Genomic DNA, 288,358 nt, shown 5'->3' on the forward strand with positions numbered 1-288,358 from the left:
GTGTGTAGTATGTCTCCTGTGTGTGTAGTGTGTCTCCAGTGTGTGTAGTGTGTCTCCTGTGTGTAGTGTGTCTCCTGTGTGTGTAGTGTGTCTCCAGTGTGTGTAGTGTATCTCCTGTGTGTAGTATGCCTCCAGTGTGTGTAGTGTGCCTCCAGTGTGTAGTATGCCTCCAGTGTGTGTAGTGTGCCTCCAGTGTGTAGTATGTCTCCAGTGTGTGTAGTGTGTCTCCAGTGTGTAGTATGTATCCTGTCACATGATCGGTCCGGTAATAGGATCCGTACAATGAGTTGGTGTGAGTGTAGTTGCTGGGAAGCGTCTGTAGGGTTCCCCTTTGCCTTCTCCTGTGTACAATCCATAGGAAGGAGCAGAAATAAAAGGCATCCCCCGGAGCTGAGCCAGTCCCTCTCAGGATCGGAGGAAATTAACAACCTGCTCCATCTAGGGGAATCCTGCCACTCTCTGACTCCTATCTCCAGCTGCAGAGCTCCAGGGGAATGGATCTGTGGACACTTTCATTCAGGATCCTGCTCTTGCCTTCCTCCACCTTGGTCTTGTGCTCTGATCTCTATCACTCTGGTGAGTACAGGAGGGGGACATGCTGACCACACTCCTGTCATTGGTGCAGGAGTTTTTTGGGGGGGAGAAGGGAGGGAGGCAGGCAGCAGCACTGTTGGGATTGGGGGATATGGGGGGATTATCATACATATAATCTGATGATCATGGCAGTGCTGGCTGCTCTACAGGTAATCCCAGACAAGGTGCTGAACTTGGATCTTGTCAGCTAGGACAGGGATTGGACAATGGCATGATGTGCCATGATGTGTGCCCTGCTTTGCTGCCACTGACATGGATGTTATATAAGGTTTAGTGCTGAAATCCGCTCAGGTAAACACATGTACTTGTTGACAGCTTGCATTTGCCCGCTTGTGATTCTGGCTCTGGATTTGTGGGACTACAAGTCATGGCATGACCACCCAGCCAGATACTTGGCGTGCTGGGATTTGTAGTTCTACAGCAGCTAATGGTGACCATACACACTTTGATAAATGATCGGTTTCTTTTGCGATCGATGAATAATTGATCTTATTGGACACTAGGAAATTGATTTTCGATAGCTGAGATACGATCGTCACTTGCGATCATCAATTATCGATCGCCTGTTTTCACTGTCATTTCATAATCCGATTGAGCAAAAATACAGTTATATTCAGGAACAGAGTATCTCAGTGCTGCCCCGATCGATGCAAAACGATTGATCGTTTTCTGCCCTGACCGATCGCCTCGACCTGATCTAAATCGATCGGTTGCGGCTTTTTGATTGTTTGCGGATTCATTGATTTTGATGGATTGATTCCCCCTGTATCGTAACTGTGCTGTCCGCCTTACGTTGTAAAGCGCTGCGCATATTGTTGGCGCTGTATGAATCCTGTATAGTAATAAGAATAATAATTGAGCAGATACAAAAATTGACGAGTGTATGGTCACCTTTAGGTTGCTGGTATGGTGGGTTCTAATGACGGCAGGCATTTAAAAGGGCGTGAAATCCAATTAATGTCGTGAAATAATTCTGCGATAAACCCAAAGTCTGTAGTTGTTATAAATGTGACGTTTGTCACGGGGTCACCCGAGGAGTGAAGTTCAAGGAGATATCTTGTCGTTTTTTTTTTTTTTTAATGAACCTTCACATGATCTATAGATGCAATCAGACATGTCTCCTGTTTTGTTAGCATGTGTAGATGATTGGTAAGTAGGAATAATGACCCACATTACAGAATGACAGGGGGATCACGCCACGAGCGTGGAGCAGATGAAAGCTGCACACAAGCAGCAGGCTTATATATTTAATGTCCATGCTATTGCTCGGTAATAGTAATGATGGTTTACCTGCTGCCACAGCGCTCATTTAATGCGTAATTCCCTGCGCAATGTATTCTCACGTCCCTAAGCGGGCTGGTGGTAGTATGGTGATGTATTCTGTCTCTGTACTTGAGATAAGTGATCCATTGTTTGTGTCAGATTGTTGGCACATTGTTTAGTCTTGGCATAATGTGAATTGGGGTCGTGATCACGTCAGATTTCCTCTACACGTGTGGACGAGATCCCCCTGCTGCTTACGTTTTACAGAGGGGAACTTATGTCAGAAAAAAAAAAAAAGAAAAATCAATGAAGCATTGGAACATCCTCATCAGACAGTTTCATTTTCAACAGGAAATTCTTTATAATATTAACTCCAGCATCAGACGTTTAATTTTGGGCTATCAGAATCAAGTATGTGTTGTCGTCCTTTGGTTACACCTTCTGATACCGTCCTTCTAAGTCTCAAGGGGATCTAGAGCTGAGAGTTGTCCTAATTACATGTTTGTCTGAGATGGAGTTTTTTGGTATTCGCTAGCTTCATTCATTCTGTGTCAGCTTGTGACGTATGACAGCTCTATAGTGGACAGTAGGGTGATGTATGACAGCTCTATAGTGGACAGTAGGGTGATGTATGACAGTTCTATAGTGGACAGTAGGGTGACGTATGACACCTCTATAGTGGACAGTAGGGTGACGTATGATACCTCTATAGTGGACAGTAGGGTGACATATGACAGCTCTATAGTGGACAGTAGGGTGAGGTATGACAGCTCTATAGTTGACAGTAGAGTGACGTATGACAGCTCTATAGTGCACAGTAGAGTGACGTATGACAGCTCTATAGTGCACAGTAGAGTGACGTATGACAGCTCTATAGTGCACAGTAGAGTGACGTATGACAGCTCTATAGTGGACAGTAGGGTGAGGTATGAGAGCTCTATAGTGGACAGTAGTGTGACGTATGCCAGCTCTATAATGGACAGTAGGGTGACGTATGACAACTCTAAAGTGGACAGTAGGCTGACATATGACAGCTCTATAGTGGACAGTAGGGGGACGTATGACATGTCTATAGTGGACAGTAGGGTTATGTATGACATGTCTATAGTAGACATTAGGGTGAGGTATAACAGCTCTATAGTGGACAGTAGGGTGACTTATGACAGCTCTATAGTGGACAGTAGGGTGAGGTATAACAGCTCTATAGTGGACAGTAGGGTGTTTTATGACAGCTCCATAGTGGACAGTAGGGTGACGTATGACAGTTCTATAGTGGACAGCAGGGTGATGTATGACAGCTTTATAGTGGACAGTAGGGTGACATATGACAGCTCTATAGTGAACAGTAGGGTGAGGTTTGGCAGCTCTATAGTGAACAGTAGGGTGAGGTATGACAGCTCTATACTGGACAGTAGGGTGATGTATGACAGCTCTATAGTGGACAATAGGATGATGTATGACAGCTCTATAGTGAACAGTAGGGTGAGGTATGACAGCTCTATAGTGAACAGTAGGGTGATGTATGACAGCTCTGTACTGGACAGTAGGGTGATGTATGACAGCTCTATAGTGGACAATAGGATGATGTATGACAGCTCTATAGTGGACAGTAGGATGATGTATGACAGATCTATAGTGGACAATAGGGTGATAGATGACAGCTCTATAGTGAACAGTAGGGTGAGGTATGACAGCTCTATAGTGGACAGTAGGGTGATGTATGACAGCTCTGTACTGGACAGTAGGGTGACGTATGACAGCTCTATAGTGGACAATAGGGTGATGTATGACAGCTCTATAGAGGACAGTAGGGTGAGGTAAGATAGCTCAGGTTTTTTGTCAAAGCTTGATTGAACAAGCTGAAATTAGAAGCCGGTTGGCTCCGATTTGACATGTCACATGCAATGGCACTGTCCGAATCGATGAGACGCTGACTTTGCGGCAGCGCACCAATTCCCAAAAGTAGTCTCTACACTAGTTTTGGCAACTTCGGGGGCAATTTTTAATAGACATCTGTGCCACAGATGTCTGTCAAATAGTCACCGAAGTTGGATTGAAATGCCGATTTCAAATCCGCCCTCGTGTGAACATGGGTTTAAGAACACTTTGAGGTTGATTTACTAAAACAGGAGTGTACAAAATGTGGTGCAGCTCTGCATGGTAGCCAATCAGCTTCTAATTTCAGCTTGTTCAATCAAGCTTTGACAAAAAACCTGGAAGCTGATTGGTTTCTATGCAGAGCTGCACCACATTTTGTACACTCCTGTTTTAGTAAATCAACCCCAAAGTGTTCTTAAACCCATGCTCACACTGAGGGCGGGTTTGAAATCGGCATTTCAGTCCAGCTTCGGTGACTATTAGAAATCGCCCCCTAAGTCGCCAAAACGAGTGCATAGACTATTTTTGGGAATTGGTGCGCTGTCGCAAAGTCGGCATCTCTCCGATTCGGACGGTGCCATTGTATGTCGCATGTCAAATCGGTCCAATGTGAACGTGGCTTCAAAGCGGAAGTAAACCCATCCATAAAACAGTTTCACTTCCGGCAACGTGCCGGAAATGTAACACTCCAATTGGTTGTGCTCTCAACCAAACTGTCAAACCATCCAATGGCTGATGTCATAACTGATCACATGTGCAGCATCATAACAGTTGTAGATTAAATAGAAGTAAAGATCGCAGCTTCCTTGGCTAAAAACGATAGGGTGGTTTACTTACACTTTAAGGATATGTTCACCTTCACCTTTTTAGGGTGGAACATGTAACATGTTCCCAATGATGCAGTCCTTGCCCGCTGCCCCCTCCCTGTGGCAACAGTATGGGGGGAAGTTCCTTGTACTAGCTGCCAGTTCCACACAGCGCTCTGTGTATGAATGAACTACAAGTCCCGACATCCTTAGCGGCTGTCAGTTTGTAGTTCTGAATGGACTACCAGAGCGCTATGGAGAGCTGTGGTATTTCATTGCGTCTTGCTGCCAGCGAGTATCAGCTTACCCATAGGGGATGTACAGGTAAGCAGATACACTGATAGCGTGCAGGAGACCTGCATGGCATCAGCGATCTCCTGGTCGCTGGTACAATGCTTTACAGGCTCCTACTACAAAAAATTATAAATGCACATTTTTATACCTGCAAAAAAATTTGCATTTAGTATTTGTACAAAGGTGAGCTTATCCTTTAACTCAAAAAAGTACCCATTAATCTTTTGTATTCTATTCTATTCTATTCTATTGTTCTCAGCTTCCTCTATTTTTTGGCTTCTGTGATCTGACTTCCCGTTAGAAGGTGGCTACGCTCATTCTCCATTGTCTCATTGTATGTAGGAATGTAGCCACCCTCTCTTGCTCACTCCTGAAATGGACTAGGCCTAGGGACTATGTGCAAGGACTATCGGATGTGTAGTATGCATAGAGCAGAGCACAATACCACGCAACTAACATGCACTGCCCGCTCCAAACAAATAGGTTTGTGAAGGGAGAATATGAAGGAGAGGTTCAGGAAAGGCATTACAAAGAGGAATAAAAACTCAGTGAGAAATAAGTTTATAAAAAATAGATTAGAGGGCCATTAAGCAGTGGATGTGTGTGGATTATTTTTGGAGAATAAGTGTCACTCTAAATGGAACCCATACTCATCAAAAGAGCCCTTTGACATGAAACACATCACTAATTAGATAAAATGATATGTTCCCATGTGTAATTTTACAAAGTAATTGTATATTTGATAGGAATGTCATGAATGTGAATAATTATCTTGCCTATCTAAGATAATTGACTGTCAAGAGCACCAGCCTCTATGTGGCCTTCTGCTACGGGAGCCGAAATTTAAACTGAAAGTATTAAAATAGTTCATTTCCATATTTTGTGTACTCAGCAGAAGTGTCACATATTAGAACCTTAGAAATTGTTTCTTTACTCAGTGTGGATATGTCTTTGGCCATGATCTTGGCCTTACGTGTCAGTTTAGTACAGGGGTCTCCAAACTACAGCCCTCCAGCTGTTGCGGAACTACACATCCCATGAGGCATTGCAAAACTCTGACATTCACAGACATGACTAGGCATGATGGGAATTGTAGTTCCTGAACAACCGGAGGGCCATAGTTTGGAGACCCCTGGTCTAGTACAATTACATTCTAGTGCAATCTGTTGTCTTTTTGTGGATTAGGTAGAAATAGGCACAATATATGCGTTGATGAACCCAGGGCAAATTTTTTTTTATTTGTTCTTTCATTCTATAACTTTGGTCAACTGTGTGAATGGATCTCTGCGTCAACCAAAACGACACACATTGAGAAGTTCAGTAATATCATATTACTATGCCAGGAGTTACGCTCAGCAGCTCAGCCACTTTGACTGCCATGTAAATGGCAGAAAGAAATATTGCTTTGTTTACATGTACACACATACATTGTTTATTTCAGATCACAAGATTCACATTCATACTGTTATGCCCTGTACACACGGTCAGACTTTCTGTCGAAAAATGTGCAAACGGATCGCGTTGCCGGAAAATCCGATCATGCGTGGACTCCATCTGACTTTTTCCGTCGGAATTTCCAACACATAACGTTTCAGAGCAGGATCTAAAATTTTCCGACAACAAAATCCGATCGTTTAAATTCTGATCGTGTATAGACAATTCAGACAGACAAAGTGCCACACATGCTCGGAATAAATTACGAGACGCAAGCTATTGGCTACTGGCCCGTTTATAGTCCTGTCATATGTGTTGGACGTCACCGCGTTCAGAATGATTGGATTTTCCGACAACTTTGTGCGTGTATGCAGGACAAGTTTGGGCCAAAATCCGTCGGAAAAAATCCAACGGATTTTGTCGCCGGAAAGTCCGACCGTGTGTACAGGGCATTAAGTATCTTTAGTTGCAGTATTAAAATTAATTAAATTAAATTAAAATTACTGTATTGAATATATATATATGATTTCATCAATACTAGTTTCATAGGCGTTTAGCAAACTGAAGCTATTGCTAAGGGAAAGGCGGCTCACACCTTAGAATAAAGTGAGAGCACCACGTTGTTTCCTTTTATAAAGTATAAAACCTAAATGTGTAAAATTGTTATTAGACATAAATGTTACAAATGATGCATACAAAGTATCATGGAGTCAGCAGCCAGCTTTCATTTTTCAGATGCTCCATTTTCAGATAGTTAAAGATTAGAGAAAGACCCTTTTGTAAAGTGTTGATAAAGGAAAACCACCAGTGTAATTACCATGTAACCTTATTGGTCTGCGATGACAGCGCCATAAACCACCACTGATCTCTATGATGACCTTATATCGCAGAGAACATTAATTTGGGAACAGAAAGCGCACAAATATAGGTCAATATCCATTTATATGATTTGTGTGTTTCCAGGCACATTAATGCATAGTAGATTTGCAATTGCTGCAGACAGCGATTGATTGCGGCTCCCAGGTTGGTTGCTGTTTGTGAAGAGAGCTGTGTGATAACCAGACCTGTATTAGCCTGTACCAGTAAAGAGGTCCTCGTCTTCAGGCCTCTCTGGGGTGTACATAATAATTGTCAAGAATAGTCTCTAGATATAAAACTGTTGAATTGATTTTTATTTGGTTTATTTTCGCACATGATTTGCATTCGTTTGTCCCAGCCTTACTTGTTATAACATGACGGGAGGAATGGATAGTGTTGTATATAACGCATGGATCCAAACATATACTTCTATTAACCACTTGCTTACTGGGCACTTAAACCCCCCTCCTGCCCAGACCAATTTTCAGCTTTCAGCGCTGATGCACTTTGAATGACAATTGCGCGGTCATACAACACTGTACCCAAATGAAATTTTTATCATTTTTTTCCCACAAATAGAGCTTTCTTTTGGTGGTATTTAATTACAGTTGGGAGTTTTATTTTTTGCTAAACAAACAAAAAATGCAAAAAAAAAAAAAAAAAAAAATCATGTTTAATAGTTTGTTATAAAATTTTGCAAAAAGGTCATTTTTCTCCTTCATTGAAATGCGCTGATGAGGCGGCACTGGTGGGCACTGATGGGCGGCACTGGTGGGCACTGATAGGCACAGTTAAGGCAACACTAATAGGCACAGATAAGGTGGCATCGATAGGCACAGATAAGGCAGTACTGATGGGCACAGATAAGGTGGCACTGATGGGCACTGATAGGTGGCACGGATGGGTGGCACTAAGGGGCACTGATAGGTACCACTGATAGATGGGACTGATGGGCACTGATAGGTGGCTCTGATAGGTGGCACTGCTGGGCACCGATTGGCGGCACTGATGAGCACTGATGGGCACTGGTAGATGACACTGATGGGCACGGATATGTGGCACTGAGGTGCAGTAATGTTGTTGAGGCAGATTGTGGGCACTGATAGGTGGCACTGTGGGCACTGATTATGGCACTGTGGGCACTGATGTATGGCACTGCTGGGTGGCATTATGGGCACTGATGGGTGGCACTGCTGGGTGGCACTTTTCTTAATTCTCTGGGGGTTACTGGCAGGGGGCAGGTGGGCACTGATACACTGGCCGTGATTGGGACTGATGTCCCGATCACGGCCGCCGGTGATAGGCTTTTTTTTTCTCTCCTCGCGCTGTCAGCGCAAGGAGGAAAAATAGCCGATTACCGGCTCTGTTTTGTCACATGATCAGCTGTCATTGGCTGATCACGTGGTAAGGGGTCGGAATCAACCCCTTGCTCAGATCGGTGATCAGGCGAGTCTCATTGACTCGCCGATCACAGGGCGCGCAGGCCGCTCGGTGTACGGGACGACGTCAATAGATGTAGTCCCGGCAAAGGAGGTCCACGCTGTAGCCGTCATTCGGCTATAGCGCGGATCTCAAGAGGTTAATAAAAGGACATTTTGGGTGAGGCCCATTGACAGGCCTTTGTTCACTTCTTTCAAGTCTATAGGATTGCAAAATCTGCTTAAAGCAGTAATAAACTCTACCAATTAGTTTTTTTTAATTGTCCCCCTGAAGGTTTATGTCCTAAAGTGGGGTATGCTTTGAAAAACCAGCACACAACAACAGACTTTTTAAATGGAGCCTTCCACTCCCTGGCACTTCCGTCCTCACCTGGATTTACCACCTTAATGACCAGGCCATTTTTTGTGATATGGCACTGCGTCGCTTTAACTGACAATTGCACCGTCGTGCGATGCTGTACCCAAACAAAATTGATGTCTCCCCCCCCCCCCCCCACAAATAGAGCTTTCTTTTGGTGGTATTTGATCACCTCTGTGGTTTTTATTTTTTGAGCTGTAAACAAACAGAGACAAATGTGAAACTTTTTGCTATAATTCATATCCAAAAAAATATATAAGAAAACTAATTTCTTCATCAGTTTAGGCCGATATATATTCTTCTACATATTTTTGGTAAAAAAAAGAATTGCAATAGGCGTATATTGATTGATTTACACAAAACGTATCACTTCTACAAACTATGGGATAGATTTAGGGTCTTTTATTTATTTTTTTATTGTTTTTACTAGCAATGGCTACAATCTGCGATTTTTAGTGGGACTGCGACATTGCGACGGACAAATCCCACCCCAAATTACACTTTTTTGGGACCAGTGACATTATTACATTGATCAGTGCTATAAAAATGCAGTGATCTATGTAAAAATTACACTGGTAGGGAACGGGTTAACAGTAGGGAGCAATCAAGCGGTTAACTGTGCTCCCTGGGTGTATTCTAACTGTTGGGGGGATGGGCTGCCAGGGACATGACAGAGATCACTGTTCCTCATCTCTGGGAACAGTAGATCTCTGTCATGTCATCTGACAGCATGGGGATCCACCTTGTTTACAAAGGCAGATCCCCACTCTGCTTCTGTAGTAGGCGATCGCGGGTCACTGGTGGACATCGAGTCCGCCCCACCTGTGGGCACACTCCCTCCTGCGCGAGCCGCCATCCAGCTATGCCAATTTGCGCAAGAGAGCCGACCTGCCATAATATAACGAAAGAGGCTGGCATGAGATTAAAGCATATCAAATGCAGGTAAGTAGGCGGTCAACTGCAGATCAAAGGCACCTGTCAATTAATCCTAAATGATCTCAGAATCATTTTTAATTCCATAGACACAAGCTCAAAACTTGTCGAAAAGTTCTAACTGTAACTTGTAGGCCTCATGCACACAGGACGTTTTTTTTTAACTCTCCTAGAAGCCAGCCGTGTTTTTGCAGAAAAAATGCCTGACGCTTGTAAGGCTTCATGTACCCGGGACATTGTTTAACCTCTCCTAAACTATTTAACTTGACAGCTAGAATCCGATGTTTAAAAATGTCCATTTAGCTTCATTTACATGACTCGTTTAGCAGCGTTTTGCCACATTTGCGTTTAGGAGCATTTAAAAAAAAAAATGAAATACTGCCATACATGAGTTATTGCGTTTAGCAGCGTTTACAAGCTGCATTTGCCGTTTCAAATGCCTCTGAACATCCATCCTGAATGCATTTTTTTGCTTTCCAAAAAATGCTTCTTAACTCAACTGTCTAGAAACAACTATAAACTACCCTGTATACATGTATTGATAAGATAACATTGAGGAGAGTTCAGGGGCAGCTGAAAAAAATGCCCAACTGCTCCTAAACCTCTGTTTACCAGCAGCAGTGTACTGTATTGTACTGTAATGAGGCCTAAGGCCTCATGCACACGAGACGCAGTTAAACGCGTGTTCAGATGCAGTTGGACACTTTTTTCAACTGCCCCTGAACTCATTCAATGTTATCCTATGTGTCCATGCACACAGTCTAGTTTTTTGCCGTTTTTATGCAGTTGCGTTTAACCTCGTTTTTCCAGAAGCAAAAAAATGGGTTCAGACGCAAAAATTTCCACGTTTCAGATGCAAAACGCGGCCAAACGCGGCTAAACGCGGCACCCGCGTTTAGCCGCGTTCGCGTTTATATGCGTTTTTAAAGGAACCCAATTTTTTGGACCTGAAAACTCAGAAATATGATCGGAGAATGACATTTTATGACCCGACTTTGGGGGCCCATATCTTGGGGTCACTTACCTATCACCAAGTCACCCCAAGATAGGGGGCCCCAAAGTCGGGTCACAAAATGTCATGCACTTTTCTGTATCAGAGAATGACATTTTGCGACCCGAGTTTGGGGGCCCATATCTTGGGGCCAATTATTGCCAGGAACACCAAATTTGGTATGCAGACATTGTGGATCTAGCACTACAACATATCCAAATTTGAGGATCCTATCACTAAGTAACCCCCGAGATAGGGGGCCCCAAATTCGGGTCGCAAAATGTCATGCACTTTTCTGCATCAGAGATACATGGCCTCAAAGTCAACTGTGACCATCTGCGGCAATGTAATTTGGTCATAAGGGTTGGATGTTATGGTAAGTGGTTATCCGTTAGGGTTATTGTTTAGGATTAAGGGTTGGATTAGGGTTAGGGTTGTTTAGGGTTAGGGTTAGTGTAAGGGATAGTGTTAGCTGTTAGTGTTAGGGGTTAGGATTAGTGGTTAGTGTTAGGGTTAGGATGAATGGTTAGGGTTAGGATTCTGGATATTTTAATAAGGCATTAAAAAATATTATACTACCATATACAGAAGCAAAGAATTAAAATATATTAATCAGTACATATTTCACGATAAAAATATATTAAAAAATTGGTCAAGTAAATTTAAAACAATTATAAAAAATCTAATTAACATAGATTTGCTTTTAAATAAAACAATTTGAAACTGGAAAAAATGAATAAAAGCATATATTAAGATTAAAAAATAAATAATTAACTATTTTAATATTGTTTTATATTAGAAATAATGAAAACATGTTAAAAATTGCCACAAGAAAAATTTAGATATTTAAAAAAATTGGATAATTTGCTATAAATAGACATTATTTAAAAAAAAATAAAGGACAGATATGGGATGGGATCCATTTCAAAATATATACCACAGAAAGAGAGGCAAATGCAAGTGTACAACTGCTCTCTATGCTGCTGCTGCTCACTCTGAGCAAAATAGCAGAAATAGTTAAAAAAACATGCTTGGGGAGGGTCTACATGATGTTATCTTTATAAACGCTTATAAACGCAAACGCAGCTGAACGTGCCTAAACGCGTCTAAACGCAGCATGCAAACGCAGCAAAATGCGTGTTTAGAAACGTGCGTTTTGCCGCGTTTCAGCTTTTTTTGAGCAGAGTTTTCACCTGCGTCTCGTGTGCATGAGGCCTAAATGTCCAAAGCTTTTACAAGCTTTTAGGAGCTTTTACAGAAGTCAAGCTCTTGGGTGTTAATTCATTTCTGGTAATAATAATAATTTATTCTGGTCATGAAAATGAATTAATGCTCAAGCACTAGCTTGTAGGTGCGTTTAGCAGCTTTTAGCAGCTTCTAGGAGCTTTTAGTAGCATCAAGGATTTTTTTCTGCCCAAACTCTGCTGCTCCTTGAAGCACTGACAGAGGGGTTTTTCTACCTATAAAAGCTCCTGCCACTAAATTCTGCTAAAAGCCTATTTGTACATGGACACATAGGCTAACATGGAGGGGCATTTAGAGGCAGGAAAACAAACAAACACCAGATGCCCCTAGAAGCAGCTGTAAAAAAACGTCCAGTGTGCATTAGGCCATAGCATTTTTATTTCAAATAATCAAATCACAGTGTCACGTGAATACTGGAAAAGTTATCTTACTAAATACATAATAAATGTAGCTTATTTTGTAACTGAGCTCATCCCTCTAGGTTGTTGTAAATATAAACTTTAACCACTTTCAGACTGGACCATTTTGCTGGCTTAAGACCAGACCACTTTTTGCGATTCGGCACTGCGCCGTTTTAACTGACAATTGCGCGGCCGTGCGATGTGGCTCCCAAATAAAATCGACGTCCTTTTTTCCCTACAAATAGAGCTTTCTTTTGGTGGTATTTGATCACCCCTGCGTTTTTTATTTTTTGCGCTATAAACAAAAAAAGAGCGCAAATTTTGAAAAAAACGCATTATTTTTTACTTTTTTGCTATAATAAATATCCCCCAAAAATATATAAAAAAACATTTTTTTCCTCAGTTTAGGCCGATACGTATTCTTCTACATATGTTTGGTAAAAAAAAAAGCAATAAGCGATTATTGATTGGTTTGTGCAAAAATGTATAGCGTTTACAAAATAGGGGATAGTTTTATGGCATTTTTATTAATCATTTTTTTTTACTAGTAATGGCGGCAATCAGCGATTTTTATTGTGACTGCGACATTATGGTGGACACATCGGAAATTTTTGACACATTTTTGGGACCATTGTCATTTATACAACAATCAGTGCTATACAAATGCACTGATTCCTGTGTAAATGACACTGGCAGTGAAGGGGTTAACCAGGGGGGTGGCAGTGTAGGGGTTAAGTGTGTCCTAGGAGCGTGTTACTAACTGTGGGGGGCATGGCTGTGTGTTAGTGAACACTGATCTCTGCTCCAATCACAGGGAACAGAGATTAGTGTCACTTGTTGCTAGGCAGAACGGGGAGATGCTGTTTACTTCCGCATCTCCCCATTCAGCCTCCCCGTGAGACGATCACGACCGGACTCATGGGGGTCCTGATCGGCATGTGCACGCCCCGCCGGCGGGGCGCACACGATGGCATGGCGGCAATTTCAAATGGACGTACCTGTACACCAGTTTGCCTGCCTGTGCCATTCTGCTGACGCCCATCGTCAGGAACGGGTTAATTAGGGTCAAATGCTGTATGTAATTTGTTTATTATATTGAACTGTTCCACATTTCAGTAGCACTAAAGATAGCCTTCAAAAATAAATTCAGTGTTAAGCTGACATGGCTCTTTGTAGATATCACCATGCAATGAGGTTTCTTCTTGCAAACCAATAGCTTTTTTCTGGGTTCCCAGGTTATCGGTACTGAGATTATTAGCCTTTTAGAGTCCCAAATATACGGAATGCCTTTAACCCAAGATAATAAATGATTTGCCATGTTGAACTTCCAGTGACTAGTATGAGAGAGTGAGAGCAATAACACCAAATTTAACACACCTGCTCCCCATTCACACCTGAGACCTTGTAACACTAACGAGTCACATGATATCGGGGAGGGAAATGGCTAATTGGACCCCATTTAGACGATTTTCACTTACGGGTGTACTCATTTTTGTTGCCAGCGGTTTAGACAATAATGGCTGTGTGTTGAGTTATTTTGAGGGGACAGCAAATTTACACTTATGCCCTTTCTTTACACACGGTCAGAAATTCAGATGGAAAAGGTTCGATCAGAATATGTTGTCAGAAAATCCGAATGTGTGTGGGCTCTATCAGACCTTTTCCGCCAGAAATTCCGATGGAAAAAATTTGAGAGCTGGATCTTTTGAAATTCAAAAAAATCAGATCGGACTTTTTCTGATCGTTTGTAAAGAATTCCGACGGACAAAGTGCCACGCATGCTCAGATTAAATTACGAGACCAGAGCTATTGGCTACTAGCCTCTACGTAATCCCGGCGTATGCAATGAATATCACCTCGTTCCGAACGATTGGATTTTCCGACAACTTTGTCCAACCGTGTGTATGCAACACACGTTTCGTCCAAAATCCGTCCGAAAAAATCAGACGGATTTTGTGGTCGGAATGTCCGACCGCGTGTACAGGACATTATACAAGCTTTACACTCAGTACTTTACATTGTAGCAAAGTGTAATTTCTTCAGTGTGAAAAGATATAATAAATAATGAAAAGATATAATAAAATATTTACAAAAATGTGAGGGGTGTACTCACTTTTGTGAGCTACTGTATATACAAATGTTTTTCCTTGCATTTCTATTGTAAACTGAATGGGTTGTTTTACCAGGTAAGGGTTCACATATACTATAATGAACCTGAAGTATGTGATCAACACTAATGTAACGACAGTTCTCCATGCAAATATGTCAAAATGTTAATGTAAAATGCCAATGGAAGAGCATGTACAAAATGACAACAGTTGTTGCATATGCAGTAAATATACACAAAGTTAATTAATCGTAGGTGATAGATACCTGTAGATTATTTTATAAGTCGGTATACAGTCAACACAATCTATTTTTTAGCAAGCAAATTTCAAGCAACGAAGGCAGGCAAAACGTGATTTTTTTTTTTCCTTCAACCAGCAGGTTGAAAAAAAAGAAATGAGCAGATTTCCCCATCCACACATTCAATATGGATGGGGGATTCACTTCCGCTAAGCTCTTGTATTCTGCTAACGGGGAGCTTTCCCCACCAGCAGAATACAATAATCAGTTTTGCCTGCTATAGCCGGTGGCACTGATCATTCCGGGAAAAACCCAACAGACTGATTGTACACAAGTCAATTAATAGATCAACGTGTGTGCAACCAGCTAGCGCATACTGTACATGCATTAATGTTATGTTAGGTCCTGCTGAACCAGCCAAATTTCGATCCATGCTTTAGTTAGTTTTACTCCCTTTGACAACAAGAGAAAAGGTTCCATATATCTGCCCATGACAGACTCTACTTCAAAACAGCAATACTTATTGAAGGCAAAATATGGACCCCGCTAACTAATGTTGGCAATAGGTACACAGATGTGTCATCAATTTGAATGAGAATTGGAAGACGTGTCTGTGCTTGTTGCAGACATTGCACATCTATTGAACAGCAAAATAGAATTATATTGTTTATAACCCGTATGCCCTGTACACACGGTCGGACATTCCGACCACAAAATCCGTCAGATTTTTTCCGACGGATTTTGGCCGAAACTTGTGTTGCATACACACGGTTGCACAAAGTTGTCGGAAAATCCGATCGTTCTTAACGAGGTGAAGTCAAACACGTACGTCGGGACTCTCTTCGTTTATTCTGAGCATGCGTGGCATTTTGTCTGTTGGAATTGTCTACACACGATCGGAATTTATGCGATCGGATTTTGTTGTCGGAAAATTTTAGATCCTGCCCTCAAACTCGGAAAATCCGACGGAAAAAGTCAGATGGAGCCCACACATGGTCGGATTTTCCGACAACATGATCCGATCGCACATTTTCCATCGGAAAATCTGACAGTGTGTACAGGGCATTAGACTACCCAACTATATCTAGGGATACATTCCATCTGATATCACTTGCAGGAACCCATGGCATACTGTCAGTACATCTGAATGCTCGCCATACAATTAAATTTCATTGCCAAGCTAAACGTGGTCATTTATGGGTCAGTTTAACATTATGTGTGATGATGCAGATACCTACCGAACAACAACTGTGCATGACTATTATTAAAAAGTAGGGAAGACCCTCACCATGCCAACATCCATATATATTCAAGGATTGGCCAAGTCAAAAAATTAACGTACTTTGTGGGCACATAATGAGTGAGAGAATCAGTAAAAAAGTATACATTTTATTACGACTTAGTTAAAAAACATATAAACAACATACAAACAACACCCTATATGGACACAGTTACCCAATAATACAATTATAGAGGACTGGACATATGGTACAAAGATTAATTTAATACTGTATCAAGGTAAAAGAAAAATTTCTGATCCAGTAATGCCTCCAAAAACTTGCTCACCAACACGTTTCACTAAAATATTAGCTTCTTCAGGGTAGATACTGGGTAGGTGTTGGTAAGCTTGTGGCTCAAGGTGTGGGAGAACTTGACCAAACTGACAAAGAGCCGAAAAAATGAGATTGCATATGTGTGTCTAAAGTAGTGGGATCCACATATATCATGTGGTCTATAGTAAATACCACTGGTATATAGTAGTCATGTATAGGTATTTGAGTATAAATCACACACAGCGGTAAGTGGCCACAAATTCCCAGTATAAACGTGTTCAATACAATATCAATAGTACCAAGAGATAGCCCATGGATAGCTCATGGATAAATGGGTAAGAATACAGTCCCCTTAAGTGTAGAGGTGAATGGAATATTTAAATGTAAAAGCTGCACTTATCACATAGGGGGAGACCTTTTGTTGGGACTCAAGTTGGTATTGCCGCATACATAGGGGATAAGTGTGCCCCTTTTGGTGCTGCACCCCTGTGGACAGCTTTTCTTGCTGTGTGACTACTATTAAAAGTTTGTTTTTGTTGCACTCACTTTACTGAGACATTTAGGGGTGTATATATACACAAATTGCATAGTAATTTACCCAGTGAAAGTCCATGCATATTCGTTATGTTTGAATGGGGCAAAAAAAATGATGCAATGTCTCCTAAGTCACTTACATATTATTCTGGTAGTATGGCAGTCCTGATGATAAAAAAATCTCCTTTCTGCTCTCCAGTGCCCACCCAGAAATTAACCCAATCTTTCAGGTAGTAATGGTTTAAACAGACTTTATGCTAAGGAAGGAATATTTTTAAACGCTAAAATTAAGAATATTGACAGTTTTTTGGGGGTAAAATGAATTCATTTTAAGGAGCTCTCTAGCCACCCAACCCCATGATCAAGCTTTAGACCCCTTTCACAGTGGGGCGTTTTTCAGACATTTTTCAGGCGCTTTAGTGTTAAAAAAAAGTGTTTCTAAAGTGCTTGAAAGAAGCCTCATCTTCAATCCCAATGTGAAAGCCCAAGTGCATTAACCTTCCCGACGGTACGATTATTTCGGATTTTAGGTGCTAAAAGCGGTGCAATTATTTTGCATGAAAATTTGGTGTTTTATATTGTAGTCCTGTAATTCTTAGCAATAACTCACTGAAATCTTTCCAAACCAGAGTCTAGCAGACATCCCGGGTATGATAAAGTTTGAAAAATGAAATCATAAATTATAATATAATAAATAATTATAAGTAATTGTACCAAATAATAATATAACAATAATAAACATTATTCAATAATGTAATCACATCAAAAACACTGAAATTTGCTCAGTTGCAGAATTGTCACTGTCATTACTCTTCAATATTTGATGACGGATCTCCCTACAAATCGCTATCGCTCAATTCTGCGAGTGATTCCAATTTATTATCGCTGTTTTCTAGCTGGTCTAAAATCATTTTTGATGTAAAGGGACAGTTTTGGTTGCTATGGACAATCTCCAGTTTCCAGGCATAAAGAACAGTTTTTATAATATAAAACTGCATGCAGGACACTGGGCAGACCACTAGGGACAAAGGGGATGTGAAATTATTACCTACAGCAATGTAATCTGTAAGATTACATTATACGGTATGTATACTGTGTGTTTCACTTTTTGAATTTGGCGCCGATCTCCGTCCCCGTGCGTCGCAACGCTTGCAGGGAACGGAGATCGGCTCCGTTATGAATCGAGCGGAGGACGAGCGGGGACATCGCTGGATCCAGGGGACAAGGTAAGTAAGTGTCCTCCTGCATTCAGCGATGCGGTCCCGAGTCTGGCTCGGGGTTACCGCTTTTGGTATAAAAATTCCACACCGAGCCAGACTCGGGAACACCGCTAGGGGGGTTAAGAGCCCTTTCACACTGCCAGCGCCCGAAAAATTTGCGGCGCTTTACCAGCGTTTTTCGAGCGCTAGTGGGGCGCTTTTAACCCCTACTAGTGGCCAAATAAAGGGTTCAAAGCGCCGCTGCCAAAAGCGCTTTGCAGGTGCTTTTTAGGCGCTTTTCAGGCGTTTTGCAGGCACTTCCCATTGATTTCATTGGGAAGGGGCACTTTAGGAGCTGTGTATTCACCGCTCCAAAAGCGCTGCAAAGAAGCTGCTTGCAGGACTTTTTTTTACGCCCTGCCAGTGCAGCGCCTCAGTGTGAAAGCACTCTGGCTTTCACATTGGGATTGCAGTTGCGGCTTCTTTCAGGCGCTTTACAGGTGCTTTTTTTAAAGCTAAAGCCACTGAAAAACGCCCCAGTGTGAAAGGGATCTCTGTTTGAAAGCACTCAGGCTTTCACATTGGGATTGCAGATGAGGCTTCTTTCAAGCACTTTACAGGCGCTTTTTTTAACGGTAAAGCAGTACGCCCCAGTGTGAAAGGGGTCTTAACTGTACCAGCCACATTTTATTTCTTCTCTCTATCACTAAGTTAGGCCAGATTCAGGGATGATCTTCTCCTATCCCTTGACTTTCTCAAAACATGTACATTCAGGTCGTCTAAATGTGCATATATAAATAAATAACTTTCCAAAAATGTGCTTGCAGTGGTCTGAACATTCAGGAATGTTATAATGTTTTTTTTTATTTCCTTACATTTCTTCTATTTAGAGTAGAGTTGTATACATAATATACACATTTATGTGCTTTTAAGTTGTAAAAAATAATGATATATTTGGGTTATATGCTTTCATTTCATTGGCTTAGCTGAGATGCTGAAGTACAAAGTACTTCACCTAATTAAGTTTCAGCTTTAAGTGCATTGTACAAAGAAAAAAGAAAAACGCAAACCTGTTTGACTAGTTAGTTGGGGCATGGATGAATCGAAGGGACAAGTCTGGAGCCAGCACAGTACAGGGAAGTATTGTTAATTTTCTTTCCTCCTGGGCACAGGAGAAGATGTATATGACTTGTCATGTCTGTGACTATCTGACCGTAATGACTGATCCTGTTATAGACATCCTTCAGGCTATAGGTCAAAGGGGCATGAAAAATGAGCATCATATATGAGATCAAAAGGCAGTCAAGCATATAACACCTTGTCTGTCATTTATATAAGATTGCATGCTGCTTTTTCAGGTGTAACAACTATGCCTTGAGAAGGGTGTAATTTACTAGGTGAGTAAAGCCTGCTAGAGAGCAGCGAGGGTCAAAGACCTTTGGTGACCCAATCTATCAGTACACTTCCTTATGGAATAGTATGCTGAGAATAAACCTACTACTTTGTATAGTAAGGCATAGAACAAAGTGTCCTATACACCTTGTATAGTCTAAAAGAGCATTGTATATACTGTATAGAGCAAAATGTATTTTGGTAACTATATGTGGTTAATACTTGTAACGATAGTATTCAGTATATGAATGTCTTATTTTATTTTGCACTTCTTTATTTAGTATTCTCTTTTACTATTTACTATTCTCTCCATGTTCACAAGAACGACAAGATTTCCAACAAAAGCGACAGCTAGTGGTTGAGATAAACCATATAGACTGGCATGGGTCCTTAAAATGATCATCTATCATTTCCAAAGATTTTAAAATGGTTGTTGCAACTTTTAAACAGTGTTAGCTGGTGTTGGGTTTGTGTTTCTCCTTTACTTGGAGTCCATTTAAAATACATGTCCCTAAGCCCTTGTAAACATGGTCCGAAAATCCGACGGAAAATGTCTGATTGGACTGCGTTGTCGGATAATCTGACCGTGTGTGGGCTCCATCTGACTTTTTCCGTCGGAATGTCCGACCAACAAAGTTTGAGAGCTGGATATAAAATTTTCCAACAACATGATCCGATCAGACTTTGTCCGATCATTTGTAGAGAATTCCGATCGGACAAAGTGCCACGCATGCTCAGATCAAAGTACGAGAGCAAAGCTATTGGCTACTAGGCTGAACGTAATCCCGTCGGAACGAACAAACGCCATCATGTTCCGAACGATCTGATTTTCTGACAACTTTGTCTGACTGTGTGTATGCAACACCAGTTTCAGACAAAATCCGTCTGAAAAAATCTGATGGATTTTTTGGTCGGAATTTCCAACGTGTGTGACCGTGTGGGCTAAGACTACCCTGCCCAAAGACTAACAACGTTACAATGATTTAACTGCAAATTGAACAGCATTGTCACCCCGGTAAAGGAAATTAATTAACAGTAATTTGGGCAGGATCAACAGGTAAACAAAATGTTAAAGGAGGAACTTTGAAAAACAAAAACGTTAATGCAAGTGAAATAGTGCACATGCAGTATATCCCTTTTATTATTTTATCCTTAGTTACATTTTAATTAATTGTTTGGTCCTCTTTTTATTTTTATTTTCAACCACATTAAGTGGAGAAAGGATTACACTTGATTGCAATACTAATGAAAATACTTTTGCAGGACCATCATATTTTACAGTGCATAATACGTATTGCAATAAAAGTAATCAAAAGCCCTTAGTTTATCCAAAAAGATTTGTACATGCATAACAAGCTTGTTTTGTTTCACAGTTAGCTCCAATGACCTGATCTATATACTTTTAGTGGGATTTTAAAGTCAATTTAAACCCTCTTAAAGTGTTATTAGACACACAGTAAAATCGGTCTGTATATGCAGTAAAGCATGCTTGTTATACTCACTATGGAACCTAATCATCACTGTCCAGACAAATTCAGGGGTCATGCAGCATAGAACAGTCAGAGCAGAATGAAAACTCCCCCAAGCTTTAACCAATGGCTGGCCCTACACTGATAGAAGTCACACGACTGTTATATTACTGCTAATGAGAAAAGTATTTAGCAGTTTATATTTACTAAAATAATTGCATTTCCATGTTCTGTGTACTGTGGGAGACCTGATATAGTAAATGGAGGCTTCTGGGTTTAGTACCACTACAGGCATACCCCCCAAGTACACAATGGGGTTTATTTACTAAAGCTGGAATGTGCAGAATCAGTCTCACTTCTGCATGGAAACCAATGAGCTTCCAGGTTTTATTACCAAAGCTTAGTTGAACAAGCTGGGGTTAGAAGCTCATTGGTTTCAATGCAGAAGTGAGCCTCATTTTGCACTTTCCAGCTTTAGTAAATAAACCCCATTGTGTACTTAACCACTTGCCGCCCGCCCTATAGGGAATTGACGGTGGCAAAGTGGTTGCATAATCCTGATCGGACGTCATATGACGTGATCAGGATTATGAGTTCCTGCGCGCCCTCGGGGGCGCGCATCGCGGCGATCGCTGTTGCGGGGTGTCAGTCTGACACCCGGCAACTACGATCTCGGTAAAGAGTCTCCGACGGAGACTCTTTACCACATGATCAGCCGTGTCCAATCACGGCTGATCACAGTGTAAATAGGAAGAGCCGGTGATCGGCTTTTCCTCACTCGCGTCTGTCACTTGCGAGTAGAGGAGAGCCGATCGGCTGCTCCTCTGACGGGGGGGTCTGTGCTGATCGATTATCAGCACAGCCCCCCCCCCCCCCCGAGGATGCCCACACTGGACCACCAGGGACGCAACCAGACCACCAGGGATGCCCAGAAAAAGGTAATCCTCCCTAGACCACCAGGGATGCCAGTCAGTGCCACAATGGATGCCAATCAGTGCCCATAAGGGATGCCAATCAGTGCCCACAATGGGCATCACTGATTGGCATGCATTATTGTTTGGCACTGATTGGCATCCATTAGTACAGTATAACAATACAATGCCGCCTATGAGTGCCCACCTGTGCCGCCTATCAGTGCCCACCTGTGCCGCCTATCAGTGCCCATCCGTGCCACCTATCAGTGCCCACCCATGCCCATCTGTGCCGCCTATCCATGCCCATCTGTGCCGCCTATCCATGCCCATCTGTGCCACCCATCCATGCCAATCTGTGCGAGCTATCAGTGCCAATTTGTGGCACCTATCAGTGCCCATCCGTGTCGCCCATCAGTGCTACCCATCAGTGCCACCTATCAGTGCCCATCAGTGCCACCTATCAGTGCCACATATCTGTGTCCATCAATGCCACCTCATCAGTGCCACTTCATTGGTGCCACATCATTGGTGCCCATCAGTGCCGCCTTATCAGTGCCCATCAGTGTAGCCCCATCAGTGAAGGAGAAAATGTACTTATTTACAAAGTTTTGAAACTGATACAAAAAAAACATTTTTTTTTTCAAAATTTTCGGTATTTTTTTGTTTGTAGCGCAAAAAATAAAAACCGTAGAGGTCATCAAATACCCCCAAAAGAAAGCTCTATTTGTGGGAAAAGAATGATAAAAATTTCATTTGGGTACAGTGTAGCATGACCGCGCAATTGTCACTCAAAATGCGACAGAGCTGAAAGCTCAAAATTGGTCTGGGCAGGAAGGTGTTTAAGTGCCTGTATTTAAAAAAGCCAGGCTGCATATATAATAATAAATATGGCTTTAATTTATCAACTAAGCCCTTCTCTCCCTCTTTTTTTTTTCCTCCATTCACTGCGCCATAACCCCATATACCCTGACACCTCCCTTTTCCTATCCCTCTATTTAGGATGAAAAGTTTACCCTGTTGTGCAGAGATAATTCTAGTATGTGACTTTGAACATCAGTTATTCTTATATTTACACTCAGTTTTTTTTCATGCATCTTATATCAGCATAATATACGATATTTTTGAATGCAAGTTTACTCTGCGCACAATCTTTGTTTTACAACATTTTATAAATCAATATAAAAATTATTGAAACATAATAACAACCCTGTGCTGTTTTAATTAGTAGTAATGCCAAAACTGGGCTCCCACACACCCGGCTCTCCTGCAGTCTGACTCCCTCCACCGAGCACTGTTCTAATCAACATTGCTCTTACCCCCTGAACAGTGCTGTGTATTAGGCAGTGTTCAGGGGACGTGTCAGATACCTTGTTGCACGTCCAACATTTAAAGAATCCTAACATTCTACGAGGAAGTGAACTGCCATCTAGATAGGGGGAGGCCTGTGGATGTGGATGTGGTATATCTGGACTTTGCCAAAGCATTTGATACAGTCCCTCATAAACGCTTAATGTACAAGCTGAGGTCTGCTGGCTTGGACCATAGGGTTTGTGCTTGGGTAAGGAACTGGTTACAGGGACAGGTTCAAAGGGTAGGGGGTAAGATAAAAGTCATACAGAAACCATTTTAGCTGATTCATTGCTGGTGTTTGATAGGGAACATCATGGCCAATGAGGTTTTTCTGCTGCTTCCAGATTCTCAGCAAAGATGCCAGAGTCCATAGTGCTCAAATTGAGCTGCCTGCCCACCAAAAAAATATAAACAGATCTGGGGTCTAAGTCACAATTAAAACTGATCTCTAGCCTAAACTCAGTATTCATTAAAAAATATTCCTTTGATTGATAAAACATGTAATACCGAGCTTTGAAATACTTTCTTTCTCCTGGAATAATCTATTTTTTTTTTTTTTTTACCTTTCCATTGTCTGGGATGTAAGCAATGAAATGCATTGGTCATGTGGACCAAAGATAGCATGCAGGCAAAGCCAGCCAATCATCCGCTCTGCCTGAACTGGGATCCTCTCCTTTTGAAGAAGTCACGTCACTTTGTTGACTCAAGTTATAAAGATTTGGTTTTCGAGAAGGTCATTTTTCGAGAGTTCAGAAAACCATATTTTATTGTCACTCAAGGAATTTTACAGTAATCCCACAATGGGGCTGTAAATGTAAAATCACTTTAATATATAGCATTAAATGCTGTAAAGAACAAAATGAGCATAGACAGATTAGAATGAGTGTTAATTTAAGTAGTATTCTTTGCACATTGCTTTGATGTAGCAATATTCATCTTATGACCCTTCCCTTTCTTAGACTTCCGATATTTATTCACATATAAGACATCAGTAAGCATTCCAAACTCACAAAGACTTTCTGACATTAACATTCTCAATGGCAAAACTTCGTACATTCAAACATACACAACTTTATTAAGACGGTGATGGGAATTCTTTTATACTATTTTCTCTTGTGTTAGAATCTAATTTCAGTGATTGTTCTTGGTTTAATGATCAATTAGTAAAATTGATTTGACTTTTTTTGTCACGATTCCATAAAAAATGTGCCGTTCCTAAGACATCTAATATAAAATGTAATTAGAAGATTTCGAAGAAAAAATGATTTCCCCTGAGGATAGACTTGGAAGAGAAGAAATACATTAGCATTAAAGGCTAGGTGTAGAGATCAACTGAAGAGGCTTTAAACCAGGAAGACAGTATTTCACTATTTAGATGCAAATTGTCTGCTTATGTTTGCTTATTCTTTCCTTGCTAATGTCCCAGAAGTCGATTAGCTGTAAATTTAAAACTGCACAACTTTACCTGTACTTCTTAAAGCGGAGGTCCACCCTAAAATGGACCTCCGCTCATCGGAATCCCCCCCCCCTCCGGCGCCACAATCGGCACCTTTCAGGGGGGAGGGGGGTGCAGTTACCTGGATAATCCAGGTAACTGCACCCACTTCCGGGCTAGCTCTCTGCGGAACGAGCGTAGGTTACGCCCCCGTTCCGCAAGCGCCCGCCCCCTTCAGCAAGTGCCCCGCTGCCTGCTGGGAAACACACAGCTCCCAGAGTCCGGATTGCGCCGCGCGGCTCGCGCATGCGCAGTAGGGAACCGGGAAATGAAGCCGAAAGGCTCCATTTCCTGATTCCCATACCCAAGATGGCGGCGGGACCCGGCAGCCGAGCGAGCGATCGGCTTCGGGTGCCTACATCGCGGGCGCGCTGGACAGGTAAGTGTCACTATTTAAAAGTCAGCAGCTGCAGTATTTGTAGCTGCTGGCTTTTAAAAAAAAAAAAAAAAAAACGCGGAGTCCCGGTGGACTCCCGCTTTAACCTGGATAGATGGATCGAACTTGCGTTCAGCAGGGATTGGACAAATTTTGACCCATCTATGGTCTTTCTAGTTTGACAGAAGTTGACCTAATGATCAACTTCTGTTGAATGTTGGAAAATTTTCATTCGATCAGCGTCGGCATCCAATAGGCTGCAATTTTGATATGTGTAGTCTGACAGCAGAGAACTCATCCATCCACCTTGTTTGTGTGGATGGGGGAATCCATAATTTCCATCTATGGTCATCTATAAACGCAACTCTAACCCACTGCACACTAACGGCACGATGATCACAGAAATATCCCCAAATAATTGTATGCAGTTTGAAATAAATGGTTTAATATTGGCTATGTGTGTACATCTGGCCAGTTAGGTGTAAAGCAATGATATGCATGGCTCCATCCACTATTCTGAAATAGTGAATAAAACTCTTATTTTTTAAATATGTGATGAATTGAGAGATGGCAATACCTTCTGTTTTAAGAAGGATTTTTTATGCTACCCACTGATTGGTTCTGAGCGTTTTGAGTGCTTTATTCCCTTCTCACCATAAACTGTATGGTTATTTTTTCCCAGTAAATGTGTTTGAATAGAGTACAGATTTTTTTGACAAATAATTTCTGATTTTGTAGATACATGTAAACCCATTTGGAGAATTCCCCTTCTTCTTATACTGGCAACACCAGGACAAGATACAGACAGCAATAAAAATATGAGCGCGTATAACCCCTTCCTGCATCGCCTCTTGGCCCTTTAAGAGGTTCTAAATGCTGGAAGGCGGGCATTCCTATGACGTGACTGCTTTTATTGGAAGTCAAAGCAGTCACATGATTGAAAAGCTAGTATCCATCAGGAGTTTTCTGATACCTACTGATAACTATGGCGGGAGCGTGCAGGGTGCGCACTCTCAGCACAGAAATATGTTTCTATATTCTGGCTCCATGTGCGTCTATGGAGGCACACCGCCCAGGTTGGGAGGGGCATGCATGGGTGCCTCCTTTGCGTCCAGGGGAGAGAGAAGCTGACTGCCAGAAAAGGAGGAAAGTGAGCTTTCCCTTCAATATAGCTGCACAGAGGTAGTAAATAATACTACCCACTATATATCTTTAAAAAAATTCTTTAGAGTCACTTTAAAGTGTGGAAAGAATTGATACTAATATATACTTAAGCCTCATACACACGATTGGATTTTCCGCCAGGAAATGTTGGCTGTCAGGCTGTTGGCGGAAAATCCGACCATGTGTACGCGCCATCGGACAATTGTTGACGGACTTTCCGCCAACAAATGTTGGCTAGTTTTCCGCCAAAAAATGGGTGTTGTCGGATTTTTCGATCAGGTGTACACAAGTCAGTCGGACAAAAGTCCAAAGTACAAACACCCATGCTCAGAAGCAGAATCGGTTGGTCTTGTAAACTAGCGTTCATAATGGAGAATTAACATTTGTGACGTGGCAAATGATGGAATCTCCAAATGTAGCCCACAATTCTCTTCTTTAACCCCCCCTGACGGTATTCCCGAGTCTGACTCGGGGTGGATTTTTCATACCAAAAGCGGTATCCCCGAGTCAGACTCGGGACTGCATCACTGGATCCAGGAGGAGGTTTACTTACCTTCTCCCTCGGATCCAGCGTTGTCTCCCCGCTGTACGAGCGAGCCGTGTCTCGCTCGATGCATTACATCGCCGATCTCCGTGCCCTGCGAGCGTTGCGACGCACGGGGACGGAGATCGGCGCCAAATTCAAAAAGTGAAACAAACAGTAAACATACAGTATAATGTAATCTTACAGATTACATTGCTGTATGTAAATATTTCACATCCCCGTTGTCCCTAGTGGTCTGCCCAGTGTCCTGCATGCAGTTTTATATAATAAAAACTGTTCTTTATGCCTGGAAACTGGAGATTGCCCATAGCAACCAAAACTGTCACTGTACATCAAAAATGATTTTAGACCAGCTAGAAAACAGCGATAATAAATTGGAATCACTCGCAGAATTGAGCGATAGCGATTTGTGGGGAGATCCGTCATCAAATACTGAAAAGTAATGACAGTGACAATTCTGCAACTGAGCAAATTTCAGTGTTTTTGATTTGATTACATTATTGAATAATTTTTATTATTGTTATATTATTATTTGGTACAATTATTTATAATTATTTATTATATTATAATTTATGATTTAATTTTTCAAACTTTATCATACCCGGGATGTCTGCTAGACTCTGGTTTGGACAGATTTAAGAGAGTTATTCCTAAGAATTGCAGGACTACAATATAAAACGCCAAATTTTCATGCAAAATAATGGTACCGCTTTTAGCACCTAAAATCCGAAATAATCGTACCGCCAGGGAGGTTAATGGGATAATAATGAAGCTGCTTTGCTGGTGATACTGATGGAGTTATTACAAACACATTTTTCAAAGGATTTTTTTTTTCTAGTGATATCAAGGATAATATTATTATGTGTTTTTTGTTTTTTTTTATTTGTGTAAGTTACCACAACACAATTTGGTGTCTCTTGTCAATTTTACATTGTATTTTTTAAAATTTAACTGCCTACTCCCAAACTGTTATTTGAAGTAAAACACATAGCCAAGTATGTGCTACACAATTTTTTTATTGTACATAAAAAAAAAAAATAATAGACAATGCTATCTGCCAATAGAACCTAAGCAAAAGTGCATTTTATGCATCCAAAAATATAGAAAATATACCAAATCAAATCATTATTCAACCAAAAAAATAATGTCAAAGCAATAACTCCAAGGTCAATAATAAATATGTCCTCCGATTCCGCAACATGTCTGGTTGACGAATGGCTGTTCAAAAACAAATTGAAAAGCACGAAATGAAAAGCGAAACTGAAAAGCAGGAACTCAAAAGTGGTAAATGAAAAATGTGAAAAGCGCGAACCAACACTGACCAAACTTATACTAACCCGAAATTAGCAGAAGGAGCCCAAAAGGTGCCACTAAACAGCTGAAAAACCATGTAGTATGTCTAGTACGTCACTACGTTTGTAATTGTTGGCCAACATTTGGGTGACCGTGTGTATGCAAGACAAGTTTGAGCCAACGCCCTTCGGACAAAATTCCAAAGTTTGTTGTCAGAAAGTCCAATCGTGTGTACGAGGCATAACACTAGTGCTTAGTGCCCTTCAAAAAAACAAAAAACTTCCCTTACTTGTAAAAATTGATGTGAGCTGATAACCTCCTGCAACAAAGGAGAAATAAAAAAATTATAGAAATAACGCATGTGTGTGTGTGTGTGGGGGGGGGGGAGGGGGGTGAAGAAAAGGCCATGACCCTTGTCATCCATCAGAGATGGGGTTGGCAGGGCTGACACAATGGGATTGATTTACAAAAGGCAAATAGACTGTACGCTCTGCAAGTGCAGTTGCTCCGGAACCTAGTAAATGAGGTAAAGCTTCACTTTGCAGGGAATACCCAATCACATTACATGGGAAAATTTTAAAAAATTCATTTTTGCTAGCACACGAGTGGATGGTGGAAATCAGCATTTACTAAGCCGGCTTAGAACAACTTCCCTTGGAGAGTGCAACTGCACTTTGCTAAGTGCCCAGTCTATTTGCCGTTAGTAAATCAACCCACATGTGCTTGGGATTTCAGAGCTGATTTACTAAAGACAAATAGACAGAGCAGTTGCTGCAGAGCTTAGTAAATGAGGGGAAACTGTGCTGAATTCCATCATCCAATTATGTGCTAGCAAAAATGCTGTTTTTTTAATTTTTCTTGCATGTATTGGGTATTCTTTGCAAAGTGCAGCGTTACCTCATTTACTAAGCTCTGGAACACTTGCACTTGCAAAGTGCAGTCTATTTGTCTTTAGTCAATCAACCCCATTATGTTGTCAGCTTAAACAGGGAGAATACCTCCCAATGTCTGATATGGGGAAAGGAGGACACCTTTTATTATGAAGTATTTCGACAACAGAAACACCAGTTAAGTAGTCCATGAAGTATTAATACACGGAAAAATGATTGCGGTAAAGTGCTTTTCTTCACCACATCTTTTCCCTTTCAAAAAGCTAAAAATGCATTAATTTGGGACTGGTTAAAAGGTTTAGTGTAGTATACTTTTGCAAGTTAAATAGTACATTTCATTTTAGAGGTCTGTATATCATACCAAAAAATAGGGACAACTGAGGAGTTATAAAGGCCCGAGGAATTTGATTCCAAAAGAGGGACAGGCGCTCCCAATCAAGAACAGCTGGGAGCTATGAGGAAGGTAGGTGTTCGCTAGATTTCTGGCACATCAACAGTTATTTTTCTGTAATTGCAGTACTTTAACTGCTTTGCAAACACTTGCAGAATGTGATGTTCTTTAGACTGGCATTTATTAGCAGGGATTAGAAAATGCTGGCATGTACTTGGCCCTGAAGTGCAGAATTGTATTACATTTCTAAGGATATGTTTAGTTTAGTTATACTTATTTATATACCTGAGACGATAATGTACTCTTAGGACATTGATTCCAACGTCTACCGCATCTTGTACTTACATCGTATTAATGGTGTTTTTCATTTGTCTTTGTTGTAATTTTATTGTAACATGAATACTCATAAAATTTTACAGGAAGCAGAGGTTAGGCTAAGATCTCATATCACCTCCTCATGCCATGACTGGCAGGAACATCTGCTCCACGCCATGTACATGTGCCAAGTGAATTATGTAAGATTTATTTCTGTATCCGCCATACATCTTTTCTTATGGTATCAGTAGTAGGATATGGAATGCATGCATGACTATAAATTATGCCTCAGCACTATAGACACACCCACACAAAAGACAATGGATGTCTTTGTTTTTAGCACTGGAACCCAGGAAAAGGCAGGCATTCCTTTGTTCCGTGCCCAAATCTATGATTAATTTGAACCACTCTCTGTGTATTTGATTCCAGATAAATAAAATAGATGGAAATTGAGATCATTCATTCTTTTGTGTTCATGAAAAGTTGACACAAGTCATAATATATATGAGCACCAAAGCATTTAGCTTGGTAAATTATGCTTTGTGACATGTTGATACTGAATGAATTGATTGTAAGATCTATAGTATAAGATACTCTTTCAAAGATACCTGTTTATTGAACAGATGATAGATAGTATAATATTTGCATTCCATCCATAACCAAAGATGAATGTCCGGTACACGCGATCCGATTATCGGACGAATGATCATCTGTTTTTTTTTTTGCATGCTAATCTCACATCGAATCTGATGAGTTTACTAAAGTCACGAAAATTCTTGTACGACAGAATAAAAAATCGGAAGTGGTGTGATGTGTTGTAATGCATTTGTATTGCATTTTCGAACGACAGCTGTACTGGTTAAATGAAAATCATACGATCTGGCATCCTACAAAAAAAAATTCTGTGCATGTTCGATAGAATAATATTGGATGAACTGTCCTGATCAGCTCTCGAAAGCTCTGTACTAACGATCCGATTATCGTACGATTCATTCGAAATCTGCATTTTTCGTATGATTTTTGGATCGTGTGTACGGGGCTTAAGAGCTGAGATTTTTTATTTGATTTATTTTACTGGACTTTGAACTGGTTTAAAGTACAGATAAACCAAAACTATAAGGTTTATTTATTATTATTATTATTATTATTATTATACAGGATTTATATAGCGCCAACAGTTTTAGCAGCACTTTACAACATCGGGGAAGATGGTACAATTACAATACAATACAGGCGGAATCAGAGGGCCCTGCTCGTTAGAGCTTACAATCTAGAATTTACTAAAGGCAAATCCACGTTGCACTTCAAGTGCACTTGGAAGTGCAGTCACTGTAGATCTGAGGGTGGCATGCCTTTAGAAAATAAAAAAACAGCATTTTAGCTTGCACATGATTGGATGATAAAATCAGCAGAGCTTCCCCTCATTTCAGATCTTCCCTTTAGATCTACAGCGACTGCACTACCAAGTGCACTTCCAGTGAAAAGTGGATTTGCCTTTAGTAAATCAACCCCTATGTTTAGGTTTTGTACTGAAGGAGTAAGGTTAGAACTCCCATTGAGGTTTTATTCCTGTTTGTGTTCTGATTGGGAAGATTTACTCTTATTTCCTGTACAGGGGACACATGTCAGACAGAGCAGGAAAAAAAACAGATTTCTGATGGGCACAGAGACAGCACACATTCATTTGATAGACTGTTGTCTTCTTACTGCCTACATATGGCTTCACATAAAGTGAAATCAGATACCTTCCTGAAAACCTTTAGGTCAAGCGTGTCAAACTCAAGTTCAAGGTAGTAAGCAAAGGCATTTGCACTTTCATTAGCCAGCCAAACTTTTTTTTTTTGAATCAGATAGATTTTTATTCAATTTTATATTCAAACAAAAAACACAACATACATACATCCCAAGTACAGATTAAAGCTACATACATAATACATGACAGTCTAGCTATCATTTAAAAAAGTAAATTAAACAAAATAGGGAAAAACCTTTAATATACTTCGGTATAAATGGAAAAACTTTAATATGCTTTGGTATAAATGGTAATATGAAGTGCTTTATGACTAGAATATCTTAGCGTATTTCACGTTGTCTATTTTTTTTTTCTTTACGTACAGCTAGGCAGTTATTGTATATTCTAAAGCGGATACATGGGACTAAAAATGTAGCAGCTCCCATTTATCCTAGAACACTAACCTTTAATCATATTTTTCAGTTTGACTGAATCCATGTTGGGATAAAAAGCAGATAATGATAGCCCAAAGCATTGTAATCTGTTGAGGCTGCCCATCGCCTTCTTGTGTACCAGCTTTAGTGCTGTTTGTGGACCCGCGTGCCCAACACCTTTAGACAAACTTGGAGCCACCTTACCATCTCCTTGCCCAGCAACCAGCTGTAGCTACATGTGCTGTTCTGGTCCCTTCTTGCCCTCAGAGGAAATTTATAAATTTTGTTGCACAGCAAGGCATTGCTCAATAGTTGCTCTAACTTAGCACTGCAAAAGAATAGACTGACCACTTCTTAATTTCACACTGTTCATAGTGAAAATGTCTCATATTCAATTATAACTTTTAAAATCTGTTGCAGTTGGTTGCCCAAGATTAAAAATGTTTTACAATAGCCCATTCTAGCATCAATCTAGAGCAGTGGTCTCCAAACTGTGGCCCTTTGCTTGCCCTTATCCGGCCCCCAGGGGCACTTTTCCTCCCACTGATGCAAGACACTATTTCTCCCACTAACATGAACAATGGGGCATACTTTCTGTTACTGACATCAACAATGGTGCACTATTTGTCCCACTGGCACCAGCAATGGTGCACTATTTTCCCCACTGATGCCAATAACAGGGCATTTTTCCTCCCACTGATACCAACGATGGGGCACAATTTCTCTCACTGAGACCAATGATGGGGCAACTATTCCTCCCACTGACAACAACAATGGGGCACTATTCATCCCACTGACACCAACGATTGGCACACTATTCCTCCCCCAATGCCAAAGATGCATTGCTTACTCCCACTGAGGCCAGGACATTTTCTACTCCCAGTGACCACAGTCTGGCCCCCCTAAAGTCTGTAAACTAGTCCTTTGTTTAGAAAGTTTGAAGACCCCTGATCTAGAGCAGTGGACACTCTGTGTATTCCTTCCTCCCACCTACTGGGGGACACTTCTTTGCCTTTCATTCTTCTGGACCTACTCTACTTCTCCTGCCTGTCCACCAGCTTCAATTGAAATGCACCTTGAAGGCCTACTAGGAGGTTTGGTTGAAATATAAAGGTTGTCAACTCTGGGTTGTAAATTTAGTAGCAAATTAAGTAACTGGATTTTTTGAGGGTTTTACAAAATGTGACGTTTCTACATAAAGGCATGTTAGAAATTACCTAATCAGTATTCATGCAGCCAGACAGACAGGTCCAAAAATTGACTAGTTCTTCTTTTTCTGTTGAGGCAGGACAAGGTTTAGTCTCCAGATGAGCCCTCAACAAGTGTGTGATAGCCCAAGCTTGCCATTTCAGCTGTTTTTCTGATGTCACACAATGAAGTGAATTCTTCACATACTGTATTCTCCAAATATCTGTCTATATATTGCAAAATGAAAGCCCTGATTCAGTGTTTCCATGAAATGTACCCTTTAGTGGGTTCCTTGTAGGAAAATGTGTTAGAATTCCCTTTAGTAGGTGACATCAAGATAATTGCCTATTATAGCCATTACAGAGGACAAAAAATGTGTCCGATTTAGGGACCCAGAGAGATGTAAAAAGACACCTCACCAATACAAAAATATACAACATTGCACATTTTGGGAGAAGTTCCACTTCAACAGACTGAACACATATCTCGTAAAAATGATTTTATTGCCGAGTGGACCACTGTCAATGCTTAATTGTACTTTAGTATCCCATATGATTTTCAGTAATAACTTATTGTAATAGAACAAAGCATGGCCAGGAAAATTACTGCACCACAATTCACAGAGCAGTGCCAGATAAATACACATTCCAATAGCTGAATTTATATAGGAAATGACACTTGTGTAGGAACAAATGAAGGTGGGGTCTGCTGTGGTAGGTGGTAATTACAGTGCTTATTGGCTTAACATTTGATACATCTCAATGTACATTAATGCCTTTAGAGTAACCACTCTACGTTGGCAGTCTTAGCAAAGACTATAGGCTCCTTCCGCATGAAGGACTGGCACGCATTGTAATTGCTGTGAGGTTTCAGTTACCGTATAGTAGGAAGAAACCGTATATCTGTCAACCAGCTGATTCTAATGGCACAGATTGCATGCTGAATTTTCTACAAAGCTGTGGTGCCAGTTGAAATGCAGCCACAAGTTATATCACTACTCAGACCAGTAATGATTCATGAAGAATGGTTGAGGAATGGCAAGATCCCCAAATCACTGCACCATACATAGAAAACAAAACGATTGTGGAGTTTAAAAATATTCTATTCTTAATAACTAAGACATAAGATACAGTAGGAATCAGAAGAGAAATTAAAGCCCAATACCCATAAAGCCTGGCACCCATACAAGAATTGGGGGGTATAAGTTTACAATATTTGGGAAGGAGAACTTGCTTCACTTTGCCTGCTTAGTTTCAGTGACTTCCAAAGTATTGATGCTAGAGGATCAGAATATATGCCAGGCAACTAGTATTTTCATAAAGGAAGTCAGCAATTGTAGCCCATATTTTCCTTTCAGCAAGATCTGCTGTAATTACAAATATTGCTAGAATATCTGTGTAGGTATTACTTATCAATATAGTAACAATATCCTTGTGAATTACTTTTTCATAAATCAGATATTAGCAGCAATATAGTTTGCATTTTAAACAAAAAAGTTTAATTTCTTCTCTCAAACGATCTCTTCTATATAATTAAAATGAGCAGGCTATGAAAGGGTTATGTACTAAGAACGCTGACACGGTAGCATTTCTTGAACTTGGATCTCCTGTACATATTGGCATCTGATTTGCATATGGCAACATTTTGATAAATGTGTTGTGCTTATCTGCCGAAGCACTGTAATTATGAATCATATCGGAGCAGTTATTTAATTGGTGGGTTATTAAAATCTGCCAACAGTGAATGAAAGAATAATAAAATACTTGCTGTCTGCTACTTCCAGCAATCATCCAATTTCACTTTTTGCACAAATCACTTATTAGCTCTTTCCTTGGAGTGCCCTTCTCACCAAGGTAGTAGGACCAGAAGGGCAGCTGGGGGCACAAGACAGACTGTCCACATGCCGCCCTCTTGACTTTTAGGACAGGGTGAGCGCCTGGTTTTGTTGACATTGATGGGACGTGGTTGTTCTTTTCCCTTTGCAGTTCTTCTTTCATTACAGACTTTCTGCTTGATAATTATATGCTTTGGACTAAATTAGAGACTGTGCATCTGGCTACAGTGTCTGCATAACCATTCCCATCTGCAGTGGTTTGGAAAAAAGTCCTCTTCACTTAAACAGGATTCCTCACACGCTGCCTCCCCCTTTTATGATAGGTGGGGGAATGGAGTGCATAATTAAGGTGGTTTTTGCTCACTCTTTTATCTTTGTTAACCCATACATTGCTCAGTTGTTAAATGCTTTTGCTTTGATTTACAGTAACCCTTAAAGAACCCCAAAAAATGACCTTTATACTGCAGAATATTAAACGTTTGTGCAGACACGAGGTCATATAGAGGTTGTGATAACCTTATACTTCCCAACTGTCACTTATTAGGAGAGACTGTTGCTCATTTGAAACAACATCCTTCTGTCCCTACATTACTTCCCTATACTACACAAAACCTTTCATCCATCCTCTGACTTACGGAATTTGTTATTTTTGAAAACACCGGTATGAAGAAAAAAATAGTGGTGAACGTATATATTTTGTGTTAGTGGCATTAATTATTTGTTGTCCACGTAATGGAAGCATGACAGTGAGCGCCCTTTGCTACGTGGGGGGGGGAGCGTTTTTCATATCTCAAAAACATTGAAGGTACATGCCCTACACTCACATTATTATCATTGTTATTATTATACAGGATTTATATAGCACCAACAGTTTACACAGTGCTTTACAATATAGAAGGGAGCCAATACAGTTATAATACAATAAAAGACAAGAGGATTAAGAGGGCCCTGCTCAGAAGAGCTTACAATCTAATAGGGTGGGGCAGGTTGTACAAAAGGTTGTAACTGTGGGGAATGAGCTGATGGAAGTGGTAGAAGATTAGTTGGAGATGTGATAGGCTTTCCTGAAGAGATGAGTTTTCAGGGATCGCCTGAAGGTAGCAAGAGTAGGGGACAGTCGGACAGGTGAAGGTAGCAAGAGTAAGGGATAGTCAGACAGGTGAAGGTAGCAAGAGTAGGGGATAGTCGGACAGGTGAAGGTAGCAAGAGTAGGGGACAGTCGGACAGGTGAAGGTAGCAAGAGTAAGGGATAGTCAGACAGGTGAAGGTAGCAAGAGTAGGGGATAGTCGGACAGGTGAAGGTAGCAAGAGTAGGGGATAGTCGGACAGGTGAAGGTAGCAAGAGTAAGGGATAGTCAGACAGGTGAAGGTAGCAAGAGTAGGGGATAGTCGGACAGGTGAAGGTAGCAAGAGTAGGGGATAGTCGGACAGGTGAAGGTAGCGAGTTCTAGAGCATGGGAGAGTCTGTGGAGAAATCCTGGAGACGAGCATGGGAGGAGGAGATGAGAGAGCTTGAGAGTAGGAGGTCTTGAGAAGAGCGGAGAGGACGATTTGGGTGATATTTGGAGACAAGATTGGTGATGTAGCTTGTGAATGGCTTTGTATGATGATTTATGATGATATGCTTTGTAAAAGCAATGCCCTTTCCTTTGTATTAGTGCCTGTTCATTAGAGCTGCACGATTAACCACTTAAGCCCCGGACCATTTTGCTGGCTTAAGACCGGACCACTTTTTGCCATTCGGCACTGCGTCTCTTTAACTGACAATTGCGCGATCGTGCGGCGGGGCTCCCAAACAAAATTGATGTCCTTTTTTTCCCCACAAATAGAGCTTTCTTTTGGTGGTATTTGATCACCCCTGCGATTTTTATTTTTTGCGCTATAAACAAAAATAGAGCGACAATTTTGAAAGAAACGCATTATTTTTTACTTTTTGTTATAATAAATATCCCCCAAAAATATATAAAAAAACATTTTTTTCCCTCAGTTTAGGCCAATTTTTTTACCAGTAATGACGGCGGACATCGATTTTTTTTGTGACTGCGACATTATGGCGGACATTTTTGACACATTTTTGGGACCATTGTCATTTATACAGCAATCACTGCTACACAAATGCAGTGATTCCTGTGTAAATGACACTGGCAGTGAAGGGGTTAACCAGTGGGTGGCAGTGTAGGGGTTAAGTGTTTCTTGGGGCCTGTTACTAACTGTTGGGGGCTGGGCTTTCTTTTAGTGAACACTGATCTCTGCTCCAATCACATGGAGCAGAGATCAGCGTGACTTGTTGCTAAGCAGAACGGGGAGATGCTGTTTACAACGGCATCTCCTAGTTCAGCCGCCCCGTGAGACGATTGCGGGTATGCCCGCGGTGATCGAGTCCGCAGGACCCCCCGACCGGACTCACGGGGGTCCTGACCGCCATGCGAGCGTGCCGCCGGTGGCGTGCTCGCGATGGCAGGGTGGCAAATTTAAAGGGATGTACAAGTATGCCCATTTGCCTGCTCGTGCCATTCTGCCAACGAACATCGGCGTGCGCCAATTGGGAAGTGGTTAATCGTTAAAAAAACGCAATCTCGATTCACCCCCCCCCCCTTACAATCTCTTCCGATGAGAGTAGGTGATTCTTTCTTATAAACAAGTGGAGAGATTATTTGCTCACTCAGCTGTCAAAAGAAAGCATCCCCGGCAATCTGCCAAGTGTAGAACTTGAAACATTGTAACTAACTTACTTCTTAGATCAAAGGGATAGAACTTCTTGTGTAAACAAATAATCTGGGCAGTCTGCCAAGCTTTCAACCAGTGTAAATGCAGGACGTTTAACCACTTAAAGTATAAATCTTTTTCTGACAATTCTTTCTTAAGTTAAAATCAATATTTTTTGCTAGAAAATTACTTGGAACCCCCAAACATTTTATATATATATATATATATATATATATATATATATATATATATATATATATTATATATAATCAGAGACCCTAGGGAATAAAATGGCAATTGCTGCAATATTTTATGTCACACTGTATTTTCCCAGCAGTCTTTCAAATGCAATTTTTGGGAAAAAATACACTTCAATAAATAAAAAAATAAAAAAACAGTAAAGTTAGCACAATTTTTTTTTGTTTTAATGTGAAAGATGATACGCCATGAGAATTGTGAGAGAATCGTGATCTATCTTCTAAGCAAAAAAATTGTGATTCTCAATTTAACCAGAATCGTGCAGCTCTACTGTTCATACAGTGTAGTGACTGCCACTTTTCCACACTGGAAGAATGCCAGTCACTGCTAGGGCACACGGAAAACAACTGTTTTCTATGTGCCTTGTTCACACTGCAACACAGCCTGGAGCTGCAGTGGAGTCAACTGCAATAAAATGCAGACATGCTGCATTCTTGCAGTGCCCCGGTAGGCAAATAAATGGTACAGTGACATGAATGAAGTGTCAGTTTGTGCACTTCACATAAAGTTCACAGAAAAAAATTTTTGCGTGATGTGGTAAAACGGCACTCACACCGCCCCCCTACTGGCGGCTTAGTGCAGCTGTAACAGACAGGTGCCTGCACATTAAACCTCTCAAGTTCAGTGTACAGGCAGTGTGAATGGTCCCTTTATGTAAAAGGTTGATATAAAGGTGATGTAAAAAAAGTATTAATGTGTAATACATGTGCAGTGTAATGTATTATTGTGTAATATGGTTTTTCCAGAAAGGTCCGATGCCACATCTGTCCCCTGCCGGCTCTAACACTGAGAACCCAGCGATCTAACACCGCCAATCACTCGCTTCTTAGGGCTTCCTCAGCAGTGCTTTGCTCAGCCCCCCCTGGACAGGCTCCGTGATCTCAGCCGACAGCGGGCTACAGTCTGCTGTCTGCTTAAAACAGGTCACCGAACTGTAGAACAATCTGCACTCGTGATCCAAAGAAGAAGTACAGCCAAAATGAGCTTTGACTGTACTTCTCGCTAAAGTGTTTTGGATTTTATTGCTGTCTGTGTCCCTGCTAGGGTGATTCTCCCCCTCTAATTGTTCTGGTGACATTGGTGATGGGAAATCCCAAACATTAAAGTTGTTACCAAAACATAAATAAATAGAAATAAGGAATAATCTGCAGATGAAGACATATTTTCTAGTGAGAACTGTCAAAAATAGTATTTTTCTTTTTAATTCCTATCAAAAAGCTCCCCTATGTACTTCCTATGTGGACGATATTTAACAGTTGCTCAAAATGAAGGCTACACATCTAGTAGTAGCAGTAGTAGTAGTAGTAAAAAAAACACATCAGCAAGTCACATCAAAAACCACTTCAAGGCAATGAAGGGCCCCCCCTTCCCCAAAGCACCCCCCCATGTTGAGGGCACGCGGTCTGGTACGGCTCAGGAGGGGGGCGCTCACTCATCCCCACCCCCTTTCCTGACCGGCCGGGCTGCGTGCTCTGATAAGGGTCTTTTATGGACCTTGGGGGGGACCCCCACGCCGTTTTTTGGCGTAGGGCTTCCCCTTTAAGTCCATACCAGGTGACGGGGCCAGTGACGTGTCAATCACACCGCCGAAGGCAGCATCATTGACTTCCTTTGCTAGTCCCATCTACCTGGAGCCACGGTCAAAATGAACAGACTTTTCTCCGTGTGCGGGAATGTCCGTTCATTTCAAGTCCGGCAGACTAGCGCACAGACGGCCGGATTGTCGAGTCTGGCAGACAATTTTTGAGTCAAAACTTCTTTCTAAGTCCGCTGGACTTTTGGGGAAAAAAGCCTGCTGGAGCCCACACACAGGCGGATTGTCTGGCGGACTTGTCTGATCGCACGTACGTGGCATTAGAGGTACTTAGGGAGAGTGTTTAAACGGTTAGTGTACATTTTAATAAAAAACGAAAAGGTGAACACCCCACAAACTACCCACCACCCCAGTCCACATTGCACTTACCTTTGTGGGTAATTAGCTGTCAGTGCCAATGTGGCAGGAATTTTTTATTTCCCAGACCGCTACATTGGCTGCTTGGGCACTGACAGTTGATAACCCACAGAGCAAAGTGCAACAGGGAACAGGGGGTGGGGAAGATGTAGGGTGATAATTCACCTGTTCATATTTTGTGAAACGTGAATAAGAATATTGTAGTTTGAAATTGGAATAATTTCTCTAACAAATCAGATCCTTTACCATTACATCACATGACGCATTGCAGCTCTTCATTTGGGGTACTGATGTCAGCATGGTGGACACCAAAAGTGCTAAAAATCCACTATCTTTCAATGCCGGATTGATGTTTTAGAGAGGTGACACCTCATTTTAGGGAAAGGCGGCATTCCTATTCTAACGAGTGTTGGCTGGTGTGGGTATGGTATGGCGTTAAAGGGATAACAGGCCATAGGTTGGTATCTTCTGGAAAGAGGTCTTACATATTTGTACTGAAAACCTAAAATCTTCTCGGATCAACCCAGTCCTGAAAAACTGGTTTGCTCATCTCTGATTATCAATATTTATGGAATACATCATAGTGTAATTAGGAGAACCATTTACAGCGTATCGTTAACAGCGTATTGTGTGATCAGATGGCATTGTGCATGGAACTATTTCCCAGCTTTCAGCACTGGTGTCAACTTAACTTGAATGGTTATGTAATGTTCTGCATTGTAGCTTCCACCATTGCCTGTATGCTGCAGAAGGAGGAGAAGTCTATACACAACAACACTCATATGGGATTATATGATAGTAGATGTATACAGGATTCAGATTTCATATGAGGAAGATAGAATCTTCAATGTTCTATGATAGATCTGCTTAAAGCCCACATAGAGCTTCCAAATGTATTACTTTAAAGCACTCAGGCTGCATTTACAGTAATAAATATGCTTTTTTTTTTTTACTTTTTTATCAGCTAAGTGCTGCAGCAGGATTGTGCTGCCAGCAGGTAGGAGAATTGGGCACCTACTCTGAAACACAAGTTTTCCTGAGGTCCAACATGCCCCACCAAGCTCTGGTCTAATCAACATTACTCTTGCACCCTAAGCCCTTGTACACACGGTTGGACATTCCGACGGAAAATGTCCGATTGGACTGTGTTGTCGGATAATCCGACTGTGTGTGGGCTTCATCTGACTTTTTTTTTTTTTTTCAAATATAAATTTTTATTAATTTCAAACAATGCCCAACATGGGCATGGACATAACACATAACATAGAAATGGGATACACAAAGGGGAAGGGAGGGAAAGGGAAATACATATTAAATATATTACCGAAAGCAAGAGGAAGGTAGGTATACAGTACACACTTACATGGCATACTAATCATAGCTCTATGGAAGACCGAATTCAATCTGCCATCTGGTGATTACCGCTTATCCAAGCATAAAATCTCCATTAAGAAGCCAGAAGTGTATCCAAGAGCCTAAGTCCGTTCAGTTCCCTCATCTCTTGCCCTCGTCAGAATCTCAGTACCCCGGCAAAAACCCAGTGCCAGAGGGGAGAGGCCATCGGGAATGGGGGAAAGGGACATTGAAGGGGAGATGATGAGGGAAAGGGAGGGAGGGGGGGAAGAAAAAAAAAAAAAAAAGGGGGAGAGAGGGGGGGGGGAATTCTGGTTGAATCAGGACCGCCCCAACCCATACGTAGTCTATAACGCTGACCATATTACACGGTCCTTAAGGATACTCCTTCGGATGAGAATATGAACTGGTGCCAGAGTGCCCATGTTTTCCTAAATTTTTCCTGCTGTTGCCTCCCCGTAAGCACCAGGTCTTCCAATTTACTAACGTCCTCCACCCTACGAATCCAGGACGCCACCGATGGAGGGGTCTGGCTTTTCCATTGGAGTGGTATACATGCTCTAGCAGCATTTACTAGGTGACATAGGATGGATTTTTTGTATCTTTTAGCGGACATGGTATTTACGTGCAGTAGGAAGAAAGCCGGGTCATTGGGGACATTGTATTCCGTAAACTTTTGAATAACGGTCCTGACCGTGGACCAAAAATGAGACAACTTCGAACATGACCAAAATATATGTAACAACGTGCCCTGCTCTTGTCCACATCTCCAACAAAGCGCAGAGACGCTCGGATAGAAGGAGTGTAGAGCCTGAGGGGTCAAGTACCATCTCGTTAGGAGTTTATAGTTAGTTTCCTGTATGTTCGTGCAGATGGTAGACTTTAGGGCCAATGTTAGAATACTTTGAGTCTGGCTCGGAGTAAATTTACAGTTCAGTTCCCCCTCCCATTTTGTCAGGAAGGTCAAATGGGCGTCGTCCACGGGTGTGATAAGAAGGTTGTACATTGTGGACAGTGTTCGCGGAAGCACCCTGGTACCAGAGCAGTATTCCTCAAAGTCGGTCAACGATTCGTCAAATCGCAGGGGGTTCTGGAGAGCCCTAAGGAAGTGTCTAAGTTGGACCGCGGTCCAAAAGGCTAGTTTATAGGGCCCCGATGTGTTACAGAGCGTCTCTATGGACGGCCAGTCCCCATGCGCCCGGAAGTGTCGTGCTTGTGTGCACTGTCTACTGGACATGGCCTGCAAAAGTTGGGTGTCTAGCCCTGGAGAGAATTGCGGGTTCCCTATAATAGGATATAGCGGAGAAGTAGGTGCGGACAGTGACTCTTTTGTCATCTGACTTTTTCCGTTGGAATGTCCGACCAACAAAGTTTGAGAGCTGGATATAAAAATTTTCCGACAACATGATCCGATCGGACTTTGTCCGATCGTTTGTAGGGAATTCCGATCGGACAAAGTGCCACGCATGCTCAAATCAAATTCCTAGACCAAAGCTATTGGCTACTAGCCTGAACGTAGTCCCGTCGTAATTAAATAATGTCATCATGTTATGAACGATCAGATTTTCCGACAACTTTGTCCGACCATGTGTATGCAACACCAGTTTCGGACAAAATCCGTCTGACAAAATCCGACGGATTTTGTTGTCAGAATGTCCGACCGTGTGTACAAGTTCTAACACATCTATTGATTAGAGCAGTGTTCTGGGGGGAGTGTGATGGAGAACCAGACTGCTACTTTTTGTGAGAGAGAGGCAGCCTGACTCTATTAGTGCTGTCAGCAGACGATTTTTAACCCTTGTTGCAGCACTTGGATAACAAATAATAAAAAAAGTGGTATATTCATTACTGTGTTTTGCAACCAGACTGTATTACAGTAATAAATTAAAAGGGTTTAATTGGGCTTTAAAGAAATATCCCTGTATTATAAATCAAATGCCCTTGGTCCATTCTGCGAAATGCTGTGCACATGGTAAAATAAGGTCACAGATACTATATATATATATATATATATATATATATATATATATATATATATATATATATATATATATATATATATATATATATATATATATATATATATATATATATATATATATATATATATTGTAGTAAACCCCCTTAATTGGAAACAAAAAAAGCAAATATATCCAGGGAGAAAAATCAGTCATCAGCTGTAATATTTAGATATTGAAACAATTAATCAGATATATGCTTGTAAAATGATCTGTTATTAAACACTGTTCCACACATTTGAATACTAGTTGAAGTCAGTACAAAGAGAATACAGGCCTGGAGCTTTATGCTGGTAGCATATCACGATTTACGGGAAGAAGGTCAGCTTTTTTGTGCTCATCATTTGCAATTTATAAAGGAGATTACAAACCCCAATGGTGACAAGTCTCTTTTTCAGAGTTCCCATTGGTTGGGTGTTTTTGGTGATACTATCCTTCCTCCTTTATACTTTTGTAACTAACCAGAATTAGATTGCAGTTTTAAATTGTGATTCTGCTCACCGGGATAAAGATATTTAGGTGGAATATAAGCAAAAAGTGTCTTGCTTTATACCAGTCTTTGCATGCCAGCAGAGGATAATGTGACATGTTTAAACCTGTAGCTACCCAGCAACTCGTAAATCAGGTGTGTCTCTTAATCCTAGGATCACCTCTTTGAATTCTTGAAATGTTGGAAGACAGTTGACATTAATTTAAAATGCAAAGGCCTCTTAGTGAAGTAAATCTATCTTTAGTTACTGTAAAAGGTTTGAACATTTAAAGTTAATAATGGTGCCTTGGATACCTATACCCGTGGAACAAACGGCGGTAAAGGAATAAGTACTTAAGTACTTTGAAATATGAAGGATTCTTTAGTAATCCAAGTTTTATAGATTTTTGCCCTTAAGGACTCCTTGTAATTGAGATATATTACTTAACCTTAACAATTATTATCAAGATCACTGCCAAGTATTTGTTCAAAATAAAATTGTTGTGGCAAAAACATAGACAGTGTTTCTTTCATATTATCGGATTCTAGTTTATGTTAGTGGGTTCCTTTGTGTAGTGCTTTGGGCGTTATGGTCCAATCTCAGTAAATTACTTTTTTTCAACAAACTCCATTCTTAGAAGACACTAGGGTGCCTTCCAGAGCCCGGAGATATATTCCAGTAGAATTTTAGTTGGTAATCTTTGCCATATATGGATAGGAAATGAAATTTGAAGGCTTACAAACAGGAAAAGATTACAGATATGTTAAAAGAGTATTTGTGGTCACAGGTATGGATATATCGGAATTACACTAATATATAGGGGTGGCCCTGATGTTCAAATTGAACGTAAGTTCAACTAGAACATCAGGTGTTTGTTTGTCCTCAAACGAAGCAAACATATGGGGCATTCTCTGCAAATTTGAACACTGAGGAGCACTCCATAATGCGCTGCGATATCACAGTGCATTGACAGCTGCTGATTGGCCAAAGCATGCACTCGACCTGCATGCTTTGGCCAAGCACGATCTGCTGGGAGAGCCATGATTGGCCGAAGGTCTTTGGCCAATCGTGGCTCAGGAGGCTAAGTCCACACACCACACTATATAAGGCTGCTTACACGGTGGCCATATGTAGTGTGATGACGTGGAGAGATTGAGAGAACGTGAGCTAGATTTAGGCAGGTTAATTAGTGGCGTGCAGGCAGTTTAATGAATATATATATTATTATTATTCATGATTTATATAGCGCTAACAGTTTACGCAGCGCTTTACAATGTATAGGGGGGACAACACAATTACAGTACAATACAAAAGGTAGAGGAGGGCCCTGTATATATATATATATATATATATATATATATATATATATATACACACAGTGCATTCAGTTTACGAGCCTCTCCGTGGCTTTCCGAGTGCATCCGAGGTTTGCGAGTATTTCCGAGTCTCTCCGGCGCCCCCCCCCCCCCCCCACACACACACACATCTGGCCACATGTGGTACTGCATACAATAGAAGTCAATGTGGAACAAATTATTTTCCTTTCCATTGACTTCTATGAGGAAACTTGCTTTGATATGTGAGTGCTTTGGTTTACAAGCGTTCTCCTGAACGGATTATGCTCTTAATCCAAGGTTCCACTGTATATACATATATATATGTAGCACTGACCCCCGAAGGAGCAGCTTGATTTGCTGGGCTTACCGTTACCTTCTTGACATCGTGTACATCTAGGGGTTTCCCGAGGTAGATGGCCCAAAGAATTGTAGATACTGACACTGGATCCGCTTTTGGGATTTTTATTTGAAAAAAGGGTAGACAAAACACAGTCTCTCAATGAGGGTTAGAGAATTTAGGTAGAAAGTCCAGGTACTCTTGGAACTACTAAAAATAGGAAGTCTCTCACCATAGAATCCAGAGAATAGCCACTCACAACTGGATTCTCACAGCTACTGGATAGACCTTCTCTCAGCAGCCGATAGAGTGTTCAGATAAAGCGAAGCCTCTGCCATAGACTTGCATATGGAATGGTTGAATAAAGTCTTTGCCACAGACTTGTTGTAGAACACTTGTATTAAAGTCTCTGCCACAGACTTGTTGTAGAACACTTGTAGTAATGTCTCTGCCACAGACTTGTTGTAGAACACTTGTAGTAACTGAAGGATGTAGACCAATTTAGAGAGCCCTCATACGGTACCAGTATCTCACAGCCGGTCCGGTGATACCGTACGAGTGTAGATTCACTTGGGGTGTTTCAACTAAGCCTCCAGGCTCTTTCTGAGAAGCCAGCCTTCAGAATGGCCTTCTCCCGAAGAGTCCTCCCCTGGTTGTTTCTTCAGTTGCTGGGCCTCTCCACAGATGAGACGGCATCGGACCACCTCCGAATCCTCCCTCCAGTTACTTTGCCTCGGGCTAGCCAGCCCCGAGACTCGGAATTTGATGGATCCTCACCCCAGGCTATGAGGGCCCTGGGGGCTGGTCAGGAGGACCAAACAGATAGAAAGATCTTCTGGACTGGAACCCAGGAGCACGTGATGTCTGTACCTTAAGTACCCTCTCCCAGAATGCACAGCAGGATGACACTCCCACTGGGCTGGTTTCGAGAAAGAATGGCACTGAATGTGCCTAACTAAACTGTATTCGCACACTTGCCAGCGATGACAGCGCCACCTGTGGCCAAGCAGAACACAGTGCAATCCATCTAGACTGGTACTGAAACCATAATTTGGTATAATTAAACCCAAAACCAAACTGCGGTTCCAGAAACTTTAAATAGAGAAAAAAACACATAGTGCGTGCTCTTCAGGAGCTGGCGCTACATATGTATATATATATATATATATATATATATATATATATATATATATATATATATATATATTTATACAGTGCAGTCAGTGCAGTGTACATAGTACAGTGCATTGAAGTGGTTAAGATGAACACCATGACGGAATTAAGAAAAAAAACGGCATGGGGTCACCCCCAAAATACATACCAGGCTCTTTGGGTCTGGCATAGATTTTAAGGGGAACTCCATGCCAAAATTAAAACCAGACGGACCCGAAAAATAGAAGAAAAAAAAGCTCTGCCTCCATGGGAGGCCCCCCCGGTGACTGCTGTCTCTTGGCTGTGATAGCTGTTATATAGGCAAGGGCAGGGTCACCCCATGATGCAACCGAGTGACCTCACCCCCTTATGACGTCGTGTGACATCATTGAGTTGCAAGAAACCCAAGATATTGACATTCCCAGAAGTATTGGTTTCAGTAAGGACTTTAGAATATTTTCTCAACATTGGAGTTTTTTTTATGCAGGTAGTAAGTTGGGAAAGTGAGTATGCACTGTCCTCGTCTACACTACTAATTTAAAGAGACTTTAGCAATAAGTAATAAGCGCAGGTATATATAGGTCTTTAGCAATAAGTAATAAGTGCGGGTATATATAGGTCTTTAGCAATAAGTAATAAGTGCGGGTATATATAGGTCTTTAGGTTCAACGCTTTATACCTGCTATTAGTTATCATTTCTCTTTTCATGTCTTGTAAAGTGACAAAGTCAATGTAACAAGGCAACATATATCAACACCCTTTTACTAAAAGTCAGCTGTTTGTAGCTGTTGACTTTAATTTTTTTTTTTAAAAAGGTGACTGCCTTGAAGGGGATTGTTTTTGCAGAAAGTTTAAAAAGTGAAAGGGGGTTTCAGGAAGTACATCCCTACTGCCCTTATACTGAATCTGCTATATCAGGGGTCTTTCAGTATGGGGGCTGCAAATATTACAAATATTCACAGAATATTCGCTGAAAAGAAAAATTGGTTTTATAAGTGAATAAATACAATTTAAAATGAATACGTTTTACTTGGAGCTTTTCTGTAATCATCATGATGTGGATTACAATTGAGAAATGTAAAGCAAAGCAAATTCCCAATGCACTTGAGCAATTAAAGTGGTTGTATACTCTTTTTTTTTTTACTTTTACCTACAGGAAAGCCTATAATAAGGCTTAGCTGTAGGTAAAAAAAATATCTCTTAAACCTGTATGGTTTAGGAGATATTCCCCTCGGTATGCGCCACTGACTGCAGTTGCGCATGCGCACAAGTGGATTCTCAGCTGAAAGTCCGACAGTGGCCGGCCGGCCGGGATGAAATCTCCCGCGCGCATGCGCGGGAGTGACGATATCGCGGCTCCGGCCACTCACAGCGCCGGAGCCGCGATACCCGGAAGAAACGCAGAGGGAGCATGTCAGCTCCCTCGGCATGGATCGGGCCAGATGTCGGGGCCTCGTTCTAAGGTAAGTATTTCATAATGAGCTAGTATGCGGTGCATACTAGCTCATTATGCCTTTTGCTTTGCAGGTGGTAAAAAAAAAAACATTAGCGGGTTTACTACGGCTTTAATAAAGGTCAAACAAAATACATTCAGTCTGCACCTTACTAATCAGACTCCCCTTTAAATTAGGGTCCCCATCACATCCCTCTTTAGATCAGGGTCCCCATCAGAATCTCCCTTACTTCAGAGTACCACTGAGTCTCCATCATGTCCCTTTAGATGAGAATCCTAGTTGTGTCAGGCTCCATATCAGAGTTCACCCTTACATCAGGGTCTCCATCCTAGGCGTGCTCAGGGGGTGTCCAGGGTGTGCATATGCACACCCTAATAACTATGTGCCATGCCAATTCCCATCACTGCCCAGGCTTCCCCTGTGTTGCCCCCCCCCCCCCCAACCCTGTAGTGCTGCTGCCTTCCCTCGTCTCCTCCCCCCTCCGGCTGCAGCGGAGGATGCTTCAGGGTGGAGAGCAGGGGAAGGGGCTAGTAAATATGTCAATTACTAGCACCATATTTTTCTAAATGAATACAGTAAACACACTCACTAACTGTGTTCATTCACAACTGAAGCATAGTAAACTGTTGTGAATGAAAAGGAAGCCGATCAGCACAGAGCACTTCCCATTCATTCACTGCCCTGTGCGGCTAAAGTTGCAGAGAAAGTCATGTGTGTTTGAGCTTTGGGGTGCCCACCCTAATGCAATAGGTTGCACAAACTTATGGTCCCCATCAAACCTTACATCAGGCTCCCCATCAGAGTGAAGACTGTACACATCAGCTGCGGGCCCCATAAAAACTTATTGTGGGATGCTTGTAGCCCTACTTGAGACCCTTGTGCAAGATGGTCTGAAAAACTGGTAGAAGTAAAGCACTCAGATAAAGGCACACATTGTTAAAGTGAACTATATGATTTTACAGTTACAGTGTTTGTTTACTTTCACCTGCTGCTTGGAATTGTTCTTTAGGTCTTTCCTTTTGGCGTATAGCTGACACAAGAATTTGTTGTTTGAGATGTATTATGTGAAGTGGGGATAGTTTGAATACTTGCCACTAGCACACTAGCACACCTCACCCAGGTATGGAATGAATTCTCAGGCAAAGTGAAAATATGTATATATATATATATATATATATATATATATATATATATATATATTCTTGAATTTATTTTACCGAGCTGAGCTTAAAGCGGAGTTCTGCTGAAAAAATAAAAACAATTAAAAGTCAGCAGCTACACCGAAAAAAATTAAAAGTCAGCAGCTACACTTTTTGTTAATAATCAGACACTCACCTGTCCCATGGTCCAGCGATGTGGGCGTACGAAGCCTCGCTCCTCTCCCCTTCCTCTCCATGGTGCCGGCATTCTAACTGTGGGTGCTCAGCCGTGGCTTCACAGCCGGGCATGCACTGCGCATGCACAAACTGCTCTGTGCGCTGTGAATGACCGGGTGATCTTCTGGGACCTGTGACGTGTCTCAGAAGATTGCAGGGAGGGAAGGTGGAAAGGTGATCTTCCTTCCAGTGCCACAGAGCCCCGGGGGGGAGTGGGAGCTGGATGCGTCTAAAAAGAGGGTATCCACCCCCCTAAAAAAATGACATGCCAAATGTGGCATTTCAGGAGGTCACCATCACTAAAAGCGGAAGTTCCATTTTTGGGTGGCAGCTTTAACAATATTAATATTAAGCATACAGGGTAGTATGTGCCTCCCGGACTATACACTGTCTGCATTTGTAGAGGAGCATATGGTCCTGTAAGTACGTAGCCACTTGGATTTGCATAGTAGCCACTGCTGGCCATTGCTTTGTACAGGCTGACTAGTTTTGGCTCTAGACTGCACTTGCAGAATATTAAATGCTATGTGGTCATTTGCTGGCTTGTGCATGATGTCTTAAAAAAAAATATTAAAAGATGTTCACACCTTTCTTGCGATTATTTATGGCTGAAATGCATGGGCTTCCCAAACGTGCCTTAACAATCACAAATCACATACACACGCACGCTGTCACACACACACACACACACACACACACACACACATACACACACACACGTGTGACCCAAGGGTTTGTTTTCCTTCATGTAATCCTAACACCTTTGATAAGATAGTAAGAACATGCAGGCAAACGATTGAAAATTCAGATCATTACAGAGGCCCGTTAGTGACTGGTTCTCTTTTAGGCAATACTTAAGCCCCATACACACTATCAAATCTTCTGCTGTTTTTTGTCTTCAGATTTACCAAAATCATGTTGTGCAAGGGCCTGTCTGATTGCATACAAATTGAAACTCCTAAGGTTTGACCTCATATTATATGATTTTGGTAAATCTGAAGGAAAAAATCATCAGAAAATCTGATAGTGTGTATGGGGCTTAAGAGGGACTGTAACACACGTGAGTCCCAATATACCAGATGCCACTGCTGCAGATGCTGAGATGGCTGAATTAAAGGACTGAGGCAGAAAATGTTATTAATGCCGTTCTTATGATAATAAGGTCATATCAGCTAATCAAGAGCTGCTACGACTCCCAGGGGTGCCTCGCATGAGGTGAACAACCATCACAGCTCCCGCAGTTTCTGGGAAATAGACTAGGAAGACAACTGACTACATTTAGGTGCTATTTTGGGTTCCAAAATTATTCACAGATGGGGCAGTATTTTTTTTTAATAAGATATTATGAAGCGGTGTAGTAAACTACACTGAGCAAAATGTTCCCCAGATGATATCCAAAAAGCGCCGGGCCTCCAGTCTTAACCAAATTGTGTCAAAGAGCTTTGAGGTAAAGCCACACACTCGGGGTCTTTGATGGATTTTATGAAGCAGTATTATGTCAGCCCTCCTTACTCACAAAAACACTTCACAGCAGATGACATGCTCCATAATAACGGACCTGAACAAATCAGGAAACAGGCCTTTTTTTGTGAAACGGCATATGAAACAACATACCACAGAAATAAATATAGTATATGTGTCTAAACAAGTTAAAAATAGCTCTGCCTTTGTTCGTTGTGATGGCAGAACCAAGTTACTTAAATGCGGGGTGTTAAAATAGTGCAAGAGAGAGCAGATACTCCAAACAGCTACATACACAGATGAATTACATTTAAGGAGGCTGTTCTACCTTCCAAAATAATGGTATTCCTAAAATGTACACAAAGCACAGCCCAGTCTAAGCCCATGTTCACATTGGCCCGCATGCCAAATGTCAACACATGTCGAATCGCTGACTATTGCCGGAAATAGCACCATCCGAATCAGTTTGGCTCCGACTTTGCGGAAGGATTTGCCCCCTTAATGACCAAGCCATTTTTTTTTTTTTTACTTTCTGCTATAATACATATCCCAAGAAAAATATAAAAAAATGAATTTATTCATCAGTTTAGGCCGATATATATTCTTCTACATATCTATGGTAAAAGGCATATATTGATCAGTTTGCGCAAAGGTTATCGCGTCTACAAACTACGGGATAAATTTAGGGACTTTTATTTTTTTTTTATCGGTTTTACTGGTAATGGCAGTGATCTGTGACCTGTGATCTGTGGCATAGACTTGCAAAAAGGCAGAAGACTGCGGACAGAGGGAGAAGAACTGGAGAGGGTAGGAAGACATCAGCAGAGAGCGGAGAAGAGCTGAAGAGGGGAGAAGAACCAGCAGAGGCAGAAGACGTCAGCGGAGGAGGCAGAAGAGCTGGATAGGGGAGGAGAGATCGGAAGCAACGCCAGAGCTGCCATAATAAATTACTTAAAAACATGTGTAATGTGTTTTATTTTTGACATTTTTTTTTAGGTGAATGGGTAGGGGTACAATGTACCCCATACTCATTCACCTAGGGTGGGGGCCGGGATCTGGGGGCCCCCTTGTTAAAGGGGGCTTCTAGATTCCAATAAGCCCCTGTCCGCAGCTCCCAACAACCAATGGCCCCATCGTCCCCATCCCCTTAGCTGACCTGCATGTTCGGATAAGGATCTGGTATAGATTTTGGGGGAACCCCTACGCCATTTTTGCGGCGTGGGAGTTCCCCTGAAAATCCATACCAGATAGAAGGGCCTGGTATGCTCTTGGAGGGGGAACCCATGCCATTTATTTTTTTATTTGAGGTGGAGTTCCCCTTCAATATCCTCAGAGCACAAGTTGCATGCCAAAGTCGGGTCAGTTAAGACGGTGATCTGACTTTGATCTGACTTCAGTGATAATCATTGGGCTGAAGTAGGATCAAACTCGGACCAAAGTAGTGCAGGGAGCATTTTCAAAGTCGGACTGACTTGTGTCGGACTAGTTAAGAAGGCTCTCATAGGGAAATATTGATTTGCACACGTCATGCGACATGAGCTCCCAATGTCGGAGCGTTTGTTGTACCAGTGTGAACCCAGTCTGAAAGGGGTTTAATACATAATTAAATGTATTTTTGTTTACATGCCTGGGGGAAGGGGGGGATGAAGAAGCAGATGGGGCCAATCAGATGTGCTTAGCATGCTGATGGGAGAAGATGGCAAGGTGACAGAGTGAGTTCTTTTGTGTTCTGTTTTTCCTCTCAGGCTGGGTTCACGCTTGTGCGTTTACTGACATTGCATGTGCAGATCACATGTGATGTCTGTGTGATGCAAATTCAGCCATACAAAATGGTGCAGCACCCTTTTTTGGTCCGCACTGGAATCAAATCGAATGGGTCCTCACACCTATGCGATACTATTCCTGCACGACTTGACAGTTTGCACTGTCCAGTCACAGGGTGGGGTTGAGATCTGTAAGTGAAAGAGAAACTGCAGCAGAGAAAAATAAAGTCCCCTCCCCTGCCAGGCAGGACTATGCTGTGTGGCAGAGTGTGTACATGTTGTACATTTGTAAGAAATGTTCTGGGAACAGAAAATGTGGGGTCTACAAGCTGCTACAATACAGTTTTTGGAAATGCTACTTGTTGCATTTAAGGTAAAGGGAAAGGTGTCCTTTGTCACCCCCAAACCAAACTCATTTGTAGCAATATTTCCATCAAGCTGGCCTGAAAATATCTCAACGGTTTATTTCCCAAGGTCCTCTCAAGGGTGAAGGGAAATACAAACATACAATCTATGTTTTAGTTTAGGAGACTGGTGTAAATTAGGGAGGAATGTCAGCCCTTTTATTTCTTTGACTAGGCTCAGGCCTTTTAGCGTAAACACATCTGGCTATTTTATCAAATCCAATAAAGGCATGCACTCCAAAGCAAGACAACAAGAGCATATAAAATGTACACCATCTGCTAATGTAACAGAAAGCTGCTCTTCTCTAGGCTGGAATTATGATGGAAAGAGCAGTATCAAGGGCGGAAAGACACAAAGCATGGAGCTCTTCACTTTTAGTCGAAAAGTGCATTAGCTAAATTCACTAGTCACGAGGATTAAATAAAAACTCCACCCCAAATATTTTGTTTGGTCCCTCAAAGTTCCCGTTAGCATTTTACTATTAGTGCACCTGCTGCTGCCTGCCTGTGTGGCAGAAAATCATCAGGCTTTTTTGAACATTTGCACGGGCATCTTTGTGGGCATCTGAGCATCTTAACATTTTTTTAAATATTTTTTGCAAATGGAAACTTAGTTACTTGGGGAAAAATGCACAATATGTGTGCTCTCACAAATGTTTCCGCCTTGTGTAAGGGCTGAAAACATGTGAAGCTTGAAGTTGAAAAGAAGTTCATGTACTTTTTCGAGCTACAAGCTTCAACAGACACTATGTTCAATTGTGAACAGGCCCAACTGAAAACCATGGGATTTTGGAGCTTCGAGATACAAAACGCTCAGTTGTGAACGGGGCTTTATGGTCCCTGAATCCAAATCTCCATAGTAGGCCCTGAAGATGCTTATACCACAACTAGACACATTCTCCTGATACTTAGGCAATGGTAGCAGTGTTGATGGACACCTTCAGAGCTAAACAAAAACTATAATTTCATAGATCTTTTGTGCAAAAAGAAATGTGAAAAATGATAGCTTGAGGCTGCGTACACACGGGCGGACTGTTCGCCCAACTTTGTCCGCTGAACAGTGTTTGGGCGGACAGTCCGCTCGTGTGTGGGCTTTCAGCGGACAGTTTCAGCGGACAGTTTGACGAACAAGGTTTTTCGGAATTTCCGAAAAACTGTCCGCTGAAACCTTGTTTCAGCGAACAGTCCGCTCGTGTGTAGGCTTATTCGTCAAACTAAGTTCCGCGCATGCTCAGAAAGGATTTACACGCCGAAAGTTATAATGCAGTGTATAGGACGTCGTATTTTTCGTCCCGTCGTACGTGCCGTTCACGTCATCGCGCACGGTTTCAGCAAACTGTTCGTTCGTCGTGTGTGGCCATGTCCGTCCATGCTAATTTTGAGCGGACTGTTTGCCGAAACTGTTTGACGGACAAAGTTGGGCGAACAGTCCCCGCGTGTGTACGCGGCCTAAGATTCCTCAAGAGACGTATTTGGGATGCTGGTTGTCCCCATATACATTTATATTTGTTGGATACAGGCACACGCTACTGGGTTCTGGTATAAGTGTTGGAAATAGTTTTCATAGTCATAAAAACTCTATACAAAGTAGAAAAATCTAAAATGATAATTTTGAGTAGCATTTGTAGCCAACCTCATAAGAGCAGCTGGATTTGATTTTAGGATGTCTCTACCTTCTGCCAGTAGTAATTACCTTAAATGGTACCCCCCCAGAACACACTGACTTACTAGCTTAAAGTTACATTCTGGGATCAACTTGTGCCCCCTCTCACCCCCTATAACCCATTTGCTGTGCTTTTTTTGTTTTCTTACCTTGTAAAGCCAGCTATACTCCCCTAAGTCCATTTCCCTCACTGCCACTGTTTCCGAGTGTAGGGGACCACTAATCCAGTGCCTGAGACCTCTGGGCTCCTTAACTCCCCTTAGCTGGAGTTAGTCCTCTTCTGAATCCTATGATGTCTCCAACACTGGACATCCAATTAAATTAGTCAAGGTAATGTAGACAGTAATGAAGACACCCTATGAAGGACCCATGCAGAAGTAAACGGTAGAGAAGATTTAGGGCTGGAGCATCATGTGACCAAGGGTTTGAGTAAGTTCAAGGGCTTTTAGATACTGATTTTGTTCCACATCCAGTGATCAGTTAGAAGGGGATGAGAGCAGTTGCCAACTTTCCTAGAGATGGGCTTTAAAGCAGTACTAAAGGGTTAATAGTTACCTTTCCAGCAGTCCCTCACCGGCGCCAGCATATTTTTTGTGCACTGGTTTTTGGCCACCTTCATTGGCTGGCATGGGATGATGTCACTCCTGCATGTTCACAGGATCTAGTTATTCTGTTACACAGGGGTCAGTCTGCCTTTGTATGCTGAACTGGGCATTCACAGCTCAGTTTACATTGCAAGGATTGCTGTGAGCAGGCAGGTGCAGTAATGCTGGACATACACGCACAGAATTTCAGCCGTTTGCCGACTAAATGATTATTCGCTGGTCGAAAGTGAATTGGCCACCAACTGGCAGAACATGTTTTCATGATTGCTTCCATGATCGTAGTGACCAATGGATAACAATAAAAACATATATAAATTATATAGACTATTCCTATTGCTTTGATTACAACATACATATACACTGTAGGTGAAATGGTAATAGTTTTCACTTCGTATCCATTGACATTAGCCAGACCCACGGTCAAAATAGTTGGTGAAGTTGGGTCCACTAACGGCACGATTATCAAACGATCGTTCAGAAAAATGGCCAGTTTCGGGCGAAATTCTGTGGATGTATAGCTAGCATAAGTGTATTTTATTACAGATAAAAAGATTGCCTGGTTGTAGTATGCAACAGCAGAACTTTAGTCCTGCTTTAAGTAAAATATATTATTTTTTTAATGGGCTGTAACTCTAGGAGAAAACCAGTTACTGAGGAGATAACCCAGTTTAGACCCACCTGTACAGTAACAGTGGTAAATACATACATCAATAACAGACAATGTAAATTATAAATGGAGACAGCAATGTGAATGGCAAATGAGATGAAAACCTACCTACAGCAAACTAATATTGTAAAAACAGTCTCTCCTTTTGTCACACTAGCCAGTGAAGAATAGATACACAAAACATATGGAAATGTCACAGCCGGAAAAGCTGGATCTTTGTCGTAAACAAATAACTTACTTTCTAATACACAGATGCAATGTTTGTGCCTACTAGTACAGAGGCTTGGTGGATTTTAGGCCCCAAACCATGTTATGATTTTCTCTAATTGTCTCTGTCCTTAAAAATTGGTGGGAAGAGCCTTGGCCGGGGGTCAGGGGAGCCCTTCATGGTTTCTTGCAGAGGGCCCTGAAGGTTCTAGTTATGCCTCTGGGATGCATCATAATTGCAAAAGAATATTTTGTGTGGAAAAATAACATTTGAAAGTGCTCTACTAGGTAGAGGAAAAATCACATGACCAGTGAATACCCACTAAGACATCAGATCTGCCCAGAGCAAATAGTCATGGTGGTAAACACTGTGCTTAACATTCCTAAATAAAGAGATTTCTTTAGAAACTGATCTATGTACCCTGTTAACAAGCTTTGATTTGCCTCTCATGGAGACCAAAAGCTATAAAAAAGACTTCCATCTTCACCCGGTCTTCCTTCTGGGTTTGAGTGCTCTGGCCTTCTGTTCAGCTGAGCCGCAATGACGTCAGTCACGTGGCATAGAGCTCTGAAGGGACGGCATTTGTATGCTGTCTCTTCAGAGCACATGCACCGGTGACATCACTGGCTGCATGCAATGAAAATATCTTCTAAGCCATGCAGGTATAGGAGATATTTATTGCACCTACAGGTAAGCCTTATTATAGGCTTACCTGTAGGTACAAATTAAAACTTTACTACCACTTTTAAGAGTTTGATGACACGCTAAGCTTTATGAATTTGACTATCTAGCCATGCACTCATGATACATGTTGGGTACCAGGTCCAAGTACTGTTATTAGGGTGAGAAGTAGAGAGTCGTTATGTATTTTTCAGTCAGTCCTTGTAGATATCAGTTTCCTACTTGGTTTATCACTTTAGAGCAGCCTTTCTCAACATTTTAGCCTAGGTTCACACATATGCGGTGCAGGAAATGCAGCTGTCCCTGCGCATTTCCCGCACTGCATTGCAATCACACTATGTTTGTGTTTTGATGCGGGTTACAATACAAAATTATCGACACCCCAAACGCAAATTGCAAATGCAGTGCAGTTTGTCTGCACTGGATCACATGGTACAAAATGACCATGTGCCAAAAAAGGTGCCTGCACGTCTCTAGTGTTATATATATGGCCTCAGGTGACGCAGTCTTCTCTTCTCTACATCCATTCAAAGTCCAGACATTATAAATCTTTTCTGAGCTGTCAGAAAACAGGTGGCAGAAAGCCGAAGTTACACTCTGCAGAGCTCTGTGAGGAGAGCTCGGAGAGCTGATTGGAGGGAAGGCACACACCTCCTCCACACAGTACACAAGAACAGAGCTGAGGCTGTCAATCAGCTGGAGATCCCTCCCCTGTCACCATTTCTCTCTTGGTATTAGAAAAACTTGTCATAAAGGACTCATGTTGATAGTAGAGGAACGAAGCAGCAGAAAGAAATTAAACGTAGTGCTCTTAATTGAGACAAGTACACACTATAGACGGATATTGTTTGTTCATTTCATGTCTGAAATTTACAGCTACTTAATGCCCATCTCTACCCAAAGCTTTTTGAACAGAGGATGTGTGATGTGTGTTATAGACTCTTTCAGGTTTTTGTTACTGGTTGGAAGATGTTCCTCCTTTTGTCAGAACAGAAAGCAATGTAACCATTCTCCAATGGGAACACAAAACAGTTTTTTTTAATAGTGGTTAAAATGGTTGAAAATTTGTATTTATTTTATTTCTGTCATTTGTATTTTTTACATTTTATTTCTATATGCACCCTTTTCTTCTAGTAATAACTTAGATCCCAATTTATATCCTGATATCACAGAAAAATGTATATATTTATTATTGTTATTTATATAGCGCCGACAATTTACGCATCACTTTACATATGATGAGGAAAAATCTCTGCAATGGGATTAGGGAAAGAAATTAAAACTTGACATACATTTTAACTCTTCCCCACTTTCTTCAAAAAAATAAATAATGTATGGAGCTCAGATTTAAGATGAGAAACATGTGGATGTTCATGATGGGTACAGACTGAATAGTAATTCCTTGATCAGGTTTTCCCCTTCGCAAGCTCATTGATAGCAGGGGAGCCTTGCAGGGAAAGCAAGTTTAGCCCTTGGAATTTTTTTATGTTAATAATTAATGTGCAAGTTATTAGACGTGCTGTTCATGTTAATACCCAAGTGAAGGGCTTGGGTGGGATAATGAAAATTCAAAGGGAAACAATCTAAAGCTGATATTAGATAATTAGCAGTTCAGGGAATGATCAAGTATATAAGTAAATGGCACATTGACTTGGCAGATGGTACTTTTAATCCTTGTTAAGTACAGTACACATTTGTTTCTTATTAAATAATCCCATAATTTTTTAATGTAAACGAATGCATCATCATCTAATACAAGATTGTATGCAATGTTTACAGTAATGTAGGCCTGAAAATTGCAAGACAGTGGTCCCTGGTGTTATCAAGGAATTCATATTTTAAGTTAGCAACATGGTCATATAAAACATTTCCATTATATACAGTATCTCACAAAAGTTAGTACACCCCTCACATTTTTGTAAATATTTTATTATATTTTTTCAACACTGAAGATACATTCCCACTGACACCATTGATCTTTTTAACTATCTGTAAGGGGGTAATTCTTCCCAATGACCACAAATGTAAGAAGTATTCTCCCCGCTGACCATCACACTAATGGATCATGAGTTGTAGATATACAGTATCTCACAAAAGTGAGCACACCCCTCACATTTTTGTAAATATTTTATTATATTTTTTCAACACTGAAGATACATTCCCACTGACACCATTGATCTTTTTAACTATCTGTAAGGGGGTAATTCTTCCCAATGACCACAAATGTAAGAAGTATTCTCCCCGCTGACCATCACACTAATGGATCATGAGTTGTAGATATACAGTATCTCACAAAAGTGAGCACACCCCTCACATTTTTGAAAATATTTTTATTACATCTTTTCATGTGACAACACTTCTACAATGTAAAGTAGTGAGTGTACAGCTTGTATACAATGTAAATTTGCAGTCCCCTCAAAATAACTCACACAGCCATTAATGTCTAAACCGCTGGAAACAAAAATGAGTACACCCCTAAGTCAAAATGTCCAAATTGGGCCCAATTAGCAATTTTCCCTCCCCAGTGTCATGTGGTTTGTTAGTTTTACAATGCCTCAGGTGTGAAAGGGGAGCAGGTGTGTTAAATTTGGTGTTATCACTCTTAATCTCTCATACTGGTCATTGGAAATTCAACATGGCACTTCATGGCCAAGAACTCTGAGGATATGAAAAAATACTTTTTGCTCTACATAAAGATGGCCTAGGCCAGTGATGGCAAACCTTGGCACCCCAGATGTTTTGGAACTACATTTCCCATGATTCTCAAATACACTGCAGAGTGCATAAGCATCATGGGAAATGTAGTTCCAAAACATCTGGGGTGCCAAGGTTTGCCATCACTGGTCTAGGCTATAAGAAGATTTCCAGGACCCTGATACTGAGCTGCAGCATGGTGGCCAAGACCATACAGCGGTTTAACAGGACAGGTTCCACTCAGAACAGGCCTCGCCATGTTCGACCAAAGAAGTTGAGTTCGAAGTTCGAAGCCGATCTCTAGATCGACACTCGAGTGCTGCCGCCGCCATCTTGGGTATGGGAATCAGGAAATGGAGCCTTTTTCGGCTTCATTTCCCGGTTCCCTACTGCGCATGCGCGAGCCGCGCTGCGCAATGAGGACGGTCCCCGCTGCCTCTGGGATCTGTGTGTTTCCCAGCAGGCAGCGGGGCACTTGCGGAAGGGGGCGGGCACTTGCGGAGAGGGGCGTAATGTACGCCCCTTTCCGCAGAGAGCTAGCCCGGAAGTGGGTGCAGTTACCTGGATTATCCAGGTAACTGCACCCCCCTCCCCCCTTAAAGGTGCCAATTGTGGCACCGGAGGGGGGGAGGAATCCGATGAGCGGAAGGTCCATTTTAGGGTGGACCTCCGCTTTAAGGCAGTGCTGGAGAATAATGGTGGCCACACAAAATATTGACACTTTGGACCCAATTTGGACATTTTCACTTAGGGGTGTACTCACTTTTGTTGCTAGTGGTTTAAACATTAATGGCTATGTGTTCAGTTATTTTAAGGGGACAGAAAATTTACACTGTTATACAAGCTTTTACACTCACTACTTTACATTGTACAAAGTGTAATTTCTTCAGTTTTGTCACATAAAAAGATATAATAAAATATTTACAAAGATGTGAGGGGTGTACTCACTTTTGTGAGATACTGTACATAGTGGTGGTGATCTATAAAGCATGCTCCAACAAAACAGGAAGTGTTGCATTTAACTTTGGTATTCTTATAGTTTGCCTAATTGCCCAACTGTGCACCAGCGGCTTTCCTGCAGGTTACCTGCGCTTTGCCATAGACTTCTATTACATCTTGCAGGCGTGGTGTACTTTCTAAAACCACACCAAAACTCCAGCATTCAGAAGTTTTGGTGCACTTTGAGAAAATGCACCAAATCCACACAATATAATAGAAGTCTATGGCTCAGCGCAGCTAGTCCACAGGAAAGCTGGAGGTGCACTGTGCTGCACCTGAGGATCAGTATGAAGGCAGCCTAATCATTTTCATAAGTTCTAATATGCCCATTGCAAAAGTGCAGCGTATGTGTTGTTAAATACACTGACTTTTTCATATTCCAGCTTTTGCTGGCATCGCTCTCTAGGCTGCTAGAAAAGTGGCATTATCGCGTTCGTTGTATCAGTGACCTGAAGATAAAGTCAGCAGTAATAGGAGATTCTCCAACTATTGTCCAACCAGCCTGGAACGCAGATTCCCACCAGAAGTAATTGTCATGTGGCACTGGAACTCAACATCAGCCTATCTACACTGCATCATATTCCCTAGTAATTTCTAATCTGTTATGCAGCTGAATCTCTAACTACCAGAACCAGAAGTGGCCATTGGATAGCTAACCTGGCTCTAGCCTATGCTGATTATTGAGGCTGAGCTACAATTAGCTATAGAATCCCAGACCTATTGCAATAAACAGATTCACCTACTAATATACTGGAAGGTGACTACTACACACATACAGTAGCACAGACCTATCTTTTTTTTTTCCAGCACCCAATCATAACTACAGACCAAGAGCTGTCTATGACAGCTCGGTCGCTGTGATGGTAATCCTAACTGAGGGCGCTCTCAGCACGGAAACCTTGGCCATTAACAAATGCCTATGTGCATTAAAGCCCACCCTTTTTGCCGCCACACACATGCATTTTTTTGAGGCGGAAAAGGGTTAACTTAAATTGCAACCAGCAGCATGAAGGTTTTAATTACAGAAGAGACTGTCAGGGGAATTTAGAAAGAACGTAACAGTCTTTAGAACTCCATAGTTCCCTTGCAGGACAAATATCCATACAAATTAAACCAGCCATATGAGTCATGAGTCATATACCTGATGCAAGCATCTTGATGATGTAATAAAGAAGAGAACTAAACAATTTGGGACTTTAAATGAGGTGGTGACCTGCTAAGCTCCATTTAGATCCCTATCTAAATAAGAATGGGGGAAGGGGCAGTGGGACTTTAACCACTTGGGTACCGCGCTATTGCCGAATGACGGCATTAGCGCGGACCTAGATTTCCGGGACTATGTCTATTGACGTCGTCCCGGTTACGAGCGGCCTGCGCGCCCCCTGAGGGGCGCGCGCGGCGCGCTCTGTGATCGGCGAGTCCGTGAGACTCGCCTGATCACCGATCCGTGTAAGGGGTCGATCCCGACCCCTTATCACGTGATCAGCTGTCAGCCAATGACAGCTGATCATGTGATAGAACGGAGCCGGTAATCGGCTATTATTCCTCCTCGCGCTGACAGCGCGAGGAGAAAAAAAAAAAGCCGATCACCGGCGGCCGTGATCGGGACATCAGTCCCGATCACGGCCAGCAATGAAAGTCACCACATGCCACCTGCCAGTGCCCACCTGCCTCCCGCAGTGCCATCCTGAAGTTTAACAAAGTAAAAGTAAGTGCCCCCCGTCTGTGCCCATAATGCCCACAGTGCCACCCACAGTGCCACCCACAGTGCCACCCCACAGTGCCACCCCACAGTGCCACCCACAGTGCCACCCACAGTGCCACCCAATCTGCCTCAAAGGTGCTGCACCCCAGTGCCGCCCATCAGTGCCCAGCAGTGCCGCCCATCAGTGCCCAGCAGTGCCGCCCATCAGTGCCCAGCAGTGCCACCTATCAGAGCCACCTATCAGTGCCACCTATCAGTGCCCATCAGTCCCATCTATCTGTGGTACCTATCAGTGCCCATCCGTGCCACCCATCCGTGCCACTTATCCGTGCCACCCATCCGTGCCATCTTATCTGTGCCCATCTTTGCCCATCAGTGCCGCCTTATCTGTGCCCATCGGTGCCGCCTTATCTGTGCCTATTAGTGCCGCCTTAACTATGCCTATCAGTGCCCACCAGTGCAGCCTATCAGTGCCCACCAATGCAGCCTATCAGTGCCCACCAATGCAGCCTATCAGTGCCCACCATTGCAGCCTATCAGTGCCGCCTTATCAGCGCACTTCAATGAAGGAGAAAAATGACCCGTTTGCAAAATTTTATAACAAACTATTAAAACATGATTTTTTTTTTTTTTTTTTTTGCATCTTTTTTTGTTTGTTTAGCAAAAAATAAAACTCCGAGCTGTAACTAAATACCACCAAAAGAAAGCTCTATTTGTAGGAAAAAAATGATAAAAATTTCATTTGGGTACAGTGTTGTATGCCCGCGCAATTGTCATTCAAAGTGCATCAGCGCTGAAAGCTTAAAATTGGTCTGGGACTGAGGGGGGTTTAAGTGCCCAGTAAGCAAGTGGTTAAATTAAGCACATAGGTATACAAAAATAATTTAATAATGATAATAGTATCAGTATTCTGGTACATAATAGTAATCATGATTCATAATGGAATCAATGCAGTTAACCCCCCTGACGGTATTCCCGAGTCTGGCTCGGGGTGGAATTTTCATACCAAAAGCGGTATCCCCGAGCCAGACTCGGGACTGCATCGCTGGATCCAGGAGGACGTTTACTCACCTTCTGCCTCGGATCCAGCGTTGTCTCCCCGCTGTACGAGCGAGCCGTGTCTCGCTCGATGCATCACATCGCCGATCTCCGTGCCCTGCGAGCGTTGCGACGCACGGGGACGGAGATCGGCGCCAAATTCAAAAAGTGAAACAAACAGTAAACATACAGTATAATGTAATCTTACAGATTACATTGCTGTATGTAAATATTTCACATCCCCGTTGTCCCTAGTGGTCTGTCCAGTGTCCTGCATGCAGTTTTATGTAATAAAAACTGTTCTTTATGCCTGGAAACTGGAGATTGTCCATAGCAACCAAAACTGTCCTTTTACATCAAAAATGGTTTTAGACCAGCTAGAAAACAGCGATAATAAATTAGAATCACTCGCAGAATTGAGCGATAGCGATTTGTGGGGAGATCCGTCATCAAATACTGAAAAGTAATGACAGTGATAATTCTGCAACTGAGCAAATTTCAGTGTTTTTGATTTGATTACATTATTGAATAATTTTTATTATTGTTATATTATTATTTGGTACAATTATTTATAATTATTTATTATATTATAATTTATGATTTCATTTTTCAAACTTTATCATACCCGGGATGTCTGCTAGACTCTGGTTTGGACAGATTTAAGTGAGTTATTCCTAAGAATTGCAGGACTACAATATAAAACGCCAAATTTTCATGCAAAATAATGGTACCGCTTTTAGCACCTAAAATCCGAAATAATCGTACCGCCAGGGAGGTTAATACATATTACACACAAGTAAACATGTAATAAAAACAGATCATCACATAAGGCAAACGGTTGATATAATGTAATTCGCTTATAATACATAGAGAGGGGTAGAGACACAGCATTATACAGCTCTACGCGTTTCATGGTTTGATCCAATCTTCAGGAGAAAACACGTGACTTGAATTATGTAATATATGATAGTAGAGATATTTATATGGTCTGACCCTGCCAAGAAAAGGGGTTGATAATAAGAAGTATGAATGAAGATTAAACCCCCCTAATCTAAAGTACGTGCAAACATAAATATATTGTAGGAGTGTGGCACTACAGACTGGAGACCCCCTAAGGGCAACTCCACCAGGAGCTGATTGATTCCATTATGTATCATGATTACTGTTATGTACCAGAATACTGATACTATTATCATTATTAAGTTATTTTTGTATCCCTATGTGCTTCATTTAAAGTCCCACTGCCCCTTTCCTCATTCTTAACTTGATGATATAGTCTGTAAAATGCAAAATACATTGATGCTGAATGCCAGTCAGCCATAAAAACTCATCGCAAGATGCTTCTCTTTGTCAGTTTTCAGTGCAGCCCAACAGACATGGTGTTATTGAGCCCCTAAGGATGAGAGCAGAAACCCCTTTGTAATGGCAGCACTGTTTATATTGATCTGAGAACTCTAATACAAACATATTGCTATTTAGGGTTCATTCAGACGGGCGATCAGACCCATCCTCTGATCTGAGCCACTGTCTGCTGTGTATGAATCCACCTTGGAGCTGCATGCAGGCCACCCATAAAAGCGGATGCAGATGCAGCGGCTGCATAGACACAGTTGCATGTCAAAATCTGAAACGTGGGTAAGAGCAGGTGCACTGATCTAAATCCAAATTTTGACATGCGACTGTGTTTGTGCAGGTTGGAGAACCCGTCTGAATGAGCCCTATAAGACTAATGTCACGTACACACGATCGGAAATTCGGCCAGCAAAAGACCGACAAGAGCTTTTGGTCGGAAAATGCGACCGCTTGTATGCTCCATCTGACTTTTTCTGACTGAATTCAGCCAGCAAAAGATTGAGAGCAGGCTCTCAATTTTTTCAGTCGAAAAAAGTTCCAATCGGAAATTCTGATCTAGCAATTTCGACGCGCAAAATTCCTACGCATGCTCAGAAACAGTTTGACGCATGCTCGGAAGCATTGAACTTCCTTTTCTCGGCACTTCGTAGTGTTGTACGTCACCGCGCTCTTGGCGGTCGAAAGTTCAGCAAACTTCTGTGTGATCGTGTGTATGCAAGCCAAGCTTGAGCAGAATTCCATCGGAAAAACCATCCGCTTGTGTATACGCAATATAAGAGAAAGTGTGGTTCAATTCACCAGCATCTAGAAAGGAATCAAATATTCGTTTTGGATGGACAGCCCTTTAAGAAAGCATTTATGTAAACCTCATGATAAACGTCGTTTTCGTTCCCTTCGATAATAGGCAGGAATTCACACAGGAAAAACAAGTGACACTGTGATCCCTCCTCACGCTTTTCTTGTCTTCCTGTAACTGTCACACTGCCCCACTTGACACAAAGGCCTGACTCCATTGTGAGAGAAGTCCATTTCATGCCTTTATCTAACCGCTGTGTATAAAACGAGATATGGCCCAATAAAACTCATTCTATAGTCCAGTCTTGACACGCAGAGATCATCCCATGAAAAAGGCTCTCCCTTTCAATGCACTTTCTCACATCGACAACAAAGAGCGAAAAGACGTGCATGAGAGTGGATGGGAGCGTACACAGAGCCATATGGTGGTTATAAAAATAACAGTGGAAATGACTCAGAAATATTTTTACCTCTCAGGCTGGGTGTCCCAGGGACAGCAGTGACGCAGTTATCGAGGTGGAAAATTGTCTTTTTTTCACTTGGTAATCACAGATTATGTATGGTGCCGTATGGAGACTGCCCCACAGAGGAAACATTTGCAGATGAGAAAGTGCCGGAAGCACTCTCTCCGCTGTTTGTGGGATTCAGGCAGCTGACCCCTGTCATTAAATGTTTTACCTCATCCTGTGGCTGAGTGTAGGGAACCATTCTAAAAATGGGGTGTTTGGCTTTCGACGTAGTTGGCCTCATCTCAAAACCACCCTTGATTTCTACTGTTTTATTGGGTATGACGCATTTTTTCCAGTGGCTCGCTATCTGGGCAGCCTGACAACGTCACTTTATTAACCCCTTGGCTGAGCCTTGTGGGTTAACAGTTCGTTTTCAGTGTTCAGGAAACATGTACAGCATATTGCAACTGACAGCAATTGAGCATCGTGCTTACTGTGACTAGACATACAGGCATACCCCACTTTTAAGTACACAATGGGGTTTATTTACTAAAGCTGGAAAGTGCAAAATCAGGCTCACTTCTGCATATAAACCAATCAGCATCTAACCCCAGCTTATTCAATTAAGCTTTGGTAATAAAACCTGGAAGCTCATTGGTTTCTATGCAGAAGTGAGCCTGATTTTGCACTTTTCAGCTTTAGTGAATAAACACCATTGTGTACTTAAAGTGGTTGTAAACCCTTACCAACCACTTTGACCAAAGAAATATCTCCTAAAGAGGAGATATTTACTAAAAGACAGCGACAGCTGTCTACAGCGCATGCGGGCGCACTATCGCCTTTAGCAGCATGCCACTGCTAACGGCGATGTGCCGTTAGTGGCGGCTCCCATGCGCATGCGCGGGAGTGACGTCATCGCTGCTCCGGCGCTGTGAGTGGCCGGAGCAGCGATACTCTGAAAGAAGATGGATGCTACGGACTACAGGGGACAGCGGAGAATTCGCTGGCTCCTGTGTCAGGTAAGTGACACATAATGGGCTACTATGCAATGCATAGTAGCCCATTATGCTTTACCTTTGCAGGGAGATAAAGAGGAAGTAAACCCATCAGGGTTTACTTCCTCTTTAAAAGTGAGGTATGCCTTTATACAACTTACTTGACCTGGAACTGTCCTAAATTATGATCCTTTTGGTCTAAAATAACTAAGTTCATTGCTAAATTTCTAGCTCTATATAGTATCTGCAAACCTATTTGGTGCTTATAAGGGTGTATTGAGAATTCTGATCTTCTTAATTGTACCAATCTTTTTCATTCCTCTTTCTACACAAACAGCTATTACGTGGCAATCCTCTGAACTCCCCCACACTTAATGACTGGAAACAATTTAACAATCTATCTTATGCCTTTTTCTATTGTAGCACCGCCCCCGAAGGAGCCGCTTGGTAATTTTGGATTCATTGTTCCAAGCCTTGACTCCAAGAACAATCTCAGCCCCTTTGGCACACCTGGTACTAATGTTATTGCAAGCACACCAGAAAAACAGACATAAGTTATAGTGAGAGCAGTTAAAGCCCCATACACACTATCAGATTGTCTGCTGATTTTTTCCATCAGATTTACCAAAACCATATAATATGAGGTCAAACCTTAGGGGTTTTAATGTGTATGCAATCAGGCAGTCCCTTGTACTACATGGTTTTGGTAAACCTGAAGGAAAAAATCAGCAGACAATCTGATAGTGTGTATGAGGCTTAAGTCTGTTTTTAACCGAAATATAAAAGCAATCAAGTGCAATAACATAGACACAAAACATGTAAAGGTTTTACCTTTGATGAATAGCCTCTGGCAATAAGAACAGCAAAGAACACAGCAATAGGATGCAACATGTGTAGATATATGTGTATATATATATATATATATATATATATATATATATATATATATATATATATATATATATATATATGTATATGTATATACACATGTATATATCTCACAAACGTGAGTACACCCCTCACATTTTTGTAAATATTTTATTCTATCTTTTCATGTGGCAACACTGAAGAAATTACACTTTGCTACAATGTAAAGTAGTGATTGTACAGCTTGTATAACAGTGTAAATTTGCTGTCCCCTCAAAATAACTCAACACACAGCCATTAACTGCTTCAGCCCCAGAAGATTTTACCCCCTTCCTGACCAGAGCACTTTTTGCGATTCGCCACTGCGTTAATTTAACTGACAATTGCGCGGTCGTGCGACGTTGCACCCAAACAAAATCGACATCCTTTTTTTCCCCATAAATTGAGCTTTGTTTTGGTGGTATTTGATCACCTCTGCCGTTTTTATTTTTTGCGCTATAAACAAAAAAAGACCGACAGTTTTGAAAAAAAAAAACAATATTTTTTAACTTTTTGCTATAATAAATATCCCCCAAAAATATATAAAAAAATATTTTTTTCCTCAGTTTAGGTCGATATGTACTCTTCTACATATATTTGGTAAAAAAAAAAATTTCAATAAGAATATATTGATTGGATTGCGCAAAAGTTATAGCGTCTACAAAATAGGAGAGAGAGCTTTATGGCATTTTTATTATAAATTTTCTTTTTACTAGTAATGGCGGCGATCTGTGATTTTTATCGTGACTGCGACATTATGGCGGACACTTTTGACACTATTTTGGGACCATTGTCATTTATACAGAGAACAGTGCTATAAAAATGCACTGATTACTGTGTAAATTACACTGGCAGGGAAGAGGTTAAACACTAGGGGGCGATCAAGAGGTTACGTGTGTCCTGGGGAGTGATTCTAACTGTGGGGGGGATGGGCTTCAACTCACATGACAGCAATCATTGCTCCCGATGACAGGGAGCAGTGATTTCTCTCATGTCACAAGGAAAAACGGGGAAATGCCTTTTGTACATAGGCACTTCCCGTTCTGCAGCTCCGTGTCCCTCAATTCCCCTGCATTGAAATTTTGCAGCTTATTGATTTGAATGGGCTACAAATCACACTGGAGCACACAAAAAGCAGTACACGCAATGTAAATGTGCTGCACCAAATTGCATTGTGCGTTTGCAATCTGTGTTTGGGGTGCCATTATTAATGTATTGGCACTAGACGTGCAATTAATTTTCAATTTTCATTGAAATTCGTTTAGTTTTGTTTCGTATATTTGTTTTCTAACAAATTCCAGAATTTCGGTTCAAATTTGCAACGGTCAAAAAATGATCAACCAATTTGAATTATGTGTGAAGAATAGCTGGTTGTTAAGAAATGGGTCGGGCAACTGGCCGCTGCATCCTTAACACTCAATGACTCATCAGCTGTCAGCAGGCTTGCCCACTGACAGCTGAGTGGGGTCCCCCTTAGGGTCTGATATGGATTTATGGATTTTATGGGGAACCCCACTCCAAAATCCAAATGGTCCCCCCAAAAGCTACACCAGACCCTTATCTGAGCATGCAGCCTGGCAGGCCAGGAAAGGGGGGGGGGGGGGACGAGGTTGGCTGTCAGCGTTTATCGTGATTGAAGTTGGCTCTACTTCAGGGGACTTTTTTATAAAGGACATGTCAAAAACTGTTGTGTTTTTCCTCACTTTTTTGGTGAATGAGTAGGGGTACTATGTACCCCATACATATTCACATGGGGGAGCTGGGATCTGGGGGCCCCCTTGTTAAAGGGGGCTTTCAGATTCCAATAAGACTCCCCCTGCACCTCCACAAACACCGAGGCCCTTCATAGTTTCATAGTTTCATAGTTAGTAAGGTTGAATAAAGACACCAGTCCATCCAGTTCAACCTGAGTGAGGTATCTACAATTGTCCCTATCCCTGTACATTGGACACTCACATCAGTCCCTACTAGTGATGGACGAACTTCCGACGGGACGTTTCGCGAACGCGAAATGCGAACGGACCCAAACGTTCGCGAAACAGAACGTTCGCCGCGGGCCCCATTGACTTCAATGGGAGGCGAACTTTGCAAACCTTCATGTCGAATTTGCGGCCACGTGGTAATTATTAGGGGGTAAAACGTAGTCCCACCATCTGGACAATGACATAATACATGTATGAGGTGAATTTGGGATCGATAACTACAAGCATTTTTATTTTATTTGGGAAATTGTTCTAACAATTCAGGACTATGGAGCTAATGAAGGCAATGGAGGAGAGGGAAGGTCAGGGACCAGGGTAGGCAAAGAAGAGGGTGCAGGAGATGATCACCAGCAGCGTGACATACCGGAATGACACATGCACCGTGATAGAGGCATCTGACAGCAGCACCGTAATACAGAGCACTGACAGCAGCACCGTGACATACAGCGCTGACAGCAGCACCGTGACATACAGCGCTGACAGCAGCACCGTGACATACAGCGCTGACAGCAGCACCGTGACATACAGCGCTGACAGCAGCACCGTGACATACAGCGCTGACAGCAGCACCGTGACATACAGCGCTGACAGCAGCACCGTGACATACAGCGCTGACAGCAGCACCGTAAGCAGCCCCAGGAGGAAGTCAGCACAGCACAGGGATGGTGTGATCCCCTCATAATAAGAACCCCCAGGAGGAAGTCAGCACAGCACAGGGATAGTGTGATCCCTTCATAATAAGAACCCCCAGGAGGAAGTCAGCACAGCACAGGGATATCATAAGCAGCCCCAGTAGAAATATGACACCGCTCAACCTCTTCAAAGAGGAGGGTAGGGGCATATAGTACGGTGTGCTTTTTTGGGTCAAGGAAGTGAGCCAAATGAATTAAGAAGGTCTGTGTGCTTGATTAAAAAAATAGTTTATAGACATATACATGGTCTACTGGTCACATGTGTTGAATTCCTCCGAGATCCATGCCTCATTCATTTTTAGAAATGTGAGGTAGTTAACACTGTGGTGAGCTAGGCGAGTACGCTTATCGGTCACAATCCCCCCTGCTGCGCTGAACGTCCTTTCGGACAGGACACTGGATGAGGGGCAAGCCAACAGTTCGATTGCAAATTGGGCAAGCTCTGGCCAGAGGTCAAGCCTGCCCACCCAGTAGTCTAGGGGTTCATCACTCCTCAGAGCGTCCACATCGGCCGTTAACCCAATGTAGTCGGACACCTGACGGTCTAGGCGTTCCCTGATGCTGGATCCGGATGACACCTGTCGATGGGTCGGCTGAAAGAATGACCTCATATCCGAAGTCACCAACACATCTTCAAACCGGCCTCTTCTTGCAGGCGCTGTTGGATTGGTACCCGCAAATCCTTCTCTGGGAGTGGGAATTGCTCCTCTGCCAGCGCACGCAAAAGCAGAATGCAGCATTTCTCGAAGCAAGGCCTGGAAGTGCTGCATTCTGACAGCCCTCTGCGACGGCGGTAACATTTCCGCCATTTTGTGTTTGTACCGGGGGTCTAAGTACGTTGCCACCCAGTACTGGTCCTTGACCCTCATGCTTTTTATACGGGGGTCCCTATTAAAACACTGGAGCATGAAGGCCCCCATTTGCACTAAAGTGGAAGCGGTGTGGTGGCCTGGCTCCTGCTCATCATCCAGGATAATGTCGTCCTCTTCATTCTCCTCTCCCCATCCACGCACAACAGGGATCCCAGAAAGGTTTAAAGCATGCTCTTCTTGCTCCTGCTCATCCGCCCCGGCACCATCCTCCTCTGACTCCTCATCAGACTCCTGTTGTTGACTTGTCTCAGATAGAGTAGCCCCCCCTGGGAATTCATCCAGCATTGCGACTTCCTCATCTTCCCGCTCCTGCTCCTCCACAGCCTGATCAATGACACGACGCAATGCACGCTCCAGAAAGAAGGCATAAGGTACCATGTCACTGATGGCGCCATGGCTGCGACTGACCAGTTTGGTGATCTCCTCAAATGGCCGCAGAAGTCTGCATGTGTCGCGCATGAGCAGCCACTGGCGCGGTGAAAAAAAACCCAGCTCCCCAGAACCGTTTCTTTCGCAGAGTTCATACAGGTAGACGTTAACTGCACGTTTCTGCTGGAGCAGCCTATCAAGCATATAGAAGGTTGAGTTCCATCGCGTCGGGCAATCGCAAATAAGACGTCTGACCGGCAGATGGTGTCGCCGCTGAATGTCAGCAAGGCGAGCCATGGCCGTGTAAGATCTTCTGAAATGGGCCGAGATTTTCCTTGCCTGCCGCAAGATGTCCTGGACCCCAGGGTATTTGACAAGGAATCGCTGCACGACCAAGTTTAAGACGTGTGCCATGCACGGCACGTGCGTGATTTTGCCCTGTTTCAATGCGCTAAGCAGATTGGCACCGTTGTCACACACCACTTTACCAACTGTCAAATTGAGCGGTGTTAGCCACTCATCTGCCTGTGAACGCAAAGCTGAAAGGAGTGCCGGGCCAGTGTGGCTCTTTGCTTCCAGGCACAACAGACGCAGCACGGCATGGCAACGTCTCACCTGGCATGTGGAATAGGTTCTGGGGAGCTTGGGCGGTGCAGTGGAAGAGACGCTAGCAGCGGAAAAGGAGGAGGCAGCTGAGGAGGAGAGGGAGGAGGATGGAGTAGGAGGAGGAGAAGAAGAGTCAGGCCTGCATGCAATCCGTGGCGGTAAAACCAAATCTACACGGGTGCCACGGGTTACATGCTTGACGGCCGTCAGAAGGTTCACCCAGTGGGCAGTAAAACTGATATACCTTCCCTGCCCGTGTTTGCTAGACCACGTGTCTGTGGTCAGATGTATCTTGGCACCGACACTGTGTGCCAGAGATACATTCACTTGCCGCTGAACATGGCCATATAGCTCTGGGATGCCCTTCTCTGAGAAATACTTCCTTCCTGGGACCTTCCATTGTGGTGTTCCAATGGCCACAAATTTGCGAAAGGCCTCCGAGTCCACCAGTTTATATGGCAGTAGTTGGCGGGCTATGAGTTCTGACAAGCCAGCCGCCAACCGTTGGGCAAGAGGGTTATCCGGCATCATCATTTTTTTACGCTCAAACATTAGGCCCACGGAAGCCTGCCTTTTTGCAGAAAAATGTGAGCTTGGCGTGATGGAAGGTGGAGTGGAGGACAATTGTGAGGAGAGAGGAGAAGGAGAAGTAGAAGACGAGGCTGGACGGTGAGAGCCTGCAGTGTGGCTTTGTGTGTTCCGTTGCTCCCACTGGGCTCGGTGATGGCTGCTCATGTGCCTTCTTAAGGCGGTCGTCCCTAGGTGAGTATTGGGCTTACCGCGACTAACGCGTTGACTGCAAAGATTGCAGATGGCAACGCTATTGTCAGCAGCGGACACGTTAAAAAAAGCCCACACTGCGGAGCCATGTGCCGGTGTCCTGGGAGCGCCAGATGTGACCGTACATGGTCGATGACTCGCTCCTGATACATTTGCAGTCTGCTTTGTCCCTGCTGTGCAATGTAAGTCATTGCTGCTTCTCCTCCCTATCTGCTGGTCCATATCTCCCTCTGAACTCCCCTCCTCTTCCTCTCTTGTGGGCACCCACGTGACATCACTAGACACGTCATCATCAACGTCACCTTCCCCACCGCTATAAGTAGAGATCTCGGAGTAGGCAGCAACACCGGGGACCAACCTCCTCCTTGGGCTGATCTGGGTACTGGCGTCAGACTGCTGAGTAGCGCTTGTTGCTACCTCCTCTTCCTGATCCAATACCAAGAGTGGCTGCGCATCAGAAATGTCCTCTTGATATGGATCGGAAAATAATTCCAGTGACTCAAGCGGAAGGTATGTGGTGGTGGTGGTGGTGGTCGTGTTGTTGGTGGTAGTGTCTTTGGGGGTGCACATAGCAGAGAGTGAAGAAGAGGGTGCAGATCGAGAGGATGAGGAGGGTGCAGAAGAGTAAGGCTGAGCGAGCCACTCAACCAAGTCTGGTGCATCCTTTAAAGTAATTGAACGCACCTTCTGCAACTTCCCACTTTGGCTCAAGCCTGTTGCTCCTGCCCTACCCCTACCACCCCTGCGGAAGGGCCTGCCTCTTCCTCTGCATGTCATTTTTTAAATGACCCTGTGACAAAACTCTTAGTCCCTATACCGCTGAAGGACTGCTGCAGTATAGGTGAGCGGTCAGCAGTGGTGCACGTCAACCCTATCTATTGTGGACCTATAGCGGTCCTTACAGAACAGCAGACTGTACCGCACTCAAGCCTATGTACCGTAGCACCCTATACCAAGTTACCAGTCCTTATAAGAACTTTTGTGGACCAAGCAGGTTGTGTATTAGTGTTTAGCAGACTGTACGTCAGTCCCTATACCGCTGAAGGACTGCTGCAGTATAGGGCAGCGGTCAGCAGTGGTGCACGTCAACCCTATCTATTGTGGACCGATAGCGGTCCTTACAGAACAGCAGACTGTACCGCACTCAAGCCTATGTACCGTAGCACCCTATACCAAGTTACCAGTCCTTATAAGAACTTTTGTGGAACAAGCAGGTTGTGTGTTAGTGATTAGCAGACTGTACGTCAGTCCCTATACCGCTGAAGGACTGCTGCAGTATAGGGCAGCGGTCAGCAGTGGTGCACGTCAACCCTATCTATTGTGGACCGATAGCGGTCCTTACAGAACAGCAGACTGTACCGCACTCAAGCCTATGTACCGTAGCACCCTATACCAAGTTACCAGTCCTTATAAGAACTTTTGTGGAACAAGCAGGTTGTGTGTTAGTGATTAGCAGACTGTACGTCAGTCCCTATACCGCTGAAGGACTGCTGCAGTATAGGGCAGCGGTCAGCAGTGGTGCACGTCAACCCTATCTATTGTGGACCGATAGCGGTCCTTACAGAACAGCAGACTGTACCGCACTCAAGCCTATGTACCGTAGCACCCTATACCAAGTTACCAGTCCTTATAAGAACTTTTGTGGAACAAGCAGGTTGTGTGTTAGTGATTAGCAGACTGTACGTCAGTCCCTATACCGCTGAAGGACTGCTGCAGTATAGGTGAGCGGTCAGCAGTGGTGCACGTCAACCCTATCTATTGTGGACCTATAGCGGTCCTTACAGAACAGCAGACTGTACCGCACTCAAGCCTATGTACCGTAGCACCCTATACCAAGTTACCAGTCCTTATAAGAACTTTTGTGGAACAAGCAGGTTGTGTGTTAGTGATTAGCAGACTGTACGTCAGTCCCTATACCGCTGAAGGACTGCTGCAGTATAGGGCAGCGGTCAGCAGTGGTGCACGTCAACCCTATCTATTGTGGACCGATAGCGGTCCTTACAGAACAGCAGACTGTACCGCACTCAAGCCTATGTACCGTAGCACCCTATACCAAGTTACCAGTCCTTATAAGAACTTTTGTGGACCAAGCAGGTTGTGTATTAGTGTTTAGCAGACTGTACGTCAGTCCCTATACCGCTGAAGGACTGCTGCAGTATAGGGCAGCGGTCAGCAGTGGTGCACGTCAACCCTATCTATTGTGGACCGATAGCGGTCCTTACAGAACAGCAGACTGTACCGCACTCAAGCCTATGTACCGTAGCACCCTATACCAAGTTACCAGTCCTTATAAGAACTTTTGTGGAACAAGCAGGTTGTGTGTTAGTGATTAGCAGACTGTACGTCAGTCCCTATACCGCTGAAGGACTGCTGCAGTATAGGTGAGCGGTCAGCAGTGGTGCACGTCAACCCTATCTATTGTGGACCTATAGCGGTCCTTACAGAACAGCAGACTGTACCGCACTCAAGCCTATGTACCGTAGCACCCTATACCAAGTTACCAGTCCTTATAAGAACTTTTGTGGACCAAGCAGGTTGTGTATTAGTGTTTAGCAGACTGTACGTCAGTCCCTATACCGCTGAAGGACTGCTGCAGTATAGGGCAGCGGTCAGCAGTGGTGCACGTCAACCCTATCTATTGTGGACCGATAGCGGTCCTTACAGAACAGCAGACTGTACCGCACTCAAGCCTATGTACCGTAGCACCCTATACCAAGTTACCAGTCCTTATAAGAACTTTTGTGGAACAAGTGAGTTGTGAATGTTTAGCAGACTGCAGCAGAAGGGCAGCAGTCAAGTATAATATCCTTTCTATATTTGGAAGAAAGAATATTATACATGTACAAGCCTATTACTGTACCACTGATACCAGTCCTGAAAAGAACCTTTGTGGAACTAATAATAACAGCAAGTCTTTAAAATTACCCTCACTGCCTGACAACACTGCTTCCTTCCTGTCCCTATACAAATTGGCAAAAAAAGAGAACGATTAGTGGTTACTGGAACAGCTCTTTTGTGGACCTTGATAGTAACAGCTAATGATGATGATGATGATGATGATGATGAAAGACTAATCTGGCTGTCCCTGTAGCATACACCGTCCTTTCCCTTTCTCTAAACTAACAAAAGACACTCAGGCTGCTGCAAGAATCAGCAGCACAGCAAACCTATCAACACCTAACACCTATACCAGTCCTGAAAAGAACTTTTGTGTACCAAATAGCTAGTGGTTTATCTCTCCCTACTCCACACAGGAACCTGTCCCTATCGTAACAGAAGAAAGAATGTAAAATGGCCACCGGATCGGGTGTATTTATAGGTTAGGGGGAATGTACAAGTGTCCATGTGCTGTCATGTCTCAATTGGCTGTCCTGTATCACATGATAAACGTGTCACCAAAGGTTAAAGTTCTTGTATACATTAAACACGTAAGTCCGCCGCGGCGAACGACGGAAAAAGGCGTTCGAACGTGCGGACCGCGAATGTCGGAAATTCGCCGCGAAACGACCGCCGGGCGAACCGTTCGGCCATCACTAGTCCCTACCCTCAAACAGCCCACAATCCAAGGTCCCCATTCATATACTAGTGCCAATTTTGGACAGAAGCCAATTAACCTACCTGCATGTCTTTGTCCTTGTCTTTATCAACATGGGAACAAGGTGATTTGGGGGGATCCCCCTATCCCGAAGCACCCCCCTATGTTGCACATGGCCTGGTATAGTTTAGGAGGTGGAAAGGCTTGCTTACTCCCCCCCCCTTTCCTGCCCTGCTGGGCTGCATGCTCGGATAAGGGTCTGGTGTGGATTTTTTAGTACCCCTACTCATTCACCAAAAAGTGCTCAAAGAATTAATAAAAACACAACACCGGGTTATCCCGCTCCATAATGACACTAGCCCAATGAGAGGTAGACATGGGGGTGAGGTTATCTGGTTACGTCACCGCGTAATCCTATGTCATTCATTTTTTTTTTGGGTCGCCATTTTGATGTTTTTCTTTTAAATAAAGGACTTATCAAAAACTAGTGTTGTGTTTTAATTAACTTTGACTTTTTTGGGGGTAATGAGTAGGGGTTCTATGTATTCAACACTCATTCACCTAGGGGGGCTGGGGCCCACTTGTTAAAGTGGGCTTCCAAATTCTGATAAGTCACCCTCCACACCCCCACAACCACCGTGCCAGAGTTGTGGGAAAGAGAACCTTGTGTTGTATGAATTTTGGGGGGACCCCAATTTGGTTAAGGCTCCTCTTAAAATGAGCAGACCCAAAGGGATGGAATTGGGGGGGCACGCTGTTTTTTTCAGATTTTTAATTTGCCTACAGTTCTTTTTACATTCAGCTGTCAGCAGGGAAGCCCGCTGACAGCTGATGAGTTACGGACATGGTAGCTGGCTTCCTGGCCCACTGCTTAACGACCAGCTATTCTTCACACAGAATTCGAATCAGTTGATCGTTTTTCAACCGATCCAAATTCAAATCATTCTGAAAATTTGTAATTCGTTCGAAAATTAATAAACGAAACAAAACTAAACAAATTCCAAAACAAATCAACAAAAATTGGTAACATAACAAATCTATCTGAAACTGAACAACTTTTTCTGTTCTGAACATGTCTAATTGGCACCTGCAGCAGATCGCAAATGCAAAAATGTATGAAACTCTTATAATGAGCTTCTGTTTATTTGCTCCCTTTTGGGCTGCAAAATTTACCATTGAAAATATTTTGTTATATCTGTTCAATATTTGCAAAAAATACCCGCTGATCATGCCAGAAATTTTGGCAGCTAATAATTTGCTCTCTGGCTGTGCTGTAGTCTTATCAGTTACATAGTTGTACAGAACTCCTCCCCATGTCACTTTATATCTCTCCATTCAGTTTTGCTTTAAGGCACAGAACGTACCGTATGTTTTTAGTTTTCGGATGCCCCTTTGGATGAAAATGTTCTTATTTGACAGGACACAAAGTCTGTTTCGGACAACATCCCTCTTCTTTATTGCCAACTAACCATTAAATGCAATACAATAGTGAACCATTCCCTATTGGAAACTATTGGGGTTAGAGACTTAACCTCATTGAACAGATTTAAAATTTCAGCCTTTTTTTTGTTTGTTTTTTATAAATAAGCAGAAGAAGAAATATCAAGTGCATTTAACACCTTTTTACCTTACTGCAAAGGATAGTTATAAATTGGGGGGGTTGCCATCTTTTTGCATAGCTTGTTCATTGGATTTGGTGTGGGGACACATTGGATATCTTCAGCTGCCAGTGTGCTCTTTTTTGTTATCTAATGTGTCCCTTTGCCTTTAAAGGGTAAGTTCACCTATACATAAAATCTATAAGGTGAACTTACACTGGACCACCCTCCCCATCCCCCACCCAGTCCCACTGTCCCGCAATCCCCCGCTGTCAAGCACTGGGAAACTTCTGGATTTGAAATCCTCCTGGCTTTCTCTCCTCTTCTCCAGTGCTCACAGGTCAGGCTAGACAGATTCTGATTGGTCAGCGCCATCCATGTGATGGTGCTGGTCAATAAGAATGCCTCCTATCCATACACGATGAGAGTTATGGATAGAAGATTAACCACTTCAATACCGCCTATTCTGGCACTCCTCTCCTACATGTAAAAATCATAATTTGTTTGCTAGAAAATTACTTAGAACCCCCAAACATTATATAGTTTTTTTAGCAGACACCTTAGGGAATAAAATGGCAGTCATTGCAAATTTTTATCTTGCACAGTATTTACGCAACAATTTTTCAAACGCATTTTTTTGGGAAAAAAAAGTTTCATGATTTAAAAAATAACAAAACAATAAAGTTAGCCCAATTTTTTTATATAACATGAAAGATGATGTTACACCAAGTAAATAGATACCTAACATGTCACGCTTTAAAATTGCGCACACTCATGGAATGACGCCGAACTTTAGTACTTAAAAATCTCCATAGGCGACCCTTTAAATTTTTTTACATGTTACATATTGAGAGTTACAGAGGAGGTCTAGAGCTAGGATTGTTGCTTGTGCTCTAATGCACATGGCGATACCTCATATGTGTAGTTTGAATGGTGTTTACATATGTGGGCGGGACTAACATGTGCGAGCTACCGGGGACAGGGGAGTTTTAAAAAACACATTTTTTAAATTTATTTTTTATTTTACTTTATTTTTTTTTATTTTTACAACTTTTTTTTTTTTTTGATCACTTTTATTCCTATTACAAGAAATGTAAACATCCCTTGTAATAGGAATCATTCATGACAGGTCCTCTTTATGGAGAGATCTGGGGTCAATAAGACCCCACATCTCTCCTCCAGGCTGGAAAGCATGAGATTGTGAAAAAAATTTCACCGATCCCATGCTGACAGCCACGATCGCGGGTTTGCTTACTTCCGGGAACCCGGGCGTGACATCATAACATCGTGCCCGGGCCTTCAATGGTCATAGAGATGACTGGTGACCATCTGGTCACCGGAAATCTCTATCATCATCATCCGGCGCCGGACGATTTTTCTCTGGATCCCCGATGGCACGGTAGAGGCCGGAGAAGCACCGGATGGCGGCAGGAGGGGGGGATGTCCCCACCCGTTGCCTGTAAGAATGATCTAGTGGTGAAACTGCCGCTATGATCGTTCTTATGGTGCACAGAATTGCCGGCTGAAAATAAGGATATCTGAATGATGCCTTCAGATATTCCCACTGAAAGTCCAGGACGTCATATGACGGCCTTGGGCGGAAAGTGGTTAAGACCCCTTTCACACTGAGGCATTTTTCAGGCACTTTTGGGCTAAAATTAGCTCCTGAAAAAGGACTCTCCTGCAGCCCCCATGTGAGAGCCGGAGTGCTAGCAAAATGGGGTGGTGCACTTGCAGGACGTTAGAAAAAGTCCTGCAATCAGCATCTTTGGGGCGGTGGAGGAGCGGTGTATACACTGCTCCTCCACCGTCCCTGCCCATTGAAATGAATGGGCACTGCTGCCGAAGCTAGTAGTGTGAAAGTGGTCTAAGCTGCAGGGATTTCAAATCCCCAGACCAGTGAAGCGTTTCCCTGTGTCTGACTGTGGGGGATCGCAGGACACTCATACAGTGGAACCGGGAGGGAGATGGGAAGGGGGTCCAGTGTAAGTTCACCTTACAGATTTTCTGTAACGGTGAATTTACAATTTAAAGAGAAGTGGGTTCCCTGCAGGCAAACCTGCCCCTGATTTTTCCACTGCTATATATGCTCCAACTTGGAAACTCCCAAAAATATAGAGTTAGGACCACTGTATAGAGAGGAGCCTTGGCATAGGCACTCCAGCGTCCACGTATATTTGCAAATATGTGCAACAAAACCCTTTGTTTTTAATGTGAATTGTTAGACAGGGTCAATTTGCTTTTTTTTTTGCAAGCTAGCTGGAAAGTGTGCTGGGAAATTTTTGTCTCTTTGTGAGGTGCATTGGCCTTCCGTATGCACGTTACTGCAAAGGCTAATTATGAGTTGGGGTGGTTTCCATCTTTTTGTAATGCACCTGAGTTTGTATCTATCTATAATTACTTGTGAAATTATAGCTATCACCAAGGAACAACAACTCACAGCTAGCAGAGAAGTCCCTGTATATCAATTTTACAAAATGTATGCAATAAATTTGTGCATCATAATGCATTAAGCTTCTAGACTTGCATGTTAATGTTCACAGAGGAAAAAGGACGTTTAAAGCTATATCATGTGTTTATGTACTCTGAACATAATAGAGGCACACAGAATGTAAAAAAAAACATTTTCGAGGCATCACTTTCTAACCTTGGGGGTCTGATCTTAGTGTGTTAGTCTTTGTGAAAAAGAGATAACACTGATGTACCTAAGCTTCGTCCTTCTCCCAGCCACCAGGCCACTGTTTCTCCACCTCTGTCTGACAACTCCTGTGGGCATTATTAGATCAATTCTCCTCCCCTCACTACTCTTGGTGGTGGCGCCAGACGGGCAGTGCTGTATATGTGACTCAGGAGGCTGAGACAATCTTTCCCAGAGAGGCCAGCCCAGAGATTTTGCCAGGTCCGACAATGACCCGTCAATGTTAATAGAAATCACTGCTGGTCATTTCATGACAAGTTCCTTTAAAAGGTATTATGTTAGGACAGCTTAGAAGAAGTGCCCAGTATAAAATAAATTCAGATTTTTTTTTAACATAGACATTAGAGGATTCATTGAATTAAAACTTGTATGTGTTTTCTATTTAAAGACATGGAAACAACCATTTTTTTTCTATAAAAAAAGGATTTATTTATCTATATAATCTTGTAGTATGGTCAATAAAGCAAAAACATTGAAACAGAGAAAGTTGCGCTATAAATTCTAAAATGACAAAAAAAAGTCCAAACTGTACTGAAAACAGTCCAAGTGACAAAAAATAAAATTACAAAGGGCAAAACAGTGTGAAGTAGTGAATCAAGTGCTTGTATATAAACAATCCAAATGAATCCTCCACCACGTGACATCACCAACACTGAAGTTAGGATGTGCCCGTACCACAACAGGTGGACCCTCTATTATGGAAGGTCAAAACTGCAATAAGGTGTATCAGCTGTAGTGTGTCCCAGAAGCCTGTAATGGAGATGATGTCTGTCTCTCCAGCCGTCCATCCCACACTTAGTACGAATGATGCGGGCACCTTGTCTCTTGATCATCTAAAACCACAACCCTGGAACCACAGCGGGAGACAAGGAGCCCGGACGATGGAGTGCAGGACGGATGGCTGGAGAGACAGACATCATCTGCATTTCTGGGACACACTACAGCTGATACACCTTATCCTGATTTTAACCTTCCTAAATAGAGGGTCCACCTGTTGTGGTAAGGGCATATCCTAACTAAGAAAGGTAAGGAATTTAGTCATTTAAATATTTAGGGCCCATTTACATGTTGGCAATTTGTTTATTGCACATGCGGTGATGCCGTTATGTCGTGTCAACATGCTACTCATTTGATTGGGCTTCTTAATGCACCAGCAAGGGTGTATGCACTATTTTTAACACAGTGCCTTATTGGCATGTTACTGTTGTGGTACACTGCAACACAGCTGTGTTGGGGTGCCATTCAAAATGAATGACAATGCAGCGCACCAAAGAGCATAATGCATTATAGCAACATAAAGATGTTAATCTGGCATAAATTGATCAAACTAAAACGCATGATGAAAAAACTCCATTGAATGTTGCGACCTGTTATTTGGTGCCTCCCAAAGTAGAGGTGAAAGCATATTCCTGTGCCCCAGAGCATGGGGTGTAGGCTTGACCTGATTCCAATCCACAGGGCTAGTAAATGTTAACATGGTAGTAAAGTCTTCATTTTGACTTGTACCTACAGGTAAGCCTATAATAAGGCTTACTTGTAGGTACAGTGAATATCTCCTAAACTTGCACCATTTAAGATATATTTGCACTGCGCCTGCGGCCAGTGACATCACGGGTGCATGCGCTCTGAAGAGACGGCATACCCATGCTGTCCCTTCAGAGCTCCGTGCTGCGGCTGTTACTCCCATGTGAGTGACGTCATTACTACCGCTTTAAGAGGAAATCATTTTGACCAACCCACCGGAACTTAGTCACATGACTAAGCCCCAGTGGGTGGGGCAAAATGCATCAGGGTGTGCGATTTCATAGAGACATGTAGGCTGAGAACGCTCCTTATCGTATATTCACCTGGGCTGGTTGGGAGTAGCGGCCATCCTTTTCTCTTTGCACTGAGTGTTGTTTCATGATGGAGACAGATCTTTTCCCATGACTATAGTATCTCAACCAACTTCTTCCATATAAAGGCTATAAAATACTATTGCAATTTATATAAACTATTATAAGGGAAAACCATGCTAAAAGAAGTCTAAAGAGGGAATCATACAAACAAAAGTTGTCTTGTGGAAAAAACACATGGGGTCCATTTTTATTGGCACTAAAGAGCATATAGCCTGGTACCAGAATTACAGGTGGCCTCCAGCCACAGGGATACCAATCCCTATGCTGTTCTCTGACTCTGGGTGCTTGCAAAAATTTTGTGTGCCCTGCTGTGCAGGAGTGGGGGATCCAAGTTCATCTGCAGTTCCTACAGGGGTATGTTACAATCTCATAGCTGGAAATCAGTATATGCATAAATGTTGAACCCAGCTGTTGGGTTGCTCATCTTTACCAGGCAAGTACAGAGAATGCACATTGATGTTATTGCATAAGCAGCTTTGAAAGTAGCCCTATAACATTTTCAGTACAGGTTCAAGGGGCAATCTTCCTTGCATGCTGACTTAATTCATTAAAATAACAAAATAGTATACAAAGCGGACATAATGGTTGCATGTATTAGATGTATTTCACCTGCTTCTATTATTTTACTCATGGACAGATGCGATGCGTTGATTTGTAATCCTTGTTTATTCCAGTGGTTTGTGAGCTGTTCATGGCGCAGATGCTAGCGGTGGTGTTGAAGGCACGCACAATGTTCTTCCCATTCTTCTGTAACAGCAACACTTGTTCCATTTAATGACTTGCCCAGTGGCAGCGGTATTCCGAGCAGCGCTGTTCAGTTCCCAAAAATGAGCTGTTAATGACTTCCGGAGTGAATCTCTCCTGGGACTGCATTTAATATGCTGCTCATCCATTGCAGGAACAAAGGGCCTTGAACCTTCCCTGAGTAATGTCTACACATGCTAGAAATGGCTATAAAAGTCACAAGTGTAGACCCCACAGGTAAAACTCCCACAACCTGCTGGATAGATGGAGTACAGATGTATGCGGAGTGGATATGGAATCCATTATTCTAAGACTCGCTGGGCGGGAGTGGAGGAGATCAGAAGGAAAACATTAAAAAGAAATTTAATTACAGGCTCAGGATTGACTTGGGCAGATTCATTTACTTGTACATACTGGATGCTTTTTTACAAGCCTGTCTTTTATTTTCCTCTCTCTCTTTACTTTTAAAAGGGCACATTTTGTTCTGATTTGTGTCTGTTTAGTGCGACAGACAACAGTGGCAACATGGAACTAAAGCAGATCCTGAAAATAAAATCTTTTTGACCTGGGCTGTCCTAATAGTTTGCCCTTAGAGGTCACTGTTTTTTTTACTGTCATGGTACTGCCATTTAACCAGAAAAGGCTTATGCTCAGTCTAGCGATGGGGAAAACAGATGGGGGTCAATATATCCTTTATACGTGTCTTGTTCTATCATGTACAAGCACCATACGGAGACTTACATTTAAAGTATATGTGAACCCTTTCCTTGTAAAACAACCCATTACCACTTGAAGACCATTTTTTTTCTTTGGCACTTTTTGTTTACAAGTTTAAATCAGTATTTTTTTGCTCGGAAATTACTTATATCCTCCAAACATACATATATATATATATATATATATATATATATATATATATATATATATATATATTTATATTTATAGTAAATGTACTCCTGTGGCCCTAAAGATAAGTACAGCCAAAAAAGGTTTGGCCATAATTCTCTTTTAAATACTTCAGGTTACTGACCAGTGTACAGATAAGGATTTCTCCTAGCACATTGACTTACCTGATCTGCATACTTATTCAAAGTCAGAGGTTAAGACAGAATCAAAGCCGGTGGTTAGCATAATGGCCAGGCTACAAGCTGCTACTTATTTTCAAAAGGAAACCTAATCTTGGTGGTGTTTTTTTTTCTACTTATACTTCACAGTAGCTTTTCTTCTGTACTGTAAGCAATGCAGCCACAAACTGTCCAGAGCAATCCTGGCTGTCAGTTAAATGATCAAGAACGTATTATTTCTGGCTGCCCAGAAGCCGCACGCACAGGTCAATCTAATATACAGCTCTAGAGAAGTCTGCCTAATTAGGTTTTCCCTGTGTGAGAAAGCTCGCAGGGCACGTTTGTCCTGGATCTCCCTGCATGTCACACAGGAGAAGTAAAGACGGAAAAAAAATCATCAGCAAAGTAAGGCAAGACCAAGGTTTGTGTATTTGCAGTTTATTCTCTGAATATAACAGTAGCTGCACAATGAGGGTTCAAATTGGGAAGTCATCTCAATGCATCTGAAGTTAAGTCTGAAATTATTGATGGGGATGGTCTCCCTGCCAAGCGTGGGCATCCGCAGAACTTTTTCCGGGGGGGGGCATCATTTTAATGCCACCCATGCACTGCCACTTTTCGACAATCTCATGAAAATCTTTCCACTGAAAAGATATATGTGTGTTATATAAGAGATAATTCATCTTCACTTAGTATTGGAAGTTACTACCATGCCCATATAGCCTAGAGAATGTACATCCTTTTACATTGCAATACATCTGTTGTGGCCATATTTTGATCTTCATACTGTCACTGTGTATAGGCTTTTTTCATCAAGATCAAAATATGGCCACAACAGATGTATTGCGATGTAAAAAGATGTACATTCTCTAGGCTATATGGGCATGGTACGCAGCCACCTGAGTAACCTTGCAGACGCCCATGCTTTCAATCCAATACAAAGTGATAAGTGAAGCTGAATTATCTCTTAAACTGTACACATGCATATCTTTCCAGCAAATTGCAATTATAACTCAGCTCAGCTGTCCCACTTTCCAAGCAAAGCAATATATTATTATATATAAAAATGCTCCTCCTGAGTCTTGCTGTTACCTGTGGTTCTTCACTGTGTATTCCTCACTTTTCTGTCTGTGATGATGATCCCCTAGAACTGGCAGGCGGCAGCGTATAACTGACTCTGACTCGGCCATTTGAGTGGGCGCGCCAGCTGGATATACACAACACAAGCAGGCTGGCAGCCAATGACTGGAGCAGAGCGGCTGAGGCGAGCATCGCATTGGATGATAGGGCTGGGGTGAAGGGGGCACATCCGATGATAGGTGCTAGAGTCTCTGAGACACAGAGAGCAGCCAGCGGACTCGGAAAAAAGTCTGCAGCATGGCGGCGATCGCGGCGGACCCTGCTGGCTGCTGCAAGACCTTAACGATTCCAGGGGGGGCACTTGACCCCCCCCTTGCCCCCTCCTGCAGACACCCATGTTGCCAGGTGCTACTACATTCTGTGCAATGGTGTGTTTTATGTACACAGAGGTTTTAGCAAGGCTTAACTTTGAAACAGGTTGTAACTAGGGCTGCACCAATCTAGTTTTTTTTGGGGAGGGACAAGTACAAATACTTTTGGTCAAGTACTCGCCGAGACCGAATACTGATACTTTGCCGTGAGATTTGCATCCATACAAAATGTCTGAATCAAATGCAGTTTCCCCGCCGCTCCTGTGTGCTCCCAGGCTTGTCAAAGTGATTTCAGCACATGAGTGGTGCAGGAAACCGCATGCAAATTGCATGCGATTCTTTGCACTACTTTGCACAAATGTTTTCTATGTGCCCTGTTCACAATGCATAGAAGCCCGGAGGTGTGGTGCAGGGAGCTGCGATAAAATATAGACATGCTGCATTTTATCACACAGCTCACAGGTAGGCACTACGTCAGCACATTGCATCATGCTGCTATGCGGTAACATGAATAAACTGTCACTTTGTGCACTTCACATAAAGTTGATAAAAAAAGGGGGATGCACCGATCCCCCTACCAGCCAAAATTGACAGCTGCCCATACACTTATCCACTCAGGTTGACTCAAATCTGGGGAAAAAAATCTATTCAAGTATGTATTGTTAAAGAGGAAGTAAACCCTGATGGGTGTTACTTCCTCTTTCATTCCCTGCAAAGGCAAAGCATAATGGACAACTATGCATCGCATAGTAGCCCATTATGTGTCACTTACCTGACACAGGAGCCAGCGATGTCACTGCTGTCCCCTGTAGTCCGGCGCATCCATCTTTTCGGTGGGGTCTCGCAGCTCCGCCGCTGTCATTCGGCGGAGCCGGGATGGCGTCACTCCCGCGCATGCGCACGGGAGCCGACACGCGCGTTGGAAATGCCGCGCTCAGTGCGCCTGCGCCGTAGACAGCGGTGCCTGTCTTCGGGCAAATATCTCCTAAACCGTGTAGGTTTAGGAGATATTTCTTGGACCTACAGGTAAGCCTTAATCTAGGCTTACCTGTAGGTCAAAGTGGTTCGTAAGGGTTTACAACCACTTTAACTCAAAAAAGTACCTTCTACTGTATTGCTGTCCTTCAAATCTCTAAATTCTATTTTTTTATTTTTTTTGCTGCTGTGATTTGATGTCCTGTTAGAGGGTGGCTACGATCATTCTTTATGGTTCTGCTGTATGTAGAAACGTAGCCAAGCTATTGGCTAAGTAAGACAGTAGCATGGCCAAATTAGACAGAATATAGGCCGCATGAGTGAGATCATTCCTAGCACCCAATTTTGACCGATGACTCCTCTATCTGTAACATGCCCGATGGCTGTAGGTGGGATATTATCACCGGACCATGATACCCACCTTCCATCCTTCCTCCCACATCCTTTACCTCCCTAGGTCTTATTCTTTTCACTGTTACTTTCCTTTCCCTAGAAATATGTGACACCACTTTGTAATACAATCACAACACAGTCCATTCCATGTGCACTATATTGCCAAAAGTATTGGGACGCCTGCCTTTACACACACACATGAACTTTATAAGCATCCCAGTCTTAGTTCGTATGGTTCAATATTGAGTTGGCCCACCGTTTTCAGCTATAACAGCTTCAACTCTTCTGTGAAGGCTGTCCTCAAGGTTTAGGAGTGTGTCTATGGGAATGTTTGGCCATTCTTCTAGAAGCTCTTTTTTGAGGTCAGGCACTGATGTGGATGAGATGGCCTGGCTCACAGTCTCTGCTCTAGTTCATCCCAAAGGTGTTCTATCAGGTTGAGATGCAGGCCAGTCAAGTTCCTTGACCCCAAAACTCGCTCATCCATGTCTTTCTGGACCTTGCTTTGTGCACTGGTCCAAATCGTTTGGTGGAGGGGGGGGGATTATGGTGTGGGGTTGTTTTTCAGGGGTTTGGCTTGGCCTCTTAATTCCAGTGAAGGGAACTATTAAGGCATCAGCATGCCAAGACATTTTGGACAATTTCATGCTCAACTTTGTGGGAACAATTTGGGGATGGCCCTTCCTGTTTCAACATGACTGCACACCAGTGCACAAACAAGGTCCATAGAAACATAGATGAGCGAGTTTGAGGTGGAGGAACTTGACTGGCCTGCACACAGTCCTGGCCTCAACCCGATAGAACACCTTTAGGATGAATTAAGACTGCAAGCCAGGTCTTCTCGTCGACATCAGTGCCTGACCTCACATATGCACTTCTAGAAGAATGATCAAACATTCTCATATAGACACACCCTTAAACCACGTGGACAGCCTTCCCAGAAGAGTTGAAGCTATTAAAGCTGCAAAGAATGGGCCAACCCAATATTGGACCCTACAGACTAAGACTGAGATGCCATTAAAGTTCATGCGCTGCCCCGCTGCTGTTATTACTATTAATCCTACTTGGCACTGTAATTTGAATGTAATGGTTCTGCTTGATGCTTGTAAATGTTATATAATATTCAATTAATCGTGGCATTTACTTTTGTTTTGTGGAAATTCAAAGAAAACTTTTAGAAAAAAAAGTACCAAACATACTCTAAACATTTCAAATACATTCCAAAATTCATAAAAAAAATTTGGTGTCTTGGTAAGAGTTTAGAAATTATTCATGTAATTTCTTTCATTGTCAAATTACATTAGATATAATTCATTCATTCAATTATTTTAAATCATCATTCAATTGTGGAGTTGGACATACAATGAGACTAATTGGGCCCAAATGTCTGTAGTGATATTACCCTTCCTAATATTTTATTATTTCTGCTCTCACATTGGGTGCAACGTCTCTTTTCTCGAAACAGAAGGATATATTTCTATTATGTCTTTCAAGTATTTGTGTCGCTTGTTCTGAAATAACCTCTTGGCTTTGCTCTTCCGCAGAACAATAGATTATGCACTGTGGTTGCTGGAACAATTATCAGAAACAGTTCTTATCTAGATTGCACTGTGGGCTTCAGATCCAATGGAAAGCGATGCTTTTCAAAACAACTAAAAAGCTGCATAGCCCTTGATTGGAAATAATAGTAACCTAGGGGAAATGTGTAGATTGCAGTACCTTTGTTGGTTTCATTCTTATCCACAGTGTACATGAATGTTATAAAAAAAATTTATAAGAAAAAAGTTATAAAAAATATGTAAGAGCTTTCCGGAGTTTTTAACGTTTTTTTTTTTTTTTTACAAACCTTTTTAAATGTCTGTACATTTTGTCTTGTCTGCTTTCTACTTGTACATCACTACTTCTGTTACTCAGCCTATTGTTTTCTGTTCTTTCCTGGTTTTAACACTTATAAGAGTTTACTTACAAAGTTATTCAACGGGGTTCCTAAATAGAAAGTTAAAGTCCATCTAAACCCAAAAACAAACATTTTAAATATTGTTAATTACCAATTCTTTGGCGGCATTCATATTCATTTTTTCTGAGGTTTTTCCTTTATTTTCACCTGGTGATCCTGACAGTAAGACAATGGGGAAGATTTACTAAAACTGGACCACTCAAAATCTGGTGCAGCTGTGTATGGTAGCCAATCAGCATGTAATTGAATGTTTTTCAATAAGGCTTTGACAATAAAACCTAGAAGCTGATTGGTTTCTATGCAGAGCGGCACCAGATTTTTCATGCTCCAGATTTAGTAAATCTCCACCATGTGTCCTAGTGCTCACACAATTTTTGCAATGGTATATTTAACAGACCAAAAAAGAGCAAATAATGGAAGTTCATTATTTGAGTATATATGCACTTTAATTGCACACGTTCATGCTTGTTATCACAACAAAATCTAAAGGTATGACTAAAGTTATTCTGTTTAGTAAGATGGAGGGGGTTTGTTTGGTTAGAGACTTTAAGGGAGCTATGGCATGGTAAGGTCACATATTTCCATCCCTAGGGACTTTAAATGAAATCATGGCTTGGTAAAGTTAGTCTATAATGTATATCTATACATTCAGACCTTTTGGCATCCGACAAAGCACAACTGATCTTCAAAGGATATGTATTAGGTTCCCCCTCTCGCCAGCACCTCCCCAAATGCTTATACTCACCTGGCCACTTTCCTGCTAGATCCATGCTGTGCAGCCTAAGGGGAGCCACACAGTGGCCACTACAAACTCTTGTAGCCCTTTGCTTCTTCTGAATATCCACAGGAAGGTTATATTCACACCTATGGAGAGGCCATCTATCATTGGGATGCAATATGAACAACCTCATAACTCCCAACTGTCCCTGATTTCGAAGAACTGTCCCTGATTTGGAATAAAGTCCCTCTGTTTCTAATTCCTCCTGATTTGTCCCTCATTTTGGTCTGGTTTATATAGTTGTATATAAAATGCACTTTTTATCTATCAAAAAGATATTTCATCTTATTTCTAAATTGCTACATTTGTAAATTCCAAAAGCCAATATAAAGGAATAGTAGTGGTAAAAAAAAGCACTTGTGGGTTTCACCAATCTTGTTTTTCGGTACAATTCTCCTTTAAGGGGGTGTAGCAATGGGGTGTGTCCTATGTCTGCATACTTTTGCTGATAGGTGTCCCTCATTCCCATCTCAAAAAGTTTGGGGGTATGAAACCTTTCTATAGGAATGAATGAGAATTTTTTTCCACACATGCATAGAAGTAAGAATAGAAAAATGGAGTAACCCCCAACGGTACTGATGGGACTTTAAAGGCAATTGAATTGAAAGAAGATATCTTTCTTTCACTTCAGTTGCCTTTAAAGTCCCATCAGTACCTTTGTGAACCCAAAAAATGCAGTAGGTGGGTCCCATTTTAGTACTCGTAAGCAAAACTTTTTAGAGTATCAATTCTGGGACAGCTTTAAAATGTAAAACCTTGCCTACTTTTTTAAAATCACTAAATGTCCCTTTTTTTTAAGTTAAAACAAGTTACTATTTAAGAAATATTTGTGACCTATTTAAGAACTATTTTTTAGGTGAGAAACTGCTATAGTTTACTGTTTGGATAAATGTATATTTAATATACTTTATGTATTAATCATTTAAAGATACATTTTAAGTTGTACATTTCAAATTTCAACTACTTGTGGACCATGCTAAGGGCTCTAAGGGTTCATGTTGATGGATGCAGGTCAGAAAAATTCTATTGGCTTTACCGAACAGTACACATGGCAGTTCAGAAGCTGCGTTTGCCATACTTTGCGTTGCACTGGATTTCTTTGGACACATCGGGGTTGATTTACTAAAAGCAAATAGACTGTACACTTTTACAAGTGCAGTTGCTCTAGAGTTTAATAAGTCAAGTAAAGCTTCACTTTTCAAAGAACACCCAATCACATGCAAGGAAAAACAGCATTTTTGCTTGCACATGATTGGATGATGGAAGTCAGCAGAGCTCCCCCTCATTTACTAAGCTCTGGAGCAACTGCACTTACTGAGTAGTAGTGCCCCCATCATGTCCCACTGAGGTGCATTTAAAGTGCAGGCGAAGCCATTAAAACACTTGGATCTGCGTTTGAATAGTAAACACACCATTTGAAAAGAATGTTTGTCATGCTTATGTATGAAAAATGTAATAAAGTCAAAATTTCCTATTTCTGATAACAACCCAAAAGCTTTCAACTGTCATTTCACATTGAGCAAAATTGTTTCAAATTTGTGCAAAATTTAAGTTGAAATTGTTATTCTTATTGGTTTCTGTGGACAGCAAGAATTTTCCTGTTAGCACGCTTTCATGCATAGACCCAGTAGTTGTGATCGACATGCAGAAAGCTCATAGATGACCACTGTGCCTTTTTGACCAGAACAGTCCCAGGTCCTAAAGATGTGTATTTAGAAATTACTTTATTATTCACTGACAAGCACAGCACAATATACACACATTATATCTCTAACATTATGCTATATTTATTTATTAGAATGCTACACTGTGAATGGGGCTGATTACCGAGGGACACAGAGTGAGACATCCTTGGACTGTGGGAAGCCTTGCCTCTACTGGAACGAGACCTTTCAGCATCCATACAACACTTTGAAATACCCCAATGGAGATGGAGGTTTGGGAGATCACAATTACTGCAGGTATGAATGCAGCTTATTCTATGTCATATTTATAAAGTAGGTGTTTTCCTGCTCTGTATTATTGAAGTAGCATACATAAAAAGTGCTGAGAACCAATGTAACCCACATTACAGCTGAGCACTTACCTAAGCTAAAGGTATAGTTAGCGGTGGTCTGCTAAAACACTGCAGGCTAAATTCTTCAATTTCGTTTCATAAAATGGTATCTTTGAAATTACATTTTCCCCACTAGTGGAAAGCTGTGGATCAAAGGGAGACTCTCTGTCTTGGAACCTGTAGTACTGCAAAGGAGCCCATCTGGGAAACTCAGTAGGGCTACCTTTTCTGGTCTCCTCTTTGGCTCCAGATACCATGTAGCTGATGGTGGCGATGAGAAGATGGGCTGGCACACGTGGGTCAATGAGTGATGGGCAGTGCCAGATTTAGACCTTGAGGGGCCTGGGGCACTTCAAGTTGGAGGGTCCCTCTACATAGAAATAATTTATATGACAATAAAAAAGTGAATTGAAAAGAATGATAAACTCCACACCTGTCCTGAATTTTACCAATCTTGTAATTTTGGGTAAAATTTGCTAATAACCTTTTACCCTATTCAAGATCTGGGAGTGTCGGATTCACCAATCAGGGTCAAGTGAGGGGAGTGAGCTTCCCTCATGTTTTTCACTGTGATAAATCAATGCTGGTTATTAACTTCACTCCCACATGATGGGGTTGGGACTGTTGCCTGGCACTTTCCAACATTTTTTCAAACTTTTCCCTTGTCCCACCCACTTGTCTCTTGTAAACTAGGCAATAAATTCCGTAACACAGTCATGTTAAAACAAACATCTTGAAAGTCAAATAATATAAGAAGTTGAAATGTAAAACATCTGCCAAAAGCCCTTATCTCTTTCTTTGCCTCTGAAGTCAAGCTTAACTGCGCCGTATCCTAACACCCACACACACTTTATACATTTTTTTAATACTAAAACTAATCTTATAATTATTTTTTTTTTTAATAAGGGCTCTTTCACACATGTCCGTGTATGGAGCCCGCTCTGCTCAGTGGGGCATCGCTCTGTCGTTCCCCGCTGAGCAGGAAGATGACAGGTCTGTCTCTAGCAGGGGGGCCCCTCTGGTAGGGGGGCCCGAGGCAATTGCCTCTTTAAATATGACACTGATCATGGGTACAGAAATTACTAGGAAGAAAGATGGGCTTGGAATTTGTCAAAAGATTTCAAGCACAAGGCTAAGGGGTTATTACATAAACAGTGTTCATTATTAAAGTGATTGTAAATGCTGAAGGTTTTTTACCTTCATGCAATCTATGCATGAAAGTAACAAATCGTTTGTATGCTGCTCCCTCCACAGCCCTCCCAATACTCACCTGAGTTCCCTCTCTATCCAGCAATGTGCAAGGGAGTGTCCCTGATCTCTCTCATTTCCTGAGCCATTGGCTCCCACTGCTGTAAACCACAGGCAGTGAGCTAATGAGGAGAGAGTGGGGGCAGGGCCAAGCCACGGCTCTATGTACTTATAGACTCATAGGGCTCAGGAGTGAGCACGCACCAGTGCCCCCATAGCAAGTGGCTTGCTATTGGGGGCACTAGTCAAGGGAGAGGAGTGCCGGCGGGGGACCTGAGAAGAGGACAGGTGCTGCTCTGTGCAAAACCATTGCAAAGAGCAAGTACGTATGACATGTTTGTTATTAAAATAAAAAACAAAGCTATAATATCACTTTAAGCACAACACCAGTGCCCTCTTTAATAGGTATCTGCACCTGAATTGGTTCCTTATAACCCTTCATTTTTACCACATTGGTGTGACCACAGTCCAAAGAGGGTATGCAAGTATTGTACAGGCTTAGGACAACGAAAGTGGGAGCAGTCAGGTCCCAACTGTCAGGCCGCGTACACACGCGCGGACTGTTGGCCCAACTTTGTCCGTCCAACAGTTTGAGCGAACAGTCCGCTCAAACTTAGCATGGACGGACATGGCCACACACGACGGACGAACAGTTTGCTGAAACCGTGCGCGATGACGTGAACGGCACGTACGACGGGACGAAAAATACGACGTCCTATACACTGCAATGCAACCTTCCGACGTGGAAATCCTTTCTGAGCATGCGCGAGACTTAGTTGGCCGAACAAGCCTACACACGAGCGAACAGTCCGCTGAAACCTTGTTTCAGCGGACAGTTTTTCGGAATTTCCGTAAGACCTTGTTCGGCCAACTGTCCGCTGAAACTGTCCGCTGAAGCCCCACACACGAGCGGACTGTCCGCCCAAACACTGTTCAGCGGACAAGGTTGGGCGAACAGTCCGCGCGTGTGTACGCGGCCTTAGTCTATGAAATTGAGAATGGGAGTAAGAATCTGAACTTATCTGGTCAGATGACAGGGTATCGTTAACTAGACTTTTTAACTTATGCCCCATGTAACAGTCTGTAACCCAGTGTTCTAATATTACCAAAGCTGGTATATGCAATATGAGAAGCTGCCATTAGTCCTTCACTTGCAAGATCACCCTTGTTCCATGAACAGTGTACCAGTCCATTCCTTCTGGTGCCAGGCAATGCTGATTGATTTCCAAATACCAAATGAAAGCTGCTTGCATCACTAATCAGGACTGGAGTCCGCCGAGACATATTGCTGTATGGCAGAGGCAAACCATTGCGCACAGTGTTACTGCCAATAAAATGAATAATAAAAAAGAATAATGTTGCTGCTGTTTTATCACAGGACCTAGTTTCTTCCTAGACATCGCCTGGATTATTTGCTGTAATGGCTGTGTGGCTGTGTATGTGCCTGCAGAGCTGGCAACTGCAATTGGCAAACACAAAGCTGCCAACTGAGCAGCAGGAAAAAAGTTATATTTTTAGATTACATCTTGGCATCTAACACTGACTACAACATTATATGACAGTGTGAACTTGTACAGACAGAGAAACAGAGTTATTCTACTTGTATGTTTTTGGCCTAAGCTCTGGTGCCCAGTATGTGGTCCAGATTACCTGAATAATACAGCCTGCAGCTTTCCAGTGGTATAGATATCAGTCATTAACATAGCCTATGTGCTCAAGATTAAAAAATGCTTTTTGTTTTTAAAACCTGTGAAGTTTATATCCTTATCTATGACATATTATTGAGCCATCATACAAGTGTAGTATATGGTACTTGGGTAATTTCAATGATATGTGTGTATGTGTGTGTGTAATTGGCTATCATAGTGGAGTACATTGGAGAGGGATGTTCTATACTCTACCAAGAGAGCTAGGAACTATGTAACTCACTACAGTTAGCACAGGCAGGGAGCACGTAAAAGTATCATTTCAAAAGCTTTCTGTCTAGATCAACAGGAATTTTTGCTTTGAATTGAACAGGTAAACCAAAACCCTTTCAATTATATATTTATGTAGCACCCTCTAGCTAGGTGCTAGTGTACATAGTTGTTAGTGTATGTAAATTGGCCTGGCTAACAGCCAGGCCTGGGTTGAATCAGGGTCAGGGATGAGGGACTCAGCAAGGTTAGATGACTCATCATGCAGCACCTCCTGCTCTCTGGAACCTTGGAGAAGCTTCCAGAAGTAGAGGGTGGAGTCTAGGGGGAGCTTCTTGGAGTATTGATGAGGGTCCCAGCCAATCCCCAGCAAAGTGGGCTGACAGAGGGCAAGCACCTCTTAAATACTCTTGGGTCATCCCAGCAGGGGCAGTCAGGTAGAAGATGGAGAAGGTGTGCAGAGGAGGCAGAGGAGGCTGTGGGTGGCCTTTGAGGGTGCCCCCTTGGGGGGTGACCTCGGGCCTGGCGCTGTATGGACCCTCTACAATACACAAAGGATATCTTTCCTGGAGCAAGTGTGAGGACAGCAGAAACAGGTCAGCAAATCCAGGAGTACTCCAGGAGAAGTCAGCCGGGTGGGCTGGTTGGTGTGCAGTCTGGGGGGACTGTAGGAAGAGTGTCAGTCAGTCTGGGAGGACTAAGGAGAAGTACCCAGGAGGACTAGTGAAAAGGGCAGCTGCAGCCAGTTGCTAAAAGGTGGTGTTGGGATCAGTAGCCACAGAGATGTAAGCTGGACACTGGACTTTGCTACACAACCAAAGGGCCTGGGATCCCTGCCTGTAAAGGGTTCTTGCTTTAATCTGGCTGAGTGCTTTGCCAGATTTAATAAAAGTGTTCCAGCTGAGTCTGTTTTTGCAAACAAGTGAAGTGCTGAAGGAAGAGAATGAATGTATATAGCTGTATATAGGAAGAGTTGTCCCTGAAGAGTTTAATGAAGTCAAGGTGGCATCCCATAATACCCCTACCCCCCATCCAAGTTTTATACCCTCAATAATATACAAAAATAAACCAAAGTGCTGGACTGTTTCCTGACTTAAAGCGGGAGTTCCGCCGTTATTTTTTTTTTTTTTAAGTCAGCAGCTACAAATACTGCAGCTGCTGACTTTTAAAATAAGGACCCTTACCCGCCCAGCGCGCCCGCGATGTCGGCACCCGAAGCAGATCTCTCTCGATCGGCTCTCGGGTGCTGCCGCCGCCATCTTGGGTTTAGGAATCAGGAAGTGGAGCCTTGCGGCTTCACTTCCCGGTTCCCTACTGCGCATGTGCGAATCGCGCTGCGCAATAAGGATGGTCCCCGCTGTCTCTGGGATCCGTGTGTTTCCCAGCAGACAGCGGAGAGAGGAGAATGGAAGGTCCGAACGTACAGGCAGAGGTGATCTGACCTCTCGTGTGAAAGGGGCCTATCTCTTAGGCCCCATTCACTCCTGAGCGTAGCAGTTTTGCACATTTTTCTGGCATCTATCCATGCAGCGTTTCCCAGCGTTTTTGAGCTTTGGTGTTTTTTTTATTAGCCAATAAGAAAAATTATCATCTTTTTCTTTTGTTGCTGTGTTATTCGTTTTTTTCATCTGCTTCCTGGGTGAATATTCTTCTTCCGGTTCATCATTGTTCAGTTTTGGGTTATGTACAGTCACCTATGTGATCATGGGGACAATTTTTGGAATACACCAGAATGTCCATAAAAAGGTTAGTCAAACTTCTTTGGATTCATGATGTTTGACATTATTCCTTTCATATCATGTCCACTAAAACAACACATTTGGTATTTTTACTCACAGCTTTGATGAGTTACTGGGTTTACACAGTAGTAGGTTGCAATGACTGGACACACATTTCTGTAACAGTATACCCCCTCTGGAATGACTAATCATCACTCTGAGGCAATTTTTTCTTTTTTTGTAATTTTTTAAAGACTAAGGCCGCGTACACACGCGGGGACTGTTCGCCCAACTTTGTCCGTCAAACAGTTTCGGCAAACAGTCCGCTCAAAATTAGCATGGACGGACATGGCCACACACGACGGACGAACAGTTTGCTGAAACCGTGCGCGATGACGTGAACGGCACGTACGACGGGACGAAAAATACGACGTCCTATACACTGCATTATAACTTTCGGCGTGTAAATCCTTTCTGAGCATGCGCGGAACTTAGTTTGACGAACAAGCCTACACACGAGGGGACTGTTCGCTGAAACAAGGTTTCAGCGGACAGTTTTTCGGAATTTCCGAAAAACCTTGTTCAGCGGACTGTTCGCTGAAACTGTCCGCTGAAAGCCCACACACGAGCGGACTGTTTGCCGAAACACTGTTCAGCGGACAAAGTTGGGCGAACAGTCCCCGCGTGTGTACGCGGCCTTATACATGACGAACCCAATATTCTAATATTTTTATATGCATAAAATAAACATCATTGCAGCGTGACCTGTGCCCACCATTTCAGCGTGACCTGTGCCCACCATTTCAGCGTGACCTGTGCCTCCCATTGCAGCCTCACCTGTGCCCACCATTGCAGCCTCTCCTGTGCCCACCATTGCAGCCTCACATATTTCCATAACAGTATACCCACTGTGCAACGACTAATCATCACACTGAGGTCATTTTTTATTTTTTGTACATTTTTGAAGACTGATACATGAAGAACCCAATATTCAATTTTTTTTATATGCATAAAATAAACACCAAACACACGTTTTTAAAGTAATACACAACTTTACTTTTTTTCAAATATTGAATATATTTGAAATCAACATTTTTTTTTCTTCACATATACATCTAGCTAAGATAACATATAGATAACAAATAAGACAAAACAACAAGCTCCAACAAGCTCCAACAAGCTCAACAATAAAAAAATAAAGAAATAGAGCTCCTAAAAAACAAAAAAACTTTAGAGGTGATGTTAGGTTTGGGAGGAGTTGACTGCCTCATTAGGTGACATCACCACATTCATGTCATGGCCATAATGTGACCAGGTGGGGATAAAGAGATTCTGATGAACATTCTGCCAATTAGAAGGTGGTGGTGTTGGCAGAGGAAGTTGAGTGGCAGAATGTGGTGATGGCAACAGAGGAAAGGGTAAAGAATGTGGTGTTGGCAGAGGGGGCGGGGGGAGACTTGCATAGGGACCATAAGGTGGTGGAAGTTTTAAGAACCTATATGTGGTGGTTTGCGGAGTAAATGTGGCTATGTATCGGATGGTACCTGCCAACATGTCTGCTTGGAGTTCTGATGGTACCTTCTCCATCAGACCTTCCAGACACCTTGCAGAAACCAGCACATGAGACCTGTTGGTGTTCATCCTTTCTGACATACTGGCCATAATGTCCAATATGTGGTTAAAATCCAGTTCAAGAGCCCTCCTTCTTGTTGCATGTATGTTAGCTCTTGCAGGTACACGAGGACAAATGGGTGGTGTGGACGCCTCGTCTCCCACAGGTGTTGTAGAGGTAGAACGTGCTGGAGTCGACATTTGGCTCTCCATAAGCTCTTGGCCTGCTTGCTGACTGATTGATGCTTGGCCTGCTTGCTGACTGCTTGCATCTTTGTCCAAAACGTTATTTTGAGTATTATTCTCCCAGCAGCTTTCCGTACTGAAAATAGAAATTTATTATTATAACTTTCTCTTTTCATTTTGTTTAACAACATACATACAGATGATAGCTTATTGCCCCAAAGCCAGAAATGTCCGAAGGAACTCCAATTCTTTGGCATGCACATAATCTCCAGCAGCACACGCCGCAGCTCCACTCCTAAAATCTCTAAGTAGTAGTAGATTGTGAGTGTAGGCGTCCCGTATACTCTTTCACTTGCCTATCAGAAGTTTAACTTTTAAAAAACAAATTTATATATATATATATATATATATATATATATATATATATATATATATATATATATATATATATATATCACCAAAAAAAAAGCTAAAGGTATATTTTAATGCCGGCCTATCGTATACCTCTCAGCGCCAAACTGGGACCTTCACACACCTCCAAAATTGTGTATATATATATGCACACACCTATATGGTACAAGTACACCCGTACATACAAAAGGTTCTTCTATATGAAGATCACTGCATGTATAATAATAATAAAAATAAAACCAATCACAAATACAAATAAAATGATAACTGCTGAGTGTATTAACAGTCAGCAATGTGGACAGAAATAGCAGCCGTTAAGAACAATAAAATTATATAAAAAAAGGTAATACTAGCAATTCATCGATATATATCTGAGAATAATCGTATTACAACAGCGCTTTATGAAGAGTCCTTAACAGAAGCAACAATGTACGAGAGATCACTAGAAAGTTCTTATTGTGCAGATAGGGTGTTTACAGTGATCTACTCAGCGTTACAAGGTGATCAAAGTGCTGTCAACCTTCCTTCCACCACAAACCGGGAGTGCTTCACCACATGCGATGCGTACCCCCTAAGGGGTTAAACTCACCAGAAACTGCTGGTATAATAGGCCTTTAAGGAGTAATCCCTTCTTTTGGTATAGAAAACTTCCTATATGTCACCTCAGCGTTGCAGTCCCAAGCAGTCCTCCCAGTTTATCATAAAAGTAAAACAAAGTGTGCACATAGCATAATACTGTTTTATTTTTGAAAGGTTCACAAACAAACACTAAAATCCCATTTAAATAACTGCGTACATTGTATAGAAATTCGTCAGCATTTTTAAAGTATGTACTTCACCGAATTTTCAGATCTCCCAGTCATCCACCAGTGTTCCGCTGTATACACTGGGCATAACTTCCTGGTCTGTGGTCAGCGGTGGAGCGCACACCTCACTTCCGGTAGCGTCGTGTAGGCCACGCCCTGACGCGTTTCGTCACTTCCGACTTCAACCGAAGTGACGAAACGTGTCAGGGCGTGGCCTACACGACGCTACCGGAAGTGAGGTGTGCGCTCCACCGCTGACCACAGACCAGGAAGTTATGCCCAGTGTATACAGCGGAACACTGGTGGATGACTGGGAGATCTGAAAATTCGGTGAAGTACATACTTTAAAAATGCTGACGAATTTCTATACAATGTACGCAGTTATTTAAATGGGATTTTAGTGTTTGTTTGTGAACCTTTCAAAAATAAAACAGTATTAGGCTATGTGCACACTTTGTTTTACTTTTATGATAAACTGGGAGGACTGCTTGGGACTGCAACGCTGAGGTGACATATAGGAAGTTTTCTATACCAAAAGAAGGGATTACTCCTTAAAGGCCTATTATACCAGCAGTTTCTGGTGAGTTTAACCCCTTAGGGGGTACGCATCGCATGTGGTGAAGCACTCCCGGTTTGTGGTGGAAGGAAGGTTGACAGCACTTTGATCACCTTGTAACGCTGAGTAGATCACTGTAAACACCCTATCTGCACAATAAGAACTTTCTAGTGATCTCTCGTACATTGTTGCTTCTGTTAAGGACTCTTCATAAAGCTTCTGTTGTAATACGATTATTCTCAGATATATATCGATGAATTGCTAGTATTACCTTTTTATATATATATATATATATATATATTTCTTTGTAGGTACCTACCCTGTTTCCCTGAAAATAAGACCTAGCGTGATTGTCGGTGATGGCTGCAATATAAGCCCTACCCCCCAAATAAGCCCTAGTTAAAGTCATTGTAGGTCTTATTTTCAGGGTAGGGCTTATTTGGGGGGTAGGGCTTATATTGCAACCATCGCCGACAATCATACTAGGTCTTATTTTCGGGGAAACAGGGTAGCAACCAGACAATCATTAGCGAGTCTACACTATGCCTTTCGGGTTGTAAAAATCTACAGCCAGTTACATAGTCTGTGACACCTGCTATTTGGGATGTTTTGAAGGAAATTGTGTTTCAAAAACCTACAACAGAAGAATGGTCACAGATCTCTGAAGTTTTCTGGTAATGCTGCAACTTCCCCAATTGCATTGGAGCGATTAATGGAAAACATATTAGGATCATAAAGCCCATGGGCAGCGCAAGCCAGTATTTTAACTACAATAAATATTTTTTGTTTGTTTTAATGGCAGTGGCTGATGCTAATTATAGCTTCCTTTATATAGATATTGGGTCGTATGGTAGCAGCCCTGACTATAGTATTTTTGGCCATTCTTCTTTTGGACACGTTACGTACCAATAGTCTGGACCTTCCGTAAAACAGTCCACTCCTGAGCACAAATGCCCCCCCCCATGCAGTGTTTTTGGGGGGGATGAGGCCTTTGCTCTGGGTAAAAATCTTCTACGGCCTTATTCAGGGCACAATCTAACTGTACAGAAGAGTGTGTTCATTTATCGGCTAACAAGAGCACGAGTTGTCGAAAGTGTATTTGACATTTTAGCAAACAAATGGCAGGTCCTGCACACTCCCATTGTCTTGAACATGCAAAATGCGGTCTGTGCTGTTAAAGCTGCATGTGCCTTGCATAACTTTGAAGGAAGCGGGATGGTTTTGAGTTTGAGGACTGATTATTTCAGGATATGAAAAGAGCTCATTGAACTGGTGTTCATGGAAGCAGACAAGGTACACATGTCAGGGATCAATTTGTGTCCTTCTTTATGTCACCAGCAGGAAAGGTCACATGGCAGGTTGAGGCAATTGAATAATTTGAAATCTTTATTATAGAGTAAAATTTACCCTTTATCTGTTTGTTACTATAACTATATATTAAGCTGTTCTGAATAATAAAAAAAAGGCTTTACTGATAAGAAGTTTTTTTTTTTTTTTTTTATATATGTTTATCTTTGTGTACAGCATCCATACAATATCCACTAGGGGTCAGAATGTGCCCTCATGTATTTATGACACATATCTACTTGTTTGTCCCCATGTAGCCTTGTTATCCCTTCTTCTGGAAGCTGCAGCGGTATCAAGTACCTGCTGAAGACTGGAAAGTTGTGGAGGCCTCTCTTGCACCTTCTGCTCAACACTCGGTGAAGACAGAGAGTGTGAGGGCAGGAAGTGGCACATGTGCCGGAGTAGCTGGCAACTTTAATAAAGTGATTGTAAGGTATTTTTTTTAAATAACAAACATTTTATACTTACCTTATCTGTGCAGTTGGTTTTGCACAGAACAGCCAATATCCTCCTCTTCTCTGGTCCCTCTTCTGTGCTTATAGCCCCTCCCTCATATGGAGTGCCCCCACAGCCAGCAGCTTGCTATAGGGGCACCATAATGAGCACATGAGCAATGCCTTGGAATATGAGCATAAATTCACCTGTTTTTCTGAGCAAATTACTGTGTTCAAAAATAACAGATTTCTAGCACCGGTAAACAATACAAGTTTATACTCATACTCCTATGCATTGCTTAGGTGCTTATACTTATATACTTATGAAAAAGGAGGCAATAGATGTTCCATTCCAGTTCATCATGGACACCTTCCTACACACATGCAAGTTGTGTGTACACATATGTGGCCATAGTGAACTGCAATTGTATATATATTGTCTGTTTTCTCATATGTATGATCATGTAAGCAATGCATAGGAACATGAGCATAAGCTTGTACTGTTTTTCTGGTGCTAAGAATCTGTTATTTATATTTAGATAATGTACTAAATAACAAACATCCTATTATCTCCTTATGGTCGGTTTGGTGGTTAATTCAATTTGCAGGGGTTTATCTTACCCTTATCATCCTTCACATGGGCATTTGTTATGTCTACCCAGTTTGTGAACACTTGGCTGGCAATCTGGCTCCATGCCCTCTTCTTGCTCACTCAACGTTTGTAGCATGGATCTCTGGAATCGTAGAGGCAGGTGTGCTGCTTTGCCATTCAGATAAAACTCTCCAGATCTAAAATAGATACTACCTCATCCATCACTTCCTCATCCATGTTGCTTATCTCCATGTCTGCTAACCAAAAATGGAGATCTGTGCATTACCTGTAACTTTTTATGTCATTTCCTTAATGTAAATAGATTTCACTTGAGCAAATAAAAGCGGCAAAATGTGCGTAGGAAGAAGCGCTAAGACGCTCAAATGGAGCGATTTCATTCATTTCTATGGGGATAAAAACGCTCCAAAAACACCCAAATTTTCCCAATTCGAGTGACAAAAAAAGATCCAGAACTTGTTTGAGCTTCGGGCGTTGGGCTTCAGGTGACTTGGAGTGGAGATGTGAACCATCTCCATAGAGAATAATCGATTTTTTCCCCTCAAGCGTTTTGTAGTTTTAGGCTTCAAGCTACAAAACGCTCAGGTGTGAATGGGGACTTAAAGCTAACTAGATGTACTATTCTGTGACTGTAACACTCACATAACCCCTAGTCTAATTTGTTCTGTGCCTCTATGCCAAAATCCAACTGTGCTGGGGCCAAAATCTACCACTATGATTTTACTCCATTGGAAAATCCATGTCTGCTGTAGATGAGCCCTGAAAATCATGCATTGATTTTGAGACTTTTTTCTTTTTGCACGATTAGTAAAGAAAGTACCACAATCCAATATTTTATTAAAGACAGCTGCACATATCCAAATGTTGCCTACTCCTATGCTCTTGTGTATATTACAGCGCTTCTGCAATCCTGAGTAATCCCATGTAACATACCGACAAAACACTATCAAAGCATTTTACTATTATAGTTCCCTTGATTCCTTATAAGCTCCATCTCATCACTTGTCCTCTCCTCCTAAATCTTTGCATTGGCTTCTCTGAACTTAAAAGGTTTTTAATACCTCCTGATTTACTCTGTTATGAATATTACATCACAATCCCGTAAGTTTCCATAGCAGTGTGCTGATCATGTACACCAATGAGCTGGGATCTTACACATCATAGAAATCTTATGTTATCATTCATCAGCATAACATTAAGTAGGCTATAATACATATTTAGGAAGTATAATTGCAATCATAAAACCAAACACATATGAGCAATGTGCTTTACTCTTCTATACTCTTAATATTTATATAATTCTTCATATTGATACAATATATATATATAAGTATATACTATCTAAAGCATCACAATTACAGAAACATTGCAGAATATATATTGTAGATATGAGTGATATGAGACCACCAATAATTCAGTTTAGTTGGGCTGGCTGTGTTTTACAAGTACTGTGTTGATTGGCATATTATACCTTTTAATTACTATGTAAGTGAAGTTGCCCTCTCCCCCTGCTATTTGTGCTGACGTTAGTACCTTTCCTGAACAGACTCCATTGGAACCCTGACATTAAAAGGCATTGAAGTCCACACATATAAATTATTGGCGTTTGCCGATGACACCTTGCTCTAGCTGACTGAACCCCACATCTCCTTGCCTAACTTACTCCGGGATCTATAACACTTTCACCACATCTCCAATTTAAGAATAAATGACGCTAAATCATCTGCGCTCAACATTTTGCTACCTGCTAATGTGGTCTCTCTCTGCAAATCGTTTTTCCCTTCACATGGGCTCCAGAAATGATCACCTACTTAGGTATTCAAATCCCTATGTTCCTGTCAGAATTATACACACAAAATTTCCTGATTCCTCTAGATCACATGCGTAGAGACCTGCAGAGTTGGGCGTATCCTGATTTGGTAGAGCCGCCATAGTTAAAATTATCAATTTTCCCTGTCTCCTTTACATTATGCAAGTAATCCCGATACACTTCCATCCTTCCTTTTTTTTGAGGCCTTTGGGTGTATAAGCTTCATATTCATCTGGTAAGGTAAATCTCAGAGAATAAAATGTGCCCGTCTTACTCTTCCCAAACACAGGGATGGTTTCAGTCTTCCAGATATCCAGCACTACCACCGGGCATGCCAACCTACTCACGTTGTAAGATAAGATGAAAGGCTGGGTTTCTCTTGAACAAGCCCAGTTCTAGCAACCACTTAAAAACCTTCCCTGACTTCTGCAACTCCACCTCGCCATGGAGAGTAAAATACCACTCTTTTATAGGACCTACACTGGACACCTATCATAAATCCCACCCTGTTTTCCCTACCGCCCCTTAGCCCCCCCTCAACCCTTCGCCTCAACCCAGGCTTTCTACTGGGCATATCCTCTGCTTTCCTATCTTCTATCTGGCTATATGAACACATTAGAGTGTCCCAGTATTTCCAACAGGGAAAGCTTATCTCCCTCAAAGCTCTGAAAGCCTCCTTTGCCCTGGGCACCCTACCATCCTGGACGTATACTCAAATAAAACATTTCCTGTGTTCCCAAGGCATGCCTGAGACCTGGATTAGACTCTTAACTCCACTTGAGACCCTCTGTAGCAGGAAACAACCACAGAGCCATATTATTTAGACCCTGTACGCCTCATCATTCGGTGACCTCTCAGCTCACCAGTGTAGCTCCAGCATAGCGTGGGAACGGGATCTGGGTTTCCCCCTCTCCGGTGTGCACCCTCATTCACAAAGGTTCTCTGAATGTTGCTTGGCAAGAATGTGGCTACAAGCTCTATACACGATGGTACAGGACTCCATCTCTCCTTCACAAGTGTTACATCCCCCCCTTTCCATCCCCTCCCACCTTGCCTTAGCCCCCTTTTCCTCTTTTTCCTTTTTTTCTCTCTTCTTTTTCTCTCTTTTTGGTATTCATTTCTGTATGGGACACTTCCTCACAGTGGCGGCTGGTGGTAATCTTTTATGGGGGGGGGGGGGACAAACAGTACAACCTCCTCAACCCCCCCCCCCCCGGGTCGGTCAGTCAATCGGATGCACTTACCTCAACCACAGGCAGCTTCCTCTGCTCTCCTCTGCGGGCATCACGAGCGGGCATCACCTTCCCCTGCGTGACGGCTTCCGTATCCTCCCTCCTCGTCGCCCAATCATAAAGATTCTCCTTTCGGCCAGTCGGGAAACGTGTCTCATACTCGTGCTTTCTGATTGGCGGAGAGGCGATTCAGTGTTAGAAAAGCAAATATTAATTCGCTATTCTAACACACCTGGGTGGGCTCCAAGTGCAATACTCTGCGTCCGGAGCCCACCCTATTTTGAAGCCTATTAAAGCCTCTGCCCCCATCGCTGCTCTAATTCATGCACCCGGAATCCTGAAAGGGGCTGGATGCATGAATAGGGGGTTGCAGTGGCGAAGGAAATGGGAAGTGGCGCCCGTGCGCCCTTAATGGGCCCCTGCATCTTTATCTCAAAATCCTGTGCTCTGCCTCCAAGTGGCCCTGACAGGATATTTCTATTCTTTTAGACTCCTTTTACACTGGAGGCGTTTTAGCACTAAAAATAGCACATGTAAAGCACCTGAAAAAATTCTCATCTGCAATTACTGGCAGGACTTCAAAAAAAGTCCTGCAAGCAGCTTCTTTGAGGCGCTTTAGGAGCAGTGTATACATATATGTGAAATCAATGGGCAGCGCCACCAAAGCTCCTGCAAAGCGCCTTGGCATCGGTGCTTTGCGGGCACTTTTAACCCTTTATTTGACCCCTAGCAGGGGTTAAAAGCGCCACAAAACGACGGTAAAGCGCCGATAGAACTAGCAGCACTTTACCGCCAACACCCAGTCGCTGGCAGTGTGAAAGGGCTCTTAGTATGTTTGTGTTGAGTTAACTTACACTCTTCAATGTTGCCTTGCAAGCCATCTCCTCATAGCTCTTGTAGACCTTGTTGCCTCTTCCTTTTCTTTAAAAGAAGGCATATACATCTTTACTGTATCATGTTAATTTTGACTACATACAGTACATCAACTGTTTTGTACTGTACTTACTTTTTTCTTCAAAAAAACTCTTATGGGGAAAAAATAATAATAATAATAATTAAGATACATAAAGGTTTACAATATTCTGGTTAAGACATTTAAAAAAAAAACAACTTAAATTTACACTTTAGTCAAATGTGAACATTTTAATTTAAATTTGTTCATGCTTAGCTATTGGTTCTATCCTACCGTCCAATTTATGCAGTTGGCTTCCCTGATAGCTAAATTCCTTGTACTGCCAACATATTTTTCAAGCCCAAGCCATTAAAAACTACAGGACAAATTTCCCTAGGTTCCAAACAACCTATTCTTTAGTTCTCACAGAAAGATTGCACAGAGTAGTAGACATGTCAAGAGGCTGCAGTCCTGCTCAGCCTCACTCAGAAACACTGTGAAAAGCCTTCTCAATCTGGCTGGATTATATAAAATGTATATGAAAGGCAAACTGTGTGAGATATTGGCCTTCAACACAGCTGTATTAATTCCTAAACAGCATCAGTGATGTACTAATGAAACCTTGTGTTGCTCTGAGATGTTCTAACATCAAGAGAAAACATTCAGCTCTAAGTAAGCTATACAAATTTCAAGAGCTTTAGAAATTTCATAGCAAATTCTTATTCTTCTCTGTCCGGAAGATGTTAACCACTTTCAGACCGGACCATTTTGCTGGTAAATGACCAGAGGTCTTTTTACACTTTGGCACTGCGCTGCTTTAACTGGTAATTGCGCGGTCATGCAATGTTGTACCCAAACAAAATTTGCGTCCTTTTCTTCCCACAAATAGAGCTTTCTTTTGATGGTATTTGATTGCCTCTGCGATTTTTATTTTTTGCGATATAAACGTAAAAAGACCGCAAATTTTGAAAAAAAATGATATTTTCTACTTTTTGTTATTAGAAAAATCCAATAAACTCAATTTTAGTCATACATTTAGGACAAAATGTATTCAGCCACATGTCTTTGGTAAAAAAAAAGTCAATAATTGTATATTTATTGGTTTGCGCAAAAGTTGTCACATCTACAAACTAAGGTACGTTTTCTGGAATTTACGCAGCTTTTAGTTTACGACTGCCTATCTCATTTCTTGAGGTGCTAAAATGACAGGGCAGTACAAAACCCCCCCAAATGACCCCATTTTGGAAAGTAGACCCCCTAAGGAAATTGATAAGAGGCATGTTGAGCCCATTGAATATTTTATTTTTTTGCCTCAAGCGATTGAATAATGACAAAAAAAAAATTTTTTTTTTTTTTTACACAAAGTTGTCACTAAATGATATATTGCTCACACATGCTATGGGCGTATGTGAAATGACACCCCAAAATAAATTCTGCTGCTTCTCCTGAGTACGGGGATACCACATATGTGGGACTTTTTGGGAGCCTAGCCGCGTACAGGGCCCCGAAAACCAAGCACCGCCTTCAGGCTTTCTAAGGGCGTCAATTTTTGATTTCACGCCTCACTACCTATTACAGTTTTGAAGGCCATAAAATGCCAAGATGGCACAAAACCCCCACAAATGACCCCATTTTAGAAAGTAGACACCCCAAGCTATTTGCTGAGAGGCATGTTGAGTCCATGGAATATTTTATATTTTGCCACAAGTTGCGGGAAAATTACAAACTTTTTTTTTTTTTTTTTTTTTTTCACAAAGTTGTCACTAAATGATATATTGCTCATGCATGCCATGGGCATATGTGAAATGACACCCCAAAATAAATTCTGCTGCTTCTCCTGAGTACGGGGATACCACATATGTGGGACTTTTTGGGAGCCTAGCCGCGTACGGGGCCCCGAAAACCAAGCACCGCCTTCAGGCTTTCTAAGGGCGTAATTTTTTGAGTTCACTTCTCACTACCTATTACAGTTTTGAAGGCCATAAAATGCCAAGATGGCACAAAACCCCCACAAATGACCCCATTTTAGAAAGTAGACACCCCAAGCTATTTGCTGAGAGGCATGTTGAGTCCATGGAATATTTTATATTTTGCCACAAGTTGCGGGAAAATTACAAACTTTTTTTTTTTTTCACAAAGTTGTCACTAAATGATATATTGCTCACGCATGCCATGGGCATATGTGAAATGACACCCCAAAATAAATTCTGCTGCTTCTCCTGAGTACGGGGATACCACATATGTGGGACTTTTTGGGAGCCTAGCCGCGTACGGGGCCCCAAAAACCAAGCACCGCCTTCAGGCTTTCTAAGGGCGTTACAGTTTTGAAGGCCATAAAATGCCAAGATGGCACAAACCCCCCCCCCCAAATGACCCCATTTTAGAAAGTAGACACCCCTAAATTTAGGGGTACACTAGTGAGACTAGGTAATAAATGGCGGGTGCCCTGAAACTATAAAAAAATAACTAACCAACCAGCGTCACCTGTAACAGTTATATGGTGATCACTGGTGAAAGGGTTAACTAGGGGGCAATCAGGGGGCTTTATGCGGTAGTATATGGGGGTCCCTGGCGCTATAAAAAGCTGCGGCGAACCTAAATACCTACCTGCCTAACTAGCGTCACCTGTGACACTAATACAGCGATCAGAAAAACGATCGCTTATTAGGCTGGGTTCACACTGGAGCGATGCGGGAACGCCACGAATGCGCGGCGGGTTCCCGCATCGCATGCCTCCCGGCGGCAGTTCACACTGCCCTATGCGAACTGCTGGGAGTGTCAGTGAAATGTTAATGACACCCCCAGATCAGTTCGCATATCGCAGTGCGATCTGCAAACTTGGATCGCATGGTGTGAACACCCATGCGATCCGATTCTGCTGCGGACCAAAAAAAGGGTCCCGTGCGAGTTTGCGGCGGGTGCGGCGGGTGCGACACGAATTCAGCCATACTATCTGTATAGCTGAACTCGAATCGCACAGAGATCGGATGTGATTTGCACTGCAGTGCGGTGCGAATCACATCCGTTCTCATAAACCGCTGCAATGTGAACCCAGCCTTAGTGACACTGGCGACGGGGGGTGATCACGGGGTTAAACCTTTATTGGGGGGGTTAGGGGGGTACCTTAGAACTAAAGGGGGCTAACCCTAACTGCCCTAACAGTTATTAGTCACAAATGACACCTGCCGGGTGATCAGGGGGTTAAACCTTTATTAGGTAATAAATGGCGGGTGCCCTGAAACTATAAAAAAATAACTAACCAACCAGCGTCACCTGTAACAGTTATATGGTGATCACTGGTGAAAGGGTTAACTAGGGGGCAATCAGGGGGCTTTATGCGGTAGTATATGGGGGTCCCTAGCGCTATAAAAAGCTGCGGCGAACCTAAATACCTACCTGCCTAACTAGCGTCACCTGTGACACTAATACGGCGATCAGAAAAATGATCGCTTATTAGGCTGGGTTCACACTGGAGCGATGCGGAAACGCCGCGAATCCGCGGCGGGTTCCCGCATCGCATGCCTCCCGGCGGCAGTTCACACTGCCCTATGCGAACTGCTGGGAGTGTCAGTGAAATGTTACTGACACCCCCAGATCAGTTCGCATATCGCAGTGCGATCTGCAAACTCGGATCGCATGGTGTGAACACCCATGCGATCCGATTCTGCTGCGGGCCAAAAAAAGGGTCCCGTGCGAATTTGCGGCGGGTGCGGCGGGTGTGGCGGGTGCGGCGGGTGCGGCGAATGGCTGAACTCGAATCGCACAGAGATCGGATGTGATTTGCACTGCAGTGCGGTGCGAATCACATTCGTTCTCATAAACCGCTGCAATGTGAACCCAGCCTTAGTGACACTGGCGACGGGGGGTGATCACGGGGTTAAACCTTTATTGGGGGGGTTAGGGGGGTACATTAGAACTAAAGGGGGCTAACCCTAACTGCCCTAACAGTTATTACAGTCACAAATGACACCAATGCAAAAAAAAAAAAAAAAAAAAAAAATGACATTGGTGTCACTGTGACTGGGGGGCAGGGGTAATTGGGGGGGTGATCGGGGGGTAAAGGGGGGGTGTGAGTGTGCCTGGCATGTTCTACTGTGTGTGGGATGTGTTGGTGCAACTCACTGATCCGCTCTCCTCCGTGTCGGAACGAAAAATACCGACACGGAGGAGAGAATACATCACTTCCTCTCCTGTGTTTACATTACAGGAGAGGAAGTGATGTCACCGGGGATTTCCATTCGTCGGGAGCGATCGCGAGGGGGTGGCCATGAATGAATGGCCGTCCCCTCGTCCGGGATCGCTCCCGAACGAAAACCGACCGCCGCAGGCACCGGGCGGGGGCCCGATCGGGCCCCCGACCCGCGGGAGGCAAAGGACGTACATATATGTGCTTATGCCTGCCCGTGCCATTCTGATGACGTACATCGGCGTGAGGCGGTCGGCAAGTGGTTAATGTAAACTCCATCATGCCTTTACTGAAAATAACTGACAAGTTGTAGATTCTGCCTTCAATCACTGTCACCACCTGAGCAGTCTTAGCCCTTGTACACGGTTGGACATTCTGACAACCAAATCCGTTGGATTTTGTCCGACGGATTTTGTCCGAAACTGTTACATACACACGGTCAGACAAAGTTGTCGGAAAATCCGATTGTACATAACGTGATGACGTTATTTCGTTACGACGGGACTACGTTCAGGCTAGTAGCCAATAGCTTTGGTCTAGGAATTTGATCTGAGAATGCGTGGCACTTTGTCCATCGGTGTAGGCTACACATGATCGGAGTATGTCCGATCGGAGCATGTTGTTGGAAAATTTTACGGACAAGTTGGAAAACTTGGTCCGTCGGATACTCCGACGGAAACAGTCCGATGGAGACCACAAACAGTCGGATTATCCTACAAAACGGTCCGATAGGACACATTCCGTCGGAATCTCTGACCGTGTGTACAAGGGCTAAGAGGCAGAAATAGCCCAACCCCCCATACCTTACAACGTACCTTTGCCACATCACAAATGTTAATTCTCCATTACGAACACTAGTTTAGAACAGTGTTTCTCAGCTCCAGTCCTCAAGGCGCACCAACAGGTCATGTTTTCAGGATTTCCACTATTTTGCACAGGTGATTTGATCAGTTTTCACTGCCTTAGTAATTACCACAGCCGTTTCATCTAAAGGGAAATCCTGAAAACATGACCTGTTGGTGCGCCTTGAGGACTGGAGTTGAGACACACTGGTTTAGAAGACCGACCGCTTCTGGCTCGTCCTTGCTTCCAAGCATGCGTGTTTGTACTTTGGACTTTTGTCCAACGGACTTATGTACAGACGCTCGGAAAATCTGACAACAGATATTTTTTCGTGGAAAATTTTAAAACATGCTAGCCAACATTTGTCCACTGAAAATCCGCTAACAATTGTCCGATGGAGCATACACACGGTCGGATTTTCCACCAACAGCCTGTCATCACACATTTCCCATTGGAAAGTGTGATTGTGTGTACGCGGCTTAAAACAAAAAGTCCACAAAGCTTTGAAGATTTTCAGTTTTAGTGGACAGTGTAAACTAAGGCAGCAGAATTGTACTTGGAGTGAACTTTTCCTAGAGAGGAACACAGCTGCCATTTCTGTCCATCTTTTAGGCTGAGTTCACATATGAGCACGCAGCGGCTCACAGCAGGAGTCGGGTGCATCCTCGTTCAGCATATCAGGTCCAATTTCTGCCCGAATTTTGGGCTGAATTCGGACCTGAAACACCCAACAGATGCATAGGGCTCCTGTGCAAATCGCACTGGAGTCACTGCGAAGATATGTGAACTAGCTCCATAAAGAGCCGGTCACAATCTCCTGCTGCATCCAATTCGCACTAGTGTGAACCCAACCTTTTTCTGGCTAATATGCTGATCCATTATTGTGACACTCTGGCATCCATGCTTTCTAAGTCATTGATCCAGAATAAGTACAGGCATACCCCACTTTTAAGTACACAATGGGATTTATTTACTAAAGCTGGAACGTGCAAAATCAGGCTCACTTCTACATAAAAACCAATGAGTTTCTCACCCAAGCTTGTTCAATTAAGCTTTGGTAATAAAACCTGGAAGCTCATTGGTTTCTATGCAGAAGTGAGCCTGATTTTTTTAACTTTCCAGTTTTAGTAAATACACCCCATTGCGGGGTGAGGTATGGGGTATGCCTGAATGCATATCAGAGAATGTCTTCTCTGCGTACTTTTTCCAAGTCTGTAACTGAGTGAACTTTGGTAGTGGACTCATAGCCAGCAATTATTGTATTCTTAACTCAGTAAAGTATCTTCTATTGCTCTCAGTCTCCTGCAAGTCTCCAAATTCTGCTACTGTGATTGGACTTCCTTTTAGGTGGTGGCTACGTTCGGTCTCCTTGGTCCCACTGTATGTAGGAGAGTAATTTTATAAATGAATGAATACAATTTGATTGAATACGTTTTGCTTAGTTTCTGTTTTCATCAGCATAATAGTCTCTATTCACATTAATTCCCCACTATAGACATTTTCTGCTGATCTGAACTCTCAGTCTGTGCACATTGAGGATTCACACTAACCCTGACTGTGGAGTGAATAAAAACTTGTATTGGGCAGGATGTGGCCCACAGGCCGTAGTTTGGAAACCTCTGCTCTATATTATGTAGAAGACGAGAGGGGTAGGTTATTGTAGTCCTGTCCTAGGATGAGAATGCTGCTTCACCATAGAAACAGTACATTGATGAGAGTTGTCATCCTAGAACAGGACATGTGTTACTGGCAAAATCACCAGGTAAGCATAATGGGAAAAAAATACTGAAAAAAAATGCATATAGCCACCACATCTAAGGACTAGGCTGCAATATATGAAATTTTAGTTTTTGGGTGTGCTTTAAGCTTGAGCTGTACAATATCACATATTTAAATCAGCATGCCACATGGTAAATATATTAATTGCACAGATTGTTACTAAATAAAGATAGATAGTCCCTCTGTCTCAAAAGTGAGACATCAGGGGTCTGTTTAGACTCCTGATATTTCACCAAATTCCCCCAGATGGGACTCCTGAAAAAAATTTAAAAAACAATAATAAGTATTGTAAAAAAAATTACAACTGTGAAAAAGTAATAATAAAATAAAAATAAAAATATTGAGCTTTAGGGTGCACAACCTAATACAACAGGCTGTGCACACCTATGAGACACATATTATAGTCCTCTCTGCAATCGCTACCCCCCCCCCCCACACACACACACACACACTACGTACCACAGTACGCTGGACAATTCGATCGTGTGTGGGCTCCAGCAGACTTTTTCATCGTAAAGTCCGGCGGACTTAAAAAGTAGTTTTGACTCAAAATTTGTCCGCAGGACTTGGCTTTCAGCAGAAAATCCATTTGCCAGGGTGCTAGTCCGACGGACTAAGAATGATGCATGCTCTGAAGCAAGTACGAGAAGGAAGCTATTGGCTACTGGCTATTGAACTTTCTTTTTCTAGTCCCATTGTACGTGCTGTACGTCATCGCGTTAGAAATTGCCGGACTTTCGGAGTGTCCGTGTGTGGTCAAGTCCGTTCGTTATTGTTTGCCGGACCAATTCCGCCAGACAATTTGATCGTGTGTACGCGGCATTAGAGTTAAAAGCCATTCACATAGAGAATATTTGTATTGTTAAATTCTGCCTAAAATTTTACATTAACCTCCCTTGCCCCCCATGTAACACATAAATGCAGTGCCAAAGAGGGTGGACGTTAATGCCCACACACTTCTTATATGCATCCTCAGTGCTGAGAACATGCTCATTGTGTGCTCCCAGAACAATTATCGAGCTGTCACAGATAGCTCCCAGTCCCAAGTTATGATCAGGAGGTGGCAGGATGGACTCCCAAGTATTGTTGACTTCTAAAAAAATGCTATTTGCCTAGCTGTCTGGACCAATGAGTCACTCTTACTTTGCTGTTCTGGTGCATCACATTTATGCATGTTTAGTCCCATATAAATGTGTGTTGCTACAGCCCATTCAAATTAATGGATTGCCAAAGCAGCAGAATGCACAAAAAAGGGCATGCAGTGTTTTTTTTTCAGTGTAGCACACAGTAATTTGCAGCCTGCCCCAATGCATGCACATTAGTGGTGCTAGTGATACACCCAAATTTGGTCGCCGAAAATTAGAGACGAAAAAAAGGGTTTTCAGTGTTGTGCCAAAAGAAAAAAAGTGCTGCCGTGATTTTTGCCATGATTTTACAGTGATTTTGCTGCAATTTTACCTTGTTTATGGTGTGGTTTTTCTTAGCTCATGTGACTTAAAAAATGCATCAATAACAAAACATGGGCGCATTGCTGACGCGTTCTTGCTGCATTTTCTGGTGCTTTTTTTTTAACTGACCAAATATGCACCAAAAATGCAGCAAGCAGGATTTTTAACACCGCTTCAAAAGGTGCCAATAATTGAAAACAATACATTCATATTCATTTAAATTCATGATAATAGTTAAAAAGTCAAATATAATACAGATATTTATAAATGAAAATCTTTATTTTTTTTAAACTGACAGTTTTTCGGTTTCGGTGCATTCTGAAATTTTGGTTTTGCCATTTCCTTATTGCATTGGGGTGGCATTGAGAATGAATGACCACATGCTTACACATCCGATGTGCATTGCATTAATGCTTTTTACTGCAGTGCACACTGGAATGGATCCTTATAAAAGGGCTCTTAAAGCCAGACACAGTCAAGAAACTAGTATTCTTATAAGGTCAGTAGTGCTAGGCCCTATATTTGTCTCAATACAGACTTTCTTTATGCTTTAGTTAGCTTCTAATGGTGTCATATGAAAGTCTTTTTATTTTGGTTCGCAAAGTACTAGACATTTTCATGCATTAATAATAACTGTACCTGATTGCTTTCGGTCTGCATTCTACAACCATGTACTGAACTTGGGCATGGAGGGCTGAATCAAATTAGTCCACTTGAATCGTAAAAATATATTCTTAAATTTAGCATAGCTGGCAGAACAATAGCTATGTCTGCTTTTTATATACCGATACATCAAAAGCTGCATATTCCTCATGCCAATCATACGTTTATCGTTATACATCTCTTTTATCTGTTGCTCATTGTTTTGTGAGTTTGTTGGCCCACACCACACCCAGGGAATTCTGTACATACGAGGGCGCAGGGACAGATTCTGCAGGCCTTCTAGGAGAAGAAAAGTGAGCTCTGCTATTGCGTCACTAAGATATGCAAAGCATGAAAGGTAGTTAGTTAATACTTCACACCTTTTGTTAGCAGAGAATCTTCAGTACATTTGATAATCACACATATGGTGCACACCCAAACTTCACAGGCATTCTGTAGCTCGGAACTCCGCACACTGGAAACATTCCCACATACAGCACACGTTCGTGCATCACCCACTGGACAGATTGCTACCATTATCCAAGATGGTTAGAAAAGAGATCATAGAAATGGGAAACTAATGATGTATTTCTGTGTAAATAAAGTATAAAAATATTCAGAACAGCATAAAAAGTGCTAGGAATAATAGGTAACATTACACTGACGGTAATGAATGATGGGCACCGGTCACTTTATTGGAGATTTTTTGTAGATTTTATGGCACTAGTGTGTAACAGGAGTTAAAGTGATACTGTACACGCTGTCTAATTTACATTGTACCTTCTCTTTCTGTATGTGGATGATGGCACTGTAATTATTTTAATAAAAAAATTAAATAAAAGTACCTTTTTCCTAATTGATATTCTGCTGTCACATGACCCAGATCTTCCCCAGCCTGTCTGCAGGGAAACATAAGCAGGAGGGGCTTCTAATCCTCTGCTGCTGGTCACATGTTCAGAATATAAATGAAAAAAAAAACAGCCCTTGGAATACAGAGTAAAAATAAATAATATCAGTAAACTGTTTTAAATTGTCAGAAAATATATATTAGAAATCAAATTGTTATTATTTTGTGGAAATAACATGGTATGGGTGGATTTCTGCCAGTCAAAGGCTGGGTCGCCCCACCAGCCTGTGTCTTAGAATAAGAAGGAGGTGAAGCCACCATTAATCTACATGTAATATCATGCCCCTATTGATTTGGGCATGGAGGAAGAGGGAGGAAGTGGGCTGTCATTTCAAAGGTACTGAAGCCAATACACAAATCTATTTTTAGGTAATGGGGGAAGCCCACTACTAATTTACACTGCCACAAAAGAATAGTTATCTTTAAAGTGTTAATAAACCCATAACAGTAAAATCAGTCTGTATATGCAGTAAAACATGCTCAGTATACTTACTGTGGAACCTAAGGGGTTAATCCTCCACATTGTGTAAAAAGGCTGTTTGACCCGGTCCTCTCTGATGCTCCCCTTCTTTTACTGTCCCCAATCCATCTGCTGATAGAACAGAGCCCTAGGAGGCACTCTGCACATGCTCAGTTTGGCGTGTATTGCAAGAGAGTTTTTTTTTTTTTGGGAGGATGCATGTGATCAGCACAGGGCAAATTAGCACTGTCCAGACAGAGGGTCAGGGGTCATGCAGCTTCATAGGACAGTCAGAGAAGAATGGAAACTCCACCTACAAGCTTTAACCAATGCTCAGGCGGACATGGATAGAAGTTACAAAACTGCTATATACTGCTGATGATAAAAGGTATTTAGCAGTTTATATTTACTCAAATAATTGTTATGTGTACTGTGGGACACAGATACAGTGAATACAGGCTCCTGGGTTTAGTAACACTTTAAATATCTTTGTTAAGGATAATAATTCTTAAAACAATAGTTTACTTATTCATTATCAGCCAAACCAGGTGGTTTTGCACTACCTATGCTGATATCATCGCATATATGAGCTTCCCAATACTTTGAAGGTCAGTGGACATCTTTGTGGATATAGAGCCTGGAATGCAGTTGTGCAAAGTTAAAGTCTTTCATACAGTCCCTTCTGCTGTCCTATATATCTGTTTGGCAACCAAATTAATATTATATGTACCCACTTAATCTATCTCAAACTGGGCTACCAACAACCAAGAAAGAAAATGCTTATCTACCCATGCATAGGCTTGTTAGTAAGGGTGAGTGTGTGGAATGCATTTCTAATGTGACCTTGTTTGAGGAGGCCACATTGCACCTATGTTCCAAGGGGGCTTAAGAGCCTGGTCATTTAGATGCCAATATTACAAAAGTGGTCATGAAAGTTCTTGATAAAGAATGTTTTTGACAGCTTTTAAAATGTTTGGCATTTACTTTTAAGGCATGGCAACACATTATGTGGAGTTATAGATAATAGAGCAATGAGACTTAGTTAGGTACTCCTTGCTGTATTGTGAGTCCCAACATCCATTTTTAAAGCAAACCCTTATTTGATCGAAATGCGATATTGCCACCTGCATACTTCATGCATTTATCTTTAACTTTTCCCTAACTATTCCTGTTTAAGTCTGGTCTCTAAAACAATTGATTGGGTCTCAGGTCAGAAGTTCACCACTTGTGTTCTCCCTTTTATGTCAGTGTAGATTTTAAATTGTCTGAGCCTATCTTGCATCATTCTTAGTAAATGAATCTGTAAGTAACAGAGATTTCAGTTTTGAAATCATAATGCGTGAACAATGTGAAATTTAAAACACAACGGAAAATGGAGGCCCATTTGTTTAGCCTTTTGTACTCTCCCACGACTTACTGGATTATATAACTGGTGCCTCTGCTTTTATAAAGTGAATATTAGGTTAAATAGCTATTTAAAGCTAGTTAAGAGGATTAATAAGAAAATTAAATATTTGTTGGACTTGACAAAAGGCTGAAAAACGCAATCACTCTATTGTAGAATCACATATGGGTTACAGCCTGCTGTTTCCATTGCTCAATGTAGTATTAGATAAACATAAGTGTCAGGTTCGCTCTGCTGTTTATTAAATGTTAAGCATTAATAATTACAGAACATATGTACGTAACTTTAATGCAATCAAGCACTTCAAAATACTCCCCCATGCCATGTCTCCATGTGCCATAACATAGTCATATACTGTTTCCATTGATGCATTTATTTTCTTTCTTTTTGATGGACATTTATGGATTCACCTGCTGAAAGTTTCAATTGCTCCATTTTCTCTAAACCTTGTACACACAGTCGGACATTCCGACAACAAAATCCATCGGATTTTGTCCGAAACTGGTGTTGCAGACACACGGTTGGACAAAGTTGTCGGAAAATCTGATCGTTCGGAATGTGATGACGTTATTTAGTTATGACGGGACTAGTTCAGGCTAGTAGCCAATAGCTTTGGTCTAGGAATTTGATCTGAGCATGCGTGGCACTTTGTCTGATCGGAATTCTCTATAAGTGATAGGGCAAAGTCCGATCGGATCATGTTGTCGGAAAATTTTTATATCCAGATCTCAAACTTTGTTGATCGGACATTCCGATGGAAAAAGTCAGATGAAACCCACACACGGTCGGATTATCCGACAACACTGTCCAATCGGACATTTTCCGTCTAAATGTCCGACCGTGTGTACAAGGGCTAAGAGTCAATGGTTTAATATTGCTTTGTTCATTATTTACTTACATTTGGTGCAGAGCTGTGAGATGTGTTTTATATAAAATACTGGAAAATTATCTGTTACGTGTACCTTTTTTACTCCTCTTCAATACATGTATGTTGGGAAAAAAATGTACTTTCCTCCACGCCACTCTAAAATATACAGCAACTAAAAAAGTTGCCTTGTGTTGCCATTGTTGTCATTCATATTAGATAATCCAAGATAGGACTTGCCCATCTGCAAGAGCATTTAGCATGTTCTTGAGGTGTGCCACTGTTTCTGCTGTGTTTAGATGAAATAGGGGCTGGAGGTCACTGAAGAAATTGTAGGAGTTGAATAAGCTCCATTGGGACCAGCAACAGTTGCCCTCAGTATTAGTATCAGTGACAGCAATAATAACCCTCAGCATTTGTGTCAGTGATTACAATGACAACCCCCAACATTGCTGCCAGTGGCTGTAATAATAACCCTCAGCATTGGTGTCAGTGACTGCAATAATAACCCCTAGCATGTTTCAGTGGGTGCAATATTAACCCCAAGCACTGATGTTAGTGGGCGCAATATTAGCCTCCAGCATTCATTTCTGTAACTGCAATAATAACCCTATCATCGGTGTCAGTGTCTGTAATAATAACTCTCCACATTGGAGTCAGTGACACAAACATAACCTTCAGCATTGGTGTCAGTGGCCACAATAATAACCCCTAGCTTTGATGTTGTGGCCACATTGGTGTTATGGCTGATCTGTGTATTCTGGCAGCAGGGGAGTCTTTTCTCTAGCAGAATACAGCGACACAGAGGAAAAGATTCCTACATTCACATGTGTGGATGGGGGAATCGGTTATTTATTTTTTCAACAAAAAATACTGACCCATGTATGGCCAGCTTTAGTGGTAGTACTATCAATTCCGCCCCTTCTCCAATCTAATTGTCGGGCACTACTGGGAGCTGCCACAGTATTACACAACAGACCCACCAGACTGATGATAATAAATTATGTCCCATCTTTGCATTTGCATTGAAAAAAGAGTTTGCTTGAATTATGTGAATGACCTGACACAGGGGTGCTGTGTAGTTGCTAGTACAATTTCCGAGAGGTAGCACACTCATGTACCCACTGGCACCATCAATGGTTACAGGTAGAGCCTGGTGAGTCAGTCCCTGGCTTCTTGTTTGTCAGACCGTGTTGTCGGATAATCCGACCGTGTGTGCGCTCCATCAGACTTTTTCCGTCGGAATGTCTGACCAACAAAGTTTGAGAGCTGGATATAAAATTTTCCAACAACATGATCCGATCGGACTTTGTCCTATCGTTTTTGGTGAAATCCAATTGGACAAAGTGCCACGCATGCTCAGATCAAATTACAGGACCAAAGCTATTGGCTAATAGCCTGAATGTAGTCCCACCGTAACGAACGCACGTCATCACATTCTGAACAGTCGGATTTTCCGCCAACTTTGTCCGACCGTGTGTATGCAACACCAGTTTTGGACAAAATCCGTCAGAAAAAATCCAATGGATTTTGTTGTCGGAATGTCTATCCACCTTATATGTTCCAGCAACTTCTTTTGCATTCTCCCAAATATAAAACAATATATCCAACAGGATAAATTGAACCCCTTATAATGGATACATTATGAATATAGAACTGAAGTGTAGAGATATCATAAAATGCACTACAGTCCATTTACATGGTTTTGTATGGTACATGTTCACATCTATGCATTTTTCAGCTGGTGCCTTTTTGAAAAGGGTCAGGGACTTGTTTTTCCGCAGCAGATTGTGTTTTGCATGTGATGGTCCTGCACCAAAAATGCATTTTTTATGCGTTTATACATGTGTTTCAAGTTTTTTTTTTCCTCCATAAAAAAACGGTGTATAGCTGGTTGTTAAGAAGCAGGCCAGGAAGCCAGCCGCCGTGTACTTACAACCGATGAATCAACAGCTGAATGTAAGAACAACAATTACCGGCAATAAAAGAATCAACAAAAAAACTACGTGGTTAGGGAGGGAGGGGATGAGCGAGTGCCCCCCGCGAATGATACCAGGACACATCTCCTCAATGTGGGGGGTGCTTTGGGGCAGGGGGGTCTCTGCCCCCCCAAAGCACCTTGGGACATAAACTTCTTCCTCCACAACCCTGGCTGGCAGTTGTGGGGGTCTGCGGGCAGGGGGGGCTTATTTGGAATCTTGAAGCCCCGGATCCCCCCATGTGAATGAGTAGGGGGTACCCCTACCCATTCACCCATAAATGAGTAGACACAACACAAGTTTTTTAAAAGTCCTTCATTAAAAAATAAAAATCCAATGCCAATCACGATGCCTGTCCACCATGCCAACCCAACAAAAGAAAAAAAAAAAAAGCTCCCACCATCTGGGTTAAAGTACATTTGTTTAAGTTGACAATTACCACCAGTGAATGTTTGGTGAAAGTCGCTTTCACAGTTTTTTTTAAATATGTTTGCAATATACAGTATGTGTCATTCATTTTCAGGATCCACAAAATCTTTTATATGACTATTGTTCCATTACACTTTATTGCGGAGCACACTGTTTGAGGTTCAAGAGCAATGGCAAACTTATGGCTTGGGACCAGCGTACAAATATTTGAACATTTCAAACTTAAAAATGATGTTCATCAGCTTGTAGCAACCTGTAACCTAAACGCTTTTCTTAGGTTACCCTTTGGCACATTGCTAAAATCCAATTTCACACTGGTTTCAGCAGGAAAAAGCACTATATTGCTCTTTATACAGTGTTACATCACAGAGCTTATGCCATGATGGCATGTTTCACAAGTCCATCATTTTTAGTGTTTACTGTTAGGAACAATGTATACTCCATTCTCTTTACTCCCCTAATTCTATGATCTTCCTTCTTGTTTTGCCAGGAACCCAGATGGTGATATCAGTCCCTGGTGTTACATAGCCGAGCATGAGGATGGAGTGTACTGGAAATACTGTGACATTCCAACCTGCAGAAGTAAGATCGGAGAGAACTCCTTCTTAATCCTAATTTTCTTGTTGGAGATGTGGGAATTGTTCTAGGTCTTTTCTTTTATGTGTAGTACAAGCTCTGAGCTCAATAACTATTAGACACAAAATATTTGAAATGCTTTCAGAATGGTGACATCACCGTGACTTTGCATGGTTTTGTTTGGAAAGCCAGCTTCACGGTAGGAATATATATTCATATACATCTGTAGGAAATCTTTAAACTATCTGTAGGAACTTTGGTACATTTATTATATTGCATATATATATATATATATATATATATATATATATATAATTTTTATTTATTTTTTTGCTTTCCTTTTTTTAGATGTGGTGGCTACATTGGTTTAGACTTTTTGGCATTTTCACCTGTTCATCTGGCAAGGAAGTCTGTTATGTTTCAACTTTCTTTAACAGACCAAGCTGTCCAGAAAGGGTATAAGTTAGAGGGTTGAGGCAAGCCATTTAACATTGACAGGCAGTGGCAGCCCATGCATTAAGGGCACACGGGCAACACCCTCTCTCTCCAGCCCCCCCCCTTAAGTATAATGGATAGATTCGTGCACAGTATGAATCTATCCATGGCCGCCGCTGCCAACCACTATTCAAGCATCTGGCCCCTTTTCGTACGTCAGCGCCTGAATTACAGCAGCGGAGGTGTTTTTTTTAAGCACCTGATTAGATAGCCTCTAATAGGCTTAAAAAAAGATGGACTTGGAGCGCAAAGCATTGCACTCGCAGTCCACCTAGATGTGTTAGAAAAGCAAATGAAAATTGCCTCTCCGCCATACAGAAAGCGCGGGTATGTTAGGCGGTTCCCAATTGGCTGAAAACATAGGCGATCCTATTGGATGCCTAGGAGAAGGGGGAGAAGGGGAGAAGCACGACGGAAGCCATCATTATCTCAGAGGAAGACGCCATCCTGTTGCAGCCTGTCTCCCCTGCCCGATGATCCCTGCTGATCGGGTAAGTGCCGGTGGACCGGCAAACAGTGAGGGGTGAGGTGCAGGGGGGGTTGTGAGGTGCCAAGGGGGGGTTGTTTGCTGCCCCCCCAAACAAAAAAAACTAGCTGCCACTGTTGACAGGGTTGCTTACAATGGTCAGCTTTTCTACATTTATGTAAAACCTTTATCTTATCGATGTAAGGCTATGTTTCAACTAGTGACAGCCTTTGCCTCTCTGAAATTTATTTGTGGTGGTGTCCTCTATACAGAGTGGAGACACTGAAAGAGAACGTAGATGCAGCACTCACTACGGGAAGCCTCTGAGTCCAAGCAAGGAATCTGCCCACAGGTGCTCAGGTTCAAAGTGTCCTCTCACACTCCAGATAACTTCAAACGAGGCAAAAGAACTGGCAACTCTGTTATCCGTGTTGCGATTTTCTTTGGCTACATAGCAGTAACATTAAAAGAGCTAATGTGTTTTGGCAAGAGCAATAATCATAGCATATAAAATGACAGGACTTTTTCACATATAAAAAAAAAACCACTTAATTAGTCAATTAGGTACCAGTTCTTAAAAACAGAGTAACAGGAAATAAGGAAAGCGGTTCTGGATGTCAAAGACTATTCCAATATACAGAAATAAATGCATTAGCTTCCCTTTAATGTCAATGCTATGTAGCCAATAAAAATCGCAACACAGATGAGTTGCCGGTTCATTTGCACCATTTACAGAGTGGAGACACCCTAAGATGGGATTTGTAAAATGATATAAAATACATTGTTGTTTTGGGCTTCATTCATAGTTTCAGTGCACAGCTAGCAAGACAGAAATGTGTTTTGGTCAAATAGATATTAGAGAGATTTTTGAGGGGTGTTAAATTGTTTAAGATTACCTACAGTATATATGAAATGTTCCTACATTTAAATCTGGTACCAAGCGTTTAGAAGTACGTTACAAGTCAGAAGAACAAATTTCACCACTATCTAGGCCATGCCTGGATTTACTAAGGGATGACAGATTTGGCCCCTACTTATAGTCAATAGCAGATATTCAGATATTATAGATAAATAGCTCTCCACTGGAAATCACAAAGTTTACTCCATACTTTACCTGCATTTTATGACTAATTTACAAACTGTAGACCACAGTGTGGAGCCTTCTTGGTGCTAGCTGATTTGCTGTTTGCCACATGAGTGAAGGAGAAGCTGGTCACATGACTTTAAAAGGTCACGTGACTTTGTCGGAAAAGAACAAGAGCATGTAATGTAAAGTTGTTAATAAACTGACAAAACTGTATGCATTATACCTATCTATGCAGCAGGTGGCGATGTGGTATTATAGTGTATAGTTGATATAATGATGTAACAGGATGTATTGTCTATCTATGTTCAATGCACTTGTTTGTGTTCTCTTCCTGTTTTCTGTCTACATGATGTAAAGCAATGATAAAGCTTTCCTCCATGAAACTAAAGGTGTTCTGCTGTACACAAGTAGCTTCCAGCCCATGATTTCAATACTCTGCACAATAGACTAGGCATCCCTTGGCAGTTTTTTTCTTATTACTGTTCATTCTTATATTTCAGTGTGGCTTTGCATGTATCTGGGTCCTAGAACAAAAGAAGCTCTGAGGACATTTCTAAAGCACAAGGTTGTTTTTTTTCTCGTTTTTTTTAAGCCTTGGTAAGGCCATACCGCTGCTTTAGAAATGGGCTCATTTGTCTTTATTTTCTAAAGCGATGGTGCAGCTTTGTACAACAGCCACAACATTGCATTGGAAAGGAAAGGGGTTTTACCAGTAAGGGTCAGGGCTTCGAAGGAATGTTTATGGTATGTCTGGTGACATTTTTATTAGTGCTATGGAGTCTAGCTTCACTATGGTCGTCAGGGAAAAGTGCATAACTATTGACCCTTGCCTGCAGCAGCCACTCATTTTAAAAGGATCAGGCACTTTTAAAGGAGTATTTATGGTAGCATTTTTCAATGAGGCTGCATATACAGAGGATTGATATGGCTAGAGGATCTAAAGCATTAAAGTGGAGGGCCACCCGAAAAAAAAATTGCATTAATAAAATAAAATAATAAAATAAAATAAATAAATAAAAATTTCACTTACCTGAAACGCTGTTGCTAGGCAGTCTTCCTAATATGCCTCTTCCTATTCCGCGGAGCTTCCTCCTCTTCGGTGAGCTGCCCTGTTGCCTTCTGGGACATGTGTGGGGCCATTCACAAAGCACCGCACGACTCGCGCATGAGCAGTAGGAAACGCCAGTGAAGCCGCAAGGCTCCACTGCCTGTTTCCCTTTGTTAAGATGGAGGCGCCGGCAGCCGATCCGATGGACAGATCGGCTTCTGGGCGTCTAACATCGCGGGATTGTTGGACAGGTAAGTGTCCTTATTAAAAGTCACCAGCTACAGTATTTGTAGCTGCTCACTTAAAAAAAAAGGATTGACCGGAACGCCCCTTTAAATATTGCCAAGTTGAAGACCTTGGCAGCCATATTGGAGAAATTGGTGAATGCAGCAGCTGGCACATGCACTGGCAGTGATAAGTGGGTTACACTGAAGTGATAGTGAATGAGCATAGTAATTAGTAAAAAGACAAGTGGTTGTGGTTTGTGTTATCGTGGTCAGGGTAACAAATTCAACTGGAGTGAGGGGGGTGTTTTCTGTGAGTAGGAGAGTAGAAATTAGAATGGATTACTGCAGTTCTAAGGGGCTTCTCACATGGAGTTGAAGCATAGGAATAGTCAACGAAAAGAAATTCTGGAATCTGTTCTGTTGTGTACAATATTACATTTTCGTGGGCTACTGCTGTTTAAAGTTACGGTCTGTAAATCTTTGACTATTGGAATCATTTTTGGGATTGTGTTCTCCCAGTGTATTGGATATTATATAAAGCATGAGTTATGTCTTTGTTTTCTAAATAAGTCAATAATCTCAAATGTATGATGTGAATCAGTATGGTAAGAGAAGACTGTAGTCTCTGCCCCTTGGTTGTTTATCGTTTTTAGCACTCGTTCCTTGCACCCTGCCATATGTTTTACTATTTCAAATAGTTAAAGAAATGTTGGGTTCCTAATTCATAAGCACAATGTAACTATTATCTAGAACAGCCGTTCTCAACTAGGGTACAGTGAGTTGTAGATACAATTGCTATTAGGGGTTTCATGAGAACTAAACTTATTTCAAGGGTTCCTCCATGTTAAAAAGGTTGAGAAAGGCTGGTCCAGAACATATTTTTTAGCAGCTGAAAATGCTACGCCTTTAAGCATTTGTAATGAACAATATACTGGGTAATAGTGTTTTTATAATAATTATATGCTCTACCAGTATCTTTACCAAACATAAAAACAAATAAAAAATATAATGACTCATTAATAAGAATGCATTCCCGCTTATTGCCCAAATATGACTTTTTATTATGTTCTCTCACCACACCTAGGGCAGATTCAAATAAATAAAAGTTCTATTTCTGCCTACGCTCGGCTGTTATAACTAATACATGTAAACTCCAAGATTAGTAGATTAGTCTTGATCCATAAGCCCTCACTGCCATTTTCATCACTTTTACTACTATGTGAAGCTATTAGCTTTCAGTTGAATGTGGTAACCAGTACCAACTCTTTTAATTGAACACAGCTCAGACATTGGAGACTGAATACCTTGTGTGCACTCATTCTGTATTGTGTTTCCTGATAGTGTGAAGGGTAATACAAAGTGGTTGATTTACTAATGGCAAAAACACTGTGCACTTTGCAAATTGCAGTTGCACTCTGCAAGAGAAGTTGTGTCAGAGCTTAGTAAATGAGCAGAAGCTCTGCTGACTTCCATCATCCAATCATGTGCAAGCAAAAACTCATTTTTTTATTTTCCTTGCATGTGATTGGGTATTCTTTTCAAAGTGAAGCTTTATCTCATTTACTAAGCTCTGGAGTGACTACATTTGTGGAGTGCAACTACACTTTGCAAAGTGCACAGTCTTTTTGCCTTTAGTAAATCACCCCCAAATTATGAAGCACCCTTGCTGCGGTCATAGAGATTTTTTTTGTCTTTAAGCATAGGATTAGGCTGCATTTTAGCTCTGAAGTAGATTTTAGGTAATTTGACTTTTTTTTTTTACATTGTAGTTGTCTTCAGGCATAGCAGTCATTGGCTAAATAAAGCCTGCCATTGTTGATTTGTCAGAAATTGTAGCGTAATTCTGCAGTTTAATTAGTGAATAGGTATTGATGTGTGCAAAGTAAGCCAAGCATATTTATTTTAACACAGAAATAGCTGTGTCCAGTTTTACTGGCTAAAACCATTACTGCTGTTTGTGCAATAAAGAAGTTCGGGTTTCATTGGAAAATCACATTCTTTTCTATATGATATCCCTGTGTGTTCATTGACTTTTAGTAGGTTTGATTGAGTGCTGTAAGACAAAATGATTGGGCAGGAATGACAGATGAAATACAGCCACAGATCTATATATGTTAATTAAGCTTTCTATACAGACATTAGTAGGGGGAAAGAGCGGATGTGTAAACCACATGTCATACATTGATCTATTAAAGTAGAGTCGTCAAATTTAGTTTGTTTATTTTCCTGCATGTAGAGCGTTTGAGGCAGGATGGACATTCATGATTGGAAACCAGTACCAACTGTGAGTGGCCGGAGCCGCGATATCGTCACTCCAGGGCATGCGCGCGGAAGATTTCATTCCGGCCGGTCGGCCACTGCCGGGTTTTCAGGCCGAGAATCCCCTTGTGCGCATGCGCCGCTGCAGTCAGCGGCGCATACCGAGGGGAATATCTGCTAAACCGTACAGGTTTAGGAGATATTTTTTTTACCCACAGGTAAGCCTTATTATAGGCTTTCCTGTAGGTAAAAGTTAAAAAATTGAGTATACAACCACTTTAAGTATGATATGACCCTTGCTGAATCAGAGCTAGAGTTTTCGAATTACCAAGGTGTGTGAGCTTTTAGGTGTGACTCAACAGGGAGTGTGCCAGGCCTTTGCAGAAAGACCACTATTTCCAGGTCAAGAGCAAAAGTCCTTCTATAGAAAGCTGGCAGAGGACAGGATTTTCAGCTCTCTGAGCTATGACTGATTCCTAAAGAAAATAAACTGTCAGTCCTAAGACTTCTCTTGAGACATCTTTTGGTTTGATGCACCCGGAATATATAATGACAATTTAACCTGGAAGTTCCATTAGCCTTTAAGATGTGTCTTATTAACAGCTGGAATAATTAACCTTCTATAATGATAGTTACAACGATGCATGTGTTTAGGAGTGGGCAGGGTGGGTCACAACCTTCTGAGTACACCTTTACAGAAAATCTGTAAGGTGAAATTACACTGGACCCCCTCCCGATCCCCCCCCCCAGTCCTGTTATACAGAAGTCCCGTGATCACCTGCTGTGACACATTTGGTTTGCGCTTTACTGGTCCGGGGATTTGAAATCCTCAAGGCTCAATCTCCTAAACGTGCCTCATAAAGGTCTATATAGGAGGCATTCTAATTGGTCGGCACCGTCACATGGACCAATCAGAACCCGTATTGCCCATCCTGGTAGCACTGGAGAAGAGGAGAGAAAGCTGTGGGGATTTCAAATTCCTGGACGGTAAAGCGACGAGCCGATGTCTCACAGCAGGTGATGCAGGACTCAGGTACAGCGGGACCCGGGGGCATGGGGAAGGGTCCAGTGTAAGTTCACTTTACAGATTTTCTGTTCACTTTAAAGTGATTGAAACCCCTCACCCATGAAGTGACTAGTATGAAGGAATACACTGAGATGAAAGAAACCCTCCTACACAATTTGTATTTGTTTATCTGCTGCCATTTCTTCTGAAGAGTGTTCTAAAAACACATAGATCAAAGGATTTTTTTCTCAGCTCCAGGGGGCAGAGATCTGAAGTCTTATCAGTGAGGGGAGGTCTGAACCCTGTTTGGAGGGAAGGGACACAACTCCTACAAACAGTATACAGAAACAATGCAGAGTTGTGGCTGTCAGTCACAGACTGTGTGCTGGAGCTCAACTTCCCCGTCGCCTTTTTATTCTTGGTATTGGGAATACTTGCCAGAAGTGACTCATGCAGATAACAGAAGACTGAGGCAGCAGAGAGAAATCACACGTAGTGCTTTGGATAGGTATACGTAGACAGTATAGAAGAATGTGCGTTGTTCATATTTCATGTCTGAGATCACTTTAAGCCCTTGTACACACGGTCGGAGAATCCGTCGGAATGTGTCCTATCGGACCGTGTTGTCGGATAATCCGACTGTGTGTGGTATGCATCGGACTGATTCCGTCGGAATATCTGTCGGACCAAGTTTTCCAACTTGCTGGAAATATTTTCCGACAAACTGGTCCGATCGGACATACTCCGATCATGTGTAGAGAATTTTGATCGGACAAAGTGCCACGCATGCTCAGATCAAATTCTTACATCAAAGCTATTGGCTACTAGCCTGAACGTAGTCCCATCGTAACGAAATTACGTCATCACGTTCTGAAAGATCGGATTTTCCAACAACTTGGTCCGACCGTGTGTATGCAACAGTTTCGAACACAATCCGTCTGACAAAATCCATCGGACAAAATCCGACGGATTTGGTTGGCAGAATGTCCGACCGTGTGTACAAGGGCTTAGGCTGTGCATAGACAGGCCAACCTTGCATGTTTAACAAACATGAGAGATAAGCCTTTTGACACTTTAGCATAGATCAGCAATGTTAAAGTAAGGGTATGATCATTCTCTTTTCCAAGGGGAAGAAGGAAACATCCAAAAATGAGAGAGGTTTTTAAAAACTTTGTATTTGCCAATGATAACAAGCTCTTTTGTTGCTCATATGTGCTGACTGTGACCAGTAAGAGCAACGCAAAACTGCCCATTTATCTAACCATGTACAGTATGTTATACATAAATTATACATAAATTACCATCAATGGGGATGGCCAATAGAGGACATAAGCCCATCCACATAAAGCTTAATAGATGCTGGTGACACATAGTATGGCCAAACAGCATATAAAGACTAAAGGTAAAAGTATTTTTATGGAGACAATGAAGGCACACCCCTGGGAGACAGCCCAATGCTGTGCACCACTTTACGGCGAAACGCGTAGACGTGACGCACAAGGGCTCAATGTACAAATTATATCATTTCATATGATTTTTATATTGTTTTGAACACTGCTATGATATTGCATTTTTCAATAAAATCTTTTTTTCTACTTTCCTATTTGCTGCCATGCCTTAAAAGTCCAACCTGTTGATATCTATTTGGTATCTTCTTTGTTTTCCCTTGATACATTACGGATGTGGCATTGTGGGTGCTCCCTCCTTCCTATTCCTGTGCTTCCCAATCTCTAAAGATGGCCCTACAAGGATTGAAATTCAGATGGTCCAGCAGGAACCAGCCGAATTTTGATCCATGTATGGGTAGGCTGGTTGTACACAAGTTGATATATCGATCAAATTGTGTACAACCAGCTTGTTGTTTTTTTTTCCTGAACGATCAGTGCCACCAGCCATAGTCGGTAACACTTGTCATTGTATTCTGACGGCAGTAAAGTCTCTCCACTGTCAAAATACAATAGCTCAGTGGGAAGGATTCCCCCATCCACATCGAATGTGTGGATGGGGGAATCCGTTCTTTTTTTTTTTCATTTAACCTGCTGGTTGAACAAAATAAAAATGAATCGTCTACGCCAGGATTAGAGAGTATGTAAACCCAACATTTCATATTCCTGATATGTGCCTTGTGCCTTGTACATTGTACTTTCAATTCTATGTTAAACTGAATGGGTTGTTTTACAAGGTGATCGTTTACAATCACTTTAAGTGACTCTCCCAGTTAATGAGATATCCTCCTCTGCAAGGAGGAGGATAGTGTTGCATCATTTTTACCCTGAAAAGATAGTGATTTAAAGTTTTCTTTTACGTTAGGTGTATTAAAATCCCATCTTCTCCCCAGTTTGTCATTGCAGATTCAGCAAGTGTGTTCTGAGCCAAATCTGTGACCTCTCTCAACCTTATTTGTTGTGCGATGGCGATAGGGTGGGATGAGGGATAATGAAACACTCCCTCACTTGGAGATGAACATGATATGTCATTTAGGAATGTATTTCCACACAAAGTGAAGAGTTTACGCTCATGGTTTTACAATGGTTACTGCTCATTTTCTACAGAAGGTTGTTATATTTATGGCTGGCTAGGTATTATACCCCCTTCATCGAAAACTGCATACATCTGCCAAATTGTAGCCTGCAGCAGTTTTGAACAACTCTCCCTGCTTTGTATTCATTATGAGACTACAGTGCAGGTTTTATATTCCAGGCGAGACTTATCAATTACCAAACATTCAGCAGTTTCAACTCTTTAACAAATCATTCCCTGCAAGTGCGTACTGATCTGTAATTCAAGGGGTTAAATTGTTCAGGGATTTATGCTATTAGTGTAAACCTATTAATATTCTGTTCTTCTTTCGATTACATTATTAAAAGCTCTGGACCCTGTTAGAGGGAAAAAAAAATCCTTTCACCTATTATTATGATCCACTTCTAACGGATAACTTTTTTCAACTTAAGGTGTGACTCTAGCACAAACCTATTTTGGCTTTGGTTAGAAGGGGGAATGCTTAGAGAAAATGTCAGGTTTTATTGCTACCTGTGTCCTCATTGGGAACATTTCTACTCCATTAAACTCATCATACTCAGTACAATCTTTGTACAATATCTTTTTGATTTGCCACCAGCGATGTAGTGCAAGGTACTAACTGATTGGATACAAATTAATTGGATATTAAATAGGGATAGAGGATAAACGGATTTTAACGGTGCACACAACTAAATTTTAACTAGAGATGACAAATAAGTCGTTTTATAATTTTTAATAAATTTTGAGGTTAAAAAACATAACATAAACAGTAAAAATGTGTTACAGTGGTTCACAAATATGGTGGTCTGAGCTAACTGGTAAACTTGAAGACATATTGTTGCACATTAAGCCGACCTTGGGTTAATGTGCAACAATATGTCTTCAAGTTTACCAGTTTGCTCAGACCACCGTAGTTTACCAGTTTGCTCAGACCACCGTAGTTTACCAGTTTGCTCAGACCACCGTAGTTTACCAGTTTGCTCAGACCGCCATAGTTTACCAGTTTGCTCAGACCACCGTAGTTTACCAGTTTGCTCAGACCACCATATTTGTGAACCACTGTAACAAATTTTTACTGTGTAAATGTTTTTTAACCTTGAAATTTATTAAAAACTATAAAACGACTTATTTGTCATCTCTAGTTAAAATTTATTTGTATGCACCGTTAAAATCCCTTTATCGTCTATCCCTATTTAATATCCAATTAATTTGTATCCAATCAGTTAGTACCTTGCACTACATCGCTGGTGGCAAATCAAAAAGATATTGTACAAAGATTGTACTGAGTATGATGAGTTGTTCACAAATATGGTGGTCTGAGCAAACTGGTAAACTACGGCGGTCTGAGCAAACTGGTAAACTTGAAGACATATTGTTGCACATTAACCCGACCTCGGGTTAATGTGCAACAATATGTCTTCAAGTTTACCAGTTTGCTCCGACCACCATATTTGTGAACCACTGTAACAAATTTTTACTGTGTAAATGTTTTTTAACCTCAAAATTTATTAAAAATTATAAAACTACTTATTTGTTATCTCTAATTAAAATTTATTTGCATGCACCGTTATAATCCATTTTTCGTCTATCCCTATTTACTATTTATCTCTGGGATGTGGTGCCAATTTCTAAGGGTGGTCTACCTCTAAACCGGACCAAATTCATGTTGTTTACATAAATTAATTGGATAGTTTATTAACGTCCTAATATTACATCATTTTGATGAATATAAAAGAGACTATTATCCCACGTACACGCGGTCGGATTTTCCAACGGGAAATGTTAGATGTGAGCTTGTTGTCGGAAAGTCCGACCGTGTGTATGCTCCATCGAACATTTGCTGTTGGAATTTCTGCCCACAAATGTTTGATAGCAGGTTCCCAAATTTTCTGCCAACAAAACTAGTTGTCGGAAAGTCCAATCGTGTGTACACAAGTCTGTCGCACAAAAGTTCACACATGCTCTGAATCAAGCAGAAGGACCTGCGCTGGCTATTGAACTTCCTTTTTCTCGGCTTGCCATACGTGTTGTATGTCACTGCGTTCTCATGTTCGGAATTTTTGCCCAACATTTGTGTGACCGTGTATATGCAAGACAAGTTTGAGCCAACAACCTTCAAACAAAAACCCAAGGTTTTGTTGTCGGAAAATGCGATCGTGTGTACGCAGCATTAGATTGATTCTCTTCTGAGCAGGGCCCTCTTAAGCCTCTTCTTTTTGATTGTATTATAACTGTGTTTTCTCCCTTTTATATTGTAAAGCGTTGCGTAAACTGTTGGCGCTATATAAATCCTGTATAATAATAATAATAATTGTACGAATATTCTACAATTACAATATAATGTGTAATGTGATCAAGAAGAAACCACAGGAAGTTACAGGATATCTCCCCTAAGTATAGGGAAATCCTACCTGTTACGGTTGCCACTGGAAAAAGTGTCCCTAATTGAAGGTTTTGCCTCTGTTCCTCTGTTTGGGGGTCTATGAGAAATGGCCCTATCCAAACAGGATGTTGCACTAAACCTGTAGTTAAATAAAAGAACCAGAACCAACACTAAGTGTAAGAGTGGGATTGATAATCGAGTTGGGAGTGCCTCCTCCCAGGACAAGGCTTCTGTGAACAGAGGGCATTCTCTTCCTGAGAAATTAACCAGTAATATAATCAAAGTAATTGGACGAAGAAGAACTGATGCAAGCAGCATATAACTTTAACCATAAGTATATAGGTGCACACCAGTATAGAAATAAACAAAAGCTTTATATAGGATGATATTAATAACAATACATACATTCACTGTACAAGCAGATATTATCAGCAAAAAAACGGATAGGAGTCCTGGTGGAATTGTGCACATATACCCGGGTATATATATATATATATATATATATATATATATATATATATATATATATATATATTGTTATTAATAGAGATACCTCCACATGAATGCTGTAGCAAAGTTCCGCTGCAGGGACCTCAAAGAATGATGTGGTGTCTGTCTTTGTGTCAGAGACCTGAAAAGAAGGTCTGCAGGGATGAGGAGACCCTCCAGCCATTACCCAACCAACTTGGAATGCAGTTCTAGTTATCTGGCTATAAGTGTCTCATCTGATTAATAGCATGGAAAGGACATGTGGCTGAGCCATTCTCTTTCTCTCCACTTCCCCCTCCCAGGATATTTTCCTCACAACCCCCTAAGTCAGAAAGCAATATACATAATTATACATTACAATTTGATACTAGCAGCTGAGAGTAGAGGAAAGCAGATCCATACACCTGTTTTTCTGGCAATTGTATATTTTTTGATTGCCCTTCACTTTGACACTTATACAAAAAGTGAGAGTCTTCCAAAAGTGATATGGACAAAGGTTCTAAAACCATTCCCTACCCTACTCTGTGATAGTTCAATTCAGACATTCAGGTATAGAGGGAGTAATAAAAGCACCTCTACTCTTTGAGTAACAGAGTCACTTTGAAGCCCAACTCCAAGTACAACTTTTCCTGTGTTGCTTTTTGTTGCTGCTGTGTCCTGGCTGGGGTCTTAATTTTGGCTTGAGCTATACTTTAAATGCTTTCACTTTTCAAGAAAAGAATAAGATACAATTGTTAAATGATTATATGAATTGCTATTAGTTAATTAAGCATCAGATTATTTTAAAATAGTATCTATCTTGCTTTTCATTTAAACTGGTCTTCTTTAAGTGACGGTGTTTCGTCAGATAAGGCAATTTTGTAACGGAAGTGACGTTCCGCCGTTGCCATCTTGCTACACCCCGCACTCCTCCACAGTAAGGATACAGTGAGAAAGCGGCAAGTGGACATCTTGTTACACCCACCAGTCTGCATTTCAGATGTATTTTGTAACAGCAAACTCGGCTTATATAGTAAAATTCATTATTTTTGAATCCATAATACTGTTTTGATGTTGATTTTTCAAAGCACCGGTGTTCTGTCAGATTAGCAACCCTGTGAGATCAGCAGGCTTGCCGCTGCTTTTAACATCTAAGCAGTCAGACGGATTTTTAAATAGTGTATTTCACTATATAAGCTCAATTTACTCTTAAGAAAACCTGTGAAATGCAAGACTCCAGTGGGTGTAACAAGATGTCTGCTTCCTGCCTTCTCACTGTATCATTACTGTGGACGAGTGTGGGGTGTAGCAAGATGGTGGCATCGGAACATCGATTCCATTACAAAATCTGACAGGTCGCCAAATCTGACGAAACACCAGCAACACAGCTCTGACAGAACAGTTATCTAAAGCCAAAATATGTTTGTTTTGTTTCTTGGATAGGGGCCAATAAAACCTCTGTCTGTGTTTCTTGTGTGTGTCCTGATAGGATGTATTCCTTTTATTTCCTTTACTGAAACCACAATGGAAAGCCAGAGGAAAACTCAACAAAGTGAGGGGAAATCCCCATTTAGAGTCATTGTTATTGTCACTGAAACAAGTGTTCCCTTTGGAAGGTTTCCCTTGACCTTCCCTTCTGGATTATTGGGTTTCTCTTCCTATCTTGGTGACAATGATAATTAGAATAAATAGAGAGTATCAGTCTCCTCAGTGGGAACACAGCCATTAATAAAAACCTGACAGATGTTCTAACCCTTCCACAAAACTAAAAGCAAACCTTTGGCTTTGGATATACCTTAAAGTTGATGTAAACGGATTCATGAAATTTGACCTGGGTACATATATCTGTAGTGTTTACTTATCTCTCTCCAAAGCCCTAAGTCCTGTGTCTTTATGTTGCTCCATTCTTCTGTTATCAGCATGGTAACTTCTGACAAGTTCTCAGAGACGGGAGATAAAAGTAGCTGGAGATTTGTGTCGGGTGGGTGCTATAAATAGATTTGCAGAGAGCTTGTCTATTCATAGCACAGCTCTGCACATTCCTTCCTTCCTCTGCCTATGTGGAGGGGGTGTGTCCCTTTCCTTCAATCAGCTGCCACACAGTGCATGCCCAGACTCCACACCCACAGCTGAAAGAGGAAGAAAAAAATCTAGCACGGTGTGCACTTTCTAAACAGTAGAAAAGTAAAAAAAAAAATTTAAACTGATGACAGCAGATATACAAATAAAATGTATATAGGGAAATTAGTTTTATCTCTGTATATCATCTGAGGCTGCTCATTTCACTGGGTATAGGGGAGGGTTTATATCCACTTTAAATTAAAAATAAAGTACAAACAAAAAAATGCGAATGGCAGGCTCTTTTTTGCCATGTCTCTTCTGCAATAAAAAAAAATTGCCTTGCACGGTTGCAGCCTTCCTTAGACTACACTGATTTGCGTACGCACAGTTCAGTGTCTGTTCTCGGCACACCTCGGTAATTGAATGAACAGCCATGCACATGCATGGAAGTTACATCATGCCCCAGTTGGTCAATCAAGGCAAGCCAAGATCTACCACCCAGGAGAAGCTGAGGAGAAGATAACAGTGCTGGTGAAGGCTCTTGCTGATGTTGCATCATTGGAGCGGAGGTGGAATTTAGTTCCACTTTAGTAAGTAAACCTGTAATGAACCTGAGCAATGGAAGCAGAGGTTACCTTCAGTAAAAAAAAAAATCGATATCAAAACAATCAGCAGGTTCTGTAAGCTGCTGAAGTTATATGCAAATGTGTACTTTTCCTTGAGCTTGGCCTCGGCCCTTCCTGCCTTGTAAGCCTCTCTGATGGTCATTGAGACCACCTATCATGATAAAGAACTAAAATCATATAATAATAATTTCTGAATTAATGTGGTTTTCTAAAATGTGCAATCTTATTTCTATGTTGTTTTCTGACAAAAAAATAAAAACACATTTTAACCGCTTAAGGACTGCCTTCTGCACAATCACGTACCTGTACGTGGCTCTTTAAGTGCCCAGCCGTGGGTCGCGCGCACGCCGCCGCTGGCCGCATGCTCGCGACCCGGTCCTGAGCTCCGTGGCCGCGGGAACCGCGGACCCGATCGCAGCTGGTGTCCCGTGATCGGGTCACCGAGCTGAAGAACGTGGAGAGGTATGTGCAAACAAACCTCTCCTTGTGCTTCCTAGTGTGGCTGTCACCGATCGTCTGTTCCCTGTTATAGGGAAAGACGATCAGTGATGTCACAAGCCAAGCCACGTCCCCAACAGTAAAAAAACACACACACATCATACTTAACCCCTCCCCGCCCTTTAGTGGTTAACGCCTTCACTGCCAGTGTCATTTACACAGGAATCATTGTATTTAAATAGCACTGATTGCTGTATAAATGACAGTGGTCCCAAAAATTTGTCAAAAATGTCTGATGTGTCCGCCATAATGTAGCAGTCTCAATAAAAATCGCTGATCGCTGACATTACTAGTAAAAAAAAAAAAAATATTAATAAAAATGCTATAAAACTATCCCCTATTTTGTAAATGCTATAACTTTTGCGCAAACTAATTAATAAATGCTAATTGTGATTTTCTTTACCAAAAATATGTAGAAGAATACGTATCGGCCTAAAATGAGGAAAAAATATGTTTTTTTTTATATATTTTTGGGGGATATTTATTATAGCAAAAAGTAAAAAATATTGCATTTTTTTCAAAATTGTCGCTCTATTTCTGTTTATAGCGCAAAAAATAAAAACCGCAGAGGTGATCAAATACCACCAAAAGAAAGCACTATTTGTTGGAAAAAAAGGACACCAATTTTGTTTGGGAGCCACGTCAGTTAGAGCGACGCAGTACCGAATCGCAAAAAGGGGCCTGGTCCTTTGGCTGCAAATTGGTCCAGGGCTTAAGTAGTTAAAAAGTTACCGATATCTTATCAAACTTGTTTTTTGTACTTGAGCAGTAAGACACTAAGCTTCTGAGATGGGAGGCATTGAAGAGCTCTCTGGCAGATCCATACAGTGATCTAAAGTTAGTCGTCATAGGTAATAGACATAAATAGTGTCAATGGAGACAAAGCATTCTCTTCATGTCTCTACTTCAGAATAGAATAACCCTCATTAGTGGAGAACGGAAGTGAGAAATGAAAAGGGAAGAGGTAATAACTGCAGAATTATAATGTGCAACCAGACAGCTTGGCTCTCCCTAATTACAAACTGTGAACACTACATAGGGGCATCGGGTCATGTTACAGACATGTTAAAAGCAGGTAGGAGGGAATGACAACCCCTCTGTTGCTCATTCAATGACGCAAGGCTTGACCGTGTACCTGTGTGTAAAGGCTGCTGAATTCATGCTTACTTTTAGCTTATAAAGAACAAACTTATTTTCCTGTTACAACATAACATAAATACCACTTACTAGAAATACATAAGGTTCCCATCCAAAGAAAGCTAAAAGACCTTTTCTTAGTCTTTGAAGGCTGAAACCTGTCCAAATCTCTATGTAGCACAGTAGCTAAATCGTTAGAGATGTTGCCTTGTGGTGCTGGTATCCTTTTTTTTTTTAACATAGATTTTATTTATTTTTGACAGTCAAAAAGACAATAGATCAAGGTACAAGAACATGCAGAGATATACATTTGACAGTCGTATCTGTTTTGTAGCCAATTGAGTACAATATTTATAACAATCATATAGGTCGCAGTTAACATCTTACAGTGTCCCAGAGGTGGGGGGGGGGCAAGGACAAGGGTAGAGGGGGGGGGCCAGGATGAGCGGGACTTGCAGGATCAACCAGGTCTTTTAGTGCCTATTTGCCAGAGAGGTCAACGGTAGTCAATGCAGTCTTTGGTGTCAAGTGGACATGGTGGGACAAGGGGTCGCCTGATCCTACTCCAGGGTCAGCTGTCGTGCCTCCACCCAGGGCGCCCAGATTTTATTGAATTTTTTCAGGCAGTTTCTTCCCAAATAAGTTAATTTATAGAGAGGTAGAGCATTATTGATTAGGGACATCCAAAGTTGCCTATCTGGGGGTTGAGTTTGGTTCCATCTTGGTGCTGGTATCCTTGATACAGTTCCCAACAGGAAAACTGTTAGCATTGGATTTGTGTGTTCTTGTGTTTGCATGGCATTCCAACTGGTCCCATCTCTCTCATGTCATAACATACAGGTCAGACCAGCCATTCGTAAAGACACCAAGGACTAACCCCCATCTTGAGAACACCAGAGACAGAAGAGCATCGGCAGCCCAGAGTTCAGCTTTATGAGATTTTAGATAAATGAGGCCCTATGGGTATTTTCACTTTAGGAATTTCCTTTAGAAACTGGTATATTTTGTTCATGCCAGCAAATGTTCCTTCTGATATGGGTTTTTAAACATCCTCATGCTATATTGATATTCCGTCAAAAATCTCAATAGATGAGCTCTGAAAAAATGTCAGACATGAGGATGAAATGTCAAACATCTAAGTATGAAATATCTAGCTGTTTTTACCACATTTAAAGTAGTAAACTCCAAATTGATGACATTTAGTTTACTAAGCCACTATGTATTATCATTTTTAATAAAATGTTCTCTTTGCCTTGTTTTACCCAATTGGTTGCAGTCCAGCAATGGCAGCATGGCATTTCGGAAGGTGGATTTCCTAACAGTGACAATAAGTTAGCACGCCTGCATAATTTGTGTTGAAACTGCCACTTATAGTTTCCATTCGAGGCATATGTGACAGGGTGACAACACCATAGCATATTTTGCAAATAGGGAAAGAGCAATGTTACCCTATAACAGGAAGTGACTGAACAAACACCTTCATGGCAGGATCACCAGGTATTATTTCAATGAAACAGCATAATTTAAGACTGTAAGCTACTTTTTATGACATATTAAAGCTTATAGGAAATTTTAGCTTCTGGTTTTACATAAACTTGAAGTCCTACTTGCACAATGATGCAAAATGTGTACTAGACAAACCGCAGCATGTGCTAATATGTGCGAATTAGGCTGTTTGCAAGGTAGTCAAAATCATTAACTATTATCTAGGGCTAAGCAAGGAAGAGCTCTGTACAATAAGAGCTCTTATTGTATATTGAAAAAAGATAATTGTCACACTTCAAGTCATTAGAAGCTGAAAAGTTTCTGTCTCATGCTGTGGACCCTGAAGGTCTGGTGTCGGTTCTCAGACCGTATTTTCATTTTATTGAACATTTGGATAAAGAGACAGGGGTTGATTTACTAAAACTAAAGAGTGCAAAATCTGGTACAGTTGTGCATGGTAGCCAATCAATTTGTAACTTCAGCTTGTTCAATTAAGCTTTGACAATAAAACCTGGAAGCTGATTGGTTTCTAGGTAGAGCTGCACCAGATTTGCACTCTCCAGTTTTAGTAAATCAAACCCTAAAGTTTTGTTCCTGCTCCTCTATAAAAGGGGCCTAGCCAAGGATGCCTATATGCTTTGCTAAATAGTTTTTTGATAATGTTTTGTTATATCTGTCTGATCAAAAAAAAAAATACCTGTTAATCCTGCCAGAAATTGTGTGAGCTAATAACTTTCTCTGCTCTCTACCTTGGCTGCAATGTGATCAGTTACGTCGTTTCTAGGTGCAGTTGAATTGATTTAAAAAAGGCAGTTAGATTGTTCACTTGAAGAAAGTTAGTTTGGAAGATAATTTTCCCCGGAGCTTAGCAAATTAGCTGACGCTCGACTGACTTTCATTATCCAATCATGTACAGTTTTTTTTCTTTTCCTTGCACACAATTGGGTATTTTTTGCGAAGTGAAATTTCACCGCATTCACTAAGCAAGCTCTGGGGAAGATTCCCTTGCAAAGTGTGACTTCCCTTGCAAAGCCTACTTACCTTTAGTAAATCAACCCCAGTGTCACTTTGAACTACAAAACAGCTCTCCCCTATAAAAACAGTGTGGTCCAATCTACCCGATGACACCATATAGATATAGGCAGAAAGAAGGAAGGAGTTCAATAGTCCTATTATAGAGTGACAACACTGCTCTTCCATAGATACAGTGTGGGCATTGTAAACCAAGGACAGGAAGTCTATTACTTTTTGGATCACTAGGTGACAATAAAAAAAGCCTGATAATCTAATGCAACCACTACATTCATAGCCCGCGTACATACGGTCGGAGATTTTGGCAACCAAATCCATCGGATATTCTCCGTCGGATTTAGTCCGATGGATTGTGTCCGAAACTGTTGCATACACACGGTCGGGCCAAGTTGTCTGATTTAGCGGTTGTCAAGAACGCGGTGACGTAATTTCGTTACGATGGGACTACATTCAGGCTAGTAGCCAATAGCTTTGATGTAGGAATTTGATCTGAGCATGCATGGCACTTGGTCCGATGAAAATGCTCTACACATGATCAGATTAGGTCCGTCCGGCCCAGTTGGTCGGGAAATCTTTCCAACATGTTCGAAAATTGGGTCGGACGGAGATTCGGATGGAATCAGTCTGATGCATACCACACACAGTCGGATTATCTGACGACACGGTTCGATAAGACTCATTCCGACAGATTCTCCGACCATGTGTACACGGGCAAAGAGTGGTCAACTGCTATATATTAAATTTTTGTTCTTGGGTTTACATACATTTTGAGGCTCCATTCACAATAGCTTAACCACTAGCCGACCAGCGCACGGCGATGTACATCGGCACAATGGCACGGCTGGGCAAATGGGCGTACAGGTACTTCCCCTAAAAATCGCTGCATTGTTGGCCAGGTCGGGCAGACTCGATGTCCGCTGGGGGCCCACGGAGCGGAAGAACAGGGAGATGCCTTTGTAAACAAGACATTTCCCCATTCTGCCTAGTGACATGACAGAGATCTACTGCTGCCTGTCATCAGGAGAATTGATTGTTGTCATGTCAGTGGAAGCCCATCCCCCCAGAGTTAGAACACCTCCCTAGGACACACTTAACCCCTTGATCGCCCCTGGTGTTTAACCCCTTCCCTGCCAGTGTCATTTACACAGTAATCAGTGCATTTTTATAGCACTAATTGCTGTATAAAATGACAGTGGTCCAAAAATGTCCGATGTGTCCGCCATAATGTTGCATGTGCCATAAAAATTGCAGATCGCCGCCATTACTAATAAAAAAATAATAATAAAAATGCTATAAATCTATCCCCTAGTTTGTAGACGCTATAACTTTTGTGCAAACCAATCAATAAATGCTTATTGCGATTTTTTTTTACCAAAAATATGTAGAAGAATACATATCGACCTAAACTGAGAAAAAAATATTTTTTTCATATATTTTTGGGGATATTTATTAAAAAAAAAAGTAAAAAGTAAAAAATATTGCTTTTTTTTTCAAAATTGTCGCTCTTTATTTGTTTATAGCGCAAAAAATAAAAACCGAAGAGGTGATCAAATACCAGCAAAAGAAAGCTCTATTTGTGGGAAAAAAAGGACAAAAATTTTGTTTGGGGGCAACATCGCATAACCGTGCAATTGTCAGCTAAATTGACGCAGTGCCGCATCGCAAAAAGTGCTTGGGTCAGGAAGGGGGTAAATCCTTCCGGGGTCGAAGTGGTTAAAAAAACATTGCTCCTAGAGGAGTGTAGCATTTTGTCTGTAGAAGCAACTAACGTTAGTCTAATTGTTCATGTACATTAGGTAGTCTAGAGCTGTTTTTAAGCTCAGTATTTAGAGGCAGGGAAAAAAACCTTACTGGTTTGTGTTTTTGAGAGCGTTTTTCAGAAAAAAACACTAAACACTAGTACAAAAAACACTCAAAATTTGCAATTTATTCTGCCAAGAGCACTTGTGTTTCTTTTTAAGCTAGTGTGCAGGGAGCCTAAAGCCCCATATACACTATCAGATTTTCTGCTGATTTTTGTCTTCAGATTTACCAAAACCATGTAGTGCGAGGGCCTGCCTGATTGCATACAAATTGAAACTCCTAAGATTGGACCTCATATTATATGGTTTTGGTAAATCTGAAGGAAAAAATCAACAGAAAATCTGATAGTGTGTATGGGGCTTAAGAGAGCAGACCTCTATAGACAAGTCTGTTTGGCAGATACTGCTTGGCGGTTATTAACAGATAATTCTATAAAACAGCTTTGCCCAAATTTACAGATGTCCAGTGTCCGGTGTGAATTTGCATCGTGTAACTTCACAGTACGTTGGATCAGCAAAAAGATAACATCCAGCAGTGCAATCTTGTACAACGGTGATGATAAAATCATGAAAGGTTAGGCATACACAGAAAACTTTGATAAAGGTAAACTGAGCAGAGTTTCTGAGTTATTATATTATTATTATTATACAGGATTTATATGGCGCCAACAGTTTGTGCAGCACTTTACAACATGAGGGCAGACAGTACACTTACAATACAAATCAATACAGGAGTAATCAGAGGACCCTTGCTTACAATCTAGAGAGTCTGTATAGTTACAGTTTTTGCTACATTGTTCTATCGATTCATTTTGAGTTTTTTCAGCAATGTTGCATTAGAAATGTGGAAAATATAAAGTTCCCTGCCTGAGCGTTTAACCTGTATAGCGTGTGATTGTACAGGCAACTTTTTTAGAAACCATTAGTCGTCACTTTGAAAGTTTTGTGCTGTGGAATGCAGTCAACAAAATACACCTAGCTGTAAGGGTCATGTCACATCCCACTAAATGTGATGTTTTAGATTATTAGCTAAAATGCCGATGGCTGTGTTAGGCTCCCAGAACGAATTAGCTGTGCACTCAGTAACCTAAACAGTTTAAAAACTCATTCCACATTTCAAATATGCAAAAAGAATTTAAGCTAACTAATATATATATATATATATATATGTGAAAGCCCTGGCTTGAGAATGTTGAAAGTCAAAAGTTTAGAACATTCAGCCCTTTCTGATGAACTGCATTCTAATCCCATGAAAACCTTAGGGGTGTAATGGCAAGGGTACCGTAGAGTCCTCCATGGCCCAACAGGTCAGGAGACACATGTGCAGGTGTTACTTTGTATATGTAGTATAATATTTTATTTGTATTCAATACAATATGGTAGCTTTCATCATTCCTTCTGTTTCCCTTCTGTCATCGGCAGTGTAGACGTTATTAGGCTCAGGGCTCATATATTTTGGCTTTTATTTGTGTTTGAGCTGTTTATTCCCCATGCAAATAAAAAAAACTTGAAGCAACTCAGAAATGAAGGCATCTCAGTATCAAGATAAAACACCTCCAAAGTACTTGATTAAATACTGCATTTGCTTAGCCTAGCGCCCCCGTATAAGTTGCTCTAAGCCCTTGTACACACGGTCGGACATTGTCCGAAACTTGTGTTGCATACACACGGTCGGACAAAGGTGTCGGAAAATCCGATCATACGTAACGTGATGACGTTATTTCGTTAGGACGGGACTACGTTCAGGCTAGTAGCCAATAGCTTTGGTCTAGGAATTTGATCTGAGCATGCGTGGCACTTTGTCCGATCGGAATTCTCTACACACAATCGGACAAAGTCCGATCGGATCATGTTGTCGGAAAGTTTTATAGCCCAGCTCTAAAACTTTGTCCGTCGGATATTCTGACGGAAACAGTCTGATGGAGCCCACACACAGTCGGATTATCCGACAACACGGTCCGATCGGACATTTTCCGGCAGAATGTCCTACCATGTGTACAAGGACTAAGAGGGATCCCACCAGGTTGGAGCTTAAAGTGTTACTAAACCCACAACAGTAAAATCAGTCTGCATATGCAGCATAGCATGCTTGTTATACTCACTGTTGAACTTAAGGGGTTAATCCTCTGCATTGTGTAAAAAGGCTGTTTTATCCTTTATGCACAGATCCTTCCCTCCTGCACTGTCTACCTGGGGAAGGCCAGCTAACACAGGCAGGGTAGCCGACCTGCATATGATCAGTTGTGTCTTTTATGCTGAAGAGAACATTTACTTGTTGATCAGAGATAGCCAAGTCACGTGATATTGGCATCACACATGTGGGCGTGTATACAGGCTGCAGTGGAAGTCTCCTCCTACCTGAACTCTCAGCACTGGAGAAACTGTGCATTTTATCACTGACCGTGGTATACAGATCAGACAAAAGGGTATATATTAGCTATATTTTAATGTAAAAAGTAGATTTAGATTTATCCTTATTAAAGGGGGCTCCCGGATTCCAATAAGCCCCCCACCCGCAAACCCCGACAACGAACGGCCAGGGTTGTCGGGAAGAGGCCCTTGTCCTCATCAACATGGGAACAAGGTGCTTTGGGGTGGGGGGGCTGCAACGCCCCCCTTGCCCAAAGCACCCCCCCATGTTGAGGGCACGCAGCCTGGTACGGCTCAGGAGGGGGGCTGCTTGCGCCGCCCTTGCCCAAAGCACCCCCCCATGTTGAGGGCATGCAGCCTGGTACGGCTCAGGAGGGGGGCTGCTCGCTCGTCCCCACCTCCTTTCCTGACCAGCCGGGCTGCGTGCTCGGATAAGGGTCTGATATGGACTTTGGGGGGACCCCCACACCGTTTTTGGTGTAGGGCTTCCCCTTTAAGTCCATACCAGGTGACGGGGCTAGCAACGTGTCAATCTCGCCGATGGAGGCGGCGACATTGACTTCCTTCGCTAGTCCCGGCTACCTGAAGTCACGTTCAAAATGAACAGACTTTTCTCCATGTGTGGGCAAGTCCGTTCATTTCAAAAGTCTTGAGTCAAAACTTCTTTCTAAGTCCGCCGGACTTTTGGAAAGAAAAAGTCTGCCGGAGCCCACACACGGACGGATTGTCCAGCGGACTCTCGTCTGCCGGACTAAGTCCGTTGGATAGTCTGATCGTGTGTACGCGGCATTAGTGAACTAATCTTACTCAGTTCGTGATTGCTAGAACTGAAGAGGCTCTTGCTGTATTTACCGTTTTTTCCAGTTGTCGTTGTGCCCTCACTTAATGCATAGAGTGCTAGCTAATTAACTAAGGTAACTTAGAGGTTATATGGGGATATTTTTTACATTCTCTTGGATAATGCAGACCTCTTAATTCACAGAACAATCCTTTGACAAGTAGCAGCTGCTCTAATTATTTCCCTGAAACTAGATCTCTGGGGACAAAGCGGGTATGAAAGTCACTGAAGGCTTCTAATGTAAAACTGTTGTTGCTGTCTGTGTAATAGTTGCTGGCCTGGAAGAGAAAAGCTGAAAGTTAGTCCTTTCTCTGACCCCCAAAAAATATGTCAGCCCAACAAGACATCCACCCTTGACAAAGAAAGACAGCGTACACCATGCCTTGAATATTCACAGGATGTCACACTTTGCTTCAATAACCTTGTAACTGAGAACCTTTTATTGCATAACTTCTAACAGAAAGGCATCAATATTTCATTGCATATGTATTTACTTTGATTCTGCTCTTTCACGCTTCAGGTTGTCCTTTACAAAAATGTACCTGTGAGACTTTGGCAAGAATACAACAGTTTTTTGAAGACAATGTTGAAAGGATTGTATAACACTAAAAAAAACCTCCACTCAAGTGAAGTGACCCTGTTTACTTTAACCCAGTTGTGCAGAAGATGTTTCCATTTTTTTTAAATTCCCAGGACATGACTGGATGTTTGATTTCAAAAGTTGGTTCATTTCACTTATTTCTGCTTCAGTTTAACAGATCACCTCCTATGGGACACATTTCTTAAAAAGTTTTTCCAACCGGCTACATACAGTATCTCTAGATTTTTTCAGTTAAGATCGTAAAGTGGTTGTAAATGTAGAAAGTTTTTTATCTTAATACATTCTCTGCATTAGTGTACAAAACCTTCTGTGCACAGCATCCCCCCAGTCCTCCAAATACTTATCTGAGCTCGAGCCAGGGTTGTGTCCAAGCACATCGTCTATCTCCGTTCTTTCTCTTCTCACTGTCACTGGACATGGAGCCAGTAGCGAGAGTCGTTGGCTCCTGCTGCTGTTGATCACAGCCCGGGAGGAGAGACCAAGGGGCGGGGATGAACCACAATCAATGGACACACACAGTGCGGCACAGAATCAAGCCTGTATAAGTGTCCCTATAGCAAGTGGCTTGCTGTGGGGGCACTCGGCAGGGGGGATGAGCCAGGATGGTAGGCAGGGGAACCACGATGAGAAGGATCGGGGCTGCTCTGCGAGAAACCATTGCACAGAGCAGGTAAGTACATAGTTACATAGTTGGTAAGGCTGAAAAAAGACAAAGTCCATTCAGTTCAACCTGTGTGTGAATGTGTTTATTTCAATAGTAAAACATATATCCATGTATGTTGTGATCATTAGGATGCTCATCTAATAGTTTCTTTGAAACTATCGATGCTCCCTGCTGATACCACGGCTTGTGGAAGAGAATTCCACAAGCAGTGGAAGAACCCTCTATGGTGATTATGGTTAAACCACTTTTCTTCCAATTTCAGCGAATGGCCACGTGTCTTTTTAAACTCCATTGCACTTAAACGTTTTTTACCTATGCTAGGGTCACCAGTAAGATATTTGTGGATAGCTATCATATTCTTTATCAAGCATCTCCTCTCCAGAGAGAATCATTTCAATGCTTGTAGTCTTTCCCAATAACCCTCCAGGCCCTTTATTAATTTTGTTACCCTTCTCTGAACTCTCTCCAGTTCTGGCTGGACTAAGAGAATTATCATTTTATTCCTTGAGTCCTCTTGGAGCAGTTTGGCATTGCATGCCATTGCTGAGCCTTTCATCTAACAGTACCCAGTTCTTTCTCCATCCTAGATTCCCACAGAGGTTCTCACCCTAGCGAGTAACTTACGTTTTTATTTTTGGCGCCCAAATGCATCACCTTACATTTTTCAACATTAAACCTCATTTGCCATGTAGCTGCCCTCCCCATTATGTTATTTAGGTCCCCCTGTAAGGTTTCCACATCCGGGGTAGAAGTTATTGCCCTTCTTAACTTAGCATGGTCCGCAAATACAGAGATTGAGCTGTTTATCCCATCCTCCAGAACCCTGGGGGACACCCACTTTCCATCCCTGCCCATTTCGAGTACTCCCCATTTATCACTACATTTATTACTACTAAACTCGCCCCTGTAGCCAGCTTTCAATCCATGTACTCACCCTATGGTCCATGCCAACAGACCTTACTTTGTACATTAAATGTTTATGGGGAACTTTGTCAAATGCCTTTGCAAAATCCAGATACACCACGTCTATGGGCCTCACTTCCTCATAGAATGATAATAGATTGGTCTGGCATGAACGAGCCTTCAGGAATCCATGGCGATTACTGCTAATGATACTGTTTTCATCGGCAAAGTATGACATGTTTATTTTACTTTCTTAAATAAGTTTACAATACATTTCCGACAGTTATTTCAAATAAGCCCTCTGCTTTGTGATTAGAGATGAATGGAGTGTTTTTTGGCAAAAAAATTGCAATTTTGCCAAACAACAAACAGCCCATTTCACTTGTTGAGCTGCTGCAATTTGAGTGAAAGTTCTACTTTATTCTTTTTTTTTAGGGATTTATTTTGGGTTAGTTTATTGCATTTTGTCTCTGCATATGTATTTTATGTATTTTATTTTTATTTATTTTATTTTTGTTAATTTGATTACAGTTTTTTTGTCAAAAGGGAAAAAACAAGGGGAATCACAACCCTAGGCCAGATTAACCTTTAATTAAACACACTCACAAAAGATAAAATATATATACAGTATATGCCATATAATTTATCTTTTCTGAATGTGTTTAATAAAAGGTTAATCTGCGCTAGGGTTGCATTTCCCCTTGTTTTTCTACCACCAGTGGATGGTGGGGAGCAGCAGGACCCTCGAGCCACGAAGTGACCGCAGCTATTAACTGTTAGGGTCCTTTCACACGGGGCGGATCAGTGCTGATCCGCCCTGTGGATATCCGCTTGCTCAGCGGGGATCGCCGGAGCGATCTCCGCTGAGCAGGAAGATGACAGGTCCGTCTCTGCACACTGTGCAGGGACGGATCTGTCACAGCGCCGCTCTCCCCTATGGGAGATCGGGTGACCGCAATGTCCGTCGTCACCCAATCCGATCACGGATGGAAAAATAGCTTTTTCCTCCGTCACACTTTTTCGGATCGAAGCGGGTCGGATGTCAGTGGACTTGTCACCGCTGACATCCGACGCTCCATAGAGCTCTATGGAGCATCCGTTCAGGTCCGCCTGTTTCAGGCGGACCTGAACGGATCATCAGTGTGAAAGGGGCCTAATATTAATTGGAGAGGGATCTGATTGTTGTTGGTCTTCCTATGCAATACCACAATATTTTGTTTTCCTTTTAAATGTTTTTGTGTTATTGATTATGATTTAAGTATTTGTATATATAACGTGAAATCCTTTTTTTGCTGTCCAATTTTTTTAGTGTAAAAAAACATAAAATAGTCAGGTTAATGAGAGGCTCTTTTGACACAAAACAAGCCCAGGATAGTTGAAAGGAGCTTCTCTAATTCTCAGGAGAAATTTAAATTCCCTTGTACCTTCAAAAACTATTAATACATTTCAGATATGAAGTAAGTACTTAGGAGTTCACATGAACAATCTACTCTACAGGGCTGAACCATTATTTGAATAATGAGTAAACATTAGTGTCAAACTCTCACTTCATAAACTAAAGACTTTATTTGGTAGGTGACATCATATATTACCTTTTTCCTGAAGCAGTGAACCTTTAGAGCCGGTTTACACCGGGAATCCCACTGGAACATGCTGTTATTCCTTTGTGATTTACAGTGCGTTCATTTTGAATGAGCTGGAATTGCACAGCACTGCACCGAACCAAAAGCAGTGCATGCATTACATTTGGAAACTCACTGCAACCGCATTGCAGGCTACCCGTGGTTGCAGGAAAGAAAATTGCATCATGTATGAACTTCTTTACAGCACACCAGATCACCCTCAGGCTTCTCCAGTTCATAGTAAATTAGTTTATGCACACCCTATCTTAACCGTGCAAAACTCAAGGCTTATACTACTAGACATCTGGGCCAAACATTGGCATCTGAGAGGTGACGTCTATGAATATGCACAAAGAAACTTTGTAAAGTTGACTATTTGCATATAGTCAAGGCTTTGGGTGGTATTGGAGGGGACCTCACTGCAGAAAAGGTACAAGCTTATTCTGTCATCTATTAGATGTAGTGGGTACTTAAAGTGACACTAAATTATATTCTTATTCTTCAAAAATAATTCCTACATATCTGCTACTTAATGGTCCTCTAATCTATTTTTCATTAAATTGCTTTTTATTGCATTTTTTTTGCCTCCTTGAAACATACTCAATGTGCTCCTGAATCTTTCTTATTCCCCAAAGCTTCTGTTTTTTGTTTTTTTGGAACAACCAGTGAATGTTGCTTGCAGTCATGTACTACAAATCCCATAGTCCCTAGTTAATTTTGGAAGTGAGCAAAAAGTGGTGGCTACTTTCTTACATACAGGCATACCCCACTTTTAAGTACACAATGGGGTTTATTTAATAAAGCTGGAAAGTACAAAATCAGGCTCACTTCTGCGAAGAAACCAATCAGCTTCCAGGTTTTGCTACCAAAGTTTAATTGAATAAGCTGGGGTTAGAAGCTCATTGGTTTCTATGCAGAAGTGAGCCTGATTTTGCACTTTCCAGCTTTAGTAAAACCCCATTGTGTACTTAAAAGTGGGGTATGCCTGTACAGCATGACCATAAGGAAAGAACATAGCCACCCTCTAACAGGGAGTTGAATCACAGCAACAACAAAAAAGGAATTTGGGAATTTGAGGGAGGCCGGGAGCAATAGGAAGTACTTTTTTGAGTTAAAGAGGAGCTGCAGCCCTCCCACCAAAAAATCAGAGAACAATAAAAATTGAAAACATTCTAACCCCCCTCCCCTCTATCCAAAATTAAAAAACATGTTTTGCCTTTAGTTATACTTTAAGAATACATACACAAATAGAAATGTTTTAAACCAGTGCTTAGTGTCACTTTAATGCAGTGGGAGTTTGCCACTAGATTATTTTAAAGGCATTTTACCTGATTGGTTTCCATTAAATAAGGCTGACTGATTGTTCATATAATAATTGTGCATCGTTTGGGGTTAAGCAAAATGTTACTTCTAAGAACTCCTTCATCTGTTACATGATAGTATTACAAAACTGTCCCCCAAGCATCAGAGCCAAATCAAACATCAGATTCAAAATGTAACTTTATTTAAACAAAACTGAACGTTATTTTTAGAATATCATAATACACTTTAAACCCATAAATGAGATTTTAATGATATGTCTGACAAACCACCTGTGGAGACATTTTTATAGTTGTGGCTGAGAATATTACAGGGTATTAATAGCTATGTTTAATTGTACAATCTTCCTAAATTACTTTACTCCTTTCAAAATAGCCCCATAAAACATCTAAAAGTACAATCTTAATGGATATGTGTACATTCTGCAGGCTGCCCATTATTCACTATGAGCTAGCATGACAAAACCCATGTCCTTTATTTCAGGATACACTACCCGCTGCCACTAATAACATATGGAAAACCAGAGGATGTATACTGCACTACATTAATGTAGGCATGGAAGCTTTTTTCTGAGATGATAAACCTTTACATTTAGCCCTTGTACACACGGTCGGAGATTCCGACAACCAAATCCGTTGGAGTAATTCCGACGGATTAATTCCAGAAGAGGTCCGGAAGTGATGTTGCATACACACGGTCGGACTAAGTTGTCGGAAAATCCAATTGTACATAATGTGATGACCTTATTTCATTATGACGGGACTACATTCAGGCTAGTAGCCAATAGCTTTGGTCTAGGAATTTGATCTGAGCATGCGTGGCACTTTGTCCGTCGGAGTAGGCTACACATGATCGGAGTATGTCCGATAGGAGCATTTTGTCGGAAAATTTTACCGGCAAGTTGGAAAACTTGGTCCGTCGGATATTCCGACGGAAACAGTCCGATGCAGACCACACACAGTCGGAATATCCGACAAAACGGTCCGATAGGAAACATTCCGTCAGAATCTCCGACCGTGTGTGCAAGGGCTTAGAGTAAACTAATGGTAACCCTACCTGATGGGTCAATTCCAGTTTTGGCAACATCAGAATTGAATGTTATATGCAATGGAAAAAGACTACTTTGAATTTGACCTATAGCTCTGTACAATCTTCTAGGAGAAGCAGTGAGCAATTACAAAAGTAGTTAAAAGCATGATGTGTGTGTGTGATAGTGCTAGAACAATAGAAATTAAAATAGATTTCCAATGGATCTACCATGAATGTATCTACCAAATGTTTTTCCTTCAAAGAAGCAGATCCATGATTGGCATATAGTATGGGTGGACCATGTTCTTCTCCTGTAGAATTTAATGTTTCACTGGCAGTTTACTATGATGTTGAGCCCACAAGTATATCAATCCATGTGCCTCTTGCCTTTCAACACGCATGAACACTTTTTTAGGCAATGATCCTTTTTTTTCCAATTTCCACTAAAAACCTGTAAAAACCTGTACGGTTTAGGTGATATTCACTTTGCAAGAAGCCACTGACATCAGCGGCGCATGCACTGTGAATGCCTGGCTTAAGGTCCGGCAGACGCTGCCAGAAGACTCTTTTACGCATGTGCAGGAGAGACGTCACCGCGGCTCTGGCCACTCACAGCACCGGAGCTACGAACATGGTCCACGCTGAGGGAGCATTTTGCCCTTGGTATGGACCGGCCTGCGATATGGGGACGTTGTTCTAAGGTAAGTATTTTAAATGAGCTAGTATGTGCTGCATACTAGCTCATTATGCCTTTTGCCTAACAGGGTTTTTTTTTTTCTTAACATTTTTTTTTCTGAGGGTATACAGCCGCTTTCATTTCAGATAGAAGTTGCTCCAAAACTGAAGTGTCATTCACAATACATTTAATGCAGAAAAATTGGCTGCATGCTGCTGAATTACATACACCCTGGGATAGAAGCCATTGTAGGACAATATTATTGTTGGATTTTTTTTAAACAAATCTGAATACATCCTTGAAAATGACCTCTGTATCCAGGAAAGAAATTAGCTCAATGCAATAGGTGATGTTGAATGGGATAAAGGGATCATTAAGATGATTGTGGAAAGATATTACCCAGATTAACTGCACCATACCACAAGAGTGCTGCATAAACCTGGGTAAGCATAGAAATGAAGTCTGTATGCATCTACAGGAGCTTAATTCCAGCAGTACCAGTCTGCCAGCCAGACTTGTACTAAAAGGTTCCTCTGCCTTGCCAGCATAATGAGTTCAGCTTGGCATTCATAAATTGGATATACAGGATATAGGCATCCATAGGGAATAATTCAAGGACATTGCTTTCTGTTGAAGCTATTCTGGCCTATCTGGAAGGATGTTGAGTAGACATATTGTACAGCACTGAATATCACCATGTCCTTATTTGTTTGAGACAATATGAGGTCAATACTGTCTCAAGCCAATATCTTTAAATGTGTCAGAAAAAAATTCCCACTAGGTTTGTAATTTCCTTTTCTGTCTATTATATTCCTTTTAAATCCTAATATGCATGTTAATGCAAACAGAAGTTCCCAAAAATGAATTGAACAATATGTTAGGAATTGCTAACATTGCCAGACAAGCGGCATAGCTGATATGGCTGATTATTGCTGCAGTTTTCCTAAAAGTCTGATGTTTTGTAAAGCAAATATACCATATAAGAAAATGTATATGAATGTGTTAGATATGCATTCCATTGATACAATTAATATGGTTGTTGTTGCCACAGTAAGTGTTTATCAGTTCTACAATGACTGGGCCTATGGCAGTGACCGTGAATACATTTGTCAGTGCTACAGTGACTATGACCATGTCAATTCCACAGTAAACTTGAATAGACTGTAACCTACTGTGATACGTGCATGGTAACATTCAGCAGTTCCCGGGCTATACTTCCATTTGCAAGGAAAGGCAGATCAGTGTAGTCTGCCCTTCTTTACAAGTACTGTCTGAAACCTCTTAAGATCTTGTTCCAGTGTATGATTCCTATAAATAGTCTTGCATTTACACATACACAGACAATCCATTACAGAACAGTTAGAGGGTAAGTGCACCTTTTAAGCGATTCTATCACTAGAACGATCTTTAAATAAATGCCTCCTGCAAAGAACACAGTTAAAGGAAGAGTATAGCCAAAGCTATTTTGGCTCTACTTCTCCTGTAGGTCACAGGAGATCACTTACTTCTCCACTCCTGTGACCCATTTTCAGCTGACAGCAGGCTAAAGCCCACTTTTGGCTGATGTCACTCAGTCGGTCCAGGCTCTGCAAAGATCCCAACATTAATGTTAGCATCCACGCAGAAGCCTGGACCGGCACCTAGCTCCATCTCTCCACAATCCTCTGAGAGCCTAAGCTCTGTGTTGTCAGAAACTGATTCAAGAAATTGCATAACTAATACTTTCCTACTGGACTTTCCTCCAGTAGGATCCTCCTGGGTCTCCAACCTGTTCCTAATCTTCTGTAGAAAGGTCAACCAACCTCCATGGGCCTTCACTCTGCATCCAGTGAAGATCAGCAGCACCAAGCCTCAGCTCCAGTTATAATCACATCCCAGGCCCCTTCAGACAGGCCTAAAGAAGCAGCTCCATCACATACACTCTCCCTAGGCCAGAGTTGGGGAGGAAAAGAGCTTGCATCAGCCATCACTGAATATTTATACCATTTTCCATAATACACTACTGGCACAAGAAACTCCTAGTGATGGGCTGAAAAAGGATAGATTTTGACAGGCTGCTTACAGTATAGTATGCACTCAATACTTGGTCGGGGCTCCTTTTGCATGTATTTTGCATGGACTTGATAAAACACAATGGACCAACATCAGCAGATGATATGGCTCCCCAAATCATAATCGACTGTGGAAGATGTTGCATTTAATTTGGAAATCAAGGTCCCAAAGTATGGAGGAAGAATGGTGAGGCACAAAATCATAGTTGCATGAGATCCAGTGTGAAGTTTCCACAGTCAGTGATGATTTGGGGGGCCATGTCATCTGCTGGTGCTGGTCCACTGTGTTTTACCAAGTCCAAAGTCAGCACAGCCCTCTACCAGGAAATTCTAGAGCACATCATGCTTCCCTCTGCTGACCAGCTTTATGGAGATGCTGATTTTCCAGAAGGACTTGGCACCTGCCTACACTGCCAAAAGTACCAATACCTGGTTTAATGATCATGGTATCACTGTGCTTGATTAGCCAGCAAACTCACCTGACCTAAACCCCATAGAAAATCTGTGGGCTATTGTCAAGATGAAGATGAGAGACACCAGACCCAACAATGCAGACGAGCTGAAAGCTGCTATCAAAGAAACGTGGGCTTTCCTAACACAGCAGCAGTGCCAAAGACAGTATTTCATGCAAAAGGAGCCCCAACCTTGAGTGCAGACTATACTGTACATGGACATACTTTTCAGTAAACCAACATTTCTGTATTAAAATTTTTTTTTTTTTATTGGTCTTATGTAACATGCAGATTTTCTGAGATACTGAATTTTGGGTTTTCACTAGCTGTAAGCCATAATCATGAAATTACTTTTTGAATTACTGAAATAAATGATCTTTTTGATGATATTCTAATTTTATGAGATGCACCTGTATATATATGGAGACTCTCAAAGATTAACATTAGAATCTCTTAACACAGAGGGGCATTGATGAGGCAGAGTGGCTTCCACAGTTTGTGCAGTAAATTAAAACAGACAGTACAGTCAAAAGACAATTCAATACAAGAGGAATTAGCGTACTCTGCTTATTAGAGCTTACAATTTAGGAGGGAGGGTCAAGTGACAAAAAGGTAATAACTGTGGGGGGATGAGCTGATGGAGAAAATAAAAGTTTAGTTGTTAGGTGGAGGCAGGATAGGCTTCTCAAAAAAGAGGGGTTTTCAGTGATCACCTAAAGGTGGATAGAGTAAGTAGATAGTCGAACAGATTGGGGTAAGGCATTCCAGAGGATGGCAGTATCTCTGGAGAGTCCTGGAGGCAAGCATGGGAAGAGTTGACAAGAGCTCTAGAGAGCAGGAGACCTAAGGAGGTGCAAAGAGAACGGTTTGTTTGGTATTTTGAGACAAGGTTAATGATGTATCTCGGGGTAAGAGTTGTGGATGTCTTTGTAAGTTTTTGTTAGTATTTTAAATTGTATCTGTTGGATGAGGGGAAGCCAATGGGGGCATTGGCAGAGAGGGGTAGCAGACACTAAACGGTAAGGTGGATGAGTCTGGCAGAAACATTCATGATGGACTGAGGGGGGGATAGCCTGTGTACAAGTAAGCCAGTGAGGATGGAGTTGCAATGGTAGGCATCCCAACCTGCAAAAACAAATTTCAGGGAGGTGGTAAACTCATTTCAGGGATATATATATATATTTTTTTCTTTTGTCCTATGCTGTAAGGAGGTGTTTTTCTTAAGAAAATGGTGGCGCTCGGCCGGTGACCCAACACAAGAAGAACATGAGAATTCTCCCAATAAAATCTATGCAGTTTGGTCCAACACAAAATGGCTGCCAGCCGGAGCCCTAATTACAAGGACAGATTGTTTAATGTTGATGGGGATGCTAGGAGCAGAAGCTGTTTGCAGAGACATCTGCGGGTACAGAGTTGGTCTTCACAGCTGTTTCCCGCTGCACCGATCATTCCCGGGAGACAAGGAGGCGCTTGCGGGTGTGCGGGAACCGCCGCAGAAATGCGGGAGTCTCCCGCATCTCATGGGAGACTTGAGATGTCTGCAATGGTTGAGGTGAGAGATAACCAGGGAGGTAAATTAGGAGCTTTATGGTGTCATTGATTAGGACGGGGCATGTTTTGGAGATGTTCTGGAGGATGAGACAGCACGATATGGACAGTGGCTGGATGCGGGGCCGAATGGAGAATTCGGAGTCCAGGGTTACACATAGCAGGTGATTAAAGCTTTCATTATCTACCCAAAGGGAACTAATCATTTTGAATAGTCTGAGTCGTAAAGTTTCTTCATTAGACATAATACCGTTTAAACAAAACAAAATCTTTTTTTATACAAATTTTTTTTCCCAAATAGCCATATCAAAGTCTGGAGAAGATCAAATAATATCTGCTGTTTTGTTTTGTGTCAGTGGTCATACTGACAAATATCTAAGACACAGAGCAATATTCTTAAAGGCTTGCAGAGATCAAAGCTTGGTGGACAGAGCTCTCAAAGCATACACTGGAGGGTTTCACTCCAGTGACTGTGAGTGCAGACAGACATGCTTTAGTACATCATGTTTCTGTAGTGTGATAATCCATTTGGACCTTCAGTGCGCCTGGCATTATGTATCTGTTAAAATATTCAGCCCAAGTGTTCGCCTAGAGCCAATAAATGCTGTTCTTCACTGTGTTTATTTTACTGACATACGTCCAATTGATGTGTGTCAAAATCTGTTAATAAACTACGAACAGTAAAATGATCCATGAACACGCTGTGAATGGAGCTGCGTCATTCACATTGACTTGTTTATAGTATATACGAATCTCTGGTATGTAGCAGAATTATCTAATAGCCTCAGGCAGTAGAGGTGGGGAACAGAACTGTGGCTTAATGAACTAGATATCTAACAGGGCTGTGGAATGATTAAAAAAGTCAGGGCCCCTGGTAAATTGCAATGCCAAAAACAGATGACGATGGAACTTATTCCTTACTTTTCATATGACCCCCAACTCTTAACTCTGCACTAGTACTGTACAGTATATTTATCAAAACATTTTTGCATATAGTAGAGGTTAGAAGCCTAGTTTTTTTATTGCTATTGGTAGCTTTGCTGTGGGGAAATTGTGACTATTTTCACTGATACAGGAAGCTATGGTGAATGTAAGCCGATCTGACCGTTTTGTCGGATATTCCGACTGTGTGTGGTCTACATCGGACTGTTTCCATCGGAGTATCCGACGGACCAAGTTTTCCAACTTGTTGGTAAAATTTTCCGACAAAATGCTCCGATCGGACAAAGTGCCACGCATGCTCAGATCAATTTCCTACACCAAAGCCATTGGCTACTAGCGTGAACGTAGTCCCGTCGTAACGAAATAACGTAATCACGTCGGATTTTCTGACAACTTTGTCCGACCGTGTGTATGCAACAGTTTCGGACAAAACCCGTCGGACAAAATCCGACAGATTTGGTTGTCGGAATCTCCGACCGTGAGTACAAGGGCTAATATTTTACAGTTGTCACTAGAATAGTAGGTGAGGGAAGATGTTCCAATGGGGCAACTGTTCTGATGACAACTTTCTATTGGGATCTCTAATCATTTTGCAGAGTTTTCTTCTCACCTCCTGCTGTGCCTCCAGGACAATAGAGCATAATTGGCTAAAAAACCCTCAAAGGGTTTTAACCATTCCATATGCTATTCAAATAAATAATATATAATGTATGTACCATAAATACTCTGTAACCTTATAGTTAATGTTTAAAGCGAGCCTCTTCTGTACTCAGGACAAGCGGACGTGTTGCTCATTTGACAGCTAAGGCCTGGTTAATGGCCACCAGGCACTACACTGTGGGGCTATGAAGGGAACAAATTACGTTCTTCCCCACACCTGGAAGTACTGGGATATTTTTGGGGGATCCAGAGGACAATGGGAGTGGTGTTGAGTCAAATGCCAACAGCCCTTCAAAATACTACAATACTACAACTCTGATATCCTGAAACAAAATGATTTGAAGGCTTAGTTTGAGTGGCATTCGATAAAGTATACAACACTAGGTTTTATTGATAAAACCTACATACAAGCAAATGAAATTTCCATACCAAACAATCAGATTCTGGATATCATTTTTTTAGTGCAGGATGGGAAATGAAGTATAATGTCTAGTTATTGCCATGGATAACAGTACTTTTTTGTTGTTTCATTTGTATTAAAGGAAGCTAACCATTTATTTTTGGCCAGCAATTTACCTATAATATACCGTATTTGCCGGTGTATAAGGCGACCCGGCATATAAGACGACCCCCTAATCTTACAGGACAAAAATGCTTTTAAATCTGTACTTACCGTATAAGACGACCCGGCTTTCGAGGCTTCCGAGGCTTCATATTTCTTCCTTCTTCCTGCATTTGCTGGAGCCAATCACGGCGAGCGATGTATTCTATTAATGAATACAAAGCCTGCTTGGATTGGCAGAGGCTGTAACATCATCAGCCCGCGCCGCTCTGACTCTCCAAGCCAATCAGAGCAGGCTACAGAGTAGCCTGCTCGGATTGGCAGAGGTCGTTACTCCAATCCGAGCAGGCTTTGTATTCATTTGAATACATCGCTCACCAGGATTGGCTCAGCGGTATATACTGTATGTAGCCGAAGCTACATAGAGTATTACCGAACACCCAGCCGGCATCCCAGGAGCTGACCCGGCGTATAAGACGACCCCTGCTTTTTGGCCAATTTTTTTACATGTAAAAGGTTGTCTTATACGCCGGAAAATACGGTATTTCCTCAAAACAGGATATATACTGTAGTTAAGACAGTTGTGTCACATTCCAAAAAAAAATCTAAATAAATATCTTTAATGATACAAATGATGATCTTTGTGTCTCTGATGATCTTTGATGATACAATGACAATGAAAAGTGAGCAAAACCTGCAAATGGCTTTTCCTGACCATGAGATTAGTCTAAAAATCAAGAAAGGTCCCATCGGTGTGACAATGTTTATATTGGAAATCCCAGCAGAGATGGGTGGAGGAAAGGATCATGTGGCATGTGTCAAGTAACTTGCGATACAGAGCAGTGAAAGCAGCAAGCTGGGATTGGTAAAGCAGCTCTGTCCAGCTGGAGAGTGGCTTCGAGATCCAACTAGAGTAAAATGTGTTCAGAATACTGCAATGCAGAACATGCACTTTCAATTAGATAGTCATGTCACAGTCGCTGACAATTACAGTGTCTACCTAAAGACACAACTCATTTGTTTTTCATATCTGCTTGGATGCAACATGATGAAAAGCTAGTGCAAATATCAATGGAACTTACCAAACATCATCAGTCTGAAAAAAAATCCTAGTTATTAATAACTTAACCATTCAGGGATTACTAAATTGCATTTAGGATTATTAAATATTTTGCAGACCATAAAACATAATGGTCTTCCCGTGTAGATATACCAGCTGCTTTTGCATTTGTTTTTCAGTTATTACGGTATATATGCACCAGATGATTAAAATCTATTTTCTTCATTAGTTATGACATTAGCAGAAAACAAATGCAGTTCAAGGTTACTTTTCTTTCTCTTATACTCAGAAGTAGATATAGAGACTTCAAGTTAGGTTATCCTGTTAAGTAGGTGTATATAATCTGCTCCTGTTATAAACATTGGGGGATACTTATCAATGTTTTTATTTAAGAGTCACGCAACTTTCACACTTAATTTTTTTAACTGTGTAAATATTAGGTGAAAGGCATTGCTCTTAAGTGTCCCTCATTTGGATGGACCAGGCCACTTTTGAGACCAAATCCCTCTGTCCCTTGTGCAACCTCAGTTGTCATTCTTTTTGGTCTACATTTGGTTATTTTGAAAAGGCATTATAAAAGAAAACTAGGGGGTCAAAAAAGCACTTATGTGGTTTAGCAAATCATTTTCTGCATATTAGGCCTTTAGGGTCCATGCAACCCGGGACCGTGGGAGGGACATGCCCTTTGCCTACATACTTTGTGCCTAAAAGATATCCCTCTGTATCATTTTAGAACGTTAGGCAGTATATGGAAGGTATTAGAATCTTGGTGAAAATATTGATAAATAGACCCCATTGCTGGTTGCTCGTCATTGTTTTCCTTTTCAGACGTATGCCTTTGCAGAAATTTGCATATATGGTAGCAGAGGAACCCTTGAAATAACTTTCCAGTATCAGGGAATCCCTATTAAAAAGTACTACAGTATCTCACAAAAGTTAGTACACCCCTCACATTTTTGTAAATATTTATTATATATATATAACACTTTGATACAATGTAAAGTAGTGAGTGCACAGCTTGTACAACAGTGCAAATTTGCTGTCCCCTCAAAATAACTCAACACCATTACATTACCATTCAACAGCCATTAATGTTGAAACCGCTGGCAACAAAAGTGAGTACCCCCCCAACTGAAAATGTCCAAATTAGGCCCAAAGTGTCAATGTTTTGTGTGGCCACCATTATTTTCCAGCACTGCCTCAACACTGTTGGGCATGGCGTTCACCAGAGCTTCACAGGTTGCCATTGGAGTCCTCTTCCACTCCTCCATGACAACATCGCAGAGCTGGTAGAATTTAGTGACCTTGCACTCATCCACCTCCTGTTTGAGGATTCCCTACAGATGCTAAATAGGGTTTAGGTCTGGAGACTTGGCCAGTCCATCACCTTTACCTTCAGCTTTTTTAGCAAGACAGTGGTCATCTTGGAGGTGTATTTGGGGTTGTTATCATGTTGGAATACTGCCCTGCAGCCCAGTCTCCGAAGGGAGGGGATCATGCTCTGCTTCAGTATGTCACAGTACAGGTTGGCATTCATGGTTCCCTCAGTGAACTGTAGCTCCCCAGTGCCGGCAGCACTTATTTAGCCCCAGACCATGACACAACCCACCACCATGCTTGACTGTAGGCAAGACACACTTGTCTTTGTACTCCTCACCTGGTTGCCACCACACACGCTTGACACCATCTGAACCAAATAAGTTTATCTTGGTCTCATCGGACCACAAGACATGTTTCCAGTAATCCATGCCCTTAGTCTGTTTGTCTTCAGCAAACTGTTTGAGGGCTTTCTTGTGCATCATCTTTAGAAGAGGCTTCCTACTGGGAAGACAGCCATGCAGACCAATATGATGCAGTGTGCGGCGTATTGTCTGAGCACTGACAGGCTGAACCCCCACCCCTTCAACCTCTGCAGCAATGCTGGCAGCACTCATATGTCTATTTCCCCGAAGACAACCTTTGGATATGATGCTGAGCACATGCACTCAACTTCTTTGGTCGACCATGGCAAGGTCTGTTCTGAGTTCAACCTGTCCTGTTAAACCGCTGTATGGTCTTGGACACCATGCTGCAGCTCAGTTTCAGGGTCTTGGAAATCTTCTCATAGCCTACGCCATATTTATGTAGAGCAACAATTCTTTTTTTAGACCCTCAGAACATTCTTTGCCATGAGGTGCCATGTTCAATTTCCAGTGACCAGTATGAGAGAGTGAGAGTGATAACACCGAATTTAACACAGCTCCTCTCCATTCACATCTGAGACCTTGTGACACTAACGAGTTACATGACAGCGGGGAGGGAAAATGGCTAATTGGGCCCAATTTGGACATTTTCACTTAGGGGTGTACTCACTTTTGTTGCCAGCGGTTTAGACATTAATGGCTGTGTGTTGAGTTATTTTGAGGGGGCAGCAAATTTACAATGTTATAAAAGCTGTACACTCACTGCTTTACATTGTAGCAAAGTGTAATTTCTTCAGTGTTGTCACATGAAAAGATATAATAAAATATTTACATAAATGTGAGGGGTGTACTCACTTTTGTGAGATACTGTATATCTACAACTCATGATACATTAGTGTGAGGTCAATGGGAAGAATACTACTTACATAAGGTGGAAGTTCAACATGGCACCTCATGGCAAAGAATGCTTTGAGACTCTAAAAAAGAATTGTTGCTCTACATAAAGAAGAAGTACCCCTTTCAGATAGCTAAAAAGATCAATGGTGTCAGTGGGAATGTATCTGAGAGGCAGAAATTGCTCATTGCCCAAGAAACCCCCTTGCAAACTCTGGAGAAACCCTAAGGTTCCATTGAACCCTGGTTGAAAAACCCAGATATACGGTATGCTGTGCTCCATGTGTAAAACTGTATTTTAACATGCATTTACACATGCATGTTTTTTTCCTAATACTAATAACAATAATAATGTGTCCTTTTCAGAAGTTTTACCTCAAAAAGACAGAAAAAGAAATGAGAGGAAATCCTTTGTTGGGGGCGCAAGCCAGAATTGGAACACCGTTTATAGTACATTGTTTCATGCCTTTGCTTTTACAGGGCAGATGCCCTTCTGAAGGCTGCTTACTTATTACATTATAAGGGATTTCCAGGCTTTCCAGGAACACTGATATGTTCATGGTTGTGACGTGATGTTTTTCTGTTCCCATAGTGTGGCGTGTTACATGATACACAAAGTACCACTGCAGTGTTTTCAAAGCAAATATCATATACACATGCATGTCTTCAGTAGGTTTACATGTAACATGACCACTGTGTTGACTAAGACTGAAATACCAGCTTCAAAATGAGATGCTACCTATTAATAGATAACCTGCATTCAATAACAAGACATTATTGCTTCTGGAGTGTCCATTTACTTCAATATGGTTGGTAAACATGGCATTCCTCTATGCGATTACCTTTAAATGTGAAACTGTTACCTGACTGATCTGTGTTGGTCCACAGCTACCAATAAGTTCAGTAGACCAACATATTAGTGGCATGCTATCAGTAGTCCTTGGAACATTAAATTCATTTTAAATGTAGTTGTAGAAAGTCTTTAGAAATCCAGAGCAGAATGTAACCAACCTCAAAGAGCACAGGGCAATGCATGTAAATTGAAAGGCAAAAAATGAGAAAGAAGCGCCAATCTTCTGGAGAAGCAAAAAACATTATTACAATAAAAGCAAAGCAGATTGCATTGCCTGTATGGGACAGAAGTTCTGAGTGATAAGTGAGTTGGGAGGGAATAGAGAGGAGCTACAAGGAGCTGATAGAGGAGGATTAATCTGCTATCTTCGCTGGCTCCAGTGTCAGTGCTCCCTATCACTATGGTGGCTGTGTATATTCCTCACGGAAAATGTGAGCACATTATAGTTGGCTTTACTTTTATTGTACCAGCATACCCCACTTTTAAGTACACAATGGGGTTTATTTACTAAAGCTGAAAAGTGCAAAATCAGGCTCACTTCTGCATAGAAACCAATGAGCTTCCAGGTTTTATTACCAAAGCTTAAATGAACAAGCTGGGGTTAGAAACTCATTGCTTTCTATGCAGAAGTGAGCCTGATTTTGCACTTTCCAGCTTTAGTAAATAAACCCCAATGTGTACTTAAAAGTGGTGTATGCCTATAATAAATTTTTTTGTACAATGCCAGATTGTTGTGTTCCTTTTTGTCTACCAATCTGATTCAAACTTTCATTCTTCGGCTCTATTTTTCCCATGCAGGTCTGAGCCTGGTTGTGTTCTTAGCTTTTCAGTGGATGTTACGAATTTGACTGAATGATCTATTCAATACAATGTTTTTATCTCTTCAGAAGTCACCATACATTGAGGCCTTTTTTAGGCCAAAGTTTATTGTATATGTTCTGTGTCTCTTCCCCGAGCAGTTGTGTTGACTCGTAGCATATAATTTAGTTCCATCAACTACAGTTATTCTAGGTGTAAAGTTATGCAACCACTATGGAATCTGTCTGCTCTGTAGGGTGAGGCTGTGGACTAACTGTGCTATAATTGTCCTGTGTTGATGTGTTCTTCTCTCTGAAAATCCCACAAGGGCTATATATACAATGTTCCAAGTTGTGCTTTGTAAAAACTAAAGCTTTGTAATTCTTTTTCAGTGCCTGGGAATCTGGGATGCTTCAAAGACCATGGAAATCCACCTCCTTTGACTGGCATGAGTGAGACGTCCAATAAACAGACAATACAATCTTGTATTACCATGTGCCGGAGACAGAAATACAAGGTACAGCTTCCACCCTCATTAGAATTTATTTGCAATGTTTATAACATCTCCTTCCCTAAATGTTCTGGTATTTTAAATTTGTTTAACATACGGCTAATGTCAGATTATGTTAATATGATCTTGTGCAAACAAATTTGCGACAGGTGACTGACAATATAATATTTCAAGGGACCTCACTAAACATACTCTTGGCTTACAAACAACAATATATGTGAAAATATATTGTTGAATGCTCTTGGAGTTTCACAAAATTAAAGAAATCTAATAAAAAATTTAATTGTGGGGGGTAAAAACTGGACACTAGAGCTAATTAATGGGATTTCTTCTTTGCGGGAGAGTGTAGACATTTGGCTAAGTCCCCACCTTCCACACTTCTTCTAATAAGTAGCGGAAGCAGTCGACTTGGTGAAGAGGGAAAAAATATATCAAATTAAAAAAATAATATAGCAATTGAATGTTATTTAAAATGACCTTTCCATTTCAGTCTGCGGTGCTGTCATTTTCAGTAAAACTCAATGCAAAATGGCAACTTGGACGTCTTCATTACACAGCAGGTGTATGGATACGGAACACCCACAGAAATTCTATTTCCTGCTTGTTTGATTGGCTGATTTTCCCAGAAGTCTGTACTAAGATACAAGTCAGATTTTAGGAATCCTCTGCAAGAAAAAAATTATTTTTGGTGAGATGCTCCTAAAGGGTTAATCACTTCTAAATAGATGCAGAACATGCAACTTTATCCATTAGAGCACTGCAGGTGCATCAGCTGTTCAATACTGAAAAATTCACTCCCATTCAGAATCAGTATCCGAAAGACATAGAAGAGAAAACAGCTTTTTCTTTAGAGCAGAAACAGGTAGAAATCATTAACAATGTTTTTTTTGTACAAAAGAGGTGAAGTTACTTAACCACTTCGCATCCAGGCCAATTCTGACATTTCTCTCCTACATGTAAAATTCATCATTTTTTTGCTAGAAAATTACATAGAACCCCCAAACATTATATATTTTTTTTAGCAAAGACCCTAGAGAATACAATTGCGGTTGTTGCAACTTTTTATCTCGCACGGTATTTGCGCAGCAATTTTTCGAACGCGTTTTTTTTCAGAAAAAAAACAGTTTCATGCTTAAAAAAACAAAAAACAGTAAAGTTAGCCCAATTTTTTTGAATAATGTGATAGATGAAGATATGCTGAGTAAATAGATACCCAACATGTCACGCTTCAAAATTGCACGCGCTCGTGGAGTGGCGCCAAACTTTGGTATTTAAAAATCCCCATAGGCGACGCTTTAAATTTTTTTACTGGTTACATGTTTTGCGTTACAGAGGAGGTCTAGTGCTAGAATTATTGCTCTCGCTCTAACGTTTGCGGCGATACCTCACATGTGTGGTTTGCACACCGTTTTCATATGTGGGCGGGACTTACGTATGTGTTCGCTTCTGCGTACGAGCTCACGGGGACAGGGACGCTTTAATTTTTTTTTTTATTGTTAATTTTACTTTTATTTTTTTAGTTTGACACTGAAAAAAAAAAGAATTGATTACTTTTATTCCTATTACAAGGAATGTAAACATCCCTCTTAATAGAAATATGGCACGATCATTTCTTAACCACTTCAGCCCTGGAAGGATTTACCCCCTTAATGTCCAGGCCATTTTTTGCGGCACTGCATCGCTTTAACCGACAATTGTGCGGTCGTACGACGTTATACACAAACAAATTGATGTCCTTTTTTTCCCCACAAATAGAGCTTTCTTTTGGTGATATTTGATCACCTCTGCGGTTTTTATTTTTTGCGCTATAAACAAAAAAAAGAATGACAATTTTGAAAAAAACACAATATTTTTTACTTTTTTTTTAATAAATATCCCCCCCACCCCAAAAAAATAAATAAAAAATTCTTCATCAGTTTAGGCCAATATATATTATTCTACATAGTTTTGGTAAAACAAATCACAATAAGCATATATTGATTGGTTTGCGCAAAAGTTATAGCATCTACAAAATAGGGAATATATTTATGGCATTTTATTATTTATTTATTTTTTTACTAGTAATGACAGTGATGAGCAATTTTTAGCAGGACTGCGACATTGCAGCAGACAAATCGGACACTTTTGACACTTTTTTTGGGACCAGTGACACTTATATAGCAATCAGTGCTACAAATAGCCACTGATTACTGTATAAATGACACTGGCAAGGAAGGAGTTAACACTAGGGGCAATCAAGGGGTTAAGTGTTCCCTAGGGAGGTGTTTCCAACTGTGGGGGAATGTACTGTGTAGAGGAGGAGAGAGATCGGTGTTCCTGATCACTAGGAACAGCAGATCTTTCTCTACTTCCCTGACAGAACAGGGATCTGTTTGTTTACATTGACAGATCCCTATTATGGCTCTCTGTGGATCATTCGCGGGTGGTCTGCGGACATCGCAGCCTCCAGCCACGCGCATTGGCTCTGGCCTCACGTGCCTGCTATTGCTCTTAAAGGAGGCGATGTACACCTACGGTGATTCGCGCAGCCATGCCAACCTGCTGCAGTAAAATGACGGCAGCTGGTTGGAAAGCGGTTAAGTGATTATATTCTGTACAGGCATTAAAATACATTAAAAAACAAGCCCTCATTCACATCTGTATGAATAGGCATTGTATGGAAATGATTTTTCAAATTTTACAATTTAAAGTCTGAAATCTTTTTTTCTTTTGATTCTTTTGAAATCTTTTTTCTTATGATTTTAGTAGTCTGCCAACCCACTTATGTAAACAAACAACAGTCATTTCTATGTTGTTGGAACCAAACTCTAGAGCCTTTGTTGTGATCTTTGAGGATGTTTGATAATAAATAACCTTACAATAAAATCAGCTAGAGAAGTGAGTGGGCGCTTGTTTTAATGCTCTTTTACTGCATGTTAACAATACTTTGAGGCTCGGTTCACATATATGTGAATTTGATGCGTTTTGAACTGCTTCCAATTTGCATAACGTGAATCGGACCGGCTTTCAATTATGCCAGTTCACACATGTGTGGTGCGGCCACAGTGCGTTTTTTAAAATGGTCCTGCGAGATTTTTGGTCTTGTTTAGGTGTACATTCAAGTAAAAATTTGCACCTGAACTGGTGAGCAAAACCGCACCGGACTCTAGATTTCAAACCACAGCGGGACATGTGTGAACTCAGCCAAATAGTTTAATGTCTTATTATTTATTACTGGGGATATAAGATCCTTCAAAGACTATGAAAACCCACCACTTTTGAATGGCATGGGCAGGACTTCTTAACAATGCAATCAGACATTGTGATGTTCCCCAAGCATCTCTCTGGAAATCCTATGTTTCCCACTATTCCGAGGTGTTTTAAAGGCCTTTCATTTAAAGGGTTTCCACAAATGTTGTGTAGTGATACCCCGAAGGAGATGCTTTTGTTTGTTCAGTCTGTTACTCTGCCTCTCAACCCTAACAACAGCCTCAGCCCCCTCTGGCACACCTGCAATAGTGTAAGTGCAATGACCAATAAGAAACACACAGGTTATGATAAAAAACAGAAATTGTCTTTACTGCAATATGTCTATGTAAGAATAACAGACAATAACAGTATATATATTCAAGTAATCAACTAGAGAGCAATAACTGAGATTTAAGAGCAATATAGTTCTCAATCCTATATTTAAGCTGCTTTCAGGGGATTCCAAACCTTAGAATGTCCCCAAGAGCAGAGGCACACTTAAATGGTAAATAAAGCACAATATAATACTTTAAATCGGATTGGTTACCTTTACTCAGGTTGGCTCTATGTGTCCAGGCAGGAGAAGAGCAGAGGAATGGCCCTCTTTCTATCAGGCCTTTATCCTCTGTCCCCTGACACCACAGGCCCAACTTTAAACCCTTTATTCAAATCAACATGCAATGGCTTAACCTCCTAGATATACGCATCCATATGGCACTAGTAGCTTCAGTTCTTTTGAAGAAAAGATAAAACTTAGTGTCTTCAGCTAGCCACTTTTGTTAGTGCACTTAAACTCCTGTATAGCAGGGCCAAGCAACACAACTGGCCCAGATTATCAAGTGAAGCAGGCAGGATCTTTCTCAGCAGGGTAAAAGGACAATGATGTCTGTATACAGTGTCCCTAGAAATGGATGGCCTTATCCTTTATCCCTGTGACACTACAAATGTCAGCAATATGACTACCAGCAATGATGTCTGTATACAGTGTTCAATTAACTCCTCCTGTGCTGCAGTGTCCCTGTTTCCTACAAATGGGCAAAAGCCCTCTCACCAAATCCTGCAGTCAAGGCCCAAACGAAACATCCTGAAACAACATGCTCTTCTGATGACCCGACTGGTCACCTCAAACTGGAAAGCTTCACCGTCGGTGCAGATACGCCTGAATGTGCACCTGGGATCCCACTCTCTCAGGCTGGATGTCCCAACTAGCGGCGGAGGCCTGAATTCCACGGTGAAATCTCTTCAGAGACAGCATCTCTCCCTCAGGTAGGATCTCGTCCTCCGCCTCGTGCTGACTGAATTATCAGAGAACCAAAATGGAGTCTCTCCTTTCCTGCCAGCAGAGCTCAGAGTCAGTGAGGCCACTCTGTGCTGAGACTTCATAATCCGGAGTCCTTTGCAGCTGATTCCTGCAGCTTAGCACAGCCCCTCTGATTGGCTGCTGTAACTGTGCCTTTAATTGGCTCCTCTTCTGCCAATAGGAGTACATGGGAGGAAGACAGAGAGTGAGCAGATGCCTGTGTTAACATGCAGTAAGTAAAGAGAAAAGGGAGGGGGAAATAAACCTCTCTCAGAAACTGGCAGGTAGCTCTCCCTCTGTAAAAATCTTATGGCCAGCTTTGCGGGTCACGGGAGAAATGAGACACCCGCTACAGTTGGTACATTGCCTGCAGTACTGGAGGCATAAGCACCTAGATCATGGTCTAAAAAGGCAGAGCTGTCAGGACTGGAACCCACCTGCCTGCCTATTGTGCTTCCCACATTGAGAGTAAACCTGTGTAAAGTAAAAAGGTCCAGATTGCCACCAATTAAGGTGCTTGTTTTTCCACCACTTACTTGCTTTTTTTTTCTGGAATAGTACGCAACGTACAATTTACCTGTTTTGGGTCTATGCAGCTAAAAATGAACTACTATCATAAAAGGATGACAGTTTTTCTTACACTTACCACACATGTAAAGAGAAATTATGTAACTGTTTCAAACAATGTTTCTCTCGAAACAGTTATAATCAATTGGATTTTTTGCCAGGACTAATTATTAACCTTGAATAAAAAATATTGTTTATTTGATTAACTTTTGGATAATTTGTAAGATACATTTGTTTAATTGAAACAATCATTTTATTGAATGATCATATTGTTGCATAAACATATATAGAATTCTTTAAGGAGAGGTCCATATTGCATAGGGGCCACTAAGACCACTTTCACACTGAAGGTGTTTTAGTGCTTAAAATAGCACCTGTAAAGAGCCTGTAAACTGCCTCCCATGCTTCCCCAGTGTGACAGAAAAAAAAGTCCTGCAAGCAGCGTCTTTGGTACAGTGCGGGAGCAGTGTATACAATGCTCCTAAACCGCCCCTGCCATTGAAATCAATGGGCAGCGCTGCCGAAGCACCTGTAAAGGCCTTTTTCTGGGTGCTTTTAACCCCTTATTAACCCCATATTTGGGGTTAAAAGTACCCTGCTCCCGCCTGCACAGCGCCGGTAAAGTACCGCTGAAACAAACGGTGCTTTACCGATAGCACGGGGCGGTCTACACTGTTAAAGGGGTCTAAAAGAGCCGACTGGGAGTGCAGCAGTTGCCTAGAAAGTGTTAGGTAGCCCGACTTTTCCTTGTGGCCTAGGCTCTTGGAGATGGCTTAATGGAGGACCTCGCCGGCGGGTAACTCATAACTCATACAGACACGATTGGTATGCTGAAATGGTTACAATCTTTTAATTCTGGTTTTGCCGTTTTTATATTATTTTTACAAGACTCTGCCCCAATTTTTGGGGACCAATCAAAATTATACACATTAGCTCACATTATTCATTTAGCTCATTATTCTGTAATGTCTTGTGACCTTAACCTCTGTATTTCAAAGCTTAAGTTCAATAGTTTCTTACTTTCTGTTATCGTCTGCTGACCATGACGTGCCAGCCACAACTTCCTAAAAACCAAGTCTAGCCTCAGTAACAGTGTACAGAGAGGAAAACCACAAACAGATGCGTCCTGAAACAAAGACATTTTTACAGAAATAGATAGACATGATCATGAGATAATTCAGTATTAAGCAATCTATCATGAGATAGATTTTCAAGTTAAAATTGTATCAAGTTAAAGTTTCTCTAAATTACTTAAACAGATTAGCAATCCTGTATTGGTATAAGCAATATATTTCCAGGGTAAAAGCAATAATCAGAATCAACAATCAATAACGCAATGTATTATGGAATCTCCTTACAATCCTCCCTTTGACCATTCGATATTATCGAAATGGTCATTCTCTACCCATTTCGTTAGGCCTCATGGATTCATATCCTCCGGCCTCATGTTCCTGACTCTCGTACCATACAGTGGGATCTCTGGAAATGGAAGTCAGCTTCATGGTTTCAGAACGTGCTTCGCTACCCTTCCTGCAGAGGCATTTGAGTAACATGAAGCATGCATACAAGAACAATAGGGGGTGTTCCATTCAGGAAAGGAGTGATGTTTAAGGGAATGGCCATTAATGGGATTCTGGCTGTACTAGGGTGGAGTTTGCTGCATATCCAACATTTCTTAAAACCAGACTTTTGTGCATAACTGTACTTAAACTTTAACAACAACATTCTGTCGGTGAAACCTGAAGGGGGTTCAGTGGGGTGTATACTTCTTTTATATTTTAAACTAGGTGGTGCATTGGCTGTCTGTGCTTTCCCACATATGCCTTCTAATAGCCCTGAATCTTCTGGATGGTACACACAATTTGCTATTAACCAAACAGGTATGAATACTATCAGAATCAGACATGTCCAGAGGCATAATGTTTTTCCTGACACAAAAGTGGAAATCATTTTTGTCAGGTACTGTGTACAAAGTTCTGTTACTCGTTTCTTCCTGTAGGTGTGGGATTTGTCTCGTTCAGAGAGATTTGCTTTATGCCTTCTTGAACGTCCTTCAAGTCTGGTTGCTGTTCCTGGTCAGAGGAGTCCTGGGGTGCTGGAGGCGGGTCTGGGGTCTGGGGTTGCTGTGGACACTTCTTTAGCCGGCTGGCGTGGATCCAGGTGTTTCCTAGATCGGTCAGTACAGCAGTTCTGGAAACCTTCTCTATCTTCCAAGGTCCAGAGTAGATTGGTCCGATCCTCTTTTTGTGGGCCAGTTGCTTGACTAGCACTTGATCTCCTGGGATGAAGGGGTGTGTCGGCTCTGTGGAAAGAGGAGAAAAGGTGACAGAGACATGTTCGTTCATTTCCTGTAGCATACTTACCAGATTTTTCACGTACATTTCCTGTTGGGAATAGATGTTAATGTCAGTGTTTTGATCTAAGTTGTTTGTACAGAAAGACTTTGTGTATATGTTCGTTAGGGCGGTGGTACCTATATGTCCTGGACCATGGAGATAGGAAAGTATGAGAACACTGCTTGCTTCTGGTATGCCCAATATCTTCTGTTTAAGTAATTTAGAGAAACTTTAACTTGATACAATTTTAACTTGAAAATCTATCTCATGATAGATTGCTTAATACTGAATTATCTCATGATCATGTCTATCTATTTCTGTAAAAATGTCTTTGTTTCAGGACGCATCTGTTTGTGGTTTTCCTCTCTGTACACTGTTACTGAGGCTAGACTTGGTTTTTAGGAAGTTGTGGCTGGCACGTCATGGTCAGCAGACGATAACAGAAAGTAAGAAACTATTGAACTTAAGCTTTGAAATACAGAGGTTAAGGTCACAAGACATTACAGAATAATGAGCTAAATGAATAATGTGAGCTAATGTGTATAATTTTGATTGGTCCCCAAAAATTGGGGCAGAGTCTTGTAAAAATAATATAAAAACGGCAAAACCAGAATTAAAAGATTGTAACCATTTCAGCATACCAATCGTGTCTGTATGAGTTATGAGTTACCCGCCGGCGAGGTCCTCCATTAAGCCATCTCCAAGAGCCTAGGCCACAAGGAAAAGTCGGGCTACCTAACAGAAAGTATATATGACTGCATTAAAATGCTATGGCTTTATGAAACAACTTCTAGGTCCAATCTCTCCTGGGACAGGGGCATCTCTCAGCCTGTTATTGCTTTGTATGGGTGTCTTGGCCGTGGTTGATCACAAGCACCTGTGATTCCTGCGCAACTGTATGCTGATTTTTGTTGGTGTCTGACCTTGATCGACCATGTGAATGAGACCTAAGTTTTGATTCGCACTTATGCAGTTTGCTTTTGATCCATTTAAGCAGTGCTTTTTGTTTTGCATTTTTGTACACACGTTTATGAAGCATTTTTTGTGCATATTTTGAGGCGTTTTAAATTTTTATGCTTTTTTTTTTACCCAATTTGTTGTTGGGTAGATGAAAAAACTCAAAATGCAAGTCTATTGAACCAAAAATGCACCGTTTTGCTTTTAGAAAAGGCCCTGACACTTTCCAAAAAGACAGCTGCTAAAAAAAGTAAAGATGTGAACGTGTCCCGTAGGAAACCGTGTTAAATGTACTGTAGTGCGTTTCTGCAAAAAGTATAAAAAAATGCATAGATGTGAACCAAGCCTTAATGGTGAGCAACCTTAAAAAAAATGCAGCGTAAGGCAGATGCTATGATTCTACCTGAAGCTAGTATAGGGGCAGGTGTAAAGATGACTGACAGGGTTTTATTGTACCTGTGTAAATCAGCTCCACATAGGGAGTGGCTTCCTTACCATGACATTTCAATTCACACTACTCAGACCGGTCATATTTCATACCCATGTGCTTCGGTGGATGTTTGAAGTGAGTTTTACATAAACTGTCACAAGAAATGATAGATGATATTCTGATTTCCAAGGTAGTTCTATTTTAGTTAAAGGTGAGGATTGCCATCATATTTGCAGAAATATTTGTAATAAATTGTTATGATCTTTCAAAAAGCATCTTTAAAACCTGTTATGTATTCATTCAGAACCATTATAGGACTAGCGTACGGTATGCACCAGAATCTGATTTAATCCCAGTTTTCTATTCTCCTCCATGTAGTTGGATCAGATCAGGTGGATCGCAGAAATGGACGGGCTCTGTCTGTGACCGTTATGCTCAGATCATCAGGGGATCAGCAGACAGATCCCCTGCTGACCAAAACGGAAGACATATGTGTGAAACGGGCTTTAACCAGCATGAAGACTTGGCTGGTTCCCCTTTACACTGAAGATTTTTTAGTTTTAGAGTAGAGAGGGATTAGAACTCCTGTTATGCCACGTACACACAATCAGAATTTCGGCCTGCAAAAGATCGATGAGAGTTTTTCGTCGGAAAATGCGACCGTGTGTATGCTCCATCAGCCTTTTGCTGGCTGGAATTCGAGCCATCAAAATATTGAGAGTATGCTCTCAATTTTTCGGTCAGGAAAAGTTCCTATCCAAAAAAGTGATCGTCTGTGGCAATTCCGACGTGCAAAATTCCTATGAATGCTTGGAAACAATTTGACGCATGCTCGGAAGCATTGAACTTCATTTTCTCGGCTCGTCGTAGTGTTGTACGTCATTGCGTTCTTGACAGTCGTAATTTCAACTAACTTTTGCGTGACTGTGTGTATGCAAGGCAAACTTGAGTGGAATCCCGTCGGAAAAGCCGCCATATCTTTTTCCAATGAGAAATCCGATTGTGTGTACGTGGCATTGGTCTTTATTGCTGTCTCTACCCCCCATTAAGGAGATTCAACCCTCTCCATTTGTCCTGTTTACCATTATCATTGAAAGTAAAATAAAATCCCAAATTTTAGGTTGTCCCCAGAAAAGTAATAGTAGGGAAATCTTTTAATGGGGACACTAGTTCTGATGGCCTGGGTTCCCGAAAGGAATTCCCTTAATTTGCAGTTATTTCTTCTCACTTCCTGGTTGGCTATGAGACAGGAAATAAAGGGAAATCTCTGCAATGGGACATAGATGTCGAAAACACATTTGACAGGGGTAATAACCCTCCCTTACTCTGTCCAAAAAGAAAAAAAAGCTTTGCATATAGTTCTACTTTAAGTTCAGAAATTCTGGAGGAAACCAGGCATGGCTCATCACCTGGCCAATACCATCCCTACAGGGAAGCATAGTGGTGGCAGCATCATGCTGTGGGGATGTTTTTCAGCAGCAGGAACTGGGAGACTAGTCAGGATCGAGGGAAAGATGAATGCAGGAGTGGACAGAGACCTCCTTGATGAAAACTTGCTCCAGAGCACTCTGGACCTCAGACTAGGGGGAAGGTTCATCTTCCAACAGGAAAACAACCATACGCACACAGCCAAGATAACAAAGGAGAGGCTACAGGAAAACTCTGTGAATGTCCTTCAGTGACCCAGCCAGAGCCAAGACTTGAACCCGATTGAACATCTCTGGAGAGGTCTGGAAATGGCAGTGCACCGCATCCAACCCGATGGAGCTTGAAATCTATTTTGGAATAAGGCTGTAATATAACAAGATGTGAGAAAAGTGAAGCGCTGTGAATACTTTCCAAATGCACTGTAGTCACAATGCCCTGCTGCATGGCCCACTTCTGGCCTATGGATTGGAATTCTCCTGACACCCAGATAGGAGCAACCCTTACTCCTGCAACAAGACCTCCCATCTCCTGTTTGCTATCTGGGGTACCTCTGACCCCTTGGTGAGACCCTCTGTCTCTTGGCTTCTGGCTAGGCCTATCTGACCCCTGGGTGTGATCCTCTGTCTCTTGGCTTCTGGCTGGGCTCCTCTGACCCCTGGGTGAGACCCTCTGTCTATTGGCTTCTAGCTAGGGCCCTCTGACCCCTGGGTGAGAAATCCTCTGTCTCTTGGCTTTTGGCTTGGGGCCCTCTGTCCCCTGGGTGAGACTCTCTGTCGCCTGGCTCCTAACTGTAGCTCCTCTGACCCCTAGGTGAGATCTTCAGTCTCTCACACTGGTAGTGGTCTCCAACTGGGAGCTCTGAGCTATCTTCAGACTTGAGTATTTATTGACCCTGCACACCTGTGTACTCAGAAAGGTGGCAGGCATCTAGCAAAACCCAGACACAGGATTGAAAGTTCAGATCCAGAACTACAAAATCCATATAAAGCCAAAAACTCAGCTTTCACCGACTTACAAATTATAGTTCTGAACCTCGCATTAACCCTTAATGTGAATCCTGTGCCACATTTTCCTATATTCTCACAATAACAGGGCCCTTCATGGTCACACTTTTCCTTTTTTTGACCATTCATGGCTCAGTTTTCCTTAATCATACAGCATGCTGAATGAAAAAACTGAACTGATTTCCCATCAAGGTGGATAGGGGAATCCTCCCCACTGTGTCATTGTACTCTGACAGCGGAGAAGTTAGCTGGACTACTGAACTACATTTTTCAATCAAGCCCATTCATGAGCAGTTGATCAGTAGAACTGGCAGAATTTCTATCCATCTATGGCCAGCTTTAGAACTACCTTGGCAGTTGAAACAGTTCACCTGGCCGGCCAAACATAGATCACATTTTGGCCAGTTCAGCAGGGACCATACGAATTTTGATCCATGTATGGGCAGGCTGGATGTATAGAAGTCAATCTACTGGTGTTTGAACGAAAATAAAAATGACTAATGTATGGGCTGCTTTAGATGCTTTTCAACTGTTTATTTATTTTTAACGCTGTTCAGATTTAATTATAACAATTTGTAGATTGGCTCTACAATCAGTTTACCATCTGTTAAGGTATAAGCCACACAATGAGTCTATTGTTTTTAATAAGTCAGAAGACTTGTGAAGAGGAGAAGTAAGGTCCTGCACAGCAGGAAGCCTGTGTGTAAAGTGAGCAAATATACAGTATAGAGACAGTATATAATTACAGTATTTTTTAAACATTGACGCACACATTTATAAAAAAATGTATTTCCAGTTGATGTCTATTACATAGATATCAATAAAATAAATTAGAAGGGCTTGACTTTGTTCAATGACAACATGTAACGGCTGTCAAATTATTGAGATACAAGAAATGAGGGGCATTCACAGTCTTCTGTAAAAAGAGAAGCCCAATAAATGGCCACTTCACTAGTTACCTGGAAGAAGTTGTACATGTGAACCGGCCATTGGCTGGGCCTTTTCTGCTAGCTTTATGGATATTTGTAACCTTTCTGTTTTAAAGACTGAAGAGTTTTGGAGGATTGCCAGTGTCATCCAAAGCCTGATTTCAGTAACTCAACTGGTAGTTCAGATGCACTACCTTGCTGAGGACTGTGAGTAGATTTTTTCATATTCCCAGGCATTCCTGGTGAATCTGATGGCCATGTCTCCTCATCACCCTGTTAACTTATATACCCACACACTCCCTACTGAACTTTTCTAGCACTCGCACTCACCATGGAAAAAGGTGTGTCTTTCAGTCTTTCCGGTTGGATATTTCCTTTGGAGGGAACTGAAATTACGGAAAGATCGTCACTTAGTACATGATGCAAACAGAAAAAAAAATAATTCAACCGACTAAGTGGTTGGATGGCAGCCCAGACCCTTAATATCCTGTCAGAGATATTTAAACGGTATGGGTAAACAGTAAATTATCTAAATTGTATTTAATAATGCCTCTATTAAATAACAGCAGTTGTGTCATAAGAATGCATTGCCTTTACATGTAAGAACTTTTGATGTGTTTAGCAGATTGAAAGAACACAAAATTTGTTTTACTGCAGTTCACTAACATCTATTCACCCCCCTCCCCCCCCCTCTATCAATTGCCAATTATGCTCCATTTGATGGTACTATTCACAAAGCAGTGATGTGCAGCAGCAGTAGATAGGTTAGAGGTTTAATACCAAAAAAAAAACGGAAAAACTGACACATATACTTACTTTTTTATTAGATAATTGAAAAAAAAAAAAGCAAGTTTTTTAATGGTGATAAAAAAGCTAGTGTTTGACCTTCCTTATGCCTCCTATAGTTTGTGAAGCATGAATAGGTAGATTCTAGGAAGATTCTAGGGAGACCCAAGTGCCAAATAGATAAAACGGAAACTGTTTATAAATGTATGCTTGAGCAATATGAAAGGTGTCTCACACTGTGGGCTTATCGAGTCTGATGATAGGTAGGAAGTTTTATAATTGATCCGACATTACGTATATACCTTTCAGTTGACTGTATGAGCCTTAATAGGTGTTGGTAAATGGTATTACCAAAATCACTTTAGCTTCTACTTTTTGCACCCATTTTTCAGATCAATATTTTTTTTATTTAATATAAATGCAATGTGACTATTTATTTTTATTACTTTTAGTTTGCTGGATTGGAGTCGGGGTTTGCGTGCTTTTGTGGAAACAATGCAGACTACAGAAAACATGGAGAAACACCAAGTACCGATTGTAACAGCGTATGTTTTGGAGATCACACACAATCATGCGGAGGAGATGGGCGAATTATCCTGTTTGATTGTAAGCCCCATTTGTTGTTTTTTTTCTTCTTAGATGCATAGTCATATATGGCTAAGATATAAGGTGAAACTTTTAACTGTATATTAATGTCTGTGGTTTTGGAACTGGGTGCAAGCTCAAATAGGTGTTATCGTTAGGTCTCCATAAACTTTTTGCCATATAGTGTATCCCGTTTAGTACAGATGTCATTAAAGCTTGAGGATAATACTCGCCGGCCCATTAATTAAAAAAAAAAGTATAATAATTAAGATTGTAGATGCATTCAACTTATTTTATGCCTGTAAAAGCTGCCCTTGTGTAGTCAGAGTTTGCTGCTGGGCGCTGGCAAGTTCAGCAGCCCTAGCACAGAGCTGTCACTCAAGTGGCACTCTAAAATATGCCCCTTACTAGGGGCAGTGGTGTAGCTCAAAATGGAAGGGCTCCACTGTAATCTTTTGCCTGCCTTACTGGGCCTTGCCTCTTTGCCTCTTTGCTCAATCATCGTGCCTCAATAGCACTCAGCAGTAAAGAGAGCATGCTAGGCCAAAATGTGCTGTTATATAAGCGTCCTGCTCATTATATGCCACAAATTACAGTGCTCCATATATCTCCACCCAGTATTTCCAACACAGATCGCATGACCAAATACAGGAGACCCGTGGCAACATCAGTTTGCTGGTCTTTAGCAGCTTCCCTATGTAGCTTTGCCTGGGAGGTCTAATTATTTGTTTCCATCCAGAATACTGCTGCAATGCTGCAACCACTGGGGAAGGGAGCACAACCTGGGAGGTCTGGGGACAGCCTGATATGATTCTTTACCCTGAATAAAAGCCATTCAGCATGTTGTGATTATTGTGTCACTGTGTCAGTATTGTGTCAAGGCTGGATCGCCCAACTTCATATATATAATATATTCTTTGAACTAACGTTATGCCTTGAAGAGATGGTGAAATGGTCACTTTGAGAGATGATACAATACAATATAAATCATATTAAAATGTATAAATATACTTCAAAGCTCTTATCACATTCATTTCCTCAATGTTTACTTTTATTTTATTAAACATGTTCTTGCTTCATCTTGGTTTAGCATATTTTAACAGTCATTCTAAACATTAACACTGTTGTATGTTTATATTCAGTAGATGTGTTTCAGAAATGTACATGAAGTGTGAGCAGATTAGAACATACTGCGTCCCGTGCCTCCCTCAGTTTACCTTCTCATGAGTGTCTGTGATTATGTACTTGTTCTGTAGTCGAAGGGAGATGGTTTGTAGCAGAAGGCTTCAAGGCTGGAAGGTTCTCATAGCATAGATAAACCCAAGAACAAACCCAAATACTGTAGATACTGGAGCGCTGCAGCTGGAGAGAAAGTCATGATGAACACGGTTCCTCTATGGTTTTCTGGGTCACTGGGGAAGCATTTCCATTGGATGCTGTTGCCTCATGTGACTCTGGTAGCCATCTTGGGTCAACAGCTATTTAAGACCCTGTCCCCCAGGGTAGTGCAGGGAAAGTTACCCCATCTGTTATGGACAGTGCTAGCGGTAGGGTTCATGACTAGATGGAAAGCGTAGGGTCACAACCTTCTGGATATGTTCCTGGTTGGGTATAAATGGCCAGGCTGCATTTTGCCCCTCTCTACAAATGCTGTCATTCTAGCTGGAACCTGGTCTGTTCACGTTGCTGTAATCGTGAGTGCACCTGGCTGGGCAGTCTCCCCCCGGATTGTTGTGAACTGTTGTCGCCATGCCCCGCTGCACCTCACCTACATACTAATCCCTCCCATGTAGTAGAGATGAAGAGAGAAACACATGCTTAAAGGCCAGTCTGGGTGACAACCTCTGTCTCCATAGATGCAGTGTGTCAGGGCTGGGCCCAGCCCTTCCTTTTCTGAGCTGGCCGCTCAGCTGTCTGCTACGTGACTGTCAGGTCACCTAGAGCCCAGGTGACAGGTGCACACCGTAGGGTTGGGGATGCACCGCAAGGCTGTGGACCCTACGGCTGACGGCTGCAGACGGGGGACAGATCCCACTGGGGTAAGAGCGTAAGATTCCCCGGGGCGCGGAGTCTAAGAGCCAGCTGGTGTTCACCAGAGCTTCGAGTGGTGAAGATGGTCTTGGCTGCAACTGGCTCCAGGTCGCGACCCCCAGGGTCCCCCAGCTCACACCCACAGTAGGTAACAGGAGGATAGGGATGGTGAGGGACAAAGCCAAGGTCGGGGCCACAAGCAGAACAGAATAGTCGGGTACACGCCAATAGGTCAGGGTCACAGGCAAGCAGGGATGGTCAGAACACGCCAAGGTCGGTAACGGAAATCAGAAGCAGAGCACACGACAGGAAACAGGAAGCTAATACACAAAGGTTGATCAGCAGGATAGGCTAGCAGTGCAAAGGTTAATATAGTGTAGTCTGATAGGGGCTAGGGTGGAGCCATTCCAGAGGAAGGAAATAAAAGCAGTCAGGTGAAGCTCGGCTGGTCTCTAGAAATGAACACATGCAGACAGGTAAGGAGAACAACTCTAATGCATAACCATGACAGTACCCCCCCTCTTACGAGGCCTCCCCCTCCCCCGCCTGGGACCAGGTTTAGAGGGGAACTTCAAATGAAACTTCCTCAACAGACGAGGTGCAAAGACCTCGGAAGCCGAAATCCACGACCTCTCCTCAGGACCAAAACCTTTCCAGTGCACGAGGTACTGGAGAATGCCTCTACAGAGTCGGGAATCCAAAATTTGGCTAACCTCGTACTCCTGATCATCCTCAGAGACCGGTGCTATGGTAGGGGAGGGACGAGAGAACTTATTGAGGACTAACGGCTTTAGAAGGGCAACATGGAAGGAGTTAGAGATTTTGAGGCTTTTGGGAATCTGGAGCTTGAAACAAACCGGATTCAGTTTAGAAATTATGGTGTATGGACCAATGAATCTTGGGGCAAATTTGAGGGAAGGAACCCGGAGTTTGATGTTCCTGGTGGAGAGCCAGACTTTGTCTCCTGGCTGAAAAGAGGGTGGCTTACGCCTGCGACGGTCAGCAAAACTCTTGAATTTGTTGGCAGCTTTCTGGAGGGAATCATGAACGTCAGCCCACATGGAATTGAATGATTCCTGAACAGTAGCCAAAGCTGGAATGTCAGAAGAACAAATCATAGGAAGGGGAAGCTGAGGATGTCTTCCATAAACAGTGAGGAAGGGTGTTTTCTGAGAACTGACGTTAACATGATTATTGTGGGAGAACTCAGCCCACGGTAATAGTGATGCCCAATCATCATGATGGGCAGAGACCAAGGTAGGGAGAAAGACCTCTAACTCCTGATTAACTCTCTCAGTCTGGCCATTGGATTGGGGATGATAAGAAGAGGTAAAATCCAAGGTAATGTCGAGGGATTTACAAAAGGCTCCCCAAAAACGAGAAGTAAATTGCACACCCCTGTCCGAGACGACATGCGAAGGAACACCATGAAGGCAGAAAATCTCTCGTACAAAAATGGGAACCAAGGCAGGGGCAGAAGGGAGACCAGGAAGAGGAACAAAATGAGCCATCTTGGAGAACCGATCGATTACTACCCAAATGGCCGTATTATTCTCCGATAGTGGAAGATCAGTGATAAAATCCATGGCAATATGAGACCAGGGCTCCTTAGGAATGGGCAAGGGCATGAGAAGACCAGCAGGGGCTTGAGTGGAAGATTTAGACTGAGCACAGACGTGACAAGCCTTAACATAGTCTTTAACATCCGAGCGGAGATTAGGCCACCAGTAGTGACGACTGATAAGCAGGAAGGATTGGAGGAACCCAGCATGACCTGCCATCTTGGAATCATGTCCCCAACGAAGGATCTTGGTTCTTAGCTCCGTGGGAACAAAGGTCTTACCAGGAGGAATCTTTGATTCCAGGGTGGTAGAATGGGCAACAATGCAAGAGGTAGGAATGATCGGCTCAGGATCAGGGTTGGACTCCTCGTCCAAGGTGTCAAATGACCTAGAGAGCGCATCAGCTCGACCGTTGCAGGAACCAGGTTTGTACGTAATCGTGAATTTAAAACGAGAAAAGAAGAGACTCCACCTGGCCTGTCTGGGGTTCAGACGTTTAGCATTCTGTAGGTACTGTAGATTCTTATGATCAGTAAAGATCGTTATGGAGTGAGGGGAACCTTCCAAGAGATGACGCCACTCCTCCAACGCCAATTTAATTGCGAGAAGTTCCCGATCACCAATGGCATAATTTCTCTCTGCCTGAGAATTTTTTTTGGAGAAGAACGCACATGGTTGACATTTCTTCTCAAAGTCCTGAAGAAGCACAGCTCCCACCCCCATCGAAGAAGCGTCTACTTCAATAAAAAATGGGTCTTCAGGATTTGGTCTCCTCAAGAGGGGTCCAGAGACAAAGGCCTGTTTCAGATCGTGAAACGCAGAGACAGCCTCGGAAGACCAGTCTTTGGCATTAGCACCCTTCTTGGTCAAAGCGATAATAGGCGCAGCAATGGAAGAGTAATTCCTTATGAACTGCCTATAATAATTTGTGAAGCCAAGGAAGCGCTGTGTGGCCTTGAGGCTAGCAGGAAGGGGCCAGTTGGTAATGGCAGAGACCTTTCCGGGATCCATGCGAAGACCCTCACTAGAAACAAAACATCCCAGAAACAGGACCTCGGAACATTCAAAGGAACATTTCTCCATCTTGGCATAGAGATTGTTCTCTCTAAGGCGCTGAAGTACGGTGCGTACATGGTTTCTGTGAGCAGGCAGATTTTGGGAAAAGATGAGAATGTCATCCAGATAGATGACAACAAACTGGTACAGTAGATCCCTGAATATTTCGTTGACAAAGTTCTGGAACACAGCTGGAGCATTACACAAACCAAAAGGCATAACCAAGTACTCGTAATGCCCGTCCCTAGTGTTAAATGCGGTCTTCCATTCGTCACCTTCTCGTATTCGAATGAGATTTTATGCACCTCTGAGATCCAATTTAGTGAAAATGGAAGCCCCCTTCAACCTGTCAAATAGCTCAGATATTAGAGGTAAGGGGTAACGGTTTTTAATAGTCACAGCGTTTAAACCTCTATAGTCAATGCAGGGCCTGAGGGTGCCATCCTTTTTGGCAACGAAAAAGAACCCTGCTCCTGCAGGCGATGAGGATTTCCGGATGAAACCTCTCTCCAAATTCTCAGCGACATACTCAGACATGGCTTGGGTCTCTGGAATGGATAAAGGGTAGGTACGACCCCTGGGCAGGGTTGCTCCAGGGACAAGGTCAATAGCACAGTCAAAAGATCTGTGAGGAGGAAGTACCTCAGCAGACTTCTTACAGAACACATCCCGGAAATCGCTATAAGCCGCAGGAAGATCGGACGAGACAGATGTGGTAGCAATGGGAAGTTTCCTCTTGGGGGTCACCTTGGAAAGACAAGACGAGAAACACGAAGGACCCCAGGCCAGGATCTGCCCAGATACCCAGTCCACATGTGGCGAGTGGAGCTGCAGCCAAGGAAGACCCAATACAATGGGGGTAGAGGCCTTGGGTAGGATGAGGAAGGAGATCCACTCCTGGTGGAGTATCCCTACCGACATCCTAATAGGTAGCGTCTGGAAACGGATAGGACCCCCTGGGAGCACAGTGCCATCAATTGCCGAGACTACTAGTGGAGTAGCGAGGGGAGAAAGGGTAAGCTTCATAGAAGAGGCAGTTCTCCAGTCCATAAAATTGCCGGCAGCCCCGGAGTCCAGATATGCTAGGACTGATTGGGGAGAAGTGCCTACATGGAGGAACACCGGAAGAAGGAGACGAGAAGGTGATGTTTCTGGGTCCAATACTCCACCTTCCAAATGTATTAGACCCGAGCGTTTCCCAGACGGAGCGAGCAGGAGTCACGAAAATGACCCTTTCCCCCACAATAAAGACACAAGCCCAGAGTTCTGCGTCTAGCACGTTCTTCGGGGGTTAGTCTGGTCCGGCCCAGCTGCATGGGCTCCTCAGCAGACGGAGGATGCTCCACAGGGCGACGGGGAAAAAGCTCAGGCTGACTAGAACCTGGGGGGTGCTGGCGTCTTTTTTCTAAGGACCTCTCCTGGAAGCGAATGTCAATTTGATTACATAAGGAAATGACTTCGTCTAGACCGGCGGGGATAGCTCTTCCTGCTAATTCGTCCTTCACTCGGTCTGAGAGGCCATGTAAAAAGGTTGCGACCAGGGCCTCATTGTTCCAGCTCAATTCCGCTGTAAGGATACGGAACTGAAGTGCATATTGGCCCACTGAACCAGATTCTTGGCGAAGGCGTAAAAGGGCACTAGCCGCAGAAGAAACCCGAGCTGGCTCCTCAAAGATGTTACGAACGAGCTTCAAGAAGTCGGACAGGCTGGAAACCACTGGATCATTTTTCTCCCACAGGGGGGCAGCCCAGGCTAAAGCTTCACCGGAGAGGAGGGAAATGATATAGGCTACCTTTGCCCGATCGGATAGAAAGTTTTGAGGCTGGAGCTCAAAATGAATGGTGCATTGGCTGAGGAAGCCCCTGCAGGCCTTGGAGTCCCCAGAGAAACGGGACGGAGCAGGCAGTACTAATGAATGCGTGGATGCGACTGGTGCAATAGGTGCAGTCGCAGACTGTACTTGAGGCTGCGGGTTCGGGGTTCCCAAGGAAGCCTGTAGCTGCTCGAAGCGAGAAGCCAGATCCTGGAGGAATCGCATCACCTGAGTCTGATTAGATTCCTGGGTCTCGAGTCTCCGCACTATGCCCTGCAATGGATCGACTGCAGGGAGCGGCACGTCAGCCGGGTCCATGGCTGATCAAACTGTCAGGTCACCTAGAGCCCAGGTGACAGGTGCACACCGTAGGGTTGGGGATGCACCGCAAGGCTGTGGACCCTACGGCTGACGGCTGCAGACGGGGGACAGATCCCACTGGGGTAAGAGCGTAAGATTCCCCGGGGCGCGGAGTCTAAGAGCCAGCTGGTGTTCACCAGAGCTTCGAGTGGTGAAGATGGTCTTGGCTGCAACTGGCTCCAGGTCGCGACCCCCAGGGTCCCCAGCTCACACCCACAGTAGGTAACAGGAGGATAGGGATGGTGAGGGACAAAGCCAAGGTCGGGGCCACAAGCAGAACAGAATAGTCGGGTACACGCCAATAGGTCAGGGTCACAGGCAAGCAGGGATGGTCAGAACACGCCAAGGTCGGTAACGGAAATCAGAAGCAGAGCACACGACAGGAAACAGGAAGCTAATACACAAAGGTTGATTAGCAGGATAGGCTAGCAGTGCAAAGGTTAATATAGTGTAGTCTGATAGGGGCTAGGGTGGAGCCATTCCAGAGGAAGGAAATAAAAGCAGTCAGGTGAAGCTCGGCTGGTCTCTAGAAATGAACACATGCAGACAGGTAAGGAGAACAACTCTAATGCATAACCATGACAGTGACCAGTTGAAGTCACGAACAGTCTACGTGACCAGTGGAAGTCACGTGTTTTGTGACGTAATACGTAGGATACCTTGAGGCAGACAGACACCGGAAGAGACGGTCAGTTACGAGCTCGGCGCTCGTTTTAACATTGCGGGATCCACACATGGAAATGTGAGTTCTCGATTATTTCATTAATAAACTTCATCTTTGTTGAAAATATACTACGCCATGGTAGGCTCTTTGTATCCCCCTTCTTATATCCTGATACATTGAACATGTGAGTGATCATAGACACCTATTCAGCGGAAGGAAAAAGAAAGGATCCCCTCTGGCTCTGCTTCAGACATAGTAGGGACATGTAGGAATACTACAATCTGAAGGGATTAAAACTCTCCCTATTTCCTCTACATGCTGTTTACCTTACAGCAGTAAGGTAATTATTTAGCACAGCCACGAGTGTCAGTGACACTGAAGACACCTGCTGCACTAAAAAGTCACACTGACACTGGATATTATTATATTATCACTCAGTGTTCCTGTAAAACACTGTTACACTTGCACTATTTTGCACAGTGGACCCTGAAGAGCTCCATATCTCACTTTGGACTCTATTTATGCCCTTCTTTTTGGCATTTTCTTCTGCATATTTGCACATTTGCTCTATTTATTTGTACATTAATTTTTGCACCGATTAGTATTTATATATTTTGCTTATTTGCACATATATTTATTTGCACTTAGCTAGACTGCTAATTACATCTGTTCTTATTTATTTAATTATTTTGCACATTGTGGATTAGATTGCTTTGATTTTGCACAATAGCACTTTATTACAAAAGACACTGGATATTATATAACCTACTCTGTATCTAGCATCATTCAGATATATGATAATTATGTTATGAATTTCAAATGATAATTTTAGGAGCGCAACACCACTTATTACTTTAACCACTTAACAACCGCCCATTGCTGATTAACGGCTTCAGGGCGGTTGTTTAACTCTGAGAGGCTGTTAATTAACGGCCTCCCAGAACTCTGCTCTCGCGCGCCCCCTGGGGCGCGCACACGAGAGCATCCGCGACCGCTGGGTCCAGTGGACCCGGCGCATCACGAATCACGGTAAACGGCCGCTCATCGCGGCCGTTTACCACGTTATTGCTCCGTCAAATGACGGAGTGATCACTTGTAAACAAGCCGGCGTCATGTTATGACGCCAGTTCCTCCCTCCCCCTCTCTGTACCGATCGGTACAGCGGAGGGGGAAGAGATCGGTGTCAGCAGCGATGTGGGCTGCATCTGCAGTGCCCACATCGCTGCTCACCGAAAATTAACCCCTCGATTCCCTGCATTACTCTGCAATACCCTGCCATTACTCTGCAATGCCCTGCAACACTCTGCAATGCCCTGCAACACTCTGCAATGCCCTGCAACACTCCGCAATGCCCTGCAACACTCCGCAACACTCCGCAATGCCCTGCAACACTCCGCAATGCCTTGCAACACTCCGCAACACCCTGCAACACCCTGCAACACCCTGCAACACTCTGCAACACCCTGCAACACCTTGCAACACTCTGCAACACTCCCCAATGCCCTGCAACACTCCGCAATGCCTTGCAACACTCCGCAACACCCTGCAACACCCTGCAACACCCTGCAACACCCTGCAACACCCTGCAACACCTTGCAACACTCTGCAACACTCTGCAACACTCCGCAATACTCTGCAACACCCTGCAACACCCTGCAACACTCTGCAACACTCTGCAACACCCTGCAACACTCCGCAACACTCTGAAACACCCGCCAATACCCTGCAACACTCTGCAATGCTCTGCAACACCCGCCAATGCCCTGCAACACTCTGCAATGCTCTGCAACACCCGCCAATACCCTGCAATGCTCTGCAACGCAGTACTCTGCAACGCCATACTCTGAGATACCCAGCCATACTCTGAGATACCCAGCCATAGTCGGTGATACCCTGCAATACCCAGCCATAGACATCCCCCCCCCCTCCCGCCGCCCTCCGCCCTCCGGTGCTTCTACCGAATCACTAATACGATCAAAGCCAGAATCTTTTTTTTTTTTCAGGCTTCCCAGCTTAGAGGTGAGATGCGGGGTCTTATTGACCCCACATCTCACTGTAAAGAGGACCTGTCATGCCATATTCCTATTACAAGGGATGTTTACATTCCTTGTAATAGGAATAAAAGTGATCAAAAAAATTATTTTTGGGGAAAAAAATGTCAAACTAAAATAAATAAAGTAAAATGAACAATAAAAAAAAATGTTTTTTTTTAAAGCGCCCCTGTCCCTATGTGCTCGCATGCAGAAGCGAACGCATAGGTAAGTCCCGCCCACATATGAAAACGGTGTTCAAACCACACATGTGAGGTATCGCTGCGAACGTTAGAGCGAGAGCAATAATTCTAGCCCTAGTCCTCCTCTGTAACTCAAAACATATAACCAGTAAAAAAAATTTAAATCGTCGCCTATGGGGATTTTTAAGTAGCGACGTTTGGCGCCATTCCACGAGCGTGTGCAATTTTGAAGAGTGACATATTAGGTATCTATTTACTCAGCGTAACTAAGATTTGCTTGGTTGACATTCCTTCTGGCTCCCTGACATTTTGGCTTGTCTGACTATCCGTTCCGGTTCCTGAACTCTGGCTATGTTTTGACTATGTTTACTGTGTTCCCCTTGTTTTTATTATTATTAAACAAGTGTGATTTAACTGTACTTCTGTCTCAGTCAGATTCATGGTTTCTGACAAAGTGGAGTAAGTGAGCGTACAGGAAGCATGATTGTAGAGCTGTCTATGACACAGTGAGTGTCCTCTCAGCAAAGAAACCTTGTTTGTCCATGGACGCATGTGTGCAATATGTGGTCATTAAAATGGTTTCAAACCCTTAGGCTCAGTTCACATATATGTAAATCAGATGAGTTTTTAACATGTGAATCGGACCAGCTTTCAATGGAGCATGTTGGGACAGCCACGATCTGTTTCTAAAGATTGTTCTGTGCAATTTTGGGTCCAGTTTAGGTGCAAATTGAAGTAAAAATTTGAACCTGAACCGGTAAATAAAACCGCACCAGACTCCAGACTGCAAACCGCAGCTGTGCATGTGTCAACCCAGCCTTACATGTACCCAGTGAAGTGACTGGATTTGGCTGATTAAACCTATTTATCTGCAGTCTTCTCTTCTCTACATCTCTTCAAAATCCAGAATTTATAAAGCTTCTCTGAGCTGTTAGAAAACTGGAGATGGAGAACTGAAATTATACACTGCAGAGCTCATTGAGGAGAGCTCTGAAACGCCTTTTTACGTTGTCAGAATGGCACGGGTAGGCAAAAGGGCGTACCTGTACATCCCTTTGAATTTGCCGCCTAGCACAGGAGCATACCTGTGGATCCCACAAACTCGATGTTCACCGGCGGCCTGCGATTGCGGCTAGGAGAGGCAGAACGGGGAGATGCCTAAGTAAATAAGGCATTTCCCTGTGCTGCCTAGCAACATGACAGGGATCTACTGCTCCCTGTCACCGGGAGCAGTGATCTCTGTCATGTGGTAGTGTGCCCACCCCCCCTAGAGATAGAACACATCCAGGGAACACACTTAACCCCTTGATCGCCCCCTAGTGTTTAACCCCTTCCCTGCCAGTGTCCTTTATACAATAATCAGTGGCTATTTGTAGCTCTGATCGCTGTATAAATGTCAATGGTCCCAAAATAGTGTCAAAAGTGTCCGATCTGTCTGCCATAATGCCGCAGTCCCAATAAAAATCGCAGATCGCCGCCGTTACTAGTAAAAAAAATTATAATAAAAATGCCATAAATCTATCCTCTTTTTTGTAGATGCTATAACTTAATTGCTTATTGCAATTTTTTTTTACCAAAAAGATGTAGAAGAATACATACCCGCCTAAACTGTGGAAGAAATTAGTTTTTTTGTATCTTTTTGGGGGATATTTATTATAGCAAAAAGTAAAAAAAAAAAATTCAAAATTCTGCTTTTTTGGTTTATAACGCAAAAAATAAAAATCACAGAGGTGATAAAAGTTAATTTGTAACTGAGGGCGGGGCCACACAGTTACATATGCGGGTGAGCCCCGTCCCCCTCTGATGCACGGGGACTTCCCCATGGCTATCCTGGGGTGTCAGAGGGGGCGGGCCACCTAGTTATGGGGAGCTTCCAGAGTACGATAAGCCCCCCGCCCGCAGAACCCAACAACCACCGGGCAAGGGTTGTGGGTATGAGGCCCTTGTCCCCATCAACATGGGGACAAGGTGCTTTGGGGGGGGCTTTAATTTTGAGGCTGGATTCCCCTTAAAATCCATACCAGACCTGAAGGGCCCACACCATTTTTTTAAAAAAATTGGCGCGGGGTTCCCCTTAATATCCATACCAGACCTGAAGGGCCTGGTATGGAATTTGGGGGGACTCCCATGCAATTTTTTTTTGTAATTTTGGTTCGGGATTTCCCTTAATATTCATACCAGACCCAAAGGGCCCGGTAATGGACTGTGGGGGAATTCCATGCCGTTTTTTTTCAATGACTTTTATCTGTATTGCCAGGACCGACAATTCATTATAGCCGCAAGAACTTTTAAATGACTTTTTTCCTTTAGAAATGTCATTTTGTGCAGGGACTGTTCTAAACACGGGAAAAATTTGCCACTTTACAGGCATACTATAGAACCCCCCAGGTACTAAATTTATTAAATGTAGAACATTTTTGATATTTAGAAATATTTCACTTTTATTGTTTCACTTTAAGCATTATTAAAATCACTGCACCCGAAAAAAACTGACATTTTTAAAACTTTTTTTGCATTGATACATGTCTCCTGGGGCAGGACCCGGGTCCCCAAACACTTTTTATGACAATAACTTACATATAAGCCTTTAAAATTAACACTTTAGATTTTTCATGTTAATGTCCCATAGACTTTAACAGTGTTGCGGTGGTTTTCGAAGTTGCCCTGAACCTATTGTTTGGTGTTTTGCAGTACACCCGAACAACCAAAGTTCCGCTCGAACTTATGCAGGGGCCGAACCGTTTGCCCACCCCTATCAAATACCACCAAAAGAAAGCTCTAATTATGGGAAAAAAAGGACGGAAATTTTGTTTGGGTACAGCATCGCGCGACCGTGCAATTGTCAGCTAAAGCGACGCAGTGCCGAATTGCAAAAAATGCTCTGGTCAGGAAGGGGATAAATCCTTCGGGGCTGAAGTGGTTAAGGTAATTAGTACTTCCACAGAAAACAATATAAAGTAATAATCAGCTGCACCTTTCAATATTTATATTATATTCATCCAAATGGTCAATTAATGCAGCATATCTGCAGACATAGTTACTCAGTTTAATGATACACTTTCAAGCTGTGTCAGACATAACCAAATACATCAGTCTGATGTAATTTCCAAAAAAATAATTATAAACACACTGCTTTATACAGTAAATAAATCAGTAGTGGAAAACATTGGATTACACAAATCAATGTCTGTTTTTTAATATTCTTCTGCCTGTAAGGTTTACTCAGATATGTACTTACATGTCTAGACATGAAGTTTGAGTTCCTTGCCTAAAGCTCCAAGGATGTGGCAAGAAGGCCCAGATACTCCCACTCTTCCTATTAGTAAAATATATGGACGAATAAATGACCATGTATCCCTCAAGGCACTGCAGTTCAGAGTGCTGGGTAAATGAAAACTCTCCCTTTCAGTTATATTTTTTGTTAAGCCAATATACACTACGTTAGGATAACACTAGGTTAGTGTTAAACTGCAGCTTCTTAGTGCATTGGTTATACAACCTCTAGACATGTACTTGCTTTAAATGGCTTTGGAAACCTTCTCATTGCCCTATTACATAATACTTGGCTACAGCAACTCATTACCTACCTACGTTTGTGCACTGCAGTCCATAAATTCAAGCACTACCTGTGTTATGTGACCTGAACCACTGTTAAGAACATACAGTGCTCACCATAAATGAGTACACCCCAACAGATTTGTCAGAAAACCTTTATTTTCCATTCAGAATCAACATTTCCTATGGGATGCTATACTACAAAATACTCCCACAATAGCGGGCCTTTGATTGCAAACAAGATTTGTTCATTTGCACACACAAAAAAAGTATTTTTGCTAACAAATTCATTCAAGACCATGTTGCAAAAATGAAAAAACCCTAGGAGCAAAGCTACATTTTAGACAATAAAATCCTAATTAACAAGAATTTAACTTCAGGTGAGTCTATTCATTAAACCGGTGTCCAGCAGACAGTTGCTTATACACACTATAAAAGGGCATTACTTAACAAAGAAAACACATTCCTATTTCATGCTGTCAGCAATGGTATCACATGGAAGAGAAATGTCACAAGGCCTGAGAAAGAAAATAATTTCTTTACACAAGAAAGGTGAGTGCTACAAGAAGTTCAGCAAAGCTTTACTTATCAGTCACCATACTGTAACAAAAGTGATAAAAAAAATTAACAAAGGTGGAACTGCAACCATCTCACAGAGATGTCCAGGCCGTCCACTGAAGTTAACACCTCGAGGAGTGTCTTCTGATGAGAAGGGTTGAATAAAATCACAAAAGAATTGGCTAAAGTAGAATAAATAGAAGTAGAAAGCCAAACTGGAGTGATTGTTTCCTGTGACCCAATACAGGGTACACTGCAGAGGAATGGCGTGCATGGGTGTCATCCACGAAGGCAGATTCTCTGAAAACCCATGCACAAAAAAGAATTTGCCAGGGCCCATGCTAAAAAAAGAAGACTACTGGGCCTCTACTGGGACTCTACTCTGGAGTGATGAGACCAAATTAAATGTTTTTGGAAGTGAGAAGTACAAAGAAAAATGTATGGTGCCTACAGTGAAACATAGTGGTGGCAGTGTCTTTCTGTGGGGCTGCATGAGTGCTGCTTGTGTTGTGGGGAACTCCATTTCATTGATAATATCATGAATTCATAGATGTATTGCTCTATATTGAAAGAGAAGATGCTACCATTACTCCGTGCCCTTGGTCGTCGTGCATCTTTTCAACATGACAATGATCCAAAATACACATCTAAGGCCGCTGTTGCATTTCTGAAGAACAGGGTGAAAGTGATTCAATGGCCATGTATGTCTCCTGATCTGATCCCAATCGAATACCTATGAGGAATTCGGAAGAGACAAGTTGAGCATCACTTTCCATCCAGCATCCAGTATCTATGGCAGGCTGTTCTTGAAGAATGGAAAAAGATAGACGTTACAATATGTCGCCAACTTGTTCATTCAATGCCTAAAAGACTTAGTGCTGTCCTTACAAATCATGGAGGTCATATAAAATACTATATGTAGTCATTTTTGTTGTGGGTGTATTCATTTTTGCATCAACTAATTTAAGTAAAACTGAAGATTTTGTCATCTAAGTTTTATTTTTAACCTTACTTTCATGTAATGAGCCAAACAAATGTTCTATAATGCCCCGTACACATGATCAGACTATCCAGCGGACTTAGTCTGGTGGACAAAACGCCGTAATGTCTGCCAGACTGTCCGAATGAGCGGACCTGCCCACACACAGGACTTTTCCGGAGGTCTTTTGAAATGAACGGACTTGCCCACACACACGGAGGAAAGTCCGTTCATTTTGAGCACGGCTCCAGGTAGCCAGGACTAGCGAAGGAAGTCAATGCCGCCGCCTTCGGCGGCGAGATTGACAGGTCGCTGGCCCCGTCACCTGGTATGGACTTAAAGGGGAAGCCCTACGACGAAAAAAACATATATCAGATCATATCAGATCCTTATCCGAGCACGCAACCCAGACGGTCAGGAAAGGGGGTGGGGATGAGCGAGCGCCCCCCCCCCCCCGAGCCATACCAGGCCGCGTGCCCTCAACATGGGGGGGTGCTTTGGGGAAGGGGAGGCCGTGCGGCTCCCCCACCCCAAAGTACCTTGTCCCCATGTTGATGAGGACAAGGGCCTCTTCCCACCAACCCTGGCCGTTGGTTGTCGGGGTCTGCGTGCGGGAGGCTTATCGGAATCCGTGAGCCCCCTTTAATAAAGGGGCCCCCGGATCCCGGCCCCCCACCCTATGTGAATGAGTAAGGGGTACAATGTACCCTTACCCATTCACCTGTGAAAAAAATGTAAATAAAACACAACACACAAGGGTTAAAAATAGTTTATTGCACAGCTCCGGGGGTCTTCTTCCGTCTTCGGGGGTCTTCTCGCCGGACTGCTCCGCTATCCTCTGCTAGCTCTTTTACTAGCGGAGGAGCCCAGAGGATGCTGGGACTGTGACATCATAATGGGCGGGGACATCACCCGGTGATGTCCCTATATAAGTTGCCGCACGCCGCGTCCCTTTCATTGTGGCCAGAGACAGCGACGAGTCAACAGCTCAAGAAGAGAAGAACAGAAGGCGAAGACAGCGGCGACAGCTGCGATAGAAGACTGGGCCACCGCTTGTAAAAGAGTTAGAAGAAGGCACGGAGGCCCGGCAAGAAGAACCAAAGAGGGGGACAAGACCCCCAAAGTCAGAAGAAGAGGGCGGCGACGAAGAAGAAAGCTGGGCTCCTCCGCTAGTAAAAGAGATAGCAGAAGATAGCGGAGGAGTCCGGCGAGAAGACCCCCGAAGACGGAAGAAGACCCCTGGAGTTGTGCAATAAACTATTTTTTACCCTTGTGTGTTGTGTTTTATTTACATTTTTTTCACAGGTGAATGTGTTTCTTCACAGGGAGATGGCAGTGATTTAGGACATACAGAGCTCAGCATAAATGAGTACACCCCTTTTGAAAAGTAAGATTTTAGTCAATATCTCAATGAGTATGGGGTACATTGTACCCCATACTCATTCACATAGGGTGGGGGGCCGGGATCCGGGGGCCCCCTTATTAAAGGGAGCTCATGGATTTCGATAAGCCCCCCGCCCGCAGACCCCGACAACCAACGGCCAGGGTTGTCAGGAAGAGGCCCTTGTCCTCATCAACATGGGGACAAGGTGCTTTATGGTGGGGGGGCCAAAGCAATTGACTAAAACCTTACTTTTCAAAAGGGGTGTACTCATTTATGCTGAGCACTGTATGTCTTAAATCACTGCCATCTCTTTGTGTTTACACAAACTTTTCTTGAATGTAGAAAACAAATAAATGTTAGTTATGTGACTAGCTAGCCATTTGAAAAGTCATAATTATATCTTTTTCCTCTCATTCATTTATTCTCAGTTGCTGAAAAGCAGTTGCAATATAATTATATGAAGCTTGTCACTAGATGTCTGAAATCACTAAATACTGCCTGTTCCACTCAGAAAGGCCTGCTTTTCTTCACAAATCAATGGGACATTCTTAGTCATCTTTCTTTTTGCTCATTGTAACTGAGCTTTCAGCTCTTACAAAATTTCAAAATAACATTACAAAGTGCAGCAATGAAGCCCCATTAAGTTATTATAAAAGCAAATTAAGCTTGTACATCTGTTATTGACATGGCCAGAGTCGACGTCACCGTATAATCAAAAGAATGCCCTTTAATCTGCTTGTGTGTCATGCCAGTGGTTCCCAACCTTTTTTGAAGCTATGACACACTATGAAGAAACTTTAAATGTTTGTGACACACATAATCCATTATAAATGAAAAACACAATAGGTCTACATAGTATTGATATTCTTATGTCATATTGCTATTAATATTTATATGACATTAAAAATGTAAAGATGCAGATTGTTGTTCCGAGGAGAATATTTTGCCTTAGGGGTTCAGGAAGGAATTTTTTCACTGTTGGAGTAAACTGGACCTAGATCTAAAAGGTTTTTTTCATAATGGTACAACAAACTGTCTAAATGACCATATTTCGCCCCTTTTTTCCTTCTTACCTATTGCAGACAGTTGGGTCCAGAGTGTAATTTCCAGTGGCTACAAACTAGATTTCCTAATTAATTTCCTCCACACTTTATATTCTCGAATTTGCCATCTTTCCAACAAAAACAATCAGATTAAGCAGTTCTAAATGAGGAACGATTTCAGTTTTTTTTTTCACGAACCTGTTCACTGTTCCCAAAGTAAATGAATGCACTTGGCGCATTCTGGATTTAAAAACTCTTAACTTGTTCTTGCAAAACCAAAATTTTCACATGAAATCAGCCATGTTGGTCATTGTCTCCCTTCTACTGATGGACCTTCTGGCATCTGTGAACATTTAGGAATGCTTACTTACACATCCCCATCTCTCTTCCTCACCAACACTATCTGTGTTTTGCTGGGGGCACACAACGTTATCAACCTGTTACCCTCCCTTTTGACCTGTCCATGGTACCCTAGGTGTTTACAAAAGTATTTGCCCAGGTTCTTTGCTCTCAGGGATTCATGTTGCCCTCTCGGCACAGGGGATTTCTTTGTCGGAAAAGAATGACTCCTTAATAATATATTGAAATGCAGGGTAATTCAGGTTGCCCCTCTCAGCTGCGAGGTCGCTTCATCACAATTAGGGATGAGCTTCGTGTTCGAGTCGAACACATGTTCGACTCGAACATCGGTCGTTCGTGCGTTCGCCGAATTCCGAACGTTTGGGCCGTTCGCGGCAAAATTCGTGTGGCCCACAATGCACTGCGATGGCGCAATGCATTGCTGTCTCACGATTGGCCAAGCATGCACTGTGACCCCGCATGCTTGGCCAATCGCAGCGCCAGTAGCGGGAAGAGCAATGGTTGGTCACAGGCATCCTGCCTGTGGCCAATCATAGCTCAGACAGTGTAGTGCACGCCCCACACTATATAAAGCTGCCTTTCAGGCGGCCTCGTGTAGTGTTTGTTAGCATCTGAAGCAGTGGGTGTTCTGTGTACCTTCAACACAGTTACACACCAATCGTTTTTGGCTGATTTACTATTTTGCTCTTGTGTAGTGGTTACTGTCTGTGCCCTGACCGCAGTATACACCACTATATTCACCTCACCTATATAGCTAGTGATCTAGCTTTAATAATAGAGCTTGCAGTCAGTAGTGTTAGTGCGTGCTGTCTGCGTGCTCTGTACCCAGTACATACCACTATATACACCTACATAGCTGTTCTCTATTTGAGCCCGATTGTCATTTGCTGGAGTTATTGGAAGTTGTGTGTGCCTCCAGCACAGCACAGTATACAGCTGTATATGCCCCTTTAACTCTGCTGTTTTCTTGTTATTGTCTGCGTGCCCTGACCGCAGTATACACCGTGATATTCACCTCACCTATATAGCTAGTGGTCCATCTTTAACAATAGAGCTTGCAGTCAGCAGTGTCACTCAGGAGATAGTGCGTGCTGTGTGCCTGCTCTGTACCCAGTACATACCGCTATTATCCACCTACATAGCTGTTCTCTATTTGGGCCCGATTGACATCTGCTGGAGTTATTGGAAGTTGTGTGTGCCTCCAGCACAGCACAGTATACAGCTGTATATACCCCTTTAACTCTGCTGTTTTCTTGTTATTGTCTGCGTGCCCTGACCGCAGTATACACCGTGATATTCACCTCACCTATATAGCTAGTGGTCCATCTTTAACAATAGAGCTTGCAGTCAGCAGTGTCACTCAGGAGATAGTGTGTGCTGTGTGCCTGCTCTGTACCCAGTACATACCGCTATTATCCACCTACATAGCTGTTCTGTATTTGGGCCCGATTGGCATCTGCTGGAGTTATTGGAAGTTGTGTGTGCTTCCAGCACAGCACAGTATACATCTGTATATACCCCTTTAACTCTGCTGTTCTATAAAAAAGGCATCTGCAGGAGTTAGTGGGTGTTGTGTGCCTCCAGCACAATATAAACTACCCAACTACTGTTTTACCCAACTCCCTTCAGGCCATTACCATGTCTGGAAGGCCAGCAAGGAGAGGCAGACAGGCGCTGGCCGATAAAAGAGGGCAAGCAGGCTCTGTGTCTAGAGACAACAGTGCTGGTCGGGGACGCGGTGCATTGTCATCAGCACGTGGCCATGGGACATGCTTGTCCTTCTTTTCTGCAGCTGGACATGTTGAACCGCAACATGCCAACGACTTGGTAGAGTGGATGACCAAGCCCTCTTCATCCTCCTCATCCTCTCTCACCCAGTCTCAGGGTAGTAGAAAAGCAGCTGCCAACACATCGTCGTCCCTCCTCTCAATGTCATCATCAGTGACTCCTTCCCTAGACCCACCACGTCCTCCTGAGGAGTCTCCTGAACTCTTTGAGCACAGTGTTGGGTACATGCTCCAGGAGGATGCCCAGTGTTTGGTGGGCTCTGATGATGACACTCAGCTAGAGGAAGGCAGTAGCGTGAGCACAGAGAGAGGGGATGCTCAAGAAGGACAGCAATCTGGCAGTAATGTTCCACAAGCTGCAGCATACTGCCAGGTTTGCTACAGCGATGAAGAGGGAGGGGATGATGAGGGCACTGACTCCACGTGGGTGCCTGGAAGGAGGGAGGAGGAGGAGGAGGAGGAGGAGGAGGCACATGTCCAACGAGGCAGGATGCCCTCCGGGGGCCAGCTTAGGGGCAGCACACCAACTGAATCACACCGCAGAGCTCCGCCTGCGCAGAGCGCTTCCTCTGCGCAGAGCGCTTCCTCTGCGCGTTATTCTAAAAGTTCTTTGGTGTGGGCCTTTTTTGAGACGAGTGCATCAGATCGCACCGCTGCTATTTGCAACATATGTCTCAAGCGTATCTCACGTGGCCAAAACATCAGCCGCTTGGGCACCACATGCTTGACCAGACATATGTTGACCTGCCATGCAGCTCGTTGGCAAGCATACCTCAAAGACCCACACCAAAGAACAAAGCGGACCTCTCCTTGCTCCTCATCAGCTGGCATCTCCAACCCCACTAGACCTTCAGTCCTCTCTGAAACCTGCTCTGAGAGGAATGAAGGTGTAGAATTAGGTGTGTCACAGCCAAGTGCTTCCGGGAACTCTGCTAGTGGTACATCCACGTCCGATTATAGCAGACAAATGTCCCTGCCCCAGCTGCTGGACCGGCGGAAGAAATTTACTCCCAGCCATCCACATGCCCAGCGGTTGAATGCTAGCTTGGCTAAATTGCTAGCACTTCAACTGCTGCCTTTTCAGTTGGTAGATTCGGCCCCCTTCCGTGAGTTTGTACAATGTGCGGTTCCTCAGTGGCAGGTCCCCAAACGCCACTTTTTCTCACGGAAGGCAATTCCGGCTCTCTACCGGCATGTGGAAGGCAATGTCCTTGCCTCGCTGGACAGGGCGGTCAGCGGTAAGGTGCATATTACCGCTGACTCATGGTCCAGCAGGCATGGACAGGGACGTTACCTGTCTTTCACGGCCCATTGGGTCACTCTTCTGGCTGCTGGGAAGGATGCAGGACAAGGTGCAGTAGTATTGGAGGTTGTTCCGCCACCACGCCTCCAAAATGCTACTATTGGTTGTGACACACCTCTCTCCTCCACCCCCTCCTCTTCTTCTTCCTCCACGGCCTCTTCCAGTGCTCTGTCCTCAGAACCAGCGGTGCTCCGTAGGCGTTGCAGGGGCTACGCAAGTACGCAGGCAAAACGATGCCATGCCCTGCTTGCGCTGGTTTGTTTGGGGGACAGGAGCCACACTGGGGCGGATGTTTTGTCAGCTCTGCAGGGGCAGGCCGAGAGGTGGTTGACGCCACGCCAGCTTAAGCCAGGAATGGTGGTTTGCGACAATGGCACCAACCTCCTCTCCGCCCTCCGACAGGGACAACTGACCCATGTGCCCTGTGTAGCTCACGTCCTTAACCTGGTGGTGCAGCGGTTCTTGGGCAGGTACCCCGGCTTACAGGATGTCCTGAAACAGGCCAGGAGAGTCTGTGTGCATTTCCGCCGATCATTTAATGCCTGTGCTCGGCTGGCTGAGCTCCAAAAGGAGTTGAACCTGCCCAAGAACCGCCTTATATGTGACATGCCCACCAGATGGAACTCAACATTGGCCATGCTGCAGCGGCTGCACACGCAGCAGAGGGCCATCAATGAGTACCTGTGCGACTACGGCACCAGGACAGGGTCAGGAGAGCTTGGTTTTTTCTCACCACGCCAGTGGGGCATGATCAGGGATGCATGCACTGTCCTGTCACCGTTTGAGGAGGCCACAAGGATGGTGAGCAGTGACAGTGCATGCATCAGTGACACTATACCTCTTGTCCACCTCTTGGAGCATACGCTGCGTGGAATAATGGACAGGGCACTTGAGGCAGAACAGAGGCAGGAAGAGGAGGACTTCCTTGCCTCTCAAGGCCCCCTTTATCCAGACAGTGTTCCTGCTGTGCCACCCATCACACAGGAAGAGGGTGAGGAGGAGGAAGAGGAGGAGGAGGATGATTGTGTCAGCATGGAGGTGGAGGCTGGCACTCAGCATCAGCAGCAGCAGTCTTATAGGGATGATTTACAGTCCCAAGAAACACGTGGACTTGTACGTGGCTGGGAGGAGGTAGCTGCGGATCATGTTGTCCTTAGTGACCCAGAGGACTCCGGACCGAATGCCTCAGCTAACCTACGCTGCATGGCCTCCCTGATCCTGCAAAGCCTGCGGAAGGATCCTCGTATTCTTCGGATCAAGGAGAGGGACCATTACTGGCTGGCCACTCTCCTTGATCCACGGTACAAGGGTAAGGTTGCCGACCTTATCTTGCCATCGCAGAGGGAGCAGAGGATGAGACATCTCCGGGAGGCCTTGCAGAAAGCTCTGTGCAACGCGTTCCCAGAGACTGGGAGGTCACAAACTCCTGGTCCTGGACAACGTGTTGCTGAGGCATCAGTCAGAAGGAGCGGTGGAGAAGGTGGCCGTCTGACTGATGCGTTCAGACAATTTTTTAGTCCGCAGCCCCAAGGTATGATTGGTTCCAGCACCCATCGCCAGCGTCTAATTTACATGGTGCAGGAATACCTAGGGGCAAGGTCAGACTTGGACACCTTTCCCACTGAAAATCCTCTGGCTTACTGGGTCTTGAGGATGGATCACTGGCCAGAGCTTGCACAGTATGCAATTGAGCTCCTGGCCTGTCCTGCATCCAGCGTTCTTTCGGAACGCACCTTCAGTGCTGCTGGTGGCTTCGTTACCGATCACAGGGTGCGCCTGTCCACCGAATCAGTTGATCGACTGACCTTCATCAAGATGAATCAGTCTTGGATCACCCACAGCTACCAAGCACCTGAAGCTGATGTAACCGAATAATTTTTTTTGAAATACTACATCCCTTCAAGACTGCCTATGCTGATGCTGAGTGACTGTCCTGTTATGTTGATTGTCTATCCTCTTCCTCCTCCGCTGATATGTTGGAAGAACATTTTTGGTTCTGGGTGATGCCAGCAGCCCAATTTTTCTGCCCCTGTTTAACAGGGGTGTTTAAGTACAATTTTTGATGCAATGCTTTGCAGCAGGGCTAATTCCTGCAAAAAAACTAGAGTGTATGGCAGAGGTTGCAGTGTGATGGCACCAGTGCCTAAGGCCCAATTTTTCTGCCCCTGTTTAACAGGGGCGTTTAAGTACAATTTTTGATGCAATGCTTTGCAGCAGGGCTAATTCCTGCAATAAAACTAGAGTGTATGGCAGAGGTTGTAGTGTGATGGCACCAGTGCCTAAGGCCCAATTTTTCTGCCCCTGTTTAACAGGGGCGTTTAAGTACAATTTTTGATGCAATGCTTTGCAGCAGGGCTAATTCCTGCAAAAAAACTAGAGTTTATGGCAGAGGTTGCAGTGTGATGGCACCAGTGCCTAAGGCCCAATTTTTCTGCCCCTGTTTAACAGGGGCGTTTAAGTACAATTTTTGATGCAATGCTTTGCAGCAGGGCTAATTCCTGCAATAAAACTAGAGTGTATGGCAGAGGTTGCAGTGTGATGGCACCAGTGCCTAAGGCCCAATTTTTCTGCCCCTGTTTAACAGGGGCGTTTAAGTACAATTTTTGATGCAATGCTTTGCAGCAGGGCTAATTCCTGCAATAAAACTAGAGTGTATGGCAGAGGTTGCAGTGTGATGGCACCAGTGCCTAAGGCCCAATTTTTCTGCCCCTGTTTAACAGGGGCGTTTAAGTACAATTTTTGATGCAATGCTTTGCAGCAGGGCTAATTCCTGCAATAAAACTAGAGTGTATGGCAGAGGTTGCAGTGTGATGGCACCAGTGCCTAAGGCCCAATTTTTCTGCCCCTGTTTAACAGGGACATGTAATTACAATTCTTGATATAATATTTCACAGGAGGGCCCCTTCCTGTGCCCACCCAGAGTAACTGTGAGGACTTATAGTGTTGTGGCACCAGCACCACAACCACCAAAGGTCAATTTTTCTACCACTGTTCAACAATGGCATGTAATTACAATTCTTGATATAATCGTTCACAGCAGGGCGCTCCAGCGGCCACCAAGAGTCACTTTGAGGGCTTACAATGTTGTTGCAAAACCAACACCTTGTTCCGCCATTTCTGCAGAGCATATAGGGCAGGCCCCTACTTTCAAACATCCAATTTACAAACATCTCCTACTTGCAAACGGAAGGAGACAACAGCAAGTGAGATGAAAAAAGATGGACGACAAAACAAATTATACAGGGGTGATAACCCTTCCCTATGTTTTCCAAAAAGCTTAAAGATATTTTTTTTGACTGGAGCTACACTTTAAAAATGTACCGCTTGAAAATGACAAACAGATTCAACTTAACACAACAAACCTACACAGTCCCTGTCTTGTTTGCACCGCCTGTATACTGCTGTTCTGAGTATATAGGGCCTGGGGGCCACACGCATTTCCTTTTTTTAATATGGGTACGGGGTTCCCCTTAATATGCGTACAAGACCCAAATAGGCTGGTAATGGGCAGGGAGGGCTACCCATGCCATTTTTCTGAATGATTTTCAACCATATTACAGGAACCAGATATAACATTAAAACCGCAAGCAGTTTTAAATGGTGTTATTTCCGTTTAATGTCATTTTGTGCAGGGACTGTTCTAAACACGGGAAACACGTGGCACTTCACAGGCATACTATAGACACCCCCCAGGCACCATATTTAAAGGAATATTTCACTTTTTTTTTTTCACTTTAATCGTCATTAAAATCAGTGCTCCCGCCAAAACGGTAGTTTTTAAAACTTTTTTTTGCAGTGACCCATGTCCCCTGAGGCAGGAGGCAGATCGCCAAACCCTTTTTAGCACACTATCTTGCATATTAGCCGTTAAAATTAGCACTTTCCAATTCGAACGTTCGAGTCCCATAGACTTCAATGGGGTTCTAACGTTCGTGCCGAACGCGGGGGTCGTTCGCAAGTTCTGGTGCGAACCGAACCGGGGGGTGTTCGGCTCATCCCTAATCACAATCCAGTTGAACACTGCCAAAGCATCAACCATCAAGGAGACAAGAGAAGTGGCGAGAAGCAGACTCGATTCTCACTTGGGCAGAACTGCACATTCCATCCCTGGCCTGGAAAATTGATAGGTGGAATTTCTCAGCTGTCAGTGTCTGGTTTCTAGAGAATGGGCTTTTGACCCTGGGGTATTACAATTTTCTGGTCTACAAATTCTACAACAAACTAGTCACATTTGTCACCAGGTCCAAGGACCCTTGGGACTTCCCAGTGAATGCTCTGGTGACTTTATGGGATCAGTCCAACCAGATCTACATATTTCCTCCTCTACAGCACCTCCCTCATTTACATCGAAGGATCGAGATGGAGGGCATTTCAGTAATTTATAGTGCACCAAACTGACCCAGGAGGATGCAATACTCCGAAAAAATCTGACTCTTGGCAGACTCTCAATGGGCTTTTTCGGATTATCCAGACCATCTAGGCCTGAATCATGTTTGGTGGCTATAACAGCATGGCTATTTAAGCCCAAGTTCTGAAGGATGAATTTAAACATCCCTGTGCTCCTAAAGGCTAGGAAATCTTATTCTCGCAAAGGCTTTCTTTGCATGGTGTGAAACTACAAAGCACTATCCAAGGAAGTACTCCATGGGACACATTCTTTCCCTTCTCCACCCTAGTCTGATTCAGCATCTGGTCTTCAGTTCCATCAGGGGACAGATCCCAACTCTGGCCATTATTTTTCAGAAACCATTGGTCTCTCATTCTGTAGTTAAGGCTTTTGTCTAGTGTGTCATTGTTCCCCTATATATTCCCTTGTTACTATGTGAGACTTTAACCTGTTTCTTTTGAGCCTTTAGAGCAGAAGCCCTCCAGCTGTTGCGGAACTACACATCGCATTGTAAAACTTTGACATTCACAGACATGACTAGACATGGTGGGAATTGTAGCTCCTGAACAACTAGAGGGCCATAGTTTGGAGACCCGTGCTTTAGAGGAACCCTTTCAGAATATTTTCCTTACCTTTCTCTCAAGGTAGTCTTTCTCTTTGCATTCACCTCTGTGTGACAGGTCTTTGAGCTAGATGACCTATCTTGTAAAAGGCCTTTACTAGCGCTACATAAGAATGTTTTCCTCAGTGGCGGCTGGTGATAAAAAAATTTGGGGGGGGGGTGCAAACCCCTCCAGATCCCTACCTACCCATCCTCCGCTGTCATGGCTCCTAATACCCAAACACACTATACACAGAGTGCACAGTGCATACAGAGCACACAATGCATACAGAGAACACAGAACACACAGTACATACAAAACATACAGAACACACATTACATACAGAACATACACAGAATGCACAGTACATACAGTACATACAGAACATTCACAGAATGCACAGTGCATACACAGTACATACAGAACATACACAGAACGCACAGTACATACACAACATACACAGAACACACAGTACATACAGAACACACAGTACATACACAGTACATCAATACACGCACAGTACATACAATACACACAGTACATACAATACACACAGTACATAGAACACACACAACATACAATACACACACACAGAACACACAGTACATACAATACATACACAGAACACATAGTACATGCAATACATACACAGAACACACAGTACATACAATACATACACAGAACACACACAGTACATACAATACACACACAGTACATACACAGTACATACAATACTCACACAGAACATACAATACACACACACACACACAGAACACACAGTACATACAATACACACACACACAGAACACACAGTACATACAATACACACACACACAGAGAACACACAGTACATACAATATACACACACACACAGAGAACACACAGTACATACAATACACACACACACTGAACGATGATGTCAGTGCAAGCGTGTATGGTAAATATCTCATAAACCGTGCAGGTTTAGAAGATATTTTTAGTACCTACAGATAAACCCATTAGTGCTTCATTGACTTTTCTGCATCATACATCTATTTCTCAGAAAAAAAGTTTGTAATTGAAAAAAACAAGCTTTATAAAATGTAAAATTGTAAGAGCTGAAGAGGAAAAGGTACAGAGACACACCAGCAGTCCAGACTTAGTGGGAGCTATCTGCTAAAGTCCAACAATGGAAAATAATGGCACCAACTCAGATCACATAATATGTATCTATTGAAAAATGCCCACTTAATTCCATGTTTTTTTTTCTGGGGAACCAGCTGCTAATCTGAGCTAAAATAGATTTTTGGATTCTGATATTGAAAGACTGAGCAACCTCTTTGTGTTCAATAGTTATCAAGAGTTTTGAGATCAGGTCTCAAGAGGAAATCGTTTTACTCCCAAACTCTTAAAATGTTTTAATTACAAATAGTATGGAAAAACTATTGTTAGGAAAAAAGCAACAATGGACATCTTTATGAACTGGAAACCTGGACTAATTAAAAAGTGAAGTTTAGTTGAATTTTTGACAACGGTTATACTTGCAGTGTCAGCATTGTTGCTAGCTAGAAGAAGCCTGATATTAATCATATATGAGCATGTGTTCTCTGCGTTTTGTCTGATGTGGTATTTGAGACTTCCAGAGAATCGGTATTACAGTTAGCACACTTACATCCGAGTTACTTCTTTCTCCGCCTGTCATTGAGATTAACATTACTGCACTTCTAACTTGTGTGTGGCGTACATTTTAATGTATCAGATAAAAAGATCATAGGATCAACTTCACAATGTCTGTCTTGCATACAAAATTGAAAAAGGCCAGAACCTCTGGGAGTAGATCTAACAATAGATATCTCACCAGCCTGGCATCTAGACCAACAGCTGCCGACAACAGATCTCAACATTTCTGAGCTGTCGTCATTTCATACCTCTGCGTTCTGGAAGACAGAATAGCTGTGAACAATATGTTGCAGACGAAGACTTCTGGAGAGAGGTCACTAGAACAGGTTGACAAAGATGAAATACTATGCACACATGTATATTAGCACTGTGTGAATCAGCCAGTTTTATGTTATAGATGAATACCCTAATCTGGGGCCTCACATTGATTTGTTTTTATAGTTTTAGCATACGGGTACAGTGCACTCATAATGCTTCTTATTCTCATTAGCAAATTTCTGCTGTGATTAGTTCCATAAATACTCACTTTGTCTTTGACAGAAACATAAAAGAAAAACAAAAACAAAAAAAAGACACAAATCATTAAACTGCCATCTTTTTAAATGTGCCTGTATATTCACAGAGACCAGATGCAAGTATAATGATTGACATTGCTGGCTCTCATCTTTGTCCACTTGCTCAAATACTTTAAAATGATTGTAAAGGCTTCATTTTTATCCCCTGAAATAAAAAAGAGGTTTATACTTACCTGCTCTGTGCAAGGATATTGCATAAAGCAACCTCTTACCTAAATTTCTGAAGTCCCACACCATCGCTTTCTGCTCAGCCTATTCTGCTTGTGCCACCATAGCAAAAGCCTCTTGCAATGGGCGCACACATGCGGTCACACTCCTGAGCCCATAGACACACACAGCATGGCTCGGACCCACCTCTGCTCCCTTCTTACTGGATTTGATTGACAGCAGCAGGAGCTAATGGCTTCCGCTGTTCTCAATCTGTCCTATGAGACCAAGAAGAGAATTCAGTGCTGCTGCAGATGGGCACATCGCGGACTTCACTCCTGTGATCCATAGGAGAAGTACAGCCAAAAGAGCTTTCCTGGACTTCTCCTTCCTGGACTTCTCCTTAACGCTGAGTTCACACTGGATGCGGGTTTCCTCCCATCTAGTTCGCATGACAGGAGATTGTGACCGGCTCTCTATGGAGCAGATTTCACAGAAGTCCTGTGCGTCTTTGGCTCCATTTCAGGGCCGAATTCAGGCAAAAATTTGGTCATGATTTGAAACAGAGAATAGGGACACATCAGACCCTTGCTGTGAGCCGCATCCATTGGAGGTGTGAACCCAACCTTAAGGTAAAAAAAAAAGCTTTGACTTTAGAACCACCTGACTCATTATAAGTATGCAGATGAGAACTTTTGTGATCTGCATATTTGTTGTAGGTCAGTGACTCAAAAAGTATTAAAGCCAATGGACCAGAATGACAGCCTGTCAACTATTGTTTTAAACTGGAGACCAGCAATGGTAGGTTTAATTAAATCCATGTTAAACTTAATCCTGAGAAGTTGTGTAGGTATAAAGAGTACCATTATATTAGATGAACGACAGAACACAGTTGCCAGTCCTACTAGTCCTACCTTTTGTCAGTTGGAAAACCAGGCCATATAGTAAGTAGTCACACGTGTTTGTAACAGCAAACCTTATTTCTGTGCCTGCTATGACAACCTGTAGAAAAAGGCAGGGATTGACTTTATGTGTTTCTGGAAGACCATGCCTGGGACTGGACAGTGAAATGAAAAGCAGTACACTGGTGAGTTCATCTTTCTGTCACTCTACTCTTTCTTCCTAGCAGCATGTTTCAAACACATCTGTTTCCTTGCTCTGCTTCTCTCTCCCTTGGTTTGAGCTATGCTGTTCAGGAAATGCAACATTGGCAGCCTACCATGTGCACTCCTTCACTTGGCCATTGAACTTACTATCTGAGAGCCTGATAGGCAGCCCAGTAACCAAAAGAAGGAGTGCACACAACACTGTTGTGTCTTAATATTGTCAGCCCAAAACAGAAAATGCTGTTACTGGCAGGATCTCCTTGTAAGGAACTTTGCAACAGAGTCACCAAAAATGTATTTTCTTTAAAAAAACTGTATACACTGAGACATAATACCAAACATGCTGAAAAATAAATGTTGGGTTCACATACTCTTTAAAGTAGCCTCCCCTCCCCCAACTGCAAGGGTACATTGCTCATTACGTCCAGGGAACTGTAGACTAGCCTCTTTAACTTAACTGATTCCACGCTCTATCCAGCTCCAGTGCTCTCCTCCTCCTCCGCCCGAAGCTCAGATCTGTGGGGAGAGCCTCAGCATCATCAGGTAATGCTGTATGGTACGCTGAGAAGGCTGGAGTGTGACTAGAGCTGGGCAAAAATTACAGAGCAGTCATGGCGGACCAATCACAATGATAGAGGATGTCTGCTGGACCAAGGTAAGTATTTACACCCCAATCCACACCCCCTAGACGAAATGAGCATTTAATCCTTGAAGTGTTGCGAAGGGGGCCCCACTACAAGGGTGATTTTTTTTTTTTTCTTTCTGGAGTTTGGCTTTAAGGCCAGCATCTACTATTAATTCAGGTTTTGTGCTCTGACCTGTATGTGCAAAAATCTGATACAAAATGTCACAGAAAGCCATGTAAATGCTGATGTATAAATTAGATGAGACCTGCGCAATATAAATTGTAGCCATGTTATGTGAAAACTATTTTGGGAACCGTGCCATAAAAAAGATGACCATATTTCATATATAATTCTACCCTTTGAATTTTTTTTAAAATACATTTTCACAAGGATAATAGAAAGAGGTCAGCATTTGTTTAGTCATGCAGTCTTTGGTTAGTCAGTGTCCAGCAGCCACATTTGATTGTGGTACAGATAAAGCCTGATTTCTAGTAAACCTTTACTGATTCTAGCTGCGGCCTGTGAAAGGACTGCCTGTGGAAACAATGCGGTTCATTCTTGTTAACAGTGAGTGGGCAGACCATTGTGTATTTAGAGGTCAGACTGAGAAAGAACATTTGAGAAGAAGGACACAGTTGTGGTCATACATGACTTGGATTTGCGGGAAGTCAAGTATGTGGTTTTGAATTCAGACCTTGGTTCGGAGCCTTGAAGACTGGGGCATGGAACCAGAACAGAAGATTGTTGTCTGTGTGGAGTAGAGGTGGGCGGAGTGGCGTAAACTAGATTTCAGCTGTGTTTCCTCTTCAGTGATTTTGGTCATTTTGCCAAACATAATTATCACCTGACCTGGCACATATCTGCTGTTGTATATTAATTGGATTTGACAAATAAAATTCAATTGCTCCCTTTATACAATGCATATTGTTTTTTTTTTTTTTAGCCACACTAGTTCGTATAAGCAGCATGGGATAAAGTTATACAAAAAGTGTGATTATGCACTACATAAGTCTATTCTACGTTACAAGCCTGCCATGTGCAGTTTTAGATACAATCCGTGTATTGCTGTGGGGAGAATACTGTTCAAAGAAGATTATAATTGAAATATACAGTATAAAGCCCGGTACACACTACAGTTTTTTTGTGGGGTTACATGAAATAAAACTGACATGCAAGGTTAGTTCAGTGATCTCCCCAGCTGAGCTGTTGTGTTCTGACACTCCAATCAGTGCTCTCAGCCATTGACTGAGAGCGCTGATCAGTAGTCGGCCAGCTGTTGGTTTTCAAGCATGCACGTCCAACAGACCAACATACACACAGGCAGAATGACGGCCGGTATTTTTTATACCGACAAATGTCTCCCAACATTCTGCCCCTGTGTACGGGGATTAACTCTTCATGAACGCATGTTTAGTATATGATATTTATTGAGACTCTGATGCTATTATGGGTTAAAACTATTCCTGGACTTTAGGGGCTTTTTTTTATAAATTAGTGAATATGACATTTGCCAACTATTCACTGTAGGTGTTTCTTCCTGGTTCATGTGTTTTAAATCACAGTTATAGATTCACTTACACTGAATGTTTGGTGAAGGTTACATTCATTTATACATAGAGGTCGCCCCTAATGCCCCATACACACAGACGGACATTCCGACCACAAAATCTGTCTGATTTTTTCCGACCGATTTTGGCCCCAACTTGTCTTACATACACACCTTCGCACAAAGTTGCCAGAAAATCCGATCGTTTGGAACGAGGTGACATATAAAACATACAGTGGGACTACATAGAGGCCAGTAGCCAATAGCTTTCGTCTCCAAATTTTTTCTGAGCATGTGTGGCACTTTGTGTGTCGGAATTCTCTACACACAATTGGATTTTGTTGTCAGAAAATTTTAGATCCAGCTCTTAAACTTTTTCCATCGGAATTTCCAACAGAAAAAGTCCGATAGAGACTACACATGTTCGGATTTTCCGACAACATAATCCGATCTGACTTTTTCCGTCTGAATTTCCGACCATGTGTATGGGGCATAAGGCTTTTATCATAAAATCCTTATTGTCCGTAATACTTGGGTGTTCTTTTGGTTGAACTAGATTACCTTTTGTCTTTTTTCAACCTTACTAAATATGTAACTTTCCTAGGTTAAAAAGAGAAATATGGCCAGATTTTTTCTGGCCATACTTTTCTTCTGGGTCACAGGAGTGAGCCCACTGTTGGCTGATGTCACATAGCTGGTCCAGGCACTGGAAGGATCCCAACTTTAAGGTCGAGATCCATCTATATGTCTGACTGATAGCTGGTGCAGCCTCTCAGTGTAATGCTGAGAGCCTGAGCCAGCAGTTCCTGATCTCTCCACAGTCCGGCGCTCCAGAGCAGAGAGTAGTGAGACAGTCACCATTCTCCGCTCAGTGAACACCACTGAGTAATCACATGACCTATGATTGCTCAGTTCTTAGTCTTGGAGCCTGCGAGGGACCGATGCTGCAGTCATATAGGCGAGTATGTATGTTTTCTTTATTTCCCACACTTCTCCTTTAACATCAATAGACAAAAGCATGTAATACAGGGTTGTTTTATGAAATTTTTTAAGGAACTATAGGGGTCGTAAAGAATACAAGAATGTACCCAGTTCAATCAAGGGTAGTCACCTCCACAGATTGCTTGTGGAGACAATCTAGGTTTTTCAGTAAGCTATTACAATGAAAAATTATTTTGAGCCATGTGTATCTATAGCAACCAAGAGCAAATTACTTTAATTGATCTCACCACATTAAACTATGTTTTTGGCAACTGCACGTAACACCGTATTGATGCTTTACAGCTGCATTATTGGCTAAGTCCAAGGGGTCTGTTTTAAATAAAAAAAAATACATTGTGCCTTAATGTCACAAATAATCCCTGGAATGTGTCTAATATGTGTATTTTCTATCACTGCCAGCTCTATCTAGTCAACATAATGCAGTATTTTCAGGAAAATACCCCATTATGGCCACTAGAATGAACTGACAATCATAGGAAATACACATATTGGATACAATAGGAGGTATTCACAATGGTTGTGCAATTGTTAAAGCATTTGCACAGCTAATTTATTTTAAATAGACCTCCAAATGTGTGTGGAATGTTTTTACACTCATTGATTTACATTGATCCTATGTAAGGTCTTAATGTTTTTAGTATTTGATCAAAGGTTTGAAATACACATGGGCACAAATGCTTTGTTAACTGAATTTTATATCATGCTAGGCTTCAATTAACTTTAAAAACTGTTCAAAACTGTAGTTTTAGTTTCTAATCTGTAAAGATGGATATATTTGCAAGTGTCAGTCTCTCCAAGTTTTGCATTCTTGGCATTTTTAGGAAGTTTGTCTGCACACAATGAGATTTTTGTAATCGCTCCCACAATTCTTGGCAGGACCACAGCATGTTACTTTATATTTATACTGCAATATTAAAAACGTAAAGTCAAACATTTCAGTTATGCAAATGTCACATCAAGGTTCTCCTCAACCTTTCAACATCACAAATGTTTAGATGAGCCATTTGCACAAACATTTGCTAGGCAAAAAGGACACAGGATGCCCAGACACTTGTCCAGATCTAAGCTTCCGCCGCCGATACTTGTACAGTAAACATCCACTTAGTACAGGCACTTGCCTTCAAATATTCTAGGATATGTGATATATGTGCATGCAATATAAATCCCCAGTGAGGTTTATACTATCTGTAAACTGAACAAAAGTTATATAACCAATTTTCCATACAAATTGTCTTAAATTTGGTAAATTTCAGGAATTTATCAATACTATATCTTCATAGTTTGAGATCTGGGATGGAAAGTTGTTAAGTATAACTTGTATTTGGAGACTGAAAATGTTATTGCAATAAAATGCCGCTTGTATTTAGAGAGAAGAGGTGCCGTCACATACATTTTTTTTAATTTGTTCTTTTTGTCACAATGTCGTGTATAACATAGAAAAATAAATGTTGGCTTAAATGTATGATCATCATTTAAAGTGAATTGCCTAATATAGTGATCTTTTCTGCTGCTCGCCTTTCATTTGAGGATAGTAGAATTATGAGGAATACTATACCTATAGTAGTAGTTAAGACAAGTGAAATTTTACCAAAATAGAGTTTCGTGCCCTACCAGGTCCTTAAAGGTACACTCAAAACCAAAAATTAATTATTGGCCTGTATATGTGTCGTACAGTCTACCTGGTCATGGCTCCACTTTTTCAGCCTATCCAGTACCTTTTGTTAGTATTGTGTTGGCCCTGAAGTGTGCCATCTTGAGGATGCTGGAAAAGCTACTGCAGTTCACTTTCCTTCATGTAAAATTAGCCATTTCTAAGAAGAGAGCAACCAAAGATTGCCCATACACTAGTAGAATTTAATTTAGAAATTTTCATCTTAAGAACATTCATCAATTTTTCAAATGCTAGCGGGGTCAAATCAGCCTTCATCTTAGACCGCAATAACACCGCAATAACAAAAAAATGCGAAGTTGCAAGATGAATTTTTTTTATCAAAGTGATTTCTAACAGTGAATGTGGTTTTTTCGCTTGGGAAAAAGGGAATGTTAAAAGCATTTTTCTTTAGGTTTAGGTTGCCACCTCATCCCTTTAAAACCAAACACATATTAATTACACAGGTTAGCACCTTATCTGCATTAAATTAGTCACAGCATTGGACAATTTGGACAAATACTAAGTCATTGAATGCACTAATGAGATTTTTTGTATGAATGTTCATACAAATATTCATTCAAAAATCTACTAGTGGATGGCCAGCTTTAGACAGAACATAGCATAGACTGCACCCTTAAGGCTGCCATAGATGTCTTAAATTTCAGCCATTACCTGCTGAATCAGCCAAATTTTTAACTGTGGGTGGCCCTGTCAACACCAAAGAACTCAGAAAAAGAGAGTAATTTAATTGAATTTTGTTGAAAGAGCCAGGTGGAAAATTGTCAGCTGGACAGTGACTGCTTCTTAATAGATACAATTAATGTGTGGGTATTCTGACAGCAGTGTGTACTGCTTTACTGCCTTCCTACTGATCTTAAATGAGTAGTGTGTGCTTGTAGCTGCGTTAAAAATAACTCAGAATAAGTTTAATTGAGTGAACATTCTCATTTTACCAGTTACAGTGTTTATGTGCCAACGTTAGCAAATCACTGATTGCTTTCAGTTGTTGAATTGTAGTCCATGGCTCTTACATCCCTGCATATAGATCTCTGCCATTAGATGAATTTACTGGTGTCCTGAACCACCCTTTGGATTACTGTGGAAATATATGAAGATCCACTGTCCAATGTTGGGTTTGGGGAGAAATGTCCCTTCCATGATCATTTACAATAGTAAAGACTTCATGCTTCGGCTTTATGCTTCATTTTGAAGTTAAGACCCTGCTTCTCGTTACCCCCCCCCCCCCCCCAAAAAAAAAAACTTAGGGAACAGCTCTATCATCCTTCATATAGATAAATAATGAAATACTTGTGTTCTAACACATGGTTTTTGCCCATCCATTATTTGAAGATGCATTTTCTTTTGTTTCATTTTGGATGGCACCCAAAACCACTAAGGCAATGAGGCCCAAAATGAAATGTGATGCAGCACTCCACAATACATGGTAGCACAGAGGTGCTCTGCATCAGAAAAAAATGGTGTGCTTAAATTAATTTTGTACTATTTAAAGTGCACATATAACCATTTTTGTTTTATTTATACATGTAGAGAAAGAATGGCGGCCATCTTGTACACAACAAACAATATGATAGGGGTGAATGGGCTGAATAGTCTGCCTTTTTGATTCCCCCTCTTACCTTCCTTCTTTACCCAGTGGAAACTTGGTCCGTTTTCATTGCACCTTGAGCTTAGGGGATACTAAACAGTATCCATCACCGACCCTACCTCTGTTTACTTGCGTCTCAAGAATATTTATTAAACACTGAAGATTTGAAACCTTATGAGCCCAATACACCTTTCAGGTGATTCCACTAAGCTCAAAACCTATACTTATATATTTTTTTGCTCAACAATTACTCTTTTTCCCTTTGTGGAGAAATGGTTGTGTAATCAATCGTACCAACTTCCCCAGTCTCCTTCGGAAATGGTGGTCTCTCTATATGGGACACACTCTATGAAGGAATAACACTGTTATCAGCTCCTGAAGAAGAGTCATCGCAGACGCGAAACATGTAGAGCACCAAAAATATATGTAATTGCTGACTGTATGGTTGATATCCTTAATCCTATATTTATATAGATACATATTTTGTCTTTTCCTTTTTGGAAATTTGAAATGGATCTTACTGTTTTTGATAGGATGTCAATTAGGTCTTAAATGTGTAGTTACAAGGGGGAAACATTTCCTTTTTGTGTGTAAAAAGGAAATTGAACTCTTTATTTTCTGTTTTTATTTTTTGTTTTAAAAATAAATAGAAATAATTCTTTTTGAATATACTGGTTGTGTCTACAACTTTCTTTATGCCTAAAAAGTCCAACTGAACCCACATTTTTTCTTTTGAGGTCTTTTATGTGAAGGTTCTTTTATTTTCATTTTTTATTTTTCTCCCTTACTCCCCCTTTGTCTTGTCAATATTTACATTCACATGTAGAGAACAATTAACTGTCAGTTGTCACTAAAACAAGTGTTCCATTAGATGACTTCCCATCATCTCTTGTTCTCGTTACTCCAAAATTTTGGACATCCCATTATTACTTTCTGTATAAGAGACAGTAGCCGTAGAGCAAATAGAGAGGAGGAAGCTCCCCAGAGGGGGCACAGGCAGCAAAAAAAAACCTGATGGGTTTAAACAATCTCTCACTGTTTTGGGGAACCAAAAAGAAACGTTCTGGCTTTGGTTACACTTAAAGTGGATCCTCACCATCCCGCTCCCCTCTCCCCCCCACACTCTTTTTTAATCACCTCTACTTACGTGGTTTCATGTCCTGCACACTTAAATTAATTGTAAAGCTCTTTTTTTTTTTTTTTTTTTTTTTAAATAGCAAATATGTTATACTTACCTTCTCTGTGCAATGGTCTTGCACAGAGCAGCCCTGATCCTCCTCTTCTTGGGTTCTTTGCCTGCGATCTTGGCTCCACCTCCCCGTCAGTACCCCCATAACAAGGGGGTACATTTGCTACAGAGACACTCATGCGGGCTCACTCTCGAGCCGGCTCTATATGTCTATGGCCCTGGCCCCACGCTTCCTCCTGACTGGCTGTGATTGACAGCAGCAGAAGCCAACAGCTCCTGCTGCTGTGTCTGAGTCCATGAGGAGGAAGAGAGCCGAGAGCTATGAGGAGGAAGAGAGCCACTGCTCTCGAGCACATCGCTGGATCGATATCAGGCTCAGGTTTAAGGGGGGCTAGACAAAAAAGTTTTTTTACCCTAATACACAGAACACATTAAGATACTGAAAAAACTTCAGCCTTTAGAACCACTTAAGGTACTGAGCCACCCAACAGATCCAGTGTTTTGACATTCATATCCCAGGAAGCACAGTGGGCAAACTGTACAACACTAGGCAAATGACGTCCACGGGGAGGGGGCAACATCATATTGAGGGTGAAGATCCACTTTAAACTGCCCAAAGTGTTTATATTGAACTAATGTTTCATTTACCAAATTGGTTATTTATAAAACTAGTATAAATGAAAAGCAGTAGAGAAAAATGCACCAGTGAGTATAACTGATATGGTCTAAATCAGTGGTTCTCAACCTCCATTTTCAAGTACCCCCAACAGACCATGTTTTCAGGTTTTCTTTTATCTTGCACATGTGGTTTAAATCAGAGTCAATGGCTTGGTATTTTGGACAGCTATTTTATCTAAGAGAAATACCCAAAACATGGCGTGTTGGGGGTAATTGAGGACCAAGGTTGAGAACCACTGGTCTAAATAACAGGGTGTATAGTGTCAATTGTCTAATAGTTTGCAACAAAGTGTGTCACTCTTTCCCATCTCGGAAATGTGCTTGGCATAGAACTAAGAAGTCATGCTTTTCCAAATGAAAAAAGGAAAGAGAAAGATATGTCCTCAGAAATGTGAACTTTGAAATATTGAAGCTTAGTTAGTTAAAGATTTGTATGAAAAACCCTGGTTTGTGGTCAACCAGACCTCACATGCAGTTTGTTTCTTGTTCTCAGAAAATATTTATAAGAATGAACACATTCCAACAGCAGGGCATTGTATAAACTGCTCATTTGTAGTCTCAAGTAAACCTGTCAGAGCTATTACAACTTCCATTGCTAACTTTCTTTTTTATAAGTTGCTAGTTCCCTAGCTGCCTTGGCTTCATTATTCAGCGGGTCACTGATCCATAGCAAGCTTGCAAGCAATGACGTTGATGTCCCTACCTGCAGGTTTGCTCTACATCAGTGGCTCTTTAAATAGTATAACTAGGTAAAAGCTTAAGTATTATTTTTAAGCCCCACAGCTTAAGTGACATCACTTGTAATAAAATATGTCCCGCATTGTGCAGGATTCAGCTGCCTGCACAAAAAGGGACATATTTCATTACAAGTAATTTCAATAAAGCTGTAGGGCTAAAAAAAATTGTTAAACTTCAGCTTTAAGCAAAATTGTCAAACTGCTAGTAACTTATTAAAACATCAGTAATGACAGCTGTCATGTTTCTTTCATTACTTGTTTACGTTAATTTGTAGACTTATGTTGCAAATGGAGGGTCTGGGTCCTGGAGCCTGGAGGCTTTTTAGAGCTTTGGGGGAGACTAAGCTTCCATTCCTAGGCCATCATCATACCTGGTAGCCGGACTGCATTATTATTCTCAGCTGTGCACAGGCCTTTACATGTGTGAGATGACTGAATGTTCAAGGCTGCCTTTTACTGTCTCTACTTTGAGAGCCTACTGCTGGGTGAAAAGGAGGAGGAGGTGGAGATTGTGAAGTCATTGCTCCACTTCTCCACCTTGTACAATCAGAGAATACCTTGTATTCATTTAAATAATGTAAAGCTTTCTCTAAATGGCAGCAGTGCCATGCGGGCAACACCCGGGGGTTACTATGCAGAACTGGACCTTGCTACAGCTATCACAGTAGTAGCATTGACTACTACAGTGGTTTGCAGCTTACACAGGGATCAATCCAGTATGATATATACATACCTACATTAGTCCATGCCAGACAAATCTAACTGTGCAATAAAAATCATACCCAAACTTCAGCTTTAGGCATACTGTATGTTCATAAGCTATACATTGCTAGGTTCTACTTGTAACCTATGGTTTAACACCTTTGTGCATCTTTGATCATCTTGTCCTTCTATTATATTTTCCTATTTAGGTAAACTGTATGTAAAAATAACAAAAATGTTACCTTCTCTCTTCTTAGCTATGATTGGAGCCTGTGGTGGAAATTATACCAAGGATGTTGCGGTTATTTACTCTCCGGATTTTCCAGACTCGTATGGATCAGGAAAAGCCTGTTATTGGACTATTCAAGTGCCAGGAGCTTCTTTGATCCAATTTAACTTCCCCTTCTTTGACATAAAAGACTCCAGAGATATGGTGGAGCTTCTGGATGGTTACACAAAGCAAGTCTTGGTGCGTTTTGATGGCAGGAACCATCCTATAAAGAGTTTCAACATCTCATCAGACTTTGTCATCTTGTATTTCTTCTCTGATCGAGTTAATCAGGCCCACGGATTTGCAATTGTGTACCAAGGTAAGAGCCATTAATACATTGTTATATTATATTATTATACATTTTTATTATCATTTGAATTTTCTTTTTATTCACCATAGCCTGATATATTTAACAGGGCTCTTCTATTGCATTGTAAATGTTCTCTGTCAGTAGCAGGGGTCTCCAAACTTTCTAAACAAAGGGCCAGTTTACTGTTTTTCAGACTTTAGGGGGCGGGACTAGGGCCAGTGAGAGTAGAAAATGTCCTGGCATCCAGTGGGAGTAAACAATGCCCTATCTTTGGTGTCTATGGGAGGACTAGTGCCCCATCATTGGTGTCAGTGGAAGGAATAGTGCCCTATCGTTGGTTTCAGTTGGAGGAATAGTGCCCCATGGTTGGTGTCAATGGAAAAAATTCTGCTCCATGGTTTGTGTCAGTGGGAGAAATTTTGCCCCATTGATGGTGACAGTGGGATAAGTTGTGGCCCATTGTTGGTATCAATGGAAGGAATTTTGCCCCGTTGTTAGTGACAATGGAAGAAATTGTGCCTCATTGTTGGTGTCAATGGAAAGAACTGTGCTCCGCTGTTGGTGTCAGTGGGAGGAATTGTGTCCTTTTGATGGTGTCAGTGGTGGAAATTGTGGCCAATCTTTGGTATCAATGGAAGGAATTATGCCCCATTGTTGGTGTCAGTAAGAGGCATAATACCCCATTGTTGGTGTCAATGATAGGAATTATGCCTAATTGTTGGTGTCAGTGGATGGAATAATACCCCAAGGGTTGTATAAAAGCAAGCAAAATTCCGCATCTGGCCCCCGGGCTGCAGCTTGGAGACCACTGGTTTAAAGGAACAATAATTAGCTGCACAATGCTGCGTCTACAGTTTTCACTAATTCTAAGGGCTTAAAATGTATCTAAATCCAATGCAAAAATATAGTGTATTTCATCTTACCAGTCTGTAGACATTGAGGATATGTTATATTTATTTTTTTCAGGTCTTTTTTCCTTTATTTTTAACTGGTGACCATGCCAGCTATATACTTCTAAGTTAACAATGTTCATTCGTACCTATGGAGGAGTAATGTTTTCACTGTAGAAAAAAAAAATGTCCTCCCTTTCTTCTCATCTTCATAAAATAGGGAGGGGTTCTTCTGTAATTCAGAGAGTTAAATTGTCAGGTTTGGAAACTGGACGTTGGAGAGGACACAGGACATCACTGAAATCCTGGCAGGATAAACAATAATTTATTTACTTACCAAACAGATAACATTATAAATGGCTCAGATATGACCACTGAATATGTTAGTGAGTTGTACTACTGTGGCTGAAGACCAGACACATACAGTTACATATGATTTACCTCTGTAGTATACATAGGCAATGTTTAACCTTTTTTTTTGTTTACTAGATAATATAGTTTATTTAGCACCTCCAGTCCCCAAATAGCCCAAGTCTGCCCTACACACCAACATTCAATTTGTCTCTCAAGCTAATTGGGTATCAACCATAAGGCTAAGTTCACACTGCTGCAATCAGATTATGATCCAACGTTCAGTGCGATAATGTGAGGCATTGGGGATGCTACTTTGATGTGGTTTGCATATTAGATTGTAAGCTCTAAAGCCCCATACACACTATCAGATTTTCTGCTGATTTTTTCCTTCAGATTTACCAAAACCATATAATATAAGGTCAAACCTTAGGAGTTTCAATTTGTATGCAATCAGACAGGCCCTTGCACTACATGGTTTTGGTAAATCTGAGGACAAAAGCCAGCAGAAAATCTGATAGTGTGTAGGAGACTTTAGAAGCAGGGAGCTCTGATTCCTCTTGCATTGCATTTTAACTGTAATGTCTGCCTTCATTTTTTTTGGCTCTATGTAAATGCAATATAATAATAATCTATGGCAGTGATGGCGAACCTTGGCACCCCAGATGTTTTGGAACTACATTTCCCATGATGCTCCACTACACTGCAGAGTGCCAGAGCATCATGGGAAATGTAGTTCCAAAACATCTGGGGTGCCAAGGTTCGCCATCACTGATCTATGGGGTCAGAGTTGTGCTGGAATCGTACCAAAGTAGCACAGGATTGTATTGTGTTGCATTGACGTGAACAGGCACTTTTGAAAACAATGTGATTTACATTGTCATGCGATTTTGTGTGACTCAAGACACATCTGAAATCATACATCACATTACAATAGACCTTAACAAACTCTATCTTTAAAAGATACAGCCATTGGCACATCAGTTACTATTAGACTATAACTCCAATTAGACACTAATTACTTTTTTCAATGGCAACCTGTACTAGGTGAATTATTACTGTACAAGAGTTATGCCCTGTACACGCGGTCAGACATTCCAACCACAAAATCCGTCAGATTTTTTCTGACGGATTTTGTCCGAAACTTGTGTTGCATACACACGGTCGCACAAAGTTGTCGGAAAATCCAATCGCTCTGAACAAGGTGACGTCACACGCATACGTCGGGACTATAAACGGGCCAGTAGCCAATAGCTTTCGTCTCTTAGTTTATTCTGAGCATGCGTGGCACTTTGTCCATCGGAATTGTCTACACATGATCAGAATTTATGCAATTGGATTTTGTTGTCGGAAAATTTTAGATCCTGCTCTCAAACCTTGTGCGTCGGAAATTCAGATGGAAAAAGTCCGATAGAGCCCACACACGATCGGATTCTCCGACAACATGATCCGATCAGACTTTTTCCATTGGAATTTCTGCATGTGTACAGGGCATAAGAGTATTAAACCCAATATTTTTTATATTGCAGCTTACCAATTCTTAGATGTGATGGCTGCTTTTGTTTCCTTTTTTAGGATTTCTTACTTCTATTTTCACCTGGTGATCCAACCAGTAAGTCTATTGTTTTTTTTTTTTTTACAAGCCCAAGCTCTCCAGCAGAATGTCTCAGTTTACATGGATGGGACAAACCATTTTTTTATTTATTCATGTAAAACTTTTATCCCAAAATCATACCAGATCGTACGATTTTCATTTAATCGGAACAGTTGATCCGAAAAAAACAATACAAATACATTATATCACTTCCGGTTTTTTATTCTGTCCAACGAGAATTTTAATACTTTAGTAACCTAGTCACATTTGATATGGAGATTAGCATGCAAAAAAAAAAAAACGGACTGTCATTCGTCCAATAATCTCATCATGTGTACTAGGCTTTAGTGGTTCTAAATTTGCTCATACTTTTAAAGGGGTTGTAAACCTCTTGAAGTGCACCAGCCCCCAGAGCCCCCCTTTTACTTACCCAATCGTTCCTGCACCAGGGACGAGCACACCCGCTCCAGCCGGTGTCTCGGGTCCTGATTGGATAGATTGATAGCAGTGCAGCCATTGGCTCCCACTGCTGTCAATCAAATCCGATGATGCGGGAGTCAGGGGGCAGAGCCGAGTCCTGCTGTCTGTGTCGAGGGAGAGTGCTTCTCCGACGGGGCTCTCGGGAAGAGGAGGAGCCAGGAGCGACGTGGAGGGAACCCAGAAGAAGAGGGTCAGGGCCACACTGTGCAAAACCAACTGCAAAAAAGAGGTAAGTATGACATGTTTGTTTTTATTTAGATTTTTTAAAAGGAACGTTTACATATCCTTTAACACTGCCCTCCTTTTGGGTTTAATACCACTTTAACCATTTCCCATCCCGCGTATAGTAATATGATGGCTGCAAGGTGGCTGTCTCATCCTGGGCGGCTATCATATGGAGTCCTCAGCTTCCCGGTCATCTAGGGGGCCCACTGCATCACTCGGGAGGCGATGCGCATGCCTTAGCGGCCCTAATGTCTGCCGGGCACCCGCGATTACTTGTCACAAAGCAGGGACGCTGATCTGTGTGTGTAAACATAGAGATTCACGTCCTGTGTTCCTTGTATATAGGGACACTGATTGGTTACCTCCCTCAGTCAGTCCCCTCCCCTCTCAGTTAGAATCACTTCCTAGGTAACACATTTAACCCCTTGATCGCACCCTAGTGTTAACCCCTTCCCTGCCAGTGACATTTATACAGTAATCAGTGCATATTTATAGCACTGATCGCTGTATAGTTATCAATGGTCACAATAAATGTGTCAAAAGTGTCCAAATTGTCCACCGCAATATCACAGTCCTGATAAAAATCTCAGATCCCCACCATTACTAGTAACAAAAAATAATAATGATAATAAAAATGGCATTAATCAATCTGTCCCTTTTTTTGTAGGTGCTAGAACTTTTGCGGAAACCAATCAATATACGATTATTGTGTTTTTTTTTCACCAAAAATATGTAGAATACATATCAGCCTAAACTGAGGAAGACATTTTTATTTATTTTTTTAAATCAGGATATTTATTATAGCAAAAAGTTAAAAATATTGTGTTTTTTTTTTCAAAACGGTCGCTCTTTTTTTGTTTATAGCGTAAAAAAAATAAAGACTGCAGAGGTGATCAAATACCGCCAAAAGAAAGCTTTATTTGTGGGGAAAACAATTATGAAAATTTCATATGGGTACAGTGTTGCGTGACTGCGCAATTGTCATTCAAAATCTTACAGCGCTGAAAGCTGAAAATTGGTCTGGGCAGGAAGGGCGTGAAAATGCCCTGTATTGAAGTGGTTAAAAAATTCAGAAGTACTTTTCCTAGTGGGAATTTTGGCAAATTATAATATTTTGAATCATAATTTTAGCTTTCTATATAATAGGACATACAGTCATTTATAATGTAATATATATTTCAGGGTTTTTTTTTTCAAAATTATGAAGTGCCTTTCCTCCAATGTTTCTTTACTACAGTCTCCTGACATTCATATCCTTTCAAACTTTTTAAGAACTTCACTCTAATAGAAGCGCATTGATTCAATATTAGCCCTTGTACACACGGTCGGAGAATCTGTCGGAATGAGTCTTATCAACTGGGCCGGACGGACCTAATCCGATCATGTGTAGAGCATTTTCATCGGACCAAGTGCCACGCATGCTCAGATCAAATTCCTACATCAAAGCTATTGGCTACTAGCCTGAATGTAGTCCCATCATAACGAAATTACGTCATCACGTTCTGAAAGATCGGATTTTTCGCCAACTTGGCCCGACCGTGTGTATGCAACAGTTTCGGACACAATCCGTCGGACTAAATCCGACGGGCAAAATCCGACGGATTGGGTTGGCAAAATCTCCGACCGTGTGTACGTGGGCTAAGGAGTCACTAGATACAATCAAATTTAACAAATTTTCCGTGCAATGGCAAAATGAATAATATGCAAAGGATCCCTCTAGTTCCCATTATCTATTTGTCTGTTCATTCCCCTACTGGAACTGGAGCTCGGTCTTCAAATGTACCAATTAATTATGTTTTAGGAAGTCAAAATTAAAGTTTTTCAACTTGAACCTGAAAACATTGCATTAACGGGGCTGGGGTATTTATTTTCATATACAATATTGCTTATTGAAGATCTTTTGTATCAGCGACTCCAGTTTAATGATGTTTACGTACTTCCTTTGATTTAGTATGAGCTGAAAGAGGTGGGGGGCACATACAGTACACATGTGGGTCTGTAGGCTCATTGCTCATGAATAGACAAGCATCATGCACATAGTTTGTCATGTATGTTTTAACAGCTGTTCAAACATGAACTACACAGATGTAAAACAAGTCTGGTCTTTTTCAACTACAAGAATGTGTGTTTAATCTAAAAAGTCTTGTGTTGTGGGGGCTTTCAGTAGCTTCCAAGGTGTAAAGTTTCGTATTTCTTTGAGGTGGTTGCTCATTGAAGGATCAATTATCTTCTGATGTGCCCCGCCTTACCTATAAACTAGAAGGAGCAGGCAGCTGCAGAGGGCATTATTGTCTGGTATCTAAGGGTGGATATGAAGAATATTGCAGATTAAAAGAACTGCAGTATTCCTTTCAACCAGTCAAGCATAAATGTCTTTCCTGAGTCCCACCAGGTGTCCTTAACACAGGTTGGTTACTTGAGTTTTCCTGTTCTATTAGCCGAAAATGCTTCAAGCCAGCTCAGTAGGAGACAGTTAACACAATGGTCAACATTTTCAATGTTGATGATTGCAGCTGTTAGTAAAGTACAGGTTAGGTGGTGCCACATTCCACTGTGGGTGACATGTGCAAAGTAATTAAGTCATGTGCACAGTTGTAAATTCAATTTCATACAGCAGTTAGATCCGGCACCTAGTGGGACAGATACCACCATGCTTTTGATTATATGTTGTTTTTTTCGAAAGTTTTACATGGGGCTTTTTTTTGTCTGAGAATAAGTGCTGTAGCTCATCCACCTGCACCCCCCAAAAGGGGGGGGGGGCTGGTTTAGTGATAAGGCGCATTGTGCGTGCCATGTCATAGGGGCATAGGTGAGTGTGGACAAATTGCACTGTCCCGAGTGCACAGTGGAGGGGGGGGGGGTTATAAAGGGGGCATTGTTAAATAAAACCAAGAGTGCATAACACACAAAATGCATCATTCAGAAGTGCACTACATACAAAGTACAGGGTTTAGGAGTGCACTATGCACAGAGTGCAGGGTTCAGGAGTGCACTATGCACAGAGTGTAGGGCTCAGGAATGTGCCATACACAGAGTGCAGCTTTGAGGAATGAACTATACATAGAGTGCAGAGGTCAGAAGTGCATAACATACAGATTGCAGGGTTCAGGAGTGCGCTATGCCAAGAGTTCAGGATAGCACTGCATACAGAGTGTAGGGTTCAGGAGTGGGTCACGCACAGAGGAGCGTGCTACATACAGAGTGCATGGTTCATGAGCATGCTACGTACAGAGTTCAGAATTCAGAAGTGTGATACATACAGAGTGCAGAAAAATTCTGTGAGGTACAAATGGGACATTGAAGGCAACAAAGACATTTTAAAACTGAACGAGTAAAACCATAACATTTTACTATGCATAGTAAAAAAATTCTATTGAATTACAACATCAGATATGGAAAATAGATAACATGTTGTTGGTAGAAACCATTGATGCATAAATGGTGACACTCTCCTTTTAATGTCCAACGTGTTTCGTGAAGACTTCAATCCCTAGAGGGCCATGGGGTTTGGGCACAAACGGTCACAGTTAGATACCAAATGATCAGATGAAAAGAATGACATGGGCCATAAAAGATCCTTTACTAGCCTAGCTTATGGAACTGTCTATTGTAATCATGAATGCCCAGGGTATCTGCTGGTTACTAGCCTGTGCGATGGATCCTTGAAAGAGATCATGCCCAGGGCTCGGCGTGTGGTAGCATACAGAGTGCAGAGTTTGGGAGTGCTTCACACACAGAGTGCAGGGTTCAGGAGTGTGTTATGTACAGAGGAGCATGCTATCCACAGAGTGCATGATTTAGGAGCGTACTACATTCAGAGTACAAAGTTTAGGCGCATGCTGTGTGCAGAGTGCAGAGTTTACGAGTGCACTACTTACACAGTGCAAAGTTCAGGAATGAGTGCAGTGTTTGGGAGTGTGCTGCATACAGAGTGCAGAGTTCAGGAGTGCACCATGCACAGCATGGAGGGTTCAGGAGTGCACTGCATACAGAGTGCAGATTTTAGAAATGCATTGTGCACAGAGTCGCATGCTATGTACAGAGTGCAGGGTTCAGGAGCATGCTACATACAAAGTGCAGAGTTCAGGTGTGTGCTATGTACAGAGTTCAGAATGCAGGAGAGCACAACGTACAGAGTGCGAAGTTGAGGAGTGCGCTACACACAGAGTTCAGAAGCATGCTACGTACAGAGTGCAGAGTTCAGGAGTGTGCTACATACTTAGTTGAGAGTTCAGGAGTGAACTATGCACAGAGTGTGAGGTAAAGGAGTGTACACAGCACAGAGTGCAGGATTCATGAGTGTGCAAAGCACAGAGTGCAGGGTTTAGGAGTATGTTATGCACAGAGTGCAGGGTTCAGGAGTGCACTGCGTACTGAGTTCAGAGTTCAGGAGTGCATGTTGAACTTTCAGTGAGAGCGATAACACCAAATTTAACACACCTGCTCCCCATTCACAACTTGGACCTTGTAATACTAACTAGTCCCATGACACCGGGGAGGGAAAATGGCTAATTGGGCCCAATTTGGACATTTTCACTTAGGGGTGTACCTTTTGTTGACAGCGGTTTAGACATTAATGGTTGTGTGTTGAGTTATTTTGAGGGGACAGCAGATTTACACTGTTGTACAAGCTGTAAACTCACTACATTGTAGCAAACTGTAATTTCTTCAGTGTTGTCACATGAAAAGATATAATAAAATATTTACAAAAATGTGAGGGGTGTACTCACTTTTGTGAGATACTGTCTATATCAATCAACTTGTGTACAATCAGCCTGTTAGAAAATGTCAACATGACATTTTTTTGGCATGAGGTTCCAACCAAAATCCATACCAGACCCAAAGGGCACTGTTTTTCTTCAAAATTACCGGCTTTTCCACTGACAGCAGATATGTCATGGTTGTTTAGGATGCAGTGGACAACGGCTCCTTAACAACCACAAATAGCTGGCAGTGGATGCCATCTCCTTAACAATCAGCAGTATTCGTTGGTTAGACCACAACTTATTTAACCACTTGCCGACCAGCTGCCATCATTATACTGCTGCAGGTTGTCTCGCCGTACCTGTACGTCAGTCCCTTTTAACAGCTATCAGATAGTGCTGATGCACATGACTGGTGGCCGCGATGTCCGCCGGCCACCAGCTAACGCTCCACAGAGCCAGAATGGGGATCTGTCAATGTAAACAAACAGATCTCTGTTCTGACAAGGAAGTACAGAGTGATCATCTGTTCCTAGTGATTAGGAAAAGTGATCTCTCTGTACTTCCAGTCAGTCCCCTCCCCCCACAGTTAGAAACACCTCCCAGGGAACACATTTAACCCATTGATCACCACTAGTGTTAACCTCTTTCCTACCAGTGTCATTTATACCAGTGGACATCAACCCTGTCCCCAGGGCCCACTAACAGGCCAGGTTTTATGTATTACCTTGGGGAGAGGCAGACTGCATACTGCAATCACTGAGCAGCAAATTATATCACCTGTGATGTATTTCAGTTATCTTGCAAACCTGGCCTGTTAGTGGGCCCTGAAGACAGGGTTGATGACCACTGATTCATACAGTAATCAGTGCATTTTTATAGCATTGATCGCTATATAAGGGCACTATCACACTCACAGTGCCTAGGCATCAGCGGTAAAGCGCGCTGCCCGTTGTCAGTTAAAGCAACGCAGTGCCATATCACAAAAAATGGCCTGGTCATTAAGGGGAAAAATCTTCCAGGGCTGAAGTGGTTAAATGCTTTTGTTTACTTTTTTTGTGAATTGACTTTTAACTAGGTTTATGTGATATTTACCAAATGTTTCTTTTTTTTTGTGGTAAATACCACATAAACCTTTAGTGAATCTAACTTTTTAATATCACATTTGATACATGACCCAAATTTTGTATGTGATCTCCATTAGTGATTTGAGCCCACTGTGCAGTGTATACTGTGCATAAACACAGGTCCTCTTTTACCATACCAATTTAATCCATGTCCAATATTCAGAGTTGTGTAACTTTACCCACTTTTTACCATGGCACACTGCACACAGCATTATCCCCTCTCTGAACTGTTCCTCTTTATTTTAAAACTAAAATTGGGAGGTATGCCACAAACTCCAGTTTGCACAAATCATTATAACGTTCTATTAAAATGTATGAAATGCTCATTCACTATTAACAAACTTTAGATCTTTAGTGGCAAGAAGCATACATAGGTCTCACATTTTTGGTTAGCTTAGTATTTATGAGCTTAGTCTTTTTAAATCTGGTGTGTGACGTCATTTGGTTAAGCAACAATGGCTGCCAACAACTTAAAGATGTAACATATGCCTTACAATAAGCTTGATAGAACCATAGCTTATACCTGATTCTAATGTGCATTATCCCTTCTCTCTCTTTTTCATTTGCTTTTATTTGTACAGCATTCACAGAAAGAACTGTGGAGAAACCTCAGTTATCCAACCAGACACAGACAGAGCTGATAACTCAGACAGCCAACCTCAGTATCAATGCAGCACGGTCTTCAAAGATCCTTTATGTCATAACAACCAGTCCTAGCCAGCCAACTGGTCAAGTGCCAGGTAAGACATTTCCAGTCCTCTGAATCAACTTATTTGTCCTAGAATAGCAAGAATTGTTGTATGCGTTATCAGTTGCAAAGCAGTCTGTTTTATACTATAAAGTTGTGCTCATAAGTTTACATACCCTGTCAGAATTTATGATTTTTTGGCCATTTTTCAGAGAATATGAATGATAACACAAAAACTTTTCTTTCACTCATGGTTAGTGTTTGGCTGAAGCCATTTATTATCAAACAACTGTGTTTACTCTTTTTAACTCATAATGGCAACAGAAACTAACCAAATGACCCTGATCAAAAGTTTACATACCCCAGTTCATAATACTGTGTATTGCCCCCTTTAACATCAATGACAGCTTGAAGTATTTTGTGGTATTTGTGGATGAGGCTCTTTATCTTCTCAGATGGTAAAGCTGCCCATTCCTCTTGGCAAAAAGCCTCCAGTTCCTATAAATTCTTGTATGAACTGCACATTTTAGATATCCCCATTTCAATGGCTCAATCCAAAGACACGCAGGTAGGTTAATTGGCTTCTGTCCAAAATTGGCCCTAGTATATGAATGGGGACCTTGGATTGTGGGCGCATTGAGGGTAGGGACCAATGTGAGTGTGCAATGTACAGGGATGGGGTCTATTGTAGACACTCACTCAGGTTGAACTGGATGGACTGGTGTCTTTATTCAACCTTACTAACTATGAAACTATGAAACTATATTGAGGTCAGGAGACTCAGATGGCCACTCCAGAACCTTCACTTTCTGCTGTAGCCAATTACAGGTCAACTTGGCCTTGTGTTTTGGATCATTTTCATGTTGGAATGTCCAAGTACGTCCCACCCACAACTTCCTGGCTGTTGAATGCAAATGTTCCTCCAGTATTCTTTGATAACATACTGCATTCATCTTGCCAACAATTTTAACCAAATTTCCTGTGCCTTTATAGCTCACACATCCCCAAAACATCAGCGATCCACCTGCTTACCTTTCATCATAGGCCTTGTTGACTCCTCTCCAAATGTAGTGTTGACGGTTGTGGCCAAAAAGCTCAATTTTGGTCTCATCATTCCAAATGACTTTGTGCCAGAAGGTTTGAGTCTTGTCTCTGTGCTGTTTGGCGTATTGTAAGTGGCATACTTTGTGGCATTTGTGTAGTACTGGCTTTCTTTTGGCGACTCAACCATGCATCCCATATTTCTTCAAGTGCCTCCTTATTGTGCATCTTGAAACAGCCACACCACATATTTTCAGAGAGTCCTGTATTTCCCCTGAAGTTATTTGTTGGTTTTTCTTTGCATCCCAAACAATTTTCCTGGCAGTTGTGGCTGAAATTTTAGTTGGTCTACCTGACCATGGTTTGGTTTCAACAGAACCCCTCATTTTCCACTTTTTCATTAGAGTTTGAACACTGCTGATTGACATTCTCAATTGCTTGGATATCTTTTTATATCCCTTTCCAGTTTTATACAGTTCAACTACCTTTTCCGGTAGAACCCTTGACCATTCTTTTTCTTTCCCCATGACTCAGAATGTGTGACATACAACCAGCACGAGAGCCACACCGCCCAGCCGTCATTTGGCAGTGGGTGGGTGGCAGATGGTTAAAGTCAGGATCTCTCCAGACTGTGGACCAACTGAGTGATGTCAGCCAACTGTGGACTTTAGGTCGCTGTCAGCTGAATACGGGTCACAGGAGTGCAGAACTAAGAGCAGTCTTGTGACCTACTTCTCATTTAAGAGATTTTTAAAGTTCTAATAAAGCTTGTCATGGAAATGGCACCCCACTATTTATTTTTGGGTGCCTTTCCTATGAGATGTTTAAGAATGTTATATTAAAATAATTTTATTCTGATTAGTCTTAACAGAGGTATATTCAGCAAGTTAGCTTTAAAAGGAAAACTGATATGCACACGGTGACAACGGACAGCAACCTTTCACCTTACTATTCTCAATAATAATTAATTCTGATCACTGTTATAAGAGAACGTTTTTTTAGTGTCATGATTACTGTTTTATTCTGATGTACTCTGATTGTTTTTCCCTGTAGGTTGGACAGTTTATGCACTTACAGCTCTTCTTATTTTGACCATCATTGCTATTTTGGTTAAAGCTCTTCTTCACCTAAATATGAAGTAAGTACTTTTCATTCTGATCATGCATCTATTTCCCCCTGGCAACATTCTTCCAGCTAATTAAGCAGATAGTATTTCATTGCTGGAATATGGAATATATATTTGCAGAAACTGCAGAGGATATTGCTGGGTATTGACAGGGCAGAATGCTTAGAATGATGATTTTCCAAGAAAATTGAATGAGTAAGGTGTGATGTAGCAGTATACTAAAAAAAAAAGAACTCAAAACGTACATCCTTTCCATCTACCCCTTGTTAAATATAATGATTTCATAAATGGAGCCCCTTTATTGTATGTGTGGTGCAAGTAAGACATTCTATGTTTTGCAAATGTCTTTAAACCATTCCTTTTATGTTTTTAATGTTTTCGAAATGTCAAATGATACACAGAAGGCCAAATGAAGGCAACTGAGCCCTAGTTAGACCATTGTTTTTCACTCCATAACACAGGGATACATTACTAATGAAACAGCATTTTACCTATTTTTTTTATATTTTAATTTTCTTTAATTTAACTAAAGCAATCTTGTTTTAAAACATGAGTTTCAAGATTTGAGAGAACAAAATGTGTTTGTGATATTTGTTGTACAATAAAATGAGATAATTGGCCAAAGGTCTCAGTACAATGGGCATTGTTAATGGACCGTTTTAAAACTAAACGAATAAACTATAATAAACGTTAAAATAAATTAATTTTAACGTTCTTGCTATGCTGCTTCACGACAATAAATAAAATTACAAAATGATTATTAAAAAAATATATTTTTTGTAGCAAATATATATGTGAAATCACAGTTGCACTTCAAATGCACACCCATAAGCATATCTGTATCTTGTATTTTTCCTACATTCTGCTGCTATCCAGCCCAGGAGATCCCAAAACTCTGGAGAGCCCAGCATGGAAATAATGATTTCAGTTCCAAGTTGAGTTCCTGGAACTTGTTGAGCTGCCTTTATCTATCTAATTATATAACAAGTAGAATTTCCAATGAAAAAGCAAGGTTTTATCCCCCCTCCCCCATGCTATAGTAAATATAATAGAAAAGCCAGTGGGTGGTAAAGACTAGTAAATATAATTAAAGCCCAACTCTGGGCTGCTGTTAAACTTATGAATGCAATAAGGTCATCTGTGGGTTAAGGTGGTTCTAAACTCAAAATGTTTTCTATCTTAACGCATTCACTAAGTTAAAAATCATCCCATCAACTGTTCTATCCCCCCTTCCCTAAACACTTACCTAACTTTTTTCACTGCTCCAATTCTGTCCCAGCCGCAGTCAGCCTGCTGCTATCAGTCAAGCTCCTGTGAGGAAGAATGGCTTACCAGTGCTGTATGTCTATGGATGTGCACAGCCCGGCGCGCACGCATGGATGCCCCCCTAGCACTTTACTTACCTGCTTGTACAATGATATTGCACAGAGTGGTCCCTTACCTCCTCTTTGGTAGTCCCCTGCCAGCGCTGTCCACTTCTCACTGCTCCAGGTGCCTTCTTAGCACCTTACTTGCACCAGAAGCAGGAAGAAGCAGACAGTGTTAGCGGGGGGACTGCCAAAGTGGTGGTAAGGGATGACTCCATGCAATATCATTGCACAAGTAGGTAAGTATAACATCTTTTTTATTTTACAACAAAAATATCCCATAATATTATGTTAAATGCTTGTGTGGCTAAGGGGGATAAGGAAAAAGGCACACTAACTTACCTTATTCCTCACTTCCCCAGAAGCCCTTGCCATCCTCCCGTGCAATACAGGACTGTTGATCTTGCACTGTGTATGGATTTTAAGGGGAACCACATGCTAAAATGATAAAAAAAAATAGTGTGGGGTCCCCCCATATCCATATCAGACCCTTAGGTTTGCTGAGGCAGGAAAGGAGGGCATGAGTGAGCACCCCCCGAACCATACCAAGCCACATACGTTCAACATAGGGGTTCTTTGGGGTAGGGGGGCTCTGACCACCCCCTTGTGATGTCCCGACCCAGAATGCACCTGTTGATGACATCATAAGGGGTGGTGTCACCAGGTGATGTCACCGGGTGTCCCCAATTTAGGAAATGTCAGACAGGGGAGCTTTTGCATACTTTCTTTCACACAATTCTTTCCTAGGGTGACACCATTTGCTGCATGCTGCATGTTTCTGCGAGTTGGAGTATAAACAGTTACGCCAGTGAATATGTGATATTCTGCTATAGTCACTACAGTAGAACTGTAATGTTTAGCTGCTGTGGAGAATGTACACATGCACAGATAATTTATAATTAAACTGGCCATACACCAAGAGAATTTGAAAACTTTCATTTTGGGACTTTTCGATCGATTTTCTAATGGTTACTGGGGTGTAATCGAAATTTTCCACTGTAGTTATGGGAAAGTTTGAAGAATGGGGATTAACAAAATTGTAATCGTGAATGTGGTTTTTGTTCAGGAAAAACCATACACATTGTAATGAAACCCGTTTAATAGGGCTGGGATTCCATTCATGAAATGTTAAGGTCTTTCAAATGAAATGAGGTGACTCGATAACGGCGAGAAAAAATGTTCTGATGATTTCATAACTTCTATATGAATTAAAATGGGAAAAAATGTTTGAAGGAAAAATGGCCAACCCATGAGTCTAGAGCAGGGATATGCAATTAGCGGACCTCCAGCTGTTGCAAAACTACAAGTCCCATCATGTCTCTGCCTCTGGGTGTCATTCCTGTGGCGGTCAAAGTCTCGCTATGCCTCATGGGACTTGTAGTTTTGCAACAGCTGGAAGTCCGCTAATTGCATATGCCTGGTCTAGAGGATTTGCACAGTGCAGGCAGAGTATACTTAATTATAGTTCTCTACAAAAATCCGTATTCTGTTGTGCAAATTCAGTTCTGTTTTAACTATAATGATGTGTGTAACTTTAAAAAATGGCAAAGCCATTTTTACTATTCTGGTGCAAGAACTGTAAACAAATCATCCTCGTCTGCAGTATTTTGTGGGTAGAAACTGAGAGGGTTACTAAAATAATTAAAATGTTAATTTTATGAGTCTATATAATATGACTATGGATATAGTGAACACATTCCAGTTACTACATTAGATTGCACATACAAAAGATTTAATTATATCTTTGTCTCCCTCTTCAAGGTCTCAGAGACTGGCATCACCAACCAGTCTGGACAACTGCCACCGAGGATCTGCAGGAGAAATATGGAGCATATTCTACAAACCTTCCACATCCATCTACATTTTTCCAAAGAAGATTAAAAGTCCACATGATGATCGCAACCCATTAGTAGGCGAATAATTTGCACTTTAGTCAAGACATTAAGAGCTGCAGATGAACATTTGGAGTTTCCTGTCATCTCTGTTTAATCAATCCATATTTATGATGCTCTGAAATGGACTATAATCTATGAGGCTTCCAGCAGAACTGAGAGAATAGACCTGCAACTGTTCAAAGTCCATATAGTCACACGACTTCTGCAACTAGAACATACAGTGGAAGCTTGCCATAGACCTACTGTATAGCTAATTGTTATCGGTTTCAGGTCAGACAGAGAGAGCAGGTGGTTCGGGTGGAATGGAAAGAACCACAATTGCTGCAGGCGTTACATACAATCACCCTAACTCTGTAAAGCAGGGTATCCCATTTTGGAAAGGGACATCTGATTTTAGTTCAGCTCCTCCTTATTTTTTAAATATATTTATGAACTTAAGACTTAAATATGGAGTACCGGAAATAATCTGGTTTTCTGACTGCAATTGCAGTAATGATGGATTTTGTACTGTGTATATTTTTCCATTAAAATAACTTCTGCACACCATAAATCAAAGTTGGAACCATCCTATTATGAGCCAAACAAGAGCAGTTTTCAAACATTCTATAGTTTATATTAATTGTTGCACAGAATGAATGGATACTGTACAAGGGACTGTTTCCTACAACACTAATGGGTGTTTTGAATGCTTTCTTCTTTTTTTTTTTTTCCTAAAGGGTGCATGAATTGAGTATTAATGCTTATGGGGCCATAACTTAAATCATCATAGGAACACACACCCGTATTTGGGTTCAAAAGTAAAAGTTACATTCTGTATCATTGTCTTCCTTGGAAGTGTCTGCCAACTTTATGTATAAATAATTTATTTTTTCTTTAAAGTGTGCCTTGCCATTGTTTGATTGTGTGAAGGCCATGACCATCACTGTTATAACAAAGCCATCAAAGAGGGCAGCAGTATGATGTCTGTTCAATTTGGCCATCGAGAGTGATGATCACTAGGCCTAAGACTGTGTGTTCGAGCCTTGGTTGGATTTTTAAGATGTAAATGGCTTTATACAATCAAAGTCTATTTTTCTGCAAAGCTGATTTTAACTTCTTATGGTGGAGTGACACCATAACATTACTGGACTATGTATTCGACAAGTGTTTTTTTTATAGTGTGAGATTAGCACTGGTACTTTGTTAAAATCAGGATATGCAGCCCCACTTGCTGTTACGATATCCCCACTATGGTAACAGATGCCATTGTCAGACACCACAGGGAACCTACAGACCAGTAATGTTTCCAGACAATTTAGAAGAGTCAAAAATGGATGTTTGTTATCTTCGATAGTGAAATTGAAACTATACTGAAAGGAAAATATATTGGATACACAGTGTTAATCCACAAATAAGGCAAATGGTTAATGAGTTTGAGAAAATGTTTCTAAACAACCAATAGCATAACTAATGCAGTACTGCAGCAATTTAGGTGGCTGGTAACATGTAGTAACCTCTAATGTCAGGACATTGCAAAAGTTGTGATGGTTGTATACAACTGGAAAAGCATTTGCAAGCACTGTTAAGTTGTGGAAACTGACACAAGTAAGAGATCATGGAGTTTACATGCATTCATTAAATATATAGCACACCCAATTTAATCAGCACAGACTTATCATAGAGTTATCATACCTTTTTAAGTATAAAGGTCTGCTTCTGGTGAGACCACTGCTTTGTTCTGTATCACTAACTCATAGATTTGTAAATCTCTAAACGTTTTGTCTGCCAAACTTGACAGCAATAAACAATGTGAGTATAATGTCAAGTTAGCAATAGTTAAACATAGTAAGAAAACATTTGCCATGGAGCCACATAAATCCATCTAATAACAGATGTAAGCAAGAAGCCTTGAAAAACTGCTGCTAATACAGATACTGATAAAGAAAGTTATTTACATTTACATTTTAACTTCAATTTATACTTTAGAAAACCTTTTCATTATATACATACAGTATACTGTATGTGGTCTTACAAAGAACTGAAGATATTTGCCCATAGTTACTAATCAGGTCTGACACTGATTGGTGAAAGAAGTAACCTCAGTTCTTAAGACAAATTCTACAATACATAAGGCCCCTAATGTTCATAAAAAGCACTTAAATAGAGATGGATTTGAAGATAAGAAAATTCCTCTATGAAAAATATTGTCTGAATGCAGTTATAAAAAATCTCAAATTCCACTTATGACTATCTGGTAAAGGAGCTTAAAGGCTTGTAAAAGTACAATGTAAAGGCTTTATATATTTGCTGTTTAATGAATACAGTAAAATTCCTTTAACCCAAGACTCACTGAACTGACACATATTCCATATGTCTAGTTTGAACGTAAAGTTAGAGCAATAAGAAAAACAAATGAAATCTGATGCTTTTTAAAGTCTAGTTTTATATTCTTTTACTTTCAACTACTTTCTTACAATTTTGTATTCTTACTATATTTGATTTAATCGTCGATATTGACTCCGATGAAAATCTGCAAAGTAAAAGTTACAAACAAGGGTGAAAACACTTGACATATGAACAGCGGAATCATTTGTAAAGCAAAACATATGGCATGAATAGAGCAATCTTCAATCATCTGCACTATTTTTTATTCAGACTATCAACTTTATCACTTTCACTTTTCTCATCTTCTAATAATCCAACTCGCAGCGCTATTTTATTGGTTATAGAGCAGCCTTTCTCAACCTTTTCAACACAGAGGAACCCTTGAAATAGTTCTCCAGTCTCGGGGAACCCCTGCTAAAAATGAGAAATCTACAACTCATGATACATTAGTGTGATAGTCAGTGGGAAGAATGTTCCTTACACTTGTGGTCATTGGGAAGAATTACCTCCTTAAAAATAGCTAAAAAGATCAATGGTGTCAGTGGGAACTTATCTGAGAGGCAGAAATTGCCCAATGCTGAAGGAACCCCTAGCAACCTCTGGGGGAACCCCAGGGTTCCACGGAACCCTGGTTGAGAATCACTGTTCTAGAGTAAAGGGATTATTAAATTTGCTATAAATATTAAGAGTAAAGAAAATCACTTCTTGTTTGCTTGCACATTCCATCATACAGACGTCTTGTACTGACAAACAGGCAACCATGGCAATTGCCACAAGGGCTGGTTTGAACAGATGTGGTTTGTTCTGTCATCATTTCTGTTCCAGGTAACCCTTACTATTGACTTGCAAAATATATTTTTTGCACTTACTGTCCATACTTTTTCAAGAATGTTTTCTACTGGCCAAAACGCATGACATGAAATGCTCATATGACATGGTCATGCAATATGACATGCTCATAATTTTCCTCTTGTTGTCAGTTATGGGAGGACAAGGACCCTGGGGGCAAGTCCAGCCAACTAATCCTTTCATTGTAGGAACAGATTCATTAGGGTTAAAGCATAGCCCACTTTTTAGAACATGTTTTATGGTAAATCCATATTTAGCTAATAAATAAAGCATGGTTACATACATATGCCATCCCCCCTGAACCCAACTTCTTCCCATACCTGAAACTCGGGTGCTTATTACTGTAGGTACAGTAAAAAAGCATATTACTGTAGGTGGTTATTGTTTGAATTCAGTGCAACTGTGCTTGGCTTCCCCCGCACAGCTGTGTCATCGATTTATGAGGATCAATCCATGAAAATACTACGGGTCCCATCTGCCAGCACAGCAGAGCATGCCAATAACAGGCATGACTAAAATTGTAGTCCATTAAGCACTTCCTCCAACCCCATAACAGAAGGTTCATAACTCCATACAGACCGGGGGCTGGAGGTAAACAATGCAAGAGTCCATGCATTGCACCTGTGATGTAATGATCACAGTTGCAATGCTCTGCAGGCCTCAATGTAAAATTTTGTAAATGCACATTTTTTATTATAATAACCGATTCCCGACTATGTCACGCAGATATACTGTGACAGAATGGCTCCCCTGGGTGAAATCCTTTATGGGTACGTCCTTCCATTTTTTGGCCAACAAAGGGCGCAAGCCCGCCGCTGGAGGCGCACATGCCTGCTGTATGGCAGGGCACCCGACACTTGCATGAGTGCCAGCACGGGGATTTGTGTGTGTAAAAACACAAATTCCTGTGCTGTCAGAGGAGAGGAGCCATATCGTTTGTTCCTACTAAGTAGGAAAAATTATATGTCTCCTCTCCTAGTCAATCCTATCCCAATACAGATAGGACACAGTGAGGACACACACAATTAACCCCTTGATCACCCCCTTGTGTTAACCCTTTCCCTGCCAGTGACATTTACACAGCAATCAATGCATTTTTATAGCATTGATCACTGTATAAATGCCAATGGTCCCAAAAAAGTGTCAAAAGTCTCCTATCTATCCGCCGCAGTGCCACTAAAAATCACAGATCATTGTATCATCATAAATCTTTCCCATAGATTGTAGATGCTATAACTTTTGCGCAAACCAATCAGTATGTGCTTATTCCGATTTGTTTTACCAAAAATATGTAGAATAATATACATTGGCCTAAACTGATGTAGAAATGTGTTTTTTTATTTTATTTGGGGGATATTTATTATAGCAAAAAGAAGAAAATATCGTTTTTTTTTTCTAAATTGCCACTCTTTCTTTGTTTATAGTGCAGAAAATAAAAACCGCAGAAGTGATCAAATACCACCAAAAGAAAGCTCTATTTGTGGGGGGAAAAAAGGACGTAAATTTCGTTTGGGTATAGTGTCTAACGACCAGGCAATTCTCAGTTAAAAACTACGCCATGCCAAATTGTAAAAAGTGCTCTTGTCAGAAAGGGGGTCAAATCTTCTGGGGCTGAAGTGATTAATGTCAGTGCATTTACAAAATTTTTGCAAAAGGTGGACTATGCCTTTTAGTCAAGTCTACCATTTTGCTGCATTGATTGGTAGCCACGGTGAAAAATGGGTGTTTCTAAAGGACATGGTTTATTGTGCCACACTTTTACATATTGCAGTATAAGATTCCTTTGCTACTATTGGCATTTAGACACATGGCATCCAGAAGCCACAAAGGAAGTTGGTGCTGGAGACAGGTAACTAAATAACGATGAGGTATCTCCACTCAGGTCCACCAGCTCAACACATCTTACACATAGTACTAGCTGGGGGGGGATTCCCTCTGCCCCAGGCTGGTCCTTCCCTGCTCTCAAAACAAAAGTCAGTGGAACACTGCTGTTTTAACCCTCCTATTAGGTTGTGGATCAGTTTGGCTGTAACTTGTTAGCCATTGACAAAGCAAAAGTTTGGATTTAATGTGATGCTATTTATGGACCTCAAGAAGAGGCCAGCATGCATTGAAAGCTTGCATTACAACCTAGTTAGTTAATAGATTTATTAATCTACTTAGGTAATCTATTTTATCCAATAAATGATATCACCTTAAATCCAAAATGTCTTTCTTTTTGAAATTGTATGACTTTACCTCATTTGGGTCCATGAATATTTAGTATGGATTGCTTCTGCAGAGTTTATTTATTAACATTATATTAGGGTATGGGTCAAATATCCCTGCACACTTGAATTGCTCGGTTTACTCATCACTAATGAGCACTATGCAGAAGGATGCATTTTTAAGCAACAGGAAGGCCATAAAAGCCAGGAAATGATCATAAGACTACAATGCCACCAGTGGAGAAATGCACAATTTTGGCAAGGTGACAACAATATACAGTTGCCAGTACATTCTTGTATTTATTGTACATATTGTTTCTGCATGCCATGCATTTGTCCTCTGAGCAAAAATGATTCATTGTCAATCAAGTGGAATGAAGGTAAACTATAGTGGTAAGGTACCTAACAATCCACTGAAGGAGAGATGGCATGGCTACCACAGTCACCTGCTGGTTCAACCACTGTGGAGTAAGTTCTGTATGATCCCCCTGAGACCTTCTCATCAGTTCCTATGGACTCCAGTGTTGGCAGAAAACGTGCAAGGTGTCAGATCTGCCCACCCCACCTGGACCACATAAATTAGCGCAATGTGTGAAATACAAGAAATACATCTGTAGAACTCACACTCACAATTACTATTCAACTTGTTGACTGTAAAAGAAAAGAGGGAAAAAATGTAAATAAAATGTAAATGTTTAGATGTCTGTATACCTGTGAGTATGTACTAAATCTACCTTTTGATAGATCTACATATTGCAAGAAAAAAGGTAATTTACATGTTCTTTTTGTTCAATAACATAAAAAATATTTTATATTGTTCTTGATTCATGCCTAGTTAAGAAGCAAAAGGCCTGGCTCGCAGTCTCCGCTCTAATTCATCCCAACGGTATTTTTTCGTGTTGAGGTCAGGAATCTGTGCAGGTTAGTCAAGTTCCTCCATCCTAAACTTGCTTATCCATGTCTTTATGGACTATGTGCGCTGGTGTGCAGTCATGCTGGAACAGGAAGAGGCCATCCCCAAACTGTTCCCACAATGTTGGGAGCATGAAATTGTCCAAAATGTCTTGGTACGCCGACGCCTTTATGCCCCAAACACACTATCAGTTTTTCTGCTGGGTTTTTCCTTCAGATTTACCAAAACCATATAATATGAGGTCAAACCTTAGGTGTTTCAATGTGTATGCAATCAGGCAGGCCCTTGAATTACATGGTTTTGGTAAATCTGAAGGAAAAAAATCAGCAGAAAATCTGATAGTGTGTATGGGGCTTTAGAGTTCCCTTCACTGGAGCCAAGAAGCCAAGTCCAAAAAACAACCCTGCACCATAATCCCTCCTCCACCAAATGATTTGGACCAGTGTACAAAGCAAGGTCCATAAAGACATGGATGAGTGAGTTTTGGGTGAGAGAACTTGACTGGCTTGCACACAGTCCTGACCTCAACCTGATTAAACACCTTTGGGATGAATTAGAGTGGAGACTGCGAGCCAGGCCTTCTCATCCAACATCAGTGCCTGACCTCACAAATGCACTTCTGGAAGAATGGTCAAACATTCCCATAGACACACTCCTAAAACAAGTGGACAGCCTTCCCAGAAGAGTTGAAGCTGTTTAAAGCTGCAAAGGGTAGGCCAACTCAATATTGAACCCTACAGACTAAGACTGGGATGCCAGGATAAGGTTATTTCATTATTCATTAATATTGTCGTCAAGTATTTTGAAGGTTGTTAAAGTATCCAATACCTGTGTTATGTTATGGCAACTGAGACATCAATTTTATATAAAACGAATAGTGGTTTATTTTGTTTGTACTATTGAGACTGTATCGCCAATTCATTGGCACTAAAATATAGATATATATTATATAGACCCACAAGCAGTTAAACTACCTAACAATATATTAGTTGAGACTTATGAAAACTTGTCATACCCCTGTATGAGTGAATGATTAACTAATATGCCAGGAATGCTGAAACAAGTCATTAAATGATAGACTGAAATGTGTCTAGCCATTCGGGTCTAGAGCAGGCCAAAATATATAATGGCTACTGCAAATGCTAGGAGATCAGTTCCTTCCGTGCTAGAGGATAGGTATGCTGTAAAATCCTCACATTTGCCCCTATGGGTCATATTCATCAATGTATCTTCAGTAAGAACTGTCTATGTTGATCTACAGAAACCTTTCAGATTTATTTCTACACCTGTATGGTTCAGCGGTACAGATTGGATAATGGTAGCTTTCAGGGAAACTTTGTGTTTTTGTTACATTCTAATATGCTCACCAGATATTGTAGCTCTTACAAAATTAGGTTAGACTGAGATGGTCCAAAAAGAGACCAAGGCCAACATTGGATAGTTAAAATTATGGTAAAGGGTCAGACAGAGGGACTGATAAGTTGAAAGGAGTAAGGTACACTCAGTGTCAAGCAAGATTTTAGTAGCAGAATGTTTATGCACAGAACATCAGAACAGAGATGGAGAGAAGAAATTTGGAGTCAAAAGTAGAGGCAGACAAAGTCATCAAAGGGTCCCTGTGCACCCCCCCCCCCCCCCCAACTACTACCCAAGTACAAATAGATAGATTGGTATAAAGAGTAGTCTTTGGGATGTCCCGAACTCTGTCTTGGTTCATGTTTACATAATATTTTATTGGTGAATAAAAGAAGGTTTACATTGCTATTAAACAAGGTGCCTGAGGCGGTATTATCCATTACAATAGGCTTTACAACCGCATTGATCAGAACTAGTTGGCAATAATAGTTGTAAAGAAGTTTCAGCTTAAGCCGGTGTTTGAACAATGAGGGAGACATGAGGTTCGGTTGTGGTTAATTTACTAAATAACAATGCTTATCACAGTAACAGTTCTGTCTGGTGCTAATGTAGGTTTGAGTGTGTTTCATGGTTAGAATTGGGGATTTGCAAGTTTGCGGGGTAATAACCAGCTTTGAGTAATTAATTCCTTCTAAAAACCATGAAACCAAAGTTGGCTAAATATCGGTGTTTGGTGAGATAGAGCTCTGTTGGATATAGGGAGTGGTTTAGGGTGTAAACCCAAAAAGAGAGGAAGGGGAGAAGGGAGGGGGGAAAAAGGGGTGAGGGAGCGAGGGGTGGGGGTTTGTTAACTTACCTCCCAGTCTCCACCATCATTTCCGAAGGACTGGCGTAAGGTGGGTAGAAAAGCCTGATCTGAAGAGATTTAGTGTTTGCTTAGATAAATTGAGAAGGGTCCTCCCTCCATCTTCCCTTGTGTAGGGGACGGAGGTCACTTGTCTCATGTTTTGATGGGGTTAGCTTTTGGAATGAAGGAGTAAAGTCGTTAAGGGTTGCAATTGTCTTGGGGTGTGCAGTTCGTAGGGGTTGGGCTTGTCAATAATTTGTATCTGGCTGTGGTGCGGAAGTGGGTCCAACAGGCCCATGTATGTGAAAATTTGGTTGGACAGTCTTTGGCTATGGAGATTAGTTCTTCCATTTCTGCACTTTTTTTCCACTCATTTGAGCCATTCAGAGACGGTCGGAACATGGGTCTTTCCCCAGTGAAGAGGGATACGCATTTTGGCCTCATTTATTAGGGGTGGTATTAGTGTTTTGTTCACCGGGACATCAGCAATCTATGTTCTCATATACAATACCTGACATAGCGGGAAATTATCCCCGCACTGCATGGAGATAACTATAGCGGGCGGCGAGGACAGCGGAGGGGTGATTGCATGAAGGAGGAGGGGGGAGGGGAGAAGATGAGAAGGACACCTTCATGGGCGGCACAGCCCGGGGGCTGTGAGACCCCTTCCACCCACAACATGTCTGTTTCCTCCCTGCTCGTTTTCAGAGGACTACAGTGGGGCGTGTCAGACCGCTGGCTGAGCTTAGGAGAGGGATAGAAGCCAGCGGTCTTACAAACAGCATGTGAGCAAGCAATAATGTTTTTTTAGCAAGCTCGGTAGCCTATTGCAGAGGAACTACAGAGCTCAGAAGAACATGAATAGCAAAGTTGGTGAAGGTAGGAGATCAGCAACAAGGACATGGAAGACAACATTTGGCCAGAGTTCTGCTTTAACCACTTGCCGACCAGGCCATAGCCGAAATACGGCTGCAGTGCAGTCGGCTTATTCTGGGAGGGCGTGCATGGATATCCTCCCAGAATCTTGCTCCCACACGCCCCGGGAATATCTGTGACGACCGGGTCCACATCACAAATGATGGAGCGATCACTTGTAAACCAATCGGCATCATGTCTGGTTCCTCTCTTCCCTCTCTGTATCAATTGGTACAGTGCGAGCTGGGAGGGGAGATATGGGGTGCAGCAGCGCTGTGGACTGGATGTGTACTGCCCATAGTGCTGATCTGTGCACATTCCTGCACTCATCCAGCCATCCATCAATGCTCAGCCATCCTCAACAATATTCATCCATCCATCCTCAGTAATACTCATTCATCCATCCTCAGCAATAGTCATCCATCCATCCATACTCAGCAATATTCAGCAATACTCATCCATCCATACTCAACAATACTCATCCATACTCAGCAATACTCATCCATCCATCCATACTCAGCAATACTCATCCATCCATTCATACTCAGCAATACTCATCCATCCATCCATACTCAGCAATACTCATCCATCCATCCACTCTCAGCCATCCATACTCATTCATGCTCAGCAATACTCATCCATCCATGCTCAGCAATTCTCATCAATCCATCAATACTCAGCAATACTCATCCATCCATCCATACTCAGCAATACTCATCCATCCATCCATACTCAGAAATACTCATCCACCCATCCTCAGCAATACTCATGCATCCATCCATACTCAGCAATACTCATCCATCCATCCATACTAAGCAATACTCATCCATCCATGCTCAGCAATTCTCATCAATCCATCCGTACTCAGCAATACTCATCCATCCATCCATGCTCAGCAATACTCATCCATCCATCCTCAGCAATACTCATCCATCCATCCATACTCAGCAATACTCATCCATCCATCCATGCTCAGCAATACTCATCCACATCCATCCATCCTCAGCCACCCTATCCACACTCAGCCATACCCACCCAGCCATACTCAGCCATACCCAGCCATCCCATCCATAACCAACCAGTCATACTCAGCCATCCAATTCATACTCAGCCATAACCAGAAATCCACATTTATGGCTCAAAAATGCTTAGCCATCCCTGTCCATGGCTCATCCATGCCACTACAGTGCCTCAAAGTGTAATAGGTAGTCAAATTTGATTTGACATTTATGCCCCTAGAACACCTGATTGTGCTCCCTGCATTTTGGGCCTCTGTATGTGGCCAGGCTGTGTAAAAGTCTGACACATGTGGTATCGCCATACTTAGAAGGAGAAGCAGACAATGTTTTGGGGTGTAATTTTTGCCGTGTACATGCCATGTGTTAGAAATATTGTATAAACAAACAACTTTGTGTAAAAAAAAAAAGAAGTGTTTTCATTTTCTTTCCACACTTTCAAAAAATCTTGTAGAAAAATATTACATGTTCAAAAGAGTCGAGATGGCTCATAGATTATACGTTGGAGTGTTTTCTTTCCATAATGGGGTCATTTTTGGGGAGTTTTTATTGTCCTGGTGCTCCAGGGCCTTCGAAATTGCAAGAGGTAGTCAAGAAATGAGAAGGCCTGAAAGTGCTCCCTGAATGTTGGGCCTCTGTACGTGTAAAAGTCTCACACATGTGGTATCACCATACTCAGGAGGAGAAGCAGACAATGTATTTTGGGGTGTAATTGTGGTATGCATATGCTCCGTGCGAAAAATAACCTGCTAATATAACAATTTTGTAGAAAAAAAAACTGAAAAAATATCTAGATTTTGCAAAGAATTGTGGGAAAAAATTACAACTTCAAAAAACTTGCCATGCCTCTTGAAATACCTTTGAATGTCTACTTTCCAAAAAGGAGTCATTTGGGTGGTATTTGTACTGTCCTGGCTTGTTAGGGTCTCAAGAAATGCTAGCTAGGCCATCAGTACTTTGGGTGTGATCAATTTTTAGTGATTGGCACCATAGCTTGTAGACTCTATAACTTTCACAAAGACCAAATAATATACTCCGATTTGGATTCTTTTTTTCCATAGATCTGTAGCAGTATAAAATTTGGCCAAAATGTATGAAGAAAAATTACTAGTTTGCAAAATTTTATAACAGAAACAAAGAATTTTTTTTTATTTTTTTAAAGAATTTTCGGTCTTTTTTCATTTATAGCACAAAAAATAAAAAACCCAGCGGTGATTAAGTACGACAAAAAGAAATCTATTTGTGTGAAAAAAAAGGACAAAAAATTCATATGGGTACAGTGTTGCAGGACTAGTAATGACTAGCATGACGAGTAATTGTCATTCAAATTGTGAGAGCACCGAAAGCTGAAAATTGGTCTGGTTAGGAAGGGGGTTTAAGTGCCCAGCGGTTAAAGGTATGATTTTACTCCAATGCCTAGTCAGTCCAGATATATTTTCTTAGTTACTGTATCTCTTGAAAGACATTAAAATTGCCCCTTAACAACTAACTTCATTTTACATTTATTTTTTTTCCTTAAGTGTACCAATCTAAAGGCAACTTTACTTTTTTTTTTCATTAGAAATTTTCTTCTGACTTACAAATGAGTTTTAAGTGTAACGCTCCATCCTTGGTCTATTTTGCCTATAAGAGGCAAGACTGTCGTAATTTTAACCCAGTATTCAGAGTAAGTTGTCATTAGAATACTGTGCTTTAATTCTGTGCATATGCTTACAATCCTTTCTATGCTTCAAGTACCAAAACATTGCTACGAATTTAAATGGCTGGATTGTCACACCTAAAATTATTAATATAATTTTAATGTAAAAGTAAGTGTTTCTAGAATGAGTAGCTGGAAGGTTGGAGATGTATTCATTACTGTTATTGCCAGTCTTGGTCAAGGATGTACAGGATAAAGCAGAATGTTAAGAATTAATAAGTCATATAGTGGAGACTGCATGATTTCCAGAGTCATAGAAAATGTACAACTATACTCTTATTGAAAAATTTCAGATAAAATGCTTTTCTTTGTGTATTTTGGCTTATCCAGTAATGCGATGTAAAGCGCAATAACCATATGCAAACGCCATATAAGAAAATGAAATACAAAAAAAAGGGAATTTAATTTTGAGTGCACAATTCTCAAATATGCTAAACTCATATAGTATATGTTATATATCATCTTGAGTTTAGTTCAGTATACTCCAAAGGAAAAGACACACAATGTGATTCCTTCATAAGCAAAACTTTAATCGGCTGGCAAGTCCTTCCCCCAGGACCATCCCTCTGAGGGCAGGACTGTGTGCTGAAGCTTGTCAGCTGCTTAACGTTTTGCCTGTGAAGACACTATTGATGCATGGTTTAGAATAAACCAAGTTATGTGTGGTGGAATGATGGACTCCAAGCCAGCGCCTGATTCCAGCACTCCCCTCATATGCGGGAATCAGGTACTGGCTTGGAGTCCATTACAAACAAATCAAAAGCTGTCAACATTTCACACTGGGACCATTATTAGCTCCAATTAGGGCACAGGAAATACATTAGTGAATTTTATGTTTTTCAATAAAAAGGATATGTTTCCCATAAAACCTCCTCCCTTAGCTCTTGCTGTTAGGTCCATTTGATCACAATAAAGCTAACCTAACCTAACCTAAAACATTCCAATATAAATTATTGATGAAACATACACGCAAAAATGTATAGTAAGCTGTTCATTTGCTCCAGTAAATAATTTACGTCAATTTTAGCCTAAGTGGTTCTATGAGATGATACCCTCATAAGAATCTTCTCTACTCAGATCAATGGTTACTTTTAACATTCCAGCTGAGTTGATTTCATTCCAGGACCTCAGAATTCAATTGACAGATTTCTGCTTTGGATACTTGAAGAGCGTGGCACTTCCCAGCTTACAATACTGCAAGAGAAAGCTAATACTCTACCTGTGGTTGAAAGCAAGGGGCTTCTAGGGACAGCATGAACCAAAAGCTAAACTGTAGTAGAAAAGAATGGCTTACTTTTAGAAGAAGAATGTTATGTGTCCTGTGCTGGCCTGGGATACACCAGAGGAAGAAGTTTGCAGAAGTGTATGGATCCAAGTTCCAAACCCTGGCGGGGTTCAGGCGCCACGGCTAGATGCAGCTCAGTAAGAAAAGTAAATTTTATCCCAAAAAAATATTTACTAGTAGCTAAAATCAAGCACACCACCTGCCACAATCCCACTCATACAATCATCGTATAACAGAAACACACATTGGGGTTGATTTATTAAAGACAAATAGGCTATTAACCTTATTTGCACTTTGCAAGTGTAGCACCCTCTAGTGCTAGAATTGTAAATAGTTTTTTTTTCTAGTGCAGGCAACTTGGCAGCCAAGGCTGTCAGTTTTTTTTCCTGGGTTGGGCAGAGATTCAGGGAGAGCTGGATGACTCACAGGCAGCATCACTTAAACAGGCCACAAAAAATGCGTTAACCAGCAGGGGCTTCTGCATGGTCTCCCCTACGATCTGGAGATTGCTGGTCCCAGGACTGTATAACCAAGGGATGGTGGCTCGTTTAAGTGTTTTTATTTTTACATGCTTGTGAGGAGTTTTTGTATTTTTTATGCATAATAAATTCACTCGGCATAATGCACTAGGCTGGTGTGCCTTTCTTCTATCTTTCTACCAATCAGATTTAACCAATTCAGCCCCGGACCATTTTGCTGGCCAAAGACCAGACCACTTTTTGCGATTCGGCACTGCGTCGTTTTAACTGACAATTGCGCGGTCATGCGACGTGGCTCCCAAACAAAATTGATGTCCTTTTTTTTCCCACAAATAGAGCTTTCTATTGGTGGTATTTGATCACCCCTGCGGTTTTTATTTTTTGCGCTATAAACAAAAATAGAGCGACAATTCTGAAAAAACACATTATTTTTTACTTTTTGTTATAATAAATATCCCCCAAAAATATATAAAAAACACATTTTTTTCCTTCAGTTTAGGCCGATACGCATTCTTCTACATATTTTTGGTAAAAAAAATCGCAATAAGCGATTATTGATTGGTTTGCGCAAAAGTTATAGCGTTTACAAAATAGGGGATAGTTTTATGGCATTTTTATTAATATTTTTTCTTTTACTAGTAATGGCGGCGATCAGCAATTTTTATTGTGACTGCGACATTATGGCGGACACATCGGACATTTTTGACACATTTTTGGGACCATTGTCATTTATACAGCAATCATTGCTATATAAATGCAGTGATTCCTGTGTAAATTACACTGGCAGTGAAGGGGTTAACCAGTGGGTGGCACTGTAGGGGTTAAGTGTTCCTAGGGGTGTGTTTCTAACTGTTGGGGGCTGGGCTTTCATTTAGTGAACACTGATCTCTGCTCCAATCACATGGAGCAGAGATCAGCGTTACTAGTTGCAAGGTAGAATGGGGAGATGCTGTTTACAACGGCATCTCTCCGTTCAGCCGCCCCGTGAGACGATCGCGGGCATGCCCGCGGCGATCGAGTCTGCGGTACCCGCGACCGGACTCACGGGGGTCCCGACCAGCACGTGAGCACGGCCCTGGCGGCACGCTCGCGATGGCAGGGCGGCAAATTTAAAGGGACGTACAGGTACGCCCATTTGCCTGCCCGTGCCATTCTGCCGACGTACATCACCGTGTGCGCTGGTCGGGAACCGGTTAAACCTGCCTTAAAGGTGATTGTTGGTGGAGAGAGCATGCAGAGATGACCTTGCACAGCACTAACTTCAGAAAGTACAATCCTACTGCCCTCCTGCCAATACTGGAAAGAGTTGCATGTGCTAATTCTGCAGGGAAATGCGCATTACAAAGGCTGGCTGTACATTATACAATTTTGTTTCTACAATTTTCCTTTAGATATATCATAACCATATAATATGTGGTCAAGCCTAAATACTTAAAATTTGTATACAATCAGGTAGGCTTTTGCAATACATAGTTGAAGGTAACTCTAAAGGAAATTGAATAAGAAAATCATATGATGTATGGCCAGCTTAACATTGTGGTATACAGAATAAACATTTTTACTTTTTCACAGCTGGAGTCTTGACACTATGAAGGTTATTTATGAAAGGCAAATCCACTTTGCACTACAAGTGCAAAGTACACTTGAAATTGCACTGAAAGTGCACTTGGAAGTGTATTCGCTGTAAATTGGAGAGGTGGATCTGAAATAAGGGGAAGCTCTGCTGATTTTATCATCCAATCATGTGCAAGCTAAAATGCTGTTTTTTTTATTTTCCTTGCATGTCCCCCTCGGATCTAGTGCAAAGTTGATTTGAATTGTAAATAACACCCTATGTAGTAATAGTAGCTCATTGCTCTTACATATTGACTGGAATTGCACCAAATGGTGATTTTCTATTAGAACTGTTTATAGTTTTTGGTGATTATTAATGTAAATAATATTTTTCATTTAAAGTGTTACTAAACCCAGGACCCTGTATTCGCTATATCTGGTCTCCCACAGTACACAGAAATACAATTATTTTAGTAAATATAAACTGCTAAATAGGTTTTGTTATCAGCAGTGTATACTGTAGCAGTATTGTGACTTCTATGAGTGTCTGGTTAAAGCTTGTAGAAGGAGTTTTCATTCTACTCTGACTGTCCTATGAGGCTGCAGATCCCCTGACCCTCTGTCTGGACAGTGCTAATAGGCCCTGTGCCGATCACATGGACCTTCCCAAAAAAAAAAAAAAAAACTCTACCAATACACATCAAAGTGAGCATGTGCAGAATGCCTCCAAGGCTCTGTATTATCAGTAGATGGATTGGAGACAGTTCAAGAAGGGGAGGATTAGAGAAGAGAGGATCAAACAGCCTTTTTACACAATGCTGAGGATTAACCCCTTAGGTTTCACAGTGAGTATAACAAACATGCTTTACTGCATATACAGACTGATTTTACTGTTGTGAGTTTAGTGACATTTTAAGAAAAAAATACTAATCATGCAATTCCCTTTTAAACTGCAATTTAGCACAGCACCATGATGTGAATAAAGTATTTAATTCTTGCCTATTCTAGTATGAATCTCCTAGGTATCATATTATTACTGTCTTTGTATATGTGTATAAGGACGTTGCTGTAAGCACTGATGTCAGTTAACATCAACACAAGAGTTTAATGAAAAGTCATTGAGTGAGGACTAGCAAAACATTTATTTCATTGGCATCAACTGTGGGCAGGCATTTTGGCAACTCCAGCATTTGCCAGAAGACTGTTACTTTTAGTAATATTTGTGAATTGGGCTGCTCAATTCTAGTCTGCCTTGATTACTAAAATATGTGTACGACTGTAGCCTATATATTTCCAATAGTGTAAAAAAAACAGTACTGTTAAGAGAAATGGTAATGTCAGAATATGATCATGAATTAGGGCAGGTGTATAGTATATTCCAGGCATGATATTTCGCTCCCACCTGGCCCTGATTGGAGGATAAAGTTAAAGGAAGAATCTTAAGTATGCCATCATCTTTATCCTCAAAGAGTCATTCATCTTTCTGCACTTGTTTGACCTTTGCATTAACGTATTTGATGTTGACATGCACACACGGGGTTGAAAATATAACTCTCCCACTAGAAGGCTCAGTGGTTACTACTTTCATTACTGAAATCAGCCTTCTTAATGTAAGTGTCTATTTATTCCACAAGTGTATAAACATTTTTGTGGTGCCCGTCAGCTCATCTATCCATTTCTAATTGCTTCTTCCGTCCGCATTTAATTCTTCAAGAGCAAAAGCTTGGTGACAGTATGGGCCCTGAGCAGAGTATAGACACCCATCTGTGCATTCCTGCGACAGGGTTCATGAGCGACCATAAACAGCTGGGATGTAATATGTTCTGTGGCAAAGAATAAACATGTTTTATGAGAGGTGAATAAAAGAGCAACCCCTATAAAACAAATGATACAGATCAGGCACTTCTCATGGCCCATATCAGCTTAATGCCTTAAGGCCTACTTGAATGCTGAGTGGGTTTATGTCAAGGATAAATGTTAATAAAGGCAAACTATTATGGATTTGGGTAATTTTTAGTTTTTTTTTAATCAGTTAAGGTTTCTTAAATTGTTGTTTTACATCATTTGTTCTACTATTTATATACAATCTTTGCAGACATGTAATACTTGAAAATGGATTACTGAAGCATTATGGGTTATCTGAACAATAGCATGACAGATGCTGAAGTACAATTTGTCTGACTGGAGCCGCAAACTGAGCAGTCTCGTAAGGGATAAGTCACTGTTTTGAAAACTGTGTGTCAATGTTAACTTGAGCTATTTAGTTCAATAGCCAACAAGCCTCTTTCGTAAAAGAAGCAAACCGATAGCCTGGAAAACATAAAAAGGGAATGTGCTCCATCTGTTGGCTCAAAAGAAAAATGCAAAACATCAGTGCAATATTTCACATTTCTCTGGCTAAAAAACGATTGAGTTTGTATTTGTATTTTTATTACCATAATAAAAAAATATGTACAAATCCTTGATACATGCCCTTAAATGAACTGGTAATAAAAATATAGATTGTGTAATCGGTTCTTTATGAATTATGGTTGTAGCAGTTATTCTAATGCTAGATAAATAAATACAGTAGATTAAACAAGGATACAAATTTGGGTTTTGGCCAAAGATAAACAGGTAGTTTACAGGAATGAGAAATTATGAGAGACCTGTCCATCCATGTTCGCATAGCTAGAACGTGAGGACATGCACATGCTGCTGAAGTGTGGATGCAGTGCCTTTGTGTAAAAGAACCATTTTACTCTTTCATAGAAAATGGAGCGAAAAATAGTCATGTATTCATTTTCATAAATTTAATTTAAAAAATGTGTGAGATAATAAGCTCATAGAACACTTCAAATCGTTGATTATGGTTGTATGATTAACACATAAATGGCCTGAGCGCTCATAAAAATGTACCATATTTTATATAAATTTCTTGCATTATGTTAACCACTTCAGCCCTAGAAGGATTTACCCCCTTCCTGATCAAGCCCTTTTTAGCGATACAGCACTGCTTAATTTTAACTGACAATTGCGTGGTTGTGCGACATTGTACCCAAATAAAATTGACGTCTTTTTTTTCCCCCACAAATAGAGCTTTCTTTTAGTGGTATTTGATCACCTCTGCGGTTTTTATTTTTTGCACTATAAACAAAAAAAGAGCGACAATTTTGACAAAAAAGCTATATTTTTTAAAATTTTTCTATAATAAATATCCCCAAAAAAATATATAAAAAAACTAATTTCTTCCTCAGTTTAGGTCGATACGTATTCTTCTACATATTTTTGGTAAAAAAAAAATATCACAATAAGCTTATATTGATTGGTTTGCGCAAAAGTTATTATGTCTACAAAATAGGGGATAGATTTATGGAATTTTTATTATTTTTTTTTTTTTTAGTAATGGTGGCAATCTGCAATTTTTATCATGACTGCGACATTATGGCAGACAGATCGGGCATTTTTGACACTATTTTGAGACCATTGACATTTGTACAGCGATCAGTGCTATAGAAATGCACTGATTACTGTGTAAATGTCACTGGCATGGAAGGGGTTAAAGACCAGGGGGCAATCAAGGGGTTAAGTGTGTTCCCTCAGTGTGTTCTAACTGTGGGGGGATGGGCTCATTAGAACATGAGAGATCACTGCTCCTGATCACTAGGAGCAGTAGATCCCTGTCATGTTGTTAGGCAGAACAAGGAAATGCCTTGTTTACATAGGCATCTCCCCATTCTGTCTCTCTGTGCCACGATCTCAGACCACCGGCGGATATCAAGTCCGCAGGGACCACGGGCCCGCTCCCACACAGCCGCCGGCATGCACGCCCTTGCTAGCCGCTGATGATGGAGTGACGTATAGGTACGTCGTTTTGCACACCCGTGCCCATGTATATCGGCGTGAGCTAGTCGGCAAGTGGTTAACAGACATTTGTCCCATCAACAAAGTGATTGGACAAATTAGAAAACCTTGCCCAGTTACTATTGCATCCCTCAAAATGTGCTAGGTTTGACTGAGGGTCTCTCTCCTATCCTGCCTTAAATCTTTTGGGATGTACCTCCAGTACTGCTTGTCCTGAAAATGCACTGAACATTTGTATGTTAGTTCAAATTTAAAAAAAAAACAGTATCATGGACAGTACTCAATTGTTTTTGCAATTAAAACAGAAATGTACTTTTGTCTCTCCATAGGTAATCAAGAAGAACTTGCCTTTCTAATATGACCAGAGCATTTTTATTTAAGGCAGACACTGGGCCATAGATAGAGTCAGATGGTTTTACATGAAGATGTGGAGTTCTGGAGATCTTAAATACAAACAGATATTGATAAGATAGAAGGAGTCCATAGATGAGCAACAAAAATGGTAAAAGGTTTGAAGGATGAAGAATGTCAGCAGAGACTTCAGGAACTTTGTACAGTCTGAAGGAAGGAATGGAAAGGGAAGACATGTTTTAAGACCTTTAAATACATCAAGGGGGTGAATAAGGTTTAGGAGGGCATTTTCAATATAAATCTATGACCAAGAACATGGGGGATTGACCCTAAACTAGCAGGAGGAAAGATTATACAAAACTAATCTAGAATAATATTGTATAATATAAAGTATTATTTACAGAAAGAGTCGTTTATGCTTAGTTCGATAGATAGATAGATAGATAGATAGATAGATAGATAGATAGATAGATAGATAGATAGACTCAATAGAACATTTTTTTCTATTCAATTTGCGAATGCCCTTGGGTGATTGTAGCTGTGATAGTGCTCTTGCAACAAAAAAGATTGACACTTTTTTACTTGCACTAATATCCACGTTTTCAGGACAAGCTTTCAGGGTGTCCCCTTTTTTAAGGTCCAAACAGTACATAATGTATGGCCTGCCTAAGGCAGCTGCATATCATTAAAGAGACTCAGTTCAGCATGAATGGAACACAGACTTAGCACATTAAGTGATGTGTGGTTACTCAAAAAGAAGACATCAAATCAAAGCCTACCCTGTTATATTACAGGCTGTGTAGATGCACTGTATTCACATTAAATCAAAGTTCATGAAGATAAGCAAGCAAATGAAATTATTTTCAAGCCTAGAACTGCATGAAATGACTTCAAGTTTAATACTGCAGTTATTTGTATATGAAAATGGTATATAAATGACAATAGTACTATTATATTTTTAAAAAGTTCCCACAGAGACATATAGCCCTGATTCACACCTGAAGATTGTGTAGTTTGAATCTGTGTAACGTACCTGGTGGTGGAGTCTGATGCATAGAGGTAGGTTTCTCTTACACCTCTGTCTCAGGAGCCCTGATAAGGTAACAAGGAGTACCAGAGCACAGAGTGGTACAAGTGCCTGACAGGTCTTCCGCTGGCAGGTGCTGATGAGTAGACCGCGCATCAGGGTAAACTGGGATGGCTGGCTGGATGCTTATCAGCAGATGACTGGAGAAGGAGTCAGACACTGATCAGCAGGGTCAATGTACAGGAAGGAGGTCTGTAAGCAGAGTCAGACAGTCTGGGTCAGCAACTAACAGGCAGATCAGGTGCAGACAGCAGGCAGATGAGTATTCAGAAGTCAGGCCAGGGTCAGTAACAGCAAGGCAGATGAGCAAAAGGAGCAGGCAGAGACATAATCCAGAAGCAAGCCAGTGCAGGTTGTGTTCGGGCAGAGTCAGGAGCAGATCAGGTCAGCAGAAGAGGGTTAATACAGGAATGGGTAGCAGATAAATAGGAAATAGAGTAGACCAAATGGCAATGACCCAGGGAACTAGTGCAGCTTAATTTGCATGCCGACGCAAGTGCACCCGCTTGTGCATGTTAACCATAATCAGAGTTTCTAATGCCGCGTACACACGATCGAATTGTATGACGTACTTAGTCCGTCATACAATCCGGCGGACTTTCTACCGAACGGACTTGGCCACACACGGATACACAAAAAGTCAGACGAAAGCTTGCGCGATGACGTACAGCACGTACGACGGAACTAGAAATAGGAAGTCCAAGACACAGCAAAGCACCCTTTGGGCTCCTTCTGCTGACTTTGCATTAGTGGAAGTTTGGTTAGAGACGATTTGCGCTTTTCAGACTTCAGCTTAATTCGTCCGTTATTTTTATTTTTTTTATTCTCGAATTGGAATATTAATCATAAGATGAGGATGAATAAAGACATTTGTGATAACTCTGTGTGAATATAAGCAGCAAAGCAACTTCACTTTTCTCGCATTATGAAGAAAAGAATGTGCTATATTAAAAGATCACAAAATTAGCAGCATGACGAATATGCTAGCTTCAATACGAACACTAGTTTTACAAGACAGAGCGCTTCCGCCCTGTAAATCCTTTCTGGCCATGCGCCATTCTTAGTCCGTCGGACTAGCATACTGACGAACGTATTGTCCGCTGAAACCAAAGTACGACGGGAAGATTGGTGTGCAAACCGGCCTTCTTAGTACTCCGGACTTCACGCTGAAAAAGTCCGCTGAAGCCCACACACGATAGGATTGTCCGTTGAAATGCGTTTCAACGGACTAAGTACGTCATACAATTCGATCGTGTGTACGCGGCATTAGAGTAATGAACCTGCTTACATGTATGCCGTTCCTGACAAGGTGAAAGCTCCAAAACACTCAACAACCAAAATCCCAGGCTTGTAAATTGTGCCTGTTCACATACAAGTGCTCAGGTGCTTGTAGCTCAATGCCTGCAAAAATGCCTTGAAAAAGTACAAGAGCCTGAAACACATCTGAATATGAGTGCCTGGACAATCTCCTCCTTCTAGTAACTAGCGTTCTATTGGCTAAAACAAAAATCTAGGCTAATACCTAATACGCAAAAACACACAGAAAAAAGCTACAAAATCACCTGTTAATTCTGATGTTCAGGGGTGGGTCTTTTTATATGGCAGTGAATCTGCAGGTAAATCTTCCTGGTGCACATCTTTTAAATGCCAGTGGTTTCTTAACCACCGGTGAATGTTTAATGAAATTCACATTCTCTGACCTATTAATATGCCCCTTAAATGTATTTTCAGATACTGAAAACTATGAAGAAGAATGCCTCAAACTGAGGTCAGAGAGGTGAGGCTGCAGTCAAGAACTTTAGAGTCAGCCAAGAATGGAGTGAGTTCCTTTGGCAGAATCTGAGACTTCTCTAGCCCTCAATGTCAGCAGTCACTTCAGAGCACCGCTGTTTGAAAATGACAAGCATCTTGATAATGCCTTTCTATATTTCCAGAGTTGTGTGCCATGAAGCCAAGTTGTACTCATTTAAAGTGTTGTGTGAAATACCTGATAGTCAATTAACTTCTGTACACCACTTACATTTACATGAAAAGGTCTATTATTACACTGGACTCAAGTAGTCCATATCCTTACAGAACAAGGAAACAGTGAACAAATATGCAGTGAGTTATCATGTCTTCCTATATCAATTACAGTATGCCAAGACCAATTAACAAAAAAAAAAAAAAAGGAATTGTACTCAAAAATTTTTTCCTAATTCAGGCAGGATTTGCCTGCTGAACCATTCCTGCTCTATGAACCAGGTGTGAAACTATACCCAAACCCAAGCATAGCTGTGACAGCAGCTGCTTGGCTGAAAAACAAGGTTTTTGAGTCAATGGGTCAAATGAGTTCCCAATGTATTTACATGGAGTGGTATTTATGAAATGCCATGGGACTTAAAGTAGATGTAAACTTAATTGAATGACATTTAGCTTGCTAAAACAGTGTGTAAGTATCACCAAAAAAAAAAAAGAATTTTTTTTAAAGTTTTTTTTTAAATCTTTTGTAGCATCCCATTGCTGATGATCTTCTGCACCTTCTTTGCAGTCTCTTTGTGTCTACATGCATACACTCTAGTGAAGCGTACATATCATCTCTCTGGGAGAATTTCCTGATGGTGACAATAATGTATGTGTAAAGCCCAGTGCTGCACCACATACGCATTAGTGTGTTACTGTTTATTTTGAATAAAACTCAAACACACTTAAGCTGGGTACACATTACAGTTTTTTTCATGCAACCCCGCGGTTTCGCATTTTCTGACAGCGTCAGCCGGCGGTCAAAACGCTCCTTTCCTGAACACAATTCTTCCACGTTCAGAAGAGGGAGGTTGAGGGAGGTTGAAGCTTCTCTAACCGCAGCAGCTCCTAAACTCTGGTAAAAGCCTATATGTACATTAACACATAGGTTTTATTGAGGGTTTTTTTAGGAGCTTTGGCAAAAAATTGAGCTGCAGTGTACATGAAGCCTAAAGCAACTTATGCTAACACATTGTAATGCATCATGTGATGCCATCTCAAAAAAAAGGGTTAGGTGCATTTTTATTTTTTAAACTGTGCCCCTTTATATCAGATCCAGTGTTTAGCTAATGTAGCCATGCCCATCTTCTATCCATGTCTTCACTATGTCAAGGTGTCCTTCTTTCTCATGTCAAAACGTTGGGAGATATAGATACACAAATCAGCCATAACATTATGGCAACTGACAGGTAATGCGAATAACATTACTTGTTACAATGGCACCTGAAAGTGGGTGAGATATATAATTGTAGTAAGTGAACATGTTGTCCCTGAAGTTGATGTTTTGAAAGCAGAAAAAATGGGCAAGAGTAGGGGTTTGACCATCTTTAAAAGGTCCAAATTGTATAGGCTAGACGACTGGATGAGAGCAACTCCACAAGTGCAATTCATGTGGGATGCACCTGGTCTGCAGTGGTCAGGACCTACCAAACGTGGTCCAAGGAAGGAAAACAGTGAACCAATGACAAAGTCATAGGCGGCCAAGGCTCATTGATACATGTTGGGAGCGAAGACTGGCCTGTGTAATTCCAATAGAAGAGCTACTGTAGCTGAAGTTATTACTGGTTTCAGGAGAAAGGTATCAGCACACACAGTGCAGTGCAGTTTGTTGGGTATGGGGCTGCAAAGCCACAGACCGGTTGGGGTGTCCATGCTGACCCATGTCCACCGCCAAAAGCACTTACAATGGGCATGTAAGCATCAAAACTCAGCCATGGGGCAATGGAAGAAGGTAAATATGAGCACTAGTTAGTAACTACCAACAAGTACAAATATTAAATAATTTCAAAATTCAGTGATGAATCAAAGAATATAAAAGTGAATGAATATAGTGTGTGATAAATGAAAGGTACATAATAATAAACCGAAAGTCCATCATAGTAAACTAAAAATCTTTGTTGTACAATCCAACAAATTCCTCCACTGCATGTTCAGTGCTTATCTCAGAAAGGCTCACCAGAAATTATTGACCTTCAGTGAGCCTTTTTGAAGTGTATAACACCTTTCCTGAGATAAACAATTCTTCAATACTTTGAGTCACTATCTCAGAACAAGTATGCAGATAATTTCCTGATTGGCATACTTGTTCCAGGTAAGTGACTTAAGCCCCATACACACCAGCTAAATTTTGGGTGGCATCGGCCAGTTTAATAGAAGCCAGCCAACATTCATGTCATGTGTACTGCAGCCGGTCCAAAGAGGCATGACCAAAAAAGGTTTGCCGACCGGCTTCCAAACTGCGCTCTCAACCAATGGGTTGGGTTGAATGAAAAAAAAAAACTAGCTGTGTGTACTAGGCTTTAAGAAAACATTGAACCAGAAGGTCAATATAAATGCCAGAAACTACCATTTTCAGAAGCAAGTCAGCAATGGAATAATTAATTTAGGGAATATTTACTTTAAATAGCCCTGTCCCTATTAGAATCTAGTGCCACCTTGACAGCATTACACTCACACACTGCAGAGCTTTTGGGTTTTTTTGTTTTGTTTTTTGGCATTAAAGCCAAAAATAACCTGCTGGCATGCCTTTGGGAGAAAACCCATAGAGACAGATAGAGAATGTACAAAGGCTTGCTATTGTTCTTTATGGGAATTGAGCCCAGGACATAAGAGCTGCAAGGCAAGAGTGCAACCACTGAGTCTCTGTGCTGCCAGCATGATTAGGACAACCGGAAAAGCCACACACTCACAGAAAATCAATTATCAATCAAGGGAGATCAGGGCAGATCAACTGCAATCTGTTATTGTGTGAAGTGAACACCATCTAACGAGAGCAGCAATAAATAGGAGAAAAGGCAAGCTGCTTCCTGCCTTGTTTTCATCTTTTTTAGAAATGAGATTTGAGAATGATTTCCTTTCTTTGCAGGGCGAACTCTCCTATTACCATCCCTGTCTCCTAGGGATTGGATGTAAATATTACTGGAAATAACATCAAAGCTGAGTGCGCTGTGTACACTCTTCTGTTTGGCGCGAGGATTTGCTGCTCTGCAGCTGTCTTACCGGTGCCATTCAGACATGGAACTTGTGTTTGAAATGTATCTATGATTAAAGATGGAATGCTCAGCCACTGTCTCCTTCCAGCTTTTGTTAAAAGGGGGTGGGTAGGACAACAGGAGGAAGGAATGTCTTTTTTTAAACTCTATTGTCAGGTGGAAGACTTTACCCATTCATTGCCTGGATTAGGCCCCAGGGCATGTGTGAGGGAGATGAAATATGATTTGCTCCTGCCCCTTCTTCTGCTGAGCATTTGGAAAGCTCTGGCTTATTCAATAAAAAAAAAAGATATTTTTCTCAGAGCAGTTTATCTTCTGGAATCAATAAAACACTTGGGACTGGTCTGCTTTACCTTGACGTCTTGCTAGACATCTCTCAAGTTTTGGATAGTTGGAGAAGTTGGATAAGTTGGATAAGTTTATTTTAAACCTTGACAAACCATACCCAGTACATTGGGTGTCAGTGGGATAATCTTGATTTAATTAGTTTAATACATTAACACACTATAACCACAACAAAGCCTACATTTTAATCCAGAAGACAAAAATGTAGTCTTTGTGCAATGTATTGAAAGACCAGTCACAACATTTTAATATGTTTTAATTAATTAAAGTGGTTGTGAACTTCTGAAATTAAAAATGAACAAGGCATATCCTTCTAGAGTGCATACTTGCTTCAATCTAAAGTATGTACTGTGATCTCTGTCTGCTGCCTCATTCCTCTGCCATCTGCCTCAGTCAATTCTGACATTCTATGCCGACACCAGACAATCCTGGGAGATGGCCCTATCCCCCTAACTGTCTTGGTTGTGTATATTTCTGTATGAGTGTGTTGGGGGGGCATGTCTATTCTGTCCACTCAGGTCTCAGTTTACACTGAGCTCCTTGCTCTATGCCGTGTGCCATCAGATCTCTGCTCCTCCCTCGGTACAATGACTGCAGCTAACCAGCTGCCTTCTGCTGAAAATCTTTTGCCCCACTTTTTCGATAATTTTTTCAAAGTTTGTTGAGCTAATTGGTGTCAGTAGGGCCACACCAGATCAAATGTAATCTGATCCGGCAGGAAATAGGCAAAATTCAATCCAATTATGGCCAGCTTAATGCCCCTATCTTACTATATAGCAGTCTTACTTTAATCGTTAGCCGACACAGTTATACTGCGGCAGGTTGGCACGGCTGCGCAAATTGCCGTAGCTGTACGCCGCTCCTTTATGATGTCCCAGCAGGCACGCACGCGCAGCCCAAAGGCACCCCCGATCGCTCGTGACAGAGCGAGAACCGCGTGTGTGTGTAAACCGGAATTTGTGTGGGGAGAGGAGACAGATTGTGTGTTCATACTAAGTATGAACACCATTCGGTCTAATCCTCTAGTCAGTCCCATCGCCCCTACAGTTAGAACATAGTGAGGGAACACAGTTAACCCTTTGATTGCCCCCTAGTGTTAACCCCTTACCTGCCAGTGACATTTATACAGTAATCAGTGGCTATTTTTAGCTCTGATCACTGTATAAATGTTAATGGTCCCAAAATAGTATATAAAAGTGTCCAATCTGTCCGCCTGCAATGTGGCAGTCCTGATAAAAATCACAGCTTGCCGCCATTACTAGTAAAAAGTAATAATAATAATAATAATAATGACAAAACGATCCCCTATTTTGTAGACGCTATAACTTTTGCGCAAGCCGATCAATATACGCCTATTGTGTTTTTTTACCAAAAATATGTAGAAGAATGTATATCAGCCTAAACTGATGAAGAAATTTGTTTTTTGGGGGGTTTTTGGGGGGATATTTATTATAGCAAAAGGTACAAAATAAAAAAACACAGAGGTAATCAAATACCACCAAAAGAAATCTCTATTTGTGGGGAAAAAAGGAAATACATTTTGTTTGGGTACAACGTTGCACGACCGTGCAATTGTCTGCTCAGGAAGGGGGCAAATCCTTCTGGGGCTGTCAGTGGTTAAGATATAAGGCAGCCTAATTGCATTACAGATACTGTACCCACACTCCCTACTTTCTGAGATGAAAAAATTAGTAGCAGTAGACAGCAATTGCTAGGCATTTGGAAGGTGATCCTGCTGCCTTCTGAGGTTTTTGTTTGGGGGGGGGGCCTTTTTTGAAAAGCTGAATTAAAATTGCCACACCTGCAAAGCATCACAGCATGTATACAGCCCTGTTGAACTGCAATGGTAGAATCTGGGTGGAAGGACATACTCCTGCCACATACCCAATGGACCATGCAGACTTAATAACCAAAAATGATGATTAATCCCACCAGTGTTTTTTTTACCACTACTCTGTGTCACAGTGGGGATTATTTACCAGCATTGTGTAGCAGCTAATGAATCACACTTCTTCTTATTTTTTGTTGCTAAAGTCCCGTACACACAGGCAAAACATCCGGAGACATTTGCCGGTACAAAAAATATAATTACAAAAATGACATTCTGCCTGTGTGTATGTTGGTCTGTCCAACAGAAACTTCTGTCGATGTGCATGCTGGAAAACCAGCAGCCAACCAACTCCCGATGGGCGCCCTCAGCCAAAGGCAGAGAGAGTTGATCGGGGTGTTCTGGCCGGGGCGTCCCCCTGTCAGAACACAACAGCTCAGCAGGGGAGATTGCTGGACTAACCTTGCATGGTTAGCTCTGGGAAACATTATTTAAGTTACTGTACTAAGTAAAGCTGGTCACACATTGATCAGTATTTTCAATCAGCCAGTGGGCTGATCGCAAATACTGAACATATTCCCCCATCCACAGATATGAGGTGGATGCAGGGCCATGAATAAGGGAGTACCACCGGTCCTCCTGTACAGGGCCTAGGCCATAAAGGGGGCCCAGGGTGAATCTGATGTGGGCAGGGAGGGGGATCGGCACGGTGGGAGGGGGCAATTACTGGAACCAATCCCCTGTATGGTTCTCTATAGCAGCTGAATGCTAGATCCTTCTCCTCTCCCTCAGCTGCTGCAGAGAGAGCCATACAGGTAATCGGTTCCAATAATTGCCCCCCCCCCCCCCCACAGCACTGTTCATCCTTCCTGATGCCCAGGCCCCCCTGTGTTCCCAAACCACCCCTACACTGCTGCCAGCATCCCTCCTTTCCTTCCGACGAAAGGCTACAAGGACACAATAGGATCCTTCAGGATGGAGAATGGGGGAAGAGTCTGGTAAATATATCACATTTATCAGGTTGGCTGTATGGGGCCTCGTTTCTAACAGCAGCCCTGAGTGGATACAGATATCCTTCCCACTGAGCTATTGTATTCTGACAGCAGGGATTTCTTCACTGTCAGAATACAGTGATCAACACTGCAAATGATTGGCTGCATACACTGACCAAACAAACATTTACCAGCAGTCCCATTAGAGAGGAGTTGATCATTCCCTCTTGAACAGGAACGGCCAGATATGGATTTTAATTCGTCCAGTCCCTGCTGGGCAAATTTCAGTCCTTCTACGGCCAGCTTAGGATAGTCTTATTAATATGTATAGAAAGATAGAAAAGTTACTGCAGAAAAAATTGCAGTCCATCGATTCTGCCCCATTTTTTTTTAACTTATTTTTTTGCTCTGAATATAGATCTATGTTTTTCCAAAGCACGTATGGATTCCACTTACTCTTGACTGACTCACTACCTCTGCTAGAAATCTATACCAACCATCAATGACTCTTTCAGTAAAATAATAGTTTCTACAGAATGTAAGATTTGATTTTAACTTTACTCCTGCTGGTTTGTGTAACTGTGTTCTTGATCTTAGCTTCATATTGAAAATACTGTTTCCTAAACCTTATCCACACCCTAAAGCCCCATACACACTATCAGTTTTTCTGCTGAGTTTTTCCTTCAGGTTTACCAAAACCATGTAGTGCAAGGGCTTGCTTGATTGCATACAAATTGAAACTCCTAAGGTTTGACCTCATATTATATGGTTTTGGTAAATCTGAAGGAAAAACTCAGCAGAAAAACTGATAGTGTGTATGGGGCATTAATGTATTTTAATGTTTCAATGTCTCTGCTTTCCTTTCTTTTCTCTAGACTGTACATATCAAGTTCCTGAAGTCTCTCCTAATATGTTTTACCCCTTATGCCACGTACACACGATCGGACATTCCGGTGGAACAGAGTCTGTCGGACAATTCGATCATGTGTGGGCTCCAGCGGACTTTTTCTTCCCCAAAGTCCAGCGTACAACGTACCCCTACCCATTCACCTGAGGGAAAAAGTGTCAATAAAAAAAACACTACACAGGTTTTTAAAGTAGTTTATTAGGCAACTCTGGGGGTCTTCTTCCGACTTCGGGGGTCTTCTTCCAACTTTTCCGCGCTTTCCGGTTCTTCTCGCCGGCTCCTCCGCTATCTTCTGCTCTTTTGCCACTCTTTTGCTAGAGGAGGAGCCCGGCTTTCTCCTTCGTCGTTGCTGTCCCTGTCGCCGTCTTCTTCTTCCTTCTTCTGTTCTTCTGATGTTGGCACAACGCTCTCTCCCACTGTAATTCCGTGGACACGGTGCACGGCAACTTATATAGGCATAAGGAGCGGGGTCACGGGGTGATGTCACATGGTGACACCGCCTCTTATGATGTCACAGTCCTGGCATGCTCCGATCGTGTGTGCGCAAGTCTGCTTGTTCGGAAATTCTGGCGGACCTCCGCTGCAAAGTCCGATCATGTGTAGGCGGCATTAGACATTTCACCATTTTTGTTGCCCGTCTGGACTCGTTCTAACTTATCAATATCCTTGTGTAAGTGAGCTCTGTAGAACTGGACACAGTATTGTAAATGAGGTCTAACTAAATATCTATATAGGGGAATCAGAACCTCATTCCTCCTACTGGGGACGCCTCCAGTGATGCATCCTACAGTTCTATTTGCTTTTCTCACTGCCTGGCCACACTGTTTGCTCATTTTGCAATCATTTGAAATACGTATACACAAATCTTCCTCTGTAGTTTTGGCCAACACTGTAACCCCAATATTATAGTCTGCCAAGGGATTCTTTTTCCCTAGGTGTATTATTTTACATCTAGAAACATTGAACTGCAGTTTCCATTGCTTTGACCAGCAATGTCAAATCACGTTCCATGTTACTGACACCTCTGGGAATATCTACCCCACTGCACACCTTTGTGACATCAGCAAAAAGTCATACCTTACGCATCAACCCACCGAATGAACCCCATTTACAACCACACTCTGATATCTATCCTTTAGAAATTTATGTATCCACTGAATCACCCAAGAGTTAAGTCCTAGCTTGTACAACTTTTTTTTAAGATCATTTGGAACTATATCAAATGCTTTGCTAAAATCAAGAGGCTATGTCCACAGCACCACCCTGATCCAAAAAAATTGGAATATAGTTGAAAAATGCAATCAGATTAGTTTGACATCTACTCTCATTAAAGCGGTTGTATAGTATATTTTTTCACTTTTACTTACAGGTAAGCCTATTATAAGGCTTACCTGTAGGTAAAAAATTTTTTTTTTTTTTTTAAATACCAAACATGTCATACTTACCTCCACTGTGCAGTTTGTTTTATATATATATATATATATATATATATATATATATATATATATATATATATATATTTATATATATATTTATTTATATATATATATATATATATATATATCTATATATACAGTATCTCACAAAATTGAGTACATCCCTCACATTTTTGTAAATATTTTATTATATCTTTTCATGTGACAGCACTGACAAAATTACACTTTGCTACAATGTAAAGTAGTGAGTGTACAACTTGTATAACAAAAGGTTGTCATGTGGGAGTGGAAGAGGACTCCAGTAGCAACCCATGAAGCTTTGGTGAACTCCATGTCCAACAGGAAGAATTAAGGGTATAGCCTCAAATAGAAATAGACAAAGTATGACGTACCATCATCCAGAAATTTTTAGAGAATATAATTTTTTGGTAAGGGGTTATTCGAGTAGCCGTTCACGCTGACTCCATTATAGCCAACCCAAACCAATGATTGATGCTTGGACTATACCGGTACTTTATATATAGAGAAAGAGAAAAAAAATGGATAATAATAAAATTAACACGTTTAATAAATACAAAAAAGACAAAATGCAAGGTATCATAAATAAAAACATAATAAACCCCAGCATCTTTTAACATATACAGAAAAAATAGTTCAATTCTGGTGGCATACGAAAAGATCTCCTCTACTAGTTTCGCGGATCATCCGCTTCTTCAGGAGGATATCTATATAGATAGTAGTAAATGACATACAATTCATTAACAATCAACAAATTCATATGAATAGAGAAAATGAAACATTTTTCATGTCCAACAGGGTTAAGGCAGTGCTGGAAAACAATGGTGGCCACACAAAATATTGACACTTTGGGCCCAATTTGGACATTTTCATTTAGGGGTCTACTCACTTTTGTTGCCAGCTGTTTAGACATTAATAACATAGACATAATTAACACAAAAACTTTTCTTTCACTCATGGTCAGTGTTTGGCTGAAGCCATTTATTATCAATCACTGTGTTTACTCTTTTTAAATCGTAATGGCAACAGAAACTACCCAAATGGTCCTGATCAAAAGTTTACATACCCCAGTTTTTAATACCGTGCATTGCCCCTTTTAACATCAATGACAGCTTAAAGTCTTTTGTGGAATTTGTGGATGATGCTCTTTATCTTCTCAGATGGCAAAGCTGCCCATTCCTCTTGGCAAAAAGCCTCCAGTTCCTGTAAATTCTTGGGCTGTCTTGTATAAACTGCACGTTTGAGATCTCCAAAGAGTGGCTCAATGATATTGAGGTCAGGAGACTGAGATGGCTACTCCAAAACCTTCACCTTTTTTCTGCTGTAGCCAATGACATGTCGACTTGGCCTTGTGTTTTGGATCATTGTCACGTTGGAATGTCCAAGTACTTCCCATGTGCAGCTTCCTGGCTGATGAATGCAAATGTTCCTCCAGTATTTTTTGATAAAATACTGCATTCATTTTGCCAACAGTTTTGACCAAATTTCCTGTGCCTTTGTAGCTCACACATCCTTAAAACATCAGTGATCCACCTCTGTACCTTTCACCATAGGCCTTGTTGACTCCTCTCCAAATGTAGCATTTATTTATGGTTGTGGCCAAAAAGCTCAATTTTGGTCTCATCACTCCAAATTACTTTGTGCCAGAAGTAGGGATGAGCCGAACACCCCCCCGGTTTGGTTTGCACCAGAACTTTCGAACGGACCCCAAATTCGTACGAACTTCAGAACCCCATTGAAGTCTATGGGACTCGAACGTTCGAAATTAAAAGTGCTAATTTTAACGGCTAATATGCAAGATACTGTCCTAAAAAGGGTTTGGGGACCTGGCTCCAGCCCCAGGGCACATGGGTCAATGCCTAAAATGTTTTTAAAAATGGGCGTTTTGGCGGGAGCACTGATTTTAATGACGATTAAAGTGAAAAAAAAAGTGAAATATTCATTTAAATATCGTGCCTGGGGGTGTCTGTAGTATGCCTGTGAAGTGCCACGTGTTTCCCGTGTTTAGAACAGTCCCTGCACAAAATGACATTAAACGGAAATAACATCATTTAAAACTGTTTGCGGTTTTAATGTTATATCTGGTTCCTGCAATATGGTTGAAAATCATTGAGAAAAATGGCATGTGTAGCCCTCCCTGCCCATTACCAGCCCCTTTGGGTCTTGTACGCATATTAAGGGGAACCCCGTACCCATATTAAAAAAGGAAATGTGTGTGGCCCCCAGGCCCTATATACTCAGAACAGCAGTATACAGGCGGTGCAAACAAGACAGGGACTGTGTAGGTTTGTTGTGTTAAGTTGAATCTGTTTGTAATTTTCAACTGGTACATTTTTAAAGTGTAGCTCCAGTCAAAAAAACTATTTTTAAGCTTTTTGGAAAACATAGGGAAGGGTTATCACCCCTGTATAATTTGTTTTGTCGTACATCTTTTTTCATCTCACTTGCTGTTGTCTCCTTCCGTTTGCAAGTAGGAGATGTTTGTAAGTTGGATGTTTGAAAGTAGGATGTTTGAAAGTAGGGGCCTGCCCTATATGCTCTGCAGAAATGGCGGAACAAGGTGTTGGTTTTGCCACAACATTGTAAGCCCTCAAAGTGACTCTTGGTGGGCGCTGGAGCGCCCTGCTGTGAACGATTATATCAAGAATTGTAATTACATGCCATTGTTGAACAGTGGTAGAAAAATTGACCTTTGGTGGTTGTGGTGCTGGTGCCACAACACTATAAGTCCTCACAGTTACTCTGGGTGGGCACAGGAACGGGCCCTCCTGTGAAATATTATATCAAGAATTGTAATTACATGTCCCTGTTAAACAGGGGCAGAAAAATTGGGCCTTAGGCACTGGTGCTGGTGCCACCACACTGCAACCTTTTTCCATATACTCTAGTTTTATTGCAGGAATTAGCCCTGCTGCAAAGCATTGCATCAAAAATTGTAATTAAACGCCCCTGTTAAACAGGGGCAGAAAAATTGGGCCTTAGGCACTGGTGCTGGTGCCACCACACTGCAACCTCTCCCATATACTCTAGTTTTATTGCAGGAATTAGCCCTGCTGCAAAGCATTGCATCAAAAATTGTACTTAAACGCCCCTGTTAAACAGGGGCAGAAAAATTGGGCCTTAGGCACTGGTGCTGGTGCCAGGACACTGCAACCTCTCCCATATAATCTAGTTTTATTGCAGGAATTAGCCCTGCTGCAAAGCATTGCATCAAAAATTGTACTTAAACGCCCCTGTTAAACAGGGGCAGAAAAATTGGGCCTTAGGCACTGGTGCTGGTGCCACCACACTGCAACCTCTCCCATATACTCTAGTTTTATTGCAGGAATTAGCCCTGCTGCAAAGCATTGCATCAAAAATTTTAATTAAACGCCCCTGTTAAACAGGGGCAGAAAAATTGGGCCTTAGGCACTGGTGCCACCACACTGCAACCTCTCCCATATACTCTAGTTTTATTGCAGGAATTAGCCCTGCTGCAAAGCATTGCATCAAAAATTGTACTTAAACGCCCCTGTTAAACAGGGGCAGAAAAATTGGGTCTTAGGCACTGGTGCTGGTGCCACCACACTGCAACCTCTCCCATATACTCTAGTTTTATTGCAGGAATTAGCCCTGCTGCAAAGCATTGCATCAAAAATTGTAATTAAACGCCCCTGTTAAACAGGGGCAGAAAAATTGGGCCTTAGGCACTGGGGCTGGTGCCACCACACTGCAACCTCTCCCATATACTCTAGTTTTATTGCAGGAATTAGCCCTGCTGCAAAGCATTGCATCAAAAATTGTAATTAAACGCCCCTGTTAAACAGGGGCAGAAAAATTGGGCCTTAGGCACTGGTGCTGGTGCCACCACACTGCAACCTCTCCCATATACTCTAGTTTTATTGCAGGAATTAGCCCTGCTGCAAAGCATTGCATCAAAAATTGTAATTAAACGCCCCTGTTAAACAGGGGCAGAAAAATTGGTCCTTAGGCACTGGTGCTGGTGCCACCACACTGCAACCTCTCCCATATACTCTAGTTTTATTGCAGGAATTAGCCCTGCTGCAAAGCATTGCATCAAAAATTGTAATTAAACGCCCCTGTTAAATAGGGGCAGAAAAATTGGGCTGATGGCATCACCCAGAACCAGAAATGTTCTTCCAACATATCAGCGGAGGAGGAAGAGGATAGACAATCAACATAACAGGACAGTCACTCAGCATCAGCATAGGCAGTCTTGAAGGGATGTGATATTTCAAAAAAAATTATTCGGTTACATCAGCTTCAGGTGCTTGGTAGCTGTGGGTGATCCAAGACTGATTCATCTTGATGAAGGTCAGTCGATCAACTGATTTGGTGGACAGGCGCACCCTGTGATCGGTAACAAAGCCATTAGCAGCACTGAAGGTGCGTTCCAAAAGAATGCTGGATGCAGGACAGGCCAGTAGCTCAATTGCATACTGTGCAAGCTCTGGCCAGTGATCCATCCTCAAGACCCAGTAAGCCAGAGGATTTTCGGTGGGAAAGGTGTCCAAGTCTGACCTTGCCCCTAGGTATTCCTGCACCATGTAAATCAGACGCTGGCGATGGTTGCTGGAACCGATCATACCTTGGGGCTGCGGACTAAAAAATTGTCTGAAAGCATCAGTCAGACAGCCACCTTCTCCACCGCTCCTTCTGACCGATGCCTCAGCAACACGTTGTTCAGGACCAGGAGTTTGTAACCTCCCAGTCTCTGGGAACGCGTTGCACAGACCTTTCTGCAAGGCCTCTCGGAGATGTCTCATCCTCTGCTCCCTCTGCGATGGCAAGATAAGGTCGGCAACCTTACCCTTGTACCGTGGATCAAGGAGAGTGGCCAGCCAGTAATGGTCCCTCTCCTTGATCCGAAGAATACAAGGATCCTTCCACAGGCTTTGCAGGATCAGGGAGGTCATGCAGCGTAGGATAGCTGAGGCATTCGGTCCGGAGTCCTCTGGGTCACTAAGGACAACATGATCCACAGCTACCTCCTCCCAGCCACGTACAAGTCCACTGGTTTCTTGGGACTGTAAATCATCCCTACAAGACTGCTGCTGCTGCTGCTGATGCTGAGTGCCAGCCTCCACCTCCATGCTGACACAATCATCCTCCTCCTCCTCTTTCTCCTCCTCATCCTCTTCCTGTGTGATGGGTGGCACAGCAGGAACACTGTCTGGATAAAGGGGGCCTTGAGAGGCAAGGAAGTCCTCCTCTTCCTGCCTCTGTTCTGCCTCAAGTGCCCTGTCCATTATTCCACGCAGCGTATGCTCCAAGAGGTGGACAAGAGGTACAGTGTCACTGATGCATGCACTGTCACTGCTCACCATCCTTGTGGCCTCCTCAAACGGTGACAGGTCAGTGCATGCATCCCTGATCATGCCCCACTGGCGTGGTGAGAAAAAACCAAGCTCCCCTGACCCTGTCCTGGTGCCGTAGTCGCACGGGTACTCATTGATGGCCCTCTGCTGCGTGTGCAGCTGCTGCAGCATGGCCAACGTTGAGTTCCACCTGGTGGGCATGTCACATATAAGGCGGTTCTTGGGCAGGTTCAACTCCTTTTGGAGCTCAGCCAGCCGAGCACAGGCATTAAATGATCGGTGGAAATGCACACAGACTTTCCTGGCCTGCTTCAGGACATCCTGTAAGCCGGGGTACCTGCCCAAGAACCGCTGCACCACCAGGTTAAGGACGTGAGCTACACAGGGCACATGGGTCAGTTGTCCCTGTCGGAGGACGGAGAGGAGGTTGGTGCCATTGTCGCAAAACCACCATTCCTGGCTTAAGCTGGCGTGGCGTCAACCACCTCTCGGCCTGCCCCTGCAGAGCTGACAAAACATCCGCCCCAGTGTGGCTCCTGTCCCCCAAACAAACCAGCGCAAGCACGGCATGGCATCGTTTTGCCTGCGTACTTGCGTAGCCCCTGGAACGCTTACGGAGCACCGCTGGTTCTGAGGACAGAGCACTGGAAGAGGCCATGGAGGAAGAAGAAGAGGAGGGGGTGGAGGAGAGAGGTGTGTCACAACCAATAGTAGCATTTTGGAGGCGTGGTGGTGGAACAACCTCCAACACTACTGCACCTTGTCCTGCATCCTTCCCAGCTGCCAGAAGAGTGACCCAATGGGCCGTGAAAGACAGGTAACGTTCCTGTCCATGCCTGCTGGACCATGAGTCAGCGGTAATATGCACCTTACCGCTGACCGCCCTGTCCAGCGAGGCAAGGACATTGCCTTCCACATGCCGGTAGAGAGCCGGAATCGCCTTCCATGAGAAAAAGTGGCATTTGGGGACCTGCCACTGAGGAACCGCACATTGTACAAACTCACGGAAGGGGGCCGAGTCTACCAACTGAAAAGGCAGCAGTTGAAGTGCTAGCAATTTAGCCAAGGTAGCATTCAACCGCTGGGCATGTGGATGGCTGGGAGTGAACTTCTTTCGCCGGTCCAGCAGCTGGGGCAGGGACATTTGCCTGCTATAATCGGACGTGGGTGTACTGCTAGCAGAGTGCCCGGAAGCACTTGGCTGTGACACACCTAATTCTACACCTTCATTCCTCTCAGAGCAGGTTTCAGAGAGGACTGAAGGTCTAGTGGGGTTGGAGATGCCAGCTGATGAGGAGCAAGGAGAGGTCCGCTTTGTTCTTTGGTGTGGGTCTTTGAGGTACGCTTGCCAACGAGCTGCATGGCAGGTCAACATATGTCTGGTCAAGCATGTGGTGCCCAAGCGGCTGATGTTTTGGCCACGCGAGATACGCTTGAGACATATGTTGCAAATAGCAGCGGTGCGATCTGATGCACTCGTCTCAAAAAGGGCCCACACCAAAGAACTTTTAGAATAACGCGCAGAGGCAGCGCCCTGCACAGGCGGAGCTCTGCGGTGTGATTCAGTCGGTGTGCTGCCCCTAAGCTGGCCCCCAAGTCGTTGGCATGTTGCGGCTCAACATGTCCAGCTGCCGAAAAGAAGGACAAGCGTGTCCCATGGCCACGTGCTGATGCCAATGCACCGCGTCCATGACCAGCACTGTTGTCTCTAGACACAGAGCCTGCTTGCCCTCTTTTATCGGCTCGCGCCTATCTGCCTCTCCTTGCTGGCCTTCCAGACATGGTAATGGCCTGAAGGGAGTTGGGTAAAACAGCAGTTGGGTAATGTATATTGTGCTGGAGGCACACAACACCCACTAACTCCTGCAGATGCCTTTATTATAGAACACCAGCAATAAAGGGTAGATAAAGGGGTATACTGTACTGGAGGCACACAACACCCACTGAGCCCTGCAGATGGCTCTATTAGAGAACAGCAATAAAGGGTAGATACAGGTGTATATTGTGCTGGAGGCACACAACACCCACTAACTCCTGCAGATGCCTTTATTATAGAACACCAGAGATAAAGAGGTATACTGTACTGGAAGCACACAACACCCACTAAGCCCTGCAGATGGCTCTATTAGAGAATAGCAATAAAGGGTAGATACAGGTGTATATTGTGCTGGAGGCACACAACACCCACTAACTCCTGCAGATGCCTTTATTATAGAACACCAGAGATAAAGGGGTATACTGTACTGGAGGCACACAACACCCACTAAGCCCTGCAGATGGCTCTATTAGAGAACAGCAATAAAGGGTAGATACAGGTGTATATTGTGCTGGAGGCACACAACACCCACTAACTCCTGCAGATGCCTTTATTATAGAACACCAGCAATAAAGGGTAAATACAGATGTATACTGTGCTGTGCTGGAGGCACACACAACTTCCAATAACTCCTGCAGATGGCAGATGGCTCAAATAGAGAAGAGCTATGTAGGTGGATATAGCGGTGTGTACTGGGTACAGAGCACGCAGACAGCACGCACAAGCTCCTAACACTGACTGCAAGCTCTATTATAAAAGATAGATATATCGCTAGCTATATAGGTGAGGTGAATATAGCGGTGTATACTGCGGTCAGGGCATGCAGACAACAAACACTATAGAAGAGCAAGATCGAAAAATCGGCCGATAACGATCGGTGTATGCTGTGTTGAAGGTACACAGAACACCCACTAACTGCTTCAGACGCCAACACACTACACAAGGCCGCCGCGCTGGCAGCCTTATATAGTGTGGGGCATGTACTACACAGCCTGAGCTATGATTGGCCACAGGCATCCTGCCTGTGGCCAATCATGGCTCTCCTCACTTCCGGCGCTGTGATTGGCCAAGCATGCAGGGTCACAGTGCATGCTTGGCCAATCATGAGCCAGCAATGCACTGCGCCATCGCAGTGCATTGTGGGCCGTGAGCGCCACACGAATTTGGCGCGAACGGCCCATAACGTTCGGAATTCGCCGAACGGGCGAACAGCCGACTCGACTCGAACACGAAGCTCATCCCTAGCCAGAAGGTTTGAGGCTTGTCTCTGTGCTGTTTGGCATATTGTAAGCGGATACTTTGTGATATTTTTCAACTTGACCATGCAGCCCATCTTTCTTCAAGTGCCTCCTTATTGCGCATCTTGAACCAGCCACACCACATGTTTTCAGAGAGTCCTTCATTTCAGCTGAAGTTATTGGTGGGTTTTTCTTGGCATCCAGAACTATTTTCCTGGCAGTTTTGTGGGCAAAAATTGCAAAAAATGCAAAAATCAAACAAATGCAAAAATCGCTACCCACAAACAATGCAAAGTGCAAAAAATGCATAGAAAAATCTAATATATGCATTGTTTGCGGGTTGCGATTTTTGCATTTGTGCGATTTTTGCATTTTTTGCAATTTTTGCCTACATTATTTTGCACTTTAAAGGAATATGTACGTTTAAAAGGAATCTATGCTGGGAGATAGGATGTTGTTAATACAGTATCCATTGCAACTTATGCATGCACTTTGTAGTTTGTTTTTTATTAAGTATTTTTTGTGTTATTATTTTTGAAGTTTATCTATGGTATATATTATTTAATTATTTAGCAAAAAGATTAGCATTACAGTTGGGTTGGGTAGCACCACATACTATTTAATACTTGTTTAGTGATATTGGGTGAGATCACTATCTATGTTGGGAGCTTCCTACCAGTCCTAGTGCGGTTGGCGCATTAGTTACCTCTTGTGTTTATTGCCCCAAACTTCGCCTTTTCGCCCATTTGGCAAACATCTGAATTTGCGGGTAGCACAGCGGGATGTTTGCCCGCCAATCGCCCCACAAAGCACTGCACGCTTCACACTGCATTCTAGGGCCCCAATTGGATGAAGCCTTGTGCCTGACCAATGGTCAAATAGCACTGTCAGGACCCTGATTGGACAAAGTGATGATTACTTTCTTGAGTCACGGCTCAGTGCTCATAGTCCTATAAAAAAGCTTGCCACCTCAACCCCCACAACATCTCCACTTTCCATGCCCCTTTCTAACCAATGTCACCACAAAGCTTCTAATCCCCTCCCTGGTCATCTCTCACCTTTGCTACTGCAACTCCCTCCTCATTGGCTTACTTCTAAATAGGCTATCCACCCTTCAGTCCATCATGAACGTTGCTGCCAGGTTCATCCACCTTACAAACCATTCACTCTGCCAATCCCTCCATTGGCTGTTACTCAACCAACAAATTAAATACAAGATACTAACAGTAACTTACAAAGCCATCCACAACTTGGATCAATTGTGGGCATAAAATTGGGTATATTGGATTGTACGATTATTTTTTATTTTATTTATTTGTTTTCAAGGTTGAACTGGATGGACTTGTGTCTTTTTTTCAACCTGACTAGCTATGTAACTATGTAACCTGGCTCCCAGCTACATCTCTAACCTGGTCTCAAAATACCAACCAAATCGTCCTCTTTGCTCCTCCCAAGACCCCCTGCTCTCTAGCTCCCTTGTCACCTCATTCCATGTTCGACTCCAGGACTTCTTCTGAACCTCTACCCCAATCTGTCCGACTATCTCCTACTTTTTCTACTTTCAGACGATCCCTGAAAACTCTTCAGAGAAGCCTATCTGGCCCACACCTAACAACTGGACATTTATTTTTGTTTTCTCCATCAGCACATTCCCCATAGTTATTACCTCTTGTATATCTTGACCCTCCCTCTTAGATTGTAAGCTCTAACAAGAAGGGGCCCTCAGATTCCTACTGTATTAAAGTGTATTGTATTTGTACTGTCTACCCTCAAGTTGTAAAGTGCTGCATAATCTGTCAGCGCTATATAAATCCTGTATTATAACAATAATAATAATACTCTGATGGGCTGGAGACAGGTACTCAGATTGGCTTACAGTCAGGTACTCTGATGGGGTAACAGACAGGTCCTCTTTATTTTTTGGGCAATCAAAGCACATTACTGTACACTAGCACAGTAACACACTGTTTCCAGATCTCCTTCTCACACTGGATCGGTGTGGGAGAAGGAGAGCCCGGTAACAGCGAGTTACTGTGGTTTGTTGACATTTGTGGCCAGCTGTGATTGGACACACTCAGTCACATGGTAAAGAGACCATTTTATCGGTTCTTCACCCTGATTGGGGATAGGCTGTGTCCGAGGGACATGACTCATCGCCACACTACGCGCATATAACGCCCACCCAGGGGGATGAGAGGTTCCTGCTGGTGTCATTCTGTAATCCGCCGAGTGGGAACTGGTTAATCTGGTGATATACTTTTTAACCTAATTTTATCATTAGGAGTTCTTAATAACAATTAACAATAATGCAGGACCTTTAGTAAAAATATATAGAAACTTAAAAGACGTTCATCAGATCATTATTTCTTGCCATCATCGAGTAAACTAATTTTGTTCAAAAGCCCTTAAAATGTATTCCAGGCCTGCTATTTGAATGGAATCCCAGATGTATTTAACAGGTTTCATTTCAGTATGTATAATTTTTCTCAAATGAAAACCACATTCTGCTAGAATTTAGTTCCTTCAAGAAAAATTTTCCATCCTGCTCTTTCAAATTTTCTCATCACTGTGGTCAAAAACGAACATTGATTTGACCCTAGTAACCATTAGCAAATTGAACAAATGTTCTGAAAACAAAAATTTTGGAATGAGGTTCTACTGGTTTATGAACAGCTTAAGGCAACTTGGCATAGGCTTGGTAGAACAGGGAACCATAGGAAAATAGAAAAGCAGAGAAATAACATTTGTCACAATATGACATTAACATCACACACGCATTTTTGGCATAGTAAACAATATGCCCGTACTTTAGTTTGCTATTTAATTAATGAACAACAGTACATTAGGCTTTATTTTATGGGTTTCCAAAACAGCTGTGGTGAAGGAACCTCAGATCTGCTGCCAGCATTGCTCCACCTGTAAGAGAACATTTTAATAGCTGTAAATCATATATATTGTGTTTATAAACAAACAGAGATTCATTATTATGTGTTTTCTATTCTCTTCATTGTGTCACCAGTTTGTACCAGAGCATCTTGCACACAGATTATTCATAATAAAAACATGGTAATGGTACTCATAGCACCAAATTCTATCATTGCTTCTGTAGTCCTCTTTGGGGGGGGGGGGGGATAAGAAATGGTCCTTGCCAAGCAAGCTATTGCTCTAAACTGTAGGTAAATAAGAGAACCAAAACCTTTGCTAAGTGGAAGATTGGGTTTGATAACAAAGTTGTCAGTGCTTCCACCCAGGACAGGGCCTCAGTAAACAACAAGGGTTCCCTTCCTGTGAAAAATTAACCAGTAATCTAATCAAAGTAATTGGGAGCAGAGGAACTACTGCAACCAGCATTTAACAAGACCCATATGTAACTACACTCACCGACCACTTTATTAGGTAGACCTGTTCAATTGCTTAGTAACACAAATTGTTAATCAGCCAATCACATGGCAGCAACTCAATGCATTTAGGCATCTAATGTGAAAAAAAATGCCTTGTTGATGTCAGAGGTCAGAGGAGAATGGGCAAACTTGTTTCAGATGATAGAAGGGCAACAGTAGCTCAAATAATCACTCGTTGCAACAAAGCTATGCAGAATACCACCTCTGAATGCACAACACATCAAACCTTGAAGCAGATGGGCTACAGCAGCAGAATATCGCACCAGGTGTCACACCTGCCAGTTAAGAACAGGAAACTGAGGCTAAAATTTTCCCAGGCTCACCAAAATTGAACAATAGAAGATTGGAAAAACATTGCCCGGTCTGATGAGTCTTGATTTTAGCTGCTCCATTCAGACGGTAGGGTCAGAATTTGGCATAAACAACATAAAAGCATGAATCATCCTGTCTTGTATCAACATTTCATGCTGGTGGCAGTGGTGTAATGGTGAAGGGGATATTTTCTTGGCACATTTTGGGCCCCTTAGTATCAATTGAGCATCATTTAAATGCCACGGCCTACCTGAGTATTGTTGCTGACCATGTCAATTTCTTTATGACTACAGTGTACCCATCTTCTGATGGCCAATTCCAGCAGGACAATGCACCATGTCACAACGCTTAAATAATCTCACCACTGGGTTCTTGAACATTGTAATGAGTACTCCAATGGCCTCCACAGTCACCAGATCTAAATTCAATAGAGCACCATTGGGGTGTGGTGGAATGGGAGATTCACATCATGGATGTGCAGCCAACAAATCTACAGCAACTGTGTGATGCTATCATATCAATATGGACCAAAATCTCTGAGTAATGTGTCCGACACCTGGTTGAATCTATGCCATGAAGAATTAAGGTAGTTCTGAAGGCAAAAGTGGGATCCATCCCGAAAACTAGCAAGGTGTACTTAATAAAGTGGCCGGTGAGTGTAAATGCACACCAGTATAGAAATAATACAAGCTTTGTATAAGACGAGATTAATATCAGTACATAGATCCAATGTACAAACAGTAAAAAGCCCCAATCCTTGTGGAAACGTGCACGTATACCTGGGTATATATACAGTAGTTATTAACCACTTGGGATCCGCGCTATTGCCGAATGACGGCATTAGCGCGGACCTAGATTGCCGGGACTACGTCTATTGATGTAGTCCCGGTTACGAGCGGCCTGCGCGCCCCCTGAGGGGCGCGCGCGGCGCGCTCTGTGATCGGCGAGTCCGTGAGACTCGCCTGATCACCGATCCGTGTAAGGGGTCGATCCCGACCCCTTATCACGTGATCAGCTGTCAGCCAATGACAGCTGATCATGTGATAAAACGGAGCCGGTAATCGGCTAGTATTCCTCCTCGCGCTGACAGCGCGAGGAGAAAAAAAAAAAGCCGATCGCCGGCGGCCGTGTTCGGGATATCAGTCCCGATCACGGCCAGCAATTCAAGCGGACACCTGCCCCCTGCCAGTGCCCACCTGCCACCCGCAGTGCCATCCTGAAATAAAGTAAGTGCCCCCCTGTCAGTGCCACCCAGCAGTGCCCATAGTGCCCACAGTGCCACCCAGCAGTGCCCACAGTGCCACCCAGCAGTGCCCACAGTGCCACCCACAGTGCCACCCAAAATCTGCCTCAAAGGTGCTGCACCCCAGTGCCGCCCATCAGTGCCCAGCAGTGCCGCCCATCAGTGCCCAGCAGTGCCGCCCATCAGTGCCCAGCAGTGCCACCTATCAGAGCCACCTATCAGTGCCACCTATCAGTGCCCATCAGTCCCATCTATCTGTGGTACCTATCAGTGCCCATCTGTGCCACCCATCCGTGCCACTTATCCGTGCCACCCATCCGTGCCATCTTATCTGTGCCCATCTTTGCCCATCAGTGCCGCCTTATCTGTGCCCATCGGTGCCGCCTTATCTGTGCCTATTAGTGCCGCCTTAACTATGCCTATCAGTGCCCACCAGTGCAGCCTATCAGTGCCCACCAATGCAGCCCATCAGTGCCCACCAATGCAGCCCATCAGTGCCCACCAATGCAGCCTATCAGTGCCGCCTAATCAGCGCACTTCAATGAAGGAGAAAAATGACCCGTTTGCAAAATTTTATAACAAACTATTAAAACATGATTTTTTTTTTTTTTTTTTTTGCATCTTTTTTTGTTTGTTTAGCAAAAAATAAAACTCCGAGCTGTAACTAAATACCACCAAAAGTAAGCTCTATTTGTGGGAAAAAAATGATAAAAATTTCATTTGGGTACAGTGTTGTATGACCGCGTAATTGTCACTCAAAGTGCATCAGCGCTGAAAGCTGAAAATTGGTCTGGGACTGAGGGGGGTTTAAGTGCCCAGTAAGCAAGTGGTTAATAGTGATACCTCCAGATGAATGTTGCAGCAAAGTCTAGTTGCAGGGGCCCCTGAGGATGATGAGGCATCTGTCTTAGTGCCAGAGACCCGAAGACAAGTTCTATGACCATGGGAAGATCCTCCAGCTGTTGTCCAACCAGCCCGAAACTGAGATTTTCACCAGCAGGAACTGCGGTGTAGCACTGAAACTCAGAGTCAGCCTGTAGGTGGGTGCAGTGTGGTGCGGCAGCAATAACTTACACACACTACAAGTGCAATTAGTAGAACTTGTATTGAAGTAAAGGCAAAACCGTTCACAACAAACCCGGTATGAGAAGGCCCAACCGGGAACACTCGCCAATACCAACAGTGTGTAGTGAAGCAGCTATCAGCTGAACTGACAGTGTCTGTCTAGTGGAGTACAATGTGACCTGGCTGTCTAGTACCCAAACAGGAAGATGTCCAAGAAGATTGTGAGCCCAAGGCTTTCCTTTTTCATCTGGAACCTTTTCCTGCCACCAGTACTGTCCCTGACAGACGGTGACTTATGCCTACACTATCCGCACATGAAGTGCGCACCAAACCTGGCAGCCGGGGCCTTAAGAATGGCTGCTAGAGTCACATGGGGCGGCAGTATCTAATCGGATAGCTTCGTCAGTGACCCTGGAAACCATAGAGGAACCATATTCCTCTTGACCCGCTCTCCCACTGCTATGCTGCTGCAGTTGAGAGCCACCTGCATTAGAGAAAGTAGACTGCACCTCCCTACAGGCCTATCTAGTCTGTGCTTTAGGCCCTCCCTAATAGTTTCTAATCTGACATGCAGCCAAACCTCTAAGCTAATAACCCTGACGTGGCCATCTGATTTCTAACTTGGCTCTTGCCTATGCTAATTATCAAGCCCTAAGCTAAAACTAGCTATAGAATCCAAGACCAAAAGGGACAGGGTTAACTTGAACAACAAGGGCTGCAATAAACAGGTTCACCTACCAAAATACTGGAGGGTGACCACTACACATACAGTACAGTAGCAGAGACATAGCTATCTGGCACTGTGCATGTAAAATAATAACAAGAACAGGGCAGGGATACCCTGCCTGTTACAAGGATTTAGGAATTAGACATGTACAATTCGTTTAGTTCTGAATTAGTTTTTTAACAAATTTTGACAAATTCGTTCATTCCGAATTTCCGAAAATTTTTCAATTTTGGAAATTTCAGAATTTCTGAATTTCAAAATTTACGAAATTCTGAATTTCTGAAATTGTGAATTTCTGAATTTCGGATTTTCCAATTTTCGGATTTCCGAATTTTCAAATTTTCGATTTCTGAATTTTTGAATTTCCGAATTTTCGATTTTCAAATTTTCAATTTGCGAATTTTCGAATTTCTGAATTTCCAAATTTTCGATTTCCGAATTTTCAAATTTTCGATTTCCGAATTTTCAAATTCCGAATTTTCGAATTTCTGAATTTTTTAATTTTCGGATTTCCGAATTTTTCGATTTCCGAATTTTTGAGTTTTCAAATTTCAGAAATTCAAAAATTCAAAAATCAGAAAAAAAAAAGAAAATCTGTTTAATTCTAAATAATAACTAACTATTAAATTATAGGTATTGGATTTCCCTTTCAAATTTGTCTGTTAGTGAACGTAATGAGTACAAATTTATCCAAAGTTACGAATTAACTCAAATAACGAATGCCACATCTAACCAAATGGAATGTAACGATCTAATAATAAAATCTTTTTATTATTATTAATTATTTATTATAATTTTTTATTATTAATTTGTTCCGTTCCATTTGTTTAGATGCATCATTCGTTATTTCAGATAATTCATAACTTCGGATAAATTCGTACTCGTTAATTTAATAGTTAGTTATTAATTAAACTGATTTTCTTTCTTTTTTTCAGATTTTCAAATTTTTGGACTTTCAAATCTTTGAATTCCCGAATTCCAATAATCCGAAAATTCAGAGTTCATAAATACTGAAAATTCGGAATTCCGAAAATCCAAAAATCCGAAATTTGTAAATTCAAAAAATTTGGAAATCTGAACGTTGGAAAATTCGGAAATCCAAAATTCGGAAATTGCTAAATTCTGAAATCCGAAAATCCGAAATTCAGAAATTCGGAAATCCGAAAATTCAAAAATTCAAAATTCTGAAATCCGAAAAATCGAAAATGTGAAAATTCCCAAAGTTTCTGAATTCCGAATTTTTGATTTTCCGAATTTCCGAAAAAAGCAAAAAAAGAATGAAACAAAAACGAAAATGAACTAATTTTTTATCAGTGCACATGTTTATTAGGAATATACCTTCAGCAGCTGCAGTTAAACTACTAGATCATAGTTCAAGGCACTAGGCTTAGTTTTAGGGGACCTGAAGGACATTGTGCACTCTACAAACTACTATTAGCTTGTCTATTCCCATAGTTATCTCGTTTATAAAACCCTGCTAGGCACACTGATATAAAGTTACTTATGAAAACACACACACTGCTGCTAGTAAAACACTATCTTATTATTATTATATTATTTCCCAAGAAACTAGGAAAGCTAACATAAAGTATTAAAAAAAGACATTACAATATCACAAAGCTTACAATCAGAACATATAATACAAGAGTATACTTAGCACATCCTAGCAGCTGAGCCTCGTGATGGAATAAGAGATCCGGCCCACATGGTTTAGGCCTGAGCCATCACCCAGAGTAGGTCTCAAAATGGCCAAGTCATCAGATTAGCAGAGAACACAACCTCATAGTAAGACCACAGAGAACAGAGAGAAACAGAGAGAGAGCTCTTTGAAACATTCCTTTTTGACAAACACACCTCATCCACACCACATCCCACTGCCAGTACCATTTGCTTTGGGCCAATCAGTGTTCAAATGACAATCCTCCTTATGTTACTGACTGTCCTGCCAAACTTGGCTTCTGGGGACAGTATTGCAGTCTATGCACCCTGGGCCATCTTCCTCATCAATCTATTTGAAGCTTTGTGCACACCAGGTGGGCTGAAGATAACTCCTTTTGCTATGCAGATTCTGTTTGGTGCCGCATTCCTCTGTACCTTTTTTAAAGTGTGGGACTGCAAGTGTCAATATGACTGATCTTGGTTGTACAAACAGATGTGTAGAAACTTTAGAAATATAACATTAATTCATGTTTAATTCTCACAGCCGCTTTGTGCCTAAAAGGCGCATACCACCCTTCTTCAGACACGAATCCTATTGAACAGTCCATAACTGCTTTCTCCCCAACATGTGTTTCTGAACCAATAACTATAGACCTAGTCCTTAACTGTCTTAACGTGTTGTGTTTTTTCAACATGTGCAAAAACAGCTCCTATGGAACAGTCCATAATGGTCTTACCGTGTTGTGCTTCCCTACACGTGCTGCTTTGCTACTGAGTGACACACCACCATCATTCTTCAGTGACAGCTTCCACGTCACCATTCTGTATCTTTGGTATCCTCTCCTTTCCTATATCTTCAGGACGGGATGCAGTACAGGCAAGAGGTGTCCATTCACTCACCATTCACCAGCACACATTCAGAGCAACAAGTCAACCAGCTTTCAGACACAGAGTCTCAAGGAGGGCCTTTCGCCCATGTTACTAACGTAAAATACACATAGGTTACCCTATACCATAAACATAAATCAACTTATTACCACAATATATACATATATATGTGTCCCATCCAATTACGCATCCCCCTTCCAACCTCCTATAACCCTTTACTGTAAATATGGGTCGGATTAGGCAGGCTTGCTCACAGCGGTATTGCAGAGCTTTGACTTGGCAGCAAAGTCTCTAACTTGTACACATAGACCCTACCATCAATTCGTCCCTGTGCCTGGATTTCAGAGACCATGCCCAGGATATACCATGCAACTCTACCTATGGTTAGGTTAAAGGAACCCTCTAGTTCCATGACCAACGCTACACCAGTATTCTTTAGGACAAAGAAACAAACTCATCTCTGTCCCAAATAATACCCAGGTGCTTCCTTCCCAGCAATGATCTCTCCATCCAAAACACAGAGTAAAAAAACTTCCCAACAATTTTCGTTAACCACCATGTATTGACCTGGCATACAAAGGACATCATGGTCATGCTTCCAATTGAGGGAAGTATCAACCTGCCTCCAGCTTCCATCTTCTCTGGTCACATGTGGGTGACTTAGCCTCAAATGCAACAAGATAGAATTCCCAGTCAGTAAGCCCATTGATGCCACCAAATATACAGACCGAGTCTGCACTTCTGTATATGGGATCATGCAGCATAACACCTTTCACAATCCAAATGAGTACAGCCCATCCAGGCATTTGACCACCACTTTGGATTAGAGTAAGCGATGTGTTTTGGCAAAGTCTTACTGAGCGGTGATGCTAACTCATCAGGCCACTGCCCCTCATACAGAGACTGTACAATCAGATTAATGCTGGTTGATAATTCCGCCTGCCACTGCATTCACGCCAGAGCCCATGACAGATTTCTGTCCTGTGCCATCACACTCTCTACCAACCTCTCAACATAGTTGACAAAATCTGGAGCCACTTCACCCTGGGTATTTATGTGACTGTTGAATGTTATTAAGGATGTCACCCATCTCTCTAAGTAACAAAGCCCTGCTTATTGTCTGAAGCTATGGCTGAGAGTTTGTCCCTCAGGAGGGTGATGTCCACTCCATTAACAACACCCATCCGTGCTTCTATTCTTCAATATAGTGCTGAATACATCCCTCCTCTTCCGGTTACTCCTCAGACATAAGCGTCCTACATGGACCTCATTCTGTGTCCGCACATCTCTGGGAGTAAGTCACTGGTATAATGACCGCACTTGATTCAGTGTATACTCAGCACATATAGGGTAACAGGTTTCTATCAACCATGTGAGATGTTGCAGCGCCCTGTGGTGAAGGCATATTGTACCCTGATAGCCAGCGTTTTTTTTCCCTCTATTTAACGGAGCATGCTCCCATGTGTGTTCACTGGCATTATCTGTGCAGGGTTTCAACCTCTCAGGTGAGACATCAACCAGGCGTATCTCCCCCATACAAGGAAATTTTCACCCTATTGATGTGTCACCTGGCCAACCTCTAGTCTGGCCAACAGAACCTTACTATGCATAAGTGTTTGCCTCTCCTGGGTACCTGAACCATATTAATTCTGTTACTTCAATACATGTCATACATTAAAAAAAATATTTTCTTCTTTCAATTCCTCCTTCCAACAAAAACACATTTTTTACATTTAATTTTCTGACAGATTGGATGTGTCATATTCCTTCCCCAACCTCCACCCATTGCACATGTATTAATAACCTGTTTGCATTCATCAGGAGTGACTCCAGCAAAAATGTTTCAAGTGTTGTTGATAGGCACAGTCTTTCAGATTCAGCATTAGCACTAAATTGTCCATAAGAAAAAAAAAAGTATTAAACTGAATCTTTTCGTTCGTCCCGTCTCTCCTGATGTTTATCAAAACAAATTTGCAGTGTGGTATGGTACAGACAAACTGCCAACCAGATGATCATCTTTCATCCATGTTCCAGAAACCTCTCCAATCTCGCTCCACCAGGATTCTTGAAGTGAAAAACAAGAGCAGAATCAAATTCTTATCCATAACATCTACTTAATTCCAATAGGACCCCACATTAAAACACAAAAGGACACATTACTGAATTCAATGTGCACCTGACCATCCCAGGAGTGACTTCCCACTGGCACTTTATTGTTGGAGGATGTGTGTAACTTCCAGGTAGGGACACCAGCAACTCCCACAGCATGATCATTTATCATATTCCACCTATGTGAGATACTGATTTTGTGGAGCCACCTGTTCTATAAATGGAGTCTGCCTTTGCATTTCCACCAGTCCCAACAACATGAACTTTTCACACAAAAAAAGTTCTCAGTGCCAATCACCATTTCAGATGGGGAACAACAAAAAACCCCACAAATGGTTGAATGCTGAGAATGGTGTTGCCTATATCCAAGTAATACAGTAAGGGGAGATGCTTCCAATATACCACATACAAAAAGAAACACCACAAAGGAAACAGCACCTACTAAGGCTACCAGTAAAAAAAAATATATATATATTTATTGGACATAATAGGAATGGCTTGGGCAGCAGAGGGATACCTCGAGTGGAGTGTGTTGTTTTTTTGCTGATGCCACACATTTTTCTATATATTAATATGTCCAATAAACTTATTTTTTTAACTAGTAGCCTTAGTAGGTACTGTTTCCTTTGCGGTGTTTTTTTTTTTACATGGTGAGGAACACCTCATTTTATCAACAGTAGCCACAAGCATTGTATATGGGCAGCAGCTGATTACAGCCCAGGCACATTGCACTCACAATTTTTTTTTAAAAAGGGGGTAAGGTTACCCTCTTAAAAAACACACATTTGTATTTAGCAAGGTTTCACCTCTTTGTGAGCATTGATTTGTTCCAGGTCTTTTTGTTGGGTTTACACATCCCAGGTAGACACTTGAGGTGTGCATCTCAGTACCACATTTTCAATCAGTCACAGTCTGGGGAATTAACTAAGCTTTCTGACCCATTATAATGGGGTGGGGATGACAGGGAGATTAGAGCATGCAGCTCGAGCTTTATATTCTCTGTACTGCCTGTCACTCACTTATCAGAACAGAGAAATGATCTCCTCAAAGCGGGCTTGCACCTTGTGATATGAGGGATGTTAGCGCTCGTGGTAGATGCATTTGTAAAGTGAGTTCACATCAGACAGGAACTACAGTTAGGGTTTGACAGCCCACTTTTATTAAAAAGCAAAAAGAAAGTCCTTAAACAAATTGATTACTCAAGCAGGGGTTCTTCTCAAACAGACACAAATAATGAAAAAATAAAAAACAACCTGGCTCTTAGGATTACTTCAGCCTCAGATGTAGTACCTCACCGCATGGACAAACAAGGTTCTCAAGTCCCCGACCCCACCTTGGGTTTGCGGTTTGCTCACTCTTTCAGAGAACTTCAGACTTCCTTCAGCCCCCATGGACCTGATAACCACCTCACTCTATTCAGCCTCCCAGACCCTCTCTTGGTTTCCAAGGTCCACCTAGCTGTCCTGATTTTCCCGATCCTTTGGGCAGAATTCCCCCACAGAAAGGATGTAGTCTCTGATAGGAAGAACCACATCTTCTAACAGGGTAAAAGTATACATTTATGGATGGCAGAATAAAAATAGTAATACATAGTAATAACTAGTACCGCAGTAATTCATCTATATACATACATATGGAACCAACACCTCTTGACCTCCCATCAAATATAAGAATAAATGCCATGATATACAGGAAATTCATATATAGTGGCAAAAAATACATAATTCAGATAAAAATAATGATAAACACATGATCAGTTAGATACATGGTAATGAAAAAGTTCAACGTGTTTCATGGACTTGTAATCACTCTTCAGGAGCAAACGTGTACATCTGTAATAAAATGTAAACATTATTGAATTATCTTTTGAAAGAAGAAGTCAAAAAAGGGTGGAAAAAAATATAAATACCCAATTGGATATAGAGTACTCACAAAATCGGATTTAAAGTCCAACCCTTTTTTTTGACTTGATAATGGAAGGAGTGGGAAATGGGGTGGGTTAAAATTGCTCCCTTTTCTTTTTTGCCTTTTGTATGTTTTTTTTTTTATTTCAATGTTATGTTTGTGTATGTGTTGTTGTGGTTTAAAATAAAAATAAAAAAAATAGCATTTTCACACTGGGGCATTGGGGCCGTCAGCGGTAAAGTGCTGCTATTTTTAGTGGCACTTTACCAGTGTTTTAGCAGCACTTTTCAGCCACTAGCGGGGCATTTTTAACCCCTGGTAGCAGCCGAAAGAGGGTTAAAAGCACCCACAAAGCGCCGCTGGAGCGGAGCTTTGCCGGTGCTGCCCATTGATTTCAATGGGCAGGGGCGCTTTAGGAGCGGTGCTGCTTCCAGGACTTTTTCCTGTCCAGCCAGCACACTGCTCCAGTGTGAAAGCACTCAGGCTTTCACACTGGAGTGACAGGAGAGGCACTTTACAAGCGCATTGCAGCCGTTATTTTTAGTGCCATTTGCGCCTATAAAGTGCGTCAGTGTGACAGTAGCCTTAGTCAAGTCCATCTGCTAGTCTAAGCCCTTGTACACATGGTCGGAAGATTCCAACAGAATGTGTCCTATCGGACCGTTTTGTCGGATATTCCGACTGTGTGTGGTCTGCATCAGACTGTTTCCGTCGGAATATCCGACGGACCAAGTTTTCCAAATTGCCGGTAAAATTTTCAGACAAAATGCTCCGATCCGACATACTCCGATCATGTGTAGCCTACTCCGAAGGACAAAGTGCCACGCATGCTCGGATCAAATTCCTAGACCAAAGCTATTGGCTACTAGCCTGAACGTAGTCCCGTCGTAACGAAATAACATCATCACGTTATGTACAATCGGATTTTCCGACAATTTAGTCCGACCGCGTGTATGCAACATCACTTCCGGACCTCTTCCGGAATTAATCCGTCTGAATTACTCCGACGGATTTGGTTGTCTGAATCTCCGACCGTGTGTACAAGGGTTAAAACTACCCTTTCCTAAGATTGACTATGCTACAGTTCAAATGTGTCTTCATTGCTCCTTCATCCAAGGTAGAAATACACAGACAGGAAGTGTGTTAATGGCTGGATCACCAGGTAAAAAAGGAAACAAATACATCTAAGGATTGGTAAACTGCAATATATAACATTTCCGCTTAACCTGTTTATAAGCACACACAATATTCCTTTTGTCAGGATTTTACCAGCAGACATTGCAGCCTCTTTGTGTTTATGTGCCTGTTGGTAAATAAGGTTATGCACTCCAGTGGTTTACTAGATAAATAGACGTAAGTATGAATATTTTACTCCACAGAACTAAAAAATTACAATATAATGGCAAATTATATCTCCCACTTTGTTCCAGCAGGCTCATCTTAAAATGTAAACAATCCCATTTGCAACGGTCCTACTCTTTCACAAATGAATATTATTAATAACTACATGAATTTTGTGAGACATTTTATGTGCCGGTCTCCAAGGAGCAAGAACACAGGAGAATAATATAGGAATGAACCATAGGCAGACGCTCAGACAAGTCTATAACTCGCCTCTTAACATGTTTGTGCTTAGTGACTGTGTGCTTGTGCATAAGTAACATTGCTTAGTGTGGTTGTGTAATGTGAATCAATGCAATCTAACTGGTAATGGATGTTTGTTCATCGTCTGACAGGTCGGGACCTGCTTATACGGTTACTGCTCCACATGATCAGAATTTGTTATA

The 288,358-nt window shown here is 41.9% G+C and overlaps 1 protein-coding gene across 1 annotated transcript; it reads left to right on the plus strand.

The window, feature by feature from the left end:
• Positions 1–328: 328 nt before the first annotated feature.
• KREMEN1 (kringle containing transmembrane protein 1) lies at positions 329–234,483 on the plus strand. The gene is made up of 9 exons (XM_077462082.1): positions 329–576; positions 91,896–92,058; positions 122,364–122,455; positions 164,967–165,091; positions 178,503–178,656; positions 217,795–218,127; positions 228,070–228,228; positions 230,271–230,355; positions 233,472–234,483. Exons 1-9 carry the CDS (start codon positions 495–497, stop codon positions 233,629–233,631), a joined length of 1,353 nt encoding a protein of 450 aa, XP_077318208.1. The 5' UTR covers positions 329–494; the 3' UTR covers positions 233,632–234,483.
• The last annotated feature ends 53,875 nt before the right edge of the window (positions 234,484–288,358 follow it).

This window comes from Lithobates pipiens, unplaced genomic scaffold (assembly GCF_037356315.1).
Source record: "Lithobates pipiens isolate NorthernLeopardFrog02 unplaced genomic scaffold, aLitPip1_a1.2 Scaffold_3, whole genome shotgun sequence".
Classification (NCBI taxonomy): Eukaryota; Metazoa; Chordata; class Amphibia; order Anura; family Ranidae; genus Lithobates; species Lithobates pipiens.

What these genes read in the sequence shown, in the direction of transcription:
- KREMEN1 (XM_077462082.1), top strand. Translation starts at nt 495, where the DNA reads ATGGATCTGTGGACACTTTCATTCAGGATCCTGCTCTTGCCTTCCTCC. An exon ending in CTCTGATCTCTATCACTCTG is followed by an intron (nt 577 to 91,895) that starts GTGAGTACAGGA and finishes TTTATTTATTAG; the next exon opens with AATGCTACACTGTGAATGGG. An exon ending in GCCGGAGACAGAAATACAAG is followed by an intron (nt 165,092 to 178,502) that starts GTACAGCTTCCA and finishes TATTACTTTTAG; the next exon opens with TTTGCTGGATTGGAGTCGGG.